Raw genomic sequence first — 288,358 nt, forward strand, 5'->3', positions numbered from 1 at the left:
TGCCATGGCAACAAAACATTACCATCTACATGCCCTTTAATTAATAGCTGTACCCTATGGGTGACCTCGTTGCTTGGCACATGTTATTTTCCTCAGAGTCTCCGGGGGCTGGATACTTTCCACACATGCCTGACGGATTTAGGCGGGAAGCAAAGCAGGACGCATGCGCACTGCACTGTTGTGGCCTGCGAGCCGACGTCACTCAGCTAGCAGGGACTCCTGAACGGGCGGCGGTTTCCACACAGTCCAACAGCGCTTCACCGGAAAGGGGCGGTAACCTACTTGACTATTGGCTGAGGCTTCGAAACAGAGTGAGGCGTGGAACGCAGAGCGCGCTCTGCCATTGGCTGTTGGCTGCGGGGGCTTTGTGACGTCAGTTTCCTGGTTGTACCAAAAGTGGGGAGCGAGGAAATCATCAGTTGATACGGACACTTCTAAAAGGTGAGCGCCGCCGTGCCTGGGGGACTCTCACATTAGTTTCCAGTCAGACAAGACTTCAAGAAATAGATTGTAGAAGTTTTCCTGTAGTTGGGGCGATTTCTGCAGTTGTTTTCCTATAGAAAGTTTTTTTTTACCTACATATTAATGAATAACTGCACTTTTATCTCAATAATTTTTTTCCAGAATGGAAAGTTATGGAACTTTGCAAATTACTTTATTAGAGGATTTGTCTTCATCCCTGTGAAAATAATACATATAATATGCATGGAAGCGGCTTTTAAACCCTGGCTTTTCCCCAGTCTGTTTGCCTGCGTTTCTCAGCCGCGTTGATATTGGAGTACAGATGATGGCAGTGATGGGTCAGCTTCTGTGTCCTCCTGTAAGCCTATAAAAGACTGTCCAGTCTACGTCAGGTGACCCACAGCCAGACCGTGACACATGGCTGAGTGAATGCAGCATCAGTGAGACGCAGGGGCTGCGCTGATCCTGTCACTGCCATCATCTGTTCTCCAAATGTGTATATTATGTGATAAATGCTGTATATAAACCCCGGCTTTTCCCCAGTCTATTTCCCTGCTGCTTTCTGCTACATTGATATTAGAATGTACTTATTTGGAGTACAAGATGATGGCAGTGATGGATCAGCTTCTGTGTCCTTCTCTGAGCCAATATAAGGCTGTCAAGTTCAGATCAGGTGACCAGACCGTGACACATGGATGTGTGAATGCAGCAGTAGTGAGACACAGGTGCTGAGCTGATCCTGTCACTGCCTTCATCTGTACTCCAAATGTGTGTGTATTTGAGACAGGTGCTGAGCTGATCCTGTCACTGCCATCATCTGTACTCCAAGTGTGTGTGTGTATATATATACGAAAAAAGGGGAAAAGCAGCACAAAAAATAAACAAACAATGCGGGTGCAAGCCTTCCAGGCATATAACAAGCCTCAAAAATAGTCCTCAAGATGAAAGCAGCACACCAAAGAAATTACAGATAAAGTGCTATTTATTAGCCCATCTGGCTAGTTGCCCATACAGCGACGTTTCGGTCCTGGGAGTCGTGGACCTTTCTCAAGCAGTGTAACAGTGCAAAGTGAGTGCTATTTAAAGCTCACCATTCATACAGGTATTTACAAACAATTAGATAATGTACATTGTGCAATACATTGTTTATTCATGTTTTGTAAAACTATCAAAAAGTGCATTTATAGTGCAATGTGCAAAAGTGCCTCAATTGATGAAAAGATATTAAAGGGGTTGTCTGGGCTTTTCACATAATCTCAGTACATATCTGGGCTGCAGAATTATGACAATAAGTAATTTACTTTCTGTCACTAGTTTGTACAGTTTTCTAGATATTCTGAACAGAACGTCCAAGGGGGGGGGTGTTATGGCACTGAAATAAGAACTAGTAACCTCCTACTCTACTCCAAACATGCCCTCTATAGCAACAACCCCACCCTCCATAGCTAGAAGCCCTCCTCACACAGTAACAAATCCACCCCCTCTAGCATCCTCAGTGCACAGAGCAGAACCACCCAGCTGCTCCTCCCCCAGACACACGCTGAACAGTGATCTATGGAAAGTGAAAGTAGTGAGGAGGGAAAATCGTCCCGTATTCTAATCTGCACAGGGGATGGCAGTCACTGATGTAATCTGTTGTGTGAATGAGACAGCTCTGTGTCTCTGATGTCTTCACACAGCAGCAGATTTGGTGCAGTGTATGTGTGAAGCTCCCAGCAAGCTCCAGTGACCAGCACCACCCACTGCCCACTCATTGGCTGGCAGTAAACTGCACCAGCACTCATCTTTATCATCATTCCAGCATTGGAAAGAACACAGCAGTGATCCTGTATTTGTGAAAGCAGCACAATACATACACCCCCCAACACTTCACACTGTTACAGCTGCTGATTGGACAGGCTGCTCCCATCAGTATTTGTGTCATTAGAGACACAGTGCTCACACATACACTGCACCAAATCTGCTGCTGTGTGAAGACATCAGTGACACAGCTGTCTCATTCACACAGCAGAGGCTCAGCATAGATCACTGTTCAGCGTGTGTCTGGGGGAGGAGCAGCTGCTCTCTGCAGTGAGGCTGCTAGAGGGGGAGGATTTGTTACTGTGTGATGAGGTCGTCTTCATGTGGACGGGGAGGGCCTGTAGCTATGGAGGGTGGGGTTGTTGCTATAGAGGGCAGGTTTGAAGTACAGTAGGAGGTTACGACTAGTTCTCATTTCAATGCCATAACACCCCCCCCCCCCCCCCCCTTGGACGTTCTGTTCAGAATATCTAGAAAACCGTGCAAACTAGTGACAGAAAGTAAATTACTTATTGTCATAATTCTGCAGCCCAGATATGTACTGAGATTATGTGAAAAGCCCGGACAACCCCTTTAATCTCTGCTTAAAAACCATTAATATCTAGTAATGTCCTATAATTACAAATCACGCTGTATGGTTAACTAGCCAGATGGGCTAATAAATAGCACATTGACTGGAATTCTTTTGGTGTGCTGCTTTCATCTTGAGGACTAATAAATATATATATGTATGTATGTATGGACCTCCTGGGTCATCTGGTCCAACCCCCTGCTTAAAGTGGGATTCACTAAACCATTCCAGTCAGATGTCTGTCCAGCCTCTGTTTTGAAGACTTCCATTGAAGGAGAACTCACCACCGCTCGTGGCAGCCTGCTCCACTCATTGATCACTCTAACTGTATGTATGTATATCCCTCATTTTCCCTGGTCTATCTGTCTGTCTTCAGCTGCATTGGTGTACTTCAAAAACTGATCATAACGAAGCAAGTGTGAACAGGGGCAATTGCATCATATGCAACCAAAAGAGTACAACAGCGCACTGTAAGCCTTAAGCTGTATGCAAGCACTGAATACATGGAATTTTTTAACTGCATTACTGCTACATGGGATAGACTTATAAAAATGACACTACTTGGCAATTAAATTGTCCAATTAATGTGTGTGTGGCAAAGAGAGATCTTCTTGCCATGGCTGATGGGCTCACATTAAATGGCAAATTTATTTAAGTACCATTGTTTGTGTAAGTATATTCCGTGTAGCAGTAATGCAGTTCAAATCTCATGCATTCACTGTTTGCAGGCAGGTTAGGGTTTCCAGTGTGCTGTTGTATTCTTTTGTTTCAGCTGCGTTGGTATCAGAATGTATTCATTTGGAGTACAGATGATGGCAGTGACAGGGTCAGCTCAGCACCTGTGTCTCACACATCCATGTGTCCCCAGTTTGCCCACGGGTCATCTGATCTAAATTTACCAGCCTTATATAGGTCTGAGGGATAAGCTGCTGCAGGAGATTTGTTCTGAGAAGCAGAACACTTGGAGGACACAGGAGCTTATCCATCACTGCCATCATCTGTACTCCAAATGAGTTCATTCTGATATCAGTGCAGCTGAAGGCAGGAAAATAGACTGGGGAAATTCAGGGTTTGGAACCCACTTACATTTTTTGTTCTCTACAGGAATGAAGACAAATCGTCTAATAAAGTGCTTTTCAGAGTTGTGTAACTTTCCATGATGGACAAAATTATTTAAAAGAAATAACGTTTAGTTGCTCTTTAAAGTGTCTGTTTCCTTGATATTTAGGGCAAGTGTAATCCGTTATGTCATACATTTTACGAACTTTCTGTACCAAAAAAAGTGTCTCTCGGCAGGAAAAACTCTGCTTAAAATACACTTGTGTTTGATTCTTTTTTTTTTTTTTTTTTTTTTTTTTTTTTTTTTTTCCACCCATTCATTTGAATGGGTAAAAAAACTCTGAAAGAATTGTGATGCTGCAGGTTTAAAATGTATTCACATCTGCATGGGGGGAAAAATAAGCATCGGGTGCATCAGATTTTAGAAGTGTCATTCACTTTGCTGGTAATGCAAAATGCTTGGGAGGGGGGGGGTTAGCGTGGAAAAATACTGGAAAAAAAAAATGCAACATGTGAACAAGCTCTAATATAACAGTAAAACTTGCACTGGGATTTGGAACAAAAAGTATTGGAAATGCAATGTGGCAATGTACGCTAATGGATTCCATCATGAAACTGAAAATTGCCCTGAACATGTGCTGCACAAACAGGTGCGCAGGTTCTCGGAAGAAAGAGCTCTGATACTAGTCTAGAACAAGCAGCGCACTAGTGTACTGGAGTGAAAACCACAGTAATACGTGTTTGGTACATCGCCAACACTTCACGGTATTTTACATGACTGGCTCAAAATTGATGGAGAAGATGAATGTATGCTGCGTTCTGTTTGCAGACTGACTAGTGCAGTTATTGTCAGCTGTTAAATTGTATCACTGGAATAGAAGGTAAAGTTTGTATCTGTTAGTTTTGTATTTGTTCATTTATTTTTTTTTTTTTCTCCTTCCTGTTTCTTCAGATGGATAGAAGTGGAATATCGCCACCTTCAGGGATAAATGAATATCTGTTGCGAGGCAGTGTGTCTTCTTCTGGAGCACGATGTATGTGTATAATCGGCATGTGACAGCTATCTTGTGCAATCCTTCTAATGACTTTAAAAAAAGCAAAAAAAAAAAAGCGCCCATACACATTAGAGATGGAACGAACGATTATTCAGTATTGATGAGCGAATGTGTTCGAGTAAGGTGTTATCTGAGCATGCTCGGGTGCTAACCGAGTGTCTTCGGCGTGCTCGAAAAATATGTTCGAGTCCCCGCAACACATGCGGGGATTACCTAACAAACGGGCAATCCCTGCATGTGTTGCTGCTGTCTAACAGCCATGAGACATGCAGCCACGAGGACTCGAGCTAGTTTTCGAGCACGCCGAAGACACTCGGTTAGCACCCGAGCATGCTCAGATAACACCTTATCTGAGCACGTTCACTCATCATTAGTGCCCATGCTGTCACGATTTACTGATATCGTAAATCCGACCACACTCATGAGGAATAATGGGAAATCATGACATCGTGCACATCGCACGCTGTCACGAAAACATAGTGACTGCAGACTTTTGTCTCAAGCCTTTTTCTGTCACAAAAGAAGCCACGGTATCAGAGATGCTCTATTGGCTTATAATGGGTCTGGATCTGCAAAAGTGTCCTTCCCTTAAACTGGAAAAAAAAGTGTTATTTTTCTGTCAAGTGTGACGGAATCCACTATGAAGACTTGTTATTTTATTCCATAAATCATACAGACTAATGTCGTAGGAAGGCAGCTCTGTGTAGAGGGAGCTGTTTAGAGATGAGGGTAGTTATTTTGGGTGGGAGATGAGTTTAAGGGCTTTTTCTCAACTGCGTATAAATTGGCTGAGTGTTTTTTTTTTTTTCTCAGATCAGATCAGGATGAGAAACAAAATTGCAGCATGCTGCGAGTGGCCGCATACATGTCACGAGACTCTGATTTTTACACACACATCTGAAAGGAAATCCAACATTTCATCAGCCACGTACAGTAAATTCACAGACCCAATCTGTCAGAATAGACTAAAGAGATAGATGTCAGTGAGATCTATATATTCAGTACATGTGTCTAATAAGTGCTTTGCGTGTATAGTTTTCTGTTCTTGTATTTGGCTAATAAATGTAAAAATAAATGGAAAAAAATGGTGTTGGACCCCACCTTATTTTTAATAACCAGCTAAGGGAAAGCAGACTGCTTTGAGTTGGTCTCAGTCTGGAAAGGGGCCAATAAACATATAACTTCCCAGCCTATTAATATCTGCTCACAGCTTTCTGCTTAGCCTTTACTGTTTGTTAAAAAGGAGAATCAAAAAAATGATGTGGGGTCCACCCTATTTTGAATAACTAGCAAAGACTAAGCAGACAGCTGCAGTGTGATATTATTAGTCTGGGACGAGCCATGGATATTGGCCCCTTCCTCGCCTAATAAGAGCAACCCTCAGCCGCCACAGAAATGGCACATCCTGGTGTGTTGGCAATCGAGTAAATGGTTTTGGGGTTGATGTCAGCTGTGTAAGGTCTCGTGCCATCAAGCCAAAGGGATAGAAATGTACAGGTGTCTGTCGGACACCCCCATTGCTAACCCTGTAGTCAAAATAAAGAAATACACATACAAGTCCCCTTTTTTTTTTTATTTTTTTTTTTTTTATTTTTTTTTTTTTTTTTATAAAAAGCACTCGGCAAATTCCCTCTTCCCCATTTATTACCACAAAAGAAATCATTCACAGGTGTCCAGTGTAAGCCTAAGTGCACACGTACCGGAATTCTCGCGGAAATTACCGCGAGAATTCCGGAATTCCATTCAGCGGGAAAATCGCATTTTAAATTCCCGCGATTTTCCCACGGAAAAACTAGCATTTTGCAAGCGTAATTAGCTTGCAAAATGCTAGCGTTTTCCAAGCGATCTGTAGAATCGCTTGGAGAACTGATTGACAGGTTGGTCACACTCGTCAAACATAGTGTTTGACAAGTGTGACCAACTTTTTACTACTGAGGCTGCCTATGCAGCATCAGTAGTAAAAGACAGAATGTAAAAAAAAAAAAAAAGTGTTCTCACCTTCCGACGTCCCGCGCATCCGTTCCCAATAATCCTTTGCGAAAATGCCCGCGATGACGTTGCGCGAATGACCGCGAGACCGGACGCCATCGCGGGCATTTTCGCAAAGGCTTACTGGGAGCGTGGAGAGAGGCGGGAATGCTGCGTGGGACGCCGGAAGGTAAGAATAACAATATTTTTTATTTTAAATTCTATTTTTTACAGGGATATGGTACCCAAAGCCCGGAGGACAGTCTCCTCTCCACTGGACTGTGGGTACCATCCGCAATTGTTCTGCTTACTTTCCGCATGGTGTGCACAGCCACATGCGGGAAGTAAGCGGAACAATGCATTCCTATTGGTGCGGGATCGCCGCGATTCCGCAAATTAATGAGCATGCTGCGTTTTTTACCGCGAAGCGATTCCGCCACGGTAAAAACCGCAGCATTAGCACAGCATTGCGGAATCCCATAGGAATGCATGGGATGCTTAGTTTTCGTGGCAAAATCGCGCGGTTAAAACCGCCGCGGAAACGCGAAAAAAACGCCACGTGTGAACTTAGCCTAATCCATAATATGGAGGTCCCACGACGATCCCGGTCGTCTTTGTTCAGTCTGTGTAGCTAGGTTCAGAGAGCGAAGTTGCAGCCACTTCTGGTTCTCATGTTGCATAGCGCGAGAACCCGGCTGCTGCGACGTCAGTAAGGTTATCATAGCTCACAGTTGCTGAACTGCGGTAACCTTACTGATGTCACTGCTGGCAACTTACTGCTGGTTCTCACAATGCTGCAGCTCCAGTCTTTAGAGCTAAGTTCTCTGAACAGGACACCATAGACTGGATGAAGAAGATGGGGATTGTCGTGGGACCTCCATATTATGGATTTAGGGCAGAAAGGTGTGGATTACGTTTTTGTTAAAAAATGAGTAAAAGGGGGTAATTGTCGGCGTGTGCTTGTTGTTGTTGTGTTTTTGTTTTTTTTTTGTTTTTCCAATTAAAGGACGTGTGTGTGTGTGTGTTTCTTTATTTTGACTATGGGGTTAGTAATGGGGGTGTCTGATGGACACCTCTACATTACTAACCCCTGGGCTTGATGTCAGCAGTACATATTATGTGCCTTAGGAGATGTCCTTTGGCTCATTGTTGTTCTTGCAGCAGTAGTGGGGTATGATTGCCATTTAGATGATCAGACACCAATGTAATACCTTGATGGACTAGGTCTTCTGGAGCAAAACTTTCTTACAGGGGTTGTGCAGTACGAGGACAACCCCTTCTCGATCTGAATTTCTGCCCACTCATGCTATCCTCGTATGCTGGCGCGTTTCCAGCATCGGCACTCTGGTCCCCAGGGCTCACGTGTGGTTATGATACGTGAGCCCCGTGCCAAATCAGCGCTGGCGTCGTCCCCGCCTTTTGGGCGTAATGGCAATCAAGGGGAAGTGGCGCAGTCAGCCGCACGTCTGCTGATCGGATGCAGAGCTCGCGTATCATAACAACCGCACGGGAGCCCTGGGAACTCGAATGCCGACAGCGCTGGAATGATGCCAGCACTAGATGTATTAGGTAATTTTATTTTCACAAGGGCAAGCATTCAGATCGAGAAGGGATTGTCCTAGTAGTGGACAACCCCTTTGACTAAGGTTTCATGCAGCATGGTTTAGATTTAAGTAGATGGGGGGGGGGGGGAGTGGAATGCCAATAATGACGTGGACCGTATCTTAGTTTTTCACCCAATGAAGGGATCAATTTGAACTCAAAATTCACAGTTCTAATCTGTTCAATAAGATGAAATCTGCAAATATCTTTTTGGCATTTGCTTTGAAGGGTCGTTCCCATCTTTATTAATGGGTGTTGTCAGCGCTTGTAAATACAAGCAGTTTTGCTATTTATTGCTTATTACAATTTTCAGCCGTTCGTAAGATATTGACACTTTTTTTTTTTTTTTGTTTATAGCTCGTTGGCTTGGAGACCGACTGCCGCTTCTTGACAGCAGAACATGAGCAGTGCTCACAAGCTCTTTTCTATTCTGTTTTGAAGCTGCCCGGAATCACTCGAGCCTTCTAATTCCGGCCAGCTTCAGGACAGTACTTACAATCTACACGACAGCAGAGGTGGTCAATCTCCTAGGCAACAAGCTGTAAACAAAAGAAAGTGTTAGTATCTCAAAAACAGCTGCAAATTTTAATAAGCAGTAAATTGCAAAAGTGCATCTTGTTATAGGCTATATCCATCTATGAAGATAATCCTTTATTATAACCTGTGGTACTTTGTAACTAAAGATAGGACCTGGATGGGATCACTGAAAGATTACAAATTAGAAATTTTCATTGATTTCATACAAAAGCTACCTTCTTACAAAGGATTCTACCCAATGAAAAGCTGTCAGTTTTTCTTCTATTTCCTAAGTGATTTTGACCCCCCCCCCCCCCCCAACTAAGATTTCCGCTTGCTGACCATGAATGGAAACAAAAATATTTGTTCACCCGAAGACAGTAAAAAGTGATAACCAGAAAAATAGTGAAAATGATTACTCTTTAAAAATCTGAAATGGTGAAATCTTCCCTTGTTTCCTCTCCTCAGCCATGGATGTGATCGTATACCTAGTAAATGACCATGTGATCCCGCTCACAGTAGACGGCATTTCCACCACAACAGCCCAGGAGTTACACAGAAAAGTGATTGAGTATCTCCATCTCCCTGACATTGCCCAGGAAGTGTTTGCGCTGTGGCTCATTTCTCCATTTTTGGGTAAAAAGCTTCAAAATATTACATAACTGAACATACACTATCCCAGTGATTGCTCCATGTATTTTTTTTTTTTTTTTTTTTTTTTGGGTCCCTTTTTGCAGAAGTACAACTCAAGCCCAGACATCATCCCTACAAAGTTTGTAGACAGTGGCATGACCTCCTGGGACGTTTCACAAATTGCACACTAGAGGATATTCAGCTCGGTAAGTTATGGATTAAATCCGTGATTTCTTGTTTAAGAATCTGTCACCAGATTTGACAATATAATCTGTATAAATCCTAAAATGGATCACGTGGACCTGATGGGGCGGTGTGCTTACTTTTACTGAGCCTTTCAGAAAACTCTGCATTTTGAGTTCAGCTATACACTGCCAGATCTTGAATCTAATGGTATTCAAACTGAATTCTGGCATATGCTTAAAAGAAGCCGAAGTCCGCGTAGCCCTACAGCATTTACCCCTCAGCACCCCAAAGGCCCCTTTGTCAGCAGCACTTAAAAGTGTGTAATTTTGTAAGACGAACTTTTGCAAGATCCAAGCTCATCAGGCGAACTCTGCATCTGTTTCCATTTTATCTATGGTTGAACAAGGTAGATTTGCCCAGATTTCAGGAGGGTCTTGGCTGTCAATCACAGAACTTCTGCTTGCTGAGTCGCCGCCCCCCCAAGCATGACTTGTCTGGAAAGCAGTTTTTTAAACCCTTAAAGGGAACCTGTCACCAGGTTTGGCTGATACAAGATACAGGCACCACCTTTCATCCCTCACATACAACATTCTATAATGCTGTGTATTTGCCCCCAACTGAACCGACAAGAAAAATATCTTTTATTATACTCGTCTGCGGGGTGGTCCGGATCGCCGTCCTTCTTGCTTCGTGTTGATGATACGTTCCTTCGTCATCCACAGTCTCCTCCGCACAGCGCTCCTGTGCATGCGTACTTCTCTGACTTGTTGAGGGCAGAGCAAAGTATTGGAGTGCGCTGGGAAAGGTCAAAGACCCCCCCCCCCCCCCCCCCCCCCCAGTGCTGACAAGGGCAAAGTATTGCAGGGTGCATGCGCCATGGCTCTCTGACCTTTCCCAGCACCTGCGCACTGCAGTACTTTGATCTGCCCTCGAAAGGGCAGAGAAGTGCGCTTGCGCAGGTGCGGGATGCCGAGGAGACTTCTGTGGATGATGCAGGGACGTGTCATCCACACAAAGCAAGAAGGAGGGAGTTGTTTGTAAGAAGATGGAAGGCGCCAGACCGAAAATGCAATTTTGGCTTTTTTGTTCAGTATGTGGTAAAAATGACTCTTGTATATAATTAGGAGAATACTACACTTGCATAGAATTATTTTTCTTTTTCATTTAGGCGAAGGAAAAAAATCAACCTTTTTTTTTTTTTTTTTTTACCTCATTCTTTTCAGAAGCGCATAACGTTTTTAATTTTTACTCTGAGTTATATAATGGCTTGTTTTTTTCCACTGCACGTTGATAGATTTACTTCTACTAATTTGGGGAACATGTGACATTTAGATTTTTTTTTTTTTTTTCTTTATTGCATTTTTTAATAAAGTGAGAAAACTGAAAAAAAAAAAAAACCCACAATTCTGACATTTACATTTTTTTTAGCTCCATAGGAGTAACAAGATGGCAGTGACGGGGCCAATCAGCGGTCCCTTGGCTGCCATGTTAACCCATTGGTGTTCTTGCTGGAGGTCGACGAGAGCTGGTGCGCATGAGTACTGGCACGCTTTCCATTTAAATGCCGCTGTCAGAGACTAACAGTGACATTTAAAAAGTTATAGGCATATTCCCATCTGAAATTAATAATATTACTATTACACCTAGTACATATTGGGATAGGATCTTGGAGATGGGAATGCCCCTTTTTCAGTTAATTATTCTGGTTAGGATTTACCACTTTTGTGTAACACTGCAATAATTTAGTTTTTGTTCTGTTATTTTTACTTATCGTAGATGAACCTTCTCTCCAATTGCGCCGCAATATTTACTTTCCCAAAAGTAGAGAACTTCAGGTGAGCTTTAAATATTATGTACGGTATGTAAAGAAAAAAAAATTGTGTGTGTATACAAAAATACTTTAGATGTAGAATGCTAAATTCTGGGAGTTTGCCCAGGATACACAATTGTATTGTTGCAAAAATTCACAGCCTGTATTGTCCCACTTGGGAATAGTTTTGTTTTTGACTGTTAACTACATTCAGAGAAATTGAAATGTCAGAATAATCTTTCTAATGATCTAAATATGATAGTATCAGTGACTATGCGAGCCTTGTAGGCACCCATCAGGCCTTGCAGCAAAGCAGTTGCGTTGGTTGCGGTTTATTGCATTACTACTTCTTGCCTTCGTGTAGGATGATCCTCACGGGATTAAATTTTTGAGGATGGTGACGGACAGCAACTTTTGGCGGATCCTCACAAAAAACGGATGCAACGGACAGCAATCCGTCACAATCCGCCATTAATGCAAGTCAATGGGAAAAAAACGTATCCTCAAAAAAAATTTGAGGATCCGTTTTTTTTCAAAACCTGGCGGATTGTGACTGATTGTAAAAAACGGAAGTGTGAAAGAGGCCTAAGAAAGACAGATGGGAGCAGAGGTCTGTGATAATTTGAGCAGCTCCATTAATCTAGGGATCATTAAAGAGCATGGCTGTCCTCCTCCCCAAACACCAGATGGAATTATATGATTACCATTACCCTGGATGGAGGAAAGCAAGATTTACTACAAGACCAATATCTATAATAATAAATGCCCTAAGCAACTTCCGGTTGTAACAACTTCCGTCCAGTTGTAACCGGTGACGTCACCGCACACCTCTTTCCATGTTAACCCTCAACACACACACTCCTCTCACCTTTCACCATCTCCACTCACTCTTTCACTCCACATACGACCCTTTCTCTCACTCCGTCTCTGATACTCACGCCGTCATCGCCGCTGCTGCACGATCCCCGACATCTTCTTCCGCCGGCGCCATCCTGGATCCAGACGTCCTCCACGCCGGCGACATGTTCTTGCGGCGACGCCATCTTGACTATCGCGGGATATCCCGATACTCAAGATGGCGTCGCCGCAAGAACATGTCGCCGGCGTGGACAACGTCTGGATCCAGGATGGCGCCGGCGGAAGATGTCGAGGATCGTGGAGCAGCGGCGATGACGGCGTGAGTATGAGAGGCGGAGTGAGAGAAGGGGTCGTATGTGGAGTGAAAGAGTGAGTGGAGATGGTGAAAGGTGAGAGGAGTCTGTGTGTTGAGGGTTAACATGGCAAGAGGTGTGATGCTATCGCATCCTCCCGATGCGATAGCATCGGGCCATAATCTAGTTACTAATAATACCCTTGGCCTGCTGGGGTAAGTGACGGAGTCAGCGACTTTGTGCTTCGTCACAACTGCTAACAGTATGGGTGTCTTGAGAACAATGATTCTGTTAACGTACTAGACCAGGCGGCCTACAACCAGACAGGCCCTCCTGACACTTGCCAGAATTGCCAGATGGCCAGTCCGGCTCTGTAAGGAAGAGTCACAATTAAAATTTGCTAGTTTCATTCAACAAATACAACATTATTTCATGTGGCATTTGAGTTCACATCACATCTGTTAAACAACTTGGCATGAATATTTGCAGATCACTGATGGGGGCATATTGCGCCTTCTGTATGAGGAAGCAAAATACAATGTTCTGGAGGGCAGGTACCCATGCGATATAGAGGACTGTGAACTTTTGGGTGGTCTGTCTTGCTGCCTGGAACTGGGGCCATACAGCCAAGAAAAACACACACCCTCTACACTAAGGTAAAGTAGAATTTATTAATATTATCATCTATGTTCTTATATGTAGTATTTAGATTCCTGTTTCTCTGATGTGTCAGGACCTCATTGAGCCAGTGCGCGTGGCCTGAGTTGAACCAACTATGCTCAAAGATACCTGTGGAGCGGGGCGGCAGTGGTGGAGATACGTGCTTCAGGTAAACAGGACCTGAAGCACGTGACTGTTGGGGAGTGTCTTGGGGAGGAGACGAGCCCCGACGCTCTGGAGACCAGCACTTGGGATAGAGATACCTAGAGAATAGTCGGGCAGGCGCGGGTCTAAGCCAGGAGATACCACGGTACTGGAAGTGCAAGACAGGGATGTGGTCAGTCACAAAGCAGAGTCTGGAAACCAGAGATGGCAGCGTGGTACAGGCAGGAGCAATGTAATGGAAGGTCAGGGACAGGCAAAGGTCATATCAGAGAGGCACAGCAAGTACAGAGGCAGGCAGCAATATCAGAAACTGGAATGGACCAAGTCATACACAAGCAAACATACGTAGGCAGACAGTATCCACAGATACACAGGGGTCAGGAACTAAGCCGAGGACAAAAGTATCACTGGCAACGACAGAGCCCAAATGAGGCTATTTAAAGCCCTCTCAGAACCAGAGAGAGGCCAAAAGCATTAACCCCTGCAGCACTAAACCAGAAGTCACAAACAGATCATGACAGTACCCCCTCTTAATGGGGGGCCACTGGACCCTCAGGCTTCTCAGTATGTCTGGCATGAAACGCCCGAACCAGACGATCAGCATGTACAGACTGGGCCGGGACCCATGACTGATCCTCTGGACCATACCCCTTCCAGTGTACCAGATACTGTGTGATCCTCCACCAACACAGAGGGAACATCCGACACAGAACCCTCCTCAACAGATCCCAAACGTTTTAAAAGGTATAAGCCAAGATTTTCAGCACCCTTTTTTTGTGCTGAAATCGTTCCCTCTGCTTATACACGAGTCATTGTGGCGGGGGAGCTGGTGACTGTGGCACAGTGACAGCTGCAGCCGCCGGCTAACAGAAGACCTTATACTCATCCTCCTGGCGCCGTCGCTGGATCTCCATTCCTGCATCTCCCTCTGGGTGCCGGCAGCTTCTTTCAGAGTTCAGCGGTCACATGGTACCGCTCATTAAGGTAATGAGTAGGCACACGTCTCCACTCCCATAGGTTTGGAGCGCATATTCATTGACCTTAATGAGCGGTATTGTGTGACTGCTCTGCACAGGAAGATGCGGGAACAGGTGCTGCATGAGGAGGGTGAGTAGGACGACAACGTGTGTGTGTGTGTGCGCCAAAGGGGCTGCCAGCCACATCAGGACAGGAGGTGCCAGCCATACCAAGACAGGGGACAATGCATACCCAGCTTATACTCGAGTCAATAAGCTTACCCAGTTTTCAGTGGAAAAATTTGGTGCCTTGGCTTACATTCAGGTCGGCTTATACTCGAGTATATACGGTAGATCTTTATGATGTAACTGAAGTGCATGGTGCACAAAGGCAAATGGCTTAATCATCTGGAATGCTGACATGACTGGAAGCCATGATTCTGCCAAATTTAAATTGTATCGGGGTTGTCTGATCCAGCCATTGTATTTAGTACATTTTTAGAAAGTGTTATGGTGGCTTGAATGAAAACATAAATTAGTCTCCCATATCAGTTGTCATATTTGCTGCCAGAACGTCTGTTACTAGATCTGAGCTCTGATTGGTCATTAATTATTTGTAAACAGAAATCAGGTGTGAACAGGTGCTTACTAAGAGCAGCCATCTCGGTATATAACCAACAAATAAAGCTGCACTCTGTAGCGCTATAGCATGCAAACATTATATGAAATTTGAACTGCATTATTCCTCTAGAAGAAAAAATGTTTTCTCATTGCTGGGAATCTGCCTAATGTGAATCCTCTTCTCTTGGGCTAAAGCCTACATTTATATGTCGAAGGTAGGATCCTGCTGTAATTAGACTTTAGCACAAGAGAGGATTCACATAAGACAGGTTCCCAGCAATGAAAATCGCTTTATCGTGGCTGCTGGGTACACATGATTTTTCAGCTGTAAACACCAAGTGTTCTCTAGAGCAGTAATGCAGTTCAAATGTCATATATTTCATGTTTGCATGCTATAGCGCTACAGAGTGCTACTTTATTTGTTAGTTGTTTGTATACTGTACATCTGTGTTCAGCCACTGAATTCTAAGGCTATTTCATTCCCAGAATATGTTCTATAAAAGTGTCAATGAATTTGTCTTTCAAAGCCTTCCATGTCCATATATGCAGTTTAGAGTTCGGTGGGTGCAGAAGCCGTGGGTGCAATGGTTTATGCATTCTTTTCACACCAGCTACTCAAGGGGAGTTTCTCTGTTAATTCATAAGGATGTTAGGTGGGAGGTCAGGGAAGCCCGGAGAGACCCCGAGGGACGATTTGTGTTTGTTCATGCGCTGATTGACTCTCGGAAATATGTCATGCTTTGTATTTACAATCCCCCTCCGGCTAATATATCAATTCTCCAGAGGACATTGAGCTTTGCTTTAAGCTACCCACACGCACATGTCATCTGTATGGGAGATTTTAATCTGGTCATGCATAGCCATCTTGATAAATTGAGACTGGGCGATGGAATACAGGGTGGGGTCCCCCCCCCCCCGGGCTCATCCCAACTGTCACAATTCATGGCGGGTAGTGGGTGGCTAGATCTATGGAGAGTGCACCATCCAGAGACGAGGGAATACACTTGCCATTCCTCCACTAAACGCTCTCTGTCTCGCATAGACTACATTTTTCCCGTCTCCCATGACGGCACACATGAGAGAGGGGATCCGCCCAGTCAGGACAGGAACCCTACTGAAGATAAAAGGGCGGTACCTCTCCCTCGCTTCAGTTGGGTTTCCTGTCCTGACAGGGACCCGTGCTGAAGACAGCAGGTCACACTTACCTGCCCCTCTCCCGTGCCGGCGTAGAAGATCAGGCTGGGCTCCTGAGCGCTGGACGTCGGGATGGAGGAAGCGCCGTCCGCGGGTCCTCCGGGGCTCCGCGTCCGAGCGGGCGCAGGAACAGCACGGCGGGGGTCCTGGGGCTCTGCCGTGGCTGCCGCGCCGCCCTCTCCCCCCTCTGCCGGTGATTCCCTACTCTGGAGCGTTGAGGGAGCGGCCGCTTCCAGGTCGCGCTCCTGACGTCACGCGCAGGGCACGCTGGGGAAGGGGCGTGACGTCGGAGGCGGCGCCGACAATCCAAGATGGCGGCGCCCATGGTGAAGAACGCCGATCGGTGGAGAGAGATCCCGGCGGTATGGCAGGGGGGGAGGGGCTGTGGGGGTAACCGGAGGAGGCGGAGAGTGCAGTGGATCCCCCTTACATAAGGGGGATGACCACAGAAGATGCACTCATGCCCAAGGCTTCAGAATGGAAGTGGGGCAAGACGAGCAGCATCGGCAGCAGCAGCGTCAGCAGCAAGACCTCTCGCCAGATGCCAGGCCGAGCCACCAACATACCAGGAGCAGTCGCTCAAGTGGTGGGAGCGGCAGTCATAAGCGCAATCGGCATGACTCTGGGACGTCCAGGAGAAACGTCACGAGTGCATCTGAGGAGCCTCCGAGATCGGTACCCCTGATTGACAGCGGTGGTGAGTGATCTACGTGAATGTCACCCTTATGGTAATGGGGTTCCATTTTCTCTGTTTGATCACTAGGGGGCGAGGAAGGCCAGCAGCAAAACCAAAAATAGAGAATGCGCCCTATGTAAAAACCCGCTGGCAGATCAGTGGCAGAAAGATCTCTGCGCTGACTGTATTAACAGGACTATACAGGAGGAGACCCCTGATTTGGTGACTAGTCTGAAGGAGTTAATACATCAGGAGGTGAAAGGTTCCCTAAAGGCAGCCCTTAAAAAGAAAAGAAACCGTAGAAGGAGCTCCGATTCAGAGGCCTCGCCAAAGCAGAAGGGGCGGGATAGATCTTTGTCCCCCTCCACCTCCTCTTCCTCTACGCAGTCCTCAGAATCCTCCTCGGACAGCAATATAGGCGGCCGTCCATGTTTCCCAACGGAGGACGTAGAAAAACTGGTCAAGGCCATTAGAGCTACAATGGGCCTTAAAGAAGAAAAAACTCCCAAATCATTAGAGGATGTAATGTTTGGAGGACTGGAGGAAAAGCGAAAGCGTACCTTCCCTGTAAATGATAAAATAAAAGCGCTAATTGACAGGGAATGGAAAAAGACAGAGCGGTCAGGGGGCTTACCTTCCACATCAAAGAGGAGGTACCCCTTTGACCAGAAGGTCTCAGAAACCTGGAAAAAAGTCCCAAAAATTGATGGGGCTGTAGCCAGATCCTCAAAAAAGGTATCCCTACCATTAGAAGATTCTGGCGTGTTGAAAGACCCGCTTGATAAGAAAGCAGATGGGTTTCTGAAGCACATCTGGGAAGCTTCAGCAGGGGGATTGAAGCCAGCAATAGCCGGTACCTGTACCGCTCGTGCCCTCATGGTCTGGCTGCAACAAATAGAGGACCAGATCAAGGATAGAGTTCCTAGAGACGAAATTCTAGCTAATCTAACATTGGTGCACGGAGCAGTGGCTTTCCTGGCCGATTCCTCTGCAGACTCCGCAAGATTGACAGCTAGAGCAGCAAGCCTGTCAAATGCGACAAGACGAGCCCTGTGGCTTAAAGGGTGTCCCGGAGATTTACCCTCTAAGCACAAGTTATGTTCCATTCCATGCGATGGCCAATTCCTCTTCGGGAAAAAACTAGAAGAGATTTTGGAGCATGCGGGGATAGGAAGAAAACCTTTCCCCGATTTCCGGGAGAACCTAAGAAGCAGCCCTTTCGGAGGAGGAGATTTAACAGGGGTCGCAAGAAGAAGGAAGGGGGTTTCTAATACCCCCTCCCCCCCCCCCCCCCCCTCTTCTTAATACAAAAACCAGACGGCTCTTGGAGAACCATTGTCAACCTGAGGAGACTCAATCAGTGGATAGACAATTGCTCCTTCAAAATGGAGTCAATCAACACGGCCACAAAGATTCTGTTCCAGCATTGCCTCATGGCAGTGATAGACTTAAAAGATGCCTACTATCACATCCCAATCCATCGGGAGTATCAGAGATATTTGAGAGTAGCGCTCTATATCCAGGGGCAGGTGAGACACTACCAATACGCAGCCCTTCCGTTTGGCCTGTCTACAGCCCCCAGGGTATTCACCAAAGTGATGGCCGAAGTAATGTCTTTTCTGCGATCCAGGGACATAGTGATCGTCCCATACTTAGACGACTTTCTGGTAATAGGGAGGTCGGAATCCCACTGCACACTTCAAGTGAAGGAAGTAATAGCAACTCTAGTAGGACTAGGATGGATAGTAAACATGCCCAAGTCAAGGATAACCCCAGTAAAAGAGCAATCCTTCCTAGGGTTGATATTGGACTCCGAGCAACAACGCTGCCTCCTACCAGAGAGGAAAGTGACCAAGATAAGAGGCCTAGCTCGCACAGCAATACAAAGGCCAAATATGACACTGAGGAACGCAATGTCCCTTTTAGGCTCACTGACATCATGTATACCCGCAGTAACATGGGCGCAGTACCACTTAAGGCAACTACAGTGGGAAGTCCTGTCTGCGCAGAAACAATTAAAAGGGCATTTAGAAGGCAAACTATGTCTCTCAGTGGCTGTAAGAGATTCCCTGCTCTGGTGGACTGTAGAAAAGAATCTAACAGCTGGTGTCCCGTGGCGCAAACCAGTCGAGGACATCATTACGACAGACGCGAGTGCCACAGGGTGGGGAGCACACCTGAGATCCCATACAATACAGGGGACCTGGTCCTCACTAGAAAGCGATCAGAATTCAAATGTAAAAGAACTATGGGCAGTGGAAAAAGCCGTGAAACATTTCCTTCCCTTACTTCAGGGCCGCCACACCCGGGTCATGACGGACAATCAGGCAGTAGTAGCCTACATCAATCATCAGGGGGGAACGAGATCTCGGGGCCTCATGCAAATATCAGATCTACTCTTCCAGCTAGCAGAACAACATCTGTTATCCATCACAGCATTGCACATAAAGGGGGCAGAAAATATACAAGCAGACTTCCTGAGTCGCAGGCATCTAAGACAAGGGGAATGGTCCCTAAACTCCCGAGTCTTCCAACAAATAGTTCATGCCTGGGGCAGACCAGAAATAGACCTGTTCGCTACCGCACACAACCGGAAGGTCAGGAAGTTCTGCTCGCTAAATCCAAGGGAAAACCCCTTCGCAGTAGATGCCCTACAAATACCCTGGAAGTTCATCCTGGCCTATGCATTTCCCCTGATAACAATGATCCCAGTAGTAGTCAGGAAAATCAGGGAGGATCGGGCAAGAATAATTCTTATAGCTCCCTTTTGGCCGAGAAGGCCTTGGTTCTCCCTTCTGAGGCTCATGTCAGTGACAGATCCATGGATACTACCAGAGATTCCAGACCTGCTTTCCCAGAGACCAGTGGTCCACTCTCAGGTGAAGGGCTTCCATCTAGCAGCCTGGAATTTGAGAGGGCGCTACTGAGTCGCCAGGGATTCTCTCCAGGGTTAGTCTCCACCCTGTTGAAAAGTAGGAAACCAGTAACATCCCAAATCTACGGTAGAGCGTGGAAAAAGTTCCTAGACTTCCTGGGGGAACCTTTAGGGGATGTAGCTCCATTGGGACCTATCCTAGAGTTCTTACAGTCGGGGCTGCAACTGGGGTTAGCCACTCACACTCAAAGTTCAAGTCTCAGCTTTGGGGGCCCTATATAACTGCAATTTAGCAGCCAATAGGTGGGTGTCCCGGTTCATTAAGTCCTGTGGCAGGTCAAGGCCGGTCATTATCCCAAAGATACCACACTGGGACCTGAACCTAGTTTTGAGGCATTAACCAAAGATCCCTTCGAACCACTACTAGAGCTGTCACCAAAGCTACTTACACTTAAAACGGTCTTACTGGTAGCCTTAACGTCAGCCCGAAGAGTCAGCGACCTACAAGCTCTGTCTATATGTACTCCTTATACACAGATCTTGGATGACCGAGTGGTTCTAAGACCAGACCCGGCCTATCTCCCCAAGGTAGTCCAAAAGTTTCATAGGACTCAGGAGATCTCCTTGCCGTCGTTCTGTAACAATCCCAGAAACCCGGGGGAGCAAAAGTTCCATACATTAGATGTAAGAAGAGCCATAATACAATATATGTCAATAACTAGTCAGTGGAGGAAAGATCAGTCCCTTTTTGTAGCCTTTCAGGGTAGTAGAAAGGGGCACGGGGTAGCTAAAAGTACCATTGCCAGATGGATCAGGGAGGCCATTATGTTATCCTACTCCGCAAGTGGCGCTCCGGTTCCAGAAGGCATCAAGGCTCACTCCACAAGAGCCGTGGCTACCTCCTGGGCAGAGAAGGCTGAGGTATCGATTGAGCAAATTTGTAAAGCCGCTACTTGGTCCTCACCTTCCACCTTTTTTAAACACTACCGACTTGATCTGTCTTCCTCTACTGACCTAACCTTTGGTAGAAGGGTGCTGCAAGCGGTGGTCCCTCCCTAAGGTGTCTTATTCTACAAAAGTCTCTCATGTGTGCCGTCATGGGAGACTGGAAAACACCAAGGTTACTTACCGGTAGCCGGTTTTTCCGGAGCCCATGACGGCACCTGTATATTTCCCCCCCCCCCCCCCCCCCCTTTTTCACTCCTTTGGTGTGCACTTTAGTTTGGGTGTTTTTTAGTTAGATATAATGTGGTGATAGTTTACCATGTGTACTAACCCGGGGGGCCTCTCATGCTCTGTAAACCAACTGAAGCGAGGGAGAGGTACCGCCCTTTTATCTTCAGTAGGGATCCTGTCCTGACTGGGCGGATCCCCTCTCGTGTGCCGTCATGGGCTCCGGAAAAACCGGCTACCGGTAAGTAACCTTGGTGTTTTGGATCCAGCGGTTTGGCGGCGTGGGTGGAAGACATTAATCACGGGAACAGGGGAGTTTCGGATCATAGTCCAGTCATTCTCAAACTTAAATATGGGCCATTGACTAAGAGAATGGCATGGAAGCTGAACCCTTTTTGGCTGAAGTTGATAATACCCCCTGATAGAACGATTGATCAGCTACGTTGCTTCGTCTCGTCCCACCCCGAAATATTAATGTATTTTGGGATGCTCTTAAAGCCTATTTACGGGGTTGTTTATCCTCTACAATTTCTCACATTAAGCGAGTGACATCGGGGGAGGATGGCGTGATGGAGCGACGTCTGAAAGACTCGGAGGCAGCCTATATATCGGATCAATCTAACAGTAATAGGATAGAATGGCTGACCGCTCAAAGGGTATATGCTCAATACACGGACACCAAGACGAAACGTAAATTATTTTTTGCCCGGCAGCCTTATTTTGAGATGGGGAATCGGGTGAGTAAGTTTCTGGCCTACTTAGTACGACAGCACAATGCAACCAACACAATTCTACAGAGCCGTGATTCAGATGGCACATTGGTCTCCTCAACTGAGGAGATACTAAGGTGCTTTTCTGACTATTATGGCTCATTGTACAATTCTAAGACAGATGTGGATGGCCCAGAGTGTTTGGACTATTTGTTAGATATAGTTTCCACGCAAAGTCCTTCCCAACAGGCCTATATGGATGCTGAGTTTACTCTAGAGGAGGTAGACGATGCCATACAAGGCATGGCCTCCGGGAAGGCCCCTGGGCCGGATGGATTTCCTGTGGAGTTATATAGAAAATATCAGGATATACTGGCGCCTCTCTTGTTGACAGTGTTTCGTGGGATTTGGGAGGGGGGATGCATGCCGGAGTCTTTTTATGAGGCCAATATAATAGTTCTAAAAAAGGAGGGGAAGAACCCTTTGGATTGTGGATCGTATAGGCCTATATCACTAGTAAATGTGGTTTATAAAATTTTTACAAAAATTTTAGCCAAAAGAGTAAATACCGTGATATTGGATCTTGTACACCCTGATCAGACGGGTTTTATGCCGGGTAAGAGCACTTCCACAAATATCAGACGTGTCCAGTCAGTGGCCCAATATAGTTCTCTGGTATCGGATAATGAATGGGCATTGGCATCACTAGATGTGGCCAAGGCCTTTGACTCACTTGAATGGCCTTTTCTCCGTGCATGTTTGCAGAGATATGGATTTGGCGAAAGATTCCAAAACTGGGTCAATGTCTTATACATGAAGCCCAAGGCCCGGGTCATCGTAAATAGCTCCATATCTGAATCATTTTCATTGCATAGGGGAACCCGTCAGGGGTGTCCTCTTTCCCCGGCCCTTTTTGCTCTCGCTATTGAGGCGCTGGCAATTCGTATAAGATTATCCCCTGATATCACTGGTGTAGAGATAGCGGGTCGGACGGATACCATAGGCTTATACGCTGATGATATGGTGATATTTATGGACAAAGCAGAGGAAACCCTGACGAGTGATTACTACCATAAATAAATTTAGTAAATATTCTGGCCTTCACATAAATTGGAATAAATCTGCTTTGATGCCTCTTTCCCATGCTCCAATGCCACGACTTGAGACTCTCTCCCTACTGCCCATCGTGACCAGTTTCAAATATTTGGGGGTTCATATCTCTAAGGGCAGTAAATTTGATCTACAACTCAATATACAACCACTGCTGGAGACGGTTAGGGGTAAATTTGCGATCTGGGGTAAGCTTCCATTGTCTGTAGCCGGACGTATTAATTTAGTTAAAATGATATTACTCCCCAAGCTTAACTACTTTCTTCAACATAGTGCGGTGGTAGTGCCCAAATCCTTTTTTGCTCATTTAAATTCCCAAACCACATCCTTTATTTGGGGGAAAGCCAGGCCCAAACTAAAGTTGACCACTCTACAGAGGCCCAAGAGGGGAGGGGGAGCAGCATTACCCAATTTCTTTTTATATTATCTAGCTGGACAGGCCAAGGCCTTAAGTGCATGGATGCCTGGAGGCCACCTCCCGAATTCTGAGTCATCTTCTTCATGCTGCAGGGACTGGTTGCCCACTAGGTATTTTAGAAATGAGGAAAATAAATGTCCCGAGACTGCTGCCTTTGCTCCGTCTGGCACGATCAATATGGAGACAGATTAAGGGGGTGGTTGGATTTGGCGATGTTATAGCTGAAATGCCCCTGTGGAATAATGACTACCTCCCGGTGCTGCGTGAACATCCGTCTGCCGAGTTCTGGGTTCAGTACGGTGTCTCTACGATGGGTGATCTATACGATCATGGTACTTTAATATCCTTTGAGCAATTACAAGTCAATCGCGGTGTCCCGAGATCCCAGTTTTTCCGTTATCTACAACTAAGGTCAGCTTTTCAATCGCATATGAGAAATTTAGATATGAGTGATGCCATTTAGTCTCTGCCCTTGATAGGGATCCTCAAGTCACAGGGCCCTCAAGGTCTCATCTCCTCTCTATATACATATATGTTGTCAGTGGGGACAGAATGTGCCATAGACTCCGTTAAGAAGAAATGGGAGAGGCTCATTCCTGATACACGGGATGAGGAATGGGAAGAAATTCTGGAGTCACCAATCTGGGTGTCTCCGTCTGCCAACAGGATGATACAATTGTACATTATTAATCAATCATATTTGACCCCAATTCGACTCTTTAAGATGGGCCGATATCCGTCATCGGAATGTTTGAGATGTCATTCAATGGATGCAGACTTTATTCATATGATCTGGTGCTGTCCTGTTGTGCAATTCTGGAGAGGGGTGACGTCGTTATTAACATCCTTGGTACAAACGCCTGTTCCCCTCGAACCGCTGATATGTCTGTTTGGAGTGTGGGATGAGGAGACGTGGGGTCATTATGTTGGGATTTTTTTTACGGGAGACACTGTTCATGGCACAAAAGATACTGGCACTACGATGGATGGGGAATTCACCTCCTTCTCTTGGGTCCTGGATCACTCTCGTAAATTCGATTATCCCATATGAAAGGACACTGTATCAGAATAGAGGGTGCCCAGGTAAATTTAAAAAGATCTGGGAGTGATGGAACTCCTCTCACTTTACCTTGCAGAGCGGAGATGTCGCACAATAAACTGCTTGCTATATAGAAGTAGGCTGCAGAATAGTTAATGTTTTAGTAGATGTCGGTTGAGTTTAGAAGCCAGGCAGGTTTTATTACTGGTACAATAACATAACACCATTGTGATTCAATTGATATTATGTCTGCTTTATTTACATACATTTGATGCACATATTATGCCTCATGTCTTCATGCTAATTGTACATATCTATTTTGTACTAGGCTTAACATTTTGCACTGAATGTATGTATTGTAAAACTGCTTATAGTTTAATAAACGAATTTAAAAAAATATATGCAGTTTAGAGGAATTGATGTAAGGCTGTTTGCCCACGCAGCGATTTTTAAGCGTTTTTGCCGCGATTTTCGGCGCGAAAACCAGGGCTGTGGAGTCGGTAAACCACAGTTGCGACTCCGACTCCTTCATAAATGGCCAATTCATAACAACAAATTTACTGTTGTAAAATATTAAACATCGTGCTTATTCAGTTTCTCACCATCATATAAGTAATCAGACTACTTAGAGCAAAAACTACATTTATTAGAATACAATTAGAATATAGCAAATAACTTTTATAAACTTTTCTAAACTGTAAGTAAATATGCAATAAACACTTTTATGCAGTTAATAAGAAGAAATCTATAAATTTGTCCTCAGAAAAAGTATTGCCTCTGTCAGATCCTCCTTCATGGATGCCCTCAAATCTGATCTAATTATTTTGAGAGCAGAGTCTCTACACTAACTTGTGTTGGTGGCAAAGCAGTAACCACTCGGGCAACATCTCTGACAATGTCAGGATACAGAGGAATCGCTTGTTGCACTGTTATTTTTGATGAACGGTCAAATTTCTCAATTTCTTTTAGTGCACTTGAAAAATTCTGCTGAAATGTACTGGCTGTGTTCCTTGATGGGGATGACTCTTCTAGGCGGGAACGCTTTGCACGGTCATTGTGATCCAAATATTTTTCGAAATTAAATTCTTCATCAGTTGATGATGAGGGTGAAGATGTGGCAGGATGACCAAATTCTTCTTGTTCCTCCTGACTGTTCTGCAACCCTTTCATCCTTACTGCTATTTCAAACAGAGCTTCTTTTCCTTTACTTAGCTGTTGATCATCTAGAAGAATCCGATGCATTGGGTCTACATAAACAGCTGCCAAAAGAATGTTATTTTGTAATAGTAGCTCCTCTCTCCGTTTCATTGATGTAGCAATGCCACTTGCAATTAACCCTCCTCTTTGGGACAGGCGAAACATCAGGTTCTTCCACTCCTTTAAGAAAATACCTGGAGTTAAATCCTCTGCTTGTAATTTTTTAGTCACTGTAAATGGGTGCTCTAGCAACTTTTCCAGCTCAGTCACCTGATTCCACTGACTTTCATTTAGCGTCAGTTGAGGGTTAGCCATGTCTACAAAGGTTTTCAGTTCAACCAAGCGCTGAATCATTAAGTAAGTTCTGCCCCATCGTGTGGCTTGATCAATAATTGCCCCTTTTCCAGCACGTCTCTTCAAAATTGAGTCAACTTTAGGGGTTCTGGCAACAGTAGCCAATTTTCTCACCTTGCCAATCAGTGCAGCAGCATGTCCTTCTTGCAGACTGTCTCTTATAGCCAGCTGTAGCGTATGCACAACACAGCGCATGTGATGAATGAAAGAACATATTGACACAGTTTCAACAAGATCATCTAAACTATCATGTTGCTGTTCATCTGAAGCAACTTCAGTTTGCTCCTCAGTTACAATACTGTGTTCCTCTATTTCAAACATTTCTGTGTCTGTGGACCCAGAATGTTCTTCTAGCTGCTGGTCACCATCATTACTCTCATTCATTAGCTTAATAGTACTTATCATATTTGAAGCATTGTCAGTTACGACAGAACTTGCGCTTTTTTAAGTTCATAGTCTTGCAGAACCTTTTCCACCAAGACCTGGAGAAACTCACTGGTGTGATGAGCTTTGGTGTCTTTTACTGCCAATGTCTTGGTAACTATTTCATTTTTGTCACAAACAAATCGGACATTGATGGCAAAATAGTTCACTCTGTGACGTGTGCAGGCATCCATTTTAAGAAACAGAAAGTGTCCCTTGAGAGTTTTTTTAAGTTCTTCTTCCTTTTGTTTAAAAGCTTCTTCGATTACTAATTTTCTAATACTCTCTCTCTCTCCAGAGAAACACCAAGCTTGCGGGCCATTTCCCCATTCAGACACACAAAAGCTGGTCGTGAAAATAATAGGCACACTATCCTTTACAACAAGCTCTATGATCTGTTTTTTAAATGTATCTACTGTCATTGTCACAGTAACTTTGTCACTGACAAAATATCTTGCAACTGATGGCTGCAAAGTTCTCTGCTCCTTTGTTTGGCTGGAAGAGCTGGGCACTGGTTCATTGGTTTGGATGCAGTCTTTCTCATCCACTGCTTTCAGTACTTCTGGATGAAAGCGCTGTAAATGTCTCTTTAGATTAGAAGCTCTGGTAGGAGCATTTTTATCTTTGCCTGAATATGCACTCATCTTGGCTTCACAGCATTTGTTTTCGTCTGGATCATTTGTCATACACTGACAGACATAATGTTTTCTATCTTGAGTGATGGTGAAATGTTCAAATACAGCTGATTTAATGTGATGCTTCTTTGACATTCTCAGGTTTTTAATTCTGCATTCACAATCCAAATGACAATTGTTTTTCCTAAAAACAATTGTACAAAATTATTGCCAGGTCGTACAACTGATATAGTGGTCAGTAATACTGTTATTATTCCTCATGTACTCACAGTTAACTGATGCAAAGTTTGTTGAAAGGATAATACTTCTTACTGTCTTCCTCTTCTGAGTAGCAGGCAGCTGTGAGATGCTTGGAAGACGCACACCTAGTATGATCTAGTCTAGAGGAGGAGCATTACTACTAAGAATTTGCAACACATTTTCACTTTCAGTTTCATACATTGTAAGTAGGGGGGTTGGGGCAGCATGAGGTTAACCAAGTATAAGATTAGATAAGGGCAGTGGAGAACAGTGACACACAAGAAGTAAGAAATGTCTCTATCTCCAGCAGAACTGCTTATCACTGTTGTTCATAGTTTGATAAAACATATATATGAGTAACATTTATAAAATTCATATGAAAGTTCAATTATGAAATATTAATACATTTTTTTTTTTTAAAGCTGGAGTCGGAGGCGGTACATTTCTTCCGACTCCAACCAAAACTAACTCCGACTCCACGACTCCGACTCCACAGCCCTGGCGAAAATGTTTAAAAATCGTGTACAGAACGCCCCCCATGCATTCCTATGGCATTCCGCACATGCTGTGCTAATGCTGCGCTTTTTTCCGCGGCGGAATCGCATCGCGGAAAAAATCGCAGCATGCTCATTCTTTTGCGCGGAATCGCAAAGAATTGCCGCGATTCCGCACCCATAGGAATGCATGAGAATCGCTTACTTCCCGCATGTGGCTATGCCCACCATGTGGGAAGTTGTGTCTCATGTGCGGTTGGTACCCACGGTGTGGAGGAGAGGAGACTGTCCTCCAGGCCCTGGGTACCATACCCCTGTAAAAAAAAAAAAGAAGAAAAACTGGGTTATATTTACCTTCCGTCGTCACGCGCTGCATTCCCGGCCTAAACGTTCCCAGTAATGCCTTGCGGCACGGTCCAGTGATGATGTAGTCTCGCGTAACTCTAGCGGTCTCGTGAGATCGCTATAGCAATGCAAGACTACGTCATCACAGGTCTCGCAAGGCATTACTGGGAACGCTGTGGCCCGGGATGGCAGCGCGGGACGCCGGAAGGTAAATATACCCCGATTTTTTTTTTTTATTTTTTTTTTTAAACATTTTATCTTTTACTATTGAAGCTGCATAGGCGGCCTCAATAGTAAAAACCTGGTCACACTTGTCAAACACTATGTTTGACGAGTGTGACCAACCTGTCAATCACTTTCCAAGCGATGCTTCAAATCGCATGGAAAGTGCTTGAGAAAATCGCGGCAAAATCGTGATCATAATCGCGCGGAAAAAACGCGCGATTTCTGGGAAGGAGTCCGGTTTTTGGTGTGCGTTTTAACACGCACCGTGGGCACATAGCCTAACTGACAAATTCCGTTTGACCCTCCTTTAGATCACTGGGGAAGTTTTAATTAGGAAAACATAAAACTTCTTTCTGCAGACAGTTATTTTAGAAAACATTATTTTCCTGCTTTTCTTACAGGCCGCAGCTAGACTCCTTTCTTCCTTCATATTTATGCAAAAAGAAAATGGGAATACTCCATGCATTTCGAAATAGAGGCAATCGGCAAGTAAGCTTCGAAGAGACCCTGGTGAATACATACAAAGCGGCTGCAGAAAATGTTTGTCCCGAAGACGGGGAAGTAGTTAACTGCAAAGAGTATTTGAAGAAGTGCCATGAGCTTCCTTACTATGGGTAGGTATGATAGCGAGGACTCGGTCATTGTATGCATGCGTCTCCGGTTCTAATCCTATTGGATCATTAGGCCGTGTTCCCACGTAGCGTAAATTCTGTGTGTTTTTTTTTTTTTTTTTGTTCCCCCCCCCCCCCCTCTACGTTTTGTGTGCAGAAAATCTGCTGCATTTTAACTAGTCAAGCAAAGTGAATGTGATTTCGTAAAACCGCATATCCACTGAGCATTTAAAGATGCTGTCGAGTCAAAGCGTTTCTGTACTAAAAAAAAAAAAAAGCACATTCAAATTAAAGTAGGAAATGCATAAAAAAAAGCAAAAAGAGGAAAAGATTCTATTTGCATATTTTGTTACGGGCATCTGCAGATAAACAGAGGGAAAGAAGCACGCATTTACAATGTGTGAACACAGCTTAACACTGATTTATTTATTTATTTTTTTAACAGATGTGCCTTTTTTCAAGGAGAAGTAGACAAGCCCGCTCAAGGTTTTCTCAATAGGAATGGTCGTAAAACTGTGTCCATAGCCATTAATATGGAAGGTGTTTCTGTCATAGACCGCAAGGAGAAGGTATTTTTATTTTATAACGGCTCATAGAACAAAGAATTTCTATGTAATATCCTTTATACAAATGTTGGACGGGATGAAAATAAACATTTTGCCTTCTAAAAAACTTATGTGAAGTAGCAACTAAACAAGTTACATAATTTAGCCGCTTCCAGACATCATCAGACACCTCTGCACACACAGCAAATGCTGGCTGCGTTATACAGATGGCATCCGAACAGCAGCAATTGGAGCGACGCTGAGCTCCGATCGTCGTTGTTGACCTCTTAAATGTAGCAGTCAATTTGACAGTAGTATTAAAAGCGCGTAATCCCGAGGGTGCACCCAGTGTTCCTTCAGTGACCCAATTTGGGAGTGCCAATGGGTTGCAATGGCAGCCGAGCCCCAGCTGGAGTTCCCAATGGCTGCAGTCGTTGTACCCCTGTGAAGTTCAGCCACAGGCTGAGGTTTATTGGAAGCTGCCACTGTCCCTATAGACTGCAATTTTGTAGTGTATATAGAGCAGACAAACTATACCAGGTTTAGGATCCTTAAGATGACTTAAAAAATGTTTTTTAAAAAGTGTTTTTTTTTTTTTTGTTTTTTTTTTTTTTTTTTTTATTCCTAGTGTAGAAAGAAAAATTAAAAAAAAAAAAAAAAAAAAACTTCTATTGCCACTCCCTTTAAAAGTCCAATATATATTGTGGTGTAGTGACCACTGTCTGCTAGGGGGCGCTGTGTGGATGTCCCAGGACAGGTGTATAAGCATTTCCAGTGTCCTGATAGGAGTAGGATGCTGAATGATCGTAATGTATCTCAAGGTGGGTAGCCTTGAGATGAAGGCTTGCTTATGTGCTGATCAGCAGCAGAGTTTATCTTTCATGTCAATGTGTGAGGGAGAAGCCTTCAGGTGACTGGAGAGACGGGCGGAACCCAGTTGCCTACAAAACCACCCAGGGGTGTGTCTAGAACGTCATACTAAAGAATGTATGAATGCTTGTAGGACCTGTGATGAGGTCATAGCCATGTGACCCGGTGGGCGTGGCTACAGACCATATAAGGTGGCCAGGGTAGGTCACATGGGTGAATGCTTGGATCCGGTTGGTCCGTTGTGGAAGGTCCCGCTGGGAAGATGGGGCTTCCTGCCTGATAACTGTGAATGCTGTGAGTAATGGCTGCACGTGCCTGAGAGTTCCCAGAGGAGGGGATGAATGTCTGCAGTGAGAAACAGCCATGAGGTAACCCTGACAGCAAGGGGATGTAACTATGGTGAGGCTTGAGAGCCTGCGCAATGGACATTGCATAACCTGTGTGAGTACAGGATAATCAGAGTGGAGCTCTGTCATGGACGCTATGCCGTTTGATATGAACTTTATATTGCTGGTCATGGTTTATGATGCGTAAATGAACCGCTTGGACCGTGATTGTTTTATGGGAAACCTGTGCCGGATGTGATTTATTGACTGCCAAGCGAGTATCCCCTACCCGAAGGACAGCGCTACCTCACAATATATATTAAAAAAAAGTTAGAATTTTATTTTTTTTAAAACTTTGATTTTCATAGCACTTTTGGGATATTAATAAATCAAAAAGTCATGTACACCAAAATGGTACCAAACACGTCAACACACTACATAAAAAAATACAAGCTCTCCCACAGCTCCATCCATGAAAAATGAAAAAGTTATGGCTTCAGAAAATGGTGTCACATACCATACATTATTATTTTATGTTTACAAAAGGTCTGGTTTTTATTTATTTTTTTTCCACCAATTTCATCATGTTGTCTGGTCATTTTACCGAACAATGAACACCATAAAAACAAAAGCTAGAATTATTTGGGGGGAGTTTCAATATTTTACAACACTTTAGAATTTTGAATTTCTAGTTTACACTACATTGTATGGTAAAGTGAAAGGTGTCATCAAAACTGCAGCTCCCTCAAGAAATACTATGTAGATGGGGGGAAAAAAAATAAAAAGATGGATATTGGAAGAAGGGGAGAAAAGAAACAAACTTGCATAAACAGAAAATTATCTGGGCATAGTAGGGGTTAAAGGATAAAATGTCAGGCCACCTTATTTATTCAGGTTGTACTTGACCCCTTAGTGACGAAGCCAATTTGGTACTTAATGACCGGGCCAATTTTTACAATTCTGACCACTGTCCCTTTACGAAGTTATAGCTCTAGAATGCTTCAACGTATCCCACTGATTCTGAGAATATTTTTTCGTGACATACTGTACTTCATATTAGTGGTAAAATTTCTTCGATATAACTTGCGTTTATTTAGGGAAAAAAAAAAAACGCAAATTTGGTGAAAGTTGCAATTTTCAAACTTCATTATTGTACCCTTCAATCAGAGTTATGTCACATAAAATAAATATCCTTTCTCGTTCGCCTTATTGGGGGACACAGACCATGGGTGTATGCTGCTGCCACTAGGAGGCTGACACTATGCACAAAAAAAGGTTAGCCCCTCCTCCGCCGTATACACCCCACCGACCGGCAGGAAGTTCCTCAGTTTAGCTTAGTGTCAGTAGGAGGTGGACACGGGTCTTTGATTAGACCCATATCTACCTCGATGTGCGTCGTTTCTTTTCAGGTTTTTCCGGAGGGATACAGTGTGAATAGTCACCTCTGTAGTCCCACAAAGAGACTATGAGTACGGTGTGTACTGCCACCCCGTATCCTCATAAGTCTACAGCAGGACCAAGACCCCTAACATGGATGTGGCGTTCTAGATGGTCCTCGCTCCCTGTCTCCCACCCACTCGCCTACCAGAGCCGGTCGGTTGAGGCGCAGGATACTCTCCTTGAAACAGTACGCTGGATGAAACGGATCAGGAGGGTAAGTATGAGACCTGAGTCCCATTCTCCCCTGCGGGTTCCACGCCAGGCCACTCCATGGATTCTTCGGCAGCGGTCGCTGTGACAGTGCTGCGTCGCCTCCAGGCGGCCGCTGCAGCTATTTAGGCCCTGGCTGGTTATCGGACAGCTCCTCCCCCCCCCCCCCCCCCCCTCTGCCGGGTCCTAGCTGTCCTCAGTGGCGGCCACCGCGGCGGTTCTGCGACGCCTCCGCGCCGCCCTGTGCTGACAGGCGGCCGCCTCTTCTAATCCAGGCCCCGGCTTCATCTGGGGCCTTGTCCGGCGTCGCGGCCACGCCCACCGCCTCCATTCTCGGGCGGGCTTCCCTCCTGCCCGCTCTAAGCCCGCCCACGGCCTTCTCCCCTCAGGTTGAGCGTCCCGGAGGCGGCGCCGTCCCTCCCACACTACCATCTTAGCGGGCGGCACCAATTTTAACATCGGCGCCTAGCCCCGCCTACCTCCCTCCTCTGCATCTGCAGGAAAGCGTGCGCTTCCTGCTCGGCTCCTCTCTGGCTGCCGCCATTTTCGCAGCCTGTCAGCCGGACGTTGTTCCCTCAGCCGTGCCCCTGCAAGCCGGACGAACCGTGCATCTCCATTTATTGGAAGCTGCGATAGGACACCGGACCGTGAGTAGCTCTGCATACTGCAGACTGACACCCTCCTCTGCCTCCTGTCCCCCAACCTTCCGGCAAGGCTTCAGTGACTGTCCGTCAGTATGTCTAATTCAAAGTCTGACCGCGCTCGTCCCCCTGCCTCCTCTGGCACCTTAGTCAAGTACTTTGCGTTCTCTTCTTGCAATCGCAAACTTCCCTCAGGTCAGTCCACTCCCCTCTGCCTGGACTGTAGCAATCCAATCCAGCCCAACGCCGCTCAGGAGCCATCCATAGCCCCAGTGGGGAGTGAGCCCCCCATGCCGGGCTGGGCCTCCTCTCTATCACAGTCAGTGGCAGACCTCACCAAGGTGTCTCAGTCCCTAGTAGCCGTTCTGGACAAGTTGCCCTTGGGAGCTTCGGCGGGACCCAGCACGTCTCGGGACGTCCCATCTGAGTCAGCCAGCGGCAGTCGCAAGAGGCCCAGGCAGGACCTCCAGGCGGAGTCCTCCCCTCATCCTACCTCACCCCATAGTCCCCAGCAGTCTCCCTCTCGGGCCTCCTCTCCCGAGTCAGGCGAAGCGCTTTCGGAATCGGAAGGGGTCTTAGAGCTGGATTCGGACCAGGATGCAAACATGAAGGTTACGGTGCAAAACCTCATTGCCGCGATTCACCATACCTTCGACATCGCTGACGCCCCTGCGAAATCCTCAGATCAGGAGGTTTCGTTCAGACGGGCGGAAACACCATCCAGGGTGTTTCCCTTCCATTCTGAGTTTGGAAAGATTTTTACAAAGGAGAGAGAAGATCCGACCAGACGCTTTCAAAGAGGAAAGCGTCTCGGCGTGCTGTACCCGTTTGCTAAAGAGCTCACGGACAACTGGGCCGCTTCTCCCTCGGTGGACCCTCCAGTGTCCAGACTTTCTAATAATACGGTCCTTCTGCTGTCAGGTGTGGCGTCTCTAAAAGATTCTAATGATAGGATCATAGAATCTCTAGCAAAATCTGCCTTCGAAGCGGCATCAGCAGCGGTATGTCCAGTCTTTGCTTCTTCTTGGGCAGCAAAGGCCATATCCACTTGGGCAGACGACCTTCGGCAGGGCATTCTGGATAAGGCACGACCAGAGCATTTGGCCGATCTCGCCAATCAGATTTCCCATGCGGGGGATTATCTGCTTTCTGCCTCCTTGGATGCCGCATCTTGCGCAGTTCAGGCGTCAAGTAACATCGTGGCAATCCGACGTACAATTTGGTCAGAGACTTTTTAGAGGACAAGTCCGCCTGCCAGGCCTTGAGCCAATCTGCCTTTTCAGGGAGTGCGTCTCTTCGGATCACAATTGGATCAGATTATTAAGGATGCTACCGGAGGTACAAGTTCTCTTCTCCCCTCCAAGCCTCGCAGACCTCCTCCAAGGCGTCAGTTTCGTCCCTTTCGGACTTTCCGCCGTTTCAATACGGCGGAAAACCCTTCCAACCAGCAAAGGCCACAGGCACGTCAGGAAAGAAAGAAGGTTTCCTTCAGGCCCACTCCGTCCTGGCGGTCCCACTCTTCCCAGGGAAGACCGTCCAGATGTAGATCTGGACGGTCTACGTCCGCATGACTACCATCGGTCTCCCGTGGGTCCCTTCCAATTGGGAGGTCGACTTCTCTTCTTCAGCGACGTCTGGCTCGCCTCAGTAGAGGACGCTTGGGTCAGAGAGGTTGTATCAACAGGATACAAAAGATGGATTTTTGGTTCTTACCGTAAAATCTCTTTCTTGGAGCCTTCATTGGGGGACACAGAATACCATGGTGTATGCTGCTGCTGCTAGGAGGCTGACACTATGCAAAAACAATGAAATTAGCTCCTCCCCGGCAGTATACACCCACCGACAGGCACCAAGCACCTCAGTTGGTGAAAAAGCAGTAGGAGAAGCAACGAGAAAAAACTCGAACCATATGTACCAACCCAACAGGGGACTCTAAGACCCAACACGGTACAACTGAAAAAGGGAGGGTGCTGTGTCCCCCAATGAAGGCTCCAAGAAAGAGATTTTACGGTAAGAACCAAAAATCCATCTTTCTTTATCGCCTTATTGGGGGACACAGAATACCATGGGACGTCCCAAAGCAGTCCCAAGGGTGGGAACAGCAAAAAGGAACGAAAGTAACCGAAAGGCTCAGGTCAGCCGGTGAGCCACCGCCGCCTGCAGAACCTTCCTACCAACCACAGCATCAGACGAGGCCTGTGTATGAACCCTGTAGAACCTCGTGAAGGTGTGCAAAGATGACCAGGTTGCAGCCTTGCAAATTTGCATGGCCGAAGCCTGGTGACGAGCAGCCCACGAAGCTGCCACAGCCCGGGTGGAATGAGCTCTTACTCCCGGAGGGGGCCGCTTTTCCTGAAGACGATACGCTTCCAGAATGGTAGAACGAATCCAGCGAGCGATCGTGGATTTGGAAGCCGGAAGGCCCTTCTGGCGACCTTCAGAGATGATCAGCAAGGAATCGGACAGACGGAAGGAAGAGGTCCTGGCAAGATACACGCAGGGCTCTAACTACGTCCAGTTTGTGGAGAGACTTCTCAAGAGGATGAGATGGAGCCGGACAAAAAGAAGGAAGGACGATATCCTCATTGATATGGAAAGCGGAAACCACCTTTGGAAGAAAAGAAGGAACGGGCCTGAGGACGGCTTTGTCCTGATGGAGAATGAGGTAAGGGGAACGACATGACAAGGCCGCCAATTCAGAAACTCTTCTGATGGAGGAAATGGCGATCAAAAAGGTGACCTTCCAAAAGAGAAGGGACAAAGGAATGTCCTGGAGAGGCTCGAACGGCGCCTTCTGGAGCGCGTTAAGAACGAGGTTGAGATCCCACGGGTCTATTGGCGAATGATGAGGGGGAGCCACGTGGGAAACCCCTTGTAGAAAGGTCTTGACCTGTGGTAGAGAAGCTAGCTCTCTTTGGAAGAGGATAGAGAGAGCGGAAACCTGGCCCTTGAGCGTACTGAGGGACAGACCCGCGTCTAACCCAGCTTGAAGAAAACCTAGGATAGACGGGATAGAAAACGACATTGGGAAGACTTTTCTATCATCGCACCAACGGAAAAAAGCCTTCCAGTACCTATAGTAAATGCGGGAAGAGGCTGGTTTCCTGGCTCTGATCATAGTTTGAATAACCTGACTGGACAGACCCGATTCCTTTAGAATTGCGGTCTCAATGGCCATGCCGTCAAACTCAGAGACTGAGAATTCTCGTGGTAAAGGGGGCCTTGCGAGAGAAGGTCTGGACGGTCCGGAAGCCTCCAGGGAACGTCCGCGAGCATGTTGACCAGCTCCGCGTACCAAGGCCGTCTTGGCCAATCTGGAGCAACTAGAATCACTGGTACGCCTTCCGATTTTATCTTTTTTTACCACCCGAGGGATCAATGCCAGAGGCGGGAACAAATACGGAAGTTGAAACTGGGACCACGGAGTCACCAGTGCGTCGCATGCGACGGCTAGAGGGTCCCTGGACCTGGCTACGAACTGCGGTACCTTGTGGTTCATCCGAGATGCCATGAGATCGACATCCGGGGTGCCCCAACGGTCGCATATCTGAGAGAAAACCGCGGGGTGCAGGGACCATTCGCCGGACGCTAGGCCCTGGCGACTCAAAGTCGGCTGCCCAATTTTCCACCCCTGGAATATGGACGGCAGAGATTGTCGGAACGTAACGTTCTGCCCAGCGGAATATCTTGGCCACTTCTGACATTACCTGTTTGCTGCGCGTACCCCCCTGATGGTTTATGTACGCCACGGCCGTGGCGTTGTCCGACTGAATGCGGACCGGCTTGCCGGAAAGGAGGGGCTGCCAGTGAAGAAGGGCCAGGAAAATCGCCCTGATCTCCAAAAGATTGATTGGAAGGAGAGACTCCTGTGGCTTCCAGCGTCCTTGGGCCGCTTTCTGATGGAACACGGCTCCCCATCCTAGAAGGCTCGCATCGGTGGTAATGATTTGCCACTGAGGAGGAAGGAAGGACCTCCCTTGGAGAACTGACGCTGGCTGTAGCCACCAAGTGAGAGACTGCCTCACTCTGAGAGGAAGCCGAATAGGACGGTCCAAGGACATCGTGGTCTTGTCCCAGGCTGAAAGCAGAGACAGCTGGAGAGGGCGAAGGTGGTACTGCGCAAAGGGCACTGCCTCCATGGAGGCCACCATCTTCCCCAGGACCTTCATGCTGAACCGAATGGGAATGGGAGCAGGCCTCTTGAGAGATTTGATGCACTTGGACAGAGTTGTAAATTTTTCCTTTGGAAGAAAAACACGGGCTAGCTCCGTGTCGAATTCCATACCCAGAAAGGTCAGACGCTGGGTGGGGACCAGAATGGACTTCTCCTTGTTGACTAGCCAACCTAGGCGGCTGAGAGTGTCCAGGGTTATCTGAAGGCTCCGGAGACAGTCCTGGCGAGACGAACCCTTGATCAAAAGATCGTCCAGATAAGGGATGATGAGGATCCCTCTGGAGCGAAGGATGGCCATCACAGTCGCCATCACCTTCGTGAAAACCCGGGGCGCTGAAGCCAGGCCGAAAGGAAGAGCTGTGAACTGAAAGTGGTCTCCCTGAAACGCAAATCGAAGATACTTCTGATGTTGCACACATATTGGAATGTGGAGATAGGCATCCCGAATGTCCACCGAGCAGAGAAATTCCCCGGGCTCCATGGAAGCAATCACCGACCGAAGAGACTCCATCCTGAAATGGAGAATCTTCACGTGGCGATTGAGCAATTTGAGGTCCAGAATAGGACGAAAAAAGAGAGCCGTCTTTCTTCGGGACCACAAAGAGATTGGAGTAGAACCCGGAAAACCGTTCGTCTGAGGGAACGGGAACAATGACTCCGGCGGAAAGAAGGGAGGAAATGGCCTGCAGAAAACCCGGAATCTGGGCCCGCTGTCGCGGAGGCCGAGACCGGAAAAACCGTCTGTTCGGGAGTGAAGCAAATTCGATTTTGTAACCGGATGCGACGAGTTCTCTGACCCAAGCGTCGTCTACAACGGACAGCCAAGCATCCGCGAAAAAGGAAAGTCTGCCGCCCACCCTGGAAGAAATTCCAGGTGGGGGTGACCCGTCACTTAGACGAAAATCTGCCGGAATTGGCTCCTGCAGATCTGGAATATTGTCCTCTAGATCTCCAGCGAGGAGCGGGTTTGTAGGAAGGTTTCCTCTGATCCCGCTCCCTGGTGGCAGGCGGCCGATCCTGTTGAGTGGCCCTCTCCGTGGCAGAGAAGAGACGAAAAGGCCTGAATGGTCGAGACCCCCTTCTGTTGAGGGGACGTTTTGGTCGAGACTGGGGAAGCGAAGTACTTTTGCCTCCAGTGGCATCGGAAATTATCTGATCCAGCTTTGCTCCAAAGAGCCTAGAGCCATGGAATGGCAGATTGGTAAGCGACTTTTTCGAAGTAGTGTCCGCATTCCATGACTTTAGCCAAAGGACTCGGCGTACAGCTACTATGTTGCTGTTAGCCCTTGCTACGCAGCCGGCCGCGTCCAAAGAGGCGGCCAAAAGGTATTTTCCCCCCTGGTTAATCTGATCTGCAAGATCTGCCAATTCGTCTTGAGGAGCTGACGCTAAGATGCCTCTGCGAAGGATTTTTGCCCAAGCGGAAATGACCTTCGCCACCCAGGCGGATGCGAAAATAGGGCAGAGAGAGGCGCCAGATGCCTCAAAGATAGACTTAGCCAGAGATTCAATCTGCCTGTCAGTAGGATCTTTGAGCGACGCCCCGTCTGGAAGAGAGAGCACCGTTTTGGAGGCTATCCGGGATACTGGAGGATCTACCTCTGGAGCCTTGGACCACTTTGAGAGCAGTTCTGCGTCAAAGGGGTACAGAACGTCCAAATACTTGCGGCCTGAGAAACGTTGTTCAGGGCGCTCCCAGTGTTTGGCTAAGGTAGTATTGAAATCGTTGTGATTGGGAAAGGTTCGGGACGGAGGTCTGGCTCGTCTAAGGACAACCGAGCTTTCCTGAGCTGGAGCCTCATCCTGTTTAAGTTTTAGTGTTTGGAAGATAGCTGCAAGCAGACTATCGACCATGTCCCGCGTTTTAGAAACGCTGTTCCCCTCAGAGCTAGCTTCCGAATGAGAATCATCGCCTGACTGAAGGCTGTCATCTGAGGAAGGAGAAGGAGGCCTGGGAGCAGAAGGGCCCTGCGAGCTCGAGGACGAAGTGGACCGAGCCCGCTTCCTAGAAGACCTTCCCCGTCTGTCTCTCTGAAGGTCGCGGTCAGGTGCGGACGACTCACCCCGAGAGGTGGTCGGGGCAGAGGTGGCTGAGGATAGCTGAGGTAATCGTTCTAAAACCTGGACCAGCGACTGTGATACTTTTGTCAAGTCAGACACAGACTGTGACATTGTAACGGCCCACTCCGGGGGGAGAGAGGAGGGAAGAGCGCCCTCCGCCCGGGACTCTGTGCGCTCCTGAGATGCTGACATATTGGAAGGACTGCAGGGGGGGCAGAATGGAGACGACTGACCTGATGCCCACTTCTTTTTACAGCGCGCACAGGCGTAATAGATAGCGGTGGGCCTGAAGCAGAGATCCCCTGAAGGGTTGGGCATAAGTAGACTGCACTGAATGGCCGCAGGATTTAAGGAATAACTGCCGAGGAGAGCTAATCTTTGCCTCAGAGCAGAGCCTACCGAGATTCTGTGAGCAGCAGAAAACGCTGAAGTGTCCCCCAAACAGCGCAGGAAGGAGTGAGACAACCAGGAAATCCTTGTGCTGGAGGCTGGGGGCGGAGCTTAGCGGCCGCTCCATGACTGGTTAACAGCGAAGGAGAGGGCATGGCCGAAGGAGGAGGCTGGCATATGAAACGAAAAGGAGCCCTGTGATGGGCTAGTAAAGGCGCGCTGAAAAGAGCGCGCTCAGGAAGGGAGGAGGGAGCACAGCGATGAGACTGTGAGGGAAAGTGAAAGTGAAAGTGAAGACGCCGCAGCTCCATGCCAGCGCCGACATAACGGAGCTGATCTGACAGTGGCCCTGGGAAGTCTGCCTCCCCTGCTTGTGACGCTGTTGGAGGAATCCCCAGTGTCTCCCTGGGAGTGAGAAACAAGCGGCTTGAGTGTGCGGCAGGCAGAGAGGGCGGGAAATTCAAAAGTTGTGGACCTGAAATCACAAAGGTACAACTTCTGCCATTCACGGAGCTTATGCGGGGCCGGAGGGAACGTACAGGCACTTACCTGACGTCCCTGAAGAGGATGACCACAGGGGTCCACGGGGAAACGGCAGGCCGCTGGGGGGAAGGGAGTCCTCTGTACCCGCATCCTGCAGAAGACGGCTTGAAATACCTGCGATCGCCGTCTTCCTCTCAGCCCTGTCCCGAGAGAGGGGTGAGGAGGGGGATTCGGCAAGGACTAGCCACCTGTCCACAACCCTTATCACCGGAAGGCGAAAGGGAAAAGTCCTGCCTGCGGTACTGAGAGTTGCGATGTGGATGACACCACACTGCTCGCTCAGCCGCATGATATGGGAAATCAGGGTGACAACTACACCCTGTTTCCCGATGGAAAATAACCTAAAAGACAAAAGAGGGAAAAATTAAAAAGTTCAGACTAAACCTGAAAAGAAAAATGCGGATCTGGGGAGATCCCGGTCCGCCTCCTACAGACACTAAGCACAAACTGAGGTGCTTGGTGCCTGTCGGTGGGTGTATACTGCCGGGGAGGAGCTAATTTCATTGTTTTTGCATAGTGTCAGCCTCCTAGCAGCAGCAGCATACACCATGGTATTCTGTGTCCCCCAATAAGGCGATAAAGAAATAGAGTTCATTTCTCTTCCACGGGATCGCTTCTTCCTATCCCGTCCGCCGAGGGATCCGGCCTTGGTCCCGGGGTTCGGTTCGGCCATCGCCTCTCTTCTCAGTTCCGGGGTGATTGTGACCGTTCCCGAATCGGAACGCTTCACAGGGTTTTCTTGAAACCTGTTTGTGGTGCCGAAAAAGGACGGGGCAGTTCGGCCCATCTTGGATCTCAAGTTACTCAACAAGAGAGTTCGCCTTCGCCACTTCCGGATGGAGTCAGTACGCTCGGTAATTGCTTCCATGGAGGAGCAGGAATTCATGGGTTCCATAGACATCCAAGATGCCTATCTACATGTGCCCATATTTCCCGGATATCAGAAGTTCCTGCGGTTTGCGATTCACCACGAACATTACCAGTTCGTCGCGCTTCCTTTCGGGCTCGCCACCGCTCCCAGAGTCTTCACGAAGATTATGGTGGCGTTGATGGCCTTGTTGAGGATCAGAGGTCTCGTTCTTTTTCCGTACCTCGACGATATCCTTATCAAGGCGCCCTCCTTTCAACAGGCCCGCCTAAGTGTGGCGATCGTTCTAGACACCCTGTCCAGTTTTGGGTGGATCGTCAACCGGAAAAAGTCCTGTCTGGTCCCTACTCAACGCCTTGTGTTTCTGGGCCTTCTGTTCGACACTCGTCGGTCAAGGGTATTTCTCCCACAAGACAAGATCCTTTCCCTGCAGCAGGGCGTGCGATCATTACAGATCACACGATTTCCATCCCTCAGGACAGCCATGAGGGTCCTGGGGAAGATGGTGGCGGCGATAGAGGCAGTTCTCTTTGCCCAATTTCACGCCAGGCCACTCCAGCAGGCCATTTTGTCCAGGTGGAACAGGTCGGCTCTGTCTCTGGATCGTCCGGTTCGCCTTTCATGCCGGATCAAGCGGTCTCTCAACTGGTGGTTGACGTCTCCCCTCATTCTCTTGGGGCGGTCTTTTCTTCCCGTTCACTGGCAGATTGTCACTATGGACGCCAGCCTCATCGGCTGGGGTGCAGTGTTCCGCAATCACACTGTTCAGGGTCGATGGTCGACTCAGGAATCAGCTCTGCAGATCAATGTCCTAGAGATACGAGCGATCCATCTAGCTCTCGTCCACTGGGAAAGGCGCCTCAAGGGCCTGCCTGTCAGGATTCAGACAATGCCACAGCGGTGGCGTATATCAACCGCCAAGGGGGGACACGGAGTGTCTCAGCTCTGGCGGAAGTGTCCAGAATTCTTCAATGGGCAAAGACCTTTGTTCCAACGATTTCCGCGGTTCACATTCCCGGCGTGGACAACTGGGCCGCCGATTTCCTCAGCCGCGAGGGTCTCGCGGCAGGGGAATGGTCCCTACATCCGGAGGTGTTTCATCTGCTCTGCCGTCGGTGGGGAACTCCGGATGTAGACCTCATGGCATCTCGCCTCAACAGGAAAGTCCCACAATTCGTGTCCAGGTCTCGGGACCCTCTGGCAGTGGGCGCCGACGCTCTGGCAGTCCCTTGGTCACAGTTCGAGCTCCCCTACCTGTTCCCTCCTCTGCCTCTTCTTCCCAAGTTGTTGAAGAAAATCAAAGCAGAGGGGATTCCAGTCATCCTCATCGCCCCGAATTGGCCCAGAAGGTCTTGGTTCGCGGACATTGTCAACCTTCTCGCGGACGCCCCCTGGAAGCTTCCCGACAGGGCAGATCTGCTGTCGCAAGGCCCGATTTGCCACCCCAATTCTCGGTCGCTCAATTTAACGGCGTGGCTGTTGAGACCGAGGTTTTGAGACGGGCAGGATTCTCTGATCGGGTAATTCATACCATGATCCGCGCCAGAAAGCCGCCTTCTTCGAAGATCTATTACCGTACTTGGAAAGCCTATTTCTCCTGGTGTGAGACCAATGACATCGCGCCCTTGGTTTTTTCGCTCCCTTCTATTCTGGCGTTTCTGCAGGCAGGGCTGGATGCGGGGCTTGCTCTCAGTTCCTTGAAGGGTCAAGTTTCGGCACTGTCCATTTTATTTCAGAAAACACTGGCCTCCCGGCCCCAGGTCAAAACCTTCCTCCAGGGTGTGGCTCACACGGTTCCTCCGTACCGAGCGCCCGTGGATCCTTGGGATTTTAATTTGGTTCTTCAGGTTCTGCAGGGTCCTCCTTTCTGGTGGCCATTACCTCCATCCGGCGCGTGTCGAAATTAGCAGCACTTTCTTGCCGCTCTCCTTTTTTGGTCCTTCATCAGGACAAGGTAGTTCTGCGGCCTCCGCCCTCTTTTCTTCCGAACGTGGTATCTTCGTTTCACCTCAATGAGGACATTGTTCTGCCATCCTTCTGCCCGAGCCCAGCTCACCCTCGGGAGTGGTCCTTGAACAAGCTGGACCTAGTCAGGGCATTGAGAGTCTATCTAGCCCGGACGACTTCCTTGCGGAAGTCAGACTCTCTGTTCATCATTCCTGACAGGGCGAGGAAAGGTCACCCAGCCTCAAAGGCCACTATTGCGCGCTGGATCAGATCGGCAATTTTGGAGGCATACCGGGTCAAGCATCGAGTGGCCCCTCCAGGGGTCAGAGCGCACTCTACCCGGGCGGTGGGTGCCTCCTGGGCGGTGCGCCACAGAGCTTCCGCGCTGCAGCTTTGCAAGGCTGCAACGTGGTCATCGGTTCACACCTTTGTGAAATTCTACAGGGTCCACACCTACGCTTCGGCGGACGCCAGCCTAGGTAGATGGATTCTGCAGGCTGCGGTGGCGAATCCACTGGCCTGATGGAAGTTTGTTTCCCACCCCAGGGACTGCTTTGGGACGTCCCATGGTCTCTGTGTCCCCCAATAAGGCAAACGAGAAAACAGGATTTTTTGGGTTGCTTACCATAAAATCTGTTTCTCGGAGCCTTCATTGGGGGACACAGCACCCTCCCATGTTCTACAACTCCTGTTCTTATGTTTGTCGGTTTGTTACAGTTGAGTTTTGTTCTGTTCTCAATCTATTCTGTTACTTCTACTGCTTTCTCACTAACTGAGGAACTTCCTGCCGGTCGGTGGGGTGTATATGGCGGAGGAGGGGCTAACCTTTTTTTGTGCATAGTGTCAGCCTCCTAGTGGCAGCAGCATACACCCATGGTCTCTGTGTTCCCCAATGAAGGCTCCGAGAAACAGATTTTACGGTAAGCAACCCAAAAAATCCTGTTTTCCCACATGTCTACTTTACATCAGCACAATTTTGTAAACATGTTGTTATGGTTTTTTTTTGTTAGGAAGTTATAAGGGTTAAAAGTTGACCAGCAATTTCTCATTTTTCCAACAAAATTTACAAAACTATTTTTTTAGGGACCACATCATATTTGATGTGAGTTTAGGGAGTCAATATAACAGAAAATACCAAAAAGTGACACCATTCTAAAAACTTGCACCCCTCAAGGTGCGCAAAACCACATTCAAGAAGTTTATTAACCCTTCAGGTGCTTCACGAAAACTATTGCAATGTGGAAGGAAAAATGAACGTTTTACTTTTTTCACAAAAAATTTACTTTGGAACCATTTTTTTTTTTTTTTTTTATTATTTTTCACAAGGTTATCAAGAGAAAATGGACCACAATGTGTTGTGCAGTTTCTCCTGAGTACACCAATACCCCATATGTTGGGGTAAACCACTGCTTGTGCGCACGTCAGGGCTCCGAAGGGAGCGAGCACCATTTGACCTTTTGAACGCAAAATTGGCTGGAATCAATGGTGGTACCATGTCGTGTTTGTAGACCCCCTGATTTACCTAACCAGTGGAAACCCCCCAATTCTAACTCCAACCCTAACCATAACCACAACTTCAACCCTAGCACACCCCTAATTCCAGCCCTAACCCTAATGGAAATACTTTTTTTTAATTATTTTTACCTGATAAACGGGGTTTTATTTATTTATTTATTTATTTATTTATTTTTATTATTTTTTTTTGCGGTCGCGTTTTTCCGTTTATCGGCAACCGCAACACTGGGGTTGGTAAAAACCGACCCACATCATGTTCTCCGAGGTCTCGGCTACCCCTGGTAGCCGAGATCCCAGAGGAATTCCGACTGTATCACTTATTTCTCGGTGCAGTTAAAAAGCGGCGCTGAGGCATAAGTACCCTTAGGGTATGTGCACACGCTGCGGATTAGGTGCGGATTCATCCGCGCGGATTTTGTAAAATCCGCAGGTGAAACCGCAGGTCAAAATACCTGCGGTTTTACCTGTGGATTGCTCTGCGGTTTTGCCCTGCGGTTTTTCATCTCCTCAATGGAGGAGATGGCAAACCGCAGGGGAATCCGCAGAAAGAATTGACATGTCAATTCTTTCTGCGGATTGAAAACCGCAGATAATCCGCACGGAAAATTCCGCACCGTCTGCATTGCGGTTTTTGATTCCCATAGGGAATAATGGTACTGTACACCGCAGCAAAAACTGCTGTGGGTCCGCAGCGGCCAAAACCGCTGCGGAACCGCAGCAAAATTCGCAGCGTGTGCACACAGCCTTAAAGGGAATCTGTCGCCCCTTTTTTGAGATATCATTTGATATCATTCAATTGTGTGTCACATAAGGATTCTCTTAGTACTTTTGCTTCCCCCTGACCCCGCACCTTTCATGCACAAATACCTTGTTTATATCGGTTCAGATGTATGTAAACTGCCGCTGTCCGGTCCGCTGGGCGGGGCTTATTCACCTGCTTTCCCCCCCCCCCTCCCTGTCTTGCTCTACACAAGAGGAAATGCGTAGAGCAAGACAGGGAGGGGTGGAGCATTTGAATAAGCCCCGCCCAGCGGACCGGACAGCGGCAGTTTACATACATCTGAACCGATATAAAAATGGTATTTATGCATGAAAGGTGCAGGGTCAGGGGGAAGCAAAAGTACTAAGAGACACATAATTGAATGATATCATTATATGATATCTCAAAAAAGGGGTGACAGATTCCCTTTAACTGCTGCCGTTTAAAAGGTGTATCTGCAGTCATTAAGGGGTTAAACCTCTGAATATAAAATACACATGTCCCTGAAATTGCAGAAGGGTAATTCATGCTGTATTGTTACAGATGTAGACAATAAAATCAAACAGGCATAGCACAAAAATAATAATGGAAAAATAAAAGGAAAAGTGATGTGTGACCGTTTAGTGCCACAACAACACAAAGAGAGTAAACAGTCATACCGGTATACAAAACATAGCAAAGTGAATATAAAGAGACAATACAAATGCTAATTTCATAGTACAGAGATAATAAACGATGATATCTCTGTGGTATCAGGCGTAATATGGAGATGTTACAGGACATGGGTAATGTTCAAAGTGACATTGTTCTCGCAGTGCAGTGATGACAAACACAAAAAATGAGAAGTGACTGCATATAGGGAGCCACTGTACAGTGCCGTAATCCTGCAGCGCTAGCTCCCATAGTGAGGAGGGTAGTTCAGGAGGCAGATCGGGCCTCTACATCAGGAAGGACCTCTTCTGCTTTATTCTGCTGGTCAGGGTATTGATGGAGGTTCACATTTACCCTTCTAGAATTCCAAAACCCAGGTGATCCAGAGGATGGAGCGCTCTAAGCCACCAACGCTTCAATTAAAGTTTTACTTCTGTTCTATTGCAACAAAATTGTTTTTAGACCCATTTCAAGAATTGTTTCATAATGAACACAGCACACATATAAGACTTTAAAGCCCCCGTTACACACTGCGATATCGCTGTAAAGTCACCGATTTTGTGACGTTGTGACGTGCATGTGATACTTACCTCCGACCGGCTCGCCCGCTGGTTATCGCTGATCGCGCGAGAAGCTCCTGGACCATTCCTCGTCGTCAGCTTCCTGCGACGCGTGGACGCTGGCGGGAGGACGCAGGATCGCCGCGTCTGACAGGTAAGTAACGATCCCCGACCCCCGCTATGTCGCTGGTGAGATCTGCCTGTGTGGCAGCTCACTAGCGACCACCTAGCGATGCACCAGTGATCCTGACCGCGTCATATCACTAGTCGGGATCGCTGGTGCATCGCTAGGAGTAACGGTACCCTAACAGTTCAAGATAGATAATCAGACCTTGTAAGGTGTAGTCCGATTTCCCTTAGAGAGATAAAGTATAGACATGGTTTATTCTATATTGTCTTCACTATTTTACTGATTTTTTTTTTTTTTTTTTTTTTTTTAAATGGTTATTTCCACATCGGGCTCTTGTGGCTGATGGCAGAGATGTGAATAATCCATCTTTGCTCTGACCACAGGAATTGGGCACTATGTAAACTGCTAAGAGTAGCTGAGATGTTCGATATCTGGCATGCATATAGAAAAGAATGGGAGTTAAAGGGGTATTCCAATCTCCAAGACTCTACCCCAATATGTAGTATTTATAATAATAATATTAAATGCCTCTAATTAGAAATCAAAACACAAAACAAATATCCTGGAATAAAAAAGTAAAAAAATATATTGCAAAAATTGCATGAAGGTAGTAATAATAGTAATAATAAGGGTATTTAGTTAACATAATTTTGATCAAAATAATGTAGGAGCCATCCCGCCACGTCACGGCAACCCTTGTGGGACAGTCCTAACTCTTGTATTTAAAACCCTTCCACTTGTCAAGTGACCTAAATGTGAACAAGGACAGAGGGACTGAACCACCAGTAATAGTACTTTTTTTTTTTTTATTCCAGGATATTTGTTTTGTGTTTTGCTATTGGTTTTCTCTGTGTAAAGGTCATGTGTTCATATGCAATTACATTTTGCATGCACATTAATTTACTTTTTCTGCTCAGACCCAGTTTCTAATTAGAAATGTAGTATAGTTCCTCTGATTCGCTCTGTTACTAACCCTATGTCCAGGGCATTGCAGTAGCTTAGGTAACAATTGTCACAACCACTAACAACTAACTGTCACTATTAGTGGTCGTAACCATGGATACCTAAGTTCCTGCAATGCCCTGCACATGGGCTAAGCAACATGGTGAATCAGAAGAACTATACTACGTTTCTACTTGGAGGTAGTTGGTAATATTATCATTACACCTACTATATATTGGGATGGGATCCTAAATATTACATGTTGTTGACCCTTTTTAAAGGGAGTCTTGTCAGCACGACTTAACTGCTCAAACCAAGCACAGACACTCTTACTTGTTTTCTATCTACCGTACTTCAACCGTCGTCTGGCTCCTGTATAGCCAGAGCTTTCCATTAAGGAGGAGAGGGACAGAGATGGATGGAAAACAAATAGGTGGGAAGGCGCACTGCACTATTTGGCCTCGCCAAGGGTGCACAGAGTGCCTGTGCTTGGTTTAAATAGTCATTCTGTGCTGACAGACTCCTTTCTTTAAAGGGCTTGTCCAGCCTCCAGGAAAACATGTTGTCCAATGAGGCCTCTGATTGGCTCGATGGCCAGGTGACTGGAACAGCATGTCATAGAATGAATGTGCCTCTTGTTTACTCACCATTCCAGTCACCCGACCTTTTGTAGCCAATCACATGCTTCAGTGGTGAGGCGACTGACAAACAGGATGTCACTGCTTCCATTCATTTAGAAGATTAATAATGCGACATATGATGGATCCATGAAGGCATGACAGCAGATGAATATGCCTGATTTAAGCCATCTGTTTGCCCAGTAAAGTTTTCGTTGAGGCTGAACAGCTACTTTTAAATTTCATAATTTTTTTTTTTTTTTTTTTTTCAGCTGCTTTATTTATTCTACAAAAACAGAACACGCCGGGTAATGAAATGGATTTTAAATAACATTTTCTGCATTTTACTGTCTTTCCAGCATGTCCTTCTAAGTTTAAAGTTTTTCGAGCTGTCCTGGGATCACACATACCCAGACGAGGAAGAGCACATTCTGTGGCTTGAATTTGATGGTGACAATGAAGGAACACCCGTAAACAAGTTACTGAAAATCTATTCTAAACAGGTAATAATCCTTTACGTTCTAGACATATATATCTAGAATGCAGATGTATTGAATTGCCAGATATCAATATCTTTTGTTTTGATTGCCGTATATACTCGTGTATAAGCCGAGATTTTCAGCCTATTTTTTGGGCTGAAAGTCCCCCTCTCGGCTTATACACGAGTCATATACCTGGGGGTCGGCGGGGGAGCGGGGGTGTCAGATATCATACTTACCCCCCTGGCGCGTTCTCTGCAGTCCCCCCGCTTCTCCCACGGTCTCCCTTCCTGCCTTCAGTGGTCACGTGGTACAGCTCATTAAACTCATGAATATGTGCATATTCATGAGTTTAATGAGCGGTACCAGGAGACCATGGAGAAGTGGGGCTGCAGAGACCGCGCCAGGAGGGGGTAAGTATAGCGATTTTCACCTGTCCGGGGTCCATCGCTGCTGTCTGCTGGGTCCTGTGTCAGTGACATTTAGGCAGCAAAGGGCACGGTGACGTGTTTAGTGCGCGCTGTGCCCTCTGCTGGCTGAACAGTCACTGACACAGGAAACGGCAGACAGCGGTGAACAGTGATGGACCCCGGACAGGTGAATATCTCAGGTGCCGGGTCCTGAGCAGGAGAGGTGAGTATGGCATTTTTATTTATTTATTTATTTTTCAGCAGCAGCATATGGGGCAGCATATAGGGGCATATTTTATGGGGGGCATATTCTATGGAGCAGCATATTGGGGGCATATTCTGTGGAGCAGCATATGGGGGCATAGTCTATGGGGCAGCATACGGGGGATATTATTCTATGGAGCATCTTATGGGGCCATCATGAACTGTATGGCGCATTACATGGGGCTCCTGATTCAATATGGATATTCAAAAACATTTAATCTACTGATGTCTCAATTAATTTTTCTTTTATTGGTATCTATATTTATTTAAATTTACCAGTAGCTGCTGCATTTTCCACCCTAGGCTTATACGCGAGTCAATAAGTTTTCCCAGTTTTTTTTTGTAGCAAAATTAAGGGGGTCGGCTTATACTCGAGTATATACGGTAGTTATTTTTTTCCACAACTAAACTGAATTTAGCTATACCCTTGTATATGTTTCACACTATTTTGCTCTTTCATATATAGCAGAATGTATGGTAACCCAACAGAAAATGAACTGATATTGGCAAATTAGGGTTAAAAATTAACTTTTAATGAGTCTATTCTTAAAATTAAAATAGATCACACAAGAAAACCAAAAGTACAAGTGCATGGACTGACAAATACGTAAATGTTATGGCATATCAATATGGCCGGATCAGCCTTTGCTGCTAACTATATAAACCATGTGGAGAGCAAAAATTGTGGGGGTGGCACAACGTGTGGAAACTGATCCACTGTTTGAACATTCAAGTTCAAGTATATTCGATTCAGTTATACTTTTGTATTGGGAGTATCACCTATCACAACAAAGGCTCTGACGTTTCAGAGCAAAACAATTGGTATCTCTCACTCATCAGAGGAGCATCACTCCTTCTACAAACGGTATGCCAGATGGCGTGTCATCGTATGTTAGGCTAGGTTTACATTGTGTTAAGCAGCCCGTTCAACGCATAGCATTGACGGGCTGCGTTAACTGTATAGCCTAAAGGCCCCGTCTCACTAAGCGATCTCAGTAGCGAGATCGCTGCTGAGTCACAACTTTTGTGACGTAACAGCGATCTCACCAGCGAGATCGCTGTGTGACAGCGATCAGCGAGCGGCCCCCCTGCCGGTATCGCTGATCGCTGGAAGAAACCTCTGGACATTTCTTTGGTTGCTGGTCTCCCGCTGGCCAGCACGCATCGCTGTGTGTGACAGGCGGGAGACCAGCGATCAGGTGTAAAAAAAAAAAAAAAAAAAAAAAAAAAAAAAAAAAGTTATTCTCACCTTCCGACGTCCTGTTCAGCCATCCTGCCTCTCTCCACGCTCCGGTCCCAGTGATCCTTTGCACGAATGACCGCAAGACTTTGTTATCCCTCGAGACCGTGACATCACGCTGTCATTCTCGCAAAGGATCACTGGGACCAGAGCGTCGAGAGAGGCAGGATGGCTGAACGGGACGTCGGAAGGTGAGAATAACTATATTTTTTATTTTGATTCTATCTTTTACAGCGATGGCCAGCGATGCCGGGCGCTCGGCATCGCTGTACTGATCGCTGGTGAAGCTGTCTGTGTGACAGCTCACCAGCGATCACATAGCGACTTACTAGCGATCCTGACACCTTGATATCGGTGTCGGGATCGCTGGTAAGTCGCTTAGTGTGACGGGGCCTTAACACAATCTTGTTATGCTATACCCCAGGGGTGGGGAACCTCAGGCCCCTGGGCCATTTATGGCCCTCGATGACCTTTTATCCGGCCCCCGGGCAGATTCTCAGGGGCCGCAATGCTTTGTCAGGGAGTTGTATTTTGATTGCCACCAGCTCTTTAATGTCTTCTTGCTCTGTGGGCGCACACATGCAGTGTTCACTACTGGACACTGAAGGTCATGCAATGAAAGATCACGTCCTGACACCAGTGCCAGTCAGGAGGTACTTTGTAGGTGGAGTTTGTACGGCCCCCCGAAGGATGGTGTAAATATCCAAATGGCCCTTGGCAGAAAAAAGATTCCCCACCCCTGCTATACCCGCTAGCGCAGATTAATCATCTACGCTAGTGATGACGGAGCCTGGGACGCTACAGCCCGCAGTGGATGGCACATCGCGAGCGCGTGCCGCTTTACGGCATGCGTCGCGATGCGCCCGACAATGGGGCTCAATGATAGTGTTAACTGACTGCCTAAACGCAGTGTGACCCCGGCCTTACCTGTCTGTGTGCGTCCATTTTTATCCAGTGCACATTATCGTAAGAGGGTGACGCGCTTCCGGTCCATGAAAAAAAGCCGAGGGCGGATATTCGATCTTTGGAACACATTCCATGGTTGAGGCTGTGGATTTAGAACAGCCAATTGTTTTACTGTGAAATATCAGAGCCTTTGTTGTGGGCAAAAAACGTTGGGAAGTGACTGGTGATACACTCTCAATACAAAAGTAACTGCATCTCATATGTTAATACTGAATTTGTGATCAGTGGATCAGCTTCCGCACGTTGTGCCATCCCAACAATTTTTGCTTTCGAGATGCTTACTAGTTAGCAGCATAGGCTGATCTGGCCTTATTGATAACACCGTATCACTTACGTGTTTTAGTCCGTGCACTTGCACTTTTGGTTTTGTTGTGTGATTTTATTTTAAGAATCGTTCAATTAAAAGTTAATATTTTAACCCTAATTTGCTATTTCGCTCTTTCCAAAACAAAATTACCAGCATACGGCGTGATCTTTTTAGGGAGCGCAACACTAATGACACATTATTTGAGCCGTAGGGCGGAATTGCTGTTTTTTTGTTTGTTTCACTTTTTTCTAGGAGAAATGGAAAAAACAAAGTTAATACTTTGGACACGTACCCAAATAATGGTTATATTAAAAAGTGCCCCCCCCCCCCAAAAAAAAAAAAAAAAAATTAAAAAAAAATAAAATAACAACAATCCTCGTATATGGTGGCTGCATGAATTCAGCAACATAAAAGCTATTATTTATGTAAACCATGTATTGCCATAATTGTATCTGCACATAGAATAATGGTAACACCATATTTATTGAACACAGTGAATGTAAAACAAACAAAAAAAAATTAATAAATAGTTCACATCCCAACCTTTCTGTGATGATGTCAACTATTGGAATTGGTGTCATCTAGGTCACTTACACAATTGCAGTGTCTGATTCATGCTGCCATGGTTAATCGGCATAATTCTCCAGCCTGGTTCCCTTTATTGATTCTCTTGACCCCCTACTGCTCCATTGTTGGGTAGGTCTGCCATTCTAGAGACTGAGAAGAATAGGTGCAATTCTTTTAGGGAATATAATGGCTGCCATTTCACTGTATAGCCTACCACCCTACCACATGGCTCTATATGTAAGTGTCAGTATGCGAGCTATGCTTTGTGAATCCACTCTTAAACTACAGTACCTTATTGCAGGCACCCTTTTAGTAGAAACCCCCCCCCAAAAAAAAAAAAAAAAAAAATTTATTTTCAATTACAGATCTCTAGTAATTCCGATATATAGTACGGCCTTAACCTATTTTAAAGCTTTACTAAAATGAATTGCACAATTTTTTTTCTTTCCAGGCTGAGCTGATGAGTGGCCTGATTGAGTATTGCATAGAGCTCAGTCAAGGTAATGACTTGCCGTCTCCAGAAACTATTCCTGGGATTTCACATGACTGTGAGAAACGCACCAATCTACGCAGACAGGAAAGCGTTGTGTGCAATCGCATTAAAAATCTTACTACCATAGATTACGTTGATGACGGTAAGTCTCTAGTAGCGTGGCCGAGTGTTTACGAGCTCTTTTATAAAAGGTGGGCAGATCGCTTGATCGCATGATTTGGCCAGCTTTAGTATCCTTGTGCGCTATTCTGATGCTACTGCTGCTTTCTTATCGGAGAGCGCGCATCATCTGGCCAGTGGCACATCCACCATCCATTCACCATCTCATCCCGGTGAAGAAGCCCAATATGTTGATAAACCAGAGACTGCTGTTGCTACTGAAAGAATTGTAATTCTCATAGAAAATATCTTTCCCTAAAGGCTCTTTCAGACGTCCGTTTTCCCACGTATGTATTTTCTGTGGTTTCACTGATAGATATGTAACCATTCTACTCTATGGAGCTTGTTCACATGTCCAGGTTTTTCTGCAGACCATGTGTCCGTAAAAAAATCTTGGAGGCTTGCTTTTTTTTTTTTTTTTTTTTTTTAGCATCACGGATGAAAATCAGAGATAAGTCTGTGGCTCTGTGATTGCATCAGCATGCAGTCTAGGTTCTGTCTGTGATTAAATGGGTTGTCCAGGCTTGGGGTCAAGTATGCAGTCGCTCTACGAGACTTCAGACTTGTGAATCCTCATAGTACAAGCTGTCAGGATTTGACAGGAGCAGGCGGGCATGTGACTGCAAGTAAGCGATTTGCATACATGTGATCACGTGCCAACTAGGCGTGCGCGACCTCGCTCAATAAAAGTGAATTCAGAGATGTCTGGCACATCTTGTTGCAAATTGCAGCTCCCAGCACCCGGAGGATCCTGACAGTGCTTGCTGTGAGGATTCACAAGTCTTCAGTCGCATAGAGTGACTGCAGATTTGAGCCCCAAGCCTAGACAACCCCTTTAACAATGAATAGGAGAAGCTTTTCAATGCATTTATTTTTTTTTCATATGTGAAAATCACTCATGAAACATGAATGGTAAAAAATGAACAAACACTGGTGAAACACGAATCCAAAAAACTGTCGCTCGAACCACCTTTTTGCAAATTTGAAAAATCACTGAATGGTGCCTTAGTTAATACTTAGTTAATAAAATCTACTGTTCAGTACAATTAAAAACGAGAGACAACCCCAAAGCAAGCATGTCGCTTGCACCTAAAGAACATCTCTAGAATCTGCCCTTTTCTCACCATGGAAACAACAAAAACCCTCACTGTTGCCCTGATCCACTCTTGCCTGTACTACTGCAATTGTCTATTAATTGGCCTCCCCCCTCACTTGACTTTACCCTCTCCAGTCCATCCTTAATGCAGCAGCCCAGGGTCGTCTATCTGGCTAATCGGTACTCGGTCGCCTCCGCCTCAGTCATTGCACTAACTGACCATACATTACAGGATCCAATTTATACTGCTTGTTCTCACCCACAAAACTCTGCACAGTGCTGCACCCCCTACATCCCCTCCCTCATTTGTTTATCGGCCTACCCATTCTCTACGCTCCCCAAGCAACTTTCGACTAACATCCACACTAATTCGCACCTCCCACTCCCGGCTCCAAGACTTCTCACGAGTTGCACCAATTCTTTGGAATGCTCTACCCCAAGAAGTTAGAACTAACCACAACTTACACAGTTTCAGGTGCTTCCTAAAAAGACATCTGTTTAGGGTGACCTAGCACGTTCCCTAATCAGAGTACTGTTATATAGTCCATTCTCTATTTCTCTGCACCTAACTCTCCATCAAACTCCCGTCGCACCTAAAACCACCACAAATATTGGTTGGTGACCACCTCATGCAGGCTTCATCTATCCCCCACTCCCTCAAGATGGCTGGACCATCATTGTAAATACATACCAGTATTTTGTCTCCCCCCACCTCATTGTAGATTGTAAGCTCTTACTGGCAGGGTTGTCATTATTTTGCATTAATTATTGTACACTGGGTGCAGAATTATTAGGCAAGTTGTATTTGAGAGGATTCTTTTTATTAGTGAACAACAACTTTGTTTTCAATCAACCCAAAAGACTCATAAATATCAAAGCTTAATATTTTTGGAAGTTGGAATGGGTTTTTTTTTAGATTTGGCTATCTTAGGAGGATATCTGTTTGTGCAGGTAACTATTACTGTGCAGAATTATTAGGCAACTTAATAAAAACCAAATATATACCCATCTCACTTGTTTGTTTTCACCAGGTAAACCAATATAACACAAAATTTAGAAATAAACATTTCTGACATTCCAAAAAAAAAATCAGTGACCAATATAGCCATCTTTCTTTACGATGACATTCAAAAGCCTTCAATCCATAGATTGTCAGTTGCTTGATCTGTTTACGATCAACATTACATGCAGCAGCCACCACAGCCTCCCAGACACTGTCCCCAGAGGTGTACTGTTTTCCCTCCCTGTAGATCTCACATTTTATGAGGGACCATAGGTTCTCTATGGGGTTCAGATCAGGTGAACAAGGGGGCTATGTCATTATTTTTTCTTCTTTTAGACCTTTACTGGCCAGCCACGCTGTGGAGTATTTGGATGCATGTGATGGAGCATTGACCTGCATGAAAATCATGTTTTTCTTGAGCGATACCGACTTCTTCCTGTACCACTGCTTGAAGAAGGTGTCTTCCAGAAACTGGCAGTAGGTCTGGGAGTTGAGCTTCACTCTATCCTCAACCCAAAAAGGTCCCACAAGTTCATCTTTGATGATACCAGCCCATACCAGTACCCCGCCTCCACCTTGCTGGCGTCTAAGGCCTGTTTCACACTTCCGTTTTTTCAAATCCGTCAAAATCCGTTGTTTTCCGTAAAAAAACGGATCCGCCATTTTTTGCAGGATCCGTTTTTTTTTGTCCCATAGACTTCCATTTCGGTTACCGCGGATCCGTCAAAAAAACGGATCCGTTTTTTTTAAACGGATCCGTTGGCATCCGTTTCCGTCAAAAAAACGGATCCGTTTGGCGGACACAAAAACGGAAGTGTGAAACAGGCCTTAGTCGGAGTGGAGCTCTCTGCCCTTTACTGATCCAGCCTCGGGCCCATCCATCTGGCCCATCAAGAGTCACTCTCATTTCATCAGTCCATAAAACCTTAGAAAAATCAGTCTTAAGATATTTCTTGGCCCATTCTTGACGTTTTATCTTATGCTTCTTGTTCAAAGGTGGTCGTTTTCCAGCCTTCCTTGCCTTGGCAATGCCCTGAGTATGGCACACCTTGTGCTTTTTGATACTCCAGTAACGTTGCAGCTCTGTAATATGGCAAAACTGGTGGCAAATGGCATCTTGGCAGCTTGCCGCTTGATTTTCCTCAATTCATGGGCAGTTATTTTGGGCCTTTTTTTTTTTTATCAACACGCTTCTTGCGACCCTGTTGGATATTTGCCATGAAACGCTTGATTGCTCGGTGATCACGCTTCAAAAGTTTGGCAATTTCAAGACAGCTGCATCCCTCTGCAAGACATCGCACAATTTTTGACTTTTCAGAGTCCGTCAAATCTCTCTTCTGACCCATTTTGCCAAAGGAAAGGAAGTTGCCTAATAATTAAGCACACCTTATAAAGGGTGTTGATGTCATTAGACCACACCCCTCCTCATTACAGAGACGCAAATCACCTGATTTACATAATTGGCAGTTGGTTTTCAAGCCTATACAGCTTGGAGTAGGACAACATGTATAAAAAGGATGATGTGATCAAAATACTCATTTGCCTAATAATTCTGCACACAGTGTATTATCTTTAACAATGTTACTTATGACTGTTGTATACAAACCTCTGAATTGTAAAGTGCTGCAGAATATGATGGCGCTATAGAAAGATTATTATTATTCTTGATTTCCTAATTTCACTGTGGAGAGGGACTATATATTGATGCTTTCATCATCCAGGTTCTTAAATATGAGCTAGCATTAGGTGCAGCTATTGTAAAATACTGCCACTATAATTACAAATATGTGACTTGTCATATTGATGTCCATTTGCCTTTTCTTTCCTTTCAGGTACTGAAATTAAGCGTGTGAAGCCAAAAAGATCAGCGTCATTTTTCAACCGACAGTCTACCCACAGCTACGCTTCTGTGCAGCCTTCGGAGACTCCTGGCCAGAGTTGACTGTGGCTTCAGTAGAAAGCCAAAGACCAAATTGACTTCTAACGCACTGAACCATTAATATCCACTGTATGGACCAAGCCAAAAAATTGAGAACTTTAACAATGTGCCTATGCCTAATGATTTCCCTGCTGTATCCAAAGTGATGGACCTTCAGGTTTCCAGGATGTACATGATACCCTGGAAAGTCGGCCAATCATTTCTTTATGTAAAAAGTGCCTTCATTTCTGTAAAGCAAAAACATCTTGTGACCAAGCTGCATAAATGTCTTCCTCTATAACTCGTTATCTATCTTCTTTTTGTGTCATACACAAATTATTTCTTGGAACAGTGAATCATATCTTAATAACTTTGAATAGGCCAATATATCTTTAAAATCGGACATAATTTGGCCTATGGATTTAGGTATTTGAGTGATCTGGTGCACTTATTCATTTCTACTATGTACAAATAACAATATTCTGTTAATCTCATGCTCTTTATATAAAAAAAGGTAAAATAAACTCTCTAGTGTTGTAATTTTTTTGTGTCATGCATTATTTTACAAATGCATCTTTATTATCTTCCCTATCCTACAATCTCAAACAGTTATTCAGAACTTTCAACTCCCTCCTCCGCCCACCACTGCCCCTCCAACCTCCCTCATCTCTGCTGAGGACTTTGCCACACACTTCAAAACTAAGATCGACCAAACAAGGCAAGTCTTCATTGTTCAACCACCACAACCCCTTTGTATAACACCAATGCCCAAACACCATAACCTCCCTCTCCAACATCACTGAAAAGGAGCTTAATCGCCTCTTCTCCAAATCGCACCTCACAACCTGTGCACTTGAACCCATCCCACCTCCTCCCCAACCTCACCACCACACTTATCCCATCCCTAACCCACCTCTTCAACCTATCGCTAACGTCCGGTACCTTCCCTTCTGCCTTTAAACATGCTACAATCACGCCTATCCTTAAAAAGCCAACCCTCAACCCAACGGCTATGTCCAGCTATCGCCCAATATCACTACTCCCATTCGCTTCCAAACTCCTGGAGCTGCACGTCCACGCTGAACTTTCCTCCCACCTCTCATCTAACTTGCTCTTTGACAATCTGGTTTCCGCCCCCATCACTCCACTGAGACAGCCCTCACTAAAATTACTAACGACCTACTTACAGCCAAAGCAAACGGACAATACTCTATACTCTTCCTTCTAGACCTGTCCTCTGCATTCTACACAGTTGACCACTGCCTCCTACTACAGATCCTCTCCTTTGGCATCAAAGACCTCGCCCTATCCTGGATCTCCTCATACCTTTCAAACCGCACATTCAGCGTCTCCCACTCCCACACTACCTACTCATCCCACCCTCTCTCTGTTGGAGTCCCCCAAGGCTCTGTTCTAGGACCCCTATTCTCGATTTATACGCTTGGCCTGGGTCAACTCATAAAGTCCCATTGATTCCAGTACCACCTTTATGCTGATGACACTCAGATATACCTCTCTGGCCCAGATGTCACCTCTCTGCTGTCAAGAATCCTGGAGGGTCTATCAGCCATATCCTCCTCTCGCTTCCTCATGCTCAATGTGGACAAATCTGAACTCCTCATCTTTCCTCAATCTCACAGATCTTCCTTGCCTATCTATCACAATGATATCACGCTTTCCCCAGTACCGAAAGTCCACTGCCTCGGAGTAACCCTTGATTCTGCCCTGTCTTCAAACTGCACATCCAAGCTCTTTCTTCCTCCTGTCTCCTCCAGCTCAAAAATATTTCCAGAATCCGTCCTATCCTCAACCCTCAATCTACTAAAATGTTTGTGCACGCCCTCTTCAGCTCCCGCCTCGATTACTGCAACATCCTTTTCTGTGGTCTCCCTGTGAACACCCTCGCCCCTCTCCAGTCCATCCTTAACTCTGCTGCCTGACTAATTCATCTCCTTGCTACTCCTCTGCTTCTCCCCTCTGCAAATCTCTTCACTGGCTTCCATTCCCTCAGCGTATCTAGTTCAAATTACTAATACTGACCTACAAGGCCATCTATAACTTGTCTCCTCCATATGTCTCTGAACTAATCTCCCGATACCTTCCCTCACATAGTCTACGGTCATCCCAAGACCTCCTCTCCTCCACACTTATTCGCTCCTCACTCAACCGCCTTCAAGACTTCTCCCGAATAGCCCCCATCCTCTGGAATTCTTTGCCCCAACATGTCCGACTATCAACCACATTCTGATCCTTCAGACGGAACCTGAAAACCCACCTCTTCAAGAAAGCCTGCAATGACCCCGTTACCTCCTCACCACTACTGGAGATATCACCTCAACCAACACCGGAACTGCTGCAACCTACTGTCTCCTTCCCCACCATCCTGTAGCATGTAAGCCCGAAAGGTCAGGGTCCTCTCTCCCCTGTGTATCAGTCTGTCATTGTAAGTTTGTTTACTGTAAGTGATATCTGTAATTTGTATGTGACCCCTTCTTATTTACAGCACCATGGAATAAATAATAAAATAATGTATGTGTATATCTCTATATATAAATCTGAATGTGTGTGTCTATCACCAACCAATCACAAAGCAGCAGAGAAGGACACGGTTGGAGAGCAGGGCTGAGGACGGATACAGCAGGACAGTGCATGGAGAGCGGGGCTGTGAGGAAGACAGTCTTCAGGGCAGGGGCCGAATAGTGTCGGCACCCTCCTAGCCCTGTCCCGGCTCAGTCTGTGCTCCCTGTCGCCAACTGCGCTATTCCCCCCTCTACCCTGCAGCTTCCCAGCCTAAATTTAGTCCCCAGCTTCTACTGCGGCCTACTACAGCGCGAGGCCACGCACCCTGCAGGCCGCCCAATCACACGCGCTACAGCTCCGCCCGCTCCGGCCGTCCGCGCTAGGTCACGCCCCCCACAGGCCACTCCATCACATGCTGCAGCTCTCTAGCTCTGCCCACTCCACCCAGCTCCACCCACTGAGTGAACAATCTGCACACCTCCTGGTCACCGTGTGTGGTGCATGGAGAGCGGGGCTGTGGAGGAAGAGAGCGGGAGAGCAGGGCTGTGACGGAATAGAATGGGGCTGTGGAGGGAGAGCAGGGTTGTGGAGGGAGAGGGCGGGGCTCTGGACGGCGAGAGCAGGGCTGTAAAGGAAGAGAATGGGGCTGTGGATGGGGAGAGCAGGGCTGTAAAGGAAGAGAATCGGGCTGTGGAGCGAGAGAGCGGGGCTGTAGAGGGACACCAGGACTTGGATGTAGAGCGCGGCTGCGGAGGGATAGAACGGGTTGGCGGGTAGAGAGCGGGGATGTTAAGGAAGACAACAGGACCCACAGCTAGGTACTATGCCTGGGCAACGCTGGGCTCTTCAGCTAGTAAATGTGTGTGTGTGTGTGTGTGTGTGTGTATATATATATATATATATATATATAGTGTATAGAGAGAGAGATCTATATTATAATTTCAGTATTTTTTTTCTGCAGATTTCACCCATAGTAATGAATGAAAAAAACGCATGCAACAAGGAAGTCAAAAAACAAATGTATTTTATGCAGGCTTTTTCCCTGCCAACACATCAGTATTTGCAGCAGAAAGCTGCATGTACTGAACGTGTACACATGCCTGTATGTGATCAGTGGGAGATACAAAGACACCTGTGGGTTTTGTTTTGTTTTTTTAATCCAGAATTCCAGTGGGTTACTCTCCAGTATGGCCACATTTACATTGAGGCTCACAGACAATGTGGTGGTTGGAAATCTGTAAGTAGAGGATCATAGAACTCCTCTAATGAAACTGTCACCTATTTGTAATTTATGACTTCCTTTTAAACATGTCTTAAATTTCAAAAACAGGGATTCTTTAAAGGGAACCTTTCGTGTCACTGAACGCTATTAACCTCTAGATATGGGATTAATAGCGTTGTAAAGATAGACTTCCACATTGAATGCCCAGCTACGGGGAGGAAATTACCTTAATTCTTCCGTGCAGCCTCCAACTTTTAGTCAGAGACGTGCAGGTGCGACTACAGTCACCGTTCAGTGTGTAGTAAGCGGCATCTGTAAGCACATCCTGACATTGACTGACAGCCAGCTCAGCACAGCAGAAATGGCTGTCAGTCAATGTTCCAGGGCTAACTTACAGACGTTGCTCACAGTACAGGGTGGGCCATTTATATGGATACACCTAAATAAAATGGGATTGATTGGTGATATCAACTTCCTTTTTGTGGCACATTAGTATATGGGAGGGGAAAAACTTTTCAAGCTAGGTGGTGACCATGGCAGTCATTTTGAAGTCTGCCATTTTGGATCCAACTTTATAAATGGCTCACCCAGGTGTATCCATATAAATGGCCCACCCTGTATTATGAGCGGTGATGCCTGCTCTCAGGCAGCAAAATCCGGGTGATAGATTCCCTTAACTCGGAGTTGTGCAAAAATTTTGCGCGTTTTTTTCAAAGCCATTTACTCCAGAAACGTGGTAATCTGGAGCCCCTATGTTTTGTCGCTTTTTCAGCTGCCCGTCTTCTCTTTTCCTTGCTTCTGCAGATGTTTTACACCAATTCATTTTGTGCATCTCACTTCAGTCCTCCCCTGATGTAAGGTTTATGGAGGGATTTTCAATTTGGCGCATTTTTGTGACTTTTTTTTTTTTAAGGCTTTGCAGACTATTGGAGCTGAAAAGTAAAATAAATAGTCAACGACAAAAATGAATCTTTGTTTTGCATCAAATTCATTGACTGCGTTGCCCCATATTGAAGAATTTGTGGCCAAAAAAATCAGCAAATGCCAAAGCCAATAAAATAAAAGAAATTACATCAATTATTCACAAATGATTAATCGGGGCCTTTCCTTTCCCTTTTTTTTTTCTCCCAGTACTATGCTGAGGCATGGTCCACAATGAATAGGGAAAATGAATGGCTCAGGGAATCCACTAGGTGACAGTGTTTGACTTTTCAAATAACAGAGCACGGGATGCTGGTATTTTTCCACTGTTAACATCCAGTAAAAAAAATAAAAATAGATATTCAATTAGAGATAATCAAATATAAAATTCAAATTTCTATGTATGAATGTACTATGTGTAATGTGAATGAATATGCAGCGCTAACCTGATAATGTACATTTCATGTATATTCCATTAGATAAAGGGGTTGTACAGGATTAGGAAAACATGATTGCTTTATTAAAAAAGAAACAAAAATAGTCCCGCACCTGTCACTTAAATGGTGCTAAGCTGTAACACTAGATACCATCCGTGAAGCCATTGTGTTTCTAATCTTTTACGTCCCTTTTCCAGAGTCGCATTTTCCCGTTGCCTCTTTGTCTACACCTGATCAGACATGACATTTTTTTTTTCCCCGGCTGCTATTCACATATTAACCCTCCGCCAGGAACAACTGATCTAACAGGCGCAGCTTTCTAGCTTCATTTCCGCCTCCTCCTCCTCACCAGATTGTCAGGAAATCCCCCACCCCCGCTACCTTGTGGATCTTGTTGCTTTGTGAAACCTAACCTCACAGTTGTACAGCAGAGACTCAGAAGAGCAGATATAACCGTGCTGACTTCTCAGCCACATTGTTCCCGAACACGTCACACTATATACGGTTGGTATTTTATGTTTTTTAGTCATCACAATTGTTAACTTACCGTATATACTCGAGTATAAGCTGAGATTTTCAGCCCATTTTTTTGGGCAGAAAGTCCCCTTCTCAGCTTATACTCGAGTCTAATACGCCAGGGGGTCTGAGGGGGAGCGGGGGTGTCAGATCATACGAACCCCCCCCTGACACATCTCTGCAGCCCCCTGCTTGTCCCACGGTCTCCCTTCCATCAGCGGTCACGTAGTACTGCTCATTAAAATCATTAATCTGCGCATATTCATGAGTTTAATGAGCGGTACCACGTGACTGCAGAAGGAAGGAAGGGAGCCCGTGGGAAAGCGGGGCTGCAGAAACGCGCCAGAGGGGGTAAGTATATGTAATATTTATTTGTCCCCGGTCCATAGCTGCTCGCCGCTGTCTGCCGCATCCTCTGTCAGTGACGTTCAGACAGCAGAGGGCGCGGTGACGTGGTTAGTGCGCACCACACCCCCTGCTGCCTGGACGTCACTGACAGAGGACGCAATAGCGGTGAGCAGCGATGGAACGGGGACAGGTGAATATCTCAGGCGCCGGGTCCTGCGCCAGCGGTGACACTGTCACCTGGCCCCCAGCCACAGAGAGGTGAGTATGTCATTTTTTTTGCAGCAGCAGCATATGGGGGCATAATGTATGGAGCATCTTATGGGGGCAGCATATGGGGGCATAATCTATGGATCATCTTATGGGGGCATAATCTATGGGGCAGCATAAGGGGGCATAATCTATGGAACATCTTATGGGGCATAATCTATGGAGCATCTTATGGGGGCATAACCTTTATGGAGCAGCATATGGGGAATATTATTCCATGAAGCATCTTATGGGGCCATTATTAACCTTTGTGCAGCATTATATGGGGTGTATTTTGTATGGAGCATCTTTTGAGGCCATCATGAACTGTATGGAGCATTATATGGGGCTCCTGATTCAATATGGATATTCAAAAACATTTAACCTACTGATGTCTCAATTTAATTTTATTTTTATTGGTATCTATTTTTCTTTTTGAAATTTACCAGTAGCTGCTGCATTTTCCATCCTAGGCTTATACTCAAGCCAATAAGTTTTCCCAGTTTTTTGTGGCAAAATTAGGGGGTCGGCTTATACAAGGGTGGGAGTATACTCAAGTATATACAGTAGCTTGTTTTATGAATGGATAGTGCAAAGTTTCATAGACGTAAGTAAGGTTTTGTAACAAATGAAAGTGTGCTTCTCGGGCACATTGTTCCCTAACACATTTTCTCTCTCTTGCTTCAGATCATCTGCTGAAATGGAAAGGAAAATGCATGATTTGTCAAAACCCCTTCATGTTGATGAAGTGAAGATGCTGTTAGATGATGATGATGATGATGATGATGATGATGCAGATCCAACACCGCATGGGGATTTAGGAGAAGAAAGTGAGATTGATTCTCATGATGAGTTGGAAGTATGTGAAATTGATTCTGAAACAGAGCAAGATGGTGACAGTGATGAGGATGAAGAAGATGTAGAAACATATTATATGGGAAGAGATAAAACAACCAAATGGAGCAATAAGCCACCCATGCCAACTAAACATAGAGAACCTCAAAACATTGTCACTCCCCTTCCTGCAGTTAAAGGAACGGCAAGGATTGCTAAATCTGCAGTTGAATGCTGGAATAGTTTATTCACAGATGACATTCTGGACTCTATTGTCACATACACAAACCAATATATAGACATTATAAAGGACAAGTTCACCTGCAGCAGAATCATCAAGCCCACAGATGAAATAGAACTGCGTGCATTTTTTGGATTATTATACCTTGCAGGAGCTTATAGGGCAAATCGCCAAAGTTTGGAGGAACTTTGGGGTATGGATGGTGACGGAATAGAAAAATTTGGCCTCGTTATGTGTTTAAAAAGATTCAAGCTCCTAATTCGTTGCCTTCGGTTTGACGACAGAACTACCCGAACCCAACATAAAACATATGACCGGCTTGCTCCGATTCGCGATTTCTTCCAAAAATTTGTTGAAAACTGTAAGAAAAGCTATTGCCCTGGGGCGAATCTCACTATTGACGAAATGCTCCCTGGTTTTCGTGGTAGATGCGCATTTCGTCAACACATACCGTCAAAGCCTAGCAAATACGGAATTAAAATTTATGCCCTTGTTGATGCCAGGAAGGCCTACACATACAACCTTGAAATTTATGCAGGAAAACAACCAGAAGGTCCTTACTGTGTCAGCAACAAACCCAGTGATGTTGTGAAAAGAATGTCTGAGCCCTTATTTGGATCTGGTCGCAATATAACAGCTGACAATTGGTTTTCAAATTGGGATCTGATTGATTATCTGAAAATGCAGAATCTTTCATATGTCGGAACTGTAAGAAAAAATAAAAAAGAATTGCCTACACAGTTTGTAAGTGTGAAAGGGAGAAAACAGTACAGCAGTATGTTTGCATGCCATAATGGAAAGGTTTTAGTTTCCTATGTACCGCGCGAAAAGAAAAATGTAATTCTTGTCTCAACACTTCATAATGATGATGCCATCAATCCAGGGTCTGAGGTACAAAAAAAAACGGAGATAATTACATTTTATAATGCAACCAAAGGGGGTGTTGATACAGTTGATCAGATGTGCTCAACTTTCAGCGTCAGCAGAAGCACCAAGCGCTGGCCAATGGTCATATTTTTCACTATGTTGAATTTGGGTGGTATAAATTCACAAGTGATTTACCTAGAAAACCAGCTTGAACCACTCGGAAGAAGAGCCTATCTGAAAAAATTGGCCCATGAACTAGTGCTTGGAGAGCTACGCAGGAGAAGTATGAAAACCATCGGTATCCCCTCTAGCCTTCAAGTTCGGCTCAAAAGATTCTGCCCAGAAGATGATATTCAAAATCTCCCAACTCCCAAAAGAAGGAGATGCATGACCTGCACCGTGGAAAGCGGACACAGAAGGCTTTCTAATTATAAATGTCACAAATGTCACAATGCAATCTGCCTGACACATGCAAGAATGATGTGCAATGCTTGCACTTTGCTCTGCAAATGTGTTTTTTCTGGTGAACTTTTAACATCTAATTCTGAATGAATGTGTCTAATACCATTTTAGGTACCTTAAAATTAAGCTTTTTCCCTTATATTTACTTTTTAATAATAGTTATGCATTGAAAGCTGGAGCTTATTTGGCGGGAGTTGTGAAATGTGTGTTACACACACATTATTGCTCATTAATGTAGTTATTACAATTATGGTGAGTAAATGTTTTTTTTTTGCACCTGATTACGTGTACTCTCTTTTATTACATCCTTATGAAGGTCACTTTTAGAGCACTGAAATTGAGAAAATTAGTTAATATAGGCATTTTCTAGCCTGTGCCTGATAGATGCATTGTTCCTGATGGAGGGTTAAGAGTTGTGCACCTTTTAATAATTTTGACACTAATGCAACAGTGTGGGCAATATGCACTTTGGTGCAAAAAGACATGAGAAAATAACACAAACACATTGACTTGTGATATATTTTCAAAACGCCGACACTCTGCTTCTGTTCACATCACAGTAAGATCCTATATGTGGCACATACAACAGGAAAAGTAGATGGCATACAAGACAAACATATTAATAGACCTTACATCCCTCTCGTATGTGCAAATAAAACTTATTTTATAGTGGAATGGTATAGAATAGCATAATATATACCGTATTTTTTAGACTATAAGACGCATTTTTTTCCTCCAAAAATATGGAGGAAAATGGTTGCGCCTTATAGTCCAAATGTACCGGCTCTGGCTGTGGTGGGGACATGGAGGAGCGACATTGGCAGAGCAGCGGGTCACAGAGGCAGTAGCCAGCTGCTGAGGCTAATACCTGTGCCCGCTGCTAAAGAAAAATGAATATTCACTGCATTCCACGCCAATGGGCGTGGAAGACAATGAATATTAATGTCTCTTTAATAGCATCCTGGTATGATTGCCCCTCATCCACGTTCTGGTATGCATGGCCCCATAATTATCCTGGTATGATTGGACCCCACCCCCATCCTGGTATGTATGACCCCATCTGAAAACATTAAAAACCCAAACCATTACACTTACCTTCCCGGCGCTCCCTCGCAGCATCTTTTTCTGATGCCAGCAGCTGCTGTATGCTTGTAAGCAGCACATGGCAGGGACGTCATTGCGCTGCTTGCAAGCAGAAGGGCAGCTGTTGGAATATTCACTGCTCTGCATACCGGGACTGTATGCGCTGTGAGGCAGTGACTGGTGACACAGAGAGGGGTCGCTGTGTATTCTTCCCAGGATGCGCACAGAGGCGTAAGAAGGCCATGAGAGTGCATTGCAGTCGGAGGCGTAGCTGTGATTGCAATGCAGACTAAGGCTTCATTTACACTTGCCGTGGTTTTTGCGGCCTGTTTTTGTGGGTCTTTTTTGCGGGCCATATTGTCGTAATTTTCACGATATTCTGCAAAAACGGGCGGAAAAAATCTTCTCAGATCGCCATTTTTCTGGTTTGGAATAGCTTTTGAAAAGTCGGAAAAAAAAAAAGGAAGTCGTCAATAAAATTGAAAAAAAGACAAATAGGAAATCGTCAAGGAGCAATAAAGAAAAAAAACCCTCAAAAAAAGAATCCGCCCTTTCTCCAATGCCATTTTCTTCTGGTCTTTGCAGTGTGCGTAGCTGTTTTCTTTTGTCGCAAACTTTGGATTCCAGTTTTCTGAACATGTCGAGGCATTTTGAAGATGATGTGATTCTGTGTTGGTTGCTTAACCAGCATTTAGAGCATCTGCGGAGAGCAGCAGCAGCATTTGCACCAAGGAGGCTGAGGGTGCACCCAAGTCTGTCGCAGCTTTCGTGGAAGGGTCATTTCCATATGCTGTACAGTGACCTGCGTCAGCACCCGGAGAAATTCTTTACATACTGTTGTATGTCCATGGATACTTTTGATTTGCTGTTGTCAGACGTGCGGCCCTGGATTACATTCAAGGATACGAGAATACGTCACTGCATTTCTCCGGAACAGCGGCTTATTGTGACATTGAGGTAATGACAACCTTATTTTAAATAACTAATTTTAGGATTTTAATGTTTCATAATAGATTACTAATGTCTACCTCCCCCTTTTCTTAAAAATTACAGATTCCTTGCAACAGGCAACTCTTCCTCGGCACTTCATTTTGAGTTCCTGTTAGGGATTACTACAGTGTCCAAGATAGTTGCGCATACCTGCTTGGTATTATGGGAGCAGCTAAAGGAAATTGTTTTAGCTCCACAAAAGCAGGAAGACTGGCTAGCTATAGCAGCGAACTTCCAAGCAAACGCACACTGTATCGGTGCACTGGATAGGAAGCATGTCCGGGTTAAAAAAACAGCCTTCTCTGGCTCCAAATCTTTCAATTGTAAACATTATTTTTCTATTGTACTAATGGCTATTGCTGACAACAATTACAATTTTGTAATGGTCAGCATTGGGGCTTATGGGAGCACATCTGATGCAAGGACCTGGAGTAGCTCTCGAATTGAGTACCATTTGAGAAACAACCAATTAAATGTCACTCGAACCTGTGGCATTACCAGACTACTCTAACCACCAATTTCCATATGTCCTGGTTGCTGAAGAGGGTTTTGGACTCTCCCCAAATGTCATGCGGCCTTTTCCCCGACAATCTTTAGATTCACGGAAGAGGATCTTTAATTATAGACTTACTAGAACACAAAGTAACATTGAATGTGCCCTTGGGATCCTGTCGGGAAAGTGGCGTGTACTCATGAGCTGCATGGCAGTAGGACCAGAGAGTGCAACAAATATTGTTAAAGCGTGTGTGGAGTTATACAGTTTTGTTCGACAACATGAAGTTAACCAAGAACACTTGCTTTCTGTGAAAACTCCGTTGGACAACACCATCAACACCTTGGATCAGCAAGTTAATTTTGGTCGCCCTGCTGCAGCTGCAATTGCAATTCGAGAGGTTTTTGCAGATTATTTTGTGTCTTCCCAGGGAGTCGTCTCCCGGCAGCAGTATAGGGATGAGGGAGCCATGCATACCAGGGTAGGGATGAGGGGGCCATGCATACCAGGGTAGGGAGGAAGGGGCCATGTGTATCAGGATGGGGATGAGGGTACTATGTATACCAGGGTAGGGATGAAGGGGCCATGTGTATCAGGATGGGGATGAGGGTACTATGCATACCAGGATAGGGATGAGGGAGCCATGCATACCAGGATAGGGATGAGGGGGCCATGTGTATCAGGATGGGGATGAGGGGACCTTATATACCAGGATAGGGGGATATTAAGTACAGAATTGATCACATTTTTTGCTTCAATTTTTCCCCTATTTTCCTCCTCTAAAACCTAGGTGCATCTTATAGTCCGAATAATATGGCATTTGCTAATATTATTATCTCTACTGTGCTGTCCCATCTAAGATTATGATTGTATGCTTATATAGTTGTCATGTTACCTTTCTTTATGTTCAGTTTTGCATTTGGTCTGCTGCCACTTGCTGTCCTTTTTCTGTATATCAGATTGCAGCTTATTAATTCTTTTACATGCCTTCAACTTCCTGGTCAGTGACTCCTTCTCTTCCTGCCAGTGGCCATTACTAGATTCATCTTCACCCGGGAGAGACACGCTTACCAGGCTGTGGAAGGCATCAGTTTTTTGACCACTTCGTTGCTCACACAACTTGCTGAATCATCTTGCTGTACCACCTGGATTGTTACATCTGCATTTCTGGAGAAGTACTGCATTACCAATCATACGCTGTATGTCCAGATCTCCAATAAACAAGTCTGGACTTCACAATATCTGGTGTGTATCATCTCTCCGGACGCAAAACAGCAACAATGGTCCTGTCTGCTCTGCATTGAGGAAACGGAAGGTAGGAATCTCTCCCAGCCCCAATCAACTACACCTCCATTCGCCTCATGTGGGGACAGAACATTCAAGAAACTGCCTTGAAGCCCGGCAAAAATCACCCTTATAGCCTAACCCATCTGCCCGCTCACATACTGCAGCCCTGCTCTGCTAACAAGCTCTGCAGCGTCACCCCAGACCGCATTGTGCATAGAGACTCTGTATATTATACAACATTGCTGCAGATTGTCGGACTGCAAAACCCCTCGATTCTCTAAAAGCACATTGGGAATCTCGTCAGGACGTCTTAACTAAGCTGCACCGCGATTTCCAGCCCCCAATTCAAAAGTTCAGTTTCTTAAAGCAGTGGTCCCCAACCTTTTTTGCACCAGGGACCGGTTTCAAGCAAGACCATTCTTCCATGGCCCGGCAGGGCGGGGATGGAGGTGTGTCAGGGGCGGGGCTTTGGTCATAAGGGGGCGGGGCTATGGACATGGTTGTAGTGTAGCAGTGCATACTTATAATTAAATAACATTTATAATGTGACTCAACTCACCATAGGTTTTGAATAAGTGCTCCATCACCCCCTTCTCCCCATCATTGCCTTCACCCCATCACTCCCTTCTCCCCATCATTGCCTTCACCCCATCACTCCCTTCTCCCCATCATTGCCTTGACCCCATCACTCCCTTCTCCCCATCACTGCCTTCACCCCATCACTCCCTTCTCCCCATCATTGCCTTCACCCCATCACTCCCTTCTCCCCATCATTGCCTTCACCCCATCACTCCCTTCTCCCCATCATTGCCTTCACCCCATCACTCCCTTCTCCCCATCATTGCCTTCACCCCATCACTCCCCTCTCCCCATCATTGCCTTCACCCCATCACTGCCATCTCTCCATCATTGCCTTCACCCCATCACTCCCCTCTCCCCATCACTGCCGTCTCTCCATCACTCCCCTCATGGCCTTCTCCTCATGTCCCCATCTCCTCCAGGGCCAGGCTACACAAACACAGACCAACACACACATACATACACACACACACAGACAGACATACACAACACACACACACACACATTATACATACACACAGACACCACCTCTCTCCTCTCACCTGCCCGCCGCCCGCGCTACCTCCCTCTGACACAGCGGCCGCGCTCCTCTCTGTGTCAGTCAGAGACAGGAAGCGCGGGCGGCGGGCAGGAAGCTGGATGCAGTGGACGGGTCCTTGCAGCTCCGCTCGTGCTATTACCTCTTGCAGGCAGCGGAGCTGCTTGGATCGCTCCCTGGCCGCCGCTAGAACTGCTGCGCGCCGCCCCAGCCCCCGCTACGCCACTGACCGCCCCTGGCTCCCCTTGTGTCCGCGGACCAGCAAGGGCACTGCAGCGGCCCGGTGCTGGGCCGCGGACCGGCGGTTGGGGACCCCTGTCTTAAAGAGACAGTGCACCTTTAATCAAAATGGCCGAAAAAGACCCTGCACACTCTCCCACTGCTGAAACAGAGCAAATACTACCCGATACTGTCCATTATGAAGAGGGGGAAACAGAGCCAGCTTCAGAAACAGACCAAGACTCACGACCAAGACGCTCTGTCAAACCAACCATAAAGGCTGTTGAAAACTATCACAGTCCAAAGGATGAGTTCAATGACAACCTGGACGACCTATGGGAACAAGTCACCTCCCTCATGTCAAGCATCCAACGCCACAAAAATGATGCAGTGAGTCCTTAGGACACTATAAAACGGCTAGACATGGCCCATGGTGGATACAAGAGACTGTCCGCAAGGTACGTTGCCTTCCTAAAAGACTCTAATATTGATGAAGCCTCATCAGAATTAAGTAAAGTGGATTCCAGAGAAAGAGAAAGGGACGCCGCTGTGCAAGATGCCAAAGATAAAGCGGAGCTCCGTATCGCTTATTTGCAAGAAGCTGGACCTCACAGGTCAGGCTCATCCAGACACTTTGCTCGGTCATACAAATCATCCTGCTCAAGAACTTCAGCCCTCAGCGACAGAATCCTAGAGGCCCGTTTAAACACAGAGCGATCCAAACTAAGACATTCCTACACAGAAAAGAAAGTGGATGCAGAAGCCAAGAAAGCTGAAGCGGAGGCAGAAGCCAAGAAAGCTGAAGCACAGGCAGAAGCCAAGAAAGCTGAAGCACAGCCAGAAGCCAAGAAGGCAGAGGCTCAAGCAAAGATTCTTCAAACACAAATGGAGGAAGAAATCGCGCTAGCCGAAGTAAAAATGCTCGAGCAAGCAGTGAATCACACCCTCGACTGTTGTGAGTTCATTTTCCCCTTCACTACTGAGGCCCGAGGAACTCCCTCTTCTGGTAAAGAAAGGTAGTGAGCCTGATTATCAAACACCTGAGTCTGATGATGATGACTGGCTGAGTGGAGTTACTGACTGGATATAAGGCTGCAGACGCCCTTCTGCCCTGCGGGTGATTTCTCTGTGGGATCCTTGGAGACCAGTCTGAATTCCTGCTCCTCTAAAGCGAAGTTTTCTGCTTGGCCTTTTGCATTTGTGCTTAGACTTTGTTTTGCTTTGATTTTCTGGATTTCTGCCATTCCCTGCTGGGGTGTGCTGAATTCCTTTAGCTCTGTCTTCTGAAAATACCTGAGTGCTGATTTAGTTTTTGAAGCCTAGCTGCTTCAGGGTCTTTTTCATATCAGCTTGTTGGCTTATGTCTTTGATAGGGTTTTGGCAGATTGCAGACAGCAACCTTCCTTTCCTGTTCTGTTTAGCTAGCTTGGGCCCCATCGTTTGCTCAGCCTATCTTTCTATCTGTGTGAGTGTTTTTTCATCTTGCTTCACCGTCATTATATGTTGGGGGCTGCCTTTTACTTTGGGGTCTGCTCTGGGGCAGTTTAGATTTCCTTTTCTGTCTTTAGGCTATTTAGCACTCTGGCTGTGATCGAGGGGTCTAGGGCATCGTAGGAACCCCCCACGGCTACTGCTAGTTGTGTTGATAGGTTCAGGGGTCTGCAATCTGATAGTTGCCAACTTCTCTGGTTTTCTGGACGTAGCTTCTATTTTTGTGTCTGCCTCCTACGGTGACTCAATCATAACAGAATCACCCGCCATACCGCAGATCCTAGGGTACTCAATAGCAGGAAAGAATTGTAAAAAAAAAAAAAGGTGTGTATATTTTTTCCTCTATATCTCTGAGGCAGTAGGGGGAATTTTTTTTTCTCTCAATGGAGATAAAGCAATTGTCGCTGCGGAAGTGCGGGGAATTTCCGCCTACCTTGCTCATTCACATGCTGCTGAACCAAAGATTCCTACACCTGATGTGTTTTTTGTGGATCGGTCTAAATTTTTGAATTTCAAAAATAATTGTAAATTATTTTTTGCCTTGAAGCCTAACTCATCAGGGAGCTCCGCGCAGCAGGTTAAAATTGTCATCTCTTTGCTGCGTGGCGATCCCCAGGATTGGGCGTTTTCTTTGAAACCAGATGATCCTATTCTGACTAATGTGAACGCATTTTTTCAGGCCTTGGGGTTGTTGTATGACGAACCTAATGCCATTGATCAGGCTGAAAAGACCCTGCTGGCATTGAACCAGGGTCGTGATTCTGCAGAATTGTACTGTCAAAAATTCCGAAAGTGGGCAGTACTTACTACCTGGAATGATAATGCCTTGGCTGCTCTCTTTCGGAAGGGGTTGTCAGAAGCCGTAAAAGATACTATGGTGGGATTTCCTGTTCCCTCTGGTCTTGACGATTCTATGTCATTAGCCATTCAGGTTGATCGGCGTTTGCGCGAACGCAAAGCTGCACGAGAGGTGTTGCCACCTGTTGAACAAATGTCTGAACCTATGCAATGTGATAGAGTTTTTTCCAGAGAGCAGCGTCAGGAGTTCAGAAGGCGTAATAAGTTGTGTTTTTTCTGTGGAGATGCCTCGCATATTATTTCTGTCTGTCCTAAACGAGAGAAACGTTTTGCACACACGTTTTCTGTTGGTGGTGTTCAACCTAAGTTTCTTCTGGCTATTACTCTGATCTGCTCCCTGTCCACATTTTCCACCAAGGCTTTTGTGGATTCGGGAGCAGCCCTAAACCTAATGGACTTGGATTTTGCTAAACGTTGTGGATTTCCGATGACACCTCTGCAGACGCCTATCCCTTTGAGGGGGATTGATGCTACTCCTTTGGCTAAAAATAAACCTCAGTTTTGGACCCAGGTGGTAATGCGGGTCGCCCCAGACCATCAAGAAAATTGCAGATTTTTGGTGTTGCATAATCTGCATGATACTATTGTTCTGGGGTTTCCCTGGTTACAAATTCATAATCCAGTTTTGGATTGGAAATCTGTGTCTGTGGTGAGTTGGGGTTGTCGGTGTGCCTTTAGTGAGGCTCCGGTGTTTTCCACCTCTCCTCAGTCGCATGATGTTCCTGATTATTTGGCAGACTTTTATGATGTATTTAGTGAGAATGAGTCTGCGTCTCTGCCTCCTCATAGGAGTTATGACTGTGCAATTGAACTGAGCCCGGGGTGTAAATTTCCCAAGGGTCGGCTCTTCAATCTATCTGTACCCGAGCACGAGGCTATGCGATCCTATATTAAGGAGGCGTTGGAGAAGGGTCATATTAGACCATCCTCGTCACCCTTAGGTGCCGTTTTTTTTTTTTGTAGCCAAAAAGGATGGATCATTAAGACCTTGTATTGATTATCGTGCCCTCAACAAAATTACTGTTAAATATCAGTATCCGTTACCCCTTATTTCTGATCTATTCTCCAGAGTTAAAGGTGCCTGCTGGTTTACCAAGCTTGACCTCAGGGGGTGTATAATCTTATTCGCATTAAGCATGGGGATGAATGGAAGACGGCGTTTAATACTCCGGAGGGACATTTTGAGTACCTGGTGATGCCTTTTGGGCTCACTAATGCCCCTTCTGTCTTCCAGTGCTTCATGAACGATATTTTCTGAGATTTTGTCGATACATTTTTGATTATCTATCTAGATGATATTTTGATCTTCTCCAAGGATTGGGATTCTCATGTGGAACATATTCGGACTGTGTTCCGGATCTTGAGGGAGAATTCCCTGTATGTCAAAGGATCTAAATGCCTTTTTGGAGTACAGAGGATTTCTTTTTTGGGATTTATTTTGTCCCCGTCAACTATTGAAATGGACCCGGCCAAGGTACAGGCCATTTACGATTGGGTTCAGCCTACTTCTTTGAAGGCCCTCTAGAAGTTTTTGGGTTTTGCTAATTTTTATCGGAAATTTATAGCAAAATTTTCTAGTATTGCCAAGCCATTGACTGATTTGACTAAGAAGGGTGCTGATGTGTTAAATTGGTCTCCGGAGGCTGTTTCTTCCTTTCAGGAGCTGAAGTGAAGATTCACCTCCGCCCCGGTTTGCGGCAACCTGATGTCTCACTTCCGTTCCAGGTAGAGGTGGATGCTTCTGAGATTGGTGCAGGAGCTGTTTTGTCCCAAAAGGATCCTGTAACATCTAAAATGAATCCCTGTGCTTTCTTTTCCCGAAAGTTCTCTCCATCTGAGCGTAACTATGATGTAGGGAATCGGGAACTGTTGGCCATGAAATGGGCATTTGAGGAGTGGAGACATTGGTTGGAGGGAGCTAAGCATCAAGTCGTGGTCCTCACTGACCACAAGAATTTGATTTACCTAGAGTCGGCTAAGCGCTTGAACCCTAGACAGGCTAGGTGGGCCTTGTTTTTTACACGTTTTGATTTTGTGGTTTCTTTTCTTCCTGGAACTAAGAATGTCAAGGCAGATGCCCTCTCTAGGAGCTTCTTTGCTGATTCTCCTGTGGTGACAAAGCCTGCTACCATCTTAGGCGAAGGGGTAGTTCTTTCTGCCATCTCGCCCGATTTGAGACGTGCTCTGGAAGAGTTCCAGGAGGACAAACCTGAGCGTTGTCCCAGTGGAAAGTTGTATGTTCCTAACCAGTGGAAGAAGAGAGTGATGTCTGAAGTTCATTGCTCTGCTTTGGCTGGTCATCCAGGTATTTTTGGTACTAGAGATCTGGTGAGTCGGTCTTTTTGGTGGCCCTCCTTGTCTCGTGATGTCAGGAATTTTGTGCAGTCCTGTGGGACGTGCTCCCGGTCTAAATCGTGATCTCGCTCTAGTGGGTTGTTGATGCCTTTGCCTGTCCCCAAGAGGCCATGGACCCATATTTCAATGGATTTCATCTCTGATATGCCTGTCTCTCAAAGGATGACTGTTATATGGGTGATTTGTGATAGGTTCTCTAAGATGGTTCATCTTGTACCACTCCCTAAGTTGCCGTCTTCCTCTGAGTTGGTGCCCCTGTTTTTACAACAGGTGGTTCGCTTGCACGGGATTCCTGAGAACATTGTATCTGACAGAGGAGTCCAGTTTGTGTCTAGATTTTGGAGAACTTTCTGTTCCAAGCTGGGAATTCAGTTGTCCTTCTCCTCTGCTTTTCACCCTCAGTCCAATGGGCAGACAGAGAGAACAAACCAGACCTTGGAGTCATATTTGAGATGTTTTATTTCTGCTGATCAGGATGATTGGGTTTCATTTTTGCCCTTGGCCAAATTTGCTTTAAATAATAGAGCTAGTTCTGCCACTTTGATGTCACCTTTTTTTTGTAACTTTGGGTTTCATCCTCGATTCTTTTCAGGGCAGGTGGAGCCCTCTGCCTGCCCAGGTGTTGACACTGTGGTGGAGAGAATGCACCAGATCTGGGACCAAGTGGTGGATAAGTTATCTCTCTCCCAGGAAAAGGCCCAGAGGTTTTCCAACCGACATAGGACCATTGGTCCCCAGTTTAAGGTGGGTGATATGGTGTGGTTATCATCAAAAAATATTGCTATGAAGGTGGCTTCTCCTAAGTTTAAGCCTAGATTTATTGGACCTTACAAGATTTTGGAGATTATTAATCCGGTCTCTTTTCGTTTGGCTCTTCCTGTCACATTTAAAATCCATAATGTGTTCCATAAATCTTTGTTGAAGAGGTTTGTTGAACCTGTTGTTCTGGGGGTGGCACCTCCAAACCCTGTATTGGTTGAAGGTAACATGGAATATTAGGTAAAGAAAGTACTGGATTCCCGTCTGGCTAGACGGAGACTCCAGTATTTGGTTAAGTGGAAGGGTTATGGTCAGGAGGATAATTCCTGGGTCTCTGCCTCTGATATTCATGCCAAAAGATTGGTGCTAGCCTTTCATCGGGCTCACCCTGATCGCCCTGGTGGCGTGATTGAGGGTTCGGTGACTCCTCCTCAAGGGGGAGGTACTGTTGTGAGTTCATTTTCCCCTTCACTACTGAGGCCCGAGGAACTCCCTCTTCTGGTAAAGAAAGGTAGTGAGCCTGATTATCAAACACCTGAGTCGGATGATGATGACTGGCTGAGTGGAGTTACTGACTGGATATAAGGCTGCCGACGCCCTTCTGCCCTGCGGGTGATTTCTCTGTGGGATCCTTGGAGACCAGTCTGAATTCCTGCCCCTCTAAAGCTAAGTTTTCTGCTCGGCCTTTTGCATTTGTGCTTAGACTTTGTTTTGCTTTGTTTTTCTGGATTTCTGCTATTCCCTGCTGGGGTGTGCTGAATTCCTTTAGCTCTGTCTTCTGAAAATACCTGAGTGCTGATTTAGTTTTTGAAGCCTAGCTGCTTCAGGGTCTTTTTCATATCAATGATACACTTAGGGGTAAAAAAGAATTCACTAATTATCCCCAAAAGAAGCAAACCAACACACCATATGTATAAAAAATATTATTTTATTGAATATCAGAAATATTCCAATTTTAATAAAAATTGCAGACTACATAATACCTTACTCATAACATACCCCAACGGGGAAAAAAAAATGCACAGACCATAAACACGGACAAATAATCCTTCTATTAATAATCATAATATTCCTGTACGAGAAGCTAGAGGGCGAAACGCGCGTCGGGGCGCGGGGATTTTTGCACAGGATTATCTACACCTGCATAATCTGGTCTAAGGTTATTATCAGTTTGATAGCTTTTCTACCTTGTCATTTTATGTGTTATAAGTATATTTTAGCCTATGTTATATTGGTGCTTTTCACAGCGGGGTTAGATTATTCCTCCCCGATTATGTCGATATGACGGCTTTATATGGTACTGGTACTATGTCGTATCTCTATAATTATATAGGGTTTCTTATTACCCTGAATTTTTATATATAGAGTGAGACTTATGATTGCATACTATATAACTTAGTGGCGCCTTATAACGGCAAGGTTAGATTGCTTCCTATTTAGGATTATTATAATATTGGTCTTGTTGCCTTATTCCATTAATTGTACAGGAATATTATGATTATTAATAGAAGGATTATTTGTCCGTGTTTATGGTCTGTGCATTTTTTGTTCCCCGTTGGGGTATGTTATGAGTAAGGTATTATGTAGTCTGCAATTTTTATTAAAATTGGAATATTTCTGATATTCAATAAAATAATATTTTTTATATATATGGTGTGTTGGTTCGCTTCTTTTGGGGATAATTAGTGAATTCTTTTTTACCCCTAAGTGTATCATTGTGTTTGAAGTGCCAAAAATTAGTCTTAAGGACATTCTAGTGTCTTGATCTTTTTCATATCAGCTTGTTGGCTTATGTCTTTAGGTTTTGGCAGATTGCAGACAGCAACCTTCCTTTCCTGTTCTGTTTAGCTAGCTTGGGCCCCATCGTTTGCTCAGCCTATCTTTCTATCTGTGTGAGTGTTTTTTCATCTTGCTTCACCGTCATTATATGTTGGGGGCTGCATTTTACTTTGGGGTCTGCTCTGGGGCAGTTTAGATTTCCTTTTCTGTCTTTAGGCTATTTAGCACTCTGGCTGTGATCGAGGGGTCTAGGGCATCGTAGAAACCCCCCACGGCTACTGCTAGTTGTGTTGATAGGTTCAGGGGTCTGCAATCTGATAGTTGCCAACTTCTCTGGTTTTCTGGACGTAGCTTCTATTTTTGTGTCTGCCTCCTACGGTGACTCAATCATAACAGAATCACCCGCCATACCGCAGATCCTAGGGTACTCAATAGCAGGAAAGAATTGTAAAAAAAAAAAAAAAGTGTGTATATTTTTTCCTCTATATCTCTGAGGCCGTAGGGGGAATTTTTTTTTCCCTCAATGGAGATAAAGCAATTGTCTGATCGTGTGGAGCAGCTCGCTGCGGAAGTGCGGGGAATTTCCGCCTACCTTGCTCATTCACATGCTGCTGAACCAAAGATTCCTACACCTGATGTGTTTTTTGGGGATCGGTCTAAATTTTTGAATTTCAAAAATAATTGTAAATTATTTTTTGCCTTGAAGCCTAACTCGTCAGGGAGCTCTGCGCAGCAGGTTAAAATTGTCATCTCTTTGCTGCGTGGCGATCCCCAGGATTGGGCGTTTTCTTTGAAACCAGATGATCCTATTCTGACTAATGTGAACGCATTTTTTCAGGCCTTGGGGTTGTTGTATGATGAACCTAATGCCATTCATCAGGCTGAAAAGACCCTGCTGGCATTGAACCAGGGTCGTGATTCTGCAGAATTGTACTGTCAAAAATTCCGAAAGTGGGCAGTACTTACTACCTGGAATGATAATGCCTTGGCTGCTCTCTTTCGGAAGGGGTTGTTAGAAGCCGTAAAAGATACTATGGTGGGATTTCCTGTTCCCTCTGGTCTTGACGATTCTATGTCATTAGCCATTCAGGTTGATCGGCGTTTGCGCGAACGCAAAGCTGCACGAGAGGTGTTGCCACCTGTTGAACAAATGTCTGAACCTATGCAATGTGATAGATTTTTTTCAAGAGAGCAGCGTCAGGAGTTCAGAAGGCGTAATAAGTTGTGTTTTTTCTGTGGAGATGCCTCGCATATTATTTCTGTCTGTCCTAAACGAGAGAAACGCTTTGCACACACGTTTTCTGTTGGTGGTGTTCAACCTAAGTTTCTTCTGGCTATTACTCTGATCTGCTCCCTGTCCACATTTTCCGCCAAGGCTTTTGTGGATTCGGGAGCAGCCCTAAACCTAATGGACTTGGATTTTGCTAAACGTTGTGGATTTCCGATGACACCTCTGCAGACGCCTATCCCTTTGAGGGGGATTGATGCTACTCCTTTGGCTAAAAATAAACCTCAGTTTTGGACCCAGGTGGTAATGCGGGTTGCCCCAGACCATCAAGAAAATTGCAGATTTTTGGTGTTGCATAATCTGCATGATACTATTGTTCTGGGGTTTCCCTGGTTACAAAATTCATAATCCAGTTTTGGATTGGAAATCTGTGTCTGTGGTGAGTTGGGGTTGTCGGTGTGCCTTTAGTGAGGCTCCGGTGTTTTCCACCTCTCCTCAGTCGCATGATGTTCCTGATTATTTGGCGGACTTTTATGATGTATTTAGTGAGAATGAGTCTGCGTCTCTGCCTCCTCATAGGAGTTATGACTGTGCAATTGAACTGAGCCCGGGGTGTAAATTTCCCAAGGGTCGGCTCTTCAATCTATCTGTACCCGAGCACGAGGCTATGCGATCCTATATTAAGGAGGCGTTGGAGAAGGGTCATATTAGACCATCCTCGTCACCCTTAGGTGCCGTTTTTTTTTTGTAGCCAAAAAGGATGGATCATTAAGACCTTGTATTGATTATCGTGCCCTCAACAAAATTACTGTTAAATATCAGTATCCGTTACCCCTGATTTCTGATCTATTCTCCAGAGTTAAAGGTGCTTGCTGGTTTTCCAAGCTTGACCTCAGGGGGGCGTATAATCTTATTCGCATTAAGCATGGGGATGAATGGAAGACGGCGTTTAATACTCCGGAGGGACATTTTGAGTACCTGGTGATGCCTTTTGGGATCACTAATGCCCCTTCTGTCTTCCAGTGCTTCATGAACGATATTTTCCGAGATTTTGTCGATAAATTTTTGATTATCTATCTGGATGATATTTTTATCTTCTCCAAGGATTGGGATTCTCATGTGGAACATATTCAGACTGTGTTCCGGATCTTGAGGGAGAATTCCCTGTATGTCAAAGGATCTAAATGCCTTTTTGGAGTACAGAGGATTTCTTTTTTGGGATTTATTTTGTCCCCGTCAACTATTGAAATGGACCCGGCCAAAGTACAGGCCATTTACGATTGGGTTCATTCAGCCCACTTCTTTGAAGGCCCTCCAGAAGTTTTTGGGTTTTGCTAATTTTTATCGGAAATTTATAGCAAAATTTTCTAGTATTGCCAAGCCATTGACTGATTTGACTAAGAAGGGTGCTGATGTGTTAAATTGGTCTCCAGAGGCTGTTTCTTCCTTTCAGGAGCTGAAGCGAAGATTCAACTCCGCCCCGGTTTTGCGGCAACCTGATGTCTCACTTCCGTTCCAGGTAGAGGTGGATGCTTCTGAGATTGGTGCAGGAGCTGTTTTGTCCCAAAAGGATCCTGTAACATCTAAAATGAATCCCTGTGCTTTCTTTTCCCGAAAGTTCTCTCCATCTGAACGTAACTATGATGTGGGGAATCGGGAACTGTTGGCCATGAAATGGGCATTTGAGGAGTGGAGACATTGGTTGGAGGGAGCTAAGCATCAAGTCGTGGTCCTCACTGACCACAAGAATTTGATTTACCTAGAGTCGGCTAAGCGCTTGAACCCTAGACAGGCTAGGTGGGCCTTGTTTTTTACACGTTTTGATTTTGTGGTTTCTTTTCTTCCTGGAACTAAGAATGTCAAGGCAGACGCCCTCTCTAGGAGCTTCTTTGCTGATTCTCCTGTGGTGACAAAGCCTGCTACCATCTTAGGCGAAGGGGTAGTTCTTTCTGCCATCTCGCCCGATTTGAGACGTGCTCTGGAAGAGATCCAGGAGGACAAACCTGAGCGTTGTCCCAGTGGAAAGTTGTATGTTCCTGACCAGTGGAAGAAGAGAGTGATGTCTGAAGTTCATTGCTCTGCTTTGGCTGGTCATCCAGGTATTTTTGGTACTAGAGATCTGGTGAGTCAGTCTTTTTGGTGGCCCTCCTTGTCTCGTGATGTCAGGAATTTTGTGCAGTCCTGTGGGATGTGCTCCCGGTCTAAATCGTGTTCTCGCTCTAGTGGGTTGTTGATGCCTTTGCCTGTCCCCAAGAGGCCATGGACCCATATTTCAATGGATTTCATCTCTGATATGCCTGTCTCTCAAAGGATGACTGTTATTTGGGTGATTTGTGATAGGCTCTCTAAGATGGTTCATCTTGTACCACTCCCTAAGTTGCCGTCTTCCTCTGAGTTGGTGCCCCTGTTTTTACAACAGGTGGTTCGCTTGCACGGGATTCCTGAGAACATTGTATCTGACAGAGGAGTCCAGTTTGTGTCTAGATTTTGGAGAACTTTCTGTTCCAAGCTGGGAATTCAGTTGTCCTTCTCCTCTGCTTTTCACCCTCAGACCAATGGGCAGACAGAGAGAACAAACCAGACCTTGGAGACATATTTGAGATGTTTTATTTCTGCTGATCAGGATGATTGGGTTTCATTTTTGCCCTTGGCCAAATTTGCTTTAAATAATAGAGCTAGTTCTGCCACTTTGAAGTCACCTTTTTTTTGTAACTTTGGGTTTCATCCTCGATTTTCTTCAGGGCAGGTGGAGCCCTCTGCCTGCCCAGGTGTTGACACTGTGGTGGAGAGAATGCACCAGATCTGGGACCAAGTGGTGGATAAGTTATCTCTCTCCCAGGAAAAGGCCCACCGGTTTTCCAACCGACATAGGACCATTGGTCCCCAGTTTAAGGTGGGTGATATGGTGTGGTTATCATCAAAAAATATTGCTATGAAGGTGGCTTCTCCTAAGTTAAAGCCTAGATTTATTGGACCTTACAAGATTTTGGAGATTATTAATCCGGTCTCTTTTCGTTTGGCTCTTCCTGTCACATTTAAAATCCATAATGTGTTCCATAAATCTTTGTTGAAGAGGTTTGTTGAACCTGTTGTTCCGGGGGTGGCACCTCCAGACCCTGTATTGGTTGAAGGTAACATGGAATATGAGGTAGAGAAAGTACTGGATTCCCGTCTGGCTAGACGGAGACTCCAGTATTTGGTTAAGTGGAAGGGTTATGGTCAGGAGGATAATTCCTGGGTCTCTGCCTCTGATATTTATGCCAAAAGATTGGTGCGTGCCTTTCATCGGGCTCACCCTGATCGCCCTGGTGGCGTGGTTGAGGGTTCGGTGACCCCTCCTCAAGGGGGAGGTACTGTTGTGAGTTCATTTTCCCCTTCACTACTGAGGCCCGAGGAACTCCCTCTTCTGCTAAAGAAAGGTAGTGAGCCTGATTATCAAACACCTGAGTCTGATGATGATGACTGGCTGAGTGGAGTTACTGACTGGATAAAAGGCTGCCGACGCCCTTCTGCCCTGCGGGTGATTTCTCTGTGGGATCCTTGGAGACCAGTCTGAATTCCTGCTCCTCTAAAGCTAAGTTTTCTGCTCGGCCTTTTGCATTTGTGCTTAGACTTGGTTTTGCTTTGTTTTTCTGGATTTCTGCCATTCCCTGCTGGGGTGTGCTGAATTCCTTTAGCTCTGTCTTCTGAAAATACCTGAGTGCTGATTTAGTTTTTGAAGCCTAGCTGCTTCAGGGTCTTTTTCATATCAGCTTGTTGGCTTATGTCTTTGATAGGGTTTTGGCAGATTGCAGACAGCAACCTTCCTTTCCTGTTCTGTTTAGCTAGCTTGGGCCCCATCGTTTGCTCAGCCTATCTTTCTATCTGTGTGAGTGTTTTTTCATCTTGCTTCACCGTCATTATATGTTGAGGGCTGCCTTTTACTTTGGGGTCTGCTCTGGGTAGTTTAGATTTCCTTTTCTGTCTTTAGGCTATTTAGTGCTCCGGCTGTGATCGAGGGGTCTAGGGCATCGTAGGAACCCCCTACGGCTACTGCTAGTTGTGTTGATAGGTTCAGGGGTCTGCAATCTGATAGTTGCCAACTTCTCTGGTTTTCTGGACGTAGCTTCTATTTTTGTGTCTGCCTCCTACGGTGACTCAATCATAACAGGGTACCATTGGATTGTCTCAGGAACTGACTGTCATCTTCCTTGTTTATGAAGTTGTTATCATTGCATGCATATTTATGTTTCTTTTCTAGGTTATTGAACTTTAAAGAAAAAAAAAACTAGTGAAATCTCTTACGGAATTTCAGACGGGGAGTGTGCTGTCCCATCTAAGATTATGATTGTATGCTTATATAGTTGTCATGTTACCTTTCTTTATGTTCAGTTTTGCATTTGGTCTGCTGCCACTTGCTGTCCTTTTATCTGTATATCAGACTGCAGCTTATTAATTCTTTTACATGCCTTCAACTTCCTGGTCAGTGACTCCTTCTCTTCCTGCCGGTGGCCATTACTAGATTCATCTTCACCCGGGAGAGACACGCTTACCAGGCTGTGGAAAGCATCAGTTTTTTGACCACTTCGTTGCACCACTTCGTTGCACTTTGTTGCTCACACAACTTACTGAATCATCTTGCTGTACCACCTGGATTGTTACATCTGCATTTCTGGAGAAGTACTGCATTATCAATCATACGCTGTATGTCCAGATTTCCAATAAACAAGTCTGGACTTCACAATATCTGGTGTGTATCATCTCTCCGGACGCAAAACAGCAACAATGGTCCTGTCTGCTCTGCATTGAGGAAACAGAAGGTAGGAATCTCTCCCAGCCCCAATCAACTACACCTCCATTCACCTCATGTGGGGACAGAACATCTACTATATATTGGGATAGGATCTTGGAGAGGGTAATACTCCTTTAACCCTTTAACATCCAATGATGAATGCCTCCCCCTGTTTGGTGTGGGCTCCGGCGATGAGCTCACACCTTTTCCGTTATATGACAGCTGATCTGATCAGCTGACATGTTCCCCTAACAGCCGCTAGTGAAATTGCGATTCACCCGCACATGTTAACATGTTAAATGATGCTGTCAAACTCTGACAGTGGCATTTAGCATGGACTCGCAGGAAGCGCGTTGCTTCCTGCTCCCATCGGCGCCCGTGTCATATGACCGTGGGTCGCTGATGGGTTGGCGTGACAACCCGGGGTCAGGAGAAGACCCCTGTGGTTGTCATTGCCGCATCGCTATGAGCACCACATAGTGGTCGGAGCTCATAGCAAGTAAGCATTTCTGATATATAGAGCTGGGCTGCAGTCCTGCTCTATGTATCAGAGGTAGTGATGAGTGAGTATACTCGTTGCTTGAGTGTCCTCCGAGTATTTTGTAGTTTCTGTCAATGTAGCTGCATGATTTGTGGCTGCTGGACAGGCTGAATACATGTGAGGAATGCCTGTTTGTTAGAGAATTCCAATGTGTATTCAGGCTGTCCAGCAGCCATAAATCATGCAGCTGAGGTGACAGAAACTAAATCTCTGAGCATGCCAAAATACTCGGAGACCACCCGAGCATGCTCGGGAAAACCTGAGCAACAAGTATACTCGCTCCTCACTAATCAGAGGCGATCAAACAAGTTCAGCTTCAAGTCTCCTATGGAGGCTATTGAAGCAAGAAAAAGTAAAAAAAAAAAGAAATGTTCTTAAAAATATTAACCCCTTAAGCCCCAAGGGTGGTTTGCACGTTCATGACCGGGCCAATTTTTAAAATTCTGACCACTGTCCCTTTATGAGGTTATAACTCTGAAACGCTTCCATGGATCCCGGTGATTCTGACATTGTTTTCTCGTGACATATTGTACTTCATAAGAGTCAGTGACAAGCAGTCATAGAGGAGCGCTTAGGAAGCAACCCAGGGGCAGACAAAAATGTCAGGTCTCCACCGCAGCTCCAGCCGAAAACCTCCAATGGAGGATAGGAGCAATGAGAAAATGGAAATGGTCTTAGGAGCACAGGAAAGAGATTCAGACAAGAGATGGGGTTAAACAACAACGCGTTTCGACAGAGGATCCGTCTTCATCAGGTGGAAGTTTCTGATGAAGACGGATCCTCTGTCGAAACGCGTTGTGGTTTAACCCCATCTCTTGTCTGAGTCTCTTTCCTGTGCTCCTAAGACCGTTTCCATTTTCTCATATTGTACTTCATGTTAGTGGTAAAATTTCATTCATATAACTTGCGTTTATTTGTGAAAAAAACGAAAATTTGGCGAAAATTTTGAAAATGTCGCAATTTTCCAAATTTGAATTTTTATGCCCTTAAATCACAGAGATACGGCACACAAAAAACTTAATAAGTAACATTTCCCACATGTTTACTTTACATCAGCACAATTTTGGAAACAAAATTTTTTTTTGTTAGGAAGTTATAAGGGTTAAAAGTTGACCAGCGATTTCTCATTTTTACAACACCATTTTATTTTTACGGACTACATCACATTTGAATCCACTTTGAGGGGTCTATATGATAGAAAATACCCAAAAGTGACACCATTCTAAAAACTGCACCCCTGATGGTACTCAAAAACACATTCAAGAAGTTTATTAACCTTTCAGGTGCTTCACAGGAATTTTTTGAATATTTAAAAAAAAATGAACATTTAACTTTTTTTCACAAAAAAAATACTTCAGGTTCAATTTTTTTTATTTTACCAAGGGTAACAGGAGGAATTGGACTGCAAAAGTTATTGTGCAATTTGTCCTGAGTACGCTGACACCTGATATGTGGGGGGGAACCACTGTTTCGGCGCATGGCAAACCTCAGAAGGGAAGGAGCGCCGTTTGACTTTTTCAATGCAAAATTGGCTGGAATTCAGATCGAACGCCATGTCACGTTTGGAGAGCCCCTGATGTACCTAAACAGTGGAAACCCCCCACAAGTGACCCCATTTTGGAAACTAGACCCCTCAAGGAACTTATCTAGATATGTGGTGAGAACTTTGAACCTCCAAGGGCTTCACAGAAGTTTATAACTTACAGCGGTACAATTAAAAGATCATATTTTTTCCACAAAAATGATCTTTTCACCCCCAATTTTTATTTTTTCAAGGGTAACAGGACCCTAAAAGTTATTGTGCAATTTGTCCTGAGTACGCTGATACCCCATATGTGGGTGTAAATGACTATTTGGGCGCATGGCAGAGCTCGGAAGGGAAGCAGCGCCATTTGACGTTTTTGGCTGGAATTGAGATCGGACACCATGTCGCGATTGGAAAACCCCTGATGTACCTAAACAGTGGAAACCCCCCACAAATGACACCATTTTGGAAACTAGACCCCCCCGAGGAACTTGTCTAGATGTGTGGTGAGAACTTTGAACCCCCAAGGGCTTCACAGAAGTTTATAACATACAGCTGTACAATTAAAAAATCATATTTTTTCCACAAAAATGATCTTTTCACCCTCAATTCTTATTTTTCCAAGGGTAACAGAACCCTATAAGATATTGTGCAATTTGTCCTGAATGTGCTGATACCCCACATGTGGGGGTAAACCACTATTTGGGCACATGGCAGAGCTCAGAAGGGAAGCAGCGCCATTTGACGTTTTTGGCTGGAATTGAGATCGGACACCATGTCGCATTTGGAAAGCCCCTGATGTACCTAAACAGTAGAAACCCCCCACAAATGACACCATTTTGGAAACTAGACCCCCCCAAGGAACTTATCTAGATTTGTGGTGAGCACTTTGAACCCCCCAGTGCTTCACAGAAGTTTATAACGCCCAGGCGTGAAAATAAAAAAATCGCATTTTTTCCACAAACATGATCTTTTAGTCACCAATTTTATTTTTACAAGGGTACAAGGGGAAATTGGACCCCAAAAGTTGTTGTCCAATTTGTCCTGAGTACGCTGATACCTCATATGTGGGAGAAAACTACTGTATGGGCACACATCAGGGCTCAGAAGGGAAGTAGTGATGTTTTGGAATGCAGACTTTGATGGAATGGTCTGCGGGTGTCATGTTGCTTTTGGAGAGCCCCTGATGTACCTAAACAGTGGAAACCCCCCACAAGTGACCCCATTTTGGAAACTAGACCCCCTAAGGAACTTACCTAGATGTGTGGTGAGCACTTTGAACCCCCCCAGTGCTTCACAGAAGTTTATAACGACCGGGCGTGAAAATAAAAATATCGTACTTTTTCAACAAACATCATCTTTTAGTCCCCATTATTTTTATTTTCCCAAGGGTAACAGGAGAAATTGGACCCCAAAAGTTGTTGTCCAATTTGTCCTGAGTACGCTCTACACCCCATATGTGGGAGAAAACTACTGTATGGGCACACGTCGGGGCTCGGAAGGGAAGTAGTGACATTTTGGAATGCAGACTTTGATGGATTGGTGTTATGATTGAGTCACCGTAGGAGGCAGACACAAAAATAGAAGCTACGTCCAGAAAACCAGAGAAGTTGGCAACTATCAGATTGCAGACCCCTGAACCTATCAACACAACTAGCAGTAGCCGTGGGGGGTTCCTACGATGCCCTAGACCCCTCGATCACAGCCGGAGCGCTAAATAGCCTAAAGACAGAAAAGGAAATCTAAACTGCCCCAGAGCAGACCCCAAAGTAAAAGGCAGCCCTCAACATATAATGACGGTGAAGCAAGATGAAAAAACACTCACACAGATAGAAAGATAGGCTGAGCAAACAATGGGGCCCTAGCTAGCTAAACAGAACAGGAAAGGAAGGTTGCTGTCTGCAATCTGCCAAAACCCTATCAAAAACATAAGCCAACAAGCTGATATGAAAAAGACCCTGAAGCAGCTAGGCTTCAAAAACTAAATCAGCACTCAGGTATTTTCAGAAGACAGAGCTAAAGGAATTCAGCACACCCCAGCAGGGAATGGCAGAAATCCAGAAAAACAAAGCAAAACCAAGTCTAAGCACAAATGCAAAAGGCCGAGCAGAAAACTTAGCTTTAGAGGAGCAGGAATTCAGACTGGTCTCCAAGGATCCCACAGAGAAATCACCCGCAGGGCAGAAGGGCGTCGGCAGCCTTATATCCAGTCAGTAACTCCACTCAGCCAGTCATCATCATCAGACTCAGGTGTTTGATAATCAGGCTCACTACCTTTCTTTACCAGAAGAGGGAGTTCCTCGGGCCTCAGTAGTGAAGGGGAAAATGAACTCACAACAGATTGGTCTGCGAGTGTCATGTGCGTTTGGAGAGCCCCGGATGTACCTAAACTATTGAAACTCCCCACAAGTGACCCCATTTTGGAAACTAGACCCCCCACGGAACTTATCTAGATGTGTAGTGAGAACTTTGAACCTCCAAGTGCTTCACAGAAGCCTGGGCGTGAAAATAAGAAAATCATTTTTTTCCACAAAAATGATATTTTTGCCCCCAATTTTTTATTTTCCTAAGGTAACAGGAGAAATTGGACCCCAAAAGTTGTTTTGCAATTTGTCCTGAGTAAGCTGATACCCCATATGTGGGGGTAAAACACTGTTTGGGCGCATGGCAGAGCTTGGAAGGGAAGGAGCACCATTTGACTTTTTCAGCGCAGAATTGGCTGGAATTGAGATCAGACGCCATGTTGCATTTGGAGAGCACCTGATGTGCCCAAACAGTGGAAACACCCAATTCTAACTCCAGCCCTGAACCCAACACACCCCTAACCCTAATCTCAGCCCTAACCCTAGCCCTAACCCTAATCCTAGCCCTAACCCTAACCCTAGCCCTAACCCTAACCCTAACCCTAATGGGAAAATGGAAATAAATACATTTTTTTTATTTTATTATTTTTCCCTAACTAAGGGGGTGATAACGGGGGTTTTGATTTACTATTTATGGCGGTTTTTATGTTTGGCAGCTGTCACACGCTAAAAGATGCTTTTTATTGTAAAAATAGTTTTTGCATCACCACATTTTGAGAGCTATAATTTTTCCACATTTTGATCCACCGAGTCATGTGAGGTCTTAATTTTTGCGGGACGAGTTGACGGTTTTTTGGTACCATTTTCGGGCACGTGACATTTAATCGCTTTTTATTCCGATTTTTGGGACGCAGAATGAACAAAAACCAGCATTTCATGAATTTCTTTTGGGGGGTGAGTTTACACCGTTCCGCGTGCGGTAAAATTGATAAAGCGGTTTTATTCTTCGTGTCAGTACGTTTACAGCAATACCTCATTTAGGTCTTTTTTTTATGTTTTGTCGGTTTTATGCAATTAAAACTATTTTATATAAAAAATATTTATTTTTGCATCGCTTTATGCTGCGAGCTATAACTTTTTTATTTTTTTGCGGATGACACTGTATGGCGGCTCGTTTTTGCGGGACAAGCTGACGTTTTCAGCGGTACCATGGATATTTATATCCGTCTTTTTGATCACGCGTTATTGCACTTTTTGTTCGGTGGTATGAAAATAAATCATTATTTTTTTTTATTTATCTTTATTACATTGTCCCAGGTGGGACATCACTGTCCTGTGACAGATTGCTGATCTGCCACATCACAGATCACTGTGACAGATCAGCAATCTGTCACAGGCACTGCACAGGCTTTCCTCATGCCTGCGCTTTGCAGGCAGTGAGGAAGTCAGCTCCCTTCAGGCCCCCGAAGGTCCCCGTTGCCATCGTGGATCCGGGGGCCTGTAGGGAAAGAGCCCCCCGCAGCAGAGCTGTACATTGCACTGCTGTGGGGGGCTCAGGGAAGCACGGAGGGAGCCCCCTCCCTGCCGATGCTTCCCTTTAACCCCGGTACACCACGATCATGTTTGATCGCGGTGTACTGCTGTGGGGGGCTCAGGGAAGCACGGAGGGAGCCCCCTCCCTGCCGATGCTTCCCTTTAACCCCGGTACACCACGATCGTGTTTGATCGCGGTGTACAAGGGGTTAACGTGTCGGGGGCGGTCCGTGACCGCCCCTGACACATTGTGGCGGGTGTCAGCTTTTGGAAGTGCATTGAGCAGCAAGGTGGTGTGCTGGTGAAAGGGGGAAAAAAAAACAAACTCTTTTAAATCTTCTGCCTGAGCGAGTGTGAACGAGCTGAGTGTGACCTGAGCGTAAGTGCGAACTGTGGTAAGTGTGTGACTTGAGATTCAGTGAAGAGGTGTTTGGAAAACCTATAACAAATACCTGTGTGAGTTGCTGAATTGTAGGTTGCTGAGTGCTTTCTACCTGATCAATTTTTGGGGGGCTTGGGGGCTTGTTTAACCTATTTTTTCTCTCTACAGGGTTAATCTCTTATTTTACTATCTGTTTTTAAGGGTTAACTATATTGCATTTAAATCTTGAGGTGTAACTATATTCACAAGGGGTTAATTAAGGGTGGGAGTTCATACAGTAATTAAGGGTTTATAAGGGGCAGCTGGTTGGGGCTCAACTCCTTTTGGAAGTGCATTGAGCAGCAAGGTGGTGTGCTGGTGAAAGGGGAAGAAAAAAAAAAACTCTTAAATCTTCTGCCTGAGCGAGTATGAACGAATGTGACCTGAGCGTAAGTGCGAACTGTGGTAAGTGTGTGACTTGAGATTCAGTGACTTTGGATTCAGGGAGTTTCCAAGGGAGGTCTTACTGATTTGCTGTTATATTATATTAATACTTTTTTTATTTTTTTTTATTTTTGCTTATCTCATTGTCTGGTGCAATCCCCATTAGGATGTGCTCCACTATTGCCAATGCCATCCAGTGCACGTCTTGCCGCATGTATGAAATCCTTGAACAGCCGGTTGAGGGTGCATACTGCTGTGCAAGATGTGAGCACATTGTGCATTTGGAAGCCCAGATACTGGATCTAAATGTGCAGCTGGCAACACTGAGATCCATAGACAATATGGAAAGGAGTCTTCTGCTCACTGAGCAGACGCTCAATGGGATAGAGGGGGGGGAGATGCTAGGTTGGAGCTGCAGGACAATGAAGCAGCTAGCTGGGTGACAGTTAGAAGGCGGGGTAGAGGGAAGAGCACCAGGGAGGCTAGTCCTGATCTGGCACACCCCAATAAGTTTGCTAAGTTGGCAGATGAGGGGAGTGTTAGTGCAGGAGTAGCACTGCTGCAGCAAGGCATGTCCTCTGAAAGCCGGAGGAGTGTCTGCTCCAGTAAGGGGGGAAATAGGAGAGCAGGGCAGGCCAGACAGGTTCTGGTAGTGGGAGACTCAATTATTAGGGGAACAGATAGGGCAATCTGTCACAAAGACAGGGATCGTCGAACGGTGTGCTGCCTACCTGGCGCTCGAGTCCGACACATCGCTGATCGGGTTGACAGATTACTGGGAGGGGCTGGTGAGGATCCAGCGGGCATGGTGCACATTGGCACAAATAACAAAGTTAGAGGTAGGTGGAAGGTCCTTAAAGATGATTTCAGGGAATTAGGCTGCAAGCTTAAAGCAAGGACCTCCAAGGTGGTATTTTCGGAAATACTTCCTGTACCACGTGCCACGCCAGAGAGGCAACGGGAGATTAGGGAGGTTAATAAGTGGCTCAGGAATTGGTGTAGGAAGGAGGGGTTTGGGTTCCTGCAGAACTGGGCCGACTTCTCAGTTGGCTACAGGCTCTACGCTAGGGACCGGCTGCACCTCAATGGGGAGGGTGCAGCTGTGCTGGGGAGAAAATGGCTAGAAGGTTGGAAGTGTGTTTAAACTAGGGACGGGGGGGAGGGTATTCCTTTTATAGGAGGGGAAGACAGTGCAGCTAGAGACCTGGGCACAAATAATGAAATTGGGGGTGGGGGTGGCATGGGGGGTGGGGTTAGAACAGTTAATAATTTAAGAAAGAATAGAGGTACAGTGAGATACATAAAGTGCACGTATACTAATGCCAGAAGCCTTGCCAACAAAATGGAGGAATTGGAGTTAATGTTGTTGGAACATAATTATGACATGGTGGGGATATCTGAGACATGGCTGGACGAGAGCCACGACTGGGCGGTTAATTTACAGGGCTATAGTCTGTTCAGAAATGACCGTACTAATAAGCGAGGGGGAGGCGTGTGTTATATGTAAAATCATCCTTAAAACCCATCCTGCGTGATAATATATATGAATCTAATGAAAATGTAGAGTCCCTGTGGGTAGAAATAAGGGGAGGGGGGAAAAATAATAAATTACTGATAGGGGTTTGTTATAAGTCTCCAAAAATAATGGAAGCAACAGAGAATATCCTCATAAAGCAAATAGATGAAGCTGCGACTCAAGGAGAAGTCATTATTATGGGGGACTTCAACTACCCTGAAATACATTGGGGAACCGAAACCTGCAGTTCCAGCAAAGGTAATAGGTTTCTGACAACTATGAGAGACAATTACCTTTCACAACTGGTTCAGGACCCAACAAGAGGGGGGGCACTGCTAGACCTAATATTAACCAACAGGTCAGACCGCATATCAAATGTAAGGGTTGGGGGTCACTTGGGTAACAGTGATCACAAATTAATAAGTTTTCATGTATCCTTTAATAAGATGTGTAGTAGAGGGGTTACAAGGACACTTGGTGCAATTAACTGGGACGATATCCTGAGACATAAAAATACACAAAGAAAATGGGAGACGTTTATTAGCATCCTGAATAGGACCTGTGCACAATATATACCGTATGGGAATAAACATGCGAGAAATAGAAAGAAACCACTATGGCTAAATAGAGCTGTAAGGGGCGCAATAAGGGACAAAAATAAAGCATTTAGCGAATTAAAGCAAGTAGGTAGTGATGAGGCATTAACTAAATACAGAAGATTAAATAAATTCTGTAAAAAGCAAATCAAGACAGCAAAGATTGAGACAGAGAGACTCATTGCCAGAGAAAGTAAAAATAATCCCAAAATATTCTTTAACTACATAAATAGTAAGAAACTAAAAAATGATAGTGTTGGCCCCCTTAAAAATAGTCTGGGTGAAATGGTGGATGAGGATGAGGAAAAAGCCAATATGCTAAATGACTTTTTTTCAACAGTGTTTACACAAGAAAATCCCATGACGGATAACATGATCAGGGATAAAAATTCTCTGTTAAATGTCACCTGCTTAACCCAGCAGGAAGTACGGCGGCGTCTAAAAATCACTAAAATTGACAAATCCCCGGGCCCGGATGGGATACACCCCCGAGTACTGCAGGAATTAAGCACAGTCATAGATAGACCATTATTTTTAATCTTTAAAGATTCAATAATAACAGGGTCTGTACCACAGGACTGGCGTATAGCAAATGTGGTGCCAATATTCAAAAAGGGGACAAAAACTGAACTTGGAAATTATAGGCCAGTAAGTTTAACCTCAACTGTGGGTAAAATCCTGGAGGGTTTTCTAAAAGATACTATACTGGAGTATCTGGAGAAGAATAACCTCATGACCCAATATCAACATGGGTTTACAAGGGACCGTTCCTGCCAGACTAATCTGATAAGCTTTTATGAAGAGGTAAGTTCCGGACTGGACCAAGGGAATGCAGTGGACGTGGTGTACATGGACTTTTCAAAAGCTTTTGATACGGTGCCACATAAAAGGTTGATACATAAAATGAGAACAATGGGGATAGGGGAAAAGATGTGTAGGTGGGTAAAGAGCTGGCTCAGGGATAGGAAACAAAGGGTGGTTATTAATGGAGCACACTCAGACTGGGTCACGGTTAGCAGTGGGGTACCACAGGGGTCAGTTTTGGGCATAGAGAGTAGAATTTCAATATTTGCAGATGACACAAAACTCTGCAGGGTAATCAATACAGAGGAGGACAATTTTATATTACAGGAGGAATTATGTAGACTAGAAGCTTGGGCTGATAAATGGCAAATGAGCTTTAATGGGGATAAATGTAAGGTCATGCACTTGGGTAGAACGAACAAGATGTATAATTATTTGCTTAATTGTAAAACATTGGGCAAAACAGTCACTGAAAAAGACCTGGGTGTATGGGTGGACGACAAACTCACATTTAGCGGCCAGTGTCAGGCAGCTGCTGCAAAGGCAAATAAAATAATGGGATGCATTAAAAGAGGCATAGATGCTCATGAGGAGAACATAATTTTACCTCTATATAAGTCACTACTACGACCACACTTAGAATACTGTGTACAGTTCTGGTCTCCGGTGTATAAGAAAGACATAGCTGAACTGGAGCGGGTGCAGAGAAGAGCGACCAAGGTTATTAGGGAACTAGGGGGTCTGCAATACCAAGACAGGATATTACACTTGGGGTTATTTAGTTTGGAGAATCGAAGGCTTAGGGGTGATCTTATTACAATGTATAAATATATGCGGGGACAATACCAAGACCTTTCTAATGATCTTTTTACTCTTAGACCTGTGACAGGGACAAGGGGGCATCCTCTACGTTTGGAGGAAAGAAGGTTTAAGCATACTCACAGACGCGGATTCTTTGCTGTAAGAGCAGTGAGACTATGGAACTCTCTGCCATATGATGTTGTAATGAGTGATTCCCTACTAAAATTTAAGAAGGGCCTGGATGCCTTTCTTGAAAAGTATAATATTACAGGGTATATACACTAGTTACCTTAATATTGCGTTGATCCAGGGAGCTAGTCTGATTGCCGTATGTGGAGTCAGGAAGGAATTTTTTTCCCCAATGTGAAGCTTACTGTTTGCCACATGGGGTTTTTTTGCCTTCCTCTGGATCAACATGTTAGGGCAAGATAGGATAGGATATGGGTTGAACTAGATGGACTTAAAGTCTCCCTTCAACCTTAATAACTATGTTACTATGACACCCGGCCGCGATCAGCGGCGCTCACCACGTGGGCGCCGCTGATCACTATGACGTACTATCCCGTCCCTGGGAATTAAGTCCCAGGGCACATGGACGGGATAGTACGTCTCATGGCAGAAAGGGGTTAAAAATTAAAAAAAAATAAAAGTTCAAATCATCCCCCTTTCGCCCCATTCAAAATAAAACAATAAAAAATATCAAATATACACATATTTGGTATCGCTGCGTTCAGAATCGCCATATACAGTATATCAATATATAAAAAGAATTAACCCCTTAACAACCAGGGGTATTTTTGGTTTTGCATTTTCATCTCCCCAGAGCCATAACTTTTTTATTTTTCCGTCAATATGGCCATGTGAGGGCTTGTTTTTTGCAGGATGAGATGTACTTTTGAACGACACCATTGGTTTTACCATGTCGTGTACTCGAAAATGGGAAAAAAAATTCAAAGTGCGGTGAAATTGCAAAAACAGTGCAATCCCACACTTGTTTTTTGGTTGGCTTTTTTTTGCTAGGTTCACTAAATGCTAAATCTGTCCTACCATTATGACTCTCCAGGTCATTACGAGTTCATAGACACCAAACATGTCTAGTTTCCTTTTTATCTAAATGGTGAAAAAAAATTTCAAAGTTTGTATAAATAAAGTAACCATTTTCCGAGACCCGTAGCGTCTCCATTTTTCTGGATCTGGGGCCGTGTGAGGGCTTATTTTTTGCGCGCCAATCTGACATTTTTATTGATACCATTTCGGTGCAGATATGTTCTTTTGATCGCCCGTTATTGATTTTATTGCAATGTTGTAGCGATCAAAAAAACGTAATTGAGAGAGAGAGAATTTTTTTATGTGCCAGAAAGGATTCGCAGAAAGAATTGACATGCTGCGGAAAATAAACCGCTGCGATTCCGCGCGGTATATTCCGCAGCATGGGCACAGCGTTTTTGCATTTCAATTTCATTAACATTGTGTGCACTCTGCACTGCGGATTTAAGGCAATTCTGCGTGTCCAAAAACTGCTGAAACGCATCAAAATCCGCAACGTGTGCACATACCCTTAGTGTCTGGTACAAACCCCAAACTTTTAAGTTCAGGTACTCTCATCTTAATCAGATCCTATTTAAGAGATGGGTCCTCAATACTGTATGTCCGGAGAATCCCTTTAATTGTTTCTTATCACTGCTAGAGTTGAGCATTCCGATACCGCAAGTATCGGGTATCGGCCGATACTTGCTGTATCGGAATTCCGATACCGACATCCAATATTTTTTCAATATCGGGCATCGGAATCGGAAGTTCAAAGTTGATTGACAGCCGAAATGACGTCATCATGATGCGCGGTGTGTGCGCATCATGATGCGCCGTCATTTCGGGCCTTCCGGGGGTCTCTGCCGGCCTGCCGGGGGGCTGTGCCGGCCTGCCGGGGGGCTGTGTGGACTGCCCGGGGTCTGTACCGGCCTGCCGGGGGGCTGTGCTGGCCTGCCGGGGGGGGCTGTGCACCCTGTGGGGGTCTGTACCGGCCTGCCGGGGGGATGTGCTGATGTCCGGGGGTCTGTGCAGGCATCGTCCGATGGGACTACAAGTCCCATCGGGCGATGCCTGCTACCATGACAGTGATTGACACATTAGCCAATGATGGGACAGTAGTAGTCCCATCATCCGGCTAATGTGTTGAATGTAAAAAAAAAATAAAAAAAAATACTACATACATACTACATGCATGCTACATACATACCACATATATACTACATGCATGCTACATACATACCACATATATACTACATGCATGCTACATACATACTACATGCTACATGCATGCTACATGCATGCTACATACATACTACATGCATGCTACATACATACTACATGCTACATACATACTACATATATACTACATGCATGCTACATACATACTACATGCTACATGCATGCCACATACATACTACATGCTACATACATGCCACATATATACTACATGCTACATACATACTACATGCTACATGCATGCTACATACATACTACATGCATGCTACATACATACCACATATATACTACATGCATGCTACATACATACTACATGCTACATGCATGCTACATACATACTACATGCATGCTACATACATACTACATGCTACATACATACTACATATATACTACATGCATGCTACATACATACTACATACATACTACATACATACTACATGCATGCTACATACATGCTACATGCATGCCACATACATACTACATGCTACATACATGCCACATATATACTACATGCTACATGCTACATGCATGCTACATACATACTACATGCTACATGCATGCTACATACATACTACATGCTACATGCATGCTACATACATACTACATGCTACATGCATGCTACATACTACATGCATGCTACATACATACTACATGCATGCTACATACATACTACATGCTACATACATACTACATATATACTACATGCATGCTACATACATACTACATGCTACATACATACTACATACATACTACATACATACTGCATTCTACATACATACTACATGCTACATACATACTACATATATACTACATGCATGCTACATACATACTACATGCTACATGCATGCTACATACATACTACATGCTACATACATACTACATACATACTACATGCATGCTACATACTACATGCTACATGCATGCCACATACATACTACATGCTACATACATACTACATATATACTACATGCATGCTACATACATACTACATATATACTACATGCATGCTACATACATACTACATGCTACATACATACTACATACATACTACATGCATGCTACATACATACTACATGCTACATACATACCACATATATACTACATATATACTACATGCATGCTACATACATACTACATGCTACATACATACTACATACATACTACATGCATGCTACATACATACTACATGCTACATACATACTACATACATGCTACATACATACTACATGCATGCTACATACAATACATTCATACAATACATACATAGACATACAGTACATATAACATAGAGTAACATACTTACCAATACTTGTCACATTGTTCCCCGAAGCCATTGTCTTTTACGGAATAAATATTAACATAACAAACCACAAAAATACTCACCCATGATCGGAAGCAGTCCACGAGTGTGTCCCACGACGATCTTGGGTAGAGAACTGCAGCATCAGCTGATGCTGCCGCTCTCTACGGGCTGCAGGAATCCAATGACGGAAGGTAGGTATCCTTCTGCACTGTATTCCTCCGCCACTTAAAAAAAAAAAAAGTCCTTAGTCTCACTTTATGGTAAAAGCATTTCCCACACAGCTTTTACCATAAAGTGAGACTAAGGACTTTTTTTTTTTTAAGTGGCGGAGGAATACAGTGCGGAAGGATACCTACCTTCCGTCATTGGATTCCTGCAGCCCGTAGAGAGCAGCAGCATCAGCTGATGCTGCAGTTCTCTACCCAAGATCGTCGTGGGACACACTCGTGGACTGCTTCGGATCATGGGTGAGTATTTTTGTGGTTTGTTATGTTAATATTTATTCCGTAAAAGACAATGGCTTCGGGGAACAATGTGACAAGTATTGGTAAGTATGTTACTCTATGTTATATGTACTGTATGTCTATGTATGTATTGTATGAATGTATTGTATGTAGCATGCATGTAGCATGTATGTAGTATGTATGTAGCATGTATGTAGTATGTATGTAGCATGTAGTATGTATGTAGCATGCATGTAGTATGTATGTAGTATGTATGTAGCATGTAGTATGTATGTAGCATGCATGTAGTATATATGTAGTATGTATGTAGTATGTATGTAGCATGTAGTATGTAGCATGCATGTAGTATGTATGTAGTATATATGTAGCATGTAGTATGTATGTAGTATGTATGTAGTATATATGTAGCATGTAGTATGTATGTAGCATGCATGTAGTATGTATGTAGCATGCATGTAGTATATATGTAGTATGTATGTAGTATGTATGTAGCATGTAGTATGTATGTAGCATGCATGTAGTATATATGTAGTATGTATGTAGTATGTATGTAGCATGTATGTAGCATGCATGTAGTATATATGTAGCATGTAGTATGTATGTAGCATGCATATAGTATGTATGTAGCATGCATGTAGTATATATGTAGTATGTATGTAGCATGTAGTATGTATGTAGCATGCGTGTAGTATGTATGTAGTATGTATGTAATATGTATGTAGCATGTAGTATGTATGTAGCATGCATGTAGTATATATGTAGCATGCATGTAGTATATATGTACTATGTATGTAGCATGTAGTATGTATGTAGCATGCATGTAGTATGTATGTAGCATGCATGTAGTATGTATGTAGCATGCATGTAGTATATATGTACTATGTATGTAGCATGTAGTATGTATGTAGCATGCATGTAGTATGTATGTAGTATGTATGTAGTATGTATGTAGCATGTAGTATGTATGTAGCATGCATGTAGTATATATGTAGTATGTATGTAGTATGTATGTAGCATGTAGTATGTATGTAGCATGCATGTAGTATATATGTAGTATGTATGTAGTATGTATGTAGCATGTATGTAGCATGCATGTAGTATATATGTAGCATGTAGTATGTATGTAGCATGCATGTAGTATGTATGTAGCATGCATGTAGTATATATGTAGTATGTATGTAGTATGTATGTAGCATGCATGTAGTATATATGTACTATGTATGTAGCATGTAGTATGTATGTAGCATGCATGTAGTATGTATGTATGTAGTATTTTTTTTTTTATTTTTTTTTTTTTTTTTTTTACATTTAACACATTAGCCGGATGATGGGACTACTACTGTCCCATCATTGGCTAATGTGTCAATCACTGTCATGGTAGCAGGCATCGCCCGATGGGACTTGTAGTCCCATCGGACGATGCCTGCACAGACTACCGGAGCCTGCACAAACCCCCCGGCAGGCCGGCACAGCCCCCCGGCAGGCCGGCACAGCCCCCCGGAGCCTGCACAGACCACCGGCAGGCCGGTACAGACCCCGGGCAGTCCGCACAGCCCACCGGCAGGCCGGCACAGCCCCCCGGCAGGCCGGCAGAGACCCCCGGAAGGCCCGTACAGACCCCCGAGAGGCTGTACAAGGGCAGGAAAGGGTTTTTCCAATTCCGATACCGGAAGTCTCATAGACTTGAATGGGACTTCCGGTATCGGCATCGGCGATACCGATACTTTTTTTAAAGATCGTCCGATCCATTCCGATCCGATATTTTGAAGTATCGGACGGTATCGCTCAACTCTAATCACTGCATAAAGCCGGTCCTGGACGTGTAGTGCAGCCACTGGTGCCGGGCTGGATACAGTACAGTCGTTAGAGTTGTATTTAGTAACGAGCAGTATGAAAAGCAAATTGATTCAAATATTAGAAACTTTGTATAACTTTTCATTAAACTTTTATTTGCTGAAACTTTAATACACTTTTAAGATATTGATCCTTTCTCTACTTTTGGTAACAGATGTGGGTCCTGAATTAGGGACTCTAATAACTCTGTCATACTAGGGTCTATCAAAATGGATTTTTTCGAAGCTCAAACTTCCTGATAATGTAGAGCGGATTTTTGTATTTTACTTATTTTTAGCAGAACCAAGTCAGATTGATTTACTGTTTGATCTTGGTGAAGACCTATGCCAAACATTGGAGGAAGACCCTGCAAATCCTGCTCCAGCTCCAAAACCCTTGGATCCCAATGACTTGGCGCTTTTTGACCCTTGCTATGCTGAAGGTACACATGTCCTCTTCCTATTACTGTTATCATTGTTATCTGCTCTGCTTGGTATGCTAAACTTGTAATTTCTGCCATTTTTTAGCCCGCTCTTTTATTATCGGGAGTTTCTAGCCAGTTTCAGTCTTACGTAACAGGATATTGGAAGGGAGAGACGGCATCCCGGAATATACGAGGCAAAACTGCGTAACCAGGGGTCTGAGAATGAATGAAGATTTCAGACTTGGGGCTCGTTCAAATATCATTAATTTTCTCGGATAGAAAAAAAAGTTTCTCCATATTTTCCAATATAACAATCAATGAAAAAAGTATAGCACTATGGCATCAGAGTGTCATCTATGTTGTTTCTTTTCCCCCATGAACCCATAATTTTACGTTGCCAGTTTTCATCTGACACTCGGATAAATATCAGACATGTTTGTGCGGGCCTCAAAAAATCACAACCATGTGGACGGCTCCATTCATTATTGTAGGAACTAGTGCTATTCGTAATAAAAAGACATTTGTACTCAAAAATGAGCCCGAAAACTCAGGATGCCATTGCATAAAGGAGCGTCATCAGCGACTGTATGCGTCACACAGCACAATGCCTGAGAGCCACCGGCTCCGAGCCCTGATGTAATTTTATATTTACCCACTGACGCTATCAACATAAGCATTCAATTATAACAGATGCAGGTAAATTGTATTTTAAAGTTTCTCTATAAAGTATGGGAAGTCTGCAAACAAAATTCTAAACGTGGTGAAATGGTGGGAACACAAATGTAATCCCATCATTGTTGGGGGTTTTTTTAGGGGGGGGGGGGTGTTGATTTTTACAACATTAATTATTCTGTTTATTTTAAACTGAAGAAAAGAGGTGAATCAAATCTTTGTTTTTTTATATATATATTTTTGACCTGTTGTTTTTTGGTCGCTCGTCCTATATATTGCAGTACTCCAGTGTTGCTTTATGTAGTAATAATGACGGTCTTCTCTGACGTCCATGGCTGGAGATCACATTCACATGCCAGGCATGGGTTCCTATTTCTCGCCCCCCGGCTGTTGCAGCAGCCCATCGGCACCCCATAATCGCATCGCGGTAGAGGTTGGTGGGGCAGATGGTGGTAGCGCCGATAGCGGCTGTTAGAAGCGGATGCTAGCTATGTAATACAGTTAATGGCCTAAATTCACAAAGCTTTTACTCCAGAAAACCAGCATAAAAAATAAAAAAACAGAGGCTGCGACAAAATTTTGTGACTTTTGGTGTTTTCACTCCATTTTTGCTCAAGTCTGACAAAGTGGGTGATGCTGGAGTGGGATGGGGGGCACGGCGACCCCTGTTTGTCAAAGTTGTGATGAGGCACAATCCATTTCGCACCTCGCCTTCTTCATTAGCGAGGCCGGTCTTGATGTGTCGGGGCCTAGGAGTCTCAATTATGAGAACAGTCTAAAAGAAGCACTATGTTGCTCATACTAACCAATCAAAGCTCTGCTTTCATATCTTAAACCACTCTTGTAAAATGAAAGCTATGCTGTGATTGGTTGCTGTCGGCAACAAAACATTTCTTTATTGGACAGTGTTGATAAATCTGTCCCGACGTGTAAAAATGGGCAATTGTTTGGTTTGTTTTACTGTCACCTCTCCCCAAATTACTTTTACGTTTGTGCCTCAGATGTCCTATTCCATTCACTAGACCACTGAAGCCAATCACAGGCCTCAGTGGTGAGGTGACTATACCGGGATGTCATCTTTCTTTCCTGGTGGAGACCATCGGATTCTACACCTTCTTTTATTATTTTAGAACCATCTCTCCATTTTTTTTTTTTAAGTTTTGGAAGTTGGAAAACACCTTTTGAGAATTTAAAGGGGTCGTCAAGGTAGCGGCCATACCCTTTAAAACTCTATGACTGTACACTAGGGGTAAATTCTCTGAAGCGCTGCAACCTTATAGACTGTTACATGTGATTGTACCGCGTGCTTGTATCTGTAGACGGTGCGCTGTCGGAGACGGAGTCCTCTCTGAACCTGCTGTCGGTGCGGTGCAAGGAAGAGGAGCTCGCACCCGCCATGCCTCTCGGTGAAGGAGATGGAGCACCGTACCTTTCACAAGCTACCGCTGAAGTCCAGCAGGCGATGGACAGAGAGTCATCTGGAGACTACGCAGAAGCTTTCAGGCTCTTCAGAAACGCTGTCGACATCTTGTTAAAAGGAGTGAAAGGTGACTGTGGATAAGACGCCATTCAGACTTCAGGGATTTTTTTCGTATGAAAAGTTTTGATTTTCATCAGTGTTTTGCATCAGATTTTCTTCAGTGTTTGGTCAGTGATATGATGAAACCCGGTCAGTTTATACTATTATTATTTTCTTTTCTTCGTCTGGAGGTTTCTCCAGTGTTCTCTTCCAGTCATTAAAAAATGGACAGCGCGCACATGGCATCCGAGCGCAATCCTATTTATATGTGTATTTTTTTTTCACGCATCATTAGACTTGTATGGGTAATTTGGATCCGTGACTTTGATCAAAATCGACCATGTTCCCATGACCTCTCGGTCCGCAAAAAACAGCCATGTGAACAGCGACATAGACTATAATAGGCACCAGTTCTATCCATGAAAAACATCCATTTTTTGATTCAAGTCACTGATCAGTCCCGCCAATGTAAGTCTATGGGTCTGTGAAAAATTTGGACTGCACTTGAATGGCATCCAAGCTGCACCATAGTCCCTGTTTTTTTTTGCATTGACGAAAAATTGACCAAACACTAATCTGAAAAACTGACACATGGACCAAAAATAGCTGAAAATCTGGTTCACACACTGATTAAAATACATCCATTTTTTTGCATATGAGAAAAAACAGACATCTCAAAGAGGCTGTAGGATAAAAACACTGATCATTATTGCTCCCAATCCCCTCATACACGAGTGCACACATGGTCCCTGCTTATGTCCCTAGAGATCCACAAATCTGTCATGTAGATACGGTGGCATGTAAGAAAGTTGAAGATGAAATGATCTCTAAAAGGGCTAAAGTTAAAGATGACACATTTCCTTTGCGTTTTAGGTAAAAAAAATACTGTATATATATTGTAATTTGTTACATTTTAAAAATTACAAAAATGTAAATAGGCCGATGCTAAAGTTTGGGCACCCTGCATGGTTAGCACCTAGTAGCACTCCCTTTTGCAAGTATCAGAGCTTGTAATCACTTTTTGTAGCCAGATAAGAGTCTTTCAATTCTTGTTTGAGGGATTTTCATCTATTCTTCCTTGGAAAATTCTTCCAGTTCTGTGAGATTCCTGGGTCGTCTTGCATCCTCTGCTATTTTGAGGTTTAGCCACAAATTTTCAATGATGTTCAGATCAGGGGACAGTGAGGGCCATTGAAAAACCTTATTCTTGCGCGTTTTGTGGTCATCTATTGTGGATTTTGATGTGTGTTCAGGATCATTATCCATTTGTACAAGCCATCCTCTTTTCAACTTCAGCTTTTTTTTACAGATGGTGCTATGTTTGCATCAAGAATTTGTTGAAATTTCATTGAATCCATTCTTCCCTCTGCCGATGAAATGTTCCCTGTGCCATTGGCTGCAACACAAGCCTAAAGCATGATTGATCCACCCCCATGCTTAATAGTTGGTGAGATGTTCTTTTCCTGAAATTTTGTGCCCTTTTTTCTCCACACATACCTTTGATCATTGTGGCCAAAGATTTTTGTTGTATCCTTATCGGTCCACAGGACTTGTTTTCAAAATATATCAGGCTTGTTTGTATTTTCTTATACATACCGCTGATGCTGACTTTTATGGTGAGGATGCAGGATGACTCTTCCATGAAGGCCATATTTGTGCATATGTCTCTGAACAGTAGAACAATGTAACACAAGTCCAGAGTCTACTAAATCTTTCTGAAGATCTTTGGCCATCAAGCGGGAGTTCTGATTTGCCTCTCTAGCAATCCTCACTGAAATTTTGCTTGGTCTTCCAGACCTTATCTTGACCTCCACTGTTCTGATAACTGCGATTTTTTTAATTACATTTCAATCTGAGGAAAGGGAAACTTAAAAACACTCTGCTATCGTCTTACAGCCTTCTCCTGCTTTGTGGGCCTCCACCATTTTCATTTTCAGAGTGCTAGGCAGCTGCTTAGAAGAACCCATGGCTGCTGTTTTTTGTCACAAGGTTAGACGAGGCTGGGTTTTTATAAAGCTGGGAAATTTGCATCCCCTGGCCTTTCCTAACGATGATAGTGAACAAGCCATAATCCTAACAGGGTAATTAAGGTCTGAAACCTCGGTCAAAGTTATCTGATCAAGCAACTCTCCAAACTTTTGCATGCCACTGTACTTAAGATCCCCAATCTTTCTATGTTTTCATTCATTTGACATTAGATTGTTTGATTCAGACAGTCCTGCCAAAAATAGTTGGCTTAGTTGGTGTTCATCTAATGTGAATCAGCACATTAAAGGGTTATTCCCATCTCCAAGATCCTATCCCAGTATGTATTAGGTATAATAATAATATTAGCAAATGCATCAATTTAGAAATGTAGTATAGTTTTTCTGATACTCTATGTTGCTTAACTCATGTGCAGGACATTGCAGTAGCTTAGTTATATAGTGACAGTTGCTAGTGGTTATAACCATGAATACGTAAGCTACTGCAATGCCCTGCACATGGGGTAAGTGACATAGTGTATGAGGAGAACTATACTACATTTCTAATTTGATGTATTTGCTAGCATTGTTATTATTACAGCTGACCTACTCTACATATTGGGATAGGATCTTGGAGATAGGAATACCTTTTTAACCCCTTTATGACATTAGACGTACTATTCCGTCCATGTAACCTGGGACTTAATTCCCATGGACGGAATAGTACGCCATGTGCGATCAGCCACGCTCACGGGGGGATCGCGGCTGATCGCGGCCGGGTGTCAGCTGATTCTCACAGCTGACACCCGGCATTAAGTCCCAGGAGCGGTCACGGACGCTCCCGGCACTTGAACCCCCAGAACACTGCGATCAAACATGATCGCAGCATTCTGGAGCCGGAATGACGCGGGGTCCCAATCGCTCCCATGGTAACCCAATGTCGTCATGACGATATCCGGGTTATCAGAGCTGAGAGACTTCATGTCATGCGCAGTGCATGTCAGGAAGTCTCTGAGGTCAGTGTGCACAGAGTACAGCGCTGACAGCTTCTATAGCATGTAGATTCTGCTTCATCTGCGTGATATAGAAGCGATCAGCCTGCACAAAATGAGTGTCCTATAGTGGGACAAAGTGTAAAAGTTATAATGAAATTAAATTTTTTTTTTAAATAATTGTAAAAATATTTTTTTAAAAATAATAATAAAAAACTCAATATTTATTCTATCAATGAATAAATATTTTAATTAAAAAAATCGAAACAATAAAAGTACACATATTTAGTATCACCACGTCCATAACGACCCAACCTATAAAACTGTCCCAATAGTTAATCCCTTCATTAAAAAAAGGCAAAAAACAATGCTTTATCATCATACCGCCAAACAAAAAGTGGAATAACACACCGTCAAAAAGATGGATATAAATAAGCATGGTACCACTGGAAAACGTCATCTTGTCCTGCAAAAATCAAAGTGCCATACAGCATCATCAGCGAAAAAATAAAAAAAGTTATAGTTCTCAGAATAAAGCGATGCAAAAATAATTACTTTTTATATAAAATAGTTTTTATTGTATAAAAGCGCCAAAACATAAAAAAATATAAATGAGGTATCGCTGTAATCGTACTGACCCAAAGAACAAAACTGCTTTATCACTTTTACCACACGTGGAACAGGATAAACCCCCCCAAAAGAAATTCATGAATTACTGGTTTTTGTTCATTCTACTGCACAAAAATCAGAATAAAAAGCGATCAAAAAATGTCATGTGCCCGAAAATGGTACCAATAAAAATGTCAACGCGTCCCGCAAAAAACAAGACCTCACATGACTCTGTTGGCCAAAATATGTAAAAGCTATAGCTTTCAAAATGTGGTGATGCAAAAAAATATATTTTTTGCAATAAAAAGCGTCTTTTAGCGTGTGACAGCTGCCAAACATAAAAACCGCCATAAATAGTAAATCAAACCTCCCGTTATCACCCCCTTAGTTAGGGAAAAATAATAAAATAAATATATTTTTTTTTTATTTTCATTTTACCTTTAGGGTTGGGGTTGGGGTTGGAGCTAAAGTTAGGGTTAGGGTTGGAACTAAAGTTTCCAAAATGGTGTTACTTGTGGGGGGGTTTCCATTGTTTAGGCATATCGGGGGCTCTCCAAATGCGACATGACGTCTGATCTAAATTCCAGACAATTTTGCATTGAAAAGTCAAACGGTGCTCCTTCCCTTCCGAGCTCTGCCATGCGTCGAAACAGTGGTTTCCCCCCCAACATATCAGGTATCAGCGTACTCAGGACAAATTGTACAACAACTTTTGGGGTCCAATTTCTCCTGTTACCCTTGGTAAAATAAAAAAATGGATCTAAAGTAAAAAATTTTGTGAAAAAAAGTTAAATGTTCATTTTTGTTTTTAAACATTCCAAAAATTCCTGTGAAGCACCTGAAGGGTTAATAAACTTCTTGAATGTGGTTTTGAGCACCTTGAGGGGTGCAGTTTTTAGAATGGTGTCACTTTTGGGTATTTTCTATCATATAGACCCCTCAAAGTGACTTCAAATTTGATGTGGTCCCTAAAAAAAAATAGTGTTGTAAAAATGAGAAATCGCTGGTCAACTTTTAACCCTTATAACTTCCTAACGAAAAAAAAATGTTGGTTCTAAAATTGTGCTGATGTAAAGTAAACATGTGGGAAATGTTACTTATTAAGTTTTTTGTGTGCCGTATCTCTGTGATTTAAGGGCATAAAAATTCAAAGCTGTAAAATTACGAAATTTTCAACATTTTAAACACATTTCCATTTTTTTCACAAATAAACGCACGTCTTATCAAAGAAATGTTACCACTATCATGAAGAACTATGTACAATATGTCATGAGAAAACAATGTCAGAATCACCGGGATCCATGGAAGCGTTCCTAAGTTATTACCTCTTAAAGGGACAGTGGTCAGAATTGTAAAAATTGGCCCGGTCATGAACGTGCAAACCACCCTTGGGGGTAAAGGGGTTAAGACCAATTTTATGTGAGGTTAATGCATTTTAACACTGGGTCTGATCGTTTGAACTAACAGCATTAGAAGACGCTGCTGTTGATTTGGGTGATTAGGTTAGGATTTACCCTGACCATGTAAAATTAACAAGGCTGTGACAAAACACCCAAAAAAGGCCCCTTTTAAATCCACGCTTATGACACAGTTGTGAGACTTTTGAGAGACAGCTCAGTCTCTCTTTATGATAAACACCATTTGCTGTTGGGATGCAAGTGATGATTTTTCCAAGGATTTTGTAGCATTATAGGTCTTTTCTTTCAGCCTTTATCCACTATTTAAAGAGTTTTTCCACTTTTACTAAAGTGTGGTCCCCTAAAGCCCCCTTTACACAAAGCGATATCGCTAGCAATATCGCTAAAGCGTCACCAATTATGTGACGCAGCAGCGATATTGCTAGCGATATTGCTACATGTGATACTTACCTCCGACCGGCTCCCCCGCCAGTTATCGGTGATCGCGCAAGATTGTCCAGGTCCATTTCTCGGCGGCGGCTTCCTGCCGACGCGTGAACGCAGGCGGAGGACGTCATCATCGCTGCGTCTGACAGGTAAGTAACAACCGCTGCTGCGTCGCTGCTGAGATCTGCCTGTTTGGCAGCTCACTAGCGATCATTTAGCGATGCACCAGCGATCCTGACCGGGTCGTATCATGTTCGGGATCGCTGGTGCATCGCTAAATGTAACGGGGCCTTAACTGTTGCCTGTCATGTAAAATGAGAAAAATCAGATAGCACTTTAACTTCCCTGGGTTCAGCGCTGGCGCCCTGCCGCTGCTCTGGTTTCAGTGATTGGTTGCAGCGGTGATGTTACATTGGCCGCTCACATTTCCGCTGCAGCCAATCACTGAGCTCAGTAACTTGTGCTATCTACTTCTATTGAACTCGGAGATTGGCTGCAGCGGTGATGTGAGCTGCTGACGTGACATTACTGCTGCAGCTAAAACGCTAAGATCTGAGCTGCGGCAGGGATCTGTGCAGTACCCAGAGAAGGAAAGTACTGACTAATTGTTATTTTTTGCTGAGTTGATCTACCCCCTTCCATGACTTCACTTACATCAGTGTATGACTTCCCTTTTATTTTCTTCTACCAGATGACCACTGTCCGGACAGACGTGAATCTGTGAGGCGCAGAACGGCAGAATATCTTCATCACGCAGATCTTCAGGATCACATGGGTGGGAGCATTGAGTGACCCCCATGTTCGTAATGAGGGACCTAGGATCTGGTACAAAAAGTGACCTTTAATTTCAAAGTTTACAGCTGCCAAGATGACAATTTTGTGCACTTTCTTCCTGACCTAGAACAAAGGATCTCTTGCTCCACAGAGGAGTCTAGAACCAAACACTTTTCCTCATTGTACAGTCAGAAAATCTCCTGGACATCGCTGCAGATAATGGAAGGTTCGTCACCGATGTACTATGACTTTATTTTATATTTTTTTTAGTTATTTTTGTTAATATTTGTTTTGCATTATAACTGGAAGACCAAGGCCAAAGTGGCGGAAACCGATTGCTAAAAGTACAATATCCAATTCTTACATTACCCCCCCCCAGAGTCGTCTTCTATTCCAATGATTGTCATGTAGAGGAATTTATTGTATAGGCCTTTCTTGGTATGAGTGGTTGTAACAATGTATCACTGCTTCATTGCATATGAAAATGTGGCGCCCCTGAGGATTCAGTCGCCACAGAGGTACTGCACCTCCTCCTGAGGTGTGGTACCCCACCACAGGTAAGGTGGAGACACCAGACCACACTCCAACACCTGCACCCCACACAACACAGTAGTGTAGCAAAGCACCCTTTGGTGGCTCCCTGCTTGGAACACAAAGCGTGCTGGGAGGCGGGTGGAGTTTAGTTTTGCACCCAAAAGAGCGGGAAGAGGATAGGATTTAGGCAGTTAGTCACAGGAGTCTGACGAGGTCAGTCTGTGAAAGGAGATCCCCTGAGTGGGATGGATGAAGGAAGTGCTGCAGCCGACCTCAGTGATCTGGGTCCGCTGGCACAGGAAAGGAAAATTAATAGAAAGCCTGACTCTCCATAAGAAGGAAAGAATTAGTATGTAACGTGAGGAGAAGAAGAGGACAATGATCAGGGTTAGAGGAGAACCCTTCCCAAGTTCTAAGCGCAAAGCCGGGGTCCGGTCCCCGAGATTGTATGGATATCAATGGTCCTGCAGCAGACACCGGAGGAATAGAAGTTGTCACCGCTTTATTCCCACACAAGACTTGGGGGCAAAACAGCAACGTAAGAGAGCCGGGACTAGGGAGTAAGGATTCCCCGAAGCAGGCTACAGCTGTCTGCTGTACAAGTAGAGTCCATAGGAACATCTGACAGGAGGAACTTCAGTGTAACTCAGTAATGTGAGTACTTCACTAAAGGCGCTATAAGAGGGAGACGTTCAGAAAAGGCACATATGTTGGCGCAGTGTTGGAAAGGAGTACTTCATCTTGCCTGGAAGTTGGCTGAGCTCCTGACCCGGAGGACACGGCACGGATGCGGGCACCTGTACCTGCAACAGACTGTAAGTAAAGCTTTGGAATTACATGCCCTGGTGTCCTCCACTTATTCCTGCGTCAACCTGCCCAGCACTGCTACATCCCTTGCGCCGGACACTACACCATCTAAGTGTCACTTCACTTACTCTGCCCTGGGACTACAGCCCTGCCTGTGGAGGGCTATAACATCATTGCTGCACCACACCATCTGTCCCAGAGGATCTGTCTGCAGCGTCGGCTCAGCATCTTCATTGCCGAACACCACAGGTGGCGTCACGACTCATTCATTCATAAACTCTAATCATCATAAGCACACTGAACTTTCCCCCTTTTACAATGGGCGCCCAGGGCCACAGGCTGGGTCCCAGCTGCCGTGACATCTCCCATTGAAGCTCATCGGGCCCGATACCAAGTACCCCACAGCCCTGGGAGGGCTACCCAAAAACTTATTCATTCCCATTAATCCTTTGTGTCTTGTGATATCTTTGTCTTCCAGGGGGACGTACTACATTTATTTCTGATTCTATATGAATAGACCAAGTAAATATCAGGGCATAGAGAGTGTATGTGTTTGGTTTTTGCTTCATCTCTCGGAGCCGTAATCGTTATCATGGGAGTTGTCAGGTTTCCAAGTCTCCTGTTACACAGGGGGACACTGTTTGCCTTTTAACGATGAGCGAACTTGCAGGGATAAGACGTTATCCGCCATGCTCCAGTGCTAACCCACTGACTTTGGCGTGCTCGAAAAATATGTTCCAGTCCTCGCGGCTGCATGTCTCATAGTATTCGAAACATGCAGGGATTTCCTGTTTGTTAGGCAGTCCCTGCATGTGTTGCGGCTGTTGAACAGCCGCGAGATATGCAGCCACGGGGACTGGAACATATTTTTCGAGCACACCAAAGTCACTCGGTTAGCACCCAAGCATGCTCGGATAACACCTTACCTGAGCATGTTCGCTCACCACTATTGCCTATTCCTTTTTAATCAATCCTTGGGATGTCACCAGTGTGTTATCTATAGGGGTCCAAGCTCCGATACTCCTGCAATGAGCTGCACAATCTGCAGCACTCCATGAGTGAAGATGTAGCTGCATGGATGTGACTGGCGCTGCGGTTCCAGTTCCTGGCGTACTGCTAATTCTTCATTATGATATCCACCTTCACCACACTTATTGGAATGCAATTTTCTCTCTCGCTTCATTGGGGGACACAGGAAACCATGGGTGTATGCTTCTGCCACTAGGAGATTGACACTATGCAAAAAAAGAGTTAGCTCCTCCCCAGCAGTATATGCCCATCAACTGGCAGAAAGCTATTCAGTTTTAGCTTAGTGTCAGTAGGAGGTGGACACGGGCTGCTCTCAAGCCTCGTATCTACCTTTAGGTTTTGTTTGTAATTAATGATGTCTATTTTTCAGATTCAGCTTGTGATTTGGGCCTTGGAGTGTACTAGGTCACTCCGCTCTCCCCCTAGAGACCGGGAGCACAGTGTGGGAATGCGTCACTACTGTACCCTCTCATGTCTGCATGACATGTTGCCCCCACCTGGGAAGCCTCTCAGGGTGGGCGGTTGTCTACTTCAGTTTCGGGACGAGTGGCTTTCCGTAGTTCACAACGCCTGGGTCCGGAACGTCGTCTCCTAGGATTACAAAATAGAATTTTCAACTCTCCCTCGATCTTGCTTTTTCGAGTTCCATCCACCACAGAACATATCTCACGTCCTGGGTTTTTTCAAGGCTATTGACTCACTCCTCCAAACCGATGTGATTGTCTCCGCCCCCACACGAGAACACTCCTCAGGTTTTTATTCCAACCTGTTCGTCGTTCCAAAGAAGAACAGCTCAGTTCGTCCCATTCTGGACCTCAAACTCCTGAACAGATATGTACTTCTGCGTTACTTCAAGATGGAGTCTTTTCGATCCGTGATAGCCTCCATGGAACCAGGGGAAAACCTCTGTATGGTGGACATTCAAGATGCCTACTTGCACATTCCCATCTTTCCATCGCCATTCAGGGGTTTCACTTCCAATTCACGGCACTGTTGTTTGCCTTAGCCACTGCCCCCAGAGTTTTTACCAAGGTAATGGCGACAGCGATGGCTATTCTACGCAGCAGGGGCATCCTCGTCATTCCCCATTTAAACAACATCCTCATCAGGGTCGCAACCCCCACGGAATGTCAGAAAAGTCTGCAGATCACCCTGGACACTCTCACTCGGCTTTACACTATTAAGGGAGAGGTTTCGGCTCTGTCAGTACTGTTCCAAAGGAATTTGGTCGTTTGCCGACAGGTCAAAACTTTCATCCAGGGAGTGGCTCACATTGTTCCCCCCTACCAGCCTCCAGTGGATCCCTGGGATCTTAATTTGGTACTCGATGTATTACAGCAATCTCCGTTTGAACCACTGCGGGAGATATCTTCCACATTTCTTTCCTGGAAGGTCACTTTCCTGGTTGCTATCACTTCAGTTAGAAGGATCTCTGAGCTAGCAGCACTCTCTTGTCATTCACCTTACATGATCTTTCACCAGGATAAGGTGGTCCTACGTCCGGTTCCATCATTTCTTCCCAAGGTGGTTTCCAATTTTCATCTGAATGAGGACATTGTGCTTCCATCTTTTTGTCCATCTCACCCCCAGGAGCAGTCGTTGCACAAACTAGATCTTGTAAGAGCTCTACAAGTTTATCTTTCCAGGACTGAGCCTTTCCGGCGCTCGGATTCTCTGTTCATTATCCCTGAGGGTTCACGAAGGGGTCTTCCTGCGACCTGGTCTATCATTGCTTAATGGATCCGTTCCAGGGTTAGGGAAGATTACCGTCTAAGAAGTAGGGCACACCCACTGAGGATTACTACACACTCCACGCGTTCGATGGGGGCCTCCTGGGCAGTTCGCCATCAGACATCAGCCTCGCAGCTCTGTAAGGCTGCTACATGGGCTTCCATCCATACCTTCACTAAGTTTTACAAGGTTCACACTCATGCTTTACCTGATGCGAACCTTGGTAGAAAGGGCCTGCAAACGGCAGTGGCCTGAGCTCTGCCTTGAGGGTATTATACTTCTTCCCACCCTTGGGACTGTTTTTGGATGTGCCATGGTTTCCTGTGTCCCCCAATGAAGCGAGAGAGAAAACTAGATTATGGGTACTCACCATAAAATCTTTTTCTCGGAGCCTTCATTGGGGGACACAGCACCCGCCCATGTTTTTTGTTGTATCAGGGTCTGTTGTTAGCTGTTACATTCTTTCTGTTATGTTCTCTGCTTCTCCTACTGCTTTCTCATTAACTGAATAGCTTTCTGCCAGTTGGTGGGTATATACTGCTGGGGAGGAGCTAACCCTTATTTTGCATAGTGTCAACCTTCTAGTGGCAGCAGCCTACACCCATGGTTTCCTGTGTCCCCCAATGAAGGCTCCAAGAAACAGATTTTACGATGAGTACCCAAAATCTATTTTTTTTTCCTTTATTCTCAATGTGGAGACCCAAAAAATCAGATGGTATCTCCACACATTGAAGGTCTGTCCTTGGAAAACCACATTAAAACCCCCTTAGCGTGTGTTCACAGGAACGTATTATCAGTCCGAGGGCTGTCCGGGTGGAAAGCGGACCATACATGGACCTAACATGGATCAATTTTGATCGAGCTAGTTCACATGATTGCTTTTACACACAGATCAACAGTCTGTTTGGGAAAAAAATCTCAGTATGCGCTAATCTTATCTGTTTTGTGGCTGAGAGTCGCTTATATATATATTTCAATGGGTGCACAAAAAAATCCTGAAGCAATACAGACACAAAAAAATCCTGAAGCTATAGACACTATCTGTATAGCATCCGTTTTAACGATTTAATTGCAGCTATTAAAGGGAATTTGTCACCAGAAAAATACACTATTAACCTTCAGATATGGGGTTAATCTGCAGGTTATTAACATTATTAACCTGGAGGGCTCCCACACTTAGCGGAACATCATGGGAGAGGCACCAGCGCTCATTCAGTCAATGCTCTGAGTATAGAAAGCCGTGTCTGTAACTGCTTCCCTGACCCTGACTGACAGCAGCTCAGCATTAGGGCCGTCTGGCTGTCAGTCAGTTAACAAAAATAATACTATGGAGAAAAGATCTAGGTGTATGGCCTCATTCACACTTTTTTGTATTCTCTTCAGTATATTACATCATTAAAGCTGTATTTACACACTGAAAGATTATCATCAACGAGCTTTCTTGAGACGGCTCATACTTCCTACTTGATCTAACAGCACCAAAAACTGCACGTGTGATTCCAGCCTATACGTTAGCCCCCTCCAATTGGGTGATTGATCGACGTAACAGCTTCCCATTGACTGGACCTGATCTTTTTTTTCTCTTTAGACCGTCCCATCAGGCCCCATTCACATTGCTTTTATGCTCTGGGGTTTGCAGTGAATTTTGCTAGAAAGTTCTCCAGATCTGCACATCTTATGTGTCCATGGACAGTAAAAGTTTGTCAAAGATCATCTTTTTTGTCTCATCTTTATACACTTTAATCTTTTTCCCTGGCTGGAAAAAGTTCCCCACCCCTGCTTTATGAGGCTGCTGAGCGCCTTGATTGGCTTTTCCTGGCAACGAATGTAGTGGCATTTGGCCATCCAGGCCAATCCCCCAAATCTGAGATCGGACCCCCACCGATCAGCAAGTTACCACATATCCTTGTTTTCACTCAACAGCCCCTTTAAGTTAGGGTCACATACTGGGGCAGATTTACTATCCCTGTGTAAAATTCAGGCTGTATAAACGTAGATGAACCATGAGAAGATTTTCATTGTGGCTCTCGCTGTGTTTCATCTTTGGAAGCAGAGTCTAACCTGCGCCAATTTTACACTAGCTCTTGGGTCTTATACTTTAGACATAAATTTTGCACCAAATTTTACATAAAAATTGGTGCAAGTCAAAAGTAAATCTTACCAAAATTGAATCTTCTTTTCTGTATACTATTAGGCTGTGTTCACACGTTGCCTTTTTTTCGCGTTTTTCCCGCGGATTTACCAAAAAATCCGCTCAAAAAACGCCTAAAAGAAGCTTCCCATTCATTTTAATGCACTTTGCACTTTTTGTATATATTGATGCGTTTTTTACTGCGAAAAAAACGCTTTGCGGTAAAAAACGCAGCATGCTCATTAATTTTGCGGTAGATTCCGCATTTCTGGCTATTTTCTATGTGTCTGAGGACTTACAAGAATGGCAACAACTCTTCATTTTTTTATTTTTTTTTTGGCTCAAGTTAATAAAAATTTCAACATTTATTTTAACCAAAATTTTAGTGGAACAGTAAAAGTAAGTTTGAGACAGGGCGAATATGGGAATCGGCTGCAATTTTTTTTCCACCAAACATTTAAATCGTTCCCACTGAATCCAAAATCCACATGAACCGTGATCATGAGGGCGGCACAGGTATTGGAGCCGAAGAACCTCTCGGCGCAGCTTTTATGTAGGACTACATTGTAGACTCTATTAGTTCCAGACTTTCAATGATTCTTGTGTAGAATACCACAGGAGAGCAGTAAGGGTATAAAGATATAAATTAACTCCTTGTGGTCTTAATTTCAGTCCTATTATTAAATGGATGCTGCGGTTTCCAGAGTTGATGCGGCGTTATCCACGGCTGTGGCGGCCACGGTGATGTGGTGGTGGACAAGGTCCCAGTCTACTTTCAGCCCCGTAGAAACTGCATTGGCATAAGCATCTGCAATCCCTGGGAAGGTGACCACGCTGGAACTCCGGGACGCCCAGATCACATGACTGTGGGGATGAAGGAGACAGATGTAAGGCTAGTTTCACACTAGCGCTTTTGAGCGCAGCGACGGCCTGCGCACGACTGCCGCTAAGCCCCGCCCCCTGCCGCGCCTCCGCCGGTAGCTCCGCCTACCGGCGCATGACGCTGCGTGCGTCCTGCGTCCCCTATCTTTATCACTGGGGCGCAGGCCGTGCGCAGTATGCGTTTGGCGGCGCATGCGTCCTTTTGACGGTGCGCCGACCTGCACCAAACGCAACCTGCTGCAGTTTGGTTGCGCTCGGCGCACCGTCAAAAAGACGCATGCGCCGCCAAACGCATACTGCGCACGGCCTGCGCCCCCAGTGATAAAGATAGGGGACGCAGGACGCATGCAGCGTCATGCGCCGGTAGGCGGAGCTACCGGCGGAGGCGCGGCAGGGGCGGGGCTTAGCGGTGGCCGTGCGCAGGCCGTCACTGCGCTCAAAAGCGCTAGTGTGAAACTAGCCTAAGTGAGCAAATTATTACAAACACTCTACAGCAGTAATAAAGCCTGTTTTGACCTGGAAGTAGCATCTCACAGGAGGATCCAAAGGGAACACGTTTCTTGACAGGTAACAAAATTAGCCCTACTTGCTGCTCCCATTTGTCTTTATTGCACTTCTCCATCTTTTTGTAGGTGATACAATGCTAAAGAGGTACTGTATTTTGCAGATTATAAGACGCACCCCAAATTTTGGGGAGGAAAATAGGAAAAAAATATTTTTTTTTAAATAAACTGGTGCGTGTTATAGCAGGTAGCTTGCCTGGGGGGCAATGGTAGTGGAGCAGGGTCTCAGGTGGCAGGGTCGGTGCTGGCGGAGGCAGGAGATGCTGCGGGCTCCAGGCACATAGGGCAGGGTGTTCGGCGGCAGGAGTTTGGCCATGGCTGCGGGCCCTAGGCTGGTACAACAAGGTGTTCAATGGTGCGGGTGCTCCGACATTTTGTGAAAGCCGGAGTCCCGCATACTTTCTAATGCGGTGGACTCTGGGGGGGAAAAAGGCCACTGGAGGTGGCACATACACAATTGAGATCTTGGGAGATGAGGTCTCGGTGCTTAGATCTTAATTTGTGCATACGCCGCTTCCGGCAGCCATTTTACCATAGTCCACTGCATAGAAGAGTATGGAAAATGTGAGGCTCCTGGCTTTCACAAAATGTTAGCGGAACTCCCGCACCGCTTGTCTTACTAGCCTGGGGCTCGCAGCCATTGCCCGAAACCTGCCACCGCCAGAAGCAGGTCCCCTGGGACCCCGCTTCACCGCAGCCATTAAGCTCCACTGCAGCTACAATTTGGATTATAAAACGCTCCCTCATTTTCCCCAAAAAACTTTTGTGAAAAAAGTGTAGTACGTGTTCCGACTGGGGGGTGGTCCCTTTCGGCTGCGAAACGGTCTGACGACAGACACAAAAGCTCGTTCAACCAGGTCCAACTTTAATGGGTGTCCTCTTGACATACACCACAAACACGACAGCTTCTGCTCCTAGGCCCGGGTACTCGTGTCGGCGATAACCCTCCGGGTTCTTTCGCCGTGGCTGCCGTTAGTCCCATGGCCACAGCGCTTCCCCCGACTGAGTCTGCCCGCTGCAACACTGCTCCTTCAGTGTCCAGCCCTCCGGTAACCCAGGCCTCCGTTAGTCAGTACCTTCTTGACCTGCATGTTGTGTGCTCATCTGTTCATTCACCTTTTGTGTCTGAGGATCTCCCTCTTCTGATGAAGGAAGCTAGTGAGGCTGATTTGGATGAAAGAAGCCAAACACCTGATCAGTTGGATTGTGACTGGGTAACGGGAACTTCAGACTGGATATAAGGCAGCCGACACCCTTCTGAGTGGCTGGTGATTTCTCTGCTGGATTCTTGGAGACCAGTCTGATTCCTGCTTCCCAAAGATAAGTTTTTGCTCTGGTATTGAACTTATTAGTTTTGGTTTTGTTTACCTTGTTTTTTGAGTTCAGCCATCCCCAGCCGGGGGTGTGCTGGATTCTTTTTCCTTGATCAGTGTTCTCTTTTACTCTGCTTTCAGAATATTCTGAGTTCTGATATAGGGTTTGAAGTCTAGAGACTTCAGGGTCCTTTTTGCTTATCAGTTGTGTTGGTAATATTTTTAGGAGGGTTTTCTCGGATTGCAGACAGCAGCTTTTCTGTCCTGTCCTTTTTAGTTAGCTTGGGCCCCATCATTTGCTCAACCTATCTTTCTATCTGTGTTAGTGTTTTCATCTTATTTCACCGTCATTATATGTTGGGGGCTGCCTATTGCTTTGGGGTCTGCTCTGGGGCAGTCAGTTTTTCCCTTTTCTCTCTTTAGGCTTATTTAGATCTCCGGCTGTGACGAGGTGTCTAGGATCACCGTAGGAACACTCCACAGCTACTGCTAGTTGTGTGATAGGATTAGGGGTCTGCAATCCGCTAGTTTCCAACCTCTCTGATTTTCTGGGCTGAGCTTGTGTTTTGTTTTTTCCTCCTCGGTGACTCAATCATAACAGAATCATCAGCCATACTGCAGATTCTAGTGTACTCAAAAGCAGGAAGGAATTGTTAAAAAAAAAAAAAAAGTGTCAGAATTTTTTTTTTGTGTATATTTTTTCCTCTTTTTCTCTGAGGCCGTAGGAGGAATATATTTTTTTCTGATGGAGTTTAAGCAATTGTCTGATCATGTGGAGCAGCTTGCTGCTGAAGTGCGAGGAATTTCCGCCTATCTTGCTCATTCACTCGCTGCTGAACCAAAAATCCCCACTCCTGATGTGTTTTTTGGGGATCGGTCTAAATTTTTGAATTTTAAGAATAATTGTAAATTATTTCTTGCCTTGAAGCCTAACTCATCGGGGAGCTCTGCGCAGCAGGTTAAAATTGTCATCTCCTTGCTGCGCGGCGATCCCCAGGATTGGGCGTTTTCTTTAGCACCAGATGATCCTATTCTAACTAATGTGGACGCATTTTTTCAGGCCTTGGGGTTGTTGTATGATGAACCTAATGCGATTGATCAAGCTGAAAAGACACTGTTGGCATTGAGCCAGGGTCAAGATTCTGCAGAACTGTACTGTCAAAAATTCCAAAAGTGGGCGGTCCTCACCACTTGGAATGATGGTGCCTTGGCAGCTCTCTTTCGGAAGGGTTTGTCAGAAGCTGTAAAGGATACTATGGTGGGATTTCCTGTTCCCTCTGGTCTTGACAATTCTATGTCATTAGCCATTCAGGTTGATCGGCGTTTACGTGAACGTAAAATTACACGGGAAATGCTGCCACCTGTTGAACAAATGTCTGAACCTATGCAATGTGATAGAGTTTTGTCTAGGGCGCAATGACAGGAGTTTAGAAGGCGTAATAAGCTATGTTTTTTCTGTGGAGATGCCTCTCATACTATTTCTGTCTGCCCTAAATGAGAGAAACGTTTTGCACACACATTTGCTGTGGGTGGTGTACAATCTAAGTTTCTTCTGGCAATTACTCTGATCTGCTCCCTGTCCACATTTTCTGCTAAAGCCTTTGTGGATTCAGGAAAGGCCTTGAACCTAATGGATTTAGATTTTGCTAAACATTGTGGTTTCCCTATGACACCCCTGCGGACACCTATTCCTTTGAGGGGTATTGATGCTACTCCTTTGGCGAAGAATAAACCTCAGTTTTGGACCCAGGTGGTAATGCGGGTCGCCCCAGACCATCAAGAAAATTGCAGATTTTTGGTGTTGCATAATTTGCATGATACTATTTTTCTGGGGTTCCCCTGGTTGCAAATCCATAATACAGTTTTGGATTGGAAATTTGTGTATGTGGTGAGTTGGGGTTGTCGGTGTGCTCTTAGTGACACTCCTGTTTTCTCCACCTCTCCCCAGTCGCATGAGGTTCCTGACTATTTGGCTGATTTTTATGATGTGTTTAGTGAGAGTAAGTCTGCGTCTTTGCCTCCTCATAGGAGTTATAACTGTGCAATTGAGCTGAGTCCAGGGTGTAAATTTTCCAAGGTTCGACTTTTTAATTTATCTGTACCCGAACATGAGGCTATGCGTTCTTATATTAAGGAGTCATTGGAGAAGGGTCATATTAGACCATCCTCTTCACCCTTGGGTGCTGGGGTTTTTTTTTCGTGGCCAAGAAGGATGGTTCATTAAGGTTCTGTATTGACTATCGCTCCCTTAACAAAATTAATGTTAAATATCAGTATCCGTTACCCCTGATTTCTGACCTATTTTCTAGAGTTGAAGGTGCTTGCTGGTTTACCAAGCTTGACCTCAGGGGGGCGTATAATCTTATTCGCATTAAGCATGGGGATGAATGGAAGACAGCGTTTAATACTCCGGAGGGACATTTTGAGTACCTGGTGATGCCTTTTGGGCTCATTAACGCCCCTTCTGTCTTCCAGTGCTTCATGAATGATATTTTTCGGGACTTTGTGGATAAGTTTCTGATCATCTATTTGGATGATATTTTGATCTTTTCCAGGGATTGGGACTCTCATGTGGAACATGTTCGGACTGTGTTCCGGATTTTGAGGGAAAATTCTCTGTATGTTAAGGGATCGAAATGTCTTTTTGGTGTAGAGAGGATTTCATTTTTGGGATTTATTTTGTCTCCGTCAACTATTGAAATGGACCCGGCCAAGGTACAGGCCATTTATGATTGGGTGCAGCCCACTTCTTTGAAGGCTCTCCAGAAGTTTTTGGGTTTTGCTAATTTTTATCGTAAGTTTATAGCCAATTTTTCTGTTATTGCCAAACCATTAACTGATTTGACTAAGAAGGGCGCTGATTTGCTGAATTGGTCTCCAGAGGCTGTTTCTTCTTTTCAGGAGCTGAAGCGGAGGTTCACTTCTTCTCCGGTTTTGCAACACCACGATGTCTCACTTCCATTTCAGGTGGAGGTGGATGCTTCAGAGACTGGTGCAGGAGCGGTTTTGTCCCAAAAAGATCCTGTAACATCTAAAATGAACCCCTGTGCCTTCTTTTCCCGAAAGTTCTCTCCTTCGGAACGCAACTATGATGTGGGGAATCGAGAACTGTTGGCCATGAAGTGGGGATCTGAGGAGTGGAGACATTGGTTGGAGGGAGCTAGACATCAAGTTGTGGTCCTCACTGACCACAAGAATTTGATCTACCTTGAGTCAGCTAAACGCTTGAATCCGAGACAGGCCAGGTGGGCCTTGTTTTTCACACGTTTTGATTTTGTTGTCTCCTTTCTTCCGGGCACTAAGAACGTTAAGGCTGATGCCCTCTCTAGGAGTTTTTTGGCTGATTCTCCTATTGTGACCAAGCCTGCTACCATCTTAGGTGAGGGGGTGGTTCTTTCTGCCATCTTGCCCGATTTGAGACGTTCTCTGGAGAAGTTTCAGGAGGATAAGCCTGAGCGTTGTCCCAGTGGTAGATTGTATGTTCCTGACCAGTGGAGGAGGAAAGTGATGTCTGAGGTTCATTGCTCCGCGTTGGCTGGTCATCCAGGTATTTTTGGTACTAGAGATTTGGTGAGTCGGTCTTTTTGGTGGCCTGCCTTGTCTCGTGATGTCAGAAATTTTGTGCAGTCCTGTGGGACTTGCTCCCGATCTAAGCCTTGTTCTCATTCTAGTGGGTTGTTGATGCCTTTGCCGATGCCCAGGAGGCCATGGACCCATATTTCAATGGATTTTATTTCTGATCTGCCTGTCTCTCAGAGGATGACTGTTATCTGGTTGATTTGTGATAGATTCTCTAAGATGGTCCATCTTGTACCACTCCCTAAGTTGCCATCTTCCTCAGAGTTGGTGCCCTTGTTTTTGCAACAGGTGGTTCGCTTGCACGGGATTCCTGAGAACATAGTATCGGACAGAGGAGTTCAGTTTGTCTCTAGATTCTGGAGGACCTTTTGTTCCAAGTTAGGAATTCAGTTGTCCTTCTCCTCTGCATTTCACCCTCAGACCAATGGGCAGACGGAGAGAACAAACCAGACTTTGAAGGCTTATTTGAGATGTTTTATATCTGCTGATCAGGATGATTGGGTCTCATTTTTACCCTTGGCCAAATTTGCTTTAAATAATAGAGCTAGTTCTGCCACTTTGATGTCACCCTTTTTCTGTAACTTTGGGTTTCTTCCTCGATTTTCTTCAGGGCAGGTGGAGTCTTCTGCCTGTCCAGGGGTTGACACTGTGGTGGAAAGAATGCAGCAGATTTGGGACCAAGTGGTGGATAAGTTGTCTCTTTCCCAGGAAAAGGCCCAGCGGTTTTCTAACCGGCATAGGACCATTGGTCCCTGGTTTAAGGTGGGTGATATGGTCTGGTTGTAATCAAAGAATATCTCTATGAAAGTGGCTTCTCCAAAGTTTAAACCTAGATTTATTGGACCTCACAAGATTTTGGAGATTATTAATCCGGCCTCTTTTCGGTTGGCTCTTCCTGTCACATTTAAGATTCATAAGTCCTTGTTGAAGAGGTTTGTTGAACCGGTGGTTCCTATGGCCGCACCTCCTGACCCTGTGTTGGTTGAAGGTAACATGGAATATGAGGTAGAGAAGATACTGGAATCCCGTTTGGCTAGACGGAGACTCCAGTATTTGGTTAAGTGGAAGGGTTATGGTCAGGAGGATAATTCCTGGGTCTCTGCCTCTGATATTCATGCCGAAAGAATGGTGCGTGCTTTTCATCGGGCTCATCCTGATCGGCCTGGTGGCTTGGATGAGGGTTCGGTGACCCCTCCTCAAGGGGGAGGTACTGTTGTGAGCTCATCTGTTCATTCATCTTTTGTGTCTGAGGATCTCCCTCTTCTGGTGAAGGAATGTAGTGAGGCTGATTTGGATGAAAGAAACCAAACACCTGATCAGGTGGATTGTGACTGGGTAACGGGAACTTCAGACTGGATATAAGGCAGCCGACGCCCTTCTGAGTGGCTGGTGATTTCTCTGCTGGATTCTTGGAGACCAGTCTGATTCCTGCTTCCCAAAGATAAGTTTTTGCTCTGGTATTGAACTTATTAGTTTTGGTTTTGTTTACCTTGTTTTTTGAGTTCAGCCATCCCCAGCCGGGGGTGTGCTGGATTCTTTTTCCTTGATCAGTGTTCTCTTTTACTCTGCTTTCAGAATATTCTGAGTTCTGATATAGGGTTTGAAGTCTAGTGAATTCAGGGTCCTTTTTGCTTATCAGTTGTGTTGGTAATATTTTTAGCAGGGTTTTCTCGGATTGCAGACAGCAGCTTTTCTGTCCTGTCCTTTTTAGTTAGCTTGGGCCCCATCATTTGCTCAACCTATCTTTCTATCTGTATTAGTGTTTTCATCTTATTTCACCGTCATTATATGTTGGGGGCTGCCTATTGCTTTGGGGTCTGCTCTGGGGCAGTCAGTTTTTCCCTTTTCTCTCTTTAGGCTTATTTAGATCTCCGGCTGTGACGAGGTGTCTAGGATCACCGTAGGAACACTCCACGGCTACTGCTAGTTGTGTGATAGGATTAGGGGTCTGCAATCCGCTAGTTTCCAACCTCTCTGATTTTCTGGGCTGAGCTTGTGTTTTGTTTTTTCCTCCTCGGTGACTCAATCATAACACCTGCAGCTGTCCTTTCAGGGCCACCCTGTTGTGAATTAGCTTTCTGGCCTACCTCTGGTTACTACTGAAGGTAGTGGAGCTGGTCAAATTAACAGAGGGGTTGCGAATTCTCTTTCTGGGCTCACTTTGGTGGTTACTGGAGGTAATGGAGCTGATCTGATTAACAGAGGCTTGCCACCTGATAATGAGGACGATGATTGGAGATCTGGGGTTTCAGACTGGGATTTAAGACAGCCGACTTCCTCTATCCCTGCTGATTTTCTTCCTGCCTCCTGAGGTCTTAGTTTTCAGCTCAGTCCCTGCATGTTCAGCTAAGTGTTCATTTGCTATTCTGTTTACATTTGATCTGGTTTTGTCTATTTCAGTTTTGTGTGGGTCAGCCAGCTCCGGCTGGGGCTGTGCTGAATCACCATCCATATGTTACTGCTTGTGCCAGTTTGTTTTTGTCCCTTATTAGATTTGCCTCTTTTTGCTCTGCTTTCAGAATATACCAGAGTGCTGATATAGTGAGCGAAGTCGTGCAACTTCAGTATTTTTTGCATCAGACGAGTTGGACTTTTTTGCAGGGTTTTTTGCATGATTGCAGACAGTGTCTTTCCTTTCCTGTCCTGTCTAGTCAGTGTGGGCCCCATCGTTTGCTCAGTCTATTTTCCTGCCTGCGTTTGTATTTTCATCTTGTCTCACCGACAGTATATGTTTGGGTGCTATCTATTCCTTTGGGGTCTGCTCGGGGGCAGTTTAGATTTCCCCTTTCTTGCTTTAGGCTTAGTTAGCTCTCCGGCTGTGCCGAGGCTTCTAGGATCATCGTAGGCACGCTCCACGGCTACTGCTAGTTGTGTGGATAGGATCAGGGGTCTGCAATCTGCTTAGTTACCAACCTCTCTGGTTTTCTGTGGCTTGGCTTGGGCTTGCTCTCCTCATCGGTGACCCAATCATAACACCACCCCCTCTCCGAGTCTCCGTCTCTCTCTTCTGTCTTTCCAGAGCTCGTCTTTCCTCCATCCTCTCCTGAGCTCTTCTCTCTTATATCTCCTCCTGGGAGTCTGCCCTGCCCCTGGGACTCTCCTTCCTTTTATCTCCTCCCTCTGGAAATCCCCTTCCCAGTCCCGTGACTCCTTGCACCATGACTCTGCAGTTTCCCTAGCCCAAAGCTGTTATTGAGTCCTTTTCTCACTACTCTCTGTCTCCATCTTATAGCCAAAACCCGGTAGTACGTCGTCCTGTACTACTCCAGCTGTTATCCCATACATATATAGTAAAGCATAGTGCAAATCAGCTTTTACATGTTCTTTCCACATCAGACAGGTCCATAGGTCAGTCCACCCACCTACAAAAGTGCATCTTTATAATCCCAAAAAAATATGGTACTTCCATCAAAGTTTTTATCCTCTTAATACATTGCAGTCATCATGTTATACAGCATTGTGTACTTACAATTGTTGATTTGGTCTTTCTACCAAGATAATAATTTCCTCTTCCATTAGATCTATGACATCCCATGATTAAACACTGACTAGCTGATTCCATCTAAGCTCTATGTAGAAACAGGAGGTTTCCCTGCATGAGTCATCAGTCACTGCAGAAATCCCTGGGAGGGGGAGGAGGGAGCAGATGGGTCAGAAGATGAAGAGGGGAATGATAAATGCAGGAATAAGAGACTTCCTGTTTCCATATAGAGAAAAGAGAAGAATTAGCTGGGTAGAAAGGCAAAATGAGCAATTGTAAGTACGCAGCGCTACATAATATGATGACTGCAATATATTAAGAGGTTAAACACTTTGATGGCAGGAGGAGGAGGAGGGCTTCTTTAAACTTCACCTGTGCAACTTAATGTGACTATTACAGGGGGCGCTATCAGTGGGTACAGTAAAAAAAAATCAATGCAACTTTTCGAGAAAGTGTAAGACTACATAGTTGATTTTATTTAATAGCTCGATCACCCAGGTAAAAACCGCTGGGTGGAATACACACGATTTAATTGTATTTTTTTCCCCTTCACTTAAATAGGTGAAAAAATGTTGATAAAATTGACACGCCGCAGATTTGAAAAAAAATTTAATGGGTCAAATCTGCAAGGAAAAAAGCACCGTGTGCATGAGATTTCAGAAATGTCATTCTTGTCGCTGGTACTGTAAAACTCTATTTTTCATTGTTAGAAAACACAAGGTGTGAACAAGCAAGAACAGTGAGGGCAACTATTTCTTCATTATGTGGTGTAGTTACCACTATGTCAGCTAGGGGGCGCTGTGTGGGTGTCCCAGGACGGGTGTACAGGCACATTCAGTGTGGTAACAGGAGCAGGGTCCTAAATGACCATTATGGGTCTCAAGGTGGGTGGCCTTGGGATGCAGGCTCCAGGGTGTATTGATCAGCAGAGGTACTGCTGATCTTTCTGTTACACTGTGTCAGGGAAGCCTGTGTGTGTCTATACATCCTTTAGTGATGTCATAGCCATGTGATCACCTGTGGCTGTGGTTACAGGGCTATGTAATTGAGGTGTTTGGCACATGTGAGAGAGTCTGTCTGAGTGTGGACAGACTTCCATGTGTCCAGGTGGGACACTACAGAGAGTGTATATGGGGAGGACTACAGCTCCCAGCATGTGCTGAGACTCTCAGTCCGAGTCTGAAGCCACGGACATTTCTGTTCCTTTGCCTGAAGTGAAGGTTACATTTCAGTGTTATGCTGCCTTGTGGGTTTATGAAGTTAATAAACCACATGAACTTTGGGAAGAACCTGCCTCATAATTGTCTCCCGCTGCACCTGAGCGAGTCACATCCCTACAATTGGTGGAGGACGCGGGCAGCGATTCCCAGAAGCACATGTGGCAGCGCTGGCGATTCTGAGCCAGGAGAGCAGACGGTCTGACAACCGTGAGTAATACTGACCGAGGTCAGAGAAAGTGACTATTAATATTTGTGGGATACCTCTGAGGAGAAGAGGCATCCGAGAACCTGTGTGGCCGACACAGGTAACAGACAGGAGTCTGTGTTGCAGTGACCAGGGTCAGTGAGAGACTGTGTTCCTGGAGGGGTCAGTGAGCAAGGTCCTGGAGGGTCAGTGTTGGGAGGTTCTGGGAGAGGAATCGGATCCCTGAAGCACGTGATATGACCTTGGACCTGGTGAGGCGTGTGTTGGGCAGTCTCAGGCGGAGACGGATGTCCTGAAGAGCACCCGCTGAGCCCCTGGACCTGGTGAGGCTGGTGTGTTGGGAGACCCTGGGAGGAGGGTCGGCTCCCTGAATAGCACCCGGTGTGCCCTGTGCGTTGGACGGTCTCAGGTGGAGACGGTACGTCCTGAGTGGCACACGAACAGGACATATGAGAGACTGTGCATGTGTTTTTGTTTTTTTTTTCTTTTCCTCTGCAAAACCTGAAGGTGCTTGCTGTGGCTCAGTGGGGTCACGAAGGTCTCGCAGCACAAGGACCTGGTGTTTTCTTTAAGGGATCTGCCCTGGGAGCATTGGTAGCAGACGCTGTCTGTCTACACCATCCTGCTGCAGCTTTATTGCATGTGACTAAGCGGATACAGTAGTTGTGGCTTTACACAACTATTAAGGGTGAGTACCCTGTATTATTGCTGCGTAACCCATTATACCTGCACTGGTAAGGCCCTATGGGCGCGCTTTTGTGGTTTCTTTTATCTTTGAGGGTGACAAGCGGCTTCCAGTAACCCGGCGGGGTTACGAAGGTGACAAGCGGCTTCCGGTGGATCGGCGGGTCCACGAAGATGGCGCAGCAGGAGCTGCAGTGACACCAGCCGCTGTGTGTGTGTGTGAACAGCAGCCGGAGGTGCCGGTGATCAGTGACAGCAGGAGCTGTGGTGGTGCCAGCAAAGACTTGTGTGGTATCGTTAAAAGACAAACTGTACTGTGTGAACTGTGGCCTAAGAGATTCTGCAGGACGGACATGGGGAAATCCCAAAAGGGGGCGGTGACCCAAAAGGGGGCGGTGACCCAAAAGGGGGCGGTGACCCAAATTGGAGTGGTAACCCAAAAAGGGGGCGGTGACCCAAATTGGAGTGGTAACCCAAAAAGGGGTGGAGTCCCAAAAGGGGGCGGTGACCCAAATTGGAGTGGTAACCCAAAAAGGGGTGGAGTTCCAAAAGGGGGCGGTGACCAAAATTGGGGTGGCAACCCAAAGCGGGGAGGTGGTCCAGAAAGGGGCCAAGTGTGAAGAAGTGACAGCACTGGGTGTCTCAGTAGGTACCGCAGTGTATGTGCAGGTCTTTTTCAGAATGTGGAATATCCTTTCCAGGTAGTAATGATGGGCCACAGATGTGTACAGTGATGCTGCACCGGGAAGGAGCCTTTGGTCGGCTGGACTCAGAGAGTCAGGTGACTCTGACAGGAATTCCTCTCGTTTTCTCTCTGACCGAGAAAAACGTCAGGGTTCGCTGTAAACACGGGGTCACGGTGAACTACGCAGTAGACACAGTAGTGTTTGAGGGGGCCAAAGTTGGTGAGTGCCAAGGTAGAGGAATACCACGGGACTTAGTCTATGCCTGGGAGAGGGGCCGGGACTTTCTTTTGTTTGATGACGTTTGGTCTGACGATGGAGATGCTTCGACTGTGGGACAAGCAGACACTGAGACAGTGACGGTTCCTGACATGGACAGGTCAGAGGTAGAACTGACCAGAGGAAGAAGTACATCTGCCCAACTGACGGACCTGACGTCTCCTGATAAGACAGATGGTGGGCTGGGAGATGAGACTACTGGACTAGACACATTGGTGCTGGACGGTAACTGGAGGGATCACTTGACTGGGGTGACTGACCCAGTGGTACCCTTTAACGATATACTTAAAGAGGTAGTAGTGAGACACGTGATGGACAAAAGAGAGCAGGATCGTGAGATACAGCTGATAAAGGAGACTGTAACAGAACATGTCGAACGGGAAAGAGTCCTAAGGCAAGCAGCTGAGCACAGAGTGGATGAGCTGGAGAAGGAAGTCTCTGAGCTCAGAGGTCACCTGTCAGCGTGTAAAACCATGAACAAGACCCTGTTGGAAGATATGGAGGTGCTCAGAGAGGCCCAAGAGAAGCATCAACAGGAGATTCTCAGGAGAGAGGATGAGCGTCGCTACCTGGCAGAGGAGAAAGATAAAGTTCTGCAAGAACTCAGTGGAGTAGTAAAAGGTCTTCTGCAGGAGAAGTGGAGGGGCGAAGACGTACAGCGGCCTTGCCCGACTGATAGCAAGGCAGAACTGCCAAAGCCCATCTTGGAAAAGGGTCCTGAAGACTGTAAATCTCAGGAAGATGGTGAGCCAAGAGCTGCACAAGACAGTCACCCGGTCTTGGCAGATACCTTGAGGCAAGTGTCCGTGGGGAACCCAGAGCCATCTGTCCAGGATGAGAGCAAGTCCATGACCTTCAAGTGTGTGATGGAGGTACCCGAAGACGTGCGAGAAGCGTGTGCCAGCGAAGGTGTGCATGAGACCTTTAAAAAGGCAGTAAAGGCCTATAGTGTGAGCTGGGCACCAGAAACAGACCAGTTGGTGATACTGGCAGAAACGGAAGACACAGAGAGAAGGGTGGCTGTCCTGAAGGAGATGCACCTACAATGTCTCCGCACGAAACAGATGCTCGTGAAGCGTAATTGGAAAGCCGCTCGACGTCTGGAGCTTGCAAGGGAAGCACAAAGTCGGCTGGGCTTTGTGGAAGACATAATTCCGGTGCCCAGAAATCTGGTGGGGAAAGTCGTTGGCAGACTTGGAAAGGTGATGCAGGAGATGGTGAATCGATCCTGTGTGAAGAGAGTGAGGATCCCACCTGCTGGTGAAATCCAAGTCGTTATTGAAGATGACATGGTTCCTGTCATTGTGGTTGGTTCGGTGGAAAGCATTGGGAAGCTTCGCATGCTCCTGGAATATCGGGTAGCGTACCTGAAGGAGATTGAGCAGCTAAGACAGGATCGACTGCAGATGAATGAGCAGATAGAGAACGTCAGGTGGCGTCCACCTCCAACCCAAGGTGTAAGGACCCGAAGGGATCCTCCAAGGAATGAAAGGACAGGTAGTCGAAGGCAAGAACGTCGAGAGTCCGCAAGTGGCCGGTCTAATCTTAGTAACATAGGCCCGAGACTTGGCGGTGGACATAGCGACAGAGGGTCAGACTCAGACCAGCCAGTTGGCCCAGCTGGACGTGGGACTCATGACCGTGCGAACTGGGAGAGCCGGCCAGTGAGAGAAAGGTCGGGTGACGGAGCGCACTGCAGACAGGTGGAGACTAAAGAGTGTCTGGTCACACTGACGGACGTTGACGGGAAGGCCAAAGCCCAAGGCCGAGATACTGACCGCTGGGGGCAGGGGAGGCCTAACGTAAATATGCAGTATGACTACCGAAACAGACGGAGGTGGTCCTCCCGACTGGTAGGGCAAGGTGACATGGGTGCCAGGTCTCAAGATCCCTGGGTGATGTCATGTGTTCAACCCCACAAGTTTGAACAGAGGGGGGAGGTATGTGGTGTAGTTACCACTATGTCAGCTAGGGGGCGCTGTGTGGATGTCCCAGGACGGGTGTACAGGCACATTCAGAGTGGTAACAGGAGCAGGGTCCTAAATGACCATTATGGGTCTCAAGGTGGGTGGCCTTGGGATGCAGGCTCCAGGGTGTATTGATCAGCAGAGGTACTGCTGATCTTTCTGTTACACTGTGTCAGGGAAGCCTGTGTGTGTCTATACAACCTTTAGTGATGTCATAGCCATGTGATCACCTGTGGGTGTGGTTACAGGGCTATGTAATTGAGGTGTTTGGCACATGTGAGAGAGTGTGGAGGGAGTCTGTCTGAGTGTGGACAGACTTCCATGTGTCCAGGTGGGACACTACAGAGAGTGTATATGGGGAGGACTACAGCTCCCAGCATGTGCTGAGACTCTCAGTCCGAGTCTGAAGCCACGGACATTTCTGTTCCTTTGCCTGAAGTGAAGGTTACATTTCAGTGTTATGCTGCCTTGTGGGTTTATGAAGTTAATAAACCACATGAACTTTGGGAAGAACCTGCCTCATAATTGTCTCCCGCTGCACCTGAGCGAGTCACATCCCTACAATTAGTTTTCATTTAAATTTCTATGTTTAGTGTTTCTTTAGTTTACAATAGATTAATAATATATATTACCTGTAATAAACTTTATCTGGGAAAGCAAAATTATTGATGAAGGCTCGTTCCAGCAGCATTAGTTGGTCATTGATCATGCGAACTCTTAGTGGCCTAGACGGGGAGAAGGAAACATGGTGGAAGAGCTGTCATTCCTGACCTTGTGTTCTCCATAAAACAATTATGGAGCAGCTTTGCTTAGGTCTCTGCATGGCTCTGGTCCTCTGGTACAAAACTAGGTGAGTTCCACGCATTTTATACTTATAGGGATTCATGATTTAAAATCAGTGAAAATTAAAGTGAAAATGAACCATAACCTGGATGTCAGGACACATTGTACATGTAACTTACGTCTCTTCCGTGTCTTTCAGCTCTGAAATGGTCTTCTCGAACGCTTCCGAAAATTTCTTATATCTTTCAACTGCGTTCTTTAACGGTACTGAAACACAGATGAGCTGCGTTATTATTATCTCCGAATTTGTGCCTCTGGCCTCGCCTGCATGACTGGTCTGCCTATTCCTGCACCTGTACGCCCATATATCTGGATCATATCTCTGGCAGAATTACTTTTAGGCCAAGCAAAATAGCTGACGAACCCAGTGTGAGAAGCAATGGTGGCCATAGAACTTCTCCATGATTATAAGAATCAGTTACATTAACTTTTTCAAAACTGGACATAAATTGGTTCAAGTCTGCAGTCATTAATGTGAGTGAAGACTTGTGAATCCTCATAGCATGCAGTATGCACACTGTCAGGATTTGTTTGGAGCTGGTAGGCACGTGACTGCATGTATGCGATTTGCATACATGCAGTCACATGCCAACTAGACGTGACACGTCTAGTCTGAATGTGGCCGGAAGTTTTCAAATCGCATCTTTGGGGTCACATTACTGCCTGTGAAGTCTGCCAGCTTGCGCTGTGCGTGCTGTGAGGATTCACAAGTTTGCAGTCACATAGACCGAACCCTTGACAACCCCTTTAAGGCCTATTACCCAATTGGATTCCGTTGGCCGAAAGCCTGGCAGAAAACTCAGTTTCAGCAGTCTTGTAGTAGTCTTCCAGCGTTTCTGCATAATCCACTGGTCCGAGTGGAAGGATGAGACTGTCTGCAAGTCGTAGCAGCACATTACCCGCTGTGCGGGCCACAGTCTGATGGCTGGTAAATCCTACAATCAAATTTAGAAGCTATGAGTCTGACTTTAAGCACAAAGACACGGTGGAGATAATGATCTACACAGTGCAAGGATGGAAAGGAAAAAAACAGTTTATCTATCTGATTAGAATTTCTCCCAGAAGAGAACACATCGATGATTTTTTTTTTTTTCTTTTTTATAAATCCTTTTATTCCTTCATTTTCCTCCCCTTTGATTATAAAACAACTTTGCCATAAATAAATATGACACTTCTCTGTTACATTACTTTGGAAGAATGCTCCTGTGCCTAGGTCCTAGACCCTAGGATATTGCTGTTATATACATTATGGCGCCCCCTACTGTTCTTTTGGTTAGATCAGGCAAGGACGACCTTATTTGCCCAGTTCTGCCATTTACACATACCGTACTCAGTAAGCCAACTCTTTTACATGGGTGGCAAAGATTGTGTAGGCCAGTTAATAAGTAGCGGAAGCCGCTTCTCACCAACACATTGGGCTGATGTTCTAAAAGGGACTTTAAAAAACAGCAGGTGGCGCCATAAGGCCCAGTTCACACTGCGTTCTGGTTCCATTCTAGGAACAGAAACAGATTAATGTGGCAAACCGATCCCTTACACCAAAAAAAATGCAAACCGAAGCAGAAAATTCTTATTCGCTGTATCTCCAGCACGGTACGCTTTTTATTCGGTTTAAGAAATTGCCACCAGACTGAGCCTATATTAGGCTGTGTTCACATGTTGCTTTTTTGCTCTTTTTTTTTTCTGCCTGCAAACGAAGCTGCATAAAAAAGCAGGTTTTGCTACGATTTTGCTTTTTTTTCATGAGTTTTTGCAGCAATTTTTTTTTTGGTTCGGATTATATAGTATGTGTCATTTGTCTACAGTACATATTTAATAAAGTTAATTTTATTAACCATAAACACATGGTTGCGTTTTTTTTCCAGCCTTTTTGTACTTTCTTGTTGCTTTTTATGGTGAAAAAAACGCTGAAAGAATTGACGTACTACAGTTTTCCAATTCGGTCAGGTGTGCATGAAATCTCATAGCTTTCGCTGCTACTGTAAAAAGCACCTTTTAATTTGCGGGGTGAAAAAAAATATTTAAAAAATCCTGCTGAAAAAAATGCAACATGTGAAAATAGCCTTATACTGTGTAACTGCAATAGCTACTCCCAAGCTTTTCCCTTTTTAAATACATCAAATTAATAACTTAATTTAATTTGGATCTGTCGCTAGATTTTACAATGCTAAATGTAGATTATTACATACATCTCTTAAACTTGATCAGGCTGGTGTACTTACTCTGAAAAACCATGCCAGAATTTTTGTAAGTGGCTCAATGGACTCATAAAATGATAATTTTAACACCAAGAAGTAAAAGAATTATAAAAAGAAAAAAAAAAAAGATTATACAGCCTTTCTGACATGGATTTTCATAGTAAATTCACCAGCCCCATCAAGTCAATAAAGATTTTAAATGTATGCAGCTTATGTTTTGATATCTGGTGAGACTGATCTAACAGAATTCACCTATGGGACTTTTATTCATATAGTATAATTCCAGTGTAGACAAATATGTAACGTGCCGAGACCTAGCAGACACGAGTTGTAGTCACAGTCACTTGGAATCAATTTATGAGCAACACAAAGCTGAAATGCCCATGTGAATGAGTTCTTATATCGTAGCGATGGTGCCCTGTGCTGTGGTATGTAGACGATGTGCTACCTGGATCAATATATTTATCTGTATAGTCAAATGTGTCAAACGCAGTGTGATAGGCAGGATAGATCCGGGCGGAGGTCTTGCTCTGTGGAGTGAAGAAGAGAGATATAGCTACATCACATAAGGAGAACATAATTACTAGGGACTGTGCTAAGAAGAATTTTAGCATTGTTGAAATTGTACTTAGTAGATTAATATACAAAAAAAAGCACAGATTAAGGCTGTGTGCCCACGATGCGATTTTTAAGCGTTTTTGCCGCGATTTTCGGCACGAAAACGCTGCGAAAACGTTTAAAAATCTTGTACATGATGCCCCCCATGCATTCCTATGGCATTCCGCACATGCTGTGCTAATGCTGCGCTTTTTTCCGCGGCGGAAGCGCATCGCGGAAAAAATCGCAGCATGCTTATTCTTTTGTGCGGAATCGCAAAGAATTGCCGCGATTCCGCACCCATAGGAATGCATGAGAATCGCTTACTTCCCGCATGTGGCTATGCCCACCATGTGGGAAGTTGTGTCTCATGTGCGGTTGGTACCCACGGTGTGGAGGAGAGGAGACTGTCCTCCAGGCCCTGGGCACCCTACCCCTGTAAAAAAAAGAATAAAAAATCGGGGTATATTTACCTTCCGACGTCCGGTGCTACCATCTCGGGCCTCAGCGTTCCCAGTAATGCCTTGCGGCAAGGTCCTGTGATGACGTGGTCTTGCGAGATCGCTATAGTAACGCGAGACCAACGTCATCACAGGTCTCGCAAGGCATCGCTGGGAACGCTGAGGCCGGGATGGCAGCGCGGGACGTCGGAAGGTAAATATACCCCGATTTTTTATTTTTTTATCATTTTTAACATTTTATCTTTTACTATTGATGCCGCATAGGCGGCCTCAATAGTAAAAACCTGGTCACACTTGTCAAACACTATGTTTGACGAGTGTGACCAACCTGTCAATCACTTTCCAAGCGATGCTTCAAATCGCTTGGAAAGTGCTTGAGAAAATCGCGGCAAAATCGCAAACATAATCACGGTAAAATCGTGGGAAAACTGTGCGGGAAAAAACGCGCGATTTCTGGGAAGGAGTCCGGTTTTCATTGTGCGTTTTAAAATGCTACGTGGGCACATAGCCTAAAGGGGTTTTCTACTCCAGGGCAAATTTTCTGCAAGCACTGCAGCTTTTCGATTGAACCTGTTCAGATTGTCCATGTTGTTTTACGCACTGTGCGCCTGCGACAAAACCATGTAGACATGTTTGTTTTATGATCGGAGTCAAATACCAAAATTACCCATCAAGTTTCTGGGTCATTGAAAATCGCAGACAGCACATGGGTAGCACCAGCCCGCGGTCAGTAAACGGTCCGTGATTAAAGGGGTTGTCCGGTCTTAAGCTACAAGTCTGCAGTCACTGCCTTGTGAATCCTCACATCGCAAAAAAAATTGCCGTAAGAGAAAATCACTGATGGTAAAAACTGGCACTGAACAAACACTGATAAAAATCAGCCCAGTTTTTATACTTGCAAGAAAAAAAAAAACCTGACATGTGACTAGGGCTAATGCAGACTGTAGGTCTAGACGACAGCAAGAAAAGTAATTCAATATTTTTCACATTCCTTTCAAAGGGTTAATTTATACTTTTTTTTTTACTCCGTGTTTATTTAAGCAGCTTGATAGATCTTTTTCATGGGTTAATCTCAGTTACCGTGTCGTAGGTGTATGCGAGGTCCATGCTTGTGATGCCCAAATAATGAAGGAATGGAGCATAGTCACTGCCGGCACCGAGTGTGCCCAACCTGTATGGAAAAATGAAGGTATTAGATGAAAAGTAATATGATTTTCGCTGTCAGTGCAGTCATGATAAATCAATTTCAAAACGGATATTGACAAGCCTGATGGATCCAATATTCCTCATAGTAAATAAATAATAAATCTCATTAAGCCCAGTGTCCAATATTTTTTATTGAAATTTAGTATAGTGTATTCTATTACAGCCGACAAACTGCCGTAGTTTGTTTGTTTTTTTGTTTTTTTTACTGGATAGAATATTATAGCAAGCTATAGAGTCTGTTGGCCATTTTATAGCCACAAACCTACATTACAGCCTCGTTACTAATTATTAAGTATGCCTCTCCCAAAATTAGGAACGATTCCTTTACAATGAAGAGCGTCCATCACTGTATAGTATAAAAAAAAAAATAGTTTGCTTTACTAATGTAGAAATGCAATGCAGATGATGATAAAATATATACAAAACAGGTAAAAAAAAAAAAAGAAAAAGAAAGTGCACACGCTGATATGAGAAAATCTCCAGGGGTGTTGCCCCCTGACGAAGCACTGCACGGTGGTCCAGGTAAGTTATACTGTACTAGCTATTGAACCCTTTCTATTACCGAGTGGCGAGCATTTTTATTGTTACGTTTATACAGTGCCAAGGGTCTCCTGACCCAAACTATCAGCATCATAGGCATATATGTACTGTTATATTGCATCAGGAGACCCATGGCTGGTCTGTGCATTGCGGTCTGTACACAGAGCGTGAAATATAATACACTTGTGTGAAAGCGGCCAACAAGGGAGACCTCAGCAGATAAGTAAGGTGGTGAGCCTAAAAGTAACCGTACAGGAGATAAATCATAAAAAGACACCTGACAGCAGAATGGTGCTTACCCACACCAACACGTGTTTCGCCACTGCTTCCCCAGGGGGTGACATCTTGCTAATATCAATGTGTGTACATTCCATTTTTTTAATCTGTTTATGCTTCTATTTTATTATTGTTTGTATTGCGTTTATACATTAATTAAGAAAATGTTTTTATATATATTTTATGGGGTGGTGCATCCTTTTATTGTATAAGAATTGCATCAAATAACCACGGAAAACCTGATTAAAAAAAAAAAATGCAAGTGTGACTGAAACTATAAAAGCGTGACTTACCGAGGAATTAGTTTCCCATGCAGTGAGCTGGTTCGATTAAAGTGACGGATCCAGTTGTCATAGACACTCAGGGAAGCACTGACAGGTGTTGCCACCTATGAGGATTATAGGAGGCAATGGTTAATACGCAGATCTAAAAATGGACCAGTCGTGGTTACCATTTCTTCTGGTCAAGGGTTTGGATTGCACATATATGACCGTCTCTAATTTTATAATCTTATGTTACCTGAGGTATTTAGTGAAACCAATTATTGGTTCTTTTTGAGTCAAGTCCTAAACCTTCTTGCTGAGATTTCAGAGAATATTAGATAAACTTCACGGAGTAAAAATTGAAGTTCTGCCTTTGGAAAGAGCCATCAATGATTAATCATTGGTGTCCGATTTCCTAGGTCGGTTTAATCGGCGGGAAGTGGATGCAGCACTCCATCTTGAATAAGGCTTAGATACCGTATCAGACATAGCTGCTGGTATAAAGAATGATGTATCTGTGCAAACTATGAAGGGTCAGCAGTGCAAGCTGACATGCAGCCAAGCCCCTTTATTTTGCTGATCAGCAAGGGTCCTGAACAAAGATAAGTAAATCGATTCAGAGGACCCTAGTAAAGGTGCCCATGTCAGTATTTTGTGACTGCTGGGAGTCCTGTGAGTTGCCTCCTACCAGACTATATCAGCACCTCCTCTCTTGATTAGCTGGCCTGGAGTGCGGTTATTCCAGGCCGGCTAATCAAAAGTGGAGTCGCGGATGCTGGCAATCAGGAGTAAGTTTGCAGGGCTCCCATCCAGTGGTCATGTGGCGCCCCTGAGGGTTCAGTCGCCACAGAGGTACTGCACCTCCTCCTGAGGATGGAGTGAAGGAAGTGCTGCAGCAGACTCCTGTGATCTGGAGCTGCTGGCACAGGGAAGAGCCATAGAAAGCCTGATTCTTGAGAAGGAAGATAGTTTAGTACGGAACGTAAGGAGAAGAAGAGAACTAAGGATTGGGGTCAGAGCAGAGCCCTTCCTCAAGTTCTAAGCGCATGGCCGGGGTCCCGTCTCCGAGGTTGTATGGATTCTGATGTTCCTGCAGCAGACACCGGAGGAATAGAAGTTGTCACCACTTTTTTCCCACCTAAGACTTGGGGGCACTACAGCAACGTGAGTGAGCCAGGACTTTATAGCAAGGAGTCCCCGAAGCAGGCTACAGCTGTCTGCCTGACAAGTAGAGTTCTAAGTAACATCAAGAAGGAGGAACTTGAGTTTAATACGCAACTACAAGTACTTCAGATTAGGCGCTAGTGTGGAGACGTTCAGAGAAGGCACATGTTGGAGGAGTGCTGGAAAGGTGTACGTTGCCTTGTCTGGGGAGTTGGCTGAGCCCCTGACCTGGAGGTCACGGCACCGAAGTGGGCACCTGTATGCGCAACAGACTGTGAGTAAAGCTTTGGAACTACATGCCCTTGTGTCCTCCACTTATTCTTGCGCCTTACACCCGGCTCTGCTACATCTGCTTCTTTACACCATCTCCCCACTTGCCAACCTCATCTACACCGCCCTGGGACTACAGCTCCACCTGTGGGGAGCTTCAACATCATTGCTGCACCAACCACACCATCTGTCCCAGAGAAGCAACCCTACAGCGCTGGTCAAACTGACCAGAAACCACAGGTGGCGTCACGAATCATCTCAACAACTTTATCCCCATCAATCTACCCCTTTTACATTGACCGCCTGAGGCCACGGACCGGGTCACCGCCACTGTGACATTTCCCATTGTAATCAACGGGCCCGGCACCAAGTACCCCACGGCCTCTGGGGGCGAGTCAATTTTGGCGTCACGAACAGGATGACAAAGCCCGGTACCACTGGGTCCTGTGTGCCGAAGATTTATTGGACTTAAAATTGCTGAAAATGTGCAAAATAACCAAAATGATAGACTGTAAAATGGACTCCCAAAATGACCGCCGGCGCGGTGAAGAAGGGCGTGACAACGTGGGTGGCCCTAAGAAAAGAGCGCAAACTGTCCTGGGCCTCCCCTGCCTGAACCTCTATGCAACAGCAACATGGCCCACCCCCAGAGGGGTTCGTATACTGGCTTGGTATGGAGGCAGAGGAAGAAGACGCCGCCCCAGGAAGGAGGAGCAAACCCCTGTGGTGGGAAAGGAGCCCAGGAAGGAGAATGCCAGGACGCCATGATGTAAGAAGGACGGAGGCCTGAGGAGCGCGCGGAAGCTGAGCTTGTCTTCCCCGGCGCACTAGGCGAAGGCTCCAACTCTACTTCCACGATGGACCGCCAGCAGCTGGAGGAAGAAATTGCCCAGCTGAATGACAACCTGCAGCTGAGGCAGGCCTTGCTGAAGCAGCGGAGGCAGTGCACCCAGGAGGGGCCTGCTGAGGAGATACCCGTCACCGCTGCACCAGCCTCATCGCCGGCAGCATCTGCTACCCCCGCGGCACCCGTAACATCGCCGCCAGCCTTTGCTGACGCCATCCACCCTAGCACCACTGCCAGATGCCGCCACCTGCCAGGAGGTGTTATCCTCAGGTCCAGGGACCGACATCGTTGTGGAGGCTGTGCTCCTGCCCAGACCTGATGCGGCTGCGCAGATCCGTCACTGGCACCTGCTGCTACCGCTAACCTGACCTCTCCAACACCGGAGGATGCTCCACCCGACCAGCTGCCGACGCCTGCGGAGGACCTGAATGGCCATGAGGAAAAAGGTACTGCCGTCGCCCCTAAGTCCTGGGAAGCCCTGTCAGGCCCCATCGGGTCCCCGCCTGTCCCGACAGTCACCGCAGCCTCCATGTCCATAGCAGCAGTGACACCAGCTGCGCCCCCACCAACACAGTGCACACCAGCCACACAGACACCGGGTGTGAAATCCATGATCCTGGTGCTAGGCAAGGTGCCTATGGACAGAAATGGTCCTGTGCTTGCACAGCCATCAAGTGGCAGCAACCAAGTTTTACCATGCAAGCGACCAAAAACCAGAACACCTACCGCACCATCAATAGCTGCTGAGATACCACCACAGGCAGCCATCCCCAAAGTCCAACAGGAGGACTATGGACATTATATTAAGCCAGCAGGACATGGACATCCTGAAAGTCTTCCCTGGAAGCAAAAGAAATCTGCTTCTACCAACCCAGGAGGAGACCATCACTAGAACATTTACCAGTAACTGAACTGTTACCCAGGAGGGTATTGTCACCGTTGTGCCCCATTGTTTATCTTGTTGCCAGTTTTTGCCTAGTTTTTGGCATCAGTTTTCCCCTTTTTATACAGAACTACAGTGATCATGAACTTGAAATGATTCACAAACTTTGCTTGTAAATACTTTGCGCCTCTTAAGGTGCTCTTTCTTGGTTTTACATGAACAGTCTTCAACAAGGACTACCTCAGACCTGGAGTTCTGCTCCAACCCCAAGGACACTGCAAGAAATCCCGGCTGGGAGCGGTGTCCAGCCCTTGCAAGAATTATTGCTGTCTTACTGTGAAGTATTTTATAATGTGCCTTTTGAAAATGTTGGTAACAATGTTTAGCTGCAGTACTAGAAATGGATGTTTTGCAGAAAGTAGTTTAGAAGTAATCTTTAATAAAAATGTGAAGCTTTGAATAAAAATTTTGAATTCAGGTGACGAACCAGGAGTCAGCGGTTATCACCTATGGGTCTAGAAGAAACAGCAGAATGTGAAAATGTGAATGATAAAGGAAAATATGTTGCAGCAAGGATAGTAGGCCCTGAACTGGTAGTGAACATCTTAGCAACGGTTACTGTTATGATTGAGTCACCGTAGGAGGCAAAAACAGAAATGCTAGCTAAGTCCAGAAAACCAGAGAGGTTGGCAGCTATCGGACTGCAGACCCCTGATCCTATCCACAACAACTAACAGTAGCCGTGGGGGGTTCCTACGATGCCCTAGACCCCTCGATCACAGCCGGAGAATTAAATAGGCCTAAAGAAAGAAAGGGGAAATCTAAACTGCCCCAGAGCAGACCCCAAAGCAATAGGCAGCCCCCAACATATAATGACGGTGAAGCAAGATGAAAACACAAACACAGACAGAAAGATAGACTGAGCAAAGACGGGGCCCAAGCTAACTAGATAGGAAAGGACAGGAAGGCTGCTGTCTGCAATCCGTGAAAAACCCTATGAAAATAAGAGCCAACAGACTGACAGAGAAAAAGGCCCTGAAGACGCTAGGCTTCAAAAAAGCTATGTCAGTACTCAGGAATATTCTGAAGACAGAGCAACCGGCAAAAGGAGATTCAGCTCACCCCAGCAGGGAATGGCAGAATCCAGAAAAGCAAGGAAAAAAAAAAACACCACTGCTAACAGGCAAAGCAGAAAACTTCGCTTTAGAGGAGCAGGAATCAGACTGGTGTCCTAGAAGTCCACAGAGAAATCACCCGCAGGGCAGAAGGGCGTTGGCAGCCTTATATCCAGTCTGTGACTCCACTCAGCCAGTCATCCTCATTAGGCTCAGGTGCCTGATAATCAGGCTCATTACCTTCCTTTACCAGAATAGGGAGTTCACCAGACCTCAGTGACGAAGGGGAAAATGAACTCACAACAGGTTACTGCCAATAGCACTTTGAATTAGGTAAAATGTTAAATTATAGGAAGTCTGTTAACTTGTTCTGCAACGTTTAAGAATCAGTGCCTCCCATATTGGAAAGTTTAGTTTAAAAATTGTTCACCTGTTAAAATACATTTTAAAAAATTTTGTATGTTCCTTACATAACAACCTTTGTTTCACTTGCAGCCCGCGGACGTGCTGTGCTTAACGGGGGGGTATGTGGCGCCCCTGAGGGTTCAGTCGCCACAAAGGTACTGCACCTCCTCCTGGGGTGTGGTACCCCACTATCCAGGTAAGATGGAGGCACCTGACCACACTCCAACACCTGCATCCCACACAACATAGTAGTGTAGCAAAGCACCTTTGGTGGCTCCCTGCTTGGAACACGAAGAGTGCTGGGAGGTGAGTGGAACTTAGACTGCACAAGAGAGCGGGAGAATGTTAGGAAAAGGGTCAGACTGTGAGAGAAGATCCCCTGAGAGGGATAGAGTGAAGGAAGTGCTGCAGCAGACTCCTGTGACCTGGAGCTGCTGGCACAGGGAAGAGCCATAGAAAGCCTGATTCTTCAGAAGGAAGATAGTTTAGTACGGAACGTAAGGAGAAGAAGAGAACTAAGGACTAGGGTCAGAGCAGAGCCCTTCCTCAAGTTCTAAGCGCATGGCCAGGGTCCGGTCCCCGAGGTTGTATGGATACTGATGTTCCTGCAGCAGACAACGGAGGAATAGAAGTTGTCACCACTTTATTCCCACCTAAGACTTGGGGGCACTACAGCAACGTGAGTGAGCCAGGACTTGATAGCAAGGAGTCCCCGAACCAGGCTACAGCTGTCTGCCGTACAAGTAGAGTTCTAAGTAACATCAAGAAGGAGGAACTTGAGTTTAATACGCAACTACAAGTACTTCAGATTAGGCGCTAGTGTGGAGACGTTCAGAGAAGGCACATGTTGGAGGAGTGCTGGAAAGGTGTACTTTGCCTTGCCTGGGGGAGTTGGCTGAGCCCCTGACCTGGAGGACACGGCACCGAAGTGGGCACCTGTATGCGCAACAGACTGTGAGTAAAGCCTTGGAACTACATGCCCTTGTGTCCTCCACTTATTCTTGCGCCTTACACCCGGCTCTGCTACATCTGCTTCTTTACACCATCTCCCCACTTGCCAACCTCATCTACACTGCCCTGGGACTACAGCTCCACCTGTGGGGAGCTTCATCATCATTGCTGCACCAACCACACCATCTGTCCCAGAGAAGCAACCCTGCAGCGCTGGTCAAACTGACCAGAAACCACAGGTGGCGTCACGAATCATCTCGACAACTTTGTGACTAAGGACCCGTAGTCGGCCATATCGCGGCCCTATAGTGACCGGCCTTTGCCGGGTTAGTCGTGTTCACATTACAGTGTATTCTTGTGTTGATCCCCTGCGTGGGCAATTATTGTTAGCTTGTTTGGTTGCTCAGGATAGCCCTAAAGGCATCCTTATATATAAAAGTTATACTTTAAAGTACATCCCGTCTCCCGCCTCGTCACTGCATCCGGCGTACCTGCGAGTACTACATAGGGGCCTGTGAATTAATTCACTCATCTCTAGTCTTCAATTTTGGAAGTCCAATAGTGATGCGCGAACGTGTGTAATGCAGGTGTCTGGATGCAACGCACGGATAACGCAAGGCAGGAGCAGTCAGTGGTCGATATATTCCTATTGAATTGCAATAGTAATTCTACAGTAATTTAAAGTAACTCTGATAATTAGTTATAATAATAAAGCAAGTCAACATTGAAACAAACAATAAGCTTGGGATGTCAAATAAAGTCTGTCACTATATAGCGGCTCCCTTAACGAAGATGGTGCACCCATTGGGGAGAGTCACCGCATAAGTTCCCTCTACAGCTCTATGTTAGGAGTGTGTCACGTCCTCCTGCGAGATCTGGGGTTAGGCGGTTCTGTGAATCGCAAGTCTTCCAATTAGCCTGTGTAGTGTATTGTAGTTTGTTCCTCATAATAAATGGACTTCATTTCCTTTGGCACTGAACATAGTAACATAGTTAGCAAGGCCAAAAAAAGACATTTGTCCATCCAGTTCACCCTATATTCGGTCAGAATAAATTCCCAGATCTACGTCCTTCTAAAGAACCTAATCACTGTAAGATACAATACTGTTACGCTCCAGGAAGACAATAGTAACATAGTTGGCAAGGCCGAAAAAACTATTGGTATACACATAGCAAATATACTTAAGAACCCACCTTTACAAAACAAAAATTCATCATGGTACATATGCAGAATCTATTTGGCACCACTCTTAGAGAGCTTGTCAGTATTGTAATGTAAAGGAAAAGCTTTAACCCCTTTCTGTCATGTGACGTACTATCCCGTCCATGTGCCCTGGGACTTAATTCCCAGGGACGGGATAGTACGTCACAGCGATCAGCGGTGCCCACGTGGTGAGCGCCGCTGATCGCTGCTGGGTGTCCGCTGATTATCACAGCTGACACCCGGCACAATGTGTCAGGGGACACGTTAACCCCTTGCACACCGCGATCAAACACGATCGCGGTGTACCGGGGGTTAACGGGAAGCATCGGCAGGGAGGGGGCTCCCTCTGTGCTTCCCTGAGCCCCCCACAGCAGCGCAATGTGCAGCGCTGCTGCGGGGGGCTCCATCCCTGCAGGTCCCCGAATCCAAGATGGCGACGGGGACCTTCGGGGGCCTGCAGGGAGCTGGCTTCCTCATGTCTGCAAAGCGCAGGCAAGGAGGAAGCCTTGTGCAGTGCCTGTGACAGATCGCTGATCTGTCACAGTGATCTGTGATGTGGCAGATCAGCGATCTGTCACAGGACAGTGATGTCCCACCTGGGACAATGTAATAAAGTTAAAAAAAAAAAGTGTAAAAATAATTTTTTAAAAAATCGCTAAATCAATTAAAACAAAAAAAAAATATTTCCTAATAAATTCATTTTTTGGAAATAAAAAAAAAAACAATAAAAGTGCACATATTTGGTATCGCCGCGTCCGTAACGACCCGCCCTATAAAACTGTCCCATTAGTTAACCCCTTTAGCGAACCCCTTAAAAAATAAAAATTAAAAACGAAGCAAAAAATAATGATTTATTATCATACCGCCGAACAAAAAGTTCAATAACGCGCGATCAAAAATACGCATATAAATATGCATGGTACCGCTGAAAATGTCATCTTGTCCCGCAAAAAACGAGCCGCTATACAGTGTCATCAGTGAAAAAATAAAAAAGTTATAGCTCGCAGAATAAAGCGATGCAAAAATAATTATTTTTTATATAAAATTGTTTTCATTGCATAAAAGCGCCAAAACATAAAAAAAACCTAAATGAGGTATCGCTGTAACCGTACTGACCCGAAGAATAAAACCGCTTTATCAATTTTATCGCACGCGGAACGGTGTAAACGCACCCCCCAAAAGAAATTCATGAAACGCTGGTTTTTGTTCATTCTGCGTCCCAAAAATCGGAATAAAAAGCGATCAAAAGATGTGACGTGCTCTAACATGGTACCAATAAAAACGTCTACTCGTCCCGCAAAAAATAAGACCTCACATGACTCAGTGGGTCAAAATATGAAAAAATTATAGCTCTCAATATGTGGTAATGCAAAAACTATTTTTACAATAAAAAGCGTCTTTTAGCGTGCGACAGCCGCCAAACATAAAAACCGCCAAAAATAGTAAATCAAACCTCCCGTTATCACCCCCTTAGTTAGGGAAAAATAATAAAATTAAAAAAATGTATTTATTTCCATTTTCCCATTAGGGATAGGGCTAGGGTTAGGGCTAGAGTTAGGGCTGAGATTAGGGTTAGGGGTGTGTTGGGGTTAGGATTGGAGTTAGAATTGGGGGTTTCCACTGTTTGGGCACATCAGGGGCTCTCCAAATGCAACATGGCATCTGATCTCAATTCCAGCCAATTCTGAGTTGAAAAAGTCAAATGGTGCTCCTTCCCTTCCAAGCTCTGCTATGCGCCCAAACACTGTTTTACCCCCACATATGTGGCATCAGCCTACTCAGAACAAATTGCAAAACAACTTTTGTGGTCCAATTTCTCCTGTTGCCCTTAGGAAAATAAAAAATTGGGGGCAAAAATATCATTTTTGTGGAAAAAAATGTTTTTTTTATTTTCACGCCCGGGCATTATAAACTTCTGTGAAGCACTTGGGGGTTCAAAGTGCTCACCACACATCTAGATAAGTTCCTTGGGGGATCTAGTTTCCAAAATGGTGTCATTTGTGGGGGGTTTCCACATTTTTGGTACATCAGGGGTTTTCCAATTGCAACATGGTGTCCGATCTCAATTCCAGCCAAAAAAGTCAAATGGCGCTGCTTCCCTTCTGAGCTCTGCCATGTGCCCAAATAGTGGTTTATACCCACATATGGGGTATCAGCATACTCAGGACAAATTGCACAATAACTTTTAGGGTCCTGTTACCCTTGGGAAAATAAAAATTGGGGGTGAAAAGATCATTTTTGTGGAAAAAATATGATTTTTTAATTGTACCGCTGTACGTTATAAACTTCTGTGAAGCCCTTGTTGGTTAAAAGTTCTCACCACATATCTAGATAAGTTCCTTGGGGGGTCTAGTTTCCAAAATGGGGTCACTTGTGCGGGGTTTCCACTGTTTAGGTACATCAGGGGCTCTCCAAACGTGACATGGCGTCTGATCAGAATTCTAGCCAATTTTGCATTGAAAAAGTCAAACGGCGCTCCTTCCCTTCTGAGCTATGCCATACGCCGAAACAGTGGTTCCCCCCCACATATCAGGTGTCAGCGTACTCAGGACAAACTGCACAATAACTTTTGCAGTCCAACTTCTCCTGTTACCCTTGGTAAAATAAAAAAAATTGAACCTGAAGTATTTTTTTTGTGAAAAAAAGTTAAATGTTAATTTTTTTAAATATTCAAAAAATTCCTGTGAAGCACCTGAAGGGTTAATAAACTTCTTGAATGTGGTTTTGAGCACCTTAAGGGGTGTAGTTTTTAGAATGGTGTCACTTTTGGGTATTTTCTATTATATAGACCCCTCAAAGTGGCTTCAAATGTGATGTGGTCCGTAAAAATAAAATGGTGTTGCAAAAATGAGAAATCGCTGGTCAACTTTTAACCCTTATAACTTCCTAAGAAAATAAAATTTTGGTTCCAAAATTGTGCTGATGTAAAGTAAACATGTGGGAAATGTTACTTATTAAGTTTTCTGTGTGCCGTATCTCTGTGATTTAAGGGCATAAAAATTAAAAGTTGGAAAATTGCGAAATTTTCAAAATTTCGCCAAATTTCTGTTTTTTCACAAATAAACGCAAGTTATATGAATGAAATTTTACCACTAGCATGAAGTACAATGTGTCACGAGAAAATAGTGTCAGAATCACCAGGATCCATGGAAGCGTTCCAGAGTTATTACCTCATAAAGGGACTGTGGTCAGAATTGTAAAAATTGGCCCGGTCATGAACGTGCAAACCAGCCTTGGGGGTAAACGGGTTAATGGCCTGTAATACAGATTAAATGGATACCTTTGGTGAAATGCGCTTTGTTCTTCCATAATCATCATTTGGCGTTTTCTGCTAATTAGACTTCGGTGCACAGGGGACGGACTGTGCACACGGTCTTCTCCTCCTTGTCTGTGGTTCCTCAGCCCCTCCGCCTGCCTCCAGTCTGTGAATCAGATATCAAAGAAACAATTTTCGGATTTAAACGTGCGCTGCTAGACAAAACGACTCCTTTCCAGATTGTGTACTTGTATACTTTTATTTTCCCAACGCGTTTCGAAGTCTCAAACTTCTTCCTCAGGGGATGACATGTACAAACAGACAGAGTAGCTCCCAGTTTTATACATACAAATTTCAAATATTGGCGCCAAAGGTCACATGTTACAGGGAAAGAATGTCAAAGGTCATCAGTAACAAAAAAATGTACAAAAAATGTTTAAAACTGTATTGTTTCCACCTTAATAAATTCTCTTAAAATATTTATTTGCAGGTCATAAAAAGAAGAATGAAAAAATTTGAAATGAATATATAAAAGGATAGACCTGTGCTAGAACTATAAAAAAGGGGGGAAGGGAGCAGTAAATCACAGCTCAAACCATCATCCCAAATATAAAATTTTATAGTTCTAGCACAGGTCTATCCTTTTATATATTCATTTCAAATTTTTTCATTCTTCTTTTTATGACCTGCAAATAAATATTTTAAGAGAATTTATTAAGGTGGAAACAATACAGTTTTAAACATTTTTTGTACATTTTTTTGTTACTGATGACCTTTGACATTCTTTCCCTGTAACATGTGACCTTTGGCGCCAATATTTGAAATTTGTATGTATAAAACTGGGAGCTACTCTGTCTGTTTGTACATGTCATCCCCTGAGGAAGAAGTTTGAGACTTCGAAACGCGTTGGTAAAATAAAAGTATACAAGTACACAATCTGGAAAGGAGTCGTTTTGTCTAGCAGCGCACGTTTAAATCCGAAAATTGTTTCTTTGATATCTGATGATCTATGGTCACGGCGGGGCCATTTGGATGTGCAGCAGCTTTGACCTCTATTCCTTTATGCCTCTAACTCTCCTGCTATTGGTGAGTATAATAGCTTGAACTGTATCTCTTTTACCTGGGTAAGACCCTATTGCGCTCTTTCTCTTTTAGTTTTAACCACTTCCAGTCTGTGAATGACCTGCCTCCTCTGCTTGAAATCTTTGGAAAGACTGGAGGAGCTGGGGAATCACAGACAATGAGGAGAAAACTCAGTGCACAGTCCGGCCCCTGTGCACCGAAATTGAATTAGCCGAAGAACTTCAAATACTGATTTAATAAAAATGGCAAAGTGGTTTTCTTTAGCAAAGATATCAATTTAATCAGTATTACAGTGCCATTACGGCAGCCAGGCTCGGACTGACCCACATGGGAACAGGTGATTTTCCCCGATGGGCCCCTGTACAGGAGCAAGCCGACTCTAACGCCCTTCCTCCTACCAACATAAGCATTAGCTGGCCTGATACACTTCATACACTATGTACAGACATATGTAGCATTTCATCACTTGCCCAACAAACAACCTGGTTTATTATGTAGAAGAACAGGTAAATCTGTGAATGAAGGGAACTTAATATTTGCATGTAGCTGAATACTTGGTGGCTCCCAGAGTCAGTTACTGATGGGTCCTTACCACCCCAGTCCGACACTGCTTACAGCCATACAGCAAAGAGCAGCCGACAGCACAGCGGAGGAGTAGATGCAGGTTCAAAGGTTCATGGACCCAAATGAACGATAGTCCAAATAAGGAAAAGGAACAGCATCCGGTCTAGGTGAAAAATCGTATCAAAAATTTATTCTGCCAGTACAAAATACAACGTTTCGGCCATATTGTGGCCTTTTTCAAGTATAACATAACAGCACATATGGTGGCCTTTTATAGTGTGGCACAGCCAATCACCATTTAGATAACACCCATCACAGAAAATTCATACATAGAATACATATAAATACATCCATCAGATACATATATATTCAACATCACAGTTTATCTAGTCATTATCAGTAATGGTCATGATCATATTAGAAATATTACAAAAACATTTCATACGTAAACAACCATCCCCAAATCAGCCCACCAATAGTCATCATGCATCAAAGGTATCCATAGAAATAACGCACCAATCATTTGCAATAATACATATCCATGTATACACCGCCAATCCCTATTCACATAATAGTGGCGCCAACCCCAAAGGACCAATCATATGAGGACTCACACATCCATGTATCGGCAGAGTTTCCTCTCACCCACATGACATCATCAGCAAGAGACAAGATGTATGAGAGGCGCAGCCCAGTGACGCGCACCACCAGGTCACAGCGCGCGCGCCGCCCACCCCTACAGGTCCGGTCATGTGACGCCTCCGTCACAGTGCACCGCGCGTGCGCAGTGCCATGCAAAGGATCAGCCACACGAACCGCCCACCGGGGGGGACCGCGCACGCGCAGAGACTCGGAGCACGCAGTCACGCAAGGCACCCCCTCACAAGCTCGCGCATGCGCTGATGAACAAAAACAAGTGTAAAACCGCACTTGAATAAATGAGTCCACACAAATAGGCCAAAATGCTCCCGTACAAAGCAACATATAAGAAACATTAGGAATCAAGTAACCACATCCATAGTAACTTTAATAATATTCCATACTTTACGAATCCTTTAGTCACATACGTTGTACATTGCATAAGCAGCAAAACTGGGATAATTATAAAAAAAGAAAAAAGGAAAAGAGGGCACGGGGAATGGCAGGCAAGAAATAACGACAAAAAATCTCGACAAAAAATCTCAAAGGACAACATCCTCTTCATGATTCAGGACTGTTCAGTCCCCGTGTCCTCCACTCCATCCAAATATATCACCTATAAACACAAAAAACAAATAAAAAAACATTTAATTAAAAGACCATAAAAGGCCAACATAAACAAATATTCACCCACATCAAAGGATAATGACACAGAGCAAAGGATTAGGTGACACAAGTATGTAGATTATAATCCAAGTTCAAACCCCTTGGTTGCAATGTATCGAGAATCGATATCCATCTCAACTCTTTTTTCTTCAACATCTTAACCCTATCACCCCCACGTCTCAATACAGGAACCCCATCTATTACTCTAAATCGTAACTGGTTCACTGAATGTCTGCACTCCAAAAAATGCTTCGGAATCGGCAACTCCACAAGTTTAGTCCTAATTGTACTCTTATGCTCACTAATTCGAGCCCTAATCTCCATGGTTATTTCTTGCCTGCCATTCCCCGTGCCCTCTTTTCCTTTTTTCCTTTTTTCTTTTTTTATAATTATCCCAGTTTTGCCCCTTATGCAATGTACAACGTATGTGACTAAAGGATTCGTAAAGTATGGAATATTATTAAAGTTACTATGGATGTGGTTACTTGATTCCTAATGTTTCTTATATGTTGCTTTGTACGGGAGCATTTTGGCCTATTTGTGTGGACTCATTTATTCAAGTGCGGTTTTACACTTGTTTTTGTTCATCAGCGCATGCGCGAGCTTGTGAGGGGGTGCCTTGCGTGACTGCGCGCTCCGGGTCTCTGCGCATGCGCGGTCCCCCCCCCCGGTGGGCGGTTCGTGTGGCTGATCCCTTGCATGGCACTGCGCACGTGCGGTGCCCTGTGACGGAGGCGTCACATGACCGGACCTGTAGGGGTGGGCGGCGCGCGCGCTGTGACCTGGTGGTGCGCGTCACTGGGCTGCGCCTCTGATACATCTTGTCTCTTGCTGATGATGTCATGTGGGTGAGAGGGAACTCTGCCGATACATGGATGTGTGAGTCCTCATATGATTGGTCCTTTGGGGTTGGCGCCACTATTATGTGAATAGGGATTGGCGGTGTATACATGGATATGTATTATTGCAAGTGAAGTTACATGATCTGTAAAGTGAACGAATAGATATTTCTTCAATTAAGTGATTCTTACTCCTAAAATGGAAATGTTTTGAATCCAAATGGAGCCACTATTTACAGCTACAAAGATGCTTCTTAAAGGAGCAGTTGTGGTACTCACAGGTGCGCAGGATGCAGTGACGAGTCGCGAGACAAGTAGGTGCTTTCCGTATTAACGTCTATAGGGCCAGAGGGAACTTTCCTCAGTCCCGGCCTGATCACCAAAAACAGGGGTAACAAGGGTTGCCCTCGCAGGGGCTCTATACAGGCACACACAAAACAGTAGAACACGACTACTTCCGGCAACAGCCGGTCACTATAGGGCCGCGGTATGGCCAACTTCGGGTCCTTAATTATAAAGTCAACTTAGCCGTCCAGATGTCCCTCGCCGTTCAGGAAGGTGGTCTTTCGGCGTAGTAGCTGCTGGGCCCAGTTGCTGAGACGATGACGAAGTCTTCGCGCACTCCGGCGCGCTGATGACACTGGAGCCCCACAGGCTCCGGCGGGGTCCTTGGACGGTTGGGCCACAGCCCCTGGCCTGGGGTAAGCGGCAGCAATGTGTGGTGGTGAAGGGCAGGCCACCTGCGCAGCTAATGGCTGCGACGGGGGATACGCGGTCAGCGGAGGCCCGGCCTCTGCTGCGGACCGGAGCGGGACAGTGTGCTCAACAGAAAATTGCGTGATAAAATTAAATGAATAATTATTATTAGACGTGGTTCTCTCTTTCCATTCCGTGGGAAAATCGCATTTTAAATTCCCGCGATTTTCCCGCGGAAAAACTAGCATTTTGCAAGCGTATTTAGCTTGCAAAATGCTAGCGTTTTCCAAGCGATCTGTAGTATCGCTTGGAGAACTGATTGACAGGTTGGTCACACTCGTCAAACATAGTGTTTGACAAGTGTGACCAACTTTTTACTACTGAGGCCGCCTATGCAACATCAATAGTAAAAGGTAAAATGCAAAAAAAAATAAAAATGGTGTTAGGGTATGCGCACACGCTGCGGATTCCGCTGCGTTTCCGCAGCGGTTTTGGCCGCTGCGGACCCACAGCAGTTTTAGCTGCGGTGTACAGTACCATTCAAATGAATGGTATAAAAAAAACCCTGTGTAGACGTTGCGGAAAAATCCGCCCGGATTTGCTGCGGTTTTGAATCCGCAGAAAGAATTGACATGTCAATTCTTTCTGCGGAAACCGCTGCGGGTTCCTATCTCCACCATTGTGGAGATGGTGAATCCGCAGGACCAAACCGCAGGCAAAACCGCAGATAATCCGCAGTTTTTGCAAAATCCGTGCGGATTAATCCGCAGCGTCTGCACACACCCTTATTCTTACCTTCCGACGTCCCGCGCAGCCGTTCCCAGTAATCCTTTGCGAAAATGCCCGCGATGACGTCCGTTCTCGCGGGATCGCGATGTCTCGCGGTAATTCGCGATGACGTCGCGCGAATGACCGCAAGACTTCGCGATCCCGCGAGAACGGACGCCATCGCGGGCATTTTCGCAAAGGATTACTGGGAACGAGAGCATGGAGAGAGGCGGGAAGGCTGCGCGGGTCGCCGGAAGGTGAGAATAACAATTTTTTTATTTTAAATTCTATTTTTTACAGGGATATGGTACCCAAAGCCTGGAGGACAGTGGGTACCATCCGCAAATGTTCTGCTTACTTTCCGCATGTTGTGCACAGCCACATGCAGGAAGTAAGCAGAACAATGCATTCCTATGGGTGCGGGATCGCCGCGATTCCGTGAAATTAATGAGCATGCTGCGTTTTTTACCGCAAAGCGATTCCGCCGCGGTAAAAACCACAGCATTAGCACAGCATTGCAGAATCCCATAGGAATGCATGGGATGCTTATTTTTCGCGGCAAAATCGCGCGGTTAAAACCGCCGCGGAAACACGAAAAAAACGCCACGTGTGAACTCAGCCTAAGGCATCTGCTTCCACGCTTGAAGGTTCATTTTAGTATGAGTTCTTGTCCACTCAGTGAAAGTCGGCATTTTTTCACTTTCTCTTTTTTTATCTTTTTCTTTTGCTGTTAATTGAATTAGTCTCCTATAAATGAATACACCATTCATGTCCTCAGTTATTAATTGTTTTATTGTACATTTTTATGTGGTACAAGCCATATGAACCGTTAACCCTGTAGCGACTATGAACTTTGACACTGTGTCATCTGATCTGTTGGCGTTTTTTTGAATCTCAGCGTCTTGTCTCAACTATATATACTGTACGTGTGATGCCTGTACTTACTATGTGGTATTTCCTGATGAAGGGGGCATGAGACCCCCGAAACGCATAGAATAAACCACTGTGAATCTTTGACATTGATCTCCTGGAATACTTTCTTGCGGCAGCGCGGAATATAACTACAAATTCCCCTGAATACGTGATTTCAGATATGCAGCATGCTCACTCTTGTGCGGGTTTTCATTGAGGATTTCAGTGCTTAATAATTGAGTAGGATGAAATCTGCAAGTAAAGCATGCAGATTTGTGACCCCATCCATAGCCAAAAAAAAAAAAAGTATGATAAAGAAAACAAATGCAACATGGATCAAAAAGGGCTAACATAAGAAAAACAGTCTGTTTTGAAGAAGTTAATGACTCTTTGTATGCTGGTTAGAGACTTTCAGCTCCATCTCATAGCTGCTCCTGACCTGCTCATTTCCTCTCTCTTTTAAAACTGGCCAGACCTTCTCATCTTTGCCAGTGAAAGTTTACTTCCTGGCTTGCTGGAGTTGGTGTGCTGAAGTTGGAGTTCGTAGTTGCATGCTGTTTTTGAGTGAATGCTTTCTCCATTATCCTTTTCCTATTTGTTTTGTACATTCCTATCCTTCCCTATATCCCCCGTACCCTTGGTGAGTGATTTTGCATATAAGTTGCTTTTTGTTATCCCTGTTTGTCTTACGTGTTTATACGCTTAACATATCTGCCCCAGGTCTCCTGGGAGAGGGGACAGCTTAGGACATTAACAGGAGCATAGTAAGGTCAGAGACTCGGCCTTCTCTACTTTTAAGAGTACCCACGATCCCTGGTCCCAGTTCCGGGGACAGTTTGAGGCCCCCCTTCTTTACCGAAGACTGTCACAGCGTGACACTCTGGCCCTAGCTGGGGTCACCGGGTTTTCCCGCTAGGCCGCAAGTCTCGCTCTGATGTAGTCTATTAAAGAGTCTTGAGCCTCCCACGCACCAACCAAACCCCTCCCAACCTGTTGCCCTAGTCCCAGCCGACCCCTTTACCATGAGTTATAACTGGAAGTGACGACCCTGCTCACTTGCGTCCCTCCGCAATCGCAGGCATGCCTCTCCTGTCACAGTCTCATCGAAGACCTTTTCAGCTTGAAAGTCGACGGAGGTCTCTGGGGCTTGGTGCAGAAAGGATTAGGCCTAGGCTCTTGACAGGCGATGACTGGTCTCTGAGGCTTGATTGACGTGTGGTGCGCATCCTAGCAGCTCAGGTGGAGCTCAGTCCTGAACGGAATTCGGGCCTTGCCAGGCGGTGACCGACACCTTGGTGTCGTTGACTTCCCATTGGAGCCTGTCACGCTGGCCTTGTTGACATCCCTGGAGCGCGTCTGCTCCGCTCTCTTCTCTGGCGCCAAATCTGTCTGCTGTTTTGGTACTCAGGTATTTTATATTCAGGAACTCTGGGCTCCCAGTCACCTGATCAAGTCCAGCACTCGAAGTAGCTCCCCCCGCAAATCTTCCAGAGCAAATTGGTTCCATCTCATTTCCCCTGGCCAGCAGATGGCAGTCTTTGTCCACTAATGTGACCTTTTGCAAGAATTCTTCAGGGATCTATCTGCTTCCCCTTACATGTGCTTGGTTAAGGTCTTATCCGAGCATGCTCTGATGCTAACCCGTGTCTTCGGTGTGCTCAAAAAATATGTTTGCCCCCCCCCCCATGACAGGTATTGCCGAACAAATGGGTAATCCCTGCATGTGTTATGGCTGTCGTACTGCTGCGAAACATGCAGCCGTGGGGGTCTTAAACATATTTTTCGAGCACGTTGTCTCATCACTAAAGTTCAGCAATCAGTCATAGGCCATCGATATTTTACTCCTGGAATTCCTATCTAGAGACGACGTTCCAGGTCTTTTGACCTAAAAGCTTTTGGAAATATTTGTAATTCCCATGCTATATTAACTCTAACGCATCTTTTCTTAGAAGTCTATGTTCTTTTTTTTGCCTTCTGCTATTTCTCCTAAAAATGTAGAAATAAATTGACAACTGGGTGTTTCTTTCTTCTTGGCAGTTTGACTTGTCCTGAAACGGTCTGATCAATGTTTACACGACTGTATCAGCAGTGCCATCTTTTTAACAAGGTGAATGATAACACATGTGTCAATCTATTCATAAAATTCTTGAAGAAATGGCAAAATTATAGCACAATGCAGAATTAAAGGGAAAGGTGACAAATAAAAGAACTGACCGTCACATCCAAACATGAATTAGGTGTGAACAGGTGCCTACCTAGAGTCACCAACTCATATACAATCAAACAACCACTGAGCACTCCGCCCCTTAGCCTCAGGCGTTTTTAATCACAGCAGGATCACTACCCCTCCATGAAGATATTAGACTTTAGTCTAGGAGAGAATTCACACTAGGTTCCCATAGAGTTTAGACTGTCTAAGAGAGGCATTAAGTTATGTCCTGGAAATGAGAATCGCCTTAACGTGGCTTCCAAGTGCCCATGAATTGGCCAATTTATGCTCTAAGCATTCTCAATTTTTCATATTTCTAGTACAGTAATGCAATTCAATTTTCATGTTTCATGTTTGCATGCTATAGCGCTACAGAGTTCTGCCTTGTTTGTTTGATTAAAGGGAAAGGTGATCCAGCATTGGAACTTAGTAGGAAATATTGATAAAAACCGATGTCTGGAGCCCAAAATTCATCTTTAAAACTAAGCTGGTTACTTCTTCTGCAACATCTATATGTGCAACTGAGATAATAATATCAGCCCAGTGGCCATTCCTGTCTGTGCATTAGTCACCTACACCGATTCCTGTACCTGTTTTGCAGCAGTGAATATAACATTCTGGACAGCTGGGGTCCCTTGCGCTCTCAGTGTTGCATTTGCTGGTTGGAGACAGAAATGTAATAATGTTATCAGTACACTTATCTGAGATCTGTGCAATGATTAGAGCTCAGTCACAGAAAAAAAATTCTCCACTTTCTCCATTCTGACAGCCAGTGAAAAATCGGACTGCACTCAGATGTCATCTGAGTGCAGTCCAATTTTTTTTTTTACACGGGCCAATTTACTTGCATTGTCGATTTTAATCCAACCCTTGGTTCAAAATCAGACATGACTCTGCGATTTTCCACTGACTTCTCAGTCTGCGAAAAATCACAGACATGTGAATGGCCCCATACCATACTGTCAGCAGCAGACCTTCTCATATGCACAGGGATGTGCTGTGGAAAATAAAGGACGAAGGTTGGCGACATATCTCTAAATGATGATGCAATGACATGTTGCAGCCTTTGATCAATAGTTTTGTGTTCCATTCAAAGTATGTTTTTTTTTCTGAATATGTGTCTATAAATTATTTCATATTTACATTTGCTCAAAACTAAACTATAATAATAATAATTTAACAACTATTTATAACCGAGACGTAATCGGATCCTTACCAAACACAGAAATGTCCACATTGATGTATGCTGCAGTTCTGTCCCTCAGTTTACTATAGTAGTCCTAGACAGAAAAGGATGGGAAATGCTCAAAAAAAAGAAATAAAAAAAACCAAATGTCATAATTAAGCTTCATCTATCTCCTCTTATGATAAATTATCCAAAAGATGTGGTTCTCCATAGCATAAGACCTCATTCTCCACGGACGAGATCTTCTCAGAAGTAGGACCCAGATATGACTTCCAGCATGGGAATCTGTCACCAGGTTTTGTTATGTAGTCAAGTAGCAGCATGATGTAGGGGTTGAGACCCTGAATGAATCGATGTGTCACTTGCTGGGATGCTTGCTGTCATTTTGATACAATCACTGTTTGCTGCAAGGCTCAGAATGCAGAGCCCTGTATAACCCTGCCCACAACACTGACTGGCTGATTTCAGTGTACAGATAGGCAGAAAGCTGCCAATCAGTGCTGGGGGCGTGGCTGGACTAGGAGGCACGAGACACCTAGTCCTGTAGTGATAATCTCCTGCTGATAAAGCACTGATTTTATTGAAATAGCAACACACAGCCCAAAAAGTGATTGTGGCCACCTTCATAAACCCAACTTTCATGGTCCAAGCATGGACAGCAATGTCTGGACCGGGTGCAGCTCTCCTGACTTAAACTCAACAGCCTGATACATGGTTAGGAGGTTGTTGAGATCAGGTCAGGAGACTCTCGACAGGTTGGGACATCGAGATCTGAACTGTGAAAGTTAGATATGTTGAACTGGCCTTAGGGGAAGAGCTTTTGCTTTACCTGCTGTCCCTCCAGAACGGCATTTCAGATAGGGTTCAGGCAACTTGATATTACAGATGGTGAACTCTTCTTTTTTCCATAATGTCATCCCAATGACCACTAGTATTAGACATCAGTACTAGGAAAGACATTACCTCTGCAAATTCTGTAGATCCAATTAAACCAAATTCTTCTGCTCCCCAGCTTCCAAAAATGATAGTCCGACGTGGACGCCATTTTCCTATTAACAATAAGCATTATTGGAGAGAAGAAAAACACAATGAAGCAATCATCAGCTCCCCGGGTTGAGAGATGCCTGGAATGGGGGGTGCAGTGCATGAAGGCTTCAGGCTGGTTCCTTAGCAAGTGAACCATGGAAAATCCAGCAACCAGCATGTTAAAACATGTTAGCACAATGGTCGGCGGTAATGATTAAGAGCTGGTGTAGCTTGAAGCACGGTGGCCGTTGCGCTAACATGTCTTTTAAACTTTACTTCGTATTTTAATCTACAAATAAATGTGATATTTTAGTGAATTCTGAGGTTGCTGGATTTTCCACTTTTTTTTTTCATTATTAGGTGTGTGTTTTGTTTCTCTAAATTGCCATCCTAAGTCTAAGACAGCCAGGCGACAATGCTGAAAATGTACCGTACTTCAAAAACATGGCTGCCTTTACTCAACAACAGCGCCACCCCTGTCTACACCTCAGGTACGGACTGTGGCTGAAATTCAGCCCTGGCATTTGAAATCCTACAGGCCCATGCTGTCCCTGTCCCAAAGCCCATATGGGATCTATTACTAATATTACCCTGGACGGAGGAAAGCAAGATTTTCTACAAGACCAATATTTCTAATGATTCCCGTGGCCTGCTGGGGTAAGTGACGGAGTCAGCGACTTTGTGCTCCGTCACAACTCTTAACAGTAGGGGTGTCTTGAGAACACCGATTCTGTTAATAACATCGCAGACAAGGCAGCCCACTACCAGACAGGCCCTTCGCCAGAATTGCCAGAGGGCCAGTCCGGCCTTGCTACACCTTGTGTCCGGTATTGCAGTTCAGCTCCAATAAAATGAATGGGGTAGAGCTGTAATACCAAACACAGCAGATTGACAGCGGTGGAGCTATGTTTTGAAGACGCAGCCATGTTTTCCTAATCCTGGACAATCCCTTCAATGTGCCCATACCCCTGATATAGCTGTCAGCAACAATAGCTTTCAATCTCATTTCACTTTTCCTTTTAATGGTGAATCCGTCAGTGAGCTCATTCTAATGGTCTGATAGGAGATTTTGTAACTTCTGATGAGCGAATGTGCTCAGATAAGGTGTTATCTGACCATGCTCGGAATGCTCGAATAATATGTTAGAGTCCCCCCGGCTGCATGCCTCAAGGCTGTTCGACAGCCACAACACATAGGCTAGTTTCACACTAGCGTTTGGCAGAGCTGCGGAGGGCTACGTAGTTCTTCTGTTAAGCCCCGCCCACTGCTGCACCTCTTCCTTCAGCTCCGCCTACGTCGGCATGCGTCTTGTGTACCCTATTTTTAACATTGGGCACGCAGGCCATGTGAATGTATGCGGATGCCTGAGCATGCGTTGTTTTGACACTGCGCCGAACGCAACATGCTGCATTTTGTTGCTGTCTGCACAGCGTCAAAACGGCATCCGCATACATTTGCATGGCCTGCGCACCCAATGTTAACAATAGGTACGCGGGACGCATGCCGATGCAGGCGGAGCTGAAGGAAGAGGTGCGGCAGTGGGTGGGGCTTAACGGAGGAACTACGTAGCCCTCCGCAGCTCGGCCAAACGCTAGTGTGAAACTAGCCATACAGGGATTGTCTAACAAACAGGCAATCCCGGCATGTGCTGCCTCGGCGTAACCCTTGATTCTGCCCTGTCCTTCAAACCGCACATCCAAGCAATTTCCACCTCCTGTCACCTCCAGCTCAAAAATATTTCCAGAATACGTCCTTTCCACAACCCTCAATCTACTAAAATGCTTGTGCATGCCCTCATCATTTCCCGCCTTGATTACTGCATCATCATCCTCTGTGACCTCCCTGCTAACACTCTCGCGCCTCTCCAGTCCATCCTTAACTCTGTTGCCCGACTAATTCATCTCTCTCCTCGCTACTCCTCCACTTCTCTCCTCTGCAAATCTCTTCACTGGCTCCCATTCCCTTGTAAAATAGCGACAGGGTTGTGGTCATGTCAGCACAATCCATACTCACTGTGCTGGCAGCTGCTTCTTCCCTGCTGTGTCCCCCATTCTTCCTTGTGTTCAAAGGACAGGAGGCAGAGTCCAAAGCAACCCCTTCCTGACATCCAACGTGCTATCCCGTCCATGGGACCCGGGCCCCTATGCCCATGGACGGGATAGTACGTCTACCGCGATCAGCGGCGCCCACGTGGTGAGCGCCGGTGATCGCGGCCGGGTGTCAGCTGATTATCACAGCTGACACCCGGCACAATGTGTCAGGGGCGGTCACGGACCGCCCCTGACACGTTAACCCCTTGCACACCGCGATCAAACATGATCGCGGTGTACCGGGAGTTAAAGGGAAGCATCGGCAGGGAGGGGGCTCCCTCCGTGCTTCCCTGAGCCCCCCACGGCAGCGCAATGCGCAGCGCTGCTGTGGGGGGCTCCTTTCCTCCAGGCCCCCGAATCCAAGATGGCGACGGGGGCCTTCGGGGGCCTGGAGGAAGCTGGCTTCCTCAGTGCCTGCAAAGCGCAGGCAAGAGGAAGTCTTCTTCAATGCCTGTGACAGATTGCTGATCTGTCACAGTGATCTGTGATGTGACAGATCAGCGATCTGTCACAGGACAGTGATGTCCCACCTGGGACTATGTAATAAAGTAAAAAAAAAATAAAAAAAAGTGTAAAAATAATTTTAAAAAAATCGCCAAATAAATTAGTAAAAAAAAAAAATATTCCCCAATAAATTCATTTTTTGAAAATAAAAAAAACCAAAACAATAAAAGTACACATATTAGGTATCGCCGCGTCCGTAACGACACGCCCTATAAAACTGTCCCATTAGTTAACCCCTTTAGCGAACCCCTTAAAAAATAAAAATAAAAAACGAAGCAAAAAATAATGATTTATTATCATACCGCCAAACAAAAAGTGTAATAACGCGCAATCAAAAAGACACATATAAATATCCATGGTACCGCTGAAAACATCATCTTGTCCCGCAAAAAACGAGCCACCACACAGCATCATCAGCAAAAAAATAAAAAAGTTATAGCTTGCAGAATAAAGCGATGCAAAAATAATTATTTTTTATATAAAATAGTTTTCATTGCATAAAACCGACAAAACATAAAAAAAGACCTAAATGAGGGATCGCTGTAACCGTACAGACCCGAGGAATAAAACCGCTTTATCAATTTTACCGCACGCGGAACGGTGTAAACACACTCCCCCAAAAGAAATTCACGAAACGCTGGTTTTTGTTCATTCTGCGTCCCAAAAATCAGAATAAAAAGCGATCAAAAAATGTCACGTGCCCGAAAATGGTACCAATAAAAACGTCAACTCGTCCCGCAAAAAATAAGACCTCACGTGACTCGGTGGGTCAAAATACGGAAAAATTATAGTTCTCAATATGTGGTGATGCAAAAACTATTTTTACAATAAAAAGCGTCTTTTAGCGTGCGACAGCTGCCAAAAATAAAAACCGCCATAAATAGTAAATCAAACCCCCCGTTATCACCCCCTTAGTTAGGGAAAAATAATAAAATTAAAAAAATGTATTTATTTCCATTTTTCCATTAGGGTTAGGGTTAGGGCTAGGGTTAGGGCTAGGGTTAGGGTTAGGGTTAGGGCTAGGGCTAGGGTTAGGATTAGGGCTAGGGTTAGGGTTAGGGCTAGGGTTAGGGCTTGGGTTAGGGCTAGGGTTAGGGCTGAGATTAGGGTTAGGGGTGTGTTGGGGTTCGGGTTGGAGTTAGAATTGGGGGTCTCCACTGTTTGGGCACATCAGGGGCTCTCCAAATGCAACATTGCGTCTGATCTCAATTCCAGCCAATTCTGAGTTGAAAAAGTCATATGGTGCTCCTTCCCTTCCAAGCTCTTCCATGCGCCCAAACAGTGTTTTACCCCCACATGTAGGGTATCAGCCTACTCAGGACAAATTGCAAAACAATTTTTGGGGTCCAATTTCTCCTGTTACCCTTAGGAAAATAAAAAATTGAGGACAAAAATATCATTTTTGTGGAAAAAAATGATTTTTTTATTTTCATGCCCGGGCATTATAAACTTCTGTGAAGCCCTTGGGGGATCAAAGTGCTCACCACACATCTAGATAAGTTCCTTAGGGGTTCTCGTTTCCAAAATGGGGTCATTTGTGGATGTTTCCACTGTTTAGGTACATTAGGGGCTCTCCAAAGGCAACATGACACCCGCAGACCATTCCATCAAAGTCTGCATTCCAAAACGTCACTACTTCCCTTCCGAGCCCTGACGTGTGTCCATACAGTAGTTTTCTCCCACATATGGGGTGTCAGCGTACTCAGGACAAATTGGACAACAACTTTTGGGGTTCAGTTTCTCCTGTTACCCTTGGGAAAATAAAAAAATTGGGGACTAATTGATCATGTTTGTGGAAAAAATACAATTTTTTTATTTTCATGCCCTGGCATTATAAACTTCTGTGAAGCCCTTGGGGGTTCAAAGTGCTCACCTCACATCTAGATAAGTTCCTTAGGGGGTCTAGTTTTCAAAATGGGGTCATTTGTGGGGGGTTTCCACTGTTTAGGTACATTAGGGGCTCTCCAAAGGCAACATGACACCCGCAGACCATTCCATCAATGTCTGCATTCCAAAACGTCACTACTTCCCTTCCGATCCCCGACGTGTGCCCATACAGTAGTTTTCTCCCACATATGGGGTATCAGCATACTCAGGACAAATTGGACAACAACTTTTGGGGTCCAATTTCTCCTGTTACCCTTGGGAAAATAAAAAAAAATGGTGCCTAAAAGATCATGTTTGTGGAAAAAATACAAATTTTTTATTTTCACGCCCTGGCATTATAAACTTCTGTGAAGCACTGGGGGGTTCAAAGTGCTCACCACACATCTAGATAAGTTCCTTGGGGGGTCTAGTTTACAAAATGGTGTCATTTGTGGGGGGTTTCCACTGTTTAGGTACATCAGGGGTTTTCCAATCGCGACATGGTGTCCGATCTCAATTCCAGCCAAAAACGTCAAATGGCGCTGCTTCCCTTCCGAGCTTTGCCATGCGCCCAAATAGTGGTTTACCCCCACATGTGGGGTATCAGCGTACTCAGGACAAATTGCACAATAACTTTTAGGGTGCTGTTACCCTTGGAAAAATAAGAATTGAGGGTGAAAAGATCATTTTTGTGGAAAAAATATGATTTTTTAATTGTACGGCTTTATGTTATAAACTTCTGTGAAGCCCTCGGGGGTTCAAAGTTCTCACCACACATCTAGATAAGTTCCTTAGGGGGTCTAGTTTCCAAAATGGTATCATTTGTGGGGGGTTTCCACTGTTTAGGTACATTAGGGGTTTTCCAATCGCGACATGGTGTCCGATCTCAATTCCAGCCAAAAACGTCAAATGGCGCTGCTTCCCTTCCGAGCTCTGCCATGCGCTCAAATAGTGGATTACCCCCACATGTGGGGTATCAGCGTACTCAGGACAAATTGCACAATAACTTTTAAGGTCCTGTTACCCTTAGAAAATAAAAATTGGGGTGAAAAGATCATTTTTGTGGAAAAAATATGATTTTTTAATTGTACCGCTGTACGTTATAAACTTCTGTAAAGCCCTTGTGGGTTCAAAGTTCTCACCACATATCTAGATAAGTTCCTTGGGGGGTCTAGTTTCCAAAATGGTGTCACTTGTAGGGGGTTTCCACTGTTTAGGTACATCAGGGACTCTCCAAACGTGACATGGCGTCCGATCTGAATTCCAGCCAATTTTGCATTGAAAAAGTCAAACGGCGCTCCTTCCATTCTGAGCTCTGCCATGCTCCGAAACAGTCGTTCCCCCCCCACAAATCAGGTAGCAGCGTACTCAGGACAAATTGCACAATAACTTTTGCAGTCCAATTTCTCCTGTTACCCTTGGTAAAATAAAAAAAATTGAACCTGAAGTATTTTTTTGTGAAAAAAAGTTAGATGTTCATTTTTTTTTAAATATTCAAAAAAATTCCTGTGACGCACCTAAAGGGTTAATAAACTTCTTGAATGTGGTTTTGAGCACCTTAAGGGGTGCCGTTTTTAGAATGGTGTCACTTTTGGGTATTTTCTATCATATAGACCCCTCAAAGTGGCTTCAAATGTGATGTGGTCCTAAAAATAAAATGGTGTTGTAAAAATGAGAAATCGCTGGTCAACTTTTAACCCTTATAACTTCCTAACAAAAAAAAATTTTGGTTCCAAAATTGTGCTGATGTAAAGTAAACGTGTGGGAAATGTTAGTTATCAAGTTTTTTGTGTGCCGTATCTCTGTGATTTAAGGGCATAAAAATGCAAAGTTGGAAAATTGCGAAATTTTCAAAATTTTTGCCAAATTTCCGTTTTTTACACAAATAAACGCAAGTTATTTGAATGAAATTTTACCACTAACATGAAGTACAATATGTCACGAGAAAACAATGTCAGAATCACCGGGATCCATAGAAGCGTTCCAGAGTTATGACCTCATAACGGTACAGTGGTCAGAATTGTAAAAATTGGCCCGGTCATGAACGTGCAAACCACCCTTGGGGGTGAAGGGGTTAAACAAAACGGGTTTATTGTCTTCATGACACAGCACATCCATAACACTTCTAGCACACTTGTCGCAGTACCAGCAATGCATTTTCTTCGTCTTTCCCTAACTTCTTCTGCTTCACAGGAATAGGCCACAAAAATATAACGAGACGAGGAGCCCGGTGAAAACGCCACTTCAATATATCTCCCTGGAACCAACTTTGTCCCAGACTCAGAAATACTATCTACTGGGTCGTCCACCCCTTCAATTGTTATCCTGCCCATGCACTTTCACGGTGACCCACTCTAACTTCTTCTGTACACAAATTTCTTCTGCAAATTCTTCACTACGTTGCTGCGTATACTGTGCTCTTAACTTTTCTCTTCTTCCTTTATACTCCCACTCCTTTCCTTGGATGGCTCGGCTTCTACTTCAGAACACTTCATGGTAGCCAAGCAGCCCAGAGGCCACCTGAGCAGCACACAGGGGTCTACCCCTTACTGACTATATCCAGGAAGTCTCACTACCTTATTCCCCAGCTACCTCTCCTAGTATTAACCTCTAAATGTCCTACAACTAAACCTTCCTATGCAGTGTACTCAGTGCCCCCATCTAGTGGCCCTTTTCCTAACTGCACTGTCCCTATTTTACATATAGTACAAAGATACGAAAATACGACACAATGCAATATATTACAATTATATGCAGGTAAATGTATATACCAGCATGAACGTTTAAAGGGGCTAAGCCCTGACCCCCCTTACACCCTCAGCGTATCCAGTTCAAATGTCTAAATCTGACCTACAAAGCCATCTATAACCTGTCTCCTCCATATATCTCTGAACTAATCTCCTGATATCTTCCCTCACATAATCTCCGGTCCTCCCAAGACCTCCTTCTCTCCTCCACACTTATTCGCTCCTCACCTAATCACCTCCAAGACTTCTCCTGAATAGCACACATCCTCTGGAATTCTGTGCCCCAACACGTCCGACTGTCAACTACATTCAGATCCTTCAGACGGAACCTGAAAACCCACCTCTTCAAGAAAGCCTACAGCCTGCAATGACCCCACTACCTCCTCACCGCTACCGCCTTACCAACACCGGAGCTGCTGCAACCCCCATCCTACTGTCTCCTTTCCCACCATCCTGTAGAATGTAAGCCCACAAGGGCAGGGTCCTCTCCCCTCTATATCAGTCTGTCATTGTTAGTTTGCTTACTGTAAGTGATATCTGTAATTTGTATGTAACCCCATTCTTATGTACAGCACCATGGAATCAATGTGCTATAGAAATAAATAATAATAATGTGTTGCAGCTGTTGAACAGTCATGAGACATTCTGGCGCAGGGACTTGAACATACTTTTCGAGCACGCTGAAGACACTCGGTTAGCACTTGAGAATGATCAGATAACACCTTATCCCAGCATGTTCACTCATTACCATTTGTAACACTTTTATCTGTCTTTTTCTGAGCTGATTTATGACCACATCAAGGATGAATGTGCAGGGAAAAGAACAGCCTAAAAAGCCAAATGGTGCAAAATGTTGAATGAAACCCAATTGCAAATATTTTTAATCCAAAATACATGCAATTACATAGGTGGACAATCCTTTTAATGTAATTTTGAGGCTGTGTGCACACGCTGCAGATTAGGTGCGGATTCATCCGCGCGGATTTTGTAAAATCCGCAGGTGAAACCGCAGGTCAAAAGACCTGCGGTTTTACCTGCGGATTGCTCTGCGGTTTTGCCCTGCGGTTTTTCATCTCCTCAATAGAGGAGATGGCAAACCGCAGGAGAATCCGCAGAAAGAATTGACATGTCAATTCTTTCTGCGGATTGAAAACCGCAGATAATCCGCGCGGAAAATTCCGCACCGTCTGCACTGCGGTTTTTGATTCCCATAGGGAATCATGGTACTGTACACCGCAGCAAAAACTGCTGCGGGTCCGCAGCGGCCAAAACCGCTGCGGAACCGCAGCAAAATCCGCTGCGTGTGCACACAGCCTTATGGTGCCTTTAGAATAATTATTGATTTGTTTCTTTGATTACTGCCCCCCCCCCCCCTGAGAATTATACAAGACCTGGTGATAACTAGATATCATATCAGAAAATATGCATCCAAGTCCATAAAACATAATGAACTCCTTATCTTACATTATGAACCAGACATCAGTAACCAATCTGGAAAGCCAAACTATCTGCAGCTTAGCTAATCCGAGTCATTGATAAGCGTGCACACAAGGAATACAATGCAGTTTGAGAAGGCGCTAAATTAATACCTTGTTTGACCTTGGTTCCAAGGATCTTTGTAACCTCCAGCATGACGGCAGTACCGCTGCTGGGGTCTATTGCCCCATGGACCCAGCTGTCTCTGTGATTGCCATATAATATATACCTATCTGGAAGCACAAACAAGATTTCAGTCGGCTACATTGTCACAGTTTGTGATTTGTAGAATAAATAAATATTAAATAAAAATAAATAAATAATAACATAAAAGGGCAGTCAAGAAAAGAACTATAAATACTCCACCCGTAATAAGTAGAAGATAATACAAATAACTCTGAATGTTAAAATCGATTTCAGAGTGAGGATCAGACCAGTAATAAGCAATGAAACCTCAATAATGCTCCACATCTGAAGCTAGCCATATATTGATTAAATAGGCTGATTATCTCACCTCAATGGGGCCAGTCTGATCAAAGAGGGAAAGAAGGATTGGGCATGCTGGATTCGAACATGTCCATTCATTTTTTTAAAAATACTATAGCACATTTTTTGGGTCATTCCTCTGATGTTCCTCTTAGAAATTAATGTATAATTTGACAACTAGGTAATACTATTGCCCAGGTAATTGGGACATGTCCTAAAACATTTTGCCTATATCCCATCCTTTCTTATGGTACAGGGATTTCAATATTGGCAAGGGGAAAGGTACACTGTTTTGTCAGTTCTTGCACTGGTTACACTGTGTTTATGCATTTCATTGGGGAGGATCCATCTGAATCCCCAAAATATAGTGACCACTGATGGAGCCTAAGGCTGCAATAGCACAAATGGACTCTATGTAGATTTTTCCCTACAGTATTTGTCTTTTCAGACCAGCACAAAAAGCGCAAAATTTAAACTCCCCCAACCTTTTTATTTGTGTATGTAGGGGTTCAGCCTCAATCGCTTTTTTGGGGGGATTCTGATAAAGCTGTGGATACTCTGCAAAACTGCAGTGTGAATGGGGCTTTTTTCTCACATTTACTGGAGGAATTACATAGGAATATAGAGCTGTAGGAACAGATGTCCCAACTTTTTGTCATTCATGGGTGGCAGATGTCAATAGAAACTTTATAGGGGCTGTTCAATGTCGTCATTCCATTAATTTGCACATGAATTCCAGCAGTTGGACCCACATCCGTCTAAAATAGCCCTTTAAATATAAATATATAAATTAAAATAATAACTGTGCCAGTTCTCTTACCAGGCTCCACACTTCCTCTAATAATGCCCATCACATTCGCCGATGACCTAATTTCTGCATAATTATATACATTGACTTGGACATCACTGATGGAAAAAAAGGGGTATTGAAATGTTATCACCATGATTAGATCCACAGACTAGTATTTACTGTGTAGGTAATAGATGACATGATCTGCACAATCATACCAACCTCTGGATATAGAAAAGAAGCTCAGACAGCTACCCAATCTGCCTCCTCTATTGAAAAATAATAATAATAATAATGATTACCAGTTCAGCACTGGTGAGAGGCAGAAGAGCTGGTAATACAGTACAGATCACTATGTGACACTGGTCAGTATGTGGCATAGTGAGTTAGGGTCCCGTCACATATAGCGATCTCGCTAGCGAGATCGCTGATTTTGTGACACGCCAGCGAGATCGCTGTGTGTGACGGGGATCAGTGACCGGCCCCCCTGCCGGTTATCGCTGATCGTGCTCGAGCGGCCTGGGCCATTTTTTGATCGCTGGTCTCCTGCTTCCCAGCACGCATCGCTGCGTGTGGCAGCGAGAGACCAGCGATCAGCGACGCTGGACGCTGGTTTCTAATGTAAACGTCGGGTATCCAGGAGCAGCGCGGCTCCTGGATACCTGCTCTTTATCTTGGAAACCGGCGTACACGCTGGTCTCCAAGGTAAACGTTGGGTATCCAGGAGTCGCGCTGTTCCTAGATACCCGATGTTTACCTTGGAAACCAGCGTCCAGCGTCGCTGGTACTGATCGCTGGGGCTGTCTATGTGACAGCTCACCAGCGATCAGCCTAACGATGTCCCAGCGATCCCATCATGTCGGATCGTTGGTGGGATTGCTGGGACATCGTTTAGTGTAACGGGGGCTTTACACCTCATGGAGATCTCATGGTGCCACCTGCTCGCTGCGGCATCAGCACAAACACACCAGGGCGGCTGCGTAAAAAAATAAATGTACTCTAAATTAAGCTTTTAACAACGATATTTACTGAAAAAAAAATAAAATTCCAAATTAGAACCAAAAAATAGATAAATAATTATAAATAAAAATAAATAAATATATAATAGAGCTGGAGTAACGGAGGCTTCAGATCGACAGCCTCATTTGCATATCAATTCAAACACTGATTTCTCAAGACCCGACTGACCATGTAAAGGCATGGACCAAGAAAGCCAGAGGGGTCTCATTATCATTCCTGCTTTCTGGGGGCTATATACTCCTGAATGATTAACAGCTCAGACAGGCAACATGGTTGTGCAACTAGTCCAAATGGTGCATTCCCCGATGCTGCAAGCATAGATAACTTTACCTTTGCAGCATTGGAGGCATGATCATACAAAAACTGTCAGGAAGATCAGCCATCGCTGCTAGAATGTAGAGGTGGTCGATAACCTAGGTGATGACCAGTAAACAAGCATAACATTAACAGTAGCACCCACAAAGAATTTCAGTAACATTTGCTCAGTTGGTTGAAGGAAAAAATTGCATCGTTTTTCCTGGGGGGATAACTTTGGCACAATGGGGCACAGAAGAAAAATAAAAACTGTTCCAGAATCGGTTGTGCAGAACTAATCGGAGGAGGTCGTGAATAGTCTTCATGCTGTGATGTTCTTAAATATAAATTACATTATTTAAAGGGAATCTCTCAGCAGGATCTCACCCTCCCAAACTATTTATAAAGACAAGTCCAGCAATACCTTTACATGGTTATTCATATGGGCATGTAGCTCTTTCAAAGACAAGTCCAGCAATACCTTTACATGGTTATTCCCTTCCCTCATTACTGAGAAATCAGCATTTGAATTGATATGCAAATGAGGTTGAAGAGATATTTGTAGATCTGAAGCCTCTGCTACTCCAGCTATATTCCCCAACCAGCCTCCTTCTACTTGACGGACACCTTTTTTTGCCTTACTGTCATGATCCATGCTGGATTGTGACAGATAAAAGCACATGTAACCTTTTTTTTTTCTTTAAGCTGGTTGCTTAAAGTTAGTTTTGCCCCCAGTGGCCATTAGGGTCATTACACAGTGGTGTCTTTAGTTCTAGTTTTGCCCCCGGTGGTGGCTAGTATTATTACACGGGAATCACTAGCAGGTGTGATTGCTCTGGCTCTTGCCTATAAAGGAGAGTCAGGTGGTCTCACTCGCTGTTGGTGATATTGGTCATTTCCAACCATCCTTCATGGAGGAAGGAGCTAGAAAAGAGTTCCTTGCAGCTCAGTCAGAGTCCTGGTGTGGAAGTAGCAACAGTGAGGAGTTCCTTGCAGCTCTGACAAAGCTTTGGTGAAATAGCAGCTATTCAGGAGGAAAGCTGCACTCAGGTGCTGGACTCTGTTGCTGGGAGCAATAGCAACAGAGCAAAGCTAAGTGGTTTTTCCCTGTTTGTAACTTTCCTTATGTGTGTTTTAGTGCAGTGGTGGGATTAGTTTCTGCACTGTCCAATTCATTACAAAGGGATAGGTACAGGGCGAGCTAGGGTTTTTAGGTATCCTTCTCGTCGCCAGGTGCGGAACCTGCCCAGGGACCGTCAGGAGTGTAGAGACACTGACTCAGGGGAGTTGCAGGAGGTCTCCACATCCCCATTCCCTATTGCAGGGCTCTCCATTGTATCAGTTTCCCTGGTGTTTCCCTTATCTCTGTAAATTTGCCCTGCTGGAGGCGGTGTCTGCAGATACACGTGTAACTATTGAAATTCGCCTGCTGGAGGCGGTGTATCCGGCTGCACGTTTCATTGTTTAAATTCGCCCTGCTGGAGGTGGTGTATCCAGGGTCACGGGTGTCATAGAAATTCGCCCTGCTGGAGGTGGAGTACCCAGTCTCCCATGACATCACATTATCACCAACCTTTGCCCAAATGCTGCAGATCTTTACTGATGAGATTAGGGGCCTGCGCGCTGAGTTGGTGCAGCAACTGCAGCTGTTGGCGGGCTTTGGGGGCTCAGCCAGAACCCAAGATATCCCTCCCTGACAGGTTTCCTGGAGGGAGAGATCAATTCTTGGTTTTTCAGCAAGCCTGTAAATTATACTTCAGGCTGCGCCCTCGTTCATCAGGGAGTGAAGAGCAACGGGTGGGAATCATTATGTCCCTTCTTAAGGGGGATCCACCATCCTGGGCCTTCACCCTGCCGGACGATTCACCATCATTAGAGTCCGTGGACGAGTTTTTTGCAGCTTTGGTGCTAGTGTATGGGGATCCTGATCGCGTCTCCCTGGCGGAATCCCGACTCCGTAGGTGTAAACAGGGAGCCCGGGTTGCTGAGGAGTACTGGTCAGAGTTTAGGAGGTGGGCCACTGACACCCAGTGGAATGACCCTGCACTTAGGAGTCAATTTGTGCAGGGTCTGTCTCCAAAGTTGCAGGATACTCTGGTGCAGTACGCCGCCCCCAGGTCGCTGCTGGCCGCCATGTCCCTTGCCATCCGGGTGGATAGACGCCTTAGGGAGAGACATACACAAAATGTGCCCTTGTTGTCCTCGCTAGGGAGGAGGACCCACCAGTGCGAACGGAGGAACCCAGGCAGCCCGGTGTTGTTGGTACAAAAAAGGGGTTGTCTGCGGTTCGCCGTGGTGGGGGGATATGCTTTTCCTGTGGGAAGCCGGGCCATTTCATGGGAGCCTGCCCAGTGCGTGCCAAGTCTCCAGAGGAACCCATGCAAGTAGTAGGAGCTAGTTTGTGTACAGGGCTGCCTACGGTTCAGGGAGTGGTGTCAGCATGTTTCTACTGCGGGCAGACTGGTCATGTCCTTAAGGCTTGCCCTACGCGCGCCAAATTATCTATGCCATCTCAGAAGCCGCATTCCCCTGGTCGCTTGGAGGGAGGCGACCAGGGAGTCTATATTTCCTCCATTTTGCCCTCCCAAGGTACTATGTCAGCGGAGGTGTTGGCTGGCGGGGTACCGGAGGTGATACCGGTGCTTGTGGACAGCGGAGCAGGAGTCAGTCTCGTGGATGCTCGCTTTGTCCAGACTCATGGCCTGAGGTGTAGGACGCTAGCCCAACCTATAAGCGTCCAGGCCATTAACTCTCTTCCACTGAGCCAGAGGAGCTTGACTCAAGTTGTAAAAAATATCCATCTGCTAATAGGACATCATGAGGAGTCCTTGGCATGCTACGTCTTGGAGGGAATGCCGGTGCCTATCGTTTTAGGCCTCCCTTGGCTGAAAAAACACAACCCGGTAATAGATTGGCGGGCTTGGGAAGTAGTCAGCTGGGGGCAGTCGTGTGAGGGCTGCTGCCTAGGGGCTACTGTCTCTGCCGTCTCTCTGCAACTGGCCCCTTCCTCTCCCGTGGGGGCAGCAGATGTGCTGCAGGAGAGTAGGGGCAAGTCTCAACCCTCGCCATTAGCCAACCCTGGGAGGCAAGGACCACTGTACACACTGGGTATGGTGGAAGATAAAACCGGCAAGGTATCATAGGGATATAATATATACAGCAACACACAAAATAAATAAAATAGTCAGAAAAATAGCCTTTATTAAAATATTAATGGGTGTACACTTTAAACAAATAAATAATAGTTCTTGGGGGCCTTAACAAGTATATTTTTTTACCTGTTCATTATTGAGCCAGTTTGACATGGTTATTAAAAAAGCTCTACTTTAAAGCTCATTATATTATAATACCATGTATATATTTGGGATGCCTTTTTATTTGTTTAAAGTGTACACCCATTAATATTTTAATAAAGGCTATTTTTCTGACTATTTTATTTATTTTGTGTGTTGCTATATATATTATATCCCTATACCTTGCTGGTTTCATCTTCCACCATACCCAGTGTGTACAGTGGTCCTTTCATCGGATGGTCTGCCATCCATTTTTTCAGAGGGGTTGTTTTGATATTTAGTTTTTATTATATATACTTCATTAATTCTTAAATTATTTTAGGACACTACCCTCACTGTTTTAATTTTAACCCTGGGAGGCGCAGACCTCGTGGTGGAAGGGGTTGGAAGGTGGTGAGCCCCTTGGTGAATTGCGTGGGTGTGAGTGTGGTGACACAGGGGGACGCATCTGTTGTCAGTTCCAGTAAGAGTTCACCGCATTGTGACAAACTAATGTGTGGCAATAAACGTTCAGGTCCGGACCTGTGTGTGAACGAGCATGTATGGGTGGCCACCAAAAAAACATCCAGTGGAAGTGTGTTGCGGAGTCTTGCCAGCTCGATTTACCCCCAAACATGTACATACACAACCCGTTCCCCAGGTCGGCGCTTTGGAGATGTCTGGTGCCTCCAGAACAAACATTGCCAATACCAGCGGTGCTCGTTTGTCATGAACCTGAAGTTCAGGTAGTGGCTGGGGTGAACTCTGGATCTGGGATGCAGGATGTGTGATGGGTATATGGGCATTGGACTATGGGATGGAGGATATGTATGACGGGTATATGGGCACGGGACTATGAGATGGTGGATATGTATGATGGGTATATGGGCACGGGACTATGGGATGAAGGATGTGTATGATGGGTATATGGGCATGGGACTATGAGATGAAGGATGTGTGATGGGTATATGGGCATGGGACTATGAGATGAAGGACGTGTGATGGGTATATGGGCACTCGACTATGGGATGGCGAATATGTATGATGGGTATATGGGCATGGAACTATGGGATGGAGGATGTGTGATGGGTATATGGGCACTGGACTATGGGATGGAGGATATGTATGATGGGTATATGGGCACGGGCCTATGGGATGGCGGATATGTATGATGGGTATATGGGCACTCGACTATGGGATGGCGAATATGTATGATGGGTGTATGGGCATGGACTATGGGATGGAGGATGTGTGATGGGTATATGGGCATGGGACTATGGGATGGAGGATGTGTGATGGGTGTATGGGCATGGGACTATGGGATGGAGAATATGTATGATGGGTATATGGGCATGGGACTATGGGATGGAGGATATGTATGATGGGTGTATGGGCATGGGACTATGGGATGGAGAATATGTATGATGGGTATATGGGCATGGGACTATGGGATGGGGGATGGAGGATGTGTGATGGGTATATGGGCACGGGACTATGGGATGGAGGATAATTATAATTTGCTACAACTAACCACAGTTAGTTACTATGCCCGGGCAGCGCCAGACTCTTCAGCTAGTATTAGATATATATACACGTCTATATGAGGAGAAATATATATATATATATACACACACGTCTGTATGAGGAGAAATATATATATACACATGCGTATGAGGAGAAATATATATACACATCTGTATGAGGAGAAATATATATATACACGTCTGTATGAGGAGAAATATATATATACACGTCTGTATGAGGAGAAATATATATATATATATATACAGTGCCTACAAGTAGTATTCAACCCCCTGCAGATTTAGCAGGTTTGATAAGATGCAAATAAGTTAGAGCCTTCAAACTTCAAACAAGAGCAGGATTTATTAACAGATGCATAAATCTTAAAAAAACAAAAAATTATGTGGCTCGGTTAAATTTTAATATATTTTAAACATAAAAGTGTGGGTCAATTATTATTCAACCCCTAGGTTTAATATTTTGTGGAATAACCCTTGTTTGCAATTACAGCTAATAATCGTCTTTTATAAGACCTGATTAGGCCGGCACAGGTCTCTGGAGATATCTTGGCCCACTCCTCCATGCAGATCTTCTCCAAGTTATCTAGGTTCTTTGGGTGTCTCATGTGGACTTTAATCTTGAGCTCCTTCCACAAGTTTTCAATTGGGTTAAGGTCAGGAGACTGACTAGGCCACTGCAACACCTTGATTTTTTCCCTCTCGAACCAGGCCTTGGTTTTCTTGGCTGTGTGCTTTGGGTCGTTGTCTTGTTGGAAGATGAAATGACGACCCATCTTAAGATTCTTGATGGAGGAGCGGAGGTTCTTGGCCAAAATCTCCAGGTAGGCCGTGCTATCCATCTTCCCATGGATGCGGACCAGATGGCCAGGCCCCTTGGCTGAGAAACAGCCCCACAGCATGATGCTGCCACCACCATGCTTGACTGTAGGGATGGTATTCTTGGGGTCGTATGCAGTGCCATCCAGTCTCCAAACGTCACGTGTGTGGTTGGCACCAAAGATCTCGATCTTGGTCTCATCAGACCAGAGAACCTTGAACCAGTCTGTCTCAGAGTCCTCCAAGTGATCATGAGCAAACTGTAGACGAGCCTTGACATGACGCTTTGAAAGTAAAGGTACCTTACAGGCTCGTCTGGAACGGAGACCATTGCGGTGGAGTACGTTACTTATGGTATTGACTGAAACCAATGTCCCCACTGCCAAGAGATCTTCCCGGAGCTCCTTCCTTGTTGTCCTTGGGTTAGCCTTGACTCTTCGGACAAGCCTGGCCTCGGCACGGGAGGAAACTTTCAAAGGCTGTCCAGGCCGTGGAAGGCTAACAGTAGTTCCATAAGCCTTCCACTTCCGGATGATGCTCCCAACAGTGGAGACAGGTAGGCCCAACTTCTTGGAAAGGGTTTTGTACCCCTTGCCAGCCTTGTGACCCTCCACGATCTTGTCTCTGATGGCCTTGGAATGCTCCTTTGTCTTTCCCATGTTGACCATGTATGAGTGCTGTTCACAAGTTTGGGGAGGGTCTTAAATAGTCAGAAAAGGCTGGAAAAATAGATAATTAATCCAAACATGTGAAGCTCATTGTTCTTTGTGCCTGAAATACTTCCTAATACTTTAGGGGAACCAAACAGAATTCTGGTGGTTTGAGGGGTTGAATAATAAATGACCCTCTGAATAAACTTTTCACAATTTAAAAAAAAATTAAACAAAGAAATAACATTCTTTTTTGCTGCAGTGCATTTCACACTTCCAGGCTGATCTACAGTCCAAATGTCACAATGCCAAGTTAATTCCGAATGTGTAAACCTGCTAAATCTGCAGGGGGTTGAATACTACTTGTAGGCACTGTATATATATATACACACGTCTGTATGAGGAGAAATATATATACACGTCTGTATGAGGAGAAATATATATATAAAAAATCTGTATGAGGAGAAATATATATATACACGTCTGTATGAGGAGAAATGTATATATATATATACACACGTCTGTATGAGGTGAAATATATATATATTCTGTCTGTCTGTCTCTCTGTAACGGAAATCCCACGTCGCTGATTGGTCGCGCCCGTCCGGGACCAATCAGCGACAGGTGCAGTCCGGCCGCGAATTGGCACGGAATTCGAACGACGCACACCACCGCTACCATCGGGAGATCTGCGGCGCTATCCGCTGATCTCCCGACGGTTGCCGCGGGTCATCTCCTGCTGCACAGATTTGCCGCAATCAGCGATATTGGCGCGGAATCTTCATAGATAAACTACATACATATTCTAGAATACCCAATGCATTAGAATCGGGCCACCATCTAGTGTACATATAAATAGTTTGGGGGGTGAAATTCTGCTGATAAATTCCCTTTAAGGAGGATGTTTAGTTTAGACATCCATTTGTTTAATGCCCCGTAAGGACATATGCTAAAATCATAAGTGTCTCTCTTCACGCAAGCCACGGAAAGTACAGTATTTTCATCTTCCATAACTCAAGTCTCCAGGGACTTCACATACCCAGACTCATTTCATACAGCGACCACCAGTATAGAAATCTATGGTAAACTACAGTCTGTCAAGTGGAACTGTATGGAGTTGGGGTACTGCCCCCATAATACATACAATATATAAGAGCTATTGCATCCATCTCAAGGGAACTTGGTAAATATAGAGGATTGTCTTGTCTCACATATTATTTGAATTCTTGCAATTTTTTTACATTTTCAATAATCCAATAATAATAATAATTCAATAATAACCCAGCCATTGAAAAGTTAAAAGTAGCACTCCTGAACCTTCCTTATGATCCCAACAGAACATTCCCAACCACCTATTGTAGTAGCCTCGTCTTACTATTATAACTTATCACTTACAAAGTAAGCTCTTACCCTCCATTATATTCTCCATCTGTACGAAAACCTGGCCCAACGTTGTAGGTACAGGACAACCCGCCTTGCCAGGAAGAGTCGGCGGCGGGACCAGTCAGCTGACTGTGAACAAGGGTGACACATACATTAGAAATAATAAATGATGCATATATATGAGATCACATAAAACATAAACCTATAGGAAATTTGAAAAGGACATTAGATCCTCTACTACAGATAGTCCATGAGCCAAGAGCCAATTTTGACGATATCGGTACCACCCGGAGTGACTAATTCTCTTTGGTGTTTTTAGGTAGATGCATGTCTGTAGTTTATGTTTTGATATGATAGCCCTTGCACATCAGTAGCTTAACCCCTTCAGGCCTATTTGTACCCAAATGCCTAGGCCATTTTTTGTAAATCTGACCTGTCACTTCATGCGGTAATAACTTTGGGATGCTATCACCTACCCATGCCATTCTGAGATTGTTTTCTCGTGACATATTGTACTTCGTGGTAGTGCTAATTGTGAGTCAATAGATTTTACCTTTCTGCATAAAAAATTACAAAATACACGAAAATTTGGGAAAAATTCGCTATTTTTGAACTTTGAAATACTCTACTTTTTACAAAAATGCTGATACCCCCCCTAACAGTTATTAGTTTACATTCTCCACATGTCTACTTCACATTGGCATCATTTTGGAAATGAAATTTTATATTTTTCGGATGTGATAAGGCTCATAGTTTTATACGCAATTTTTAAAGTTTACGACTAAATTTCCAAAACCCATTTTTCCAAGGACCAAGTCAGTTCGGATGTCATTTTATGGGTCTTGTATAACAGAACCCACCCATACATTACCCCATTTTGCAAACTACACCCCTCAAGGTGTCCAAAACGGATTTTCAAAACTTTGTTAACCCCTTAGGTGTTGCACAGGAATTCAAGCAAAATGACAGTGAAATATCAAAATTTCAATTTTTTGGCAGATATTCCATTGTAATCCAATTTTACCTGCAACCCAGCAAGGGTTAACAGCAAACCCAAACCCAAAATTGGTTACCCCAATTCCGCAGTTTATAGAAACACCCCACATGTACACGTAAACTAAATTATGGGCGCGCAAGAGGGCTCAGCACAGAAGGAGAGCTAGGTGGTTTTTGGGATAATAGATTACACTGGAAGAAATCCAGTGGGCCATGTCGTATTGGAGAGACCCTGAGGTACCCCCAGAGTGGAAACCCTCAAAAGGTTACCGCATTTTGGAAACTACACCCCCTAAGGAATGTTTTAGGGGGTATAGTAACCACTTTGACCCAACAAGCGCTCCATTGGAGTTTCATGCACTTGGTTGAGGAAATTGAAAAGTACGTTTTTTTACCGGAAAAAGTCGCTTTAGTCCCACATTTTCATTTTGAAAAGGGGGACCAGGAAAAAGTACACCCCACTTTTTATTCCCCATTGTCTCCCGAACACGGCAATACCACAAGTGTTGTCTAAAACCACAGTATTGGCGCATATGGGAGGGGGAGGGGGGGGATGTGTAGTGTAGTGTTTTTGGTTTTTTTAACTTTCTTTTACACTTTTTGCCTGCCTGCCCAGACTTGCTGGGACTTGTGGTACCACAAGTTCCAGCGAGTGCAGGCAGGTCCGGCCAGCCTGCACAGTGCAGCGATCGTCCCTGTATGAGACCGTGTGCTGACAGGATCTCATACAGGCAGAAGCGACACTGTGTCGGCCCTGCTACATCGCTGCTATGGCTAGAACGATGTTCTAGCCAATCGCAGCACAGGGGGAGGAGATCAGACACTGACATCCTCCCCCTGGCCTGTGGAGTGACTGGTAAATGCACCAATCGCTCCACAGGCACGAACCCCTGCAGCGAATCATGCCATGTTTTACAAGGCATGCTGCGATTTGCTGGGCTATATAGCCCAGCGAATCACAGTGATTCTAGCTGCAGGGGGTCGGCGCGATGGCCACACACGGCGAGGGGACAAGCCCTGCTGCCGGTAAGTGCGGCCATCAACCACTGATCCCCGCGCGATTAGCGGCGGGGACGCTAAAGGGGTTGTGCCGTACTAGTACTGCTCTTGTCCTTTGGTCCAGGACGAGAGAGCAGTACTCGTACGGCGCTCGGTGCCAAGGGTTTTAATGTTTTTCTTTGTGTTTGCAGGTGTTTACTGACATATCTAATGGCATGATGGAAGTACCAGCGAGGAAGAAATCACGGATCGACTGTATCATACACTGCTCTAATGATGACAGTGATGATCTGGCGTCCCTACAGGATTTGGACTCCTGGAAAACATTGCTTAGGGCTGCAGAGATCAGACAGCATGAATCCGTCCTGGAAGCAGCTAAGGGCCTTGAAGAACGAGAAATACCACACATACAATATCACCGTAAATGTCGTAGTCTCTTTACAATGAAGAAGTCACTGGATTCTATCCTTGCCAAGGGTGTCAATGTCGAAACAGCAAGCAAAATCCCCAGGAGGAGGCTACCGAGGGGTACCCCCAGTGATAGCAGGGTGTATGCCAAAGTATGTATGTTCTGCGAGAAGTCAAGCAAGTATCTCAAAGGAGAAAAAACAAGGGAGCCAATCGTCCAGTGTGTTGAGCTATGAGCAGATGAGACGATCCGCAGAGCAGCGATAAGGAAAGGCACACAGAGAATCCTTGGTTTATTTAGCAGAGACCTTGTTGCTTCAGAGGGGCACTACCACAAGTCGTGCTACAAACTATTCACAAAAGATGATTCCCAAGTGGCCTGTAGGTCTGGTGCAGCAGAAAATCAGGAAGAAAGCAAGGAAGTACGCTACGGAGAGGCAGAGAGAAGCCCTTGAGGAACTCTTCTTGTATATAAGGACTGAATTGTTCCCAAACCCAGAAGTACTGCCTATGATAAACCTCACATCTAGGCTTCAGAGATGCATGATGTCCCGTGGTATCATCAAACTGAAACCATCGACAAAGAAACATGTTCGCCGAAAGCTTGAAACAGAGTTTGGTGAATCACTCCGCTTTCTCTCCGATGAGAAAGGTAAGCTTCTAGTCTATCCATATAGCCTATCAATGGACGACCTTGCCCGGCAAGCACACAGCATGACAAAAGATCTGCAAGAAGCAAGAGCCGCTAACTCTGGAGATGTCGTAACCAAAGCAGCAATGCAGCTGAGGAATGAGATCAAGAAGCAAGATGTGAGTCAGCCATGGCCTCCCGATACAGATCAGAATGTCGTTCCTGCATTAGTCACTCAATTCCTGCAAACCCTGCTTACAGGAAATTGTGAGTGCCAAACTCCCTCTGAAAGAGCTCAACGTCTTGCCACATCCTTCGGCAGTGACTTGGTTTTTGCTGTTACCAATGGAAAGACAAAGCCACCAAAGCACGTACTGCTGTCCTTTGCAATTAAGTCTTTGACCGGCAATACAGAACTGGTTCGAACTCTGAATCGTCTTGGCCACTGTGTGTCATATTCAACGGCTGAGGAGATCGATACAGCCCTTTGTATCCAGAAGTTAGAAAGTTCAACGGATGACATCCCAATGCCAGCAAATATCTACCCTGGTGTGTTCACAACCTTGGCCTGGGATAACATTGACAGACTTGAGGAGACACTAAGTGGAGCAGGTACATCTCATAGAGTCAATGGCATCGCTGTTCAGTCCAATGTTGCATGCTCTGTGACAAAAATCCTGCCAGATGAAACCAAGTCGAAGAAAAGAAGCATAATTCCGACAGAATTAATGCTACCAATATACAATGTTGGGCGGCAGGGAGGGCCACCCAGGATTGAGACTGCGAATGTTAACACTACCGAGGAGGTCCAGGATTCAAAAACCAAGAACCATATCTGGCTTCTGGCTAGAATGTCAGACCATGAGGATCAGACCATTAGCAGTTGGACTGGGTTCAACATCCAAATCCGCAGCGACATTGTAGTGGCCCAGGACACTGTAAGCTACCTGCCCACTATCAATGCTCCTGCAACAGCCATGTCCACTGTGAATGAAGTCTTGGAGCAAACACATGCCATCATGCAGACCCTGAAGCTTGACAGAATTGTGTGCGTGTTTGATCAAGCACTCTATGCCAAAGCTGCCGAGGTTATCTGGAAACAGGAGAAGTTCAAGAACATTATAATTAGAATGGGTGTCTTCCACACAATCTGTAATCTCCTCTCCATCATAGGTAAGAGATTTCAGGATGCAGGCCTTAGAGATCTGTGTGTTGAATCCGGTGTCATCGCTGAAGGATCAGTGTCTAGAGTGATGGACGGCCGGAGGTACAACAGAGCAGTGAGACTACACAAACTGGTCTATGAAGCACTTATGAGGCTTGCATGGAAAAACTTCCTTCCATGGCTAGAAGAAAACCATGCAAGGGACCTTCACCATCTGGATGAAACACTGAAGAACACCACAAACTTTCGCATCAGTGTGTCGCAGGGATCCTTCGAAAAGTTCTTGGATAATGAATCTTGCACACTTACCCTGAAGCTCTTTCAAGTTTATCTTGAGACCTTCAGAAATGAACAACTCTCAGCATTCTGAATGTCATACTTGGACATGGTCGAGACCATGCTGGCCCTGGTTCGAGCTTCAAGAGAAGGCAACTGGATGCTTCACCTAGGAGCAATCCGACAGATGATACCGTGGTGTTTTGCCTATGACAAGGTCAACTATGCCCGATACCTAACCTATTACTATGCTACGATGTCTCGGCTGCCCATAGACCACCCAGAGGTCCATGAATACTTCATGAAAGGTGGCTTTTCGGTCCAGATCGGTAGCAAGAATCCTTTTGGACGGATTCCTGTGGACCAGACCATCGAAGAAACAATCAACAAAGACACCCAGACACCAGGGGGCACAAAAGGCTTCAGCCTCAAAGTTGGAGCTGTCGCCAGATTCTACCTGACATCGGAGTACCGCAGCATGTACTTGAGGCAGCTGAGGGCCCTAGTAGGCCAACAATATACTGACTTCAGTCATTCAGACCTACAGGTGTCCAGGATTAGAAGAGATGAAGCCGATGTCCGATCTTTTGTTGAACTGCTGGAGACTGGTTGGCTGAACCCCTTCAACAAAGAGCATAATGGTGAACTTATCAGTTTATCAACAGCGACTGCAGCACCACCAGATGTAGCCAAAGACCTTCTAGGGGCATACAGTAACGGTGATGGGTCTATCCGCAAGACCAACAAGGCTGCCCTAGCAAGGGAGTTGGAGAGGAATGCTCCTCCTGCAGAGGTGATCCCTGAGCCCTCTGCAACCATCATTGATGGGATGAGCCTGGTTCAGAAACTGAAGGGAAACGATGCAACATTTGCCCAGCTAGCAGGCACAGCAATGAGTCGCGCTATCCATGAGGGTGCTAAGAGCAAGCGCATTGATACTGTCTTTGACGTCTACAAGGAGACATCCATCAAAGATACAGAAAGAGTCAACAGATATTAAGGCACAGGAATCCATTTCAAGAACATTCAACATGGGCACAACATCCAGCAGTGGAGAAAGCTACTAAGTAATTCCTCCAACAAGGCAAGTCTCATAAAGTTTCTGGTAGAAAAATGGAAGGCGAAACACCACAGGGAGACGCTTGAGGAGAAGGAGATGTATGTCACATGTGAGCAGCTCTGCTTTAAGATCACCAAAGAACAGTGGGAAGAGGCTGCTGACCTTAAGTCAAGTCAAGAAGAAGCAGACACACGCCTCCTTCTCCATGCTCTTCATGCAGCAGAATCTGGTTACAAGTCTGTCATCATCACTTCAGAGGATACTGATGTCATGGTCCTGTGTCTGGGCATGTGCCACAAAATCCCATCCCACCTGTTCCAGAAATACGGTACACAGAACCGGACAAGATTCCTGGATATCACCACTCTGAGCAGAACATTGGGAGGCAGCGTGTGTGATTCATTGATTGGTATGCATGCATTTACAGGCTGTGACACAGTCAGTGCATTCGCTGGCCGTGGGAAGATGACGACACTCAAACAGTTGAAGATGAACAAGACATACCAGGATGCCTTTCAGGAAGTTGGTCGTTCATGGGAAGTGTCTCCCGAACTCTTTGAGAAGTTACAGGAAATCACCTGCCACATGTACCTGCCAACTACCCAAACAACTGAGGTAAACAGGCTCCGGTATCAGCTGTTCTGTGCCAGACGTGGAGTGGTAGAGTCAAGTCAACTCCCTCCTTGCCAAGACTGCCTTTTCATGCATGCACTGCGTGCAAACTACCAGGCTGCGATCTGGAGGAGAAGTCTGCAGAGCCAGCCATTTGTTGCAAACCCAACAGACTGCGGTTGGATGATAGATAATGACGGAAAGCTTGTTGTCAAGTGGATGCGAGGGGCACCAGCACCAGAAGCTATTATCCAGCTACTGTCCTGCAAGTGTGTGCGGTCATGCGAACTTCCTCAGTGTACTTGCCTCAGCAATGGCCTGAAGTGCACGGACATGTGCAGGTTACAGACATGCCAGAACAAGGGTATTGAAGATGAGCCAGTAGAACAACAGTCAGATTCAGAGTCTGATGTTGAAGATATTATGGAGTAACGTTATATAATTATACATACACACACAATATATATACACACACACACACACCTACACACACACACACACATTAGTATGGACAAGCCCATGACATGTTCAGTGTGTATTTACATAACTTGGATTAAATTTTGTTACAAATACTACATGCATTGTATTGACATTTTGGCATTTCCCCTAAATCGACCTTTAATCATTATTTTTTGGAAATATAGGTAGGATCTATTCAAAAGGTGAAAAATACCATTAACCCCTTCGCGCCGGCCGCCGTAGCGGTACGGCGAATCGTACAAGGATCATATGCCGGGCGATCGCCGCGGGTCGGGAGCCAGTTCCCGGTGCAAAGTGGTTACTGTACCTCCTAAAACATTCCTTAGGGGGTGTAGTTTCAAAAATGGGGTCACTTTTTTGGGGTTTCCACTGTGCGGGACCTCAGGGTGTCTCCAAATGTGACATGGCCCCATAGATTTCTTACAGTGAATTTTGCCGCAGCTTCGCTTACGAAGCCTGCCGTGCACCAATACTGTGGTTTTAGACAACACTTGTGGTATTCCCGTGTTCAGGAGACAATGGGGAATAAAAAGTGGGGTGTACATTTTCCTGGTCCCCTTTTCAAAATGAAAAATGTGGGCCTAAAGCGACATTTTTCGGTAAAAAACTTACTTTTCAATTTCCTCAACCAAGTGCATGAAACTCCAATGGAGCGCTTGTTGGGTCAAAGTGGTTACTATACCCCCTAAAACATTCCTTAGGGGGTGTAGTTTCCAAAATGCGGTAACCTTTTGGGGGTTTTCACTCTGGGGGTACCTCAGGGTCTCTCCAATACGACATGGCCCACTGGATTTCTTCCAGTGTAATCTATTATCCCAAAAACCGCCTAGCTCTCCTTCTGTGCTGAGCCCTCTTGCGCGCCCATAATTTAGTTTATGTGTACATGTGGGGTGTTTCTATAAACTGCGGAATTGGGGTAACCAATTTTGGGTTTGGGTTTGCTGTTAACCCTTGCTGGGTTGCAGGTAAAATTGGATTACAATGGAATATCTGCCAAAAAATTGAAATTTTGATATTTCACTGTCATTTTGCTTGAATTCCTGTGCAACACCTAAGGGGTTAACAAAGTTTTGAAAATCCGTTTTGGACACCTTGAGGGGTGTAGTTTGCAAAATGGGGTAATGTATGGGTGGGTTCTGTTATACAAGACCCATAAAGTGACGTCCGAACTGACTTGGTCCTTGGAAAAATGGGTTTTGGAAATTTAGTCGTAAACTTTAAAAATTGCGTATAAAACTATGAGCCTTATCACATCCGAAAAATATAAAAGTTCATTTCCAAAATGATGCCAATGTGAAGTAGACATGTGGAGAATGTAAACTAATAACTGTTATGCCCCCCATTTTTGTAAAAAGTAGAGAATTTCAAAGTTCAAAAATAGCGAATTTTCCCCAAATTTTCGTGTATTTTGTAATTTTTTATGCAGAAAGGTAAAATCTATTGACTCACAATTAGACTACCATGAAGTACAATATGTCACGAGAAAACAATCTCAGAATGGCGTGGGTAGGTGATAGCGTCCCAAAGTTATTACCGCATGAAGTGACAGGTCAGATTTACAAAAAATGGCCTAGGCATTTGGGTACAAATAGGCCTGAAGGGGTTAAGCTACTGATGTGCAAGGGCTATCATATCAAAACATAAACTACAGACATGCATCTACCTAAAAACACCAAAGAGAATTAGTCACTCCGGGTAGTACCGATATCTGGCCCGGCTCATGGACTAAGAGGTGCAGTGAAAGCGGGGGGTGCAGAGGTAACAGTCCTACCTGGGCCTAGTATCTAATGGACACCAGTGCATCTTTATTATAGATGGCACATGGCTGATATGGGGGCTGTATTACGGATTTTGCATTAGGGCCAAGACTATGTTCTTCCACCAAAAAAATGGATTTAGAAGTCACTGCTAAATGTGTTCACCCCAGTAACCTAATTATTCCCGTGCAGAGACGAGTGAATAAATTTGGCATGCCCTGGCTGTAATACACAGATCTGCCAGGTATGGGGCAGACTCACCCTGTGACCCTACTCCATACACCCACTTCAGACTTGCACCATGCACTTATGGCGGATGTCATGAAGGGGTTAAAGTGTCTCCGAAAGAGAATTCTAATTTCAAGCAAATTTCCATTTTTTTTTTGTTTATTTGCCACCTCTCACCATATAAGTTTCTCTGCATCTCCAAATCCAATTGGTTGGGTTGGAATCGGAGGGCGTCCTTTAATATCATTCTGATTTATTCTGTAGGTAAAATCTGGGAAAAAAAATTTTCATAGTCAATGATAGAAACTAATAAATATTTGACATGAGTAAAACTAATGCAAATACAGTCATGCAAAGAATAATAATAAACGTAAAATGGAAGACCATTGAGATCCATAGCCAATACTAAAAACATACAAGAATATGATTCATTCAGATGTTTTATTCTCGTAAGTGAAAAAAAACAAGACCGGTTTCCAAGTTTAATCCATTTTTCATCAATGTTTACTATCAGTGTGGCATCCGTTTTTCTTGCGTGCCATAAAACAAAATTACAGACTTCTACCTCAATAAACATCAGCAGTAAGGAACACTTGGATGACACCCGGACATCATTAGGGTCCTGGACTTTCTTTTGACTCAACCATTGATTTGAAAGGAAGAGCTAGATCCGTGACTCGGATCAAAAACTGACATGTCCATGTTTTTGTTTTTCAGGAGACTTGATGTCACGAAAGTGACTGACCCGGTATGAAACGACCCAACAGTAGTTCGGTCACTAAACAGTACAATAAACAAGGGAACACCGGGGACACAATTACAACGGTGGGCCCTGCAATAGGGAACAGGGAAATGGACACCTCCTGCACTCTCCTAAGGATGTGCCCTGAGCTCCCTGACATCCCTATACAGGTTTTTCATCCTGTCGCCGAGCAGGATACCTAAGCCCTCGCTTGCCCTGCACCTATCCCTAAGTAGGGAATTGGCAAGTGAGGACACTAGTCCCACCGCTGCACTAATACAACATAAAGGGAAGATATGACAAACAAGGTAAAGGAAAACAACACCTAACTCTCTGCTGCAAAGCACTGCACAGCAGAAATGAAACACCAGATACACCGGACTCAGCTGATGAACAACTGCTCCCAGCAAGCTCCTTCTCCCAGCGTGGTCGCTGCAGAATGACCGATGGTCAGCTGATGCATCAGGTGACCTTTTATAGAAAGGTGGGAGTGGTCAGCACCTACATCAGCAAACTCAGCAGCAATCTAATTACATCAGTGGCCACCGAGGTGGAAAAAACTGACATTAACCCCTGATGGCCTGAAAGGAAAAAAAGTTTTAATGTGAGAATCCAGATCTGCCACGGATCCAAAAATGGATTGTGACACTTGGCCCTCAGTCAAACATGGACATGTGAACAGCCCCATAGACTAGAACCGGTATAAGTTCTATATGTGAGATCATGTTCATGAAAAATGGCTGTATGAATGGGGTCTTATACTTACTTTTAGCTGGATAGTATGGAGTAAGCAGATCTCCAAAGGTTTCAACATAAGCTCCTCGTTCCACCCCAGTTGGGGGCATGTACCAGGAATGTGGATATGTCTGAGACTCGGCAGAAGCCCCATCATTAATATCTTTAGGGTCTGTATACACAATGAGGCCAATTACGCCAAATTTTTCAGCATTTATTGCCTAAGTAATAAGGAAATCGTTAGAATGTGAGCTTTAAAACGTGTCTTACTGGTTATATTTACTAAGTATCATGGAATAGTTTTTCGTAATATTTCTAAATGTTCGCAGGTTCACCCGCACTTGTGTATAAAAAATTGTTTCCATTCTCATCCGGAAAAGTGGTACGATTCTTTCTCACTTGTCATCCATATGCAATCCATATTATACTCAGCAGCTAGTAATCTTTTACAGGACCATTTACAGTTTCTTGTGCTACAGAATTGTAATGTATCTGTAAACATTGGATGCCATTCTGATGGTCTGTATGGCGTCCGATTTTTTTTTCTCGCACCCATCAGATTTCAGAGTGAAATCGCAGCATGCTGAATACAGCTGAGAAAATATACACTGATCTGCACGGCCACATTGAACAACATTGGTCCGAGGGCCATCCCCTTTTTTTGTCGCATTGCACTTGTCCGATTTATACTCTAGTGTGAGCGAGCCCTAAAGGTTTGTTCTCGTTTTCATTCTTAAGGAGAACACAACTTCCTGGTTCCTGGGGGGCAGGTGCTCCTGATTGATAGTCAGACCAGCGGCTACAGGTTTTTGTAGTAAATGCTAACATTTTCAAGCTCATAAAGCAGGTACATAATTGATCATTTATTCTAGCTTAAAGTTTGCATTTACGTTAAAAATCATATTGCAAATGTGGCCTTACTTTTGCCATACTTTTCTAAAAGTCAAAAATATCTTATTCAAAAAGGATTTTCACTAAATTGGTGTGATGACTCCTGGAGTGGACCCTCTGGTCGCGATACCAACCAACCCTGGGCGAGCTGACCTTGTGAGGACCATCCCCTATACCCCCTATACAGGGAGCATCAGGGGCAGACCCAGGGGGGTAAAGTACCACGACTGCTGGAACCAGGTGGCCGGCTCACAGAAGACGCAAGAGACCGTGTCAGCAAGGAGAAGACGGGAACACACAGGATACAGGAGTGTGTAAAGCGTGGACACGGGGGTAAGTAGGGTACAGGATGGTGCAGAGTGTGTATACGGGGGCACGCAGGGTACAGGATGGTGCAGAGTGTGTATACGGGGGCACGCAGTGTACAGGATGGTGCAGAGCGTGTACATGGGGGCGCGCAGGGTACAGGATGGTGCAGAGTGTGTACATGGGGGCCCGCAGGGTACTGGATGGTGCAGAACGTGTACACGAGGGCACGCAGGGTTAAGGATAGTGCAGGGCGTGTACACTTAGGCACGCTGGGTACAGGAGTACGTATAGCGTGCACATGGAAGCATGCTCGGGTACGAGGCCAAACAGAGTGTGTGCAGGGAAGCACGCCTGGGTACAAGGCAAAGCAGAGCGCATGCTGGGAAACTCGCCTGGGTGCAAGGCAAAGCAAAGTGCGCACTGGGGAGCACACCAGAGCACAAGGCAAAAGCAGAGCATGTGCTAAGAGGCACACCAGAGCACAGGGCAGGGGACCTGAGTACGGAGAGCGGCCATGCAGGGACCAAGCATGCCTAGCAAGGAAGTACAACAATAATCAGGTGCCTCCTACAGGAAGAGGCAGCCTGATATCGGGCATGTGTGCTGGGACTTCCGGGTCAGGTCCTCCATGACCATAGAGACGTCAGAGATGGCACGGCCGCAATCAGGGCAGTGGGGTGAGCGCATGCGTGCTTGACAAAGCCCTGGAGCCGAACGTGCAGTCATAGAATCAAGTGCGAGAGGTATGCGTGCGCACCCGACGGGACTCCCGGACCAGCCGCGATACTGGAAGTGATTGACGTCGGGCGCTGGGTCCCGGCTCCGGGGTAATGACTATTGGAGTGTACATATTTAGAATAATAGAAAAAATTGGAGTCCGGCTCAGCAGGACTGGATTTTTCTTTTATTTTTATTTTTCAAAAGAAAATATAGTCATGAGTAAGACTGCTTAGTGTAGTTGAAACGCGTCCACTGGGTCATAGCAACCATGAAAATTTTCTTTTGAACGCACTATAATTTCTTTTGAAAAAGAAAAAGAAAAGAAAAATCCAGTCCTGTTGAGCCAAAATCCAATTTTTTCTATTATCCTTGATGTGAGGCCAGGGCTAGGCCACAGTCTGAGCCGCAGGTGGATGAGTATAGAGCAACTGGGTGAGCTGGAATCAAGTATTTGTTAGTACATATTTAGAGTTGTAAATTCACATCAGCAGTTATTGAAGTGAATCTGTCATATAGTTTTTATGCTTTAATATGAGAGCAACAAAATGTAGGGCAAAAAACCTCATTACATAGCAAAAACCTCCAGAGAGATTCCTTTTAAAGCAGAAGCCAAAGAGCTTTCATGTTTATCTGCCATCATTGGGTTTCATTTTTGGGAGCTAATATCTAAAATGAAGTACCACCTCTGAAATGACTTTTTCATGCATCAGAAAATTGTATAAATAACTGCTACAACCCCTGGCATAAATTATGGAATCACCGGCTGTGATGAGCGTCAGCTTACGCTGAGTCGTTTTTCTTGAATGAGTGGACCCTCTGGGCTGTGGCACCCACCCACCTAGGGCGAGCTGACCTAGTGAGAGTCCACCCCCTATACAGGGAGTGTCAGGGGCAAGACCAAGGGGGTGAGCCACCACAGCAGCTGGACCAGACGGCCGGCTCAGGGAGACACTATTGAGTGTCTGGCAACAGGACGGACAGGATACCAAACATAAAGCGAAGTCACAGAGTTTCTTCAGCAAAAGTGGTTTCACACTTTATTCAGGTGCAAGGCATAAACAGCGAATCAGGTGTAGGGCCAAACAGTGAAACACGGCAAGATGCGTGCAAGGGCACGCCAAATGTTCCAGGCATAACACGTGCGCGAAAACATACCATGGTCCAGGGCAGGGTACGTGTTAGGGATCACACAAGAGTTCCTAGAAGGGATGTGTGCTAAGACACGCCAGAGTCCAAGACAAGGTGCGCGCCAAGAGACACGCCAGAGTCCAAGGCAGGGTGCGTGCAAGGACACGCCAGGATCCAAGACGGGGTGCGATTGCATTGGGCTCCGGACTACTGGCAATGACCGACAGGGTCCAGGCATCAGGCTGCGGACATCAGGCCGCAGTCATCTGGTTCCGGACCTCTGGCAGCGGTCGGCAGGTAACATAGTAACATAGTAACATAGTAATTAAGGTTGAAGGGAGACTTTAAGTCCATCTAGTTCAACCCATATCCTATCCTAACTTGCCCTAACATGTTGATCCAGAGGAAGGCAAAAAAAACCCATGTGGCAAACAGTAAGCTTCACATTGGGGAAAAAAATTCCTTCCCGACTCCACATACGGCAATCAGACTAGCTCCCTGGATCAACGCAACACTAAGGAAACTAATGTATATACCCTGTAATATTATACTTTTCAAGAAAGGCATCCAGTCCCCTCTTAAATTTTAGTAGGGAATCACTCATTACAACATCATATGGCAGAGAGTTCCATAGTCTCACTGCTCGTACAGTAAAGAATCCGCGTCTGTGATTATGCTTAAACCTTCTTTCCTCCAGACGTAGAGGATGCCCCCTTGTCCCCGTCACAGGTCTAAGAGTAAAAAGATCATTAGAAAGGTCTTGGTATTGTCCCCGCATATATTTATACATTGAAATAAGATCACCCCTAAGCCTTCGATTCTCCAAACTAAATAACCCCAAGTGTAATAACCTGTCTTGGTATTGCAGACCCCCCAGTTCCCTAATAACCTTGGTCGCTCTTCTCTGCACCCGCTCCAGTTCAGCTATGTCTTTCTTATACACCGGAGACCAGAACTGTACACAGTATTCTAAGTGTGGTCGCACTAGTGACTTATATAGAGGTAAAATTATGTTCTCCTCATGAGCATCTATGCCTCTTTTAATGCATCCCATTATTTTATTTGCCTTTGCAGCAGCTGCCTGACATGGGCACTAAATGTGAGTTTGTCGTCCACCCATACACCCAGGTCTTTTTCAGTGACTGTTTTGCCCAGTGTTTTACAATTAAGCACATAATTATACATCTTGTTCATTCTACCCAAGTGCATGACCTTACATTTATCCCCATTAAAGCTCATTTGCCATTTATCAGCCCAAGCTTCTCGTTTACATAAATCCTCCTGTAATATAAAATTGTCCTCCTCTGTATTGATTACCCTGCAGAGTTTAGTGTCATCTGCAAATATTGAAATTCTACTCTCTATGCCCCTTACAAGGTCATTAATAAATATGTTAAAAAGAAGCGGGCCCAAAACTGACCCCTGTGGTACCCCACTGCTAACTGTGACCCAGTCCGAATGTGCTCCATTAATAACCACCCTTTGTTTCCTATCCCTGAGCCAGCTCTTAACCCACCTACACATATTTTCCCCTATCCCCATTGTTCTCATTTCATGTATCAACCTTTTGTGTGGCACCGTATCAAAAGCTTTTGAAAAGTCCATGTACACCACGTCCACTGCATTCCCTTGGTCCAGTCCGGAACTTACCTCTTCATAAAAGCTTATCAGATTAGTCTGACAGGAACGGTCCCTTGTAAACCCATGTTGATATTGGGTCATAAGTTCGGGAATCCGGCAGGCAAGCTAGGGTTCAAGGCAGGGTGCAAGCTTGGAGCCACGCCAGGGTTCAAGGCAGGGTGCGTGCTTGGATACACGCCAGGATCAGGTTCACAGGACAGAGGCCTGCGCATGCCGGGGGGACACGCCAGGGACAAGTACAAGGACAGAGTCCTGCGCGTGCAGAGAGGCACGCCAGGGTCAAGGCGAGGCAGAGTCCTGCGCGTGCAGAGAGGCACGCCAGGGTCAGGTGAGGCAGAGTCCTGCGCGTGCAGAGAGGCACGCCAGGGTCAGGGTTCAAGGACAGGGTTAGGACCTGTGCGTGCAAGAGGGCACGACAGGGTACATAACAAGACCGGCGCGTACTTTTATAGAAGCACGGGGAGGTATGCCAAGGAGCAGGCGAGGGCCTGCGCGTGCTTTAGAGAGCACGTAGAGCGCAGTGCAGAAACAGCGAGAGGTGCAAGGGAGCACAGAGAGCACGGCTGGGGCACTAGCTAGCTGATCGGGTTGCGGCACTGACAGACGGGCAAGACTCCAGCGAACCCGGCTGAGGCATGGCAGGCGACACAGCTGTCACTGACCGACGAGCACGGCTGAGGCACAAGCAAGAGGGCACGGCTGAGGCACAAACAGGAGGCTAGGAAGGCCAGGTGCATGCAAAGAGCACATGAAGCAGCAAGGGAAGACAAGACAAGAAACCAGGCAGAGCTTAGGCAGAGTACGGAACCAGGAACGGAAGCATAGGCAGAAACACGGAACAAGAACAGAGCAAGAACAGAGCTAGCAGCGGAGCGTAGGCCGGAGCCCAGAGCCGGGCCAAGGCAGAGCCTTGGAACTAGCCTGGAAACGTGCAAGAGAGCACAATAGGAAAGAGTCTAGCAGCGGAGCGTAGGCCGAAGCCCAGAGCCGGGCCAAGACAGAGCCTTGGGACTAGACATGGAAAAGAGCACCAAAAGTAAGAGATGAGGAATGGTACGTGTGCCAGGGAGCACTACAGAACACCATAGGAGAGAGCGAGGCAGAGCAAGCAAAGACAGAGACCATAGGGAGGAACAAGGCAGAGCATAGCGAAGGCAAGACATGGCAGAAACAGGCAAGGCAGAGAATAACAGAAGGACTACAAGTCCAAGCAGGACAAGGACGAACATGGCACAACGGACAAACATAAGACAAGGCACGGGACAAGAGACGGAGTACGAGCTCGGAGCGTGTGCAGAGATGCACGACAGAGCAAAGTGCAAGGGCACAGAAAAGAGGAAGCGACCCAGCAGACCAAGCAGCCATGCAGGGAAGCAACACAATACTCAGCCCCTGAGCATAGGAAGGGGCGGTCTGAAATAGGGCATAGCACCTCCACTTCCGGGTCAGGACCAGGGGAGAACTTCCAGTTCAGTCCTCCAGGATCACAGAGAGCAGTCACATGATCAGGATTCCAGACATGCAGGGATGATTGCAGAACCAGTGCTGAAACCTAAGCAGGTCACATGATCAGAGTTCCAGACATGCAGAGACGATTGCAGAACCAGTGCTGAAACCTAGGCAGGTCACATGATCAGAGTTCCAGACCTGCAGAGATGAATGCAGAACCAACCTCTGCTGGAACATAGGAGGGGCACATGATCAGGGGTTCTAGACATGACGAGACGATCACTGAAGGCAGAGCCGAAACGCAGGCATCCCGCAGCTCAACAGTCATGAGGTGAGTGTGCACACTGCTCTTGGGAACATGCAGAATAGCAGACATGAGATGCGCGTGCACACCGCTCCCAGGGTCATGAGACAAAACAGACATGGCGTACATGACAGACATGGCAGACATGACACCGGCCTTGGAGGATGTTCATTCAGTTGTTTAATTTTGTAGAAAAAAAATGTCTTCCTTGGTCTACCAGTATGTTTGCCTTTAACAACCTTCCCATGTTGTTTGTATTTGGTCTAGATTTTAGACACAGCTGACTGTGAACAACCAACATCTTTTGCAACATTGCGTGATGATTTACCCTGTTTAAGAGTTTGATAATCCTCTCCTTTGTTTCAACTGACATCTCTCCTGTTGGAGCCATGATTCATGTCAGTCCACTTGGTGCAACAGCTCTCCAAGGTGTGATCACTCCTTTTTAGATGCAGACTAACGAGCAGATCTAATTTGATGCAGGTGTTAAGGTACCGTCACACCTAGCGACGCTATAATGATCCCGACAGCGATACGACACGATAGGGATCGTTGCCGCATCGCTATGTGGTCGCTATTGAGATGTCAGACAGTCCAATCTACCCAACGACGGAGCAATGATCTAGCGTGTCATAGCGACCTTTGTAACGATGTTGGTGGTCGTTGGGACTCTGTCACATTACATGTTCCATTGACGATTCACATCTCGACGAGGGATGTACTGTGTGACGCTATATTTACACAGGCGTGGATTGCGCTCCCTTTCTCACCGCCCCCTCAGCTGTGAATGGTGGACGCTACCGCGTCCTGATTGGCCTTGCATTTAAAAGAAGGTGATGTACTAGTGCTTCATTTCATTGTTCACGGTTTTTTTTCGGATTAGCAGAAGTGTTCTATTTGCGTTCAGCGCCTGGCCTAATAGCGTTCACCGGCTGTCCAAATAGCGTTCACGGGCTGTGATTCCAGATAGATACCAGACGCCCACTCAGTGTTGACGGTATGCATCTTTGGGGTATATTTTGCTGTACTTGAGGGTGGGCTATTGTTTAATCGCCTATCGTATGAAAGCCATTTTAGTTGGTGGGTTCATATCTGGCTCGCCCATATGCAATGGAATGCGCTCCCTTTCTCACCGCCCCCTCAGCTGTGAATGGTGGACACTACCGTGTCCTGATTGGCCGTGCATTTAAAAGAAGGTGACGTACTAGCGCTTCATTTCATTGTTCACGTTTTTTTTTGGTTAGCAGAAGTGTTCTATTTGCGTTCAGCGCCTGGCCTAATAGCGTTCACCGGCTGTCCAAATAGCGTTCACGGGCTGTGATTCCAGATAGATACCAGACGCCCACTCAGTGTTGACGGTATGTATCTTTGGGGTATATTTTGCTGTACTTGAGGGTGGGCTTTGTTTAATCGCCTATCGTATAAAAGCCGTTTTAGTTGGTGGGTTCATATCTGGCTCGCCCATATGCAATGGAATGATCAGCAATCAGTGTAAAAGCACGTATATTGCCATGCCCGGTAATGAATGGAATAGAATTGCATTTGTTGTTAAAGCCACACCTGGGTAATAGGGTGTTATGCAAGGTTACACGTAGCTTGTTGTAACTTCTTTACTGTGTAAATAGTAAACATATTTCAACTTTATTTTTTGCAGTTCGCTCCATCATGAACAAGGCGCAGTGTTCGATAGTGGTGGCTGCCTTGCTGGCTGAGGAAGCTCGCCGTCGTGATGAGGCCCAGACCCTGGAGAGGCATTCCAAAAGAAAACGTCGAATGTGGACCAGAGAGTGGCTGCAGAGGAGGTCCGAATTCACACACATGCAGCTCGTCAGACAGCTGCAGGACAAAAATCCACACGATTTCCGGAACTTCCTGCGGATGTCGGAGGAAACGTTTATCTATTTATCGGAGCTAATTTCTCCACTTATTCAAAGGAGGGATACAAGAATGCGTTCTGCCATCCCCGTAGATGAAAGATTGGCAGTCACGCTGAGATTCCTGGCCACCGGGCGCTCATTTCAGGACCTGCATTTCTCTGCCGCTATTTCAAGGCCCCTCCTCAGTGTTCTTATTCCGGAGACATGCAGAGCGATTTTCGAGTGTCTACGCAGCTTCATGGAATTTCCTAAAACGTCCGAGGATTGGAAACAGATAGCCTCCGATTTCGAGGAACTCTGGCAGTTTCCAAATTGTGGTGGTGCCTTGGACGGGAAACATGTCCGCATCACCCAACCACCAAACAGCGGGTCATACTTCTACAATTACAAGGGCTACTTTAGTATCATCTTGATGGCCCTTGTTAACGCAAAGTATGAATTTATTTATGTGAACGTGGGGATGAACGGAAGGGTTTCCGATGGGGGGGTTTTGGAACATACCCATTTCAGAGAAAGTTTATTTGGCTCTGACCTTCAGTTGCCTTCAAACTCGGACACTCGAGGAAACATGAACTTTGTGTTTGTGGGCGATGAGGCCTTCCCACTTAATCCACATTTGCTGAAACCGTTCCCCCTAAAAACTATAATGCCAGAAAGACGTATTTTCAATTACCGCTTGTCAAGGGCACGCCGAGTGGTTGAAAATGCCTTTGGGATCATGGCCAAACGGTTCCGTGTATTGCACACGCCAATGAACATGAAACTTGACTCAATTGACTCTGTGGTGATGGCCTGCTGTGTGCTACACAACTTTCTCCGTCGGCGAGATTCCAGTTCGTACTGCCCGCCAGGGTTCATGGACTCTGTGGACGCAACAAATGGCGAAGTTCAGCTGGGTGAATGGCGTTCGAACGCACCCGCAATAGCGGACCTTAGACCTCTTGGACCAGGCAGATACACCCAGGATGCCAAGGCCTGCCGTTAAGAGTATTGCCATTATTTCAATGGTCCTGGCACTGTTCCTTGGCAGCATCAGCAGTGAATTGTTTTAAATTGTTTGTTGTACCATGTTTTTAAATAAACTCTTTTATACATTCTGTCGTAACAAAATAAATTTGTATTCACCAATATTAGTTTGCTGTGTATATTTCTTCTTAAAGCAGATTAAGGTACATGCAACTGTGAAAAGTGGTTTGCTTTTGGAACGCAAAAGAGTCCCGTTTTGGGGTTTTATGGCGCGGTGAAAAACTTTAAGGTCGCTATAGCGTCCTATAAACCGCCGCATGGCAACAATAAATCAGGGTGGAGCTGTAGCGTCGTGGGCGTGTGTTATGACCTAACTGCGGCCTATACTTTTTGACATGGCGACCAGGCGGCGCTCAAGTCACTGGGGTGATGCAGAGGTGCGGTTTCTAATCAGGGAGGTGGATGAGCAGGATTATGCATGCACGCAGCTGCATCCACACCCTGTACTCCATAAGCAGGCAGTACTCCGTTGCATTAGGCGGGGCTTGGCCAGACAATTTGGAGTGGATCGGTCGACCACACAGATCAGGAAAAAGCTTGCTGATCTGCGCTACCGCTCAAGCAATCGTATTGCCCGTGTCCGTACCCAGATGGTCTCCCAGCGTGGTAAGTGCACATTGTACAGACACCTGCACACTACCAGCACAGACACACGGACCCCAATATAGTCGCTGAAAACTCCCTCCCAGAACTCGCACACACCCGCACACTAATAGCACAGACACACGGACCCCAATATAGTCGCTGAAAACTCCCTCCCAGAACTCGCACACACCCCGCACACTACCAGCACAGACACACGGACCCCAATATAGTCGCTGAAAACTCCCTCCCAGAACTCGCACACACCCCGCACACTACCAGCACAGACACACGGACCCCAATATAGTCGCTGAAAACTCCCTCCCAGAACTCGCACACACCCCGCACACTACCAGCACAGACACACGGACCCCAATATAGTCGCTGAAAACTCCCTCCCAGAACTCGCACACACCCCGCACACTACCAGCACAGACACACGGACCCCAATATAGTCGCTGAAAACTCCCTCCCAGAACTCGCACACACCCGCACACTAATAGCACAGACACACGGACCCCAATATAGTCGCTGAAAACTCCCTCCCAGAACTCGCACACACCCGCACACTACCAGCACAGACACACGGACCCCAATATAGTCGCTGAAAACTCCCTCCCAGAACTCGCACACACCCGCACACTAATAGCACAGACACACGGACCCCAATATAGTCGCTGAAAACTCCCTCCCAGAAATCGCACACACCCGCACACTACCAGCACAGACACACGGACCCCAATATAGTCGCTGAAAACTCCCTCCCAGAACTCGCACACACCCGCACACTAATAGCACAGACACACGGACCCCAATATAGTCGCTGAAAACTCCCTCCCAGAACTCGCACACACCCGCACACTACCAGCACAGACACACAGACCCCAATATAGTCGCTGAAAACTCCCTCCCAGAACTCGCACACACCCGCACACTACCAGCACAGACACACGGACCCCAATATAGTCGCTGAAAACTCCCTCCCAGAACTCGCACACACCTGCACACTCATAGCACAGACACACGAACCCCAATATAGTCGCTGAAAACTCCCTCCCAGAACTCGCACACACCCGCACACTACCAGCACAGACACACGGACCCCAATATAGTCGCTGAAAACTCCCTCCCAGAACTCGCACACACCCGCACACTACAAGCACAGACACACGGACCCCAATATAGTCGCTGAAAACTCCCTCCCAGAACTCGCACACACCCGCACACTACCAGCACAGACACACGGACCCTAATATAGTCGCTGAAAACTCCCTCCCAGAACTCGCACACACCCGCACACTACCAGCACAGACACAAAAACCCCTATATAGTCCCTGAATTTTTTTTTTTTCTTTTTTGCATCCAGATATCGCGAACCAAGTGGGAACAGAAGATGAAGAGCCAGAGCCACTGCCAGACACACCGGAAAACGGAGGAGAGGATGCACGAGGATCCGGTTGGAACATTAGCCCCTCATCCTCTGAAGAATCGGAGGCAGGGAGAAACCATAAGAGTTTATTAAAAAAATAAATTAACCGATAATTTGTATCATGTTTTGTATTGTAAAGTTAGAAAATTTCATACCATAGGAACCCCAACACCTGAAGAGCTCCTGCAGTCACTGAGGAGAGTGACAAAAGCAGTGGAGGACCACAAACAGCTGCTGTTAAGGGCGGCGGCGGCCCAAGCACGTGGCGCAAGACGATAATTTTTTTGTTGTTGTTTTTATGTAAGTTCTTGTTTCATTACAGTTGCCGAAAAGACGGCGATAAAAAAAAAAAATTACAAACATCAACACTTGTTTGCGTTTTTTGTATAAAAAAAAAACACTCGCTGTAATGCATGATAACGCTTTTCATTCCTATTGCGACACATTTTTGTTAATCAACGTCAAAGTAAAAAGAAGAATTAATTCCAATAAAGTAGAAACACAGGAAAAGTTTATTAAAACACAACAACCAATAAAGAATAACATTGCTTAGATTATATAAAAAATTTTTAAACAATTAAATAATTTTTACACAGATTATTGAACAAAAATTTAAAAAGTTACAATTCTTGACACTGATTTTCAGAATTTGAAAAAAACCGTCTTGGCGGAGAAGCAAGTTGGGAGATAAAAGACTGCGAGTATTGAGGAAAATGGTGGTTGGGTGGGGTTTGCAGATGAGTTAGCTGTGGCCCAATCCTCCGCACTGGTGTGCTCCGAAGTGGCTCTTGAACTTCTGGCCAAGAAGGCTCACGGGTGATCGATCTTTTTACGGTTGAGGTTTCATCCAATCGACCGGAATCAGCTTCACTCAATGTTTCAAATATCACCCGTTCAGCATGTTTACGCTGGTTAGCATCCAGCTTTCCCAGGCGATCAGCCATGAATTGGGCAAAGGTGTCCATGGCCGAGCTTGCCATTATATGCTTGGCCAAACACATAAGGTCTGGGGATGTGGGCAAAGTTTCCTTCCTCTTGGGAGTCTTTTGCCGTCGGCATTGGGGAGCAGGTTGTTGACTTGAGCCCTCCGATGCGTCATCCAAACTACGATCACATTTTGGGAATGAAAATTTACAGGGTGATTCCATAATTTTTTCCCTCAGAATTGAGTGATTCCATAATTTTTCCCATATGCTTGATTTAAAAAAGTAATCATTACTGACTACCACATTTTTTGTTCTTGATTTCTTTTAGTGTTTCTTAAAGCCAGAAAATTGCCATTTGAAATGACTTTAGTTTTGCGCCTTGTCTGTGATCTGCTTTTTTCTACAAAATTAAACTAAATGAACATCCTCCAAGGCCGGTGATTCCATAAGTTTTGCCAGGGCTGGTATATATTAATGGAAATGCTTATCCAAGTGATCTTTCAGCAGAATGCAGGCTGTCACCAATGTATGTGTAAACCAGCCTGTGAATGGACTATAGACATAGACTGTTGCAAAACCCATCAGCTTATGCAGCCTAGAGCAAATTCCACCAGAAACTGAACAAACTGAGATTCTCAGCAGCCCTGGGGGTCATTAGAACATCTCTCTACAAATATATTTTGGCAAATAACATTGTTTCTGTATGAGGAATTTCCTGATAGAGATTAAAAAAATGGCACCTTAGTTGACCTGCCAGCTCCTCCGTAGCGCACAATGGCAATGGTCCCAGCCAGATTTACAGTTTTACTAAGAGCTTCAAAGTCACTCAGTTTACCTTGATTGGCGTATACCAGCTTTCCCTGTAAGGCAAAAAAAGGATCAATCATGTTAAGCCGATTTTTACTTACAGTAATATTAACCCTTTTGTTTCTGCCTCCGCCGGAGGCGGCGCATGCGCAGATGGAGATTTTGGCGCTGAGATCTTGTCTCCTGAAATCTTGGTGCCGAGATATCCATCTGCACATATGCCATTTTCCCAGAGTTCACCGCAATGTAAACCATGGAAGTACTGAGGCTTTAACAAAATGTTGGCGGAACCACCGAGCACGCAGCGTCGCACCTCCGAACACTCCACTAGCGATATCGCTACATGTGATACTCACCTCTGATCGGCTCCCCCGCTGGTTATCGCTGATCGTGCGAGATCAGCCTGGTCCATTTCTCGTCGTCGGCTTCCTGCTGGCGCCGATGAGCAAGCCATGGAAGCAGGCGGAAGACGGTCACCCTCGCCACGTCTGACAGGTAAGTACAACCGCTGCTGCATCGCTAGTGAGATCTGCCTGTTTGACAGCTTACTAGCGACCCTTTAGCGATGCACCAGCGATCCTGACCAGGTCATATTGTGGTCGGGATCGCTGTTGCATCGCTAAATGTAACGGGGCCTTAAGTATGTTGTCAAAACTTTATACCATGTCTTATGTTACTTTCAAATATCTATGTTGTCTATATACAAGTTGCAGTAAAACTTTTTATAATTAGATAAATTAAAATCAGATGTCACTGGACTCCTGGCAGCATCTCCTCTGTCAGTAGAGGATTAAATTAGCCAGGAGTTTGCTGTGAATCTACAGGGATAATAAATGCTGTCTGTGTGTTCTCTGGCTAGAAAAGAGGTGCTAATATATGCAGGGCAGAATTGCTACTAAGTAGACTGGACGTCTCCAGAAAATACCAGGGACATCACATTCGATCAATGGAATATTTCTATGCCATATATAAAATAATCTTAGGTCAACAAAATCCACTGATATATCTATATTAACCCCTTCACCCCCAAGGGTGGTTTGCACGTTCATGACCGGGCCAATTTTTACAATTCTGACCACTGTACCTTTATGAGGTCATAACTCTGGAACGCTTCCATTGATCCCGGTGATTATGACATTGTTTTCTCGTGACATATTGTACTTCATGTTAGTGGTAAAATTTCATTCATATAACTTGCGGTTATTTGTGAAAAAAACGGAAATTTCGAAAATTTCGCAATTTTCCAAATTTGAATTTTTATGCCCTTAAATCACAGAGATATGGCACACAAAAAACTTGATAAGTAACATTTCCCACATGTTTACTTTACATCAGCACAATTTTGGAACCAAAATTTTTTTTAGTTAGGAAGTTATAAGGGTTAAAAGTTGACCAGCGATTTCTCATTTTTACAACACCATTTTATTTTTAGGACCACATCACATTTGAAGCCACTTTGAGGGGTCTATATGATAGAAAATACCCAAAAGTGACACCATTCTAAAAACTGAACCCCTTAAGGTGCTCAAAACCACATTCAAGAAGTTTATTAACCCATTAGGTGCGTCACAGGAATTTTTTCGAATATTTAAAAAGAAATGAACATCTAACTTTTTTTCACAAAAAAAATACTTCAGGTTCAATTTTTTTTATTTTACCAAGGGTAACAGGAGAAATTGGACTGCAAAAGTTATTGTGCAATTTGTCCTGAGTACGCTGCTACCTGATTTGTGGGGGGGAACGACTGTTTCGGCGCATGGCAGAGCTCAGAATGGAAGGAGCGCCGTTTGACTTTTTCAATGCAAAATTGGATGGAATTCAGATCGGACGCCATGTCACGTTTGGAGAGTCCCTGATGTACCTAAACAGTGGAAACCCCCTACAAGTGACCCCATTTTGGAAACTAGACCCCCCAAGGAACTTATCTAGATATGTGGTGAGAACTTTGAACCCACAAGGGCTTTACAGAAGTTTATAACGTACAGCGGTACAATTAAAAAATCATATTTTTTCCACAAAAATGATCTTTTCACCCCAATTTTTATTTTCCCAAGGGTAACAGGACCCTAAAAGTTATTGTGCAATTTGTCCTGAGTACGCTGATACCCCACATGTGGGGGTAAACCACTATTTGGGTGCATGGCAGAGCTCGGAAGGGAAGCAGTGCCATTTGACGTTTTTGGCTGGAATTGAGATCGGACACCATGTCGCGTTTGGAAAACCCCTGATGTACCAAAACAGTGGAAACACCCCACAAATGACACCATTTTGGAAACTAGACCCCCTAAGGAACTTATCTAGATGTGTGGTGAGAACTTTGAACCCCCATGGGCTTCACAGAAGTTTATAACATAAAGCCATACAATTAAAAAATCATATTTTTTCCACAAAAATGAGCTTTTCACCCTCAATTCTTATTTTTCCAAGGGTAACAGGACCCTAAAAGTTATTGTGCAATTTGTCCTGAGTACGCTGATACCCCACATGTGGGGGTAAACCACTATTTGGGCGCATGGCAGAGCTCGGAAGGGAAGCAGCGCCATTTGACGTTTTTGGCTGGAATTGAGATCGGACACCATGTCGCGTTTGGAAAACCCCTGATGTACCAAAACAGTGGAAATCCCCCACAAATGACACCATTTTGGAAACTAGACCCCCTAAGGAACTTATCTAGATGTATGGTGAGCACTTTGACCCCCCCAGTGCTTCACAGAAGTTTATAATGCCCAGGCGTGAAAATAAATAATTCGTATTTTTTCCACAAACATGATCTTTTAGTCACCATTTTTTTATTTTCCCAAGGGTACCAGGAGAAATTGGACCCCAAAAGTTGTTGTCCAATTTGTCCTGAGTATGCTGATACCCCATATGTGGGAGAAAACTACTGTATGGGCACACGTCGGGGCTCGGAAGGGAAGTAGTGACGTTTTGGAATGCAGACTTTGATGGAATGGTCTGCGGGTGTCATGTTGCCTTTGGAGAGCCCCTAATGTACCTAAACAGTGGAAACCCCCACACAAATGACACCATTTTGTAAACTAGACCCCCCAAGGAACTTATCTAGATGTGTGGTGAGCACTTTGAACCCCCCAGTGCTTCACAGAAGTTTATAACGCCCGGGCGTGAAAATAAAAAATTCGTATTTTTTCCACAAACATGATCTTTTAGTCACCATTTTTTTATTTTCCCAAGGGTACCAGGAGAAATTGGACCCCAAAAGTTGTTGTCCAATTTGTCCTGAGTATGCTGATACCCCATATGTGGGAGAAAACTACTGTATGGGCACACGTCGGGGCTCGGAAGGGAAGTAGTGACGTTTTGGAATGCAGACTTTGATGGAATGGTCTGCGGGTGTCATGTTGCCTTTGGAGAGCCCCTAATGTACCTAAACAGTGGAAACCCCCCACAAATGACACCATTTTGTAAACTAGACCCCCCAAGGAACTTATCTAGATGTGTGGTGAGCACTTTGAACCCCCCAGTGCTTCACAGAAGTTTATAACGCCCGGGCGTGAAAATAAAAAATTCGTATTTTTTCCACAAACATGATCTTTTAGTCACCATTTTTTTATTTTCCCAAGGGTACCAGGAGAAATTGGACCCCAAAAGTTGTTGTCCAATTTGTCCTGAGTATGCTGATACCCCATATGTGGGAGAAAACTACTGTATGGGCACACGTCGGGGCTCGGAAGGGAAGTAGTGACGTTTTGGAATGCAGACTTTGATGGAATGGTCTGCGGGTGTCATGTTGCCTTTGGAGAGCCCCTAATGTACCTAAACAGTGGAAACCCCCCACAAATGACCCCATTTTGAAAACTAGACCCCCTAAGGAACTTATCTAGATGTGAGGTGAGCACTTTGAACCCCCAAGGGCTTCACAGAAGTTTATAATGCCAGGGCATGAAAATAAAAAAATCGTATTTTTTCCACAAACATGATCAATTAGTCCCCAATTTTTTTATTTTCCCAAGGGTAACAGGAGAAATTGGACCCCCAAAAGTTGTTGTCCAATTTGGCCTGAGTACGCTGACACCCCATATGTGGGAGAAAACTACTGTATGGACACACGTCGGGGCTCGGAAGGGAAGCAGTGACGTTTTGGAATGCAGACTTTGATGGAATGGTCTGCGGGTGTCATGTGCGTTTGGAGAGCCCCTGATGTACCTAAACTATTGAAACTCCCCACAAGTGACCCCATTTTGGACACTAGATCCCCCACGGAACTTATCTAGATGTGTGGTGAGCACTTTGAACCCCCAAGTGCTTCACAGAAGTTTATAACACTCGGACGTGAAAATAAAAAAATCATTTTTTTCCACAAAAATGATATTTTTGCCCCCAATTTTTTATTTTCCTAAGGGTAACAGGAGAAATTGGACCCCAAAAATTGTTTTGCAATTTGTCCTGAGTAGGCTGATACCCTACATGTGGGGGTAAAACACTGTTTGGGCGCATGGCAGAGCTTGGAAGGGAAGGAGCACCATTTGACTTTTTCAACTCAGAATTGGCTGGAATTGAGATCAGACGCCATGTTGCATTTGGAGAGCACCTGATGTGCCCAAACAGTGGAAACCCCCAATTATAACTCCAACACGAACCCCAACACACAACTAACCCTAGCCCTAACCCTAGCCCTAACCCTAGCCCTAACCCTAGCCCTAACCCTAAGGCTGTGTGCACACGCTGCGGATTTTGCTGCGGTTCCGCAGCGGTTTTGGCAGGTGTACAGTACCATGATTCCCTATGGGAATCAAAAACCGCAGTGCAGACGGTGCGGAATTTTCCACGCGGATTATCTGCGGTTTTCAATCCGCAGAAAGAATTGACATGTCAATTCTTTCTGCGGATTCTCCTGCGGTTTGCCATCTCCTCTATTGAGGAGATGAAAAACCGCAGGACAAAACCGCAGAGCAATCCGCAGGTAAAACCGCAGGTCTTTTGACCTGCGGTTTCACATGCGGATTTTACAAAATCCGCGCGGATGAATCCGCACCTAATCCGCAGCGTGTGCACACAGCCTTACCTTAACGGGAAAATGGAGATAAATACTTTTTTTTTAGTTTTATTATTTTTCCCTAACTAAGGGGGTGATAACGGGGGGTTTGATTTACTATTTATGGCGGTTTTTATGTTTGGCGGCTGTCACACGCTAAAAGACGCTTTTTATTGTAAAATAGTTTTTGCATCACCACATTTTGAGAGCTATAATTTTTCCGTATTTTGACCCACTGAGTCATGTGAGGTCTTATTTTTTGCGGGATGAGTTGACGTTTTTATTGGTACCATTTTCGGGCACGTGACATTTTTTGATCGCTTTTTATTCCTATTTTTGGGACGCAGAATGAACAAAAACCAGCGTTTCATGAATTTCTTTTGGGGGGGTGCGTTTACACCGTTCCGCGTGCGGTAAAATTGATAAAGCGGTTTTATTCTTCGGGTCAGTACGGTTACAGCGATACCTCATTTAGGTCGTTTTTTTATGTTTTTGTCGGTTTTATGCAATGAAAACTATTTTATATAAAAAATAATTATTTTTGCATCGCTTTATTCTGTGAGCTATAACTTTTTTATTTTTTCGCTGATGATGCTGTGTGGTGGCTCGTTTTTTGCGGGACAAGATGACGTTTTCAGCGGTACCATGGATATTTATATGTGTCTTTTTGATCGTGCGTTATTACACTTTTTGTTTGGCGGTATGATAATAAATCATTATTTTTTGCTTCGTTTTTTATTTTTATTTTTTAAGGGGTTCGCTAAAAGGGTTAACTAATGGGACAGTTTTATAGGGCGGGTCATTACGGACGCGGCGATACCTAATATGTGTACTTTTATTGTTTGTTTTTTTTATTATTTCCAAAAAATGGATTTATTGAGGGAATATTTTTTTTTTTTTCCTAATTTATTTGGCGATTTTTTTAAATTTATTTTTACATTTTTTTTTAATTTTTTTTTTACTTTATTACATAGTCCCAGGTGGGACATCACTGTCCTGTGACAGATCGCTGATCTGTCACATCACAGATCACTGTGACAGATCAGCAATCTGTCACAGGCATTGAAGAAGACTTCCTCTTGCCTGCGCTTTGCAGGCACTGAGGAAGCCAGCTTCCTCAGGTCCCCGAAGGCCCCCGTCGCCATCTTGGATTCAGGGGCCTGGGGGATAGGAGCCCCCCGCAGCAGCGCTGCACATTGCGCTGCTGTGGGGGGCTCAGGGAAGCACGGAGGGAGCCCCCTCCCTGCCGATGCTTCCCTTTAACTCCCGGTACACTGCGATCATGTTTGATCGCGGTGTGCAAGGGGTTAACGTGTCGGGGGCGGTCCGTGACCGCCCCTGACACATAGTGCCGGGTGTCAGCTGTGATAATCAGCTGACACCCGGCCGCGATCAGCGGCGCTCACCACGTGGGCGCCGCTGATCGCGGTAGACGTACTATCCCGTCCACGGTCATACGGGCCCGGGTACCGTGGACGGGATAGTACGTCGGATGTCAGGAAGGGGTTAAAGGGACATATTAATCACTTCTGTAGTCTCAAGCACCACAATTTTCAGCTTTGGGAAAACACATAAATATAATATCCACTTGCATTATGGATGGATCATAGTCATGTTTGGTGTGTCTAGGATGGTGGCTCAGTGGTTAACACTGTTGCTTTGCAGTGCTGCGGTCCTGGGTTCAAATCCCACCAAGGACAACATCTGCAAGGTGTTTGTATGTTTTCTCTAGGTTCTCCGGTTTCCTCCCACACTCCAAAGACATTCTGATAGGGAATTTAGATTGTGAGCCACAATGGGGACAGTGATGTCTGTAAAGTGCTGTGGAATAAGATAGTGCGATATGAAGAATGCATAATAAATAAGTATGCTTGAAATATGGCAGCTATATTGTTCTACAAGGTGGTCCTTGGGAGGGGAAATATTACATATGTTAAAATTAGGTCCTGCACCCATTTATCGTTGCAAACCATTAGCTATCCATCCTAAGGGATGAAGGGTGGGAATGAGACCCATTAAAATTGTTCATTCAGGGAAATTTACTGTCACACTTAGCGATGCACCAGCAATCCCGACCAGTGATATGACGCGGTCAGGATCGCTGGTGCGTCGCTAGTGAGCTGCCACACAGGCAGATCTCACCAGCGACATAGCGGGGGTCACTACTTACCTGTCAGATGAGGCGATCCTGACGTCCTCCCGCCCGCGTCGGCGCCACAGGAAGCTGACGACGAGAAACGGTCCATGCCGATCTCGCGCGACCAGCGGGGGAGCCGGTCGGAGGTAAGTATCAGACATAGCTATAACGTCACAAAATCAGTGACGTTATAGCGATATTGCTTAGTGTGACAGGCCCTTTAGAGAAACAATGAGTATCGTAGATTTGTCCAAATTTCCGATGTTTTTATTTATACATTTTGTTTTTCATACTGTTTTTGCCTTGTGTGTACGTCTTTCTTCTTAAATCTTTTTTTTTTTTTAAACTTTATAAGCGCTGTACACTTCTTTCATATATTAAATTTAAAATGTAATAAGCGTAGCGTGTTCCTTGCTGCTCTAAACGTACCCACAACCTCAAAGAGGGAAAGTATAGCCTGGTTATGTTTCCTTGTGCAAGCCAGAGTGCAATCAATGTACCTGTCTGGTGCTTGGAAAAGCTGGGTGTGCTTGTGTACCAAGGTCAGGCATCTTGCCTGCCTAACAAAACAGCGAGTAGTGGCAGCAAGAAATGTGATGTGGATGTGTGGCTGCCTGTGGGGCGCGCTTAGCTCCTTGTCGGTTTATTGGTATCGTTGTGTGCACCAGTGAGTGTGCGAAGCGGAGTCCCCCTTCACAACTGAATAAAGTTTGCAGCCAGTGGGCGATGTTTGTATCACAACTATATCAACGTTTCTGGTCGTCAGATACTATTGGGTGGTCCCATGTCCAGTTCCTACGTGAAATACAAGTCATGTACTAGTACTCGGCATACCTTTACATTACCACTGGGCCCATACGCAGCATATGGCTTCACCACATTCGGATGTGCTTGATCTGTGGTTAAATGTTTTTCAGAGAGTTCTGACTGGAATGGCTTGTTACCATTTGCTAAAACTGATGTGTGACAAAAAAAGACAGAAGAATTAATTAAAAAATGTTGATAATTGAAAAATATAGTTAAAACCAAACTTATTCAACCCCCACTGCAAATGATTATTATTAGCAAAAAAATACAAACTCTCTGCTGTTTCAATTAAACAAAAACAATATAAAGAGTTCAACACAACTAATAAAACAAGTGGATGACTCATCCAGTCCAGGCTCCGACTGGCCCATAGGGGAACCGGAGAATGCACCGGTAGGCCGCCCCTGTGAAGGATTGCTAATGAGTAGTGCTACTACACTTGATTCATAATTTCCATAAAAATGTATAATTTAATAATTTATTAAACAAGTTAGCCAAATTAATATTACATAGAAGCAAACATAAATTTGTGTACTAGGGTCAAGTTATTTTTGCATGTAGCTGAACAGTGGGCACCAAGAAGCAATGTTACTGGAGGGCCTTTGCCAACCCAGACCGACATTGATCCAGTCTCAGGATTCTTCAACCCATTGATGACAAGCATCTTTATACTTAAAGCAGGGGCGTAACTAGAACTGATTGGGCCCCATAGCAAACTTTTAAACAGGGCCCCCTTAAAGACACACCCCCTCAAAACCACACCCCCTACAAGACACACACCCTTACTGATAATGCATACTAGAGCCACATTAAGTAACAGAATTAGAAATAATGTAACACAATTATTCCTAGTCCTGTAACTCAGTCAATACAATCTAGTTAGTTAAGCATTGATAATTTTATATTTTAAGTTGCTGACCCAACAATACATGGTATACAGCACCCAGCGCCCAGCAAGACATGGTATATAGCGCCCAGCACCACCTGGTATATAGCGCCCAGCACCACCTGGTATATAGCGCCCAGCACCACCTGGTATATAGCACCCAGCACCACATGGTATATAACACCCAGCACCACATGGTGTCTATAGCACCCAGCACCACATAGTGTATATAGCGCCCAGCACCACATGGTGTATATAGCGCCCAGCACCACATGGTATATAGCACCCAGCACCACATGGTATACAACACCCAGCACCACATGGTGTATATAGCGCCCAGCACCACATGGTGTATATAGCGCCCAGCACCACATGGTATATAACACCCAGCACCACATGTTATATAGCACCCAGCACCACATGGTATATAGCGCCCAGCACCACATGGTATATAGCGCCCAGCACCACATGGTATATAGCACCCAGCACCACATGGTATATAGCGCCCAGCACCACATGGTACATAGCGCCCAACACCACATGGTATATAGCGCCCAACACCACATGGAATATAGCGCCCAACACCACATGGTATATAACACCCAGCACCACATGGTATATAGCGCCCAACACCACATGGTATATAGCACCCAGCACCACATGGTATATAGCACCCAGCACCACATGGTATATAACACCCAGCACCACATGGTATATAGCACCCAGCACCACATGGTATATAACACCCAGCACCACATGGTATATAGCGCCCAGCACCACATGGTGTATAATTACCCGGTAGCCCGCCAGGCCAGACAGAGCCTGCCCCTTAGCCTCCCTCCGTTATACTCAGTCACCTCTCTCTCTGTCTCTTGCAGCCCCCGGCCGGTGCTTGTTCCATCTTCTCATCTCAGCAGTGTTCTTCCTGCTTTCAGCGTCCACGTGGTGCCGCTCATTACATATGCGCATATGTAATGAACCGCTCATTACTTATGCGCATAGGTAATGAGCGGACGCTGAAAGCAGGAAGAACACTGGAGAACTGAAGATGGAATAAGCACCGGCCGGGGGCTGCAAGTGCAAGAGACATGCATTGCTAGGGGAGGAGTTGTAGTTAATTGCACTACCCGGGTAGGGCCGATTGGAGCCAGGGACCCGGGCCCCTATATGGGCCGGGCCCCAAAGCAACCGCTTCGGCTGCTACCCCGGTAGTTACGCCACTGACTTAAAGGGAATCTGTCAGCAAGTTTAATGTGGTACACCAGAACACTTCCATTCTGGTTCGCGGGGCAGTGCATGCACAGTGACAAAGCAGTGGCGTAACTACGGAATTGAAAAAACTGCCCTCTTTTGTTGCATTGCCTTGGTCTACAACTCTCAGAAACCTTGGCTGTTCTCTGCAAAATGGAAGAGGAGGCAGAGCAGCAGAGGAGAAGAGGGATTGACTGAGCAATTCGGGGAAGAAGGGTGGAGCTAACTTCACTGGATAACATGGAGGTTATCGGCCATTGTTGGAGAGAGACAGTGATGACCCAGGACAGGAGCACAGGGTACATTTTGACAGTTCTTCATACCTGTGGGAGAGGACTGTGAGCCCTTGAATTGCACCACAAATAAGCATTAGCCAGGTTGCCAGGACTTGTCCATCACCACCTGGCTTCCCACATAAAAGAATTCTGCCTTCCATTCATTGTGTCCCCAAACCCGTGGACCCTGAAGCCCCAGGCTGGAATCCTGGGTGACTACAGGCTTGCTCCATCAAAGAGTAGCTAACGGCTGGGATTCGTAGTTACATTGTTGGGAAGTATACTATAGCTAGTATACTATAGCTATCTATAAAGGAGCACCATTGGCTCTTGCGGTACTATGAACAAGGAGTTTTTGATAGGACATGATACTAGCAGTGGAGGGGATTTTGTTTTCATTGTATTAAGTGCACCAATGGTTCCTGAAAGCACGCCAACATCAGCGGCAACTGAGGCATGAACTTGGGCCTGTATTATTTGCATGACTACAGCCATTTGTAGGTTAAGAGTGATTAGTTAGGAGTGTGCATGTTGTAATTTAACGGGGAAGTGCCATCTTTAACATTCAGATTTATTATTTATTTATTTTACTCACTTGTATAGCGCCATTATTTCCACGGCGCTTTACAGATACCATCATTACAAAGCATATCTTGTGCCTGCATAGTAGATTAGGTAATATTATCTGTTTGCTGTTCCTAGTTATTCCCCCTGCAATCGTCACCATTTATCCTCCTATAAATAAACCTGTTGCGTGTTTCAGCCTCATCTCTTGTGCATGTGTACGGATCGTGGACAGGGGTTCTCCTGAATCGACCCCTGGCAGAAGAAGCACTGAGCCATATTTGGGTGAGAACTACCAGACACCTTGCCCATGGAGGTGGCTTAAAGGGATGTTACATATTTACAATATTTTTGTTTCATTGGTTTATTGCAAAAAGCCGAAAGTTATTAAATTCTGCTAATAAACCTAATTTGGCCTGGGGGTTGAATAATTTTTATTGCAGTTAGAACTGTAGTGCAAATAATATATGAAATACAACTTTGACCTATGAGAGGTGCATTTCCAGACAAGACCCACCAGCAATAATGGCACTGTTTCTAGAAAAGTACACCTTCTTTCTAATCTTTTAGAACCCCACCGATACCAATCATCTGATAACCTGAATTAAGTTCCTTCAAGTTCAGTTTCAATAAGTTATAGTAAAGACAATAACTTCTATATAAATTTTAATGAGACTTTATATCAGCTTTGGAATATACTATCGTCAACCAGTAGGCTACAGGAAGAAATCTCCAAGGCATTAGATTATTGATATGGCATTGTCACTGTTCAATTCTTACATACCCACTTCAACATTGTTCGGATTTTCTGCTCTGGGGAATGATAGATAGACGTCATATCTTTCCTCCTTAGCTTCGTCAAGCCCAATTTTTGAGTCTTTCCATTGATTAAGGATCATCTTCACTAAATCCTCATCCCCTGTAGTTGTGGCCATGTGAGGATACAAACTAAGTTTCCTGTACAAAAAGGAGAGAGAGTTTATGTTACACATAGAAATTACTAAACAAATTCAACAAGATGCCCCAAAGTCTCATGGCAAGAAAAACTGGGATCAATTAACCTGTCTGATATCAGCCCTAGAGAAGTTGGGTAACCTTACAGATATGGGAAGGTTATTGTGACTCGGATAACGCAGCACTTGGGATATCATGGCAAAAAAAGTAATTTGTCATCGGACAATGGCTTTTACAATGTTATCTTAATCCTCTTAAGTGAGAACTTGTCACTAAAGGTTCTGATGATGGTGCCTTGTGAGTCATGATAACCTTTGCTAAAGGTACTGTCACACTTAGCGATGTACCAGCAATCCCGACCAGCGATATGACGCGGTCAGGATCGCTGGTACATCGCTAAGTGGTTGCTAGTGAGCTGCCACACAGGCAGATCTCACCAGCGACATAGCAGGGGTCAGGGGTCGCTACTTACCTGTCACACTAGGCGATCCTGCGTCCTCCCGCCGGCGTCCATGCATCGCTCGTCGGCGCCCCAGGAAGCCCAGCAGGAAGCTGATGACGAGAAACGGTCCAGGACGTTCTCGTGCGATCAGCGATGAGCAGCAGGGGAGCCGGTCGGAGGTAAGTATCAGACATAGCGATATCGCTAGCAATATCGCTTAGTGTGACTTTAACTCTCTATACTCTCAGGTACTGGTAAGGAAGTTATGCTCACACAATCTCCTTAGATGGTTTTCTATGGACATTTCACCCCAAGCTTTGGTGTAAGGGAGACTTCTCCAGTAGGAGGCTTGCGTTAACAAACACATGAAATGTGAAGAGGTCTTTGGAGCAGATATTTGGTGACTGCACCCTAACGATAATTATTAGCATCTCTTAGGGCCCCGTCACACATAGCGACTCACCAGCGATCCCGACAACGATATCAACGTGTCAGGATCGCTGGTGAGTCACTACATGATTGCTGGTGAGCTGTCACACAGAAACCCTCTGTGTACCTTAGTTACCAGCTCCCTGCATCAGGGCGCTGGTAACTAAGGTACACAGAGGGTTTCTAAGCACAGCTCCGTGCTTAGAAACCCTGCGTTTACCTTAGTTACCAGCTGACCGCTGGTCTCCCGCCTGTCACACGCAGTGATGCGTGCTGGCCAGCGGGAGACCAGCAACCAAAAAAATGTCCAGGGCTTTCCAACAGCGATCAGCGATACCGGCAGAGGGGCCGGTCGCTGATCGCTGTCACACACAGAGATCTCGCTGGTGAGATTGCTGTTACGTCACAAAACTTGTGACTCAGCAGCGATCTCGCTAGCGAGATCACTATGTGTGAAGGGGTCCTTAGACTTTTGTGTAAAATTTGGACTACGGACCACTCCCTATTTGGACCATTAGGGCCCCGTTACACATAGCGATCTCACTAGCGAGATCTCTGCTAAGTCACAAGTTTTGTGACGTAACAGCGATCTCACCAGCGAGATCGCTGTGTGTGACAGCGATCAGCGACCAGCCCCCCTGCCGGGTATCGCTGATCTTTGTTGGAAAGCCCTGGACATTTTTTTGGTCGCTGGTCTCCCGCTGGCCAGCATGCATCGCTGCGTGTGACAGGCGGGAGACCAGCGATCAGCTGGTAACTAAGGTAAACGCAGGGTTTCTAAGCACGGCGCTGTGCTTAGAAACCCTCTGTGTACCTAAAGGGGGTTTTACACTAAGCGATATCGCTAGCAATATCGCTAAAACGTCACTGGTTTTGTGACGTTATAGCGATATTGCTAGCGATATCGCTATGTGTGATACTTACCAGCGACCGGCTCCCCCGCTGCTCATCGCTGATCGCGCAAGAATGTCCGGCTCCATTTCTCGTCGGGCGCTTCCTGCTGAGACTTCCTGCTGTGACGACGAGCGATGAGTGGAGGCGGGCGGGAGGACGTCAGGATCGCTGTGTGTGAATGGTGAGTATCGTGCGCTGCGTCGCTGCTGCATCGCTGTGAGATCTTTCTGTATGAAAGCTCACTAGCGATCATTTAGCGATGCACCAGCGATCCTGACCGGGTCGGATCGCTGGTCGGATCGCTGGTGCATCGCTAAATGTAAAAGGGCCTTTAGTTACCAGAGCGCTGATGCAGGGAGCTGGTAACTAAGGTACACATTGGGTTTCTAAGTGACGCACGCCCCTTAGAAACCAGATGTGTACCCTAGTTACCAGCTCCCTGCATCAGCGCACTGGTAACTACTAAAGTACACAGCGACGCTGCATGCTCGGCGTCGCTGGTCCTGATCGCTGGTGAAGCTGTCTGTTTGACAGCTCACCAGCGATCATGGAGCGACTCACCAGCGATCCTGACACGTTGATATCGTTGTCAGGATCGCTGGTGAGTCGCTATGTGTGACGGGGCCCTTAGATATAATGACTCCATAGGAGCTATATACATCATAAAAAGGAAGTGTACAGGAAGCTCTCATTGTCTTATTTTATAAAGTGCAATTTCTCTGAAATCCAACTCAGTACTGACTAGTATTATGCTGCAAAAAGGCTTATGGGCTACAGCTATAACTATGCCATTGGTCGAAATACTTAATTATTCTACTTAGCTTTATAGCACCAACTTGTTCCATAGGTTGTACAGACACTGTCCTCATTGGGGCTCACAATCTACATTCCCTATCAGTATGTATTTGGAGCGTGGAAGGAAACTGGAGTATCCGGAGGAAACCCATGCAAACATGGAGAGAATATACAGACTCCTTGCAGATGTTGTCCTTGGTAGGTTCTGAACCCTGAAGCAAAAATGCTAACCATGTGTTCTCCCCAGAAGATAGGTGTCAGGGAAAACAGATCAGCTGGGTCTAGAACACGATGACCCTGGACTTCCCTTCCAACATTCTATGATATTTTATAAACCAAGATCCTACTGTTCCCTTAGTAGATGATGCACTGTCAGAGGTGTCTGGCAGTGGTAATTTATACTTTTTCCACTGAAATAAACATACTTAATTTGTCATCTATATATCTGGCTCAAAATGACACTCCCATTTTAGACATTTGTGGCATACAATATACACAGAATATGCCAAAACTGTATTATAGATGTGGGAATTACAGCATCTCCGGGAACCAACCCTTCCTCCAGAATAAGGTTCTCCTGACCCCCTGTCCTAAATGGTGCAGCAGTCTCTGGTCATCGCAACTACTGTAGGTGGAGAAAGCGGAGAGGTGGAATTACAGATATGAAAATGTGGCTGTTTCTGTGACTCCCATAGAACTTTGCGGACACCTTGCCATTAACGTTATACCTAGATGCAGCAATCATCAACCACCACTCCAGGTGGTGAATCCCCCCCATTCTAGAGACAGAAGAGGTTCCTAGAAGTGACACCTCCATCTATTAGACATTTATGGCACAGCCTGTGTATTTGTCACAATTTTCTAATACCCCTTTACCTGCCAGCCAAAGATATTTCTGTTGATAAATACCAGCTACCTATTATCAGCTTGAAGCAAAAGGCCATAGCATTTTAGCATTAAATCCTTAACTGTGAACTATCAAAAATTATAATAAAATACTCCATGAAAAGTAATTATTACCTACAGTAGAAATCATCCAGTACATCTGGTTTAATATTCAACCAAAAGTGTCTGTGTCTCAAGTTTAACAAACTATAAATGTGTTATAAATGTTGATCAGAGTCCATTTATGCTTCTTCGGTTGTTTATCTATTTTGGAAAATTGGTTACCGCCAGCTATCCAAAGTGTGAGTATATAGAATTTCCAAAAATCTTAATTAAAGGGGTTGTCTTTTGACTTTTACATTGATTTCCTTTCCTTATGATTAGTCATCAATATCTGATCGGTAGGGGTGTGACAGCAGACACCGCCGCCAATCATCTTTTCCCAGTGTCGGCAGTGGGCAGAAGTGCTCAGTTGCACAGCTACACATAGTGGCTGCGGACGGGTACTGCAAATCCTCTTCCTATTCAAATAAGTTGGTCAGTGTGTCAGCTTTTATCATCAGAGTTTCATTACTTCTTCTCAGAGGTAAAAATAAAACAACGGAAATTTTCAACAGTCTCATATCAAACAGTCCATGAAAAACGGGCAGCACAAAGATGATGGAATCTGACTGCTGTCCAATTTTTTCACAGATACATGGTCTAGTGTTGGTGAATTTGATCCAACACTCGGATCAATACTGGACATGTCTTCATACTTATGTGTGGACCACTCAGTCAGAGGGAAAAAAATCGGACATGTGAACTACCTCTACAGACAATTGTAGGTGCAAGTGCTATCTGTGAAAAATCCTATAAAACTTCAAAGGTTTATTAATTCATCGTTAAAAAAACCTAACAAATTAAAAAAAACACAAAATTATGGGAGACGGTGAGAAATCTGATGAGTATAGTACAGAATTACATGCGAAAAATGCTATGTCTATGCTATGCAGGCATACGATAAAAAATGAGCTGGACACACCTGTAGGGATACACTTCTCTAGACCTGGACACAGCTTGGCAGATCTAAAAGTCCTAATATTGAAAGGTCATTTTAATAGTGACAGAGAAAGGAAGATTTGGGAGTTTAAATGTCACGCCGTGCTCACCTGGGGGCGGGACCTCGGTCCCGACATCATCTCTTCCGGAGCCGCGGTCACTCCGGGGGTCCCGTCGGGTGCGCACGCGCAGCTCTCATCCCCGGGTCTCCTCCTACATGTCACGTTTGCGCTTGCGCGCTCCTGTCAGTGCTGTATAGGGCTCGGTCCTCTCTATGGTAATGGAGGACCTGACCCGGAACCTGTAGTGGTCATGTGCTTTCTGGCTAGGTCCTGACCCGGAACCAGTAGTAGTCATGTGCTATATCAGACGACCTCCCCCTAGGGGAGGTGCCTGATTATTGTTGTGCTTCCTGGCTTGGTCTGCCGTGTCCCTGCCTGGCTGTGCGCTGTATTCAGGTCCTCTGCTTTGTACTTGGTTGTGCCTCCTGGCACACGCTCTGACCCTGTGCTCTGACCCTGTACTCTGTCTCATACTCGGTTGTGCCTCCTGGCACACGCTCTTACCCTGTACTCTGTCTCATCCTCAGTTGTGCCTCCTGGCACACACTCTGATTCCGTGCTCTGTCTTATACTCAGTTGTGCCTCCTGGCACACACTCTGATTCCGTGCTCTGTCTTATACTCAGTTGTGCCTCCTGGCACACACTCTGATTCCGTGTGCTGTCTTATACTCAGTTGTGCCTCCTGGCACACACTCTGATTCCGTGCTCTGTCTCATCCTCAGTTGTGCCTCCTGGCACACACTCTGATTCCGTGTGCTGTCTTATACTCAGTTGTGCCTCCTGGCACACATTCTGATTCCGTGCTCTTTCTTATGCTCAGTTGTGCCCTCTGGCACACACCCTGCTCCTGTACTCTGTTACACCTCCTGGCACACCTGCTGCCTGACTCAGTGCTCTGACGTGCGCCTTGCGCGCATCCTGCTTCACTCACACCCGGACGAAGTCTCTGTATACCACGTGTTCCAGTGTCCACGCTTTACACGTTCCTGCAGACACACTCACCCACTCGTGTCTCCTGTGAGCCGGCCACCTGGTGCCAGCAGTCGTGGTGCCTCACCCCCTGGGGCTTGCCTCTGACACTCCCTGTATAGGGGGTGGTCTTCACTAAGTCAGCTCGCCCTGAGAGGGTTGGTGTCACGACCCAGAGGGTCCACTCCAGGAGTCGTCACATTAAATTTATAAATATGTTCCAATCGCTAACAATAGGACTGAATTTGACACCTGGGTTCATGACTCATTATATGGACACAGTTCACACCTCCACAAGAAGGTCTTCAGATCTCTAATAGAACACTTGGTCCTCATAACAAAAACCTTAATTTGATTTCCTTGGCCTGTCTATAGCTAGCATCATCTCATGTCCTGTTGTAATTCCTATTTAAATGTCGCCATCTTTTCTCAGTAATTCACTTGTAATCCAGCCTGATGAAGGGGCCTTTTGAGCCCTGAAAGCTTGCTTGCAAATATAATTTCTCTGGTTAGCCAATAAAGGTATCACACCTTGAATACTTTTCTCAATTTTTTGGGGGGACATAAGTATTTACATCTATTTTTCTGGCTAACACGGTACCACAATTTTATTTTGTATTATACCCAAAAGTATCATATTCTGTTAAAAATGTAGCAAAAAATACAGTAACAAAAATGACAGATGTACATAAAACCATTCTAAGGGGAACTGGAACACTTTGGCGCAAAACTTTTTCAACTTCTAAAGTCGCAATTAATAAATCAGCTGAAAACATTTGGAAATCCCAAACCCTGCTTACAATGGTGCACATAGAGAAAAAATAATAAAACAGGCAAACATATATAAAATGACTTAAAAAAAGTGGGCAAAGTAAAAGAACAAGAAGCAAAGAAAAAAACAAGCGAAAACACCAAAAACTAGACAAACAATGCAATAATGAATCTGGATCTTTGCATATACGTAGTCTCATTTAACCTTTTTATGTTATTTTTAATGAATTAATAAACCTCTGCTGTTGAATTTGGCACTACAAGGTTTTTTCTAATTTTGGTGGTTTTATTTGTTTAAAATATTAGATGTATCCAAATCTAACTGTGACATTTGCAGGTCATTATATATCTCTCTAGAAGAGGAAAGCAGTGATGAAAGGCTGGTAGAATACAGGCTAATCAGTGTAAGTTCCTTAAAATTTAAATTTCTGATACAGTTGTGCTCAAACGTTTACATACCCCAGCAGAATTTTTGCTTTCTTGGCCTTTTTTCACAGAATATGAATGATAACACCAAAACTTTTTCTCCACTCATGGTTAGTGATTGGGTGAAGCCTTTTATTCTCAAACTACTGTGTTTTCTCTTTTTAAATCATAATGACAACCCAAAACAACCCTGGTGATTTTGGCTTTATAACATGCACAGAAGTTGACACAGATGAATTTGAATGGCTACTAAAGGTAACATCCTCACCTGTGACCTTTTTGCTTGTAATCAGTGTGTGCATAAAAGCTGAGTGAGTTTCTGGGATTCAGACAGACTCTTGCATCTTTCATCCAGCCACTGCTGTTTCTGGATTGTGACTCATGCGGAAAGCAAAAGAATTGTCAATGGATCTACGGGAAAAGGTAGTTGAACTATATAAAACAGGAAAGGGATACAAGAAGATATCCAAGTAATTGATAATGCCAGTCAGCAGCATTCAAACTGTGATTAACAAATGGAAAATCAGGGGCTCTGTAAAAACAAAACCACGGTCAGGTAGACCAACAAAAGTTTGGTCCACAACTGCCAGGGAAAACCCACAAATAATATCAGCTGAAATACTGGGCTCTCTGAAAACTAGCGGTGTGGCTGTTTCAAGATGCACAATAAGGAAGCACTTGAAGAAAAATTAGGTACATGGTCGAGTCACCAGAAGAAAGACATTACTGCACAAATGCCATAAAGTATCTCGCCTACAATACTCAAAACAGCACAGAGACAAGCCTCAAAATTTCAGGAACTAGGTAATTTAGAGTGGTGAGACCAAAATTGAACTTTTTGGCCCCAACCATAAACATTACATTTGGAGAGAGGTCAACAAGGCCTATGATGAATGGAACACCATTCCTACTGTAAAGCACAGAGGTGGATCGCTGAAGTTTTGGGGATGTGTGAGCTACAAAGGCACAAGAAACTTGGTCACAGTTCAAGGAAAGATGAAGGCAGCATGTTATCAGCAAATACTGGAGGCAAATTTGCAACCATCAGTCCAGAAGCCAGGATATACTTGTATGTTCCAACATAACAATGATCCAAACACAAGGTCAAGTCGACCTGTCATTGGCTACAGCAGAACAAAGTGAAGGGTCTGGAGTGGCCATCTCGGTCTCCTGACCTCAATATCATTGAGCCACTCTGGGGATCTCAAGCACGCAGTTCATGCTAGACAGCCCAGGAATTTACAGGAACTGGAGGCTTTTTGCCAAGAAGAGTGAGCAGCTTTACCATGTGAGAAAATAAAGAACCTCATCCACAACTACCACAAAAGACTTCAAGCTGTCATTGATGCTACAGGGGGCAATACACAGTATTAAGAAATAGGGTATGTAAACTTTTGATCAGGGTCATTTGGATGTTTTGGGTTATTATGATTTAAAAAGAGAAAACACAGTAGTTTGAAAATAGATGGCTTCACCCAACCACTAACCATGAGTGGAGAAAAAGTTTTGGTGTCATTATTCATATTCTCTGAAAAAGTCCAGAAAAGCAAAAATTCTGCCGGGGTATGTAATTTTTTTAACACAACTGTATTGACAGTTTTGGTTTTATCATTCATAGTCTCTGAAAAAGTCCAAAAAAAGCAAAAATTCTGCCGGGGTATGTAAATTTTTTAGCACAACTGTATTGACAGAAAATTACCCTCATGTATTAGTGTTGATCTGTTTCATCCACATTATGTGGGCAAATAATGAGACAAGCCAAGAGCCCCGATGATAAGCTGCAATGAAAAGCATCTTTTAATTACATTATAATAAAAGTTTTACATTGTTTATATACTTTTGACATTACTTTTCCCATTGTTTTGAAATTCTTATTTGCCAAATGTCATAACTAGAAGGATAATTACAAACCACAAGAGATCATTTTTGAGCAATTCGGATTATTTTTTGATCAATCAGAAGCTATCTCTGCTACTTAACAATGACCAGTTATTACTCAGATTAATGTAATAAATGTATTCCTGTCCCCATCAGACAATATAAGAGATACTATTGATACATGCATTGATTACTGTTCATTATGTTACAAAAAAATATTTTTTTTCTCACCTCAGATTTTCCCTGATGTTTTGGCTGTCTACTTCTTTCATGAACTCTCGAATGAAATCTTCATCGACATCTTTTGAAAGATCTTTAGCCCATGAAGGTGTGGAGGTCTTTGAGATGCCAAAGTGTCCAATAAGTAACCCAATAGCCAATATCAAAGCTCCCCCAAAAATGCCACCAACTATTTTCCATAAATTCATCGTTCCTCGCTAATCCGAGACAACCAAAAGAAGAAAAACTGTTCTTGCTCAGAACTTTGTATAAAACTGTTATCTCGTTACGCCCTTGGTTTACATTTGGCTTCAGATAACAGAGTAACATGTTCTTACACCATATAAAACAGTGCAATTAACATATTATCAGTTTATAGCACTACAATGATTTTTTTTTAAAGTTATAATCACCAAAATGTGTCCTTTGTCCTTTGGTAAAACGAACGAAATGCAATTATCGAAGCATTTATTGTAGGGTAATGTTAATTTTTATAATATATTGCCATTCCGAATCAGGTAACATGCGGCGGAGGTCATACAGTGCAACAAGTGCTAATGATGTGTTTTATTCTGTTTCATAGCACTGAGATTTATCACTACTTATTACGCTGACTGTACATTTTCTGCAAATCAGAGTTTACTTCACAAGCAGATACAAGATAATCTACCTTTGATCCAAAAGATTATTATTTAACCAGACTGAGTGGATCTCTTAAAAGAAAGACTGATGACTATGCCCTAAAGATCGAGACAAGCAGTGTTAGATAAAGCCTGTTTACCAAAGAAAGCCGTGTGAATGGTGCCCGTACATCAGCACATCCAATAAACTTCATACCAGGCTATTTGCGCTCCAGTAGGTGTAGTATCCAGTAGGTGTAGTATCCAGTAGGTGTAGCTTCTTATTATCCACAAAAGGTTTTTATTATTTCTCAAGGAAAAGCACATACGACGCGTTTTGACAGTATAAAATGTCTTCCTCAGGTATATTGTGATAAGTGTTCCAAAATTGTGGATAGCTTAATAAGATGTAGTATTATACTAAATAGGGTGTAGACCACTGAAATGAGTTCCTAGCACACCCACTATAGAACTGCTATAGAAGTTAGAAGTCTACAAGAGGACATAATAATAACACAACAAAAAAACACAAAATGACAAATTTGCAAAAATACACTGCAGTAAAAAATATGGCAGCAATCAGCAAGTGCTGGATAACAAATACAGGGTATTTAGTCGATACGTTTTTTGCAAAAAATATATACCAAGCTGCTCCACCACGTCACGCAACCCTTCACAGAGCAGTCCCATAAACCACAAGCCCATATACTAGGAGGCGCCTGTCTGTATCCTGTTCATTTAGACACTGTTCACATGTTCAGGTTTTAAATACATTAGATAGGGACTGCTACGTGAAGGGTTACCGTGACGTGGTGGAGCAGCTTGGCATATATTTTTTGCAAAAAACGTATCGACTAAATACCCTGTATTTGTTATCCAGCACTTGCTGATTACTGCCATACTTTTTACTGCAGTGTATTTTTGCAAATTTGTCATTTTGTGTTTTTTTTGTTGTGTTTCAGCCATTGCGTGGCGTGAGCACTGTCTGACCGACTTGTTCACATTTTGTGCATGTCACATATGTGTTTAAGAGGACATAATGATAGTAAAAGCAAATGCATTACATAAATATATAAAAACATGATAAAATTAGATTATAACAGATAATATATAAAATATGTTAATGAATATCATAAAATTACAATATAATTATATAGCGAATTTACATGGTTATATGTGACTAAAATACATTTAAAATACATAGATTATACAAACAGTGCTAATTAGAGTTATGGAAAACACTTTTTTTTTTTTTCTTATATTTTATATTCCCTCAATGACTTCATTTAATCCGTCCGGATGTAAAGTCCCCATTTTAAAAATCCAATAGGATTCTTTGCGATTCAGTTTATCAGTGCGGCTAGAGCAGTTCACCCGAATTTGCTCACCTGGGGTAACTTTTATGTTGAATTGTTTGTTGTGCTTCAAACATAAGTGTCGAGACACACTATGCTTCATGAAGCCATTTTTTGCATTGTGCCTGTGGCCATTCACACGTGTTCTCAGGGACTGTGTAGTGCGACCCACGTATTGAACGCCACCGGCACATGTAATAACATATACCACAAATTGGCTGTCGCAGGATAATTTCTGTGTAATTGGGAAAAATTCTCCCGTGCTGTTACAGTGAATATCAGTCGCATTGTGATCTATGATTTTACAGCAACAGCACTTTTTTGAATTGTCATTCAAAGAATATATAAGCCAGCTCACCGACTTCCATAGGAGCACGGATCACCATCCCACAGTGGCCAATTCAACGAAGAAATGAAAAAATTATCCAGCTCCGAACGATGATTAATTTTAAAAATTTATTCCAATGAAGACAAGATTCAAGTCAGCTCCAGGGATGCATAGCTCACACAGGAGCGGCATTTAGCTAGCGACGCGTTTCGATCGCTGAGTGCGATCTTTATCAAAGCTACTAAATCAAAATCACACACAGGTTAAAAAGGAACGAAGACCAATCCAAAGTCCGATACAAATCACATGATTGGAAGGTCCTGTTCCATTAGTGCAATACAGACAAACAACGAATTTATGAAATATATCTCAAACATAAATGTAAAATATACAAAAAGAAAACTAAATGAATGTGAAACACCCATAATGGAAAAAATACACAATTTTGACAAAAACAATAAGGCTCTCAGGCAAAAATCAATTAGCGGTATCACATATATTTGTCACAAAACATGAAAAATATCATGCACAAAAAATATATACATACGAAATAAATGTAAAAAACATTATATTGAAAAACATGCTCTGAAATACTAATAATGAAACATGATTAATTTCCATTCTCGTAATGTTGCTTCTCTGCAGGTGACAGGTATCGAAAAAATCAGGAAATCTTCTAGGGGTGGCGATCTTAGAAGAACTCTGCTCACCCGGGAGGCTTTCTGGATTTTTAACCTGGGGACGAGATTTCCTGATGGATTAAACAAAAAGAATGAAATCATGTTTCATTATTAGTATTTCAGAGCATGTTTTTCAATATAATGTTTTTTACATTTATTTCGTATGTATATATTTTTTGTGCATGATATTTTTCATGTTTTGTGACAAATATATGTGATACCGCTAATTGATTTTTGCGCTGATTAGGTCACTTTTTGCGGTCACATGATTCATGAATTTATACATGTAGCCTTATTGTTTTTGTCAAAATTGTGTATTTTTTCCATTATGGGTGTTTCACATTCATTTAGTTTTCTTTTTGTATATTTTACATTTATGTTTGAGATATATTTCATAAATTCGTTGTTTGTCTGTATTGCACTAATGGAACAGGACCTTCCAATCATGTGATTTGTATCGGACTTTGGATTGGTCTTCGTTCCTTTTTAACCTGTGTGTGATTTTGATTTAGTAGCTTTGATAAAGATCGCACTCAGCGATCGAAACGCGTCGCTAGCTAAATGCCGCTCCTGTGTGAGCTATGCATCCCTGGAGCTGACTTGAATCTTGTCTTCATTGGAATAAATTTTTAAAATTAATCATCGTTCGGAGCTGGATAATTTTTTCATTTCTTCGTTGAATTGGCCACTGTGGGATGGTGATCTGTGCTCCTATGGAAGTCGGTGAGCTGGCTTATATATTCTTTGAATGACTGTTTTCCTGCTAGCCGAGCACCTGACTTTGCTCCAAATATTGCATGTATATGGGATTGCATTTATTTTTGCTCTCAGTATATCAGGACGGCATTTTATCAATCTCACGATTGTGTTTAATTTTGAAACATGTCTGATCCATCAATGGACAGGATAAAAAAAGCTGCCCAGGTTTTTCATGCACCTGTGGATGTGAATGTTCCCTCTGGTGTGTCAGCTTCTTATGTGCAGCTGGATAAGCTGATGACACAGGAGATGAAGACTTGGTGGGATTTGACTACGTTGCAAAATTATGTCTCTAAAGATATGGTTCCTCGTGGATTAAGAATTAAGAAAAAATGTACTACGTTTTTTTGTGACAAATTTGTGGATGAGTGGAATGCAGTTTTAAGTAACTGCTCACTTAATTTGATGCGTTTGATCATACAATATGAAGAGACCAAATTAATTGATATACAAAAAGAGATCTCTGATATCAAACAATCTTTTAATGCATCAGACTCCTTGATTAAATATGAAGGTTGGATCAAAAACATTCAGGATAATATGAATGTATTGGAGGATGAAATTATGCAACGAAAAAAACGTAAATTTCAGAGAGATCTACAAGACTACTCCCAGAATAAAGTATATGATTGGAACACCTGGGATGTGTCCAAATCACCCAAATCCATTTTGAAGCGAGGTAACCACAAGAAAATATATTCTAGACAGTGTGTCAGTTTTTCTTCTGAAGGAGACTCTACTGAAAATAATTTGGACACATCAGAAGCTTCTTCCAGCAGTTCAGATAATTTTAATAGGTCAAAAAACGTAAAAGGCGCGGTGGGCGCAAACATAGAAAACAATTTTGGTATGATGACTCGCCGCAGGAAGGATTACAGAAGGAATTGAATGTATCTGACAATGTGCTAAATATTTCATCTAGGACTTTGTCTATCGATCATATCAAAGTTTTGGCATATGGTTTGAATTTTGTTCCTGATAAAGATTTTGATCTCTTTTCAACATTGCTTGATGTTAACAAATTTATTCATAATTTGACTATTAGGAAGCATTTTTGGACTGGTTCTCCTGATGTCTTGGAAGATTCTGATGCGGTTTTTTTCAATGAATATCATGATTTGGACTTTCAGGAGCAGATTTCTCTCATATCATTGAAAGAATTGTCAAAGAAAAATATTGTTGAGAATGTTTCCATTAATCAGTCTGCTGCGTTAAAAATGAAAAACCCATTTTTTTATCCAATTCAGTCGCGTTCAGAATGTATGGATCGCTTCCAAGATGCTATTGAACATGAATTAAAGATTCTACACAATAAGAAAAAGGATTTCAGTAGAAGAGTTAATTTGTCTATCAAAGAAAGAAAGGCAATACAAGAATTGAAGGATATGACGGATATTATTATTAAAATGTCGGACAAAGGTGGAGTAGTGGTGGTGATGAATTCCTGTGATTATCAGGTTAAAATTCTAGAAATGCTTTCTAATTCTTCTGTTTATAAAAAATTACCAAATAATCCTACCTCTTTATATAAAATTAAAGTTAATAAAATTCTTCAGGAAGGTTTGTCATTGGGGGTGTTAACGAAGAAACAGGCAGATTTTTTGGAGGTATCAAATCCGGTTTTGCCTATTTTACATGGTCTACCCAAGATTCATAAAAATGAGGATTTTCCATCTATGAGACCTATAGTCTCGGGAATTGGTTCCATTAATGAGCATCTGGGTGAGTGGCTGGATTCTTTATTACAACCTCTAGTTCGTATGATTCCTGGTTTTATTAAGGATACTGGTGATGTTCTTGATATTTTGACACAGAAAAAGTGGTTACTAGATTATTCATGGTTGAGCTGTGATGTCACAGCTCTTTATACCAATATACCCCACAACATTGCTCTAGAAGCTTTGGAATTCCATCTTGTGGAATATAGTGATTATTCTTCTGATTTAATTAATTATATGTTACAGGTCACCTCTTATCTTATGACTCATAATTTTTTTTCATTTGATCACGTCTGTTATCTACAATGTAAGGGCGTAGCGATGGGTGCAAAATTTTCACCATCATTGGCAAACATCGTTATGGCCTTTTGGGAACATAATTTTTTGTATTCTTTGTCTAATGAATTTGCTCATTACATTGTCTGGTATGGTAGATACATTGATGATACCTTAATTATTTGGAGAGGAGATGTGTCTGCCATACCGGACTTTGTGGAATACATTAATTCTAATGATTATAATTTAAAATTTACTTTTGTGCACAATAAAAATGAAATTTCATTTTTAGATTTATTTTTGCAGGGTGTTCCAGGTCAGCTCGTTTCTACCCGTACCTATTCCAAACCAATGGCAGGAAACACCATCCTGCATGCTAATAGCAGTCATCCGAGACATACAGTAAAGTCGATTCCTGTTGGTGAGCTTACCAGAATTAAAAGGAATTGTAAAAATAACAACAGTTTGCAGGAGGAATTTAATAGGTCTTGCAATAAATTGAGAAATAGAAATTATCCTAATTGGATGCTGAATAGAGCTTTGGATTTAGTTACAGAGGATAGTGGTGTTTCAGTTGATAATAAGAATAAGAGATCTGTCCTGTCCAAAAATCCTTTCATATGCTTTCAATTCAGTCCTCAATTTGTTCAAATTAAAAAGATTATTAATAAATTTTTACCTTTATTATATGAGGACCCTATTTTGGCTGCTGTTTTGGGAGAGGGATGTAATATAGTTGCACGTAGAGCTCCCTCTTTAGGCAATATTTTATCACCAAGTCTGTTTTCATCCAGAAATAATAGAGGTACTTGGCTGGACAATAAGGGCAATTATAAATGCGGAGGCAATAATTGTAGGACTTGTAAATATATGGTAAAAACTAAATTTTTTTATAATAATGACAAATCTACATCATTTAAAATTAATAACTTTATTAATTGCAACACTGATTTTGTGGTATATAAAATTGACTGCATTATTTGTAATAAATCCTACATAGGTTGTACATCTAGAAAATTAAAGACGAGGATAGCTGAACATCTATATGATGTGATTAATGTTACAAGTGGAGTCCGCAATATTTCTTCTGCAGCCAAACATTTTATTAATTTCCATTCTCGTAATGTTGCTTCTCTGCAGGTGACAGGTATCGAAAAAATCAGGAAATCTTCTAGGGGTGGCGATCTTAGAAGAACTCTGCTCACCCGGGAGGCTTTCTGGATTTTTAACCTGGGGACGAGATTTCCTGATGGATTAAACAAAAAGAATGAAATCATGTTTCATTATTAGTATTTCAGAGCATGTTTTTCAATATAATGTTTTTTACATTTATTTCGTACGTATATAATTTTTGTGCATGATATTTTTCATGTTTTGTGACAAATATATGTGATACCGCTAATTGATTTTTGCGCTGATTAGGTCACTTTTTGCGGTCACATGATTCATGAATTTATACATGTAGCCTTATTGTTTTTGTCAAAATTGTGTATTTTTTCCATTATGGGTGTTTCACATTCATTTAGTTTTCTTTTTGTATATTTTACATTTATGTTTGAGATATATTTCATAAATTCGTTGTTTGTCTGTATTGCACTAATGGAACAGGACCTTCCAATCATGTGATTTGTATCGGACTTTGGATTGGTCTTCGTTCCTTTTTAACCTGTGTGTGATTTTGATTTAGTAGCTTTGATAAAGATCGCACTCAGCGATCGAAACGCGTCGCTAGCTAAATGCCGCTCCTGTGTGAGCTATGCATCCCTGGAGCTGACTTGAATCTTGTCTTCATTGGAATAAATTTTTAAAATTAATCATCGTTCGGAGCTGGATAATTTTTTCATTTTTTTTTTTCATTTCTTCGTACTTTTTTGAATTACATTGCAAAACACCAGTTTTTTTTGTTGTTATTTTTATTCATTTTATCCATTTTTTTGTTAAATTAATTTTCTGTCCCCACTGTGATAATTGTTTTAAGTGGCTGGGGGCAATAATGCCTCTTATAGTTTGTGCCCTAAGGAACGTGATATTAGGTTTTTCTGGTAGAATTTTTTTCAGATATACGGTACATCTTTTTTCAATGGCTACCAATATTTATTGAGTATCCTCCTAATATCATTATTGTTCCAAATGTATGCTGTTATGACATTGTATTGCCAACTGTTTTTCTTAATTCCATTATTGTTTTTATATATTTCATCCTTTCGTTTAAACATTCATCCTGCGTTTTTTTCAAAATTGTTTCATAGGCACTTAGAATTAATTTTTTGGGATATTTTTTACCTTAAAATTTTGTAATCGCTACATAATTATATTGTAATTTTATGATATTCATTAACCTATTTTATATATTATCTGTTATAATCTAATTTTATTATGTTTTTTATATATTTATATAATGCATTTGCTTTTACTATCATTATGTCCTCTTGTAGACTCCTAACTTGTATAGCAGTTCTATAGTGGGTGTGCTAGGAAGTAATTTTAGTGGTCTACCCACTATTTAGCATAATACTACTTCTTAGTAAGCTATCCACAATTTTGAAACACTTATCACAATATACCTGAGGAAGACATTTTATACTGTCAAAACGTGTTGTATGTGCTTTTTCTTGAGAAATAATAAAAACCTTTTTTGGATAATAAGAAGTCTTGGATCCTACACCTACGGGAGCGCAAATAGCCTGGTATGAAGTTTATTGGATAACATTCCTATGGCTACTTGGTCTGGGTGACTTACTAGCTACCAGGGATTTGCAGCATACCGACCACAGAAGAAGTCCACCTCTTAATACCTAATGGTTCTAAAGGCCCTTTTACATTTAGCGATGCACCAGCGATACGACCAGCGATACAACCCGGTCAGGATCGCTGGTGCATCGCTAAATGATCACTAGTGAGCTGCCACACAGGCAGACCTCACAGCGATGCAGCAGCGACGCAGCGCACGATACTCACCTTTCACACACAGCGATCCTGACGTCCTCCCGCCCGCCTCTACGCGTCGCTCGTCTCACACAGCAGGAAGCCCCAGCAGGAAGCAGACGACGAGAAATGGAGCCGCCCGATCTCACGCGATCAGCGACGGACAGCGGGGGAGCCGGTCGGAGGTAAGTATCACACATAGCGATATCGCTAGCAATATCGCTATAACGTCACAAAACCAGTGACGTTTTAGCGATATTGCTAGCGATATCGCTATGTGTAAAACCCCCTTAAGTGACCTATATGCAAGATATCAAGATTTATAAAAGGTGAGTGACACCTATATTCACCTATGATCTAATTATACATTTACATTTAGATCGGTCAGGGGCGTATCTAGGGGGGGGCAGCTGGGGCAGTTGCCCCGGGCGCAGCCGGCAGGGGGCGCAGTCCGGGCCGCCTAATGAAGCGGTCCGCAGTGTCCTCCCTGGCGGCTGCGTTCTGCCGCCCCCCCTGGCCTGAGAGTCGGCGGTTCTCTGTGTCAGCTGTCAAGCTGAGAGCTGGCGCAGAGAAGGTGCACGTGCCGGCTCCCAGGGAACAATTGTACTGGTGTCTGTATAGACACCAGTACAATTGCAGCTCTGACCGCCGGGCCAGGGCCAGAGCGACGTCAGCAGCGTGACATGTCATGTGATCACGCTGCTGACGTCACTCCCCGACGCCCAGAGTGAACGCTCAGCGCTGGTGGTAAGTGTGCTCCAACGTGGAGCTGAAGAAACCACCGAAGATGGGGGTGTTAATGTGTGGCAATGGGCGTTAATGAGTGGGGATGGGGTTAATGTGTAGTGGGGTTAATGAGTGGGGATGGGGTTAATGTGTGGGGGTTAATGAGTGGGGATGGGGGTTAATGTGTGGGGATGGGGGTTAATGAGTGGGGGGTTAATGAGTGGGGATGGGGTTAATGTGTGTGGGGGGTTAAAGAGTGGGGATGGGGGTTACTGTGTGGAGGGGGTAAAGAGTGGGGATAGGGTAAATGTGTGGGGGGTTAATGAGTGGGGATGGGGGTTAATGTGTGGCAGGTTAAAGAGTGGGGATGGGGGTTATTGAGAGGGGGGTTAATGAGTGGGGATGGGGGTTATTGAGTGGGGATGGAATTAATTTGTGGAGGGTTAATGAGTGGGGATGGAATTAATGTGTGGGGGGTTAATGAGTGGGGATGGGGGTTAATGTGTGGGGGGATTTGGAGTGGGGGGTACATAATGTGTTGGGGGATTTGGGAGTAGGGATGGGGGGTTAATGAGTGGGGATGGAATTAATGAGTGGGGATGGGGGTTATTGTTTGGGGGGTTAATGAGTAGGAATGGGGTTAATATGTGGGGATTTGGAGTGGGGGGTACATAATGTGTGGGGGGGATTTGGGAGTGGGGATGGGGGTTATTTAATGTGTGGGGGATTTGGAGTGGGGATGGGGGTTAATGAGTGGGGATGGGGTTAATGTGTGGGGGATATGAATTGGGGGGTAAATAATGTGTGGGGGGATTTGGGAGTGGGGATGGGGGGTTATTTAATGTGTGTGAGGGATTTGGAGTGTGGATGGGGGTTACTTAATGTGTGTGAGGGATTTGGAGTGTGGATGGGGGGTATTTAATGTGTCTGAGGGATTTGGAGTGTGGATGGGGGGTTATTTAATGTGTGTGAGGAATTTGGAGTGGGGATGGGGGGATTTAATGTGTGTGGGGAGATTTGCGGACACAGTATGTATGAGGAAACAGTATGGGGGTTGGGTGCAGACAGTATGGGGAGCGAACGGGTTAATGTATGTGGACACAGTATGGGGAGTCAGGGGTATGTGTGAGCAGACAGTATAGAGAGTGAGGGGTAAATATATGAGGAGACAATATGGTGAACAGAGGGATGTTAGAGGAGGGAGGGGAATAGTGTGAGGCGACAGTATATTGCAGACATTTTTATTCAGGAGCATTATAATGACACTTCTATCTTTAAGGGCATCATGTGGAGATTTTCTGCAGAAGACCGGAGAAGATGGAAGTCTGCAGAGGCTGCTGTGGATGAGAAAACTCATCATCTGGTCTGGACAAGAAGAAAAGGAGAACGACTCCAGAGACTACGTCATCTATACGGTACCTGGATGTAAATGTTATTTGTGCTACTGACTTATTCTCATGTTTTTATTTGTTACGAACATTACAGGGGCTGTCCAGGTTTGTACGGAGTCTGCAGTCATTCTATGTGACTGCAGACTTCTGAATTCTCACAGTGCTCACTGAACGCTGTCAGGATTCTCTTGTGCCAGTAATTTACATACATGCAGTCACATGCCGACTAGACATGTGTGGCCTCACTCAGTGAAAATGAACGGAGCGAGGCCGGGCACGTCTAGTTGGAATGTGGCCAGAAGTATATAAATCACATACTTGTGCTGACATGACTGTACATCGGCAACGGAAAATACTAAAAGTGTGCAGTGCATTCGTTGTGAGAATTCAGAAGCTGCAATGTCAGGATTCAGCTCTGCAGGTTCCAGTAGTCATCACATGGACACTTCACTCATATGCGATTTTCATACTTGACAACGAGCTTCTCTTCCTGCTTTCAGTTTTTTACTGAACATTGAGAGCATTAGGGAGAGCAGCTTGTGGGTACATGGCTAAGTGTGCAAGTCGCATATGTACTTGGGGGGGGGGGGGCACCGAACCAAATTCTTACCCCGGGTGCCAGGACACCTAGATACGCCTCTGAGATCGGTGCGCTTTCTTCCATTCCTTCCGTTTTACCAGGTACATCAGCACATGGCATCCTGTATCGGTCTGCAGAAACTCTGTAGGAACTCAGGGGCGGACTTTTAATTGGTTCACCAATACAAAAATAATAGAGGTAAAAAAATCCTAAATCATAATAGTGATAACTTTTATTAAATATATAAAAAACTATAAAATCACAATAAAATTATGGAAGTGTGGAACAAGGAACCCCACTCACCCAGAAGCCAATTCAATAATGAAAGATGTAAATACACAACTCCAGAACAAGTATAAAGGGATAACAATTAGCATCAAGTTGCTACATGTATTAATAAAGCGAAAAAGTGGCGACAATATAGAGGGTGTACATAAAAACTACAAATCAGATATAATGGCACTGTATGGGTATTGTTTGTTACACTGTAAGTTAATGTGCCAAGACCTAGGATGTTCTAAAAAGGGAGCTGAAATAGATACCAGAGGATGGAGGAGGAGTTCGGACAGCCTAAGGGGTGAGGTACAAAACCATGAACCGGCAGTGAATAATCAAATTGCAGCTGATTTTACTGCCTAAGCTCCAAGTAACGTGTCGGATTGCACACCTCGTTTCTTAGTGGGCAATTAGAGACAAGTGTGGGCTTAGAGACCATTGCTGTCTAGTGGATATAGAAAGACAAAACTTGAGTGGGCAAAAAAAACAACCAACATCTCCAACCAGCATCGGACTGGAGCATCTTGGGCCCACCAGAGAAAATCATTCTTGGGGCCCACTATGTAGCTACATAGAAATAAATACAAGACAATCAATTGTGTGGTAAAACACGCTAATATCAGGGTATAATAAAAGGTAGTACACGTCTTAATTATGTAGCAGGGGTTGGGGTAGAATCATAGAGGGGTAGCCCCCTCATAGAATATAATGTAGCCTCTCTCATAGATTATAATGCAGCCTCCCTCATAGGGTATAATGCAGCACCCCACAAAATATAATGCAACCCCCTCATAAGGTATAACACAGTCCCCACCATAGAATATAATGTAGCCCCCCTCATATAGTATAATGCAGCACCAACACACAATATAATGCAGCCTCCCCATAGAGTATACAGTAGCCCCCTAATAGGGCATAATGCTGCTCCCTCATATAGTATGATGTAGCCCCCCAAAATATAATGTAGTCCCCTGAGAATAATGCAGTCCCCATCAGAATATAATGTAGCCGCCTCATAAAGTGTAATGCAGCCCCTCTCCACCCTCATCATTGTCCTCATCACCACCTCCATCATTGCCTTCTCCCTCACCACCCCTATCATTCTCCCCCACCACCCCTTCCCATCACCTCAATCATTGCCTCCTCCCCACCATCATTGCCCATTTCATCACCTCCATAATTGCCTCCCCCACCACCATCATTGCCTCCCCCACTGCCATCATTGCCCATCACCTTCATTATTGCCTCTCCCCACCACCATCATTGCCCATCACCTCCATTATTGCCTCCCCCACCTCCATCATTACCTCCCCCCACCTCCATCATTGCCCATCACCACCATCATTGCCTCCCCCACTGCCATCATTGCCCATCACCTCCATCATTGCCTCCCACCACCAATATCATTGTCCTTCCCCTCCACCCCTCTCACACTCACACACACAGCACCGGTCCGCATCACTCCCTCACATAGCAACTCATCACACACACACAGCACCCGCATCATGTCTCTCACACTCACACACACACAGCACCGCATCACTCTCACAATCACACACACAGCACCACATACACACTCAGACACACAGCACAACTCACCTCCCCGCCGCAGCAGCACATCCTGCAACCCTCTTTCTCTCCTGCAGCTTTCTCTCTGATACAGCACGCTGGATGATGACGTCATCCAGCTGGGCTGTCACAGACAGGAATCGCCCAGAAAGAAGGAAGCCGGGATGTGTTGCGGCTAGTGGGAGGTGTTATGAACTCATTTTCGGCTCCACCAGTTGAGAGTTCACCTCCCGTTCTCCCTCTGGTGGTGACAGGAGGTAGTGAGGTTGGTTTAAGTGGTAGTGATCTGCCACCTGATGAGGAAGATAACGATTGGATCTCTGGAGTATCAGACTGGATATAAGACAGCCGATGCCCTATCCTAGTGCTGGTGATTCAGTCTGCTTCTCAAGTCCTGGACTTCAGCTCTCTTCCAGTCTTCTCAAGTTAAGTTTGTTTTTTGCTATTGTTCACACTTGCGCTTGTTGGTCAGCTCAGTTTCTTGTGTGGTCAGCCTGCCCCTGCTGGGGCTATGCTGAATTTCCATTCCTATGTATCAGTATTTGCCAAGCTGCTTTTTGTCCCTTATTAGATTGGCCTCTTTTTGCTCTGTCTCAGAATATTTCAGAGTGCTGATATAGGTGTAGAAGTCTAGTGACTTCAGGGTTAATTTTGCTATCAGAAGTGTTGGACAATATTTTTGTAGGTTTTTTTTGGCAGATTGCAGACAGTGTCTTTCCTTTCCTGTCCTGTTTAGTTAGCCGGTCCCCATCGTTTGCTCAGCCTATTTTCCTGCCTTTGTAATTTCATCTTGTTTCACCGTCAATACATGTGGGGGGCTGTCTTTCCTTTGGGGTCTGCTCTGGGGCAGTTAGTTTTCCTCTTTTCCTGCTTTAGGCTTATGTAGCTCTCGGTTGTGACGAGGCGTCTAGGACCAACGTAGGAACGCTCCACGACTGCTGCTAGTTGTGCGGTTAAGTTCAGGGATCTGCAATCTGCATAGTTACCAACTTCTCTGGTTTTCTGAGACTTAGCTTGCTGTTTATCTTTTCCTCCCCGGTGACCCATTCATAACAGGGAGGTGAGTTGTGCTGTGTGTCTGCGTGTGTATGTGGTGCTGTGTGTGAGAGTGATGCGATGCTATGTGTGTGGTGCGGTGCTGGGGATGGGCTGCCCGCTATTAAAGAGGAATGGTATTCACGCCTCTCCACGCCCATAGGGGCGTGGAGAAGCGTGAATATTTATTTCGCTTAAGCAGCGGGGACAGGAACTTGTCTCCCGCTACTGCTAGCTGGCACAGGGCCGGCCCCCTTGACTCAGGGGCCCCTTACCCACTGACTTGGGGGCCCCTCGAGCAGTGGGGACCCTAGGCATTTGCTGGCCAGTATGCCAGCAGGTGTCAGTGCCTGGGCCCACCGGAGAATCCTCCGGTTCTCCGGTGGGCCAATCCGAGCCTGCCTCCAACTCCAGAACCAGGCAGCATGAACCTAACACTGGCAATCCCCGATTGCCAGAGGTGAGTATATATAACAGACGGGAATTTGGCAACACTGAACAGCTGAGATTATCAAAGTAGAAGAGCTCCAGGAGCTCTCAACTGAACAGATTAACCCCTGAACTGCTACCAGAAACCTGCATGTTTTAATATGATGAAGTGCTTCTAATCAGTGCAGATGTATGTAGAATCAGACACCGAGGTCTTCTGGTCCCTCTCTGTCACGGTAAACCCTTGACAGTACCCTCCCTTTTACGAGGGAACTCTGGGACCTCAGGGCCGAGTCTTCGAGGGTGTGCTGCGTGAAAATACCGGATCAACCTGACCACATGGACGTCAGATGCTGGTTACCCACATTCTCTCTTCAGGACCGTAACCCTTCCATTGTACCAGATACAGAAGAGACCAATGAACCAAGCGAGAATCAACAATCTTAGCAATCTGAAATTCCAGATTCCCATCAACAATGACTGGGGATGGAGGTGGTGTTGATGGTTCAGAGGACGCAACATAAACATATTTTTTGAGTAAAGGTCAGTGAAACCTATTATCCTAAAAGTGAGTGGCAATAAAGGTGGAATGCTACAGGATTGATGACGGCCACAATCTTATAGGGACCGATGAACCTGGGTCTCAGTTTCCAAGAAGGAATTTTCAACGTAATGTTCCTCGAGGACAACCACACGAAATCACCAACACACAGGTCCGGACACAATAAACATTTCCAATCAGCCACACATATATATTTGGACCCCATTCTCTTCAAATTATTCAGAACCCCTTGCCATATAGATGTAATAGATGATGAAAAACGTTCTCCTTCAGGTATTCCTGAAGAACGATTACTATTAAAAAAGCAGAACTGGTGGGGCGTGGCCTAGCACCTGATGTGAGCGGTCGGCTTCTGGAGCTCCTCCGCTGTGACCGGCAATTATCCTGACGATAGGACCCCTCTGGAGGCTGGTGAATCTCTGGGCGGCTGAGAAGAGACTCAGGAGGTCGGCCCCGACGGGTGAAGTGGTGCGGAGCTGCAGCGATGGTCCGGAGAAGGCAGCAGGATGCCAAGGCAGGAGCGGGGATCCGCACCCAAGATGGCGCCGACAGCGTGGAGGCGGCTGAGAGAGCGGACGCTGCAAATGCCTCTTATGCAAAGAGGCTAGAAGTGGCGGCCAAGCTGGAGAAATATGCCTGGGTGGAGGGAGCACGGCAGGAGATGGCTGAAGAGAAGGAGGAACAGGCTGGAGAACGGAGGAATGAGCAAGGAGAAGGCTCTGAGGATGATACGGTACAGGGGGGGCCGGAGGGGGAAGAAGATGGAAGGGGGAATGATGGTGTGAAACAAGAGAATGTGGAGGAGCTGGTTATAGGGGAGCCCACTTTGCGGGACATTTATGAGCTGATCAGATCATGCAAAATTGCGATAACGACGTTAACTCACAGAGTGGATGGAACTATAGCAGAAGTTACTACAATAAAGGCAGACATGGGCAAAATGGATAAGAGAGTGGGAGAGGTGGAGGAGAGAGTGAGTGTGTTGGAAGACCATATCTCTAAAATGCAAAAGGCCCACACTCAGTGTTTGCAAAAATGTGCTGCTCTGATTAATAAGACTGATGATCTGGAGAATCGTTCACGGAGGAACAATGTAAGATTAGTGGGTATCCCTGAGAAGACTGAAGGAAATGACCCTACAAAATTTATTGAAAAATGGCTCCAGGACAAGATAGGTGGTGATAACCTGTCTAAGATGTTTGTGGTGGAAAGGGCTCATCGAGTTCCTATGAAACCCCTTCCGATGGGATCCCCCCCTCGTACGGTCCTTGCCAGGATCCTGAACTATAGAGATAGAGATGCCATATTGAGGTGTGCTCGTACGGCTGAAGACATGTGTATTAATGGCCAGAAGATCTCTATTTACCCAGACTATTCGGCTGAGGTACAAAAACAGAGGATGAGCTATGGAGGGGTTAAAAGGAGACTGAGAGATTTGAAGTTGGTGTATTCTACTCTCTACCCAGCGAAATTGAGAGTTGTAGCACTGGGGACGGTTCATTTTTTTCCAACACCAGAAGACGCCACTAAGTGGCTGGACTTAAATCAGCAGAAGCTCTCGGCTAATAAAGAAAGAGGGAAGTGAAGGGATGAGGCCGGAAGTGAAGAAGTTGCTGCCATATCGCTGCCTTTGGACTTTGAGTTCACAGTTTATTGTGGTTTCCGGAGGACTTATTGTCAAAATGTTGTTTTATATGCGGAGGGGCTGGGGAGGTGTTTTAGTAACAGCGGATTAAGATACTACGGAAGAGGTAGCTAGACGCTGGACTACCTACTCTCTGATAAGAGAGGTGAACGACAACAGCGGATTAGTTATGGGTTACTGTGTTAAAGAATATGGGGGGGAGATGGGAGGGTAGGGTTGGGGATTGTTGCGGGGAAGTGAGACTTACAATTTGCTGGGAACAGTGTCCTATCTTAAGGGGTCAGGAATTGGTACTTGGGAGGTATCATGGTGAGAGACACAATTAAAGTCGTTAGCTGGAATATAAGAGGGGACTGTCGGAGGGGAACCGGAGAACGGCAATAATGGAGTATGTGAGAAAACGGGGCCCGGATGTCATTTGTCTCCAAGAGACACATTTGCTTGCAGAAAAAGTAGATGTGCTAAAAAGAAGGTGGATAGGGAGGTCTTACCATTCTACTTATTCCTCGTATGCTAGGGGGGTATCGGTGTTGATTGGGGCGTCCACGCCCTTTGAAGAAATTGAGTGCCATGTAGATAGGGATGGGCAATATGTTCTATTATTCTGTAAACTCTATGGGCAGTCACTATGTCTTGCGGCTGTTTACTTCCCACCACCATACTCGGGGAAAAAGGTACAAGAAATATTTGAATTGTATAAACGGGGTATGGGGTTTCCCATGTTAATTATTGGAGATGTCAATAATGTGATGTATGAAGGGTGAGATAGACATAAGAAAGATTCAAGCAAAGGTATTAAAAAACTGTCGAAGTTTGGGAATTATATGACGGAGATGGGGATGGTGGACCTCTGGAGGGTGAGGAATGAGAGCGTAGTTTGCTACTCCTGCTATTCGGCAACTTATGGCTCCCTCTCCAGGATTGACCTGGTACTGGGAAATGATTTAATGACGCGTATGGTCTGTGGAATTGAATATCTGCCGAGGGTGATTTCAGACCATAGGCCTATAGAGCTCTTGATTAGACGGGCAGGTGGGAGGCATGGACGGGGAGTGGGATGGAAATTGCACCCCTTGTGGCTTGAACATATTGATATGGATATCATTAAGAAGGAAATCACAGAGTACTGGCAGTTTAATGAGGAAAGTGTGGAGGGGTGGGTTGTGTGGGACGCAATGAAAGCTTTTCTGAGGGGTCTTCTTTTTAGGGAAATTTCTAGATGTAAATCCAGGACTAGGTTGGAAGATAAGGAGATCATAGAGGATTTGGAAAGAGCAGAAAGGGATATGGTGTCGGACCCATCAGAGATAACTAAATGTAGTTTAAAAGAAGCTCAGGAAGCGGTTAATAAGCTATATATAAAAAAAGGCGGAGAGAAGAAGAGCTTTTCAGAAAGTACAGTTTTTTGAGGATGGGGAAAGAGTGGGACACTTACTTTCGGTGGTAGCTGCTGCACAGAGGGAATCGGGGTACGTATACAAACTAAGAAAGGGAGAGGGGACTGTATTGACGGAAGTAGAGGATATTTTAGGGGAGTTTAAAAGTTTTTATGAGCAACTGTATACATCAGGGGTGGGAGATATAATGGGGAATATTGAAAGTTTCCTGGGTGAGGCGAAACTGCCTAGGATTGGGGACGATGATAGGGGAAGGTTGGAGGAACCTATAATGGAGGAGGAGATTAGATCTGCTATTATGTCAATGGCTAACAACAAGGCTCCTGGGGCTGATGGACTCCCGGTTGAGATATATAAGAATTTAATGGACATCTCAGTGGCCAAATTAAAAAAAGTCTTTGAGGAGGCGTTAAGGGTGGGAGAGCTGCCGGTGTCCATGAGAGAGGCGATAATAGTAGTCATTTTAAAGGAAGGAAAGGACCCGGAATTGGCGGAATCGTATAGGCCAGTTTCATTGTTGTCGGCGGACGTTAAGATTTTGGCTAGAGTTTTGGCCGGCCGGCTGGCAAGTGTGGTTCAGGGTTTGGTACATTCGGATCAGTCTGGCTTTATGCCAAATAAGTCTACAGCGATAAATCTACGTAGATTATTCTTGAACTTGCAGGTGCCGTCGGATAATGAAGGGAATAGAATTGTAGTCTCCTTGGATGCGCGTAAGGCGTTTGATAGTGTTGAATGGTGCTATCTTTGGGAAGTGTTGAGATCTTTTGGTTTTGGACCAATTTTTGTCTCGTGGGTGAGGTTATTGTATTTTTCTCCGACTGCTATGGTGAGAGTTAATGGGGAGGTTTCTGGAAGTTTTGGTTTACATAGGGGGACTAGGCAGGGGTGTCCGCTGTCGCCGCTGCTTTTTGCGTTGGCAGTGGAGCCCCTGGCGCAGACAATCAGGAACTCGACTTTGGTTAAGGGGTTCCGGTATGGTATGATAGAGGAGAAAATAGCCTTATACGCAGATGACATACTATTATTTTTAGAAAATTCTGGAGGGGCCTTGGAGGGGGCGATGAACATTCTTGGGGCATTTGGGGATGTTTCGGGTCTGGAGATCAATTGGGCAAAGTCAAATATTTTGCTGGTAGATGAGGGGGGCGGGGAGATTCCGACGGCACTGGAGGGTAGTAGGTTGCCGGTGGTTCAGCGGTTCAAATATCTGGGAGTTCAGGTGTCCCTTCCTCTTTCGAGTTATATTGATTTAAATCTGTCCCCATTACTGGACAAATTTAGGAAGAAAGTAGGGGTGTGGTGCAGGTTGTGCCTCTCTGTGGTGGGTAGGATAAACCTGGCTAAAATGATTCTTATGCCCCAATTGTTATATATATTGCATAACTCCCCTGTTTGGCTGCCCCGAAGGTGGTTTCGTACCATTAACTCTATATTTCGAGACCTGTTATGGTGGAAAAAACAGCCAAGAATCAGGCTGGAACTCATGCAGAGGCCTAAAGATGGGGGGGGATTGGCTCTTCCGAATCCCTGGATTTATTTTTTGGCGGCACAGGGTTAGCAGTTAAGAGGATGGAGTGAGGAGAAAGGACTGGGTTCGGTTCAAAGGATTATGGTTTGGTTGGTGGGAAGGGACCCATTGGTTCAAGGTCTGGAGGCAGGGAATTTTGGGAAGCTGGGTGGGACCTATCCTACTTTGATGCTAATCCACAGAGTTTGGGAGGCAATTAAAAGGACAAGAGAAGTGGGAGCATTAACACATCTCTCCCCAATTTGGAACAATGAAGTACTGCCTGAATTTGTTAAAATGGGGGAATTTAAAAATTGGATATCACTAGGTATACTATATGTGGATCAGATACAGGACGAACGGGGATTATTGTCCTTTGAGACACTGCAGGGGAGGTATGGGTTGCGGGAGACCAGTAGGTTTCAATATGGACAGCTGAGACATGCCTATCAGGCGCAGAGTAAAATGGTTGATATGAAAATTTGTAGAGATATTCTGGTGGACTATGTATGTGCGGTGGGTGGAACGAAGGGGGTAGTTTCAAATATTTACAGTGATTTGTTACATACCTTTCTTAATAGATTTCCCATTAAAGCAAAAGAGAAATGGGAGGAAGAGGTGGGAAGGATAGAGGAGGATATATGGGAAGATATCATGGCATATATTCCTCAGTTATCATTAAGTGAGCCGGGTAGACTTTCACAATATTATGTACTTCACAGAGTATATAGAACTCCAGATAGGCTTTATAGGGCAGGGTTGAGACAGACTTCTGAATGTCCTAGGTGTCGGTCTGAGGGAGCGGGGATTCTGCATATGTTGTGGCAATGTACGAGACTGAATGCATACTGGTTGGAGGTGGGAGAAGCAATTGGGAAATCGTATGGATGTACAATCACATGGGACCCTGTGGTATGTATTTTGGGTTATGTAGAGGAGATCCAAGTTCAAAATCATCATAAACTGGCCATAGCTAGATTATTGTATGTTGCACGTGTTGCACGTAAATTGATTGCCAGACAATGGTTGAGTGGAGAGCCGCCGACTCTGCGGGAATTTTATAGACAGTCTGATGTAGTTGTTAAAATGGAAAAGGATATTTATAAGAAAAGGAAAAGTGTGAAATCTTTTGAATCACTTTGGAAACCATGGGTGGAGAGAAACTGATTCCGGAGGGATGCTGTTTAAACGTGTAAGCAATGGATGCTAATGTCTCATTATTGGCTATTGAGGATTTAAGGGAGGGGGGGTGGAGGGAGGGAAATGGGGGATTGGTTTTATAATGTTTGTAAATATGTTTATGCTCCTTTTTTGGACACAATTGTGTGCAATGTCATTTTGAATCTTGTTAATAAAAATTATCTGATTTAAAAAAAAAAAAAAAAAAAAGCAGAACTGGGGATGAAACCAGTATGTCTTAAACAACGGGGACTTACCAGTTGACTCATGACAATGGTTATTCACCGCAAATTCAGCTAGATGTAAGTAACCCAGTCCTCTTTATTCTCAGACACAAAACACCTAAGAAACGTCTAAAGATTCTGGTTAACACGTTCAGTTTGCCCATTAGACTGTGGATGAAATCCTGAAGAAAACGACAGAACGATCCACAAAAGAACGAAAAATGCTTTCCAAAATTTAGAAATAAATTGCACCTTGTCAGAAACAATATCATTTGGAATCCCATGTTATCTCATGATTTCTTTCATAAAAGTTTGCGCCAAGGTCTTGGCGTTGGGTAAAACAGATTGTTCAATTAAATTAAACATCTTGCTGAATCTGTCCACCACCACCAAAATAACTGTATGACCTGCAGATACGGGTAGATTAGTGATGAAATCTACCAATAAATGAGTCCAAGGTCTACTGGAAATTGCCAGTGCTTGGAGAGACGAATATGAGGGGTCTTTGAACGCGCACAAACACTGCAGGCAGCTACATACCGTATTTTCCGCTTTTTAAGACGCACTTTTTTCCCCCAAAGTTGAGGGGAAAAAGGGGGTGCGTCTTACAAAGAGGATATACCTTTGCGCTGCCGCTGAGGGTACTTGCCGTGGCACTCTGTGCCCTGATGCTGCCGCTGCGCTGTCTGCCGGTCTTACCGCCACCGCCGCGCTCCCGTCCCCCGGTAGTTTATTCCGCCGCCGCCGCGCTCTGTCCCGTTCAGCGTGGGGGGTCTCTGCTGCTCCATGCCTGCTTTCCTGTGTCTTTCTTCCTGGAAAATGGCCGCCGCGCATGCGCAGATGGACATCTCGGCACTGAAATCTCGGGAGATGAGATTTCAGTGCTGAAATCTCATCTCCCGAGATTTCAGTGCCGAGATGTCCATCTGCGCATGAGCGGCGGCCATTTTCCAGGAAGAAAGCCAAAGGAAAGCAGGCATGGAGTGGCAGAGACCCCCCACGCTGAACGGGACAGAGCGCGGCGATGGCGGCAAACACCGGGGGACAGGAGCGCGGCGGTGGTGGTAAGAACCGGGGGACAGAGCGCGGCGGTGGCGGTAAGAACTGGGGGAGAGCGCGGCAGTGGCGGTAAGGACTGGGGGACAGAGCGCGGCAGTGGTGGCAAGCACTGGGGGACAGAGTGCAGCGGTGGTGGCAAGCAGGCACCGGGGACAGAGAATGGCGGTGGTGGCAAGCATCAGGGGACAGAGGGCGGCGGCAGTATCAGACACCGGTAGCGGCACGCTGCACATCAAAACACCCCCTCATCCCAGCAGCAATGTTCCACTCCGGCCTCCTCCATCACCACCCCTGGTAAGCAATAAGACGCATGGATTATAGGATGCACCACCATTTTATTAAAAAAAAGTTTTTTTCCTATTTTTCTTCTCAAAATTTGGGGTGCGTCTTATAATCCGGAGCATCTAATAAAGCGAAAAATACGGTACTTCTGAACATTCTGGTGGACCCCAGATCACCAAAAATTTAGAGTAAGGAGATATGTGGTGGCTTCACTACCACGATGTCCGGCCAAGACCAAATCTTGATGTTCACTTAAAACTGAGATTTACAGGTATGAACAGTTTATCTAATGGACTGGCAGTAGGGGCGTCTCCCTGAGCCTTTACCACCTCCTTCTCAAGATCAGAACATATAGATGCAGTAACCACCCCTTTTTGTAGTATAGGAACCCCAGGAAAACAATGAGATAAGGCATCCACCTTAATGCTGTTATTCCCCGGTCTATACATTACAAAAATGTTGCATTTGATGAAGTGGTGAAGAACAACGACAATCTTGCTTGTCTAGGCATCAGACGCTGAGTAGATTGTAAATATAAAAGATTTTTATGATCAGTGATGAAGTGCCCCTTTCAGAAAATGATGTCACTCTTCAAAAGCCAACTTAACTGCCATGAGTTACCATTTCTAATGTCATAGTTTTTCTCAGCTGTTGACAGTTTCTAAGTAAACTATGCACACAGACGCCATTTACCAGAAGATGCATCCTGTGACAATATAGCCTCGATTCCCATTTCAGATGCGTCAACTTCTACAATAAATGGCTGAGTGACGTCAAGCTGTATAAGAATCAGCGCAGATGCAAAACAATTTTTCAAGGTATTAAATGCCTCCATGGCTGGACTGTGCCATTTGAATAAGTCTGTCCCTTTCCTGGTCATATCTGTCAGAGGTTTGGCCACTACCGAAAAGTTTTTGGTGAACTTACGGTAGTACTTGGCGAAACCTCAAAACCTTTGAAAGGCCTTTAAGTCCTCAGTATGATCCCTATCCAAAACCACCTAGACTTTCACCGGATCCATGCAAAAAACGGTGGACGGTAAGAAATAACACAGAGAAAGGGATCTCCTGAACCAAGAATATAAAGTATATTTCTCTGGTTTGACAAATAATTTGTTGTCTCTAAGTATCTGTAAGACCTGCCTGACATGTTCCTGATGTGACTCGAGGTCAGGCGAATATATAAGTATGTCATCAAGATAGATTTGTTGTGATCTATCTGCCAGGTGGCTAAAAATGTTACTTACAAAGTGCTGAAAGATGGCGGGAGCATTAGTCAACCCAAATGGCATCACAAGGTTTTCATAGTGTCCCTCAGGTGTATTGAAGCCTGTCTTTCACTCATCCCCCTCCTTAGATCGAATAAGATTATAAGCGCCCTTAAGATCCAGTTTCGAAAACCATTTTGCTCCTACGATCAGGTTAAATAGGTCCGGGATGAGAGCGAAAGGATATGGATCCCGGAGAGTGATCCTATTAAGTTCATGAAAATCTAGGCAGGGGTGTAACCCCCCATCTTTTTCTTGACAAATAAAAACCCTGCTGCAGCAGGAGATGAACAAGGTCTGATATGCCCCTTTGCCAGACTTTTAGTGATATAGTCCTTCATGGCCTGACTCTCTGGACCAGAAATATTATTTAGCCTGCTCTTTAGCAGCTTGGCCCCAGGTGCCCAAACAGTGTGTTAGGTGTCTGGTTCCTGTTGCTGCCTTCAGTGGTCTCCCATTCCTCTTTGGCCATAGAGGAGGCTGCTTAGCAAACTCGTCGATCCTGGCTCTCTGCCCAGACTAGCACTCTGGGTTTGGTTACTGCTGCCACCTCTGGTCCAGCTATAGCAACGCATGCTGGTCAGCAGCGAGCTACTCCAGGGACTAAGTCCTCCTTTCGGTCTACTGAGCATGCCCGTGGGACGATATTTCACTGGAGATCGGCGGTCACATGCTCAGGTCCTGCTCCAGTTCGGATTGGACCATCAGGAAGGTCCCGGAAGGACGCTGCTATAAAAGGCTCGCAAGGCCACTCGTACACAGTATTTGGTAGAGGTGTGTGTGTGTTGATGGATGCTTGTGAAACGCTGATTGACTTATTATGAAACCCCTTCCCTTTGATACGCATGTGGTTAGGGTTAGAGTTTACAGTCAGCACTTATGATAGGGGCACCCTAGCTATCTGTGCTCCCCGGATTACATCTGATGGTGAAGAGACAGGGGCCACGTGCTGTGCTAAACTCTTAAATTGGCCCTCACCTGTTCCCTCCACCACCCAGGGGAGTTGTAGCATATAAGAATACACAAACCATTCTAACACAGGTAGAAGTACAGGGATAAATAAAAATACCAATCATACAAATATGCACTCACAAACAACACAGTGGAACACCGGGAAGTAAAGGAAAGAAAAAACAAATAGGAGAGGATGAGGCTATACAAACAGACAAATCACCAAGCAACAGTCTTCTGAGCAAGACTCTAAATGCCTTCTCAAACAACAAACATCTCCAACTCCAGAACCATGCACTACGAAACTAACACTGGCAATCCCTGATTGCCAGAGATGAGAATATATACCAGAGGGGAGTGGCCAATACTTATCAGCTGAGACCATCAAAGCAGGAAAGCCCCAGGAGTAGTGTTGAGCGACTTTTGTTTTTTTAGGGTCGAGTTTCGTTTCATGAAACCCGACTTCGAGCAAAATCGGCCGACTATAGGGAAAAGTCGGGGTCGTCCCGAAACACGAAACCCAATGTAAGTCAATGGAGAATTAAAGTCGGCAGTGAGAGGAGGACAGGAAACACACCAACAGTGCCCATTTGAATGCCAAAAGCATAAATTCTTGTTACTGAAGCTTGTCAACCTTAATTAACTTCATAATACTAGTTACGCACTGAAAAATGGGGGTTATTTGGCTACAGTTGTGGGGGGGGAGGGCTGGCTCCAGGTTTTCGTGGGCCCAGGGCCAAAGAGCGCCCCTTTAATACATACCACAACTCATGATGCTCCGATACGGCAGAGAAATAGCAGTATAGTACAATGAAAAATACTTCACTTCTTACATCTCATGACTGATATCCATTTTAAATTCTCCAATACCTCCAAAAACGGACAGTATATAACTCCATACAGTATTATGGCCAGCGCTTAGTGCCCTATACAGAGTAATGAGGCCCATATATTTCTCCATACTGAATCATTATTCCCATATAATGTTTCAAACCGTATATGATGAGCTCCCCATAATGCTACAGTATATGTTGGTCCCAATGGATGAAGCTCCACTATCTTATGGGCCCAAATAATGCTCCATATATAATGGGCCCCATTTCTACTGCTCTAGTGTATAATGGGCCCTGTAAATGCTGCTCCAGTGTCTGATGTCCACCTTTGGAATGCTCCAGTGTATGGTGGGCCCCATATATCATTCACCAGAGTATAGTGCTCCCCAAAAATTGCTGTCCCAACATTGAAAACAATTACATAAGTCTCCTTGCTAGGGAATCCCTGCACTACTCTGAACTCCTTGTCATCCCCATCTTCCATCTCACTGCACTTGGCTGTTTAGGCCCTCCCACTGGCAGAGACACTTTTGCGTACTATGCGGTGCCCTGTGCCAGTGCCATCGCCCATGAGTATGCCCCCCCACCTGCTCAAGGAACCTGCACTTTCATCTGCACCTTCCTCTTTGTCACCGTGTAAGGTGGTATAGTATGAGGGAAGGGGAACCTGAGTTTCCTCTGGGTCAGATTCTGGCTGTGTAGTGTGCGAGGGGAATGTAGTGGTCTGGGTCAATGTACCAGCAGCATCATCCAGCAGTGGCTGTCTTCAGTGCACTTGTGGCGTCCCCAAGAGTACGGTCGCCACTGTGGCATTGCCAAGTGTGTTGTCAAGCTTGGGAGCAACGAAGGATCTCTCTAGCAGTGAAACCAACACACAACACATTTCCCACTCCAGGCCAGCAGGGAGACCTCTGAACCTGACTGCTGAGGAGCTGCTCTCTGTGGTCGGGAGGAGGTAAGTTAGGGGACTCTGTGCAGGGAAGGGGAAGTGTGTGGACGTGAGAAGGGGAGCTGGAGGATGAGCAGAGTTAAGGCTCACTCCTAGCTGGAGCGCATGGTCCGGATTCCGGTCTCCGAGTTTGTAGGGACACTGACGTTCCTGCAGCAGAAACCGGGGGAAGTAGCAGCTATAAATGCTCTGTACCCAACTAAGGCTCGGAGGCCCCAGCATCGACGTGTGCGAGGCAGAAGGAAAAGGCTACAGCTGTCTGCCATACAAGTAAAGTCTGAGGAACATCTGTTAGACAGGAGGCGTTTCAGTGAACCACGGTCCTGTGAGTGCTTCCCCCACAAGCGCTAGAAAGGAGACGTTCAGGAAGGTACATGTTGGTGGAGTGTTGGAAGGGAGCTTTCCATTCTGGTCCCGGAGGTTGGCAGAGGTCCTGACCCGGAGGACACAGCACGGAGGCAGGCATCTGTGTAACCTGCAGACTGTGAGTAAAGCTTTGGAACTGCACGCTCTGGTGTCCTACAGCTATTCCAGCACCGCTACATCTGGGTACCAGCACCTACACCGCCTGTGCCTTTCCCCCATCACTACATCTACACTTCCCTGGGACTCCAGCTCCACCTGTGGGGAGCTTCACCATCTTTGCTGCACAACACCATCAGTCCCAGAGGATCTGCATGCAGCGTCGGCCTAACATCTATGTTGCCGAACACCACAGGTGGCGTCAAACTATCTATATAAACTCTTTACCATTATACCACGCCATTTACATGGGCGCCCATGGCCACCGTCCGGGTCACCGCTGCTGTGACACATCCCACTGACACCGGCCTGGTACCGAGTACCCCACAGCCCTGGGAGGGCGACCCATATGCCGACTGCTGATCGGGTGGCGTTATTCCGACGAACCTCCAAACAGCGTCCCTGAAGGCAAAGTTTTTGGTTTCCAGGGGCAGTATGATTGCAAAGCTGAACCTTAAAGGAATGTCCAAAAGGGCACCACCAGGAGTGGAGCCTGTGGCTTAATTGGAATGCACCCGGGAAACCACTACCATACAAGCTACAGAAAAGGACAGATTGCAAGCTTTGTCGATTCTGTGTGTGGTGTGGTATGTCCGTTTGTAGTTGTGCTAGCGATTTCTCAGCTTTATTCCGTTAATGACCGAGACTCCGGCATGGCCTCGCGGTACGCGTCAAGCTTACTAGAGGGATGCGCGAGGCTGTGGCACGTGAGATCGAGCAATAACAGGTCTAGCATTCCAGTACATGTCCAGGGCTGCATGCACGCTACACTGAAAGGACCAGCTTTTGTCGCTTACAGGTGCAGATAACCTGCTGAACTCCGTTAGTGATGGGGATCTGGGATTCAGATTATTCCCCGCGAACGATGATTTCCCAGTAAGTTCAGGTCAACCGCAATTCTGGAGTTAGGCCTAACCGTCATTCCTGAAAAAATTACGAGTCCAAACCACAGGTGCTGTAGCTTGCTTAACAGCTCGGCAGCCGTTCTCAGGCCCAGTATGGATTCAACAACATTGTAGAAAGTTGATAAAGGGTACAGTTTCACCGGATAACACGTATAAATGTAGCCTAGTTTACACATTAAAAATATATGTCTATAGATCAGGAGGCAGACTCAGATGTTCTCAGGCACAGTATGGATTTGACCAGATTGTACAAAGCTGAGAAAGGGTACTTTATCACTGGATAGCAGGTATATATAGCATAGTTTAAACATGTAAAATCTCCGTGTTCTCAGTATGGATTACACAGCAATCTAAAAAGTGGAAAAAAGGAAATGCATTTGAGGCGTACACAACTATATACTTTTGGTGTTATTTTTAAATCTTCATATATATTTCTGTCTCAGTAATACAGTCCAGCCTCTCCGCAATAGGAAATGAGATGCATACAATTAGTGACATAAAGGCTATTGATTGCAGAAATCTAGGAATTATTATTCACGGGAAAAACTTCCTTCACAATTCTCATAGGCGATGCTGACCCTCAATTAATTTGTGTGTTGAGACAGTGAAAACATTTTTTTGTGAATAAAGTCTTGCTGTATCGCACTTCCGTTGATTCCATCACTGTTACTCATCTCAATCCAATTTTTATCACAGGGAGCGATGTAAACATGGTGCTCACTGGCTATCATGATCTGTCACGTAACTTTGGAGTGCAAAAGACAGAAGCCACAGGCCGTAGGCGATTCTATTTGATTGGCACGAGAGGGCACATTTTGAAATGTGCGCCGGAATGTCACACGTTTGTGAGTAGGAAAACTGTGAAAGCTGATGATAAACCACCACTGCATGTAATTGTGAGTCGACGTCCATAAGAAATGGAAGCCACTGATCATCTGGAGCTAGAGCCCGGCAAGCAGGACAGGGCATAGCTACATCTTAACCATCATCTTTCAGTTCAATCAATTTGTAGTGGCACTCCCAGTGAAGGATTTGACAGCCCAGACTACACAGCGGAGGAGCAGGGAGAGGTAAACATTGCAAATGCTGGGGCCCTGCCCAAGCAAGGGGGGCACACTAATGGGCGTCGGTACTGGCACTGGGCCCCTCATAGTACGGCGGTGTGTCTGACGGCGGGTGTGCACCACCACCGTCAGACACTTGATTGCACTATGAGGGACCCTGTGCCAGTGCCCGCGCCCAAGAGTCGGCCTACCCACCTGTCCAGGGCAACGGCACTCGCACGGTTTTGTGCGCTAGGTGGTGACCCCGGCCATGGGGGGGGCCGCCCACTTAGGGAGGTTTACAAAGTGGCATATGTAGATGTGGGTCATTCAGCTGCTGCAAAAGGCGAAATAGGTCAAGTTCGCGGAATAGGAGGAGGACCAAAGCAAGCCATTTTTCTGGCAACCTATGTGTCATCAAGGGAAGGTGGGACAAAATCCTTGGAAACCCATGCATGGTTCATTTTAATGAAGGATAGATCATCCACATTTTGGGTTGACAGACGGGTCCTTTTTTCTGTCAGGATTGATCCAGCTGCACTGAAGACTCTTTCCGATAGCACACTTGCAGCTGGGCAAGCGAGCTCCTGTAAGGCATATTGTGCCAATTCAGGCCAGGTGTCCAGTTTAGCGGCCCAATAGTCAAAGGGGAATGACCTGTGCGGGAGAACATCGATATGGGAGGAAAAGTAGTTGTTAACCATAGTTGACAACTGCTGTCTCCTGTCACTTTCCATCGATGCAGTATTACCAGTTGTGTGAGCGGTCCGTGAAAAATCAGTCCACAACATTGTCATCAAACCCCTGTCTCCAACGCCACTTCTGCTGTGTGCACCACGAACACCTCTGCCAAACTGCCCCCGGCCCGTACGGCTCGTGTGAGAACCATCACCGCTGCTGTGTGCTGGGAATGCCTCAACCAACCGGTTAACCAGAGTTGCTTGTTTATTAGCCAATATTAGGTCAAGGTTCTCCTGTGGCATGATGTTTTGTAATTTGCCTTTATAGCGTGGATCCAGGATGCTGGCCAACCAGTAGTCGTCATCGTTCATCATTTTGGCAATGCGTGGGTCCCTTTTTAGGATCTGCAAGGCATAATCTGACATGTGGGTCAATGTTCCCGGTGTCAATGATGCACTGCGAGTGCTGGGTGGAGGAGCACTTTCTGGCAAATCCACATCCCTCCAGTCACGCACAAACCCTGTACCAGACCTTGCCACGCCAACATTTTCACTTGCCCCATGAGATGCATCCTCCTCCCCTAAGTAATCATCCCCATCATCATCCTCCTCCTCCTCTTCTTCCTCCACCTCGTCCAGGAGAGGTCCCTGAGCAGACAATGGCTGAATGTCATCAAGGATTCCCTCCACCTCTTCCTCCTCATCAACATTGGCAGCAGACGCCTGCTCCTTAAGGTGCGTCAAAGTTTGCATGAGCAGACGCATAAGTGGGATGCTCATGCTTAGGATGGCGTCGTCTGCGCTTACCAGCCGTGTGCATTCCTCAAAACACTGAAGGACTTTACAGAGGTCTTTCAGCTTCGACCACTGCACACCTGTCAACTCCATGTCTGCTCTCAAAGTGCCTGGCCGTGTATCCTCCCACAAATGCATTATGGCCTGTCTCTGCTCACACAGCCGCTCAACCATGTGCAGGGTTGTTGCAATGTCGATAATGAGGCGGTGGTTGGGAAGGTGGAGCAATCGCTGCAGCTTCTGCATACGAATGGAGTGTACAGGCGACCGGCGGATGTGCGCGCACAGTCTTCGCACCTTCTGGAGCAGGGCTGTTAACTCCGGATAATTATTGAGGAAGCACTGCACCACCAGGTTCAAGGTGTGAGCCAAGCAAGGTATGTGGCTGAGTTTTGAAAGGGCTATGGCTGCCACAAAATTACGTCCGTTATCACTAACTACCTTGCCTGCCTCAAGATGTACACTGCCCAGCCATGACTCAGTTTGTCGCTGAAAGTACTCGGCCAGCACCTCGGCGGTGTGTCTGTCGCCCAAACACATCATCTGCAACACAGCCTGCTGACGCTTTCCACTAGCTGCTCGATAGGGGGACACCTTGTGTGCAACAGTGGCAGCTACAGATGGAGTGCTCGTACGACTGCGCTCTGTGGACGAGCTTTCGCTTCTGGAGGAGGAGGAGGAGGAGGGTCGAACGCCTACAGCCAACTGTTTCCTATACCGTGGGCTAGGCAGCACTGTCCCACCACCGCTGTCCCCTGTGGACCCTGCATCCACCACATTAACCCAGTGTGCAGTGATGGACACGTAAGGGCCCTGGCCATGCCGACTGGACCATGCATCAGTTGTGAGGTGCACCTTTCCACTCACTGTCTGCTTGAGTGCATGGACAATGCGGTCTTTCACATGATGGTGGAGGGCTGGGATGGCTTTGCGAGAGAAGTGGCGACTAGGTAGGTCATAGCGTGGTACTGCATATGCCATGAGTTCGCGGAAAGCTGCGCTTTCCACCAACCGATAGGGCATCATCTCTAACGAGATTAGTTTGGCAATGTGGGCGTTCAAACCCAGTGTACGCGGTTGAGAGACTGAGTACTTTCTTGACCTACTCATAGTGTCTGGGAGGGTGAGCTGGACTTGAGAGCTGCATATGGTGGAAGTAGCGGTGGACAGGGCGGACTGAGAGAGGGTTGATGATGATGGAGTTGGTGTTCTTTCTGATGGCCTAGATTCAGTCTTTCGTTGATATAACAGTGGGATTCCCTGACTGCTGTGGCCTTGCAACGACACCTCAACATTTGCTGCTGTGCTAACCGGTGGGGCTTACAGTGGGGGAAACAATGTAGCGTTGCTGACTACCTTCTTTGTGATCAGTTGCACATGTGGTACTTGAGGTTTGGTGTCCACGCTTGCAAGTGCATGCTGGTTAAATGTCTAAGCATGCAACTAGTATTCAAATTTTTCAGATTTTTCCCTCGGCTAAAGGTCTTTGCGCACTTCTTACAGATAACCTTGGCCTGATCATGAGGATTTTGTTCAAAAAAGTGCCACACTGCACTCTTCCTACTTTGGCAGACATTTTGCGGCCTAGCACGCTGTGATATTTTGACCCTCTGGACAAGCTGTCCAGCAACTCTTTTGATTTTTGGAACCTGTCTTTGGAGTGTTCCGGGCCTGCCAGATAACAGCTGTCGCGATGTCGATGTCTGCTGTGGATGCTCCTCCTCCTCATCTGAGCTATTGGAAGCAGCACCCTCTTCCCCCAATGGATGCCAATCTGGGTCAACAACTGGGTCACCCATCACCTCCTCTTCAATGTCATGTGCACCTTCCTCTGTGTCACCGTGTATGGTGATATAGTGTGCGGGAAGGGGCACCTGAGTCTCATCAGGGTCAGAATCTGGCTCTGTACACTGCGAGGACAATGTAGTGCTCTGAGTGAATGTACCAGCAGAATCATCTATCAGCGGCTGTGCATCAGTGCACTCCATGTCAGATTCATCTTGGCCTGGGTAATTCACCATTTTACTTGATAATCCAGGCATGGTATGTGAAAACAGCTCCATGGAGTAATCAGTAGTATGGCCTGCGTCATCCTTCAATCTTGGTTGGGGTGAAGGACACAAGGAAAGTTGTGGTTCATGAACATGAGCCTCCAATGACGACTCAGTGCTTTATTTTTTACAACTTCAGAAGAGGAGGCGATAGAGCTGGAGGCTGAGTCAGCAATGTAAGACAAAACTTTTTCCTGAAGCTCTGGCTTTAAAAGTGGTTTGCCAACTCCTAGAAAACTAAGCCTTCGAGGCCTTGTGGAGCCAGACGATGACGCAGGCTCAATACCTCCTGCATTCGGTCCTATTTTGCTTTTGCCACTACCATCAGATCCACCACCAACACCATCATTACCAGCTGCCAACCCCCGCCCAATTCCACGGCCTCTTCCACCAGTCTTCCTCATTTTTGGTAGAAATGTAGACAAAATCCAACAAACTATATAGTAATGTAAAACAAGGTACAAGGTGTCTATAGGACAGGGAAGATGTATATCTTTGTACCGTGTTAGCCAGTAGATAGAAAAATATTCAGGATTGAGAGTCCTCAGTAGTTGATACCTTTTAATGGCTAACTGAAAAGATGGTAACACATTGCAAGCTTTCGAGACTACTCAGGTTTCTTCATCAGGCTAGACTAATACAAAATCTGAAGTCACATATTTATGCACAATACAGCCTAGAAAAAATGCAAAAGAGACTTCTGAGAGACTAAGGAACCACCTTTTACATGTCTGCTACAGCATAAGGAGTAAAGTCCAGGGGCAATTTGAAACCCTGAGGAAAACACTTACAGAAAGCACAGAGCAAAAATTACAACAATACTACAACAGACTACGGACCTTTCTGGTTCATAACAAGGAAAAGAAACTACACAGACTGCGCCTCAATTCAGGACTCTATACAAACAGATACAAAACAAATCCAAAACCTGACAACTTGGACAACCCCACTCCATTCCAGACACAAAAGCATCTAACTGTGGCATCAATCTCTCAGATTATAAACCCAACAAAGTGGAACTGGCCGTGCTTTCTAGAGGACTCTCATTTTGTCCCACTAAGGCCCTAGATAAAACTGAGCTCTGCAGTGATATGGAACAGTATTTCAGGAGACTGCGCCTGAGGGAATATTTCAATGATACAGAAGATTCAGAAAACACTCAGACCGAAGGAAAAGGGATCGTAACAACTAGTAAAAGGTCAGACTGGACACCTCCACCTGGACGCAACCCTCATTTGGATAAATATATAGAATCCTTCAGACATTTGATAAAATCCACAATCATAGACACTAACAGGAGACAAGCATCCAACATCCGTGCCCAGGAGAGAAAGGCCATACAGTCTTTAAAAACCAACAAAGAAATCATCATTAAACCTGCTGACAAGGGAGGTGCAATAGTCATGATGAATACGTCAGACTACATGAAGGAAGCAAACAGGCAACTTATGGACACACGCTACTATAGAAAATTGGAGTTGGATCCTACACAGGACTATTACAAGGAACTAAACAAGTCCTGCAAACCCTGTCTTATGAGGAAAGGTTGCAGGATTTGGGAATGTTTAGTTTGCAAAAGAGAAGACTGAGAGGAGACTTAATAGCTGTCTACAAATATCTAAAGGGCTGTCACATTGTAGAAGGATCAACTTTATTCTCATTTGCACAAGGAAAGACTAGAAGCAATGGGATGAAACTGAATGGGAGGAGACACAGATTAGATATTAGAAAAAACTTTTTGACAGTTAGAGTGATCAATGAGTGGAACAGACTGCCACGAGAAGTGGTGAGTTCTCCTTCAATGGAAGCCTTCAAACAGAGGCTGGACAGACATCTGACTGGGATGATTTAGCGAATCCTGCTTTGAGCAGGGGGTTGGACCAGATGGCCCAGGAGGTCCCTTCCAACTCTACGATTCTATGATTCTATGATTCTAAGTTGGTTTCTTGTCTGCCTGACCAGTCCATAAGAGCTGGCGATGACCTGATACCAGAGACTCCAAGAATAGGGACATTCTACATGCTTCCCAAAATCACAAATCTGGAAATCCAGGAAGACCAATTATTTCATGTGTGGGCACCCTCACTGAACAGGTATCTGGATGGGTAGAGGGTATTCTTAAACCACTGGTGAAGGATACATCCAGCTACATTCAGGACACAACTGACCTATTGAATAAACTAGCAGCAATAGGTCCTCTACCAGAAGGAACCATCCTGGCCACCATGGATGTGGAATCTTTGTACTCTAATATCCCACACCAAGATGGTTTAAATGCCTGCAAATTCTTCATGGAAAACACAGGGACTGATGCTGATGCTGTGGTGAAACTTATAAAATTCATCCTCACCCACAATTACTTTGAATTTGACAACAGGATCTATCTACAGGAGACTGGCACAGCCATAGGAAGTAAAATGGCTCCACAGTATGCAAATCTTTTCATGGCCAAGCTTGAAAGCGACTTTTTGTCCTCATGCCCCATCAGGCCCGTGGCCTACTACCGCTTCATTGATGATATTTTAATCTTCTGGACGGAGTCTGAGCAACAGCTAAAGACGTTCCACGAACAGTTTAATCAATTTCATCCCACCATCAATTTAACACTCAACTACTCGAGTACTGAGATTAATTTTTTGGACACCATCATTAAGCTAAAAAACAATGAAATAGAGACATCCCTGTATCAGAAGCCAATCGACCGTCCAACATACCTTAAATGGGACAGTTTCCATCCAAAACACATAAAGAACTCTATTATCTATAGCCAAGCCATCAGATACAATCGTATATGTTCCAACCCCATGGATAGAGACAAACACCTTGGTCTCCTCAAAAAGACCTTTTTGAATCAGGGTTACCATCCAAGAACAATTGAAAACCAAATTACAAGAGCCACCAGATTGTCAAGGAATCACCTGCTACATTACAAAGCTAAAGAAGAAAATAACCGAGTGCCTCTAGTAGTCACCTACAACCCAAATCTGGAGGTGCTAAGGGGAGCTGCACGGAAATTACAACCTTTACTACAAAAAGATGCTGCCCGATTAAAATCCATTTTTCCAGACCCCCCACTGCTGTGTTTTAGGCAGCCCCCAAATTTAAGAAGCATCATTGTCAGAAGCTCCCTGTCCTCTCCAACAGCTGCAGGAACCTTTCCTTGCAACCAGAAAAAATGTAAAACCTGTCCATTTATAATGACCACGGACAAGATAAAGATCCCCAACTCACATCAGGACTACAAGATCCCAGGTACTTTCACCTGCATTACATCTAATGTGGTGTACTTAATTATTTGTACTAAATGTCCAACTGGGGGTCTGTATGTGGGGGAGACAGGGCAAAAGCTTAGAACAAGGATGAATGCTCATCGTCACACAATAAGTGAAAAAAGAATGGATCTACCTGTGGCAAAACATTTCTGTATCCCTGATCACAGCAACGTGGATATGAAATTACTGGTATTGAAAGGTAACTTCAATTCTCAGAGAGAGAGACGAGTTTGGGAGTACAAATTTATGACGACCTTTGACACTATCAGTGCTGGAATGAATGTGTCGCATGGATTTATGTCTTTTTACATCAATTAAGGAATTTCCTTTTAAAACCTTGTGGGGGCATCACAACACAGAACTAGACCCCAATCAGAGGACCATAAAACATCGGACTCCTTATCTATGAACTGGTCCAATGTTTATATTTATGTTTCTCCCTCTCCCATATTGATAGTTCTGCTTCATGTCACTTGTCTCATCTATTGCATTTTTTCTAGGCTGTATTGTGCATAAATATGTGACTTCAGATTTTGTATTAGTCTAGCCTGATGAAGAGACCTGAGTAGTCTCGAAAGCTTGCAGTGTGTTACCATCTTTTCAGTTAGCCATTAAAAGGTATCAACTACTGAGGACTCTCAATCCTGAATATTTTTCTATAGGACAGGGGAGATTTTGAATTTCTGCACACACTTGTGGACACTGGACACTTTTGGATTGTGTGAGGCCCACTGAATATCACAGCGCTATGTCACAGGCTCGATGTCGCAGGTGTGAAAAATGTCACTAGAGGATAACGGAGATTTTGAATTTCTGCACACACTTGTGGACACTGGACACTTTTGGATTGCGTGAGGCCCACTGAATATCACAGCGCTATGTCACAGGCTCGATGTCGCAGGTGTGAAAAATGTCACTAGAGGATAACGGAGATTTTGAATTTCTGCACACACTTGTGGACACTGGACACTTTTGGATTGTGTGAGGCCCACTGAATATCACAGCGCTATGTCACAGGCTCGATGTCGCAGGTGTGAAAAATGTCACTAGAGGATAACGGAGATTTTGAATTTCTGCACACACTTGTGGACACTGGACACTTGGATTGTGTGAGGCCCAGTAAATATCACAGTGCTATGTCACAGGCTTGATGTCGCAGGTGTGAAAAATGTCACTAGAGGATAACGGAGATTTTGAATTTCAGCACACAGTTGTGGACACTGGACACTTTTGGATTGTGTGAGGCCCAGTGAATATCACAGCGCTATGTCACAGGCAGAAATTGGCTAGTGTATGACAAACTACAAGGTGTATATAGAATTGGGCAGAATAGGAATCTCCCTAGAGTGTAGGTCTGTAAGAACGGAACAAGTCCTCGACTTATCCTTACAGAGCGACACACAGATAGCTTCACTGTGGCCGTGATAACAGCCGTTACACGGTACTGAGAGAAGAGCGTGCACGTACACGGCTGTCTGGTGTACGTAAAATTGTCAAGCTCCGTGTTTTTTAAGTATACGGACTGACACACGCTGTCTCTCTATAGTTTTGAATGGGATCAAACAGCAAATATATTTAACTGTTTGAAAACTAGACAAAACTAGAAGGTGCAGGTCTGTAAGAACGGAACATGTCCTCGACTTATCCTTACAGAGCAACACACAGATAGCTTCACTGTGGCCGTGATAACAGCCGTTACACGGTACTGAGAGAGGAGCGTGCACGTACACGGCTGTCTGGTGTACGTAAAATTGTCAAGCTCCGTGTTTTTTAAGTATACGGACTGACACACGCTGTCTCTCTATAGTTTTGAATGGGATCAAACAGCAAATATATTTAACTGTTTGAAAACTAGACAAAACTAGAAGGTGCAGGTCTGTAAGAACGGAACATGTCCTCGACTTATCCTTACAGAGCAACACACAGATAGCTTCACTGTGGCCGTGATAACAGCCGTTACACGGTACTGAGAGAGGAGCGTGCACGTACATGGCTGTCCGGTGTACGTAAAATTGTCAAGCTCCGTGTTTTTTAAGTATACGGACTGACACATGCTGTCTCTCTATAGTTTTGAATGTGATCAAACAGCAAATATATTTAACTGTTTGAAAACTAGACAAAACTAGAAGGTGCAGGTCTGTAAGAACAGAACATGTCCTCGACTTATCCTTACAGAGCGACACAGATAGCTTCACTGTGGCTGTGATAACAGCCGTTACACGGTACTGTGTGAGGAGTGTGCACCGCTGTATGGTGTGAAAAAATGCACGCTCAGTACCTCACCAGGACAAAAAAAAAAATTGGGATTGCTTTTAAAAAAGCAGTTTGCAGAGCAGTGGGTAAACAGCAATGCAGCCGTCAGGAAGCCTTAGAAGGCAGCCTAACAACCAACACCGCTGATCTAGCAAAATATAGCCTCCACTTGCACTGCACACACAGTGACTGGTGTGTTGTACAGGCAAAATCGCTAGCAGCAGAAGCAGTTTTTGGTGTCTTCTTCCCTGCCTAACGCTCTCCCTACAGAATCAGCAGCAGCAGCTCTCCCTATTCTGAGATCAGCATGAGTAACATGGCGGTCGGCGTGCACGCCCTTTTATACCCCCTGTGACGCCCACCAAAGCAAGCCAATCACTTGCATGCCTTTCTGAAAGATGGTGGTGACCCCTGCTTATGTCATCACGTTGCCCACAGTATCCGTGGATCCTGATTGGCTGAAAACGAGCGCAAAACAAACTTAAGTCGCCGACCTCGTGGCCGACCTCATCCTAGGGTCGGGTTTCGTTTCATGAAACCCGACTTTGCCAAAAGTCGGCGACTTTTGAAATTTTTCGACCCGTTTCGCTCAACTCCAACCAGGAGCGCTCAACTGAACAGATTAACCCCTGCACTGCTAGCAGAAACCTGTACTATTTAATAGGATGGTCAAGTGCTTCTAATCAGTGCTGGAGTATGTGAAATTAGACACCGTGGTCTTCTTGCCCCTCTCTGTGGCGGTAAACCCATGACATCAGCATGATCTAGCACTATAAAATCACAGTGTGCAAGCAGCCAGGAGATGTATCTAATCAGCGGTCTGATCTTGTGTACTTATCAATACTCCAGAATAGTGGATGTCTGCTCTGCAGCCAATTGATCGTGGACGATTGGCTGCAGTGGTCACATGACTCAAAAATGACATCTCACTCGCTGGGTAAGGCGGTGCCGAGATCAATGAAATTGCGCCACGTCAGGAAGTGAGTATCCGTTGTTTTTATTTTCTATCATGCACTGAACTGATGGAGCAAGAGATGTTCAATAGTGGATATACCCTTTACCACTGTCTAGTCTGTGTTTGCAATGTCTAAGAATTATACAGTATTAATATAAACTCTTGTTTTTGACAATGGCGTCCTTCTTGATATTACAGCACACCGGTCAGAACCACTGAGGAATGTATGGATTGCTGAATGTGTGCAGTGAAATGACTGCAGTTTAATATTTATCTCATAATTACAGATAGGTCTCCGTTAATAATTATACCCTTTATACTATGCTGACAATATATGGTCAGGTTTATGGTCTATAACTTTAAATGAATAACCACTTTATGGTGAATTACATGTTGATGTATTTTTTAATCACTCTCTTATCTTTTATTACTTACATAACCCTATGTCTAGTAAGGTAAACCAGTCTCTCTGTTATTTGCTGTCATTACTTAGGTTAGACTTGAGATCATGATAACCGGTGACACTTCCTGTTCAACTTTCAATGTCAATAGTGTGATAACGGTGATCTGGACATTAATCACTGAAAAGCCACTACTTATTACTATATTACCGTATTTTTCGGACCATAAGACGCACTTTTTCCCCCCCAAATCAGGAGGAAAATAGGGGGGGTGCGTCTTATGGTCGAAATGTACCTGTAGATGCAGTGAATCAGGACCTCCAGTGGTGAAATGGGGCCTTCGGCGGTGGAGCAGGAGCCACCAGCGGTGAAGCGGGACCACCGGCGGTGGAGCAGGAGCCGTCAGCATGAAGCGGGGCCTCCGGCGGGGGGAGCGGGAGATGCTGGCGGTGAAATGGGACCTCTGGCAGGGGAGCATGAGCCACCAGCGTGAAGCGGGATACCCTTGTCAGAGCAGACATAGGTACAAATACACCGGCCATCACACAGCGTTTTCTCGGCACCCCTAAGATGGGAACTTTTCCGTATTTGAATTGCAATCAGTGCAACCATGTCATCAAGGTGGACACCATACACCACCCTCACACTGGCAAAAGATACACCATCAAACAATTCTTCACCTGTGATTCAAACTTTGTGGTGTATTTAATCAAATGCCCATGTGGTCTGATGTATGTGGGTGAAACCACACAGTGCATTAAAGACATAATCTCGAAGCACAAATCCATCATCAGGTGCAAAAATGAGCTTCTACCCATTCCACATCATTTCTGTCAAATGGCCATAGCATATCACAACTACGCTTCCAGGTCATAGAGCATATCCCCCATCCACGTCGTGGGGGGAATCGTATAGGATTGCTCAAACGCAGAGAAGCGTTTTGGATTCATGAACTAAAAACTCTGACCCCGAATGGTCTCAATAGAGACTATGATTTACAATCTTTTATCTGAACTGTGATCCTCATATTTGCCATTATTTACTGCCTGCCTCTATGTAATTTGAGATGTGCCATTATGTCTAATTGATGTTTTGTTCATATATCATTTATAACACTGTATGCATTTCTGTCTCTGACACTGTTCTCCTTTTCCACAGAATCGCCAGTATTGAATAATTTGCAACCTGATCTTTCGCTACTTTGCTCGTCCTTGTCCGTCTCTGCCCTCACAAGCTCCGCCTCTTCACTATCAGTTAACATGCTGGGCCTGTGACCGACGCATCATTGGAGCGCACGCCAGCCCACTTTCCTTGCTTTGGAACGCACGCTAAGGGTACTTCCGCCCTCAGATGTCACTCACAGCCGGCCACTTCCGGTTCCCATGCACGCCGCGCGCGCACTCTGCTATTATAAATAAACACACCGCTCTCCCCCCTACACCTCCCTGACAGGCGGCGGAAACCGCGTCATAGGGTACCAAAGCAGCTGCGCTGCTAGGTAAGTTCACATCACCAGCATCCTCTCTCACAAGCGCTGGCCCTTATGCTTATTTATGCATTCCTCTACAGCTCCTGGCTATTCCTGCGGTCACTGACCGTCAGCACTCCTATCAAAATCCTCATAAGGTTCATTCCACCTTTTATACTGACCTCTATGTGTTCGTATATACGGCCTTGATATTTATGCCCTCTTTCCACCACAGACCATTGTCTCCTCAGCGCCATTACATGTGGGATTCTCACATGCCTACCCAATACTTGTCCTAGGTATGTCGGCATTTTCTTTTTCAGCTTAGATTATGCAATTTGGATTATCTCCACAATGATTATTGATCAGCTGTTACACCAGCTATTGATTGGTGAAAACTATTCTGAAACGAAAAAGCTAAAAGAAAAAAAAATGAATAGGGAGAAGAAAATGCCAATGTAAAGAAAAGTGTAAACAGCAGGCCCTAGCTCTGATAAGTGAACTGCCTCACTTATCAAAATGTAGTGGCTGGTGGTTGTGCGCACGGAGGTGATGCAAGGGGGGGGTGAAAAAGAAAAATGGAAAACAGCCAGCACGAGCTCGGATAAGTGAACTGCGTCACTTATCAAAATTTGGCGGCTGCTAAATGTGCACACGGAGGCGGAGCAAAGGGGGGTGGAGGGGGGTAAAAAGAGGGGGAAGGGGGGATGGGGGGTATTGGGGTGGATGAAGAGAGATTGGGCAGGGATCAGGTAACACAGTTGTAGTGTACCATTTTTATTTCTTGTCTTCTTTCTTCAGAAGGAATTGTGGTGTCACAGGCTGCTGTGGCACCACAAGTCCCAGCACAGGAGGAGCTCTGGCAGTGTGTGACCGCTCTGCAGGAATCCTCAGCTAGTGTGAGGGCCCCTGCAGTGTGGAGACACAGGTCACATGCAGGTGACAGACAGGTCACAGAGCGGTCATACCGCTGCTGTGACCTGTCATTGGTGGGATTGATAATATTGATCCCACCAATCAGAGCTTTCCACCACAGCTTTGCCCTGTGATTGGCTATTACAGCACCGATCCTATGCAGGTACCGGCAGGGCACAGCGTGGTAACACTGCTGCTGTGCCCTGCGATTGATGCGATCGGCGATCATGCCAATCTGTGAGCGCGGCTGATCGGTGATGACGTACTATTCTGTCCATGGCCATTAAGTCCCAGGTCACATGGACGGAATAGTACGTCTGAGGTCAGAAAGGGGTTAAACGGTGTAAATTTCTTTTAGCAGTGCAGGGTTTAATCTGCTCAGTTGAGAGCTTCTGGCAGATTTCCTGCTTGAAGCCTCTCAGCTGTACATTGTCAGCTGCTCCCATCTCCTATATAATCTGGGCCCTAGCTAGCACTCATTGTCAGAGCTAGCTTATGCTACATGGCTGTTGGTTGTTGATGATGGTTATTATTGGAGAAAGCTTTTGGTCGTTTTATCTGTGACAATTCCCTTTCTTCTCCTACTTTGGTTTAACCCCATCCTCCACTCCCCGATGCAGTCCTCCGTTATTTGTGTGAGTATATTTGTATGGTTGATATTTTTTGTTACCCCTGTTCGTATTACCTTGTTAGTCTGGTTGGTGTATTACGGTACACTACTACTTTCCTATTCCCTGGGTGGGGGAAGGGTACAGACTGAGGGCGGATTCAGGAACAATGGCAAGGTACGTGGTCCCAGCGTCTTCACCATCATATGTAATCCAGGGAACAGGGCAAGATAGGGCGCCTCTAGCGTTAGGGACAGGGAAGGAACCCCTGGTCCCGGGACACCTAACAAGAGTCATGACACTGAACCTGTCAAAAACTGAACTGTTTCCTCCCTCCACTAACCTACCCATGCTAAATATTGCCATTTCCGTGTGTGGTTCTACCATTACTCCCCAGCAACATGCCTGATGTCTTTGTGTGGTATGTGATTCAAATCTGCAAAAACTCTTGCTGTAGCTCCTATTCATTCCCATGTGGACTATTGCAACTCTCTACTAATCGGTCTCCCTCTTACTAAACTCTCCCCTCTCCAATCCTTCCTAAATGCAGCAGCCAGGATCATATTCCTTTCCAACCTCTACTCCGATGCTTCTACCCTGTACCAGTCGTTGCACTGGTTGCCCAGCTGATAGAGTTCAATATAAATGTATCACTCTTGCCCACAAAGCGCTCCACGGTTCAGCACCACCCTGCATCTCCTTCCTCATCTGTCTACCATCCTACCGGTGCCCTCCATTCTGCTAATGACTTAAAATGAAAATCCTCAATAATCTGAAACTCCCAATCCCGTCTCCAAGACTTCTCTCATTCTGCGCCAATTCCTTGGAATGCACTACCCAAAACAATTGGATTAATTCCAAATACCCACAGTTTTACGCGTGACCTAAAAATATATTTTAGACTGGCCTATCGCCCCACCTCACTTATCTAACCCCATTTTGCCCATACAAAACTTTCCTCAAAATCATGACCCCCATTGCATCTATTCATACCCTCCATACATTTAATTGCTGAGTCTGTACTGTACACATAGTAGCTGGTGACAGGTTCATGCAGCACTATGTGCATACCCTATTAAGTATATTATGGTTGTATTGCACAATATAAGCAAATTTTATAATTTACCTTTTGTGTCTCCACTATTTCCTCATAGATTGTAAGTTTGTGAGCAGCAGGGCCCTCACTTCTTTTGGTAATTGAGTTATGTGATATTCTGTAATGTCTATGTTGTCTGTACAAGTCCCCTTTTTCGGGTTCAGTTCATTTTTATAAATATATTCTATTAGGTATTTTATTGTAGGGGGGTGGGGTTGGGGGGGTTGGGTTTTTTTTGCATTATTTTATCTATGTATTTTAATAAATATTTTTTTTGCTATGTAGGTCCCTTTATTGCTTTGTGGTTGATATGGATGCATTTATTCCTTCGGGCTTGTCTGGACATACCTCAATGCTGATTTCCTGTCTTCATGAAAATTAAAAAAAAAACAATTTTAAATAATTCCTTTTCCATACTTTGTGGATTTTTTCGGATCTTCATAATCATTGAGATGTCCCTGAATTTTTTGGACATTCTTTGGAAGTTTTTACAGATTACACTTTATTTTATATATTAATATAGTGATTATTATATTTTTACATATTGGATATAATCATGCAATTTTTTTGCTTTTCATCACTGTTATAATCTTTTATGGATTATTATATATTTTGTGAATACAATAACATATTTGATGTATGGTTTTGTCACTTATGTATAATATTGTGTAATATATTCATATTTTTATTATATATATATATATCTTATGACACACCATTTACACTATTTATTCATAGTTTCACTAATATTTTGGTTTTTTTTGCACTGTCATTTTTACACAAGTAGTTATTCCTCATTCTGATGCTTCTAATTAGGTCTGTGAACTTTTCCTGTTAGTGCGCATGCCCTGCTTTCTCATTCTCTGACATCCGGGCAAGCGGCCATTAGGAGGCAAGTACGCGTGCACCATCTCCATGACGTCGCAGGTTAGCTTGTGTTCCATAGCTGCGAATCCGCTTCCAATTTTTGAGAGTGTGATGTTAGCGGCGCATGCGCTATAATATCAGGAAGCGGAAACGCTCACCACAGCTATACCACAATGCAATTATGTGACGTTTGTTTTTATCTCTATTTTGATTTGCTGCCCTCACTATATAATGGCTACTCACCCCTCCCCAACACACGCCTCCTGACAAAGAAGCGAAACGTGCGTTGGGGCGGCGGGGATGCCATTGAGACTTAACTCCTCAATCATGTAAATGCACTTGGACTTTATTCAATATATCTGCCTATGTGTTCATAGTCTTCTTCATACTTATGACTGCCAATACATATAGTTTGTACTATAGAACTTGCCTCTATTGGAGCTTTTTTGCATATATATTTTCCTATGGATATTGGTGCAGGTTATGCCTGCTGTAATTAAATTATCTCATACATTTACTATCCATGTTCATTATATATACTACTGGCATTTGATTGATTTAATTTTTTTGGGCAACGTGTAATATGGCTCGGTCCATGGGTAGCAGCATCCCTGTTTTTGTCTTTGTGTGTATATCATGTTTTAAGTATACATAATGAAATCTATATATTTTACTGACAATTTATACTTGTGTTTCTTTCTAGTGGCTTCATAGCATTATGTGCATACCCTATTTAGTATATTATGGTTGTATCGCACAATATAAGAAAATTTTATAATTTACCTTTTGTGTCCCCTATTTGTTTATAGATTGTAAGCTTCTGAGGAGCAGGGCCCTCACTTATTTTGGTAATTGAGTTATGTGATATTCGGTAATGTCTATCGTCTGTACAAGTGTTAGGCGTCGGGTTCCTGCCGCTGCACAGCAGGAATCCCGAGCCTTGCATTCGGCAGTCTCGCATTCACCTTCGGCTGCAGAGGAGCCTGCTCAGCAGACTCGTTGATCCCGGCGCTCTGCTCAGACCAGCTCTGGGGGCTTGGTTGCTGCTGCCACCTCTGGTCCAGCTATAGCTACGCATGCTGGTTAGCAGCAAGCCACTCCAGGGACTATGTCCTCCTTTCGCTCCACTGAGCATGCCCGTGGGACGATCTCTCATTGGAGATCGGAGGTCACATGCTCAGGTCCTTCTCCAGCTCGGATTGGACCATCAGGAAGGTCCCGGAAGGACGCTAAAAGGTTCCCATGGCCGCTCGGCCATGCGCTAGTATAGACTGCATTATCAGACTATGAGGAGTGAGTGTTGTATGCATGTATGAATGTCTCTGGTGAATGACTCATTGGAAACCCCTACCCTTCCTACGCATGTGTTGTGCAGCCTAGCCTGTTAAGCGCCCAGGCTTAGGTGTAGGTAGGACAGAGTCTGAGACAGGCATCAGTGTCCACCGGTGGATCGTGTGACCTTTTCTACACCGCTTTATACTTCCACCATTAATAAGCAGCAGTTTACCACCCCTGCACGGTGGACCCCGGGCTGCGAACGCACCTTACTATTATTTTATTATTTGGTGCGTTCCGCCAGCCCCAACAACAAGTCCCCTCTAAAAAGTAAAGTGCTGCGGAATATGTTGGCGCTATAGAAATAAAAAATATTATTATTATTGTAATGTGGGACTGGGAAGCCACAAGTGAAAATGCATGTATTATCAACTCTAGAAATGTTGGCAAAAATTATAGGGAGTGGATACATTAGGATGAAGACAAGTAATAATAACGATCACTGTGGAACAAATGGAGTCACCCTAAAAAAAATACAGCAAATTCTACAGATGTTGGAAAAAGTGCACCAATACTAAAATGGCTCACCCGCAATGAGCCGGATGTACGTTTCACAATTGCTTCGTCAGGGGGTGCCTTATAGTGATTATAAGAACAATCACCTGCCTGGGCTAGCAGTGACTTTGAGGCCCAGCGCATGCGCACTGCAGTACTTTACTCTGAGAAAAAAAAAAAGGATTTAGTTCAGCTCACCCCTTTATTCATTGATGATGCAGCAAAGTCCGAGCAAGGACACGTCTCCACCTGGATGTCTTGAATTACTTCATAGAAAGAGGAAGTCCAGCTCAAGGAATAAAATCCAAAATTTTCTTTACTAATCTCATTAAAATGCAAGCATAGCTGCTGTAGTCGTCATTGCGGTTTTTACCCTAGCATGGGATAGCTGCACAGAGAATGCCCAGGAGGTTCCGTACGCATTTCGAGCACTATGCGTGGGCTTCCTCGGGGGGCGAAATGCGCATCGGGGCTGCCATAGGACTCATGCACCGACAGTTTGATTATGGGTAAGACCTGCATACCTCTGGTTTTGTTTCTTTGAACTAGGACTGGGTTTGTTATATTGATTACTGAGCTATTTATGGCGATTACTACCCAATCCTAATCCTTTTTGCACTTTATATGCACTAAGCACTTTGTTCACATTACTAGGTTTACACTCTTCTTGAGCAAAACAATTTTTTGAGGTTTGCTGCCTCTGCCTATACTGTTACTACAGTGCGGTTCATGTAGCCCTACCACACATGAGCGTTTTGTATTACGCTTTATCTGTGTCTGTCTACTATATGTGATTTTTACTTGGATTAATAAAGCATTTTTTAAAAATAAATTTGGATATCAGTGCTCCGTGTTTTCCTGTAGGATTAATAAGTACCGCACAAGATAGTTAATAAATAACATTTTCCCTAAATCTCCCTCACATCAGCAACATCTGTCACCTGTCCTTTCATTTTTGTTAAAGGGAATCTGTCATCCTTTTTTTGCCCTATGAGCTGCCGGCATTGACATCAGGGGCTTATCTTCAGCATTCTGTAATGCTGTAGATAAGCCCCCAATGTAACCTGAAAGATAAGAAAAACCGGTTAGATTATACTCACCCGGGGGCGGTCCGGTCCGATGGGTGTCGCCGTCCGGCGCCTCCCTTCTTCATACGATGCCGTCCTCTTCTTCCCTTCCTGTAGTAGCTCCGGCGCACTGCTCTGCCTTGTTGAGGACAGAGCAGAACACTACAGTGCGCAGGCGCCAGATCTCTCCCGACGCCTGCACACTGGAGGACTCTGCTCTGCCCTCAACAGGGCAGAGCATTGCGCCTGCGCCAGAGCCACTACAGGAAGAGAAGAGGACGGCATCATATGAAGATGGGAGGCGTCAGACCGGACCGCAACACCCATTGGACTGGACCCCCGGGTGAGTATAATCTAACTCGTTTTTCTTATCTTTCAGGTTACATCGGGGGCTTATCTACAGCATTACAGAATGCATTACAGAATGCTATAGATAAGCCCCTGATGTCAATGATGGCAGCTGAAAGGCCAAAAAAAGGTGACAGATTCTCTTTACGTTCTTATAAAGTTGAAAACTGCAACAGCAAATTTTTTTTTTCAATGAAATTTACAAAACTTAAATTTTTAGGGATCTATTCAGGTTTGAAGTGACTTTGACTTGGGGGGGCCTGTTTATCGGGAAAAAAAAACAACAAAATTCAACATATACAATATACTCCTATAATTCTGGTGGCTGCAATGCAGTTCCAAAACAGCGCCATCTGGTGGCAGTTCTCCGCATTTACACCCTCTTTTGACGTAACACAAACTGCCGCCACTTGTTTGCTGAGACTGCGCGGTGAGAACAGCCAGGCCCCGGAGCTCTGCAGGTGGTCGTCGTGGTCGTCGTCGTCGTCGTCGTCGTCGTCGTCGTCTCCCACGTAAATATCCTCCTCTCTTGTGTGGTGATATAGCAGAGTGGATGCTCAGCAATGAAGCATGCTGGGAATACGAGGGGGCTGCCGGGAACCCGGAAGTAAACAAACTAGAGCAGTGCATGCCGGGAGAATGGAGCAGTATGGGTAGTGGTATATAAGGTGATGTGTGGGGCCAGGACAGACAGAGCGCTCAGTGTGCACGGGATGTATCATCCGTAAGAGCGCCTGACGATACAGAGGTCAGTTCCTGTGAATAATGGCGCTGCCCCCAATGCTGGGCGTACCTCGGGGTGACGGGGTCTCAGGCTATCACTAGGGGCCACATGGGCAGAGTCTGCACTTTGTAGGGGCCACATTTTGTCACTAGCAGTGATACAATATAATGGGGGTGTATAAACTGTAGTCCAATAAAGGAATTTTCCACCTTTCAGGGCAATTAGATGTTTTTTTTACTTAAACACATGGGTTCAGGGCTAGAAATAACTCCAACCATTGGGTTTTCTTACAGTTATTTTCATATTAGTCCTCTGTGCGGCGCTGCTATTAACGGCCGTGGACTGAGTTAACTGTGAATTGGTCAGTGAGCTCAGGATTGCATGACAGGCTGTGTGAAACTTTTCCCCAGCTCCTCTCTGCTGATCAGAAGTGAATAAAACGCAAGTAAAAGACAAAAGGTGCAGATATTTTACTGAAACCCAATGGCAAAAATGAATTTTTATCCCCAAATACAAGCAGTGAAGTGAAAAATAATAATTGTACACCCAAAGGTGAACAACCCCTTTTAATTTTGCAAAATGTTAAATTCTATACATACCTACCTCTGCACATAGCGCGGGCTCAGTGACCGTGATAACGCTGTACGGAGGTGGGCAAGCTGTTGGGGGCATCTCTAACATGGTGCAGAAGGGTATAAGGGCGCAGACAGACGGCTATATAACTCATGCGAGAATCGCATCGCAATCCTCCCACTGACCGTTGCAGAGAAATCCGTCACGCTGTCACGCTCAGGTCAGCAGAGGTGCCGGGCCAGCCCATGCAATGCCATCATCACGCGAGAACTACGTCCGTCTGCACCTCATAGCCGCCATCTGGAGCAGTGCAGTACTGTCTTCTTACACCTGACATATTGGAAGCTAAAATATGATGGAAATCTTATAATTGGACACAAATTAAAAATTTACCAACTTTCAGATTTTGCTTGTATTTCAAAAATTTTGAAAAGTATTTATTTTTCTTAGTTATATAACACCTTAACATTCCGCAACACTTTGCACACATTATCATTGCTGTCCCCACTGGGGCTCAAAATCTCAATTCTCTGTCTTTGGGAGTGTGGGAGGAAACCCACGCAATCACAGGGAGAATATGCAGATGTTGTCCTTGATGGGATTTGAACTCAGGGCTACAAAGCAACAGTGTTAACCACTGAGCCAGCATGCTGCCTGATAGTAGAGAGGGAGTAAATGCATAACTGTATTCAAGATGTAGAACTTTTTTTTTTAATGAAAACTCTTCAGATCTGGAGATGTCTAGTAGCTGGTGACAGCAGCACAGGCCGGCACAGTGCTTCTAGATGTGCCCCTATGATTGCTGCCCACCTGACACCTTTTTGACATCACAATCCCACATAAATCCACCCTTCATCAAGGGAGTCTGGTGTGCGTCCTCCACCTTAAAGCTGCCCGTACACGTCTACATAATGTCAGCAGAAACCACCAATTTTAGTGGGACAGGCTTATCAGCTAATGTGTATTGGAGCCTGCCTACCCTACTCGCCAGATGATGTCTGAGGGTTAGAGAAATCGCACTGTACCCCTTTCTCAAAATTCATGATTGCTCTATTAATTGGTAGAGTGAGACTGGCCATACACATAAGATCATTCAGCCCACAGCTTTCTCTTTCAGATATTCGGATGACAGTCGGGGGTCTCCCATACACATTAGATATTTACATGGCAGTTGGGGGTCTCCCTTACACATTAGACATTCGGATGACAGTCGGGGGTCTCCCATACACAGATATTCGGATGACAGTCGGGAATCTCCCATACACATTAGATATTCGGATGACAGTCAGGGGGTCTCCCATACACATTAGATATTCGGATGACAGTCGGGGGTCTCCCATACACATTAGATATTCGGATGACAGTCGGGGGTCTCCCATACACATTAGATATTCGGATGACAGGGGGTCTCCCATACACATTAGATATTCGGATGACAGTCGGGGGGTCTCCCATACACATTAGATATTTACATGGCAGTCGGGGGTCTCCCATACACATTAGATATTCGGATGACAGTCGGGGGTCTCCCATACACAGATATTCGGATGACAGTCGGGAATCTCCCATACACATTAGATATTCGGATGACAGTCGGGGGGTCTCCCATACACATTAGATATTCGGATGACAGTCAGGGGGTCTCCCATACACATTAGATATTCGGATGACAGTCGGGAATCTCCCATACACATTAGATATTCGGATGACAGTCAGGGTCTCCCATACACATTAGATATTCGGATGACAGTCGGGAATCTCCCATACACATTAGATATTCAGATGACAGTCGGGAACCTCCCATACACATTAGATAATCAGATGACAGTCAGGGGCCTCCCATGCATATTAGATATTCACATGACAGTCGAGGGTCTCCCATACATATTAGATATTTAGATGACAGTCGGGGATCTCCCTTACACATTAGACATTCGGATGACAGTCTGGGGTCTCCCATACACATTAGATATTCGGATGATAGTCGGGGGTCTCCCATACACATTAGATATTTAGATGACAGTCGGGGATCTCCCACACATATTAGATATTCCAATGACCGTCGGGGTCTGCCATACACATTATATATTCGGATGACAGTCGGGGGTCTCCCATACACATTAGATATTCGGATGACAGTCGGGGGTCTCCCATACACATTAGATATTCAGATGACAGTTGTGGGTCTCCCTTACACATTAGATACTCAGATGACAGTCGGGAATCTCCCATACACATTAGATATTCGGATGACAGTCAGGGTCTCCCATACACATTAGATATTCGGATGACATTCGGGAATCTTCCATACACATTAGATATTCAGATGACAGTCGGGAACCTCCCATACACATTAGATAATCAGATGACAGTCGGGGGCCTCCCATGCATATTAGATATTCACATGACAGTCGAGGGTCTCCCATACATATTAGATATTTAGATGACAGTCGGGGATCTCCCTTACACATTAGACATTCGGATGACAGTCTGGGGTCTCCCATACACATTAGATATTCGGATGATAGTCGGGGGTCTCCCATACACATTAGATATTTAGATGACAGTCGGGGATCTCCCACACATATTAGATATTCCAATGACAGTCGGGGGTCTCCCATACACATTAGATATTCGGATGACAGTCGGGGGTCTCCCATACACATTAGATATTCAGATGACAGTTGTGGGTCTCCCTTACACATTAGATACTCAGATGACAGTCGGGAATCTCCCATACACATTAGATATTCGGATGACAGTCGGGGGTCTCCCATACACATTAGATATTCAGATGACAGTTGGGGTCTCCCATACACATTAGATATTCAGATGACAGTCGGGGGTCTCCCATACACATTAGATATTCGGATGACAGTCGGGGTCTCAAATACACATTAGATATTCGGATGACAGTCGGGGGTCTCCCATACATATTAGATATTCGGATGACAGTCGGGGGTCTCCCATACACATTAGATATTCGGATGACAGTCGGGGGTCTCCCATACACATTAGATATTCGGATGACAGTCGGGAATCTCCCATACACATTAGATATTCGGATGACAGTCGGGAATCTCCCATACACATTAGATATTCAGATGACAGTCGGGGTCTCCCATACACATTAGATATTCGGATGACAGTCGGGGATCTCCCATACACATTAGATATTCGGATGACAGTCGGGGTCTCCCATACACATTAGATATTCGGATGACAGGGGGTCTCCCATACACATTAGATATTCAGATGACAGTTGGGGTCTCCCATACACATTAGATATTCAGATGACTGTCGGGGGGGTCTCCCATACACATTAGATATTCGGATGACAGTCGGGGGTCTCCCATGCATATTAGATATTCGGATGACAGTCGGGTATCTCCCATACACATTAGATATTCGGATGACAGTCAGGGTCTCCCATACACATTAGATATTCGGATGACAATCGGGGGTCTCCCATACACATTAGATATTCGGATGACAGTCGGGGGTCTCCCATACACATTAGATATTCAGATGACAGTCAGGGTCTCCCATACACATTAGATATTCGGATGACATTCGGGAATCTTCCATACACATTAGATATTCAGATGACAGTCGGGGGCCTCCCATGCATATTAGATATTCACATGACAGTCGAGGGTCTCCCATACATATTAGATATTTAGATGACAGTCGGGGATCTCCCTTACACATTAGACATTCGGATGACAGTCTGGGGTCTCCCATACACATTAGATATTCGGATGACAGTCGGGGGTCTCCCATACACATTAGATATTTAGATGACAGTCGGGGATCTCCCACACAGATATTCCAATGACAGTCGGGGTCTGCCATACACATTAGATATTCGGATGACAGTCGGGGGTCTCCCATACACATTAGATATTCGGATGACAGTCGGGGGTCTCCCATACACATTAGATATTCCGATGACAGTTGGGGGTCTCCCATACACATTAGATATTTAGATGACATTTGGGGGTCTCCCATACACATTAGATATTCAGATGACAGTTGGGGGTCTCCCATACATATTAGATATTCGGATAACAGTCGGGGGTCTCCCATACACATTAGATATTCGGATGACACTCGAGGGTCTCCCATACACATTAGATATTCGGATGACAGTCGGGGGTCTCCCATACACATTAGATATTCGGATGACAGTCGGGGGTCTCCCATACACATTAGATATTCGGATGACAGTCAGGGGGTCTCCCATACACATTAGATATTCGGATGACAGTCGGGGGGTCTCCCATACACATTAGATATTTACATGGCAGTCGGGGGTCTCCCATACACATTAGATATTCGGATGACAGTCGGGGGTCTCCCATACACAGATATTCGGATGACAGTCGGGAATCTCCCATACACATTAGATATTCGGATGACAGTCGGGGGGTCTCCCATACACATTAGATATTCCGATGACAGTCGGGGGTCTCCCATACACATTAGATATTCGGATGACAGTCAGGGGGTCTCCCATACACATTAGATATTCCGATGACAGTCGGGAATCTCCCATACACATTAGATATTCGGATGACAGTCAGGGTCTCCCATACACATTAGATATTCGGATGACATTCGGGAATCTTCCATACACATTAGATATTCAGATGACAGTCGGGAACCTCCCATACACATTAGATAATCAGATGACAGTCGGGGGCCTCCCATGCATATTAGATATTCACATGACAGTCGAGGGTCTCCCATACATATTAGATATTTAGATGACAGTCGGGGATCTCCCTTACACATTAGACATTCGGATGACAGTCTGGGGTCTCCCATACACATTAGATATTCGGATGATAGTCGGGGGTCTCCCATACACATTAGATATTTAGATGACAGTCGGGGATCTCCCACACAGATATTCCAATGACAGTCGGGGGTCTCCCATACACATTAGATATTCGGATGACAGTCGGGGGTCTCCCATACACATTAGATATTCAGATGACAGTTGTGGGTCTCCCTTACACATTAGATACTCAGATGACAGTCGGGAATCTCCCATACACATTAGATATTCGGATGACAGTCGGGGGTCTCCCATACACATTAGATATTCAGATGACAGTTGGGGTCTCCCATACACATTAGATATTCAGATGACAGTCGGGGGTCTCCCATACACATTAGATATTCGGATGACAGTCGGGGTCTCAAATACACATTAGATATTCGGATGACAGTCGGGGGTCTCCCATACATATTAGATATTCGGATGACAGTCGGGGGTCTCCCATACACATTAGATATTCGGATGACAGTTGGGGGTCTCCCATACACATTAGATATTCAGATGACAGTCGGGGGTCTCCCATACACATTAGATATTCGGATGACAGTCGGGAATCTCCCATACACATTAGATATTCGGATGACAGTCGGGAATCTCCCATACACATTAGATATTCAGATGACAGTCGGGGTCTCCCATACACATTAGATATTCGGATGACAGTCGGGGATCTCCCATACACATTAGATATTCGGATGACAGTCGGGGTCTCCCATACACATTAGATATTCGGATGACAGGGGGTCTCCCATACACATTAGATATTCAGATGACAGTTGGGGTCTCCCATACACATTAGATATTCAGATGACTGTCGGGGGGGTCTCCCATACACATTAGATATTCGGATGACAGTCGGGGGTCTCCCATGCATATTAGATATTCGGATGACAGTCGGGTATCTCCCATACACATTAGATATTCGGATGACAGTCAGGGTCTCCCATACACATTAGATATTCGGATGACAATCGGGGGTCTCCCATACACATTAGATATTCGGATGACAGTCGGGGGTCTCCCATACACATTAGATATTCAGATGACAGTCAGGGTCTCCCATACACATTAGATATTCGGATGACATTCGGGAATCTTCCATACACATTAGATATTCAGATGACAGTCGGGGGCCTCCCATGCATATTAGATATTCACATGACAGTCGAGGGTCTCCCATACATATTAGATATTTAGATGACAGTCGGGGATCTCCCTTACACATTAGACATTCGGATGACAGTCTGGGGTCTCCCATACACATTAGATATTCGGATGACAGTCGGGGGTCTCCCATACACATTAGATATTTAGATGACAGTCGGGGATCTCCCACACAGATATTCCAATGACAGTCGGGGTCTGCCATACACATTAGATATTCGGATGACAGTCGGGGGTCTCCCATACACATTAGATATTCGGATGACAGTCGGGGGTCTCCCATACACATTAGATATTCAGATGACAGTTGTGGGTCTCCCTTACACATTAGATACTCAGATGACAGTCGGGAATCTCCCATACACATTAGATATTCGGATGACAGTCGGGGGTCTCCCATACACATTAGATATTCAGATGACAGTTGGGGTCTCCCATACACATTAGATATTCAGATGACAGTCGGGGGGGTCTCCCATACACATTAGATATTCGGATGACAGTCAGGGTCTCAAATACACATTAGATATTCGGATGACAGTCGGGGGTCTCCCATACATATTAGATATTCGGATGACAGTCGGGGGTCTCCCATACACATTAGATATTCGGATGACAGTCGGGTGTCTCCCATACACATTAGATATTCCGATGACAGTTGGGGGTCTCCCATACACATTAGATATTTAGATGACAGTTGGGGGTCTCCCATACACATTAGATATTCAGATGACAGTTGGGGGTCTCCCATACATATTAGATATTCGGATAACAGTCGGGGGTCTCCCATACACATTAGATATTCGGATGACACTCGAGGGTCTCCCATACACATTAGATATTCGGATGACAGTTGGGAGTCTCCCATACACAATAGATATTTAGATGACAGTTGGGGGTCTCCCATACATATTAGATATTCACATGACAGTTGATGGTCTCCCATACACATTAGATATTCGGATGACAGTCGTGGGTCTCCCATACACATTATATATTCGGATGACAGTCGGGGGTCTCCCATACACATTAGATATTCGGATGACAGTCGGGGGTCTCCCATACACATTAGATGTTCAGATGACAGGGATCTCCCATACACATTAGACATTCAGATGACAGTCGGGGGTCTCCCATACACATTAGACATTCCGATGACAGTCGGGGGTCTCCCATACACATTAGATATTCGGATGACAGTCGGGAATCTCCCATACACATTAGATATTCGGATGACAGTCGGGGGTCTCCCATACACATTAGATATTTGAATGACAGTCGGGAATCTCCCATACACATTAGATATTTGGATGACAGTCGGGGGTCTCCCATGCACATTAGATATTCAGATGGCAGTCAGGTGTCTCCCATGCACATTAGATATTTAGATGACAGTTGGGGGTCTCCCATACGCATTAGATATTTAGATGACAGTTGGGGGTCTCCCATACGCATTAGATATTTAGATGACAGTTGGGGGTCTCCCATACATATTAGATATTCGGATGACAGTCGGGGGTCTCCCATACACATTAGATATTCGGATGACAGTCGGGGGTCTCCCATACACATTAGATATTCCGATGACAGTTGGGGGTCTACCATACACATTACATATTTAGATGACAGTTGGGGGTCTCCCATACATATTAGATATTCACATGACAGTTGATGGTCTCCCATACATATTAGATATTCGGATAACAGTCGGGGGTCTCCCATACACATTAGATATTCGGATGACAGTCGGGGGTCTCCCATACACATTAGATATTCGGATGACAGTCGGGTGTCTCCCATACACATTAGATATTCCGATGACAGTTGGGGGTCTCCCATACACATTAGATATTTAGATGACAGTTGGGGGTCTCCCATACACATTAGATATTCAGATGACAGTTGGGGGTCTCCCATACATATTAGATATTCGGATAACAGTCGGGGGTCTCCCATACACATTAGATATTCGGATGACACTCGAGGGTCTCCCATACACATTAGATATTCGGATGACAGTTGGGAGTCTCCCATACACAATAGATATTTAGATGACAGTTGGGGGTCTCCCATACATATTAGATATTCACATGACAGTTGATGGTCTCCCATACACATTAGATATTCGGATGACAGTCGTGGGTCTCCCATACACATTATATATTCGGATGACAGTCGGGGGTCTCCCATACACATTAGATATTCGGATGACAGTCGGGGGTCTCCCATACACATTAGATGTTCAGATGACAGGGATCTCCCATACACATTAGACATTCAGATGACAGTCGGGGGTCTCCCATACACATTAGACATTCCGATGACAGTCGGGGGTCTCCCATAGACATTAGATATTCGGATGACAGTCGGGAATCTCCCATACACATTAGATATTCGGATGACAGTCGGGGGTCTCCCATACACATTAGATATTTGAATGACAGTCGGGAATCTCCCATACACATTAGATATTTGGATGACAGTCGGGGGTCTCCCATGCACATTAGATATTCAGATGGCAGTCAGGTGTCTCCCATGCACATTAGATATTTAGATGACAGTTGGGGGTCTCCCATACGCATTAGATATTTAGATGACAGTTGGGGGTCTCCCATACATATTAGATATTCGGATGACAGTCGGGGGTCTCCCATACACATTAGATATTCGGATGACAGTCGGGGGTCTCCCATACACATTAGATATTCCGATGACAGTTGGGGGTCTACCATACACATTACATATTTAGATGACAGTTGGGGGTCTCCCATACATATTAGATATTCACATGACAGTTGATGGTCTCCCATACATATTAGATATTCGGATAACAGTCGGGGGTCTCCCATACACATTAGATATTCGGATGACAGTCGGGGGTCTCCCATACACATTAGATATTCGGATGACAGTCGGGTGTCTCCCATACACATTAGATATTCGGATGACAGTCGGGGGTCTCCCATACACATTAGATATTCGGATGACAGTCGGGGGTCTCCCATACACATTAGATATTCGGATGACAGTCGGGGGTCTCCCATACACATTAGATATTCGGATGACAGTCGGGGGTCTCCCATACACATTAGATATTCGGATGACAGTCGGGTGTCTCCCATACACATTAGATATTCGGATGACAGTTGGGGGTCTCCCATACACATTAGATATTTAGATGACAGTTGGGGGTCTCCCATACACATTAGATATTCAGATGACAGTTGGGGGTCTCCCATACATATTAGATATTCGGATAACAGTCGGGGGTCTCCCATACACATTAGATATTCGGATGACACTCGAGGGTCTCCCATACACAATAGATATTTAGATGACAGTTGGGGGTCTCCCATACATATTAGATATTCACATGACAGTTGATGGTCTCCCATACACATTAGATATTCGGATGACAGTCGTGGGTCTCCCATACACATTATATATTCGGATGACAGTCGGGGGTCTCCCATACACATTAGGTATTCGGATGACAGTCGGGGGTCTCCCATACACATTAGATGTTCAGATGACAGGGATCTCCCATACACATTAGACATTCAGATGACAGTCGGGGGTCTCCCATACACATTAGACATTCCGATGACAGTCGGGGGTCTCCCATACACATTAGATATTCGGATGACAGTCGGGAATCTCCCATACACATTAGATATTCGGATGACAGTCGGGGGTCTCCCATACACATTAGATATTTGAATGACAGTCGGGAATCTCCCATACACATTAGATATTTGGATGACAGTCGGGGGTCTCCCATGCACATTAGATATTCAGATGGCAGTCAGGTGTCTCCCATGCACATTAGATATTTAGATGACAGTTGGGGGTCTCCCATACGCATTAGATATTTAGATGACAGTTGGGGGTCTCCCATACGCATTAGATATTTAGATGACAGTTGGGGGTCTCCCATACATATTAGATATTCGGATGACAGTCGGGGGTCTCCCATACACATTAGATATTCGGATGACAGTCGGGGGTCTCCCATACACATTAGATATTCCGATGACAGTTGGGGGTCTACCATACACATTACATATTTAGATGACAGTTGGGGGTCTCCCATACATATTAGATATTCACATGACAGTTGATGGTCTCCCATACATATTAGATATTCGGATAACAGTCGGGGGTCTCCCATACACATTAGATATTCGGATGACAGTCGGGGGTCTCCCATACACATTAGATATTCGGATGACAGTCGGGGGTCTCCCATACACATTAGATATTCGGATGACAGTCGGGGGTCTCCCATACACATTAGATATTCGGATGACAGTCGGGTGTCTCCCATACACATTAGATATTCGGATGACAGTTGGGGGTCTCCCATACACATTAGATATTTAGATGACAGTTGGGGGTCTCCCATACACATTAGATATTCAGATGACAGTTGGGGGTCTCCCATACATATTAGATATTCGGATAACAGTCGGGGGTCTCCCATACACATTAGATATTCGGATGACACTCGAGGGTCTCCCATACACAATAGATATTTAGATGACAGTTGGGGGTCTCCCATACACATTAGATATTTAGATGACAGTTGGGGGTCTCCCATACACATTAGATATTCAGATGACAGTTGGGGGTCTCCCATACATATTAGATATTCGGATAACAGTCGGGGGTCTCCCATACACATTAGATATTCGGATGACACTCGAGGGTCTCCCATACACAATAGATATTTAGATGACAGTTGGGGGTCTCCCATACATATTAGATATTCACATGACAGTTGATGGTCTCCCATACACATTAGATATTCGGATGACAGTCGTGGGTCTCCCATACACATTATATATTCGGATGACAGTCGGGGGTCTCCCATACACATTAGGTATTCGGATGACAGTCGGGGGTCTCCCATACACATTAGATGTTCAGATGACAGGGATCTCCCATACACATTAGACATTCAGATGACAGTCGGGGGTCTCCCATACACATTAGACATTCCGATGACAGTCGGGGGTCTCCCATACACATTAGATATTCGGATGACAGTCGGGAATCTCCCATACACATTAGATATTCGGATGACAGTCGGGGGTCTCCCATACACATTAGATATTTGAATGACAGTCGGGAATCTCCCATACACATTAGATATTTGGATGACAGTCGGGGGTCTCCCATGCACATTAGATATTCAGATGGCAGTCAGGTGTCTCCCATGCACATTAGATATTTAGATGACAGTTGGGGGTCTCCCATACGCATTAGATATTTAGATGACAGTTGGGGGTCTCCCATACGCATTAGATATTTAGATGACAGTTGGGGGTCTCCCATACATATTAGATATTCGGATGACAGTCGGGGGTCTCCCATACACATTAGATATTCGGATGACAGTCGGGGGTCTCCCATACACATTAGATATTCCGATGACAGTTGGGGGTCTACCATACACATTACATATTTAGATGACAGTTGGGGGTCTCCCATACATATTAGATATTCACATGACAGTTGATGGTCTCCCATACATATTAGATATTCGGATAACAGTCGGGGGTCTCCCATACACATTAGATATTCGGATGACAGTCGGGGGTCTCCCATACACATTAGATATTCGGATGACAGTCGGGTGTCTCCCATACACATTAGATATTCCGATGACAGTTGGGGGTCTCCCATACACATTAGATATTTAGATGACAGTTGGGGGTCTCCCATACACATTAGATATTCAGATGACAGTTGGGGGTCTCCCATACATATTAGATATTCGGATAACAGTCGGGGGTCTCCCATACACATTAGATATTCGGATGACACTCGAGGGTCTCCCATACACATTAGATATTCGGATGACAGTTGGGAGTCTCCCATACACAATAGATATTTAGATGACAGTTGGGGGTCTCCCATACATATTAGATATTCACATGACAGTTGATGGTCTCCCATACACATTAGATATTCGGATGACAGTCGTGGGTCTCCCATACACATTATATATTCGGATGACAGTCGGGGGTCTCCCATACACATTAGATATTCGGATGACAGTCGGGGGTCTCCCATACACATTAGATGTTCAGATGACAGGGATCTCCCATACACATTAGACATTCAGATGACAGTCGGGGGTCTCCCATAGACATTAGATATTCGGATGACAGTCGGGAATCTCCCATACACATTAGATATTCGGATGACAGTCGGGGGTCTCCCATACACATTAGATATTTGAATGACAGTCGGGAATCTCCCATACACATTAGATATTTGGATGACAGTCGGGGGTCTCCCATGCACATTAGATATTCAGATGGCAGTCAGGTGTCTCCCATGCACATTAGATATTTAGATGACAGTTGGGGGTCTCCCATACGCATTAGATATTTAGATGACAGTTGGGGGTCTCCCATGCGCATTAGATATTTAGATGACAGTTGGGGGTCTCCCATACATATTAGATATTCGGATGACAGTCGGGGGTCTCCCATACACATTAGATATTCCGATGACAGTTGGGGGTCTACCATACACATTACATATTTAGATGACAGTTGGGGGTCTCCCATACATATTAGATATTCACATGACAGTTGATGGTCTCCCATACATATTAGATATTCGGATAACAGTCGGGGGTCTCCCATACACATTAGATATTCGGATGACAGTCGGGGGTCTCCCATACACATTAGATATTTAGATGACAGTTGGGGGTCTCCCATACACATTAGATATTCGGATGACAGTCGGGGGTCTCCCATGCATATTAGATATTCAAATGACAGTCAGGGGTCTCCCATACACATTAGATATTTGGATGACAGTCGGGGGTCTCCCATGCGTATTAGATATTCAGATGACATTTCTGGGTCTCAGGCACACTAGATATTCAGATGACAGTCAGGGGTCTCCCATGCACATTAGATATTTAGATGAAAGTCGGGGGTCTACCATACACACTAGATATTCGGATGACAGTCAGGGTCTCCCATACACATTAGATATTCTGATGACAGTCAGGGGTCTCCCATGCACATTAGATATTTAGATGAAAGTCGGGGGTCTACCATACACACTAGATATTCGGATGACAGTCAGGGTCTCCCATACACATTAGATATTAAGATGACAGTCGGGGGTCTCCCATACACATTAGATATTCATATGATTGTCGGGGTCTCCCATACACATTAGATATTCGGATGACAGTCGGGGGTCTCCCATGCACATTAGATATTTAGATGACAGTCGGGGGGTCTCCCATACACAGTAGATATTCAGATGACAGTCGGGGGTCTCCCATGCACATTAGATATTCAGATGACAGTCGGGGGTCTCCCATGCACATTAGATCTTTAGATGACAGTCGGGGGGGTCTCCCATACACAGTAGATATTCAGATAACAGTCGGGGTCTCCCATACACATTAGATATTTAGATGACTGTCGGGGGGTCTCCCATACACACTAGATATTCAGAAGACAGTCGGGGTCTCCGATACACATTAGATATTTAGATGACAGTCGGGGGGGGGGTCTCCCATACACACTAGATATTCAGATGACAGTCGGGGTCTCCCATACACATTAGATATTCAGATGACAGTCGGGGGTCTCCCAAACACATTAGACATTCGAATGACAGTCAGGGGGTCTCCCATACACATTAGATATTCAGATGACAGTCGGGGTCTCCCATACACATTAGATATTCAGATGACATTCGGGGGGGTCTCCCATGCACATTAGATATTCAGATGACAGTCGGGGTCTCCCATACACATTAGATGTTCAGATGACAGTCAGGGGGTCTCCCATACACACTAGATATTCAGATGACAGTCGGGGGGTCTCCCATACACACTAGATATTCAGATGACAGTCGGGGTCTCCCATACACATTAGATATTCAGATGACAGTCGGGGGGTCTCCCATACACATTAGATATTCATATGACAGTCGGGGGGTCTCCCATACACATTAGATATTCAGATGACAGGGGGTCTCCCATACACATTAGATATTCAGATGACAGTCGGGGGTCTCCCAAACACATTAGACATTCGAATGACAGTCAGGGGGTCTCCCATACACATTAGATATTCAGATGACAGTCGGGGTCTCCCATACACATTAGATATTCAGATGACATTCGGGGGGGTCTCCCATGCACATTAGATATTCAGATGACAGTCGGGGTCTCCCATACACATTAAATATTCAGATGACAGTCAGGGGGTCTCCCATACACACTAGATATTCAGATGACAGTCGGGGGGTCTCCCATACACACTAGATATTCAGATGACAGTCGGGGTCTCCCATACACATTAGATATTCAGATGACAGTCGGGGGGTCTCCCATACACATTAGATATTCAGATGACAGTCGGGGTCTCCCATACACATTAGATATTCAGATGACAGTCGGGGTCTCCCATGCACACTAGATATTCAGATGACAGTCGGGGTCTCCCATACACATTAGATATTCGGATGACAGTCGGGGTCTCCCATACACATTAGATATTCAGATGACAGTCGGGGTCTCCCATACACATTAGATATTCAGATGACAGTCGGGGTCTCCCATACACATTAGATATTCGGATGACAGTCGGGGGTCTCCCATACACATTAGATATTCAGATGACAGTCGGGGGTCTCCCATACACAGACATTCAGATGACAGTCAGGGATCTCCCATACACATTAGACATTCAGATGACAGTCGGGGGTCTCCCATACACATTAGACATTCAGATGACAGTCGGGGGGTCTCCCATACACATTAGATATTCGGATGACAGTCGGGGGTCTCCCATACACATTAGATATTTGGATGACAGTCGGGAATCTCCCATACACATTAGATATTTGGATGACAGTCGGGGGTCTCCCATGCATATTAGATATTCAGATGACAGTCAGGGGTCTCCCATGCACATTAGATATTTAGATGACAGTTGGGGGTCTCCCATACGCATTAGATATTTAGATGACAGTTGGGGGTCTCCCATACACATTAGATATTCAGATGACAGTCGGGGGTCTCCCATACACATTAGATATTCAGATGACAGTCGGGGGTCTCCCAAACACATTAGACATTCGAATGACAGTCAGGGGGTCTCCCATACACATTAGATATTCAGATGACAGTCGGGGTCTCCCATACGCATTAGATATTCAGATGACAGGGGGTCTCCCATACACATTAGATATTCAGATGACAGTTGGGGGTCTCCCATACACATTAGATATTTAGATGACAGTCAGGGGGTCTCCCATACATATTAGATATTCAGATGACAGTCGGGGGTCTCCCATACACATTAGATATTTAGATGACAGTCAGGGGGTCTCCCATACACATTAGATATTCAGATGACAGTCAGGGGGTCTCCCATACACATTAGATATTCAGATGACAGTTGGGGGTCTCCTATACACATTAGATATTCAGATGATTGTCGGGGTCTCCCATACACATTAGATATTCGGATGACAGTCGGGGGTCTCCTATGCACATTAGATATTTAGATGACAGTCGGGCTCTCCCATACACACTAGATATTCAGATGACAGTCGGGGGGTCTCCCATACACATTAGATATTTAGATGACAGTCGGGGTCTCCCATACACATTAGATATTTAGATGACTGTCGGGGGGTCTCCCATACACACTAGATATTCAAAAGACAGTCGGGGTCTCCCATACACACTAGATATTCAGAAGACAGTCGGGGTCTCCCATACACATTAGATATTCAGATGACAGTCGGGGGTCTCCCATGCACATTAGATATTCAGATGACAGTCGGGGGTCTCCCATGCACATTAGATCTTTAGATGACAGTCGGGGGGGTCTCCCATACACAGTAGATATTCAGATAACAGTCGGGGTCTCCCATACACATTAGATATTTAGATGACTGTCGGGGGGTCTCCCATACACACTAGATATTCAGAAGACAGTCGGGGTCTCCGATACACATTAGATATTTAGATGACAGTCGGGGGGGGGGTCTCCCATACACACTAGATATTCAGATGACAGTCGGGGTCTCCCATACACATTAGATATTCAGATGACAGTCGGGGGTCTCCCAAACACATTAGACATTCGAATGACAGTCAGGGGGTCTCCCATACACATTAGATATTCAGATGACAGTCGGGGTCTCCCATACACATTAGATATTCAGATGACATTCGGGGGGGTCTCCCATGCACATTAGATATTCAGATGACAGTCGGGGTCTCCCATACACATTAGATGTTCAGATGACAGTCAGGGGGTCTCCCATACACACTAGATATTCAGATGACAGTCGGGGGGTCTCCCATACACACTAGATATTCAGATGACAGTCGGGGTCTCCCATACACATTAGATATTCAGATGACAGTCGGGGGGTCTCCCATACACATTAGATATTCATATGACAGTCGGGGGGTCTCCCATACACATTAGATATTCAGATGACAGGGGGTCTCCCATACACATTAGATATTCAGATGACAGTCGGGGGTCTCCCAAACACATTAGACATTCGAATGACAGTCAGGGGGTCTCCCATACACATTAGATATTCAGATGACAGTCGGGGTCTCCCATACACATTAGATATTCAGATGACATTCGGGGGGGTCTCCCATGCACATTAGATATTCAGATGACAGTCGGGGTCTCCCATACACATTAAATATTCAGATGACAGTCAGGGGGTCTCCCATACACACTAGATATTCAGATGACAGTCGGGGGGTCTCCCATACACACTAGATATTCAGATGACAGTCGGGGTCTCCCATACACATTAGATATTCAGATGACAGTCGGGGGGTCTCCCATACACATTAGATATTCAGATGACAGTCGGGGTCTCCCATACACATTAGATATTCAGATGACAGTCGGGGTCTCCCATGCACACTAGATATTCAGATGACAGTCGGGGTCTCCCATACACATTAGATATTCGGATGACAGTCGGGGTCTCCCATACACATTAGATATTCAGATGACAGTCGGGGTCTCCCATACACATTAGATATTCAGATGACAGTCGGGGTCTCCCATACACATTAGATATTCGGATGACAGTCGGGGGTCTCCCATACACATTAGATATTCAGATGACAGTCGGGGGTCTCCCATACACAGACATTCAGATGACAGTCAGGGATCTCCCATACACATTAGACATTCAGATGACAGTCGGGGGTCTCCCATACACATTAGACATTCAGATGACAGTCGGGGGGTCTCCCATACACATTAGATATTCGGATGACAGTCGGGGGTCTCCCATACACATTAGATATTTGGATGACAGTCGGGAATCTCCCATACACATTAGATATTTGGATGACAGTCGGGGGTCTCCCATGCATATTAGATATTCAGATGACAGTCAGGGGTCTCCCATGCACATTAGATATTTAGATGACAGTTGGGGGTCTCCCATACGCATTAGATATTTAGATGACAGTTGGGGGTCTCCCATACACATTAGATATTCAGATGACAGTCGGGGGTCTCCCATACACATTAGATATTCAGATGACAGTCGGGGGTCTCCCAAACACATTAGACATTCGAATGACAGTCAGGGGGTCTCCCATACACATTAGATATTCAGATGACAGTCGGGGTCTCCCATACGCATTAGATATTCAGATGACAGGGGGTCTCCCATACACATTAGATATTCAGATGACAGTTGGGGGTCTCCCATACACATTAGATATTTAGATGACAGTCAGGGGGTCTCCCATACATATTAGATATTCAGATGACAGTCGGGGGTCTCCCATACACATTAGATATTTAGATGACAGTCAGGGGGTCTCCCATACACATTAGATATTCAGATGACAGTCAGGGGGTCTCCCATACACATTAGATATTCAGATGACAGTCAGGGGGTCTCCCATACACATTAGATATTCAGATGACAGTTGGGGGTCTCCTATACACATTAGATATTCAGATGATTGTCGGGGTCTCCCATACACATTAGATATTCGGATGACAGTCGGGGGTCTCCTATGCACATTAGATATTTAGATGACAGTCGGGCTCTCCCATACACACTAGATATTCAGATGACAGTCGGGGGGTCTCCCATACACATTAGATATTTAGATGACAGTCGGGGTCTCCCATACACATTAGATATTTAGATGACTGTCGGGGGGTCTCCCATACACACTAGATATTCAGAAGACAGTCGGGGTCTCCCATACACATTAGATATTTAGATGACAGTCGGGGGGGTCTCCCATACACACTAGATATTCAGAAGACAGTCGGGGTCTCCCATACACATTAGATATTTAGATGACTGTCGGGGGGTCTCCCATACACACTAGATATTCAGATGACAGTCGGGGGGTCTCCCATACACATTAGATATTCAGATGACAGTCGGGGTCTCCCATACACATTAGATATTCACATGACAGTCAGGGTCTCCCATGCACACTAGATATTCAGATGACAGTCGGGGGTCTCCCAAACACATTAGACATTCGAATGACAGTCAGGGGGTCTCCCATACACATTAGATATTCAGATGACAGTCGGGGTCTCCCATACGCATTAGATATTCAGATGATAGTCGGGGGTCTTCCATACACATTAGATATTTAGATGACAGTCAGGGGGTCTCCCATACACATTAGATATTCAGATGACAGGGGGTCTCCCATACACATTAGATATTCATATGACAGTCAGGGGGTCTCCCATACACACTAGATATTCAGATGACAGTCGGGGGTCTCCCATGCACATTAGATATTTAGATGATAGTCGAGGGGTCTCCCATACACACTAGATGTTCAGATGACAGTCGGGGGTCTCCCATGCACATTAGATATTTAGATGACAGTCGGGGGGTCTCCCATACACACTAGATATTCAGATGACAGTCGGGGGTCTCCCATGCACATTAGATATTTAGATGACAGTCGGGGGGGGTCTCCCATACACACTAGATATTCGGATAACAGTCGGGGGGTCTCCCATACACACTAGATATTCAGAAGACAGTCGGGGTCTCCCATACACATTAGATATTTAGATGACAGTCGGGGGGGTCTCCCATACACATTAGATATTCAGATGACAGTCGGGGTCTCCCATGCACACTAGATATTCAGATGACAGTCGGGGTCTCCCATACACATTAGATATTCGGATGACAGTCGGGGTCTCCCATACACATTAGATATTCAGATGACAGTCGGGGTCTCCCATACACATTAGATATTCAGATGACAGTCGGGGTCTCCCATACACATTAGATATTCGGATGAC

At 45.0% G+C, this 288,358-nt stretch overlaps 5 protein-coding genes across 6 annotated transcripts in view; 4 read left to right on the forward strand and 1 right to left on the reverse strand.

Moving 5' to 3' along the window:
• The first annotated feature begins 304 nt into the window (after nucleotides 1–304).
• On the forward strand, nucleotides 305–57,566 carry FRMD8 (FERM domain containing 8). Its single transcript, XM_073554442.1, has 11 exons — nucleotides 305–441; nucleotides 4,845–4,926; nucleotides 9,502–9,669; nucleotides 9,771–9,872; nucleotides 11,629–11,687; nucleotides 13,303–13,469; nucleotides 28,725–28,937; nucleotides 29,380–29,503; nucleotides 48,484–48,627; nucleotides 52,809–52,992; nucleotides 56,941–57,566. Exons 2-11 carry the CDS (start codon nucleotides 4,845–4,847, stop codon nucleotides 57,048–57,050), a joined length of 1,353 nt encoding a protein of 450 aa, XP_073410543.1. The 5' UTR covers nucleotides 305–441; the 3' UTR covers nucleotides 57,051–57,566.
• Nucleotides 57,567–71,259: 13,693 nt separating this feature from the next.
• Nucleotides 71,260–109,325, forward strand: LOC141058138 (sorting nexin-15-like). Its single transcript, XM_073554295.1, has 4 exons — nucleotides 71,260–71,287; nucleotides 100,658–100,801; nucleotides 102,775–103,002; nucleotides 109,075–109,325. Exons 1-4 carry the CDS (start codon nucleotides 71,260–71,262, stop codon nucleotides 109,173–109,175), a joined length of 501 nt encoding a protein of 166 aa, XP_073410396.1. The 3' UTR covers nucleotides 109,176–109,325.
• A 6,375-nt stretch (nucleotides 109,326–115,700) lies between these two features.
• On the reverse strand, nucleotides 115,701–220,378 carry NAALADL1 (N-acetylated alpha-linked acidic dipeptidase like 1). The gene is made up of 19 exons (XM_073554443.1): nucleotides 220,117–220,378; nucleotides 211,123–211,295; nucleotides 207,390–207,511; nucleotides 199,359–199,478; nucleotides 186,368–186,557; nucleotides 185,037–185,130; nucleotides 176,275–176,376; nucleotides 167,302–167,387; nucleotides 166,109–166,228; nucleotides 157,250–157,335; nucleotides 156,317–156,380; nucleotides 155,691–155,758; nucleotides 136,660–136,754; nucleotides 135,425–135,515; nucleotides 133,735–133,816; nucleotides 131,850–132,023; nucleotides 131,208–131,295; nucleotides 130,878–130,970; nucleotides 115,701–116,253 (listed from the first exon to the last, which is right to left on the reverse strand). The coding sequence occupies exons 1-19, from the start codon at nucleotides 220,311–220,313 to the stop codon at nucleotides 116,070–116,072; spliced, it is 2,229 nt and encodes a 742-aa protein (XP_073410544.1). The 5' UTR covers nucleotides 220,314–220,378; the 3' UTR covers nucleotides 115,701–116,069.
• A 15,369-nt stretch (nucleotides 220,379–235,747) lies between these two features.
• LOC141058262 (uncharacterized) lies at nucleotides 235,748–237,060 on the forward strand. Its single transcript, XM_073554444.1, has one exon. The coding sequence runs from the start codon at nucleotides 235,818–235,820 to the stop codon at nucleotides 236,916–236,918; it is 1,101 nt and encodes a 366-aa protein (XP_073410545.1). The 5' UTR covers nucleotides 235,748–235,817; the 3' UTR covers nucleotides 236,919–237,060.
• A 31,062-nt stretch (nucleotides 237,061–268,122) lies between these two features.
• SAC3D1 (SAC3 domain containing 1) overlaps nucleotides 268,123–288,358 on the forward strand; it is a 29,470-nt gene continuing 9,234 nt past the window's right edge. Inside the window, exon 1 of one of the 2 annotated variants that reach the window (XM_073554446.1) lies at nucleotides 268,123–268,217. The gene's annotated coding sequence lies outside the window, so the exon portion shown is untranslated. Of the gene's footprint in view, nucleotides 268,218–268,317; nucleotides 268,454–288,358 lie in introns of those variants that run through there. The other variant, XM_073554445.1, reaches the window with a different exon arrangement.

This window comes from Dendrobates tinctorius, unplaced genomic scaffold, assembly GCF_039654945.1.
Source record: "Dendrobates tinctorius isolate UK_male_01 unplaced genomic scaffold, ASM3965494v1 ptg000211l, whole genome shotgun sequence".
NCBI classification, from domain to species: domain Eukaryota; kingdom Metazoa; phylum Chordata; class Amphibia; order Anura; family Dendrobatidae; genus Dendrobates; species Dendrobates tinctorius.

Excerpts from the sequence above, each read along its gene's own strand:
- LOC141058138 (XM_073554295.1), top strand. The coding sequence starts at position 71,260 with ATGGTGGATACAAGAGACTGTCCGCAAG. Across the intron at positions 71,288-100,657 it reads TACAAGAGACTGTCCGCAAG|CAGAACCAAGTCAGATTGAT; the intron begins GTACGTTGCCTT and ends ACTTATTTTTAG. Across the intron at positions 103,003-109,074 it reads CTTGTTAAAAGGAGTGAAAG|ATGACCACTGTCCGGACAGA; the intron begins GTGACTGTGGAT and ends TTCTTCTACCAG.
- NAALADL1 (XM_073554443.1), bottom strand. The coding sequence starts at position 220,313 with ATGAATTTATGGAAAATAGTTGGTGGCATTTTTGGGGGAGCTTTGATA. Across the intron at positions 185,131-186,367 it reads TCCATACTATCCAGCTAAAA|ATTTTACCTACAGAATAAAT; the intron begins GTAAGTATAAGA and ends TTTTTTTCCCAG. Across the intron at positions 176,377-185,036 it reads GATGCAGAGAAACTTATATG|TCAGCTGACTGGTCCCGCCG; the intron begins GTGAGAGGTGGC and ends CCTTGTTCACAG.
- FRMD8 (XM_073554442.1), top strand. The coding sequence starts at position 4,845 with ATGGATAGAAGTGGAATATCGCCACCTTCAGGGATAAATGAATATCTG. Across the intron at positions 4,927-9,501 it reads GTCTTCTTCTGGAGCACGAT|CCATGGATGTGATCGTATAC; the intron begins GTATGTGTATAA and ends TCCTCTCCTCAG. Across the intron at positions 13,470-28,724 it reads CACACACCCTCTACACTAAG|GCCGCAGCTAGACTCCTTTC; the intron begins GTAAAGTAGAAT and ends CTTTTCTTACAG.
- LOC141058262 (XM_073554444.1), top strand. The coding sequence starts at position 235,818 with ATGGTCCGGAGAAGGCAGCAGGATGCCAAGGCAGGAGCGGGGATCCGC.